Genomic DNA, 288358 nt, shown 5'->3' with positions numbered 1-288358 from the left:
TGTTTTGGAAAATAGATTACAAATTAGACACACCACCTCCAAAAAATGCAACAATCCTTAAGCACAAAAATATTTCACAACAATCCTAGGACAAATGATTATAATTGGAAGCACTAAGAATAACTAGTAGGAATAAAATTGAACCATACATATCACATAGGATTGATCTAGAATCAAAATCCACTAGAATTATCCAAATCATCTATAAGGAACAAAATGGTAAAACAACTAATTTTTAGAGAGTGGTAATACGCATCACTCAATATATGCATACAGTCGATGAAGGAAGATATAGAATAAGAAACCAACCAATAAAAAAAACAAGTACCAAGTTTTTAATACACTACTCAGAACACACCATAGTTTGAGATAAAAATGTTGACATCAATGACACCCATCAACCTCACATTCTAAAATTTTGATGGCATTTCTATCTTATCTCTTGAATTATAATAATGTACTAGCCTATCAAACATTTTTTTATTTACGTTTTGGTTGTTAAAATTTCTCAATGCTAGGACAATAGTTTTTTTAAATTTATCTCTTTAGATTTATTTTTTTGTCCTTTATCCTCATTTTTATTTATTTTTAATGTTCATGTCTCTTAGAAATAATTTCATGTGCCAAAGAATAATTTAATTTTTTCTTAATTCGATTAGATTATTCTTGGGTTGGGATAACTTTTTAATATTTTAGTGTTTTTTTTTTTTTTTCTCATTTGAAAATATTTGTATGTGAATGAATGTGTAGAGTTAATTATTTTAATAGTATCTCTTAAAGTTGGTTATAATTTTATTTTTGATCCTAAGAGGCCAAAACCATAATTAATTATTATGTGTTGTAATCAATTATTAAGATTTTGTCTAATTTTAAAATTTTATTTTATTTTTCTATAATATCAATAATAGCCTTCATAAGTGATTCTATAGATAATATTATTTATGAAAATATAGTATTTTATTTGATGAAGAATAATAATAAATAAATTTTAACTTCTCCTTGCAATCTTTGAATTATAGTTATTTATATTTTGGTGATGGGTTCAATTCTACATAAAAATTTACCTTAATCCTTGAGTATTATATTTTTGTGTAATCTAATTTTAATAGTGTAATCACAAAATTTAGAATAATCGATAATTCAAATAATCCTTTGTTTATTATTATTTAGTCAAATCTAATCATTTTTGTTTTGCTTTGATATCAAAGAGAAATTATTTGGGAGGAAGATAGGGATGTTAATGATGACCTAGGAGACAAAGAGGGGAGATAGCCCTTGTGCTCTTGTTTTAAATTTTTTGTTATGTTGTATTTTATGAACTCTATGCCCAATGGGGCTAATATGTATAATTAAAAATACTCGTGGAAGTATAGTAGCACTTGTAGATGAGCTAATACTATGCTTTTTAGTTTAGCTAGTTTCATACTATGCTAAATTTTGTTTGTACTATTACTAGGAAAGATTTTGACCTTTCTCATGAAGATAGGTTATCTTTTATTCTTAGAAAAGGAATAGGATGAACTACTCTTGAATGACTAATTAGCTCGCCTCCTGGGGTTAGCCCCCCTTTTCTAGTTGCTATTTAATACATCAAAAATATTTTAAGTTATCAAATACATATTTATTTAGAACATTAGATAGCTATACATTTAAAGAAAAAAAAAATTCTTTTTTTATAGGGCTGACCCTATAACATTGGAGGGGCTATAAAGGGAACAACAGTACAAGAAAGTGTGTGATATTATAAAGAAAAACCATAATGGAACCCAGACAACAAACAAAGGAATAGAAGCTACTTGGAGTAAACAAGGTTATGAGAGGCCATGTACAACAAAGAGCTAACGTTTCAATTTGAAGATATTTTTAAAATATAGATAGATTCAATTCCTCCACAATATTTTCTTAAGATAAATAGACAATATAAGATTGGTAGGTATTTATAATAATGGATTTTGATCTATATTAGAATTGGTTTTGAAACATGTTCTTAAAGTCTCATGCATCATAATAATAGGTAAATAGGTGTCATCGATAGTTAATTGGTACTAGGAGATGGGAATCTATGTTCAAAGAAGGTAAAATGAAGAGAGTGACAATCCAAATTATCTTATGCTTTATGTTAGTTAATTGAATGTTTTTTATGTTAAAAAGAAGTCAAAATAGGTGATTGCCTAAGGGCAAAGTGATCAAATTAATATGAGGAGACCACAAAGACAATCAACACATTACCCACCTATATTCAATATTAAAAACCAAAATACAAGGATTGTTGAACATCCTACTATCAAACGACCTATAAATGATAGTAATATAACAACAATATTCTAAACTATCAATATAAATGTTCATAAATAAATTACTAACAACCTTGTCTGTAGTTTGAAAAGTTTTCATAAAAACAACCATGCATGGACTAAACTTAACTATCATTAAAAACAACAAACACAATAACAATATAGAATGACCCTCATTCTTGCTTCTCGTCCATAGGGTTCCTTTCTTCTCCTCCATGGTGGTTTGTTAGTCCACTACATGTTATTAGTGTGTGTTTTGTTTAAATATCAAAGTGAAATTTGTTGCACATGATAGTTCAAAAATAATCTTCATGTTAGTAATATATTACATAATATCTCTTGTTTTAAAATTGATTATGTTTTTTTTCGTTGATGATTCTTTTTAGTCACATTCTCCTTCATAAGAATGTTAGAAAACAAAGAATAGGCTTTATTAGAAATCACACAAACTGATCTCAAATATTTATAGAAAAAATTATAGAAAAACAGCAACATAGAGCATTAAAATTATAAAATCTGATATCTTTAATTTAGTAAATGATTAATAATTTTACATTTGAAATAAATACTGTTTTAAAAGTATATTTTGTTGGAACTTTATACCGAAAAAGAGATGGCATGAATAGAAAAAGCTTATATAAAGGCCAGCTATTTCAGCTCTTTTGTAACATATAGGCATTGCATCAAATCAAATACTGAATTCAAACCAGAAAAAACACAAGAATAATTGTACTCGCCTTTAGATATTTACTGCAACACAGAGAAACCAAGCTCCTAAAGAAAACATTTAGCCATTGATCTGAATAGCCATTACATATGACACACAAACCACCACATCCATCATAGAATTAGGGAATCCTGCACCAATTGGCCTCAGAATCAATCATCTGAAATACAGAAACCCTATCATCTATTCGCTTTCTTCATACAAATCAAGCTAAAATAAAATCACAAAACCTAATTCACAAAAAGAACCAATCAGCCTGTGCGTCCATGGGATTCTTAAGATTAGGTCTAGATAAAACACAAAACCTGATTTACAACATGAAGAAATCAACATATGGGTGGATGAGAATCTCAAGATTAGGTCTAGTTCAATAACAAAACCTAGTTTACAACATCAAGTATTATCAAGATTTGGTACATGTAAACCAGAAAACCCAATGCACCAAGTTAATTAATAAACTTGTGGGTTGATCAGATTCTCAAGATTAGGTCTAGTTATGAACTTCTTTCCTGTGGAAATTGCGGTGGCAATTACAGGCAGCACAATTCATGGCCGCACTTGTTCCATCTGGACCACCAGGCATGAATTCGCCACACCCATCAAGAGCATACCCACCAATGGAGGCAGCATGATTCTTTCTACACTCCTTGTATTTCACCTGCCCTTTCTTCTTACCACCATTAGAGAGCCCACCATTGGGCAAGCCTCCTTCTTTGTGTGGCACTTCTTGCGGCCTCATGATCTGGTCAATCTGTACCGTTCAAAACCTTAGATCTCTGACACAGATCTTAGGGATTGTACCTCGACCAATATAGTTATGAGATACTCTGTACCACAATCTCACAACCTTAACTTATATCCTTCTCCATCTCTTTAGCTTTCTCTTTAATCTTCTCCATATCTGAAGCCCTCCTTGAAATTGACAATCCACCACATTTTTCCTTGGATATTATATCGAATGATGATCATCATATTGAAGAGGACATACGAAAATCATCTCCACAGCCTGATCAAATCAGCATCAGCCATATTAGGATAGAAGTTTATGAAAGCGAAAACATGGGTCCCCTCCGTAAAGATGCCTTGAATTATTACAAGAATTAAATGATTGTATGTTAACAAAACACCATCTTTTCTGCATGCCCCACTGTGCTCCAACTTTACCTTAGGGCTCGATCTAATTATCAGGTTATCAGGTGTAATATGTGCCTCAAGACATGGGATTATGCCCATTTTTCTTGCATTCTCTAATGGCTTGATAATTGTGCTCGGAACTTTCCACTACAATCCAGGCATGTTAAAACTGCATATCTTCTAACATCCCTACCCACAAGTTAATATGTTTTGAAATTAGGTTTCATGTTAACAGAATTTGATTCTTAGGGATATGATAAATGTTGCATGTTAAAGAACACGAACAAGTTGGAGATTTTTGCATGTGGGCAGTGTTTGGCCACGTCGTTTGGCTTATCATGAGCGTCGGACAGAAAAAATGTCAGGGAGGTTGGTTAATGGAAAGATGTAACAAATTCTTCATGCAGTTGTCATGGGTGGGGGCTCAAGTAAAATCATGCAAGTAGAGACGCTTTGTTGCTCAACCACCCGACATCTTGTGTGATGCCAATTGACGAGTGTAGTGGGAAGAGAGGCATGTTCAGTGAAATTTGGAGGTTAGTGTGAAGAAAGTATCAGAAAAGGGTAATAGAACAGTACTGAACAAAGGTGTGAACTTTGTCATCGTTTATTTCGAGGGGAATAACTTACAAGGAAAAAAATGGCAAGCGTATTCTTCTCTGGCAAATGTACTTTCAGCTAAACTTGAAGGAAAGGATATTTATAGTTATAAGTTTCATGATTGCACAATTTATATTTATTCCCTCTTTGAAAATCATCGAAAAAATATAAAGTTGTAATTGCAGTAAAGTTGGCGTTCTTGTTTGTAATGGAAGGATATCAATCAAAGGAGTTAAAATTATGTAATTTATTTATTTATGCTTAGTTTTTGTGGTTCTCTTGATTTTTTTTATGGATGGTAGTGAATAAGTTATGTCTAGTGTTAAGATACATAAGTAAGATTGATGAAGGGTACACCCTTTAATATTGTAACAAACAATGGAGAGCAATACAAATTAAAAGAATAAAATATGGGTTTCTTATTATCGTCGAAAATGTGGGATTAGAGAATTACAATATGCAAACTCACATGGGTGCCTTGCTTACAACAATCTGCAAGATAGAGCAAAAACTCCGAACCTTCTTTATAAAAGCACTTTAAACACTTGCGAAGGTTATAGACACTAAGCCATAACCCTTAGATCGACAAACCTCATGTTATATTATTCCATTACACTTCATTACATATGATCGACTCAGCATAATTTGCAAATTACATTTCAGCATGGGTCCACTTTGGGAGACCATTACTAGCAAATTGGTCAATCGATGGGCTTTTATAGCCCCATTCCATAATCATTTCCTAGCAATCTATAGTGACTAATGGCTCAAGCAGCCAGCAACCAAGGTTTTCTTAAAGTTGTAGCTTCAGTCGTATTAATTCGATCTGAGATACATTGTTGTTATTGGTAAATAATCATTTCCTATATATATGTATTAATTTAATATTATATATATTATACATATATGTACATACATATATATGTGTATATATATGTATATACATATATATTATATACATACACACACACACACACACACACACACACACACACACACACACATATATATATTACCTAGAAGTGATTAGTATGAACCAAGCTTCTACATCTACCAAGAGCATGATGATGTTAAGTGTTGAAAATGGTTTTCATGTGTCAGAGCCTCACTGAGTTTTTCTTCAAAACTCGAGTGCCAGTAGTTGAGCCAACTTTGTGTATTTTGGTGAAACTTGTATTGTAGCCAACTTTGATGAATTGTAATTTGGATTGGTATTTATAAAATGTATTATATCACATCCAAATAATATGTAAAAATAATAATAAGAAGAAAGTATGAAGAAAAGAAGTATGAATTTAGAAGGATACAAGCAGGATAAGAAGCAACAAAGATTTATCCATCACAACAAGATGATAATTACACTTCAAATGAATCTCAACCAGCAAATAAGAGTTGCAGATCAGAGATCAACCACTGGTTCATCCTAATAGGTGTATTAGTTAAATCCTTTCACAAGGTAGACTTAACAGTCTTTTTCAAATCTCTTGATTGAGTGCATACTTCATTCTATGTTTTGTAAATCCTTTAACAAGGTAGACCTAGTAGTCCTTATTTCTCCTAATAGGGAAGATCATTAGAAGTGATCAATTGTAAGCCTTAATCGGTCAACTTTATACTACAGTATTAAAGCTTGTGAGTATCATCCCCACCCCAATTTAACTTTCTATTTAGAAGGTTTTTGGGTTGCCATATCTCATGTTAAATCATTATGAATGATTTAATGCTTTCAGTCTTTCATGCATGAAATCATATTGAAATATAAATGAAGGATTATTTGGTGTAATAAGATTAAGTTTTATTGGTTTCCGATTCACCCATATTCTCTTAGTAAACTATCCTATCTTATATTTCCAGCACATATATCTTTAATTTGACTTATCTTCTTTGTTGCATATTCCAAAATATTGAGCACAACTATGTTTCTATCAAAATATTGACAATGTCAAGGAAGTCTTTTTCGATGTGCCTAGTATTTGAAATTACTATGTTCCTACTATACATGGCTCACCAATGTGTTCAACATGCAAAGGTTGATCCATGTAATATCATGAAATGATCATGTTATTTGGTCTTCTAGCTGAAACATAGGTGTATTGTGATGCACTTTCAAATACAACTTGGGCTTTTATAGACTTGATCGTTCACATCAAGTATAATACACAATCATGATTGAGGCTTGATGACCACCTCACTCCCATTTCTTAGGTGTTGTGTCAAATATTTTGTTTATTACCCTTTATTCTTTGCTAACATAAAAGAGTTGTCTTCAAAAATCTTTAGGACCTGAGAATCATAGCTGTGACTCTCATTATGTTATTGTTGGAAAAAAATAGATGATTTCTTCATGATACATAATAATTCATGACATTTCAATTAATTTTTGAGTTCTTCAATCTATTTAATATGTGACATGGTGGAATCCACATTGGATGGATTTGATCTTATTATTTCAATAACTCATACAAGTTATCCTCGTGCCCTCCCAATGAATTATTGCCTCTATTGCAACCTCCATTTTCATTCTATTGATCGATTAATTTATCAAAGTTTTGATCTTGGTTTGGTCAATCTCTATAGTTCTATGCTCCATCATTTTATGAGGATTATTTTAATTTTCTGGGACCTCCTAGAGTTGCAATGTCTTTGAGATTTACATATGCTATAGAAGTCACTCACAATAGCATAAATGTTGTTGCAGTGAATTTAATATATGTTGCAATTCTCACTGTATGATCATGTGTCTTCTTACAATTGTATCATCGCTTTCTTGACCATATAATATTGTACTGTAAGTATTATTCTCTAAAATTATTGTGTATCGACAAGCAATAGAGGCTTTATGCTCTGCCATCAGCTCTAATATGACTAGATGATAGATGTTTAAAATTTCCTCAAGGATATCACTATTTAGTGATGGAACATCAACTCTTCCAGTACCTTTTCTAGAGTAGTAGGCCACAAAAGTGCATTTAGTCAGATTGAGTGCTCCAAAGGCAGAGCATGATATTTAGAAGGTTGCACCATAAAAATCCATTTATCTTGAAGTAATGGTACTTTCATGTGAACCTTTCTCAAGGAATGATTTTAATTTCTATTGTCAGATTGGTCAATACCATTAAGATCTCATATTGTTGATTTTATTCTCTTACATTTGCAGTATAGATGTATACCATGTTGAAGTAGCATGGATCATTTTTCTACAAATGTACTAACATGGCAATTGTAATTGATGTGTTCCAAATATAGATTTGGATCTCATATAAATATAAGAGGAGAAGACATGTCTCTAAGGTTAAAGAATCATTGAATTAATATATTTAATATAATTTGAATGTGTGTGTGTGTATATATATATATATATATATATATATATATATATATATATATATATATATATATATATATATATATATATATATATATATATATATATATATATACTCGGTCAACACTAATGACTCAGTGAAGACTGTGAAACTCAATATATAAACTGAATCACTTGGTTGACACTTCCTAGCTCATTCAACACTAGATTCATATCACTAATATTGCAAACTTGGTAGACACTAGAGACCATGGTTGACACTGTGCAACTCGGTTAATAAAATGAAGCTTAGTTTTCATTGTTACTTATCAGCGCAGTCGATACTACTTATTGTGAATTGAATACTAATTTTAGAACTCAACAGAAACTATAAACCTTGGCAGAACCTGGATTACTTAGTTAACACAGTAAATTGTAAGATAAGCTCGATAGTTGCTAACTATTTAACTAAGTGTGAGTCACTAATAAAAAAAATTGACCATAATGTCAATAATCTCCCCCTTTGGAATTAATGACAAAAACACTTACCAATCAAAATTGAATTCTCAAAATTTCAAGTCCAAAACACTCTTTAGTCTCCATCCAGTGTCTTCAACTTGGTAACATACGCTAGTTTTGAGATTTTTCAAATTTACTTTTGTAAGGAATGTTCTCTGATTATCTATACATGTATATGTATAATATTATGTTACTCCCCCATACATATATACACATATTATAATTTTCTTTCTATATACATATATCTCCTATGTTATTATTTTTATTATTTATTATATATCACATCTTATCCCCCTTTTGACATAAATTCCAAAGGTGTATGCTACATGGTGATGCCAAAATGTGACAAGAAGTCAGAATGTACCTTCAAAGTCAATGTCATTGTCTTGTCCCAATTTTTTTGTAACACCTTGCTTGCATGAAGTGCAATCTATACTTCTTTAGATAACTCAATCATGTGATTAGCTATGGAGAAGTAATTGTCATGGATGAGAGTTTTAGCATGTGAAATGTGTTTCTATAATGCATCCATGTTTGGAAGAATCATGCCTTGGATGTCTACAAGTTTGGCCCTAATCTTGGCTTCTTCCATTAATAATTCTTCTTGCAAGTTACTTAGAAATTTGATCTATGAACAATGAACAGAACTATAGCTTGCATCAAGTGACAATTGGTGTGTAGTTGCCTTCAAGTCTTCATCTATCTTGGATAGTTTATCTTTGATTCCTTGGGTGAAGATAGATGTATCACACAACTTTTTGAATAATGAAGGAACATTATTTGTAGAGGTTTCTAATGAGCTAAGAATACTAGACAATTCTACTTGATTTATTGCAATTTTTAGTGCCACTTGATCCAATACTTTATTCTCAAATTTCCTCTTTGCTCTCTGTAGCAACTTTTCTTGTCCATTCAGATCTTCATTGAATTTATGGACAACTTCTACTAACTGAACCATAGTAGGTTGTGTACTATCAACCTTAGTTCTTAATGGATCTACGAGTATGTTCTTTATATCTTCAAGTACTTAGTTTTCTCTATTTTTCTCTTCTCTAAGCTTCTTCTATTAGCTTTCTTTTGCAATATTTTACCTATGATGTTCATTTCATGAGGATTTAGAGTAGAGATATCCCAATTTAGGATAATTATATCTTCATCAAGATCAATTTCTTCTTCTTTACCCTTATGATTGCTTGAAGCTTTAGTACTTGGTTGAGGCTTTCTCTCAGCTATCTTTGTACTTAGTATTTGCATACTTGGAATTGTAATAATAGTAGAAATATAAGGGATAATAGAAAAAGTAGATATTGCACTAATAGTAGAAATATCTATCTATTGTGTAGCTAAATTTGATGATTGAGGAAGCACTAGCTACTCGGTAGATGAAGTGTTGATCACTTTAGTCAATATGGTACTCAACAGAATAGGTGCAGAGATTGGTTGGGTGCATGGTGTTGCAATAGTTTCCATAACCAACTTAGTAGAAGCTTTCTCTAAGCTTGATGACATTAAAGCTTTATTTAGAGAATGAGGAAATGAGGCCATCACTACTACTACAATCTTCTCTGGGTTAGTTTCCTCAATACTCTGAATCTCAAGGAGATTCTCCTCTATAGCTTCTTGTTCCTACTCCTCAACATGTAGATTTACATCATATGTTTCTATATCTTCTTCATCATTATTGTCATTTTCTTCCTTGTCATCTTCATCATCTATGTCACTAACATGAACAAAAAAATCACGTGGTTGATGAAGTTTTTAAATATTCTTCCATGTAGTTGTAGCTATCTTCACCACATGTTCAATGTCATTTACCAACATCATGCATGTGTTGAATTTCAGAGTGATTTTTTCCTCATTTTTCTTCATGGATTTTTTTCACCTCTCTATCACTAAGAACTAGCATGAGTTACCTTAGAGTTTGTTCAGATATATCTTTTGCAATTTTCTTAGCATTTTTTCATCTTGGCTTGATTTCTTGCTTAAGCTCATTGCGAATTTGTCGTGCAAGTTGATTAGGTGAGTATTTCCATTTACCTAGTTTTGACATTATCATGTCTTCAAATTACTTCTTCTCATATGCATTCCTGGTCTCCTATCTGAGATATTTGAAGTTTTCCATTCCAACTCCTGCATCAATTTCCTTTACTTTTTCTTGAAATGTAGATGGACGCTTGTTAAAAATAATTTCCTCACCATCTTCTTCACCTAATTTCAATTTCTTTCTTGATCTGGATTCTCTTCTTGTGTATACTATAATAGATGACTTGGTGGGTTAGGTAATAATGACCTTACCCTTCTTCCTTGTAGGCTGATCTTCTTTAGACTTTTCCTTTTCTACTTCATCTTCTGCATCATCTTCTTCCACATCACTTCCTTTTCCTTCTATCAACAGGAGAGTGAAACTTGCTTGTCTTAGCTTTGCTATACTCTTCTTTCCTTTACCGACTGCTTGAGTGACCTTGATTTCAAGTTCTATTATAGCTTTGGCTTTATCAAACATACCAAAATATGTGGTCTTGAGATCCATAGGTTCATTCAAAAGTTCCTCAAAAAATCCTTGGTGTAATTAATGTTAACCTCAGATCTTAGAGGCTTAACCCACACCGCTCTAGGTTTGACTACTTGAATGTATAATTTATCATAGTCTATCATAAAACAAACATCATCCTTGTAATCTTCTAAAAGTTTCTTTGGAATTATATATTTGATTTTCATCTTTTCCTTGAATGAATCTAAATAATTGTCCATGATACTGAAAAAGTTGTCACCCATCACTACTATATATTCATTAATCTGATATAGTATTGGTCAAGAGTGAACCAAACTTACATAGATTTTCTTTGAAGTTATGATGCTCTCCATTTTCTTGTTGAATTGATTTAGCATTAGCCCAACAAGGTCAAAGGACATGTTTTTCTTCACTACCTTGAGAGATAGATCAACTACCTCACACGACACACTATTGAGACAACTGGAGCTATAGATCTTATGAGCTATCACATGAATTCCAAATTTTATTTCCATGTTAGTCACACTATTGATCTTCATACCTCTTATGTTCCACTTGGCAAGATTTTTTCTTTCTAGTTCTACCTAACGTAAAGTTTTTGTAGTCTTTTCTTTGTTCAACATTGGGAGCTCTATGATTTAATGATTCATTTTCTTTGTTATTTGAATAAGTTGCTCCAAACATAGTTTCCCATTGTGTACATGGCTAAGAATAAACCTTATCCATTTAATCTAAAAGACTTGGGGCATATGTGAAATGTGTGTTAAACCCTTGGTCTCCAAATGTTGATGCTTAGGTTTCAAAGCACCATTCACACACAACTTTTTTAGAGTCTCATCCATCTTTAGGGTTCCAATTTCTTGTATCAAAAAATGAAAAATGAGAACAAATACCATTAATAAGTAATACCTTTGGTGGAATTTGTGACTGAGCTTAGTTAGGTCAAGTGCTTCTGCAATTGCTAGACACAACTTGAAGTCAGGTGCCTTCCAACCAACTCCTTGAAAAAACATCTTGTATCCTTTCCTATTTTTGCTGCAAGAAGATGCCATGCTTGGTAAGGTTAATGAAAACACAAAAATCTTCAACAACAAACACATAGATCACTTAGAAGCATAGAAATCTCCCTTTGTAAATAGCTCTTCAAAAATTTATTGTGATGAATGAATTCAATTTCCTTCTTTTTAAAACATTTTCAATTTTCAATCACCATAAATGCTTGATACGATCACTCATTTTGTGACAGACTATCTTCCACTTAGTTCAACCTTAATGCTTGGTAGAGTTATTCATAGCTTAGTGTCCACATAATATTTTAGTGTATCTCAACCTTGCTCAACAGTGTCTTGCAACCCAACCTAGCTCAATAAGGTCTTGAATTTCTTGAGTCACCTTAATTCTTGAGTGACATTTGCTTCAAGACTCAGACTTGCATTCACAAAAGATTTTGGAATTCATTGTTGTCTCATCTACTTTATGATATTTTCAGCTTTGGTTTTCTTTTCATCTTTTTATTATTCTAGTGTTTACACAATTCTTGGAAAGATATCCAAGTTTTGTAGAAATAATACATCTTCTAGTAGTGTCTCTTGTCCTCATGTGATGTTTCACACAATTTTCTCTAATGTACCCGAATTCTCCACAGCAGTGGCATCTACAATATGTGTTTTGTCCCATCCAAATATAGCTTTTACAATCCATTCTGATGGGTTCAATATCTTGGTTTTGGATTCAAAAGCTTTGTGTCCATGCTCCTTGTATTTGCGACATTTACCTTCAAATTTAGATTTCTCTTTGCATTTACTTTCTCTATGACTATGTGTATTGTGCAATTGTAACACTTTCCATTGAATTTTGCTGTACCATTACTCCAACATTTTTTTTAATGTGTGACCTAACTTAACACAATGGTTGCAAGTAGGCCTTTGATTCTTTTGAGCTCTTTGCTTGGATGATTCACCTTCTTTTGTGTATCTTATTCTGGCTTTTCCTTTTTGTTTGTATTGACTTTTCTCATTTAACTAATTCATGTTTGCTTGAGATTTCATCATCCTCTCATTGGTTTTCTTTTCAAAGTTTAGATCATTTTTCAATCTTTCATTCTCTAATCTTAGATTCATGATTTCTTCATTTGCATTAGTAAGCTAATCAATAAAGTCTGCATGTTGAAGGGATAGATGCTAAATTTCATTTTTTTTTTCTTCTATCTCTTCTTTGGCTTTGCCTTTTCCTTCTATGACTTCACATAATCTTACTAACTAAATTTCTTAACCTCTTTTCAACTTTCTAACTTCTTCTTGAAGATTTCAATTCTTTTCCAATAGGTCTTTGATTTCCTTATTAGCTCCATCTAAATTTATTTCTGGATAGATATCTTCAATCCTTTCTTTAGTGTAGAGATTTTCATTCATTTGTACTACAAGATCTTTCCTTATTTTTAGGATTGAGAGAGTTTCACCTTTTCTTTCTTTAGTTTCCCAATAGCCAATTCCAAATCTAGTTTTTAATTGTCAATAGCCTTATCTAGCCTGTATACCTCAATCACCTCTGATCTTTGCTCAAGCTATTAAAATTCTTCTCTGAGAAAAAAAACTCTCTAATACCAGTTGTTGGAAGTATAGGATAGGCTAGGTTACTGAAAGGGGAGGGGTGAATTAGAAAAAAATAAAAATAAATCTTAATACACCAAATAATCCTTCACCTATATTCTAATCTAATTGCATGCATGAAAGATGGAAAGAACTAAAACATGAACCAGTGGTTGATCTCTAATCTAAAACTATCATTGTTGGATACAATTGATTAATTGTGTGTTGTCTTTGATATTACAAAAGTTTCATAATCATTATTAGTTAGTGTATGCTGAGCTCACTCGGGCAGTGAAGATAGTTCTTAGTATCTACCGAGTGTTCCTGTGTTTGCCTAGTTCAAAAGGTAGTGTCTACCAAGTTCATTCAGGTGTCGAAGGAAAAGTTGTAGAAAGTAAGTGTTAACCAAGCTCAGTCAGGTAACGAAGGAAAGTTGGATGCAACTAGTACTAATTGAGCTCACTTGGTTGCTAAAGGATTTTTGTAAGTTTGCAGTGTTGACCAAGCTTCTATTGGTTAACAAAGGAAATCATTTTTGAGCTAGTTTCTACTAAGCAGGGTTGGCTAATGAAGGATTTTCTTATTCTATTGTATGAAGCTTAATTTAATTATCTATTGATTATTGTAAGTTGTATTTGAGCCAACTTGAAAAAGCATAAAGTATAAGTATAGGTCAAGTTGTGATTTCAAAGTAAAATAAAAAGTGCAAGAGAATGTGCAAATTATGATGATGTGATTGAAGATCTATTAGTGAGTAGTGGAAGTGAATTTGAAGGATAAGAAAAATATTCTTGTGGTACAACAAAGCCATATTTGATTAGGAAGGATCAAGTACAAGCTAGAATAGAGATTTAAAATCAAAAAATTAGTTGCAGTCAAATTAGATCATCTCATTGTTACTCTCTAACCATTATAGCAATGATCTAAATCTCTTAACAGAGTTGGCTTAATAGCTATTTGCAAATCCTCTAACAAGGTGGAAATTCCATTGAATTGTTCTCAAGACCTCTAACTAGGCCACTCCTATGAGGGTGATTAAATTCTTTAATAGGGTCACACCTAACAATGTATTTTGTAACCTTTAACATGGTTGGATCCTAATAGGTCTCACTTCAGAAGAGTGAAAATCAGCAACTAGTTTCTATTGGTGGTTTCTCCCAAATTAGGTTTCCATGTTAAATCTTGGTGTCAAATGTGTTCATGCTATTTGCTTTATGTGTTTGTAACTAAGTTAAAATAATGGTAATCACAAATAAAATCTAATGGTTTATATGTTAATCTTTTATCAAGCTAATCCATTTATTATCGAGTTACAACATTCTTTGTGTTTAACAAGCTTCAGTAATTGATCTGATTACTATCTAGGACTATTACAAAGGAATGCTAATTTATTACATAAAGTTAATTTAAAATTTTTAACGAATCAAATTAACGTAAATGAAATAAGAGAACAAAAAGATTAAGCTGATAAAAGAGACAATGAGAGAAAGAAGACGCAAACAATTGATCTCGGAGTTCATCCATATGGACTATGTCTCTGGGTCCAGCTCCAATAGGGGGACTGATCCGATTTGCTCCAAAACCAATTACAAGTGTTCAAGATCTTCCCTTCAAGCACAATTGCAGTATTACTCTCCAATGTGCAGGAATAATCATCAAGTCTTCAAGATCATAATCTCCTTCTCATCACCTGGATGCCTTTCCAAAGCCTACTATCCCCATTTTATACATCAAATTTAGCCAAAATTGGGCTAAAACAATTAACCAACATAATCTCCTATTTTGATTACATATTTCGAATTTGCCCCTTTTACCATTATTTTGTTATGATCTCACACTAAAATTAAGGGTTTGTTTTCAACAAATACCCTTATTTTAGTAAGATTGGGCGGATTTGTTATGGATAGATAACAACTCTTCCCTCAATATTCTATATACCATAAATAGCCCATTGGTTGGCCTTAATTTTAGGAGGCCTATGGTTAGGAGTTCAACTCCCATTATCTCATTCCTTTAATTCGAATTAAATAGCTATTTTAATTCGAATTTGAATGTTTTCCCTCTCTTTATGATTTTGTGATGTCATGCTGACATCATCAAAATCCATACTTTTGCTTGAATTTGAAACCATCATAACTTTTATATCCGATCTTCGTTCTTGATGAAACGAACGCCATTGGAAAGCTTTTGACGAGCTCTTTCATTTGGAATCCATTGTCAAATACTTTTGAAATGATTATTTTTTTCACCCTTTTATGACCTTTGGTCCCAGTTTGACCATTTTGACTAGTCATAATTTTTGCACTTGAACTCCAATTTTGATCGTTCGAGTTATGTTGGAGTAAACATTGTGAACACTTGTAATGATGTTTATTCTTGAAGCATTGGGGACATTTTACTTTTCAGTAATTTTTATCCCCTGGATCAGTAGTATTCAATTATCTATTTACATTTTGTACTGACATCTAAGGGATCTAAGATTTATTTTTGTAGTAATTGATTCACCCCTCCCCTCTCAGTTACTCCTCTTATATTTCCAATAATTTGTATTAGAGCTTTTGGTGCTTGCAAAGAAGGTTTCAAGGACCTAAGCTAAAGATCAGGATGTCTTACAAAAGAGAGATTCCCAAGTTGAACAAAGACAATTTTGCAGCATGGCAAGGACTTATGAGATTATATCTGCCCACCATCAGTGATTCAGGTTACAAGTATCTTGATGCTAAATATAAGACTCCCACTAGAACATTATTAGTTAAAGACATTGTTGAAAAGAAGAATCATAATATCATGATAATTGATATTGCATCTGCTCTTAGTTATGCTAAATTTGATGAGGTAAAAGATTAAAAAATTGCTTTTGCAATGTGGAACAAACTGAAAGATATCTATGGAGGAGATGACAATGTAAGAAGAGCCAAAGTAGAAATCCTTAGAGGAAAATTTGATCAAATGAAAATGGGAGAAGATGAAAACATTGAAAAATATGTGGAAAGAATCAAGGCTAGTGTAAGTGCAATCAAAACATCTAGAGGAGACATCAAGGAGGAAATCATTGTAAGTGAAGTACTTGAAACTCTTATTCCCATTTATGTAATTAGAGTATTTTCTATTCAAGAAATGAGATGCAATTCAAATAACAAGATAGGTTTAGATGCTCTAGTTGGAAGATTAATAGCTTTTGAGTTAGACAATTATGATAACTATGTTCCTTTTCCAAAAAAATATTGAATCTCCATTTAAAGCTAAGCTTTCACTCAAAGAAAAGGGTAAAAGGTCAAAATCTAGTCAATCAAGAAGTGAATAAGATGGATCATCAGAAGAAAGTTTAGACAATCATCTTGAAGTTGTTGAATCCCTGCTTGCAATGGAGTATTCCAAAGGAAGAGGAAAGTACAAAGGTAAAGTTCCTTTGATCTACTTTTTTTGTGAAGAAATTGTTCACATTGCTACTAGGTGTCCAAACAAGGAAATTAAGGATGAGAAGAAAAGAAATAAACATAAAGGCAAGAAGGACTCCAAGAACTACAAGATTTTCAAGGACAAAGGTAAGAAATCTTGTTTCATAGCTAAATATTTTGATAATAGTGAAGATGAAATGGTATATATTGCTGCAAAAGATAAATCTAATGATGAAGGAAATAAGAAGGCACTTATCTCTCAGTATAGCAAAAATGATATATGGATTATTGATAGTGGCTACTCACATCATATGACTAGTGATAGAACAAAATTTGAGCATATGGAATATTATGATGGAGGTAGTGTACGATTTGGAAACAATGAACCTTGTAACACAAAAGGAAAAGGATGTATCTTGCTGACTAAAGAACTTGTGTGTGATAATTCTTATTGGGTTGAAGGACTAGAGCATAATCTACTAAGTGTGGCACATATGAATAAGATTGTATTCAAGGTAGAGTTCATGAATGGATAGGCCAAATTGCTCGATGGGAAAGGAAATTTGGTTGGTTCTAGCAAGAAAACAAAAGGTAATCTATTTTATCTTGATCTTAGTGATTGTTCATGTTTTATTGCTCAAGTAGAGGAAAGCTAGTTATGGAGAAAAAGGCTATTTCATGTGAACTTTGGTAATCTAGTTAAGATAAGACATAAAAGAGTAAGAGGTATTCTTAGTTTGAAGAAGCATGACATGGGTCTATGCAAAAATTGCCAAATTGGTAAGATGGGAAAGACAATCTTCAAAAGCAAAGGCTATCAGTCATAAGAAGTCTTGAAAATTGTTCATATAGACTTATGTGGACCTATTAGAGTAGAGAGTTATAGTGCAGAAAAAAATTTCATTCTCTTTGTGGATGACTACTCTAGAATGATGATAGTAATGTACCTAAAAGAAAAATCAGAATCCTTTTGAAAAGTCAAGTGGTAACTGGCAAGAGTATTAAAAGAAACTAGAAAGAAGTTGAAATGCCTAAGATTAGATAGAGGTGGTGAATTCATCTCCCATGAATTCAACAATTTTTGCATTGAAAAAGGAATCAAAATACAAGTATCTTCCTCTGGTACACCACAACAGAATGGTATAGTAGAAAGAAGAAATAGATATGTCATGGACTGTGCAAGAACCCTGATAATTGAAAAGAATGTTTCTCTCAAATACTAGAAGGAAGCTATCAAAACTATAGTTCATACCTTGAATAGAGTTTAGTTGAAGAAAGATTCAAACAAGACACTTTATCAACTATGGTATGGCTACAAACCTAGTGTAAGTTACTTGAAAGTATTTGGCAGCAAATGTTACATATTGAGAGAATCTAGAAAAGAAAATTTTGATGTAAAAGGTGATGAAGGCATATTTCTAGGATACTTCTACAAAATTAAAGCGTAAAAATGTTTGAATTTGTCCACTCACAAAATTATAGAGAGTGCACATGTTAGAATTGATGAATTTGCAGAAAAGAGTGAAGAAGAAAGCAACAAAGTACCTAAAGATTACAAAAGCTTTATTTATTATGAACCTGATACCCTTCCAAATCTATTTGAGAGGAAAGAAGCTTCAAATCTCAAGCCCCCAGAAACTCCAATAGTTATCGAGTTGCAGGCACTACAACTCAAGCTGCAAGGACCTAAGTGACAATCAAAAGCTACCGAGCTTGTTCAAACTGAGCCTGATGGACCCGAGTCATAGACAAAAGGACCTAAGCTTGAAAATGTAATTCAAGAAGAAGATGCTAGAACTCATTCAAAGACCATGAAGCCCGTGTTAGCAAGATATGTAAAAAGACATCATGCACCTGATCAGATCATTGGAGATAAATTGGATGGAACAATGGCAAGAAGAAAATTAAAAGGTAAATATTTACTTATTGAATTTGAACCTAGAAGTGTTAAATATGCTCTAGAAAATGAAAGTTGGATTGAAGCAATGAATGAAGAGATAGAAAAAATAGAAAAAAAAAAAAAAATTGGACTCTTGTTCATAGACCCAAGGATAAAAATGTAATTGGTACAAAATGCGTATTTAGAAATAAATTGAAGGAACATGGAAAGGTATCAAGAAATAAAGAAAGATTGGTATGCAAAGGTTATTCTAAAGAAGAGGGTATTGACTATGGTGAAACTTTTTCTCTTGTAGCAAGACTTGAAGGTCTTAGAACTTTACTAGCATATACAACACATAAAGGATTTAAAGTAAATCAAATGGATGTTAAATTTGCATTCTTGAATGGAATTCTTGATGAGGAAGTCTACATTGAACAATCTAAAAGTTTTGTAGATCCTAGCAAAGGATACTTGGTTTGCAAACTACACAAACCATTATATGGTCTTAAGCAAGCTCCCAAAGCTTGGTATGAAAGACTCCATAATTACTTGATACAGATTGGTTTTCAAAGGACTAATGATAAAAATAGTCTATATATCAAGGAAGAGCCATATAAAAATATATTTTTAGCATAAATATTTGTTGATGATACTCTATTTATAGGAAATGATGATCTATGCAAAGAATTCTTAGAAGAAATGAGTAAAGAATTGGAGATGTCCATGTTTGGTGAAATAAAATTCTTTATTGGATTGAAATAAAACAAAAAAAGAATGGTATCTACATCACTCAATCTGAGTACATCAAGGAGATACTGAAGAAATTTGGAATGGAAGATTCAAGACCAATCGGAACACCTATGTCTATTGAACATAAGCTTTCCAAAAATGATGATTTCAAAGAAGTAGATAAGACCACTTACATATCAATGATTGGGAAATTACAATATGTAGTTCACACAAGGCCTAATATTGCTCTAGTAGTTGGAATAGTGATAAGATTCTCAAAAAATCCCAAGAAAAATCACATGATGGAAATCAAGAGAATCATGAGACATCTGAAAGGTAATAAAGACTATGGTTTATGCTACAAACTTGGAGGCAATCTGGTCTTGAAAGTATTTATTGATGTTGATTGGGTAGGAAGTCTTGATGATAGAAAAAGTGCTTCTGGTGGAGCATTCTTTCTTTGTAAAAGACTAGTATCTTGGACAAACAAGAAGCAAAATTGTACATCTCAGTCCACAATAGAGGTAGAATATGTAGCAAAAATAGTCAATTATTCTAACATCGTTTGGTTCAAACAATTGTTGGAAGGAATGAAGGTATAAATCAAAGATTTAGTTGTCATATATTTTGATAACACCAGTGCAATTAACATATCAAAGAATCTAGTAATGCATTCCAAAACAAAGCATATTGCTATAAGGTATCACTTCTTAAGAGAGTTGGTGCAAGATAAATAAGTTAGATTGGAATATGTGAATACAAAGGAATAGATTGCAGACATATTCACCAAACCATTATCAAAGGATGCATTTATGTATCTAAGAGTATGCTAGGGGTCATTCCCCTATATAAAATTTACTAAAAGAAATTTAGTGAATGCATCAACCAAAACCTATTGAAGGTCAATTAGTTGGTGTAGAATTGGCAAGGGCATATTGCAAATGAATCAATACTTAAGGTATATTGGTATTTATAGAGTTTTTTTTTTTGGCATGTGTTGTCAAAGAGGGAGAAGTTTACTTTCATATCTCTGAGAAATTTTTGAAATTAAAATAAAGTTAGAAACTAGAGAGGGAGAAGTCTTCTAAAGAAGAAGCATGCTGAAAGAGGGAGGATGTTTTGAATGAACATGGTAATATGGTAGACATAATTCAATGAAAGGAAGAGCTCATACCGATAGAGGGAGTTCTCAAATCTAAAATCCAAAATTGTATTGTTTTATGACATGTTGTGTTGCCATCAATGCTAAGGAGGGAGAATTTTGGATATAATTGATTAATTGTGTGTTGTCTTTGATGTTACACAAATTTCATAATCATTATCAATTAGTATATTCTGAGATCACTCAGGTAGTGAAGACAATTCTTAGTGTCTACTAAGCATTCCTATGTTTTCCTAGTTTAGAAGGTAGTCTCTACCAAGTTCACTTGGGCATCAAAGGAAAATTTGTAGAAAGAAAGTGTTAACCAAGCTTAGTCGGGTAATGAAGGAAAGTTGAATGGAACTAGTGGTAACTAAGCTCACTCGGTTGCCAAAGGATTTTCATAAGTTTGTAGTTTTAACCAAGCTTCTATTGGTTAATAAAGGAAATCATTTTTGAGTTAGTTTCTACTGAGCAAGGTCAGGTAATGAAGGATTTTCTTATTTTTTTGTATTAAGCTTAATTGACTTATCTATTGATTCCAGTAGACTCAGGTGATGAATATCAATTATTGTAAGTTGTATTTAAGCTGACTTGTCAAAGTGGAAAGAATAAATATAAGGTCAATTTGTGATTTCAAAGTAAAAGAAAAAGTGCAAGAGAATGTGTGAATTATGATGATGTGATTGAAGATCTATTGAAGAGTAGAGGAAGTGAATTTGAAGGATGAGAAAAATATCCTTGTGGTACAACAAAGCCATATTCGATCAAGAAGGATCAAGTACAAGCCAAAATAGAGATTTGAAATTAGAAAATTAGTTGTAGTCAAATTAGGTCATCTCATTATTACTCTCTAACCATTGCACCAGTGATCTAAATCTCCTAATAGAGTTCACTTACTAGCTATTTGCAAATCCTCTAACAAGGTGGCAATTCCATTGAAGTATTCTGAGGACCTCTAACCATCCTAATAGGGTGATTAAATCCTTTAATAGGGTCACACCTAATAGTTTTTTTTGTAACCTTTAACAAGGTTGGCTCCTAATAGGGCTCACTCTAGAAGAGTGAAAATCGGTAGCTAGTTGTTATTGGTGATTTTTTCCAAATTGGATTTCCACATTAAATCCTAGTGTCAAATGTATTCATGCTATTTTCTTTATGTGTTTTCAACTAAGTTAAAGTAATGGTAATCACAGATAATATATAATGGTTTATATGTTAATCTTTTACTGAGCCAATCCACTTATTACCGAGTTATAATATTCTATGTGTTTATCAAGATTTAGTAGTATTCAGTTATCTATTTGCATTTTTTACTAACATCTAAGGGATCTGAAATTTATTTTTGTAGTAACCGATTCAACCCCACCTCCCCCCTCCCCCACACTTAGTTACTCCTCTTATATTTCCAACACTTATTTTTTGGTTGAGATTCCTTTGAAGTGTAATGAGCACCTTGATGTGATGGATAAATCTTTGTTGCTCCTTTTATTGCTTATATCCTATCTCAATTTGTACTTCTTCTCTTCATACTTTCCTCCTATTATTATTTTCACATATTATTTGGATGTGACACAATACATTTGAATATATATACCAATCCAAATTACAATTCATCAAAGATAGCTACAATACAAGCTTCACCAAAATACACAAAGTTGGCTCAACTACTGGCACTCAGGTTCTGAAGGGAAACTTAGTCAGGTTCTGATACTTGGTAAGATTTTCAACACTCAGCATCATCATGCTCTCAGTAAACATAGAAGCTTGGTTCATACTATTCACTTCCAAGTAGTCTGAACTCAACCAACATTGGTGACTCAGTAAATACTATGAAATTTGACATATAAACATAATCACTTAGTTGACACTACATGGATTGATCAATACTAACATTGTGAGCTCGCTATAAACTGAATCACTTGGTTGACACTTCCTAGCTCAATCAACACTAGATTCATATTATTGATATTGTAAACACAATAGACACTAGAGACCATGGTTGACACTGTGTAACTTGGTTAATACTATGCAACTCGGTTAGCACTATTACTTATCAACTCTATAGATACTACTCACTATTAACTAAATACTAATTCTAGAATTTGGTAGAAATTGTACAACATGGTAGAACATAGATTACTTGGTTAATACTATAAACTACAAGATAAGCTTGATAGTGTACGCCTAAAAATGCGAGCCTCTCAACCTCACACACACTTCAACATGATCATTACCTATGAAGTCATCCTAGAATGAACATTGAATTGCTCATCTGAGACACTCGACAGTGTGACTTGTTGCCTCCTATCTAAAGGGATTTTGCATGTTCAATGTCCTTAGATTTGAGGTATAGGCAACCAGACCCTCTAAGAATGAAAGATTTTGAATGTAATTAATTGATGTGATATGAAATTATTCTATACGAAAGATGCAATTAATCTAAGAACACGTAAATCAAATGCATTTTTAAGAACTAGATGAGATTAAGCTAAGGATGTAAACATATGGGAATATGTGAGCTAAAAGTGAATATAAAATGCAAAAGCAATTCGATAGCAATTCAAATCAACCTCCTTGATGAGGAATTAGGAGTCCCTTAAATAGAATTCCTAGAATCCATTAACGGATGAGATCAACCCAGATCAACAGTTAGGATTGAAGGAAAGATTTAGTTAAACTAGAAACTTCCTTGTGTAGGTGAAGTGAACTATTTATGATCTGAGTGTGATGAGCAGTTAACTGAACTTGCCATGGGTGTGAGATCAAGTTAACTAGATTGATTCCAATTCGAGAGAGAGTTCACTCAGAGTTTCCTTTTAGAACTGAAGAGTAGATATAGGAAAGACATTTAATTTAATAAAATGAGATATGACCTCATAAATACCTTTTCTATTTAATTAAATTATCACATTTAATTAATTAAAATAGGCATATTTATTAAATTAAATAAATTTAATTCCTTAGTACATTAGCCTTAAGGTATAATTTAATTTAATTAAAGTATAAATACTTAATAATTAAATTAAATATTAAACAATAAGTTTTGATGTGACTAACATGAGTAAATACTTTAGGAATTAAATTATGAGCATGATGAATATAGATTAAGGTTTTTTGCATCTGACAATTAAGTCAAGTAGCGACAGTTAGAATGAGAATTGCCTATTAGAATAGGTCTTAGGATTGGTCAAAATAGATCAGAATTAGTATAATGGCAATGAGCCAATTTTGGGGTATTATATTTTTCCCCTCTTTGAATGAATGTGTGAGCAACACATTTGATTCAAAGAAAATCAGAAAGCATGATGTGAAGATCAAGACATAAGATTGGTTCCGAAGTTGATGATACAAAGACCGATTGATAAGATTTTAAGGACCATCTCTAGAACAATGCTTAATCCCAAGGAATCCAAGAAAAATACCTAGATACCCAAAATTGATAAGCATTTTAAAGGTTTCCTTCAAAACAAATTTTAACCTTTAAGGATCCAAACAAAACGTCTAGATACTGGAGATTGATAGCATTTAAAAGATCATCTCCAAAATGGAGCTTAACCTTTAAGGATCTAGATAGAACACCTAGATACCTAAGAGTGATAAGAATTTAAAAGATTATCTCTAGAACAAAGCTTAACCTTTAAGGATCCAAATAGAATGTCTAAATACCTGAGATCAATAGCATTTAAAAGATTGTCTCTAGAACGGAGCTTAATCTTTAAGGATCCAGATAGAACACCTAGATACCTGAGAGCAATATCAGATAACAAAATTGAATTATGAGACATAGAATCATCCCTAGAAAAAGGCTTGATCCTTAGGAGTCAAGATTTAGATTGTCCTGATACCCATAATCGACTGATGACTAGATGATAAAGATGCCAAAAATAGGGAAACAAGATGCTCCTAGTGGTGTCATAAGATGGACACAAGGTGCCCTGAGCAATAAGGATCCAATGATGTAATCATCCTACCCCCTTGAGAGTGAAATCAAAAGATGACACACCAGAAATATGATATAAAGTGAGATGTTGAGAAACAGGGAAGAAATCCAAGATTCTACAAAATGTAGAAGAGATTAGAATGATCAGAAGAAAATTTAGAGTCGATTTGCAGTGATTTGAAGATCCAAAAAACTGATTTTTGACCAAAAGTTGACCAGTTTTAACTTGAGTTGATTATTTCGACAATGGATTTTGAAAATATAAAGGATTTGAAGTTGAAAGAATTCCAGGAATCTAAAAATATCAAAAAAAATCATACTGCACAAGTGTTCGATCACGTCGGTCCCCAAAATTTTTAAATGATTTTTTATGGCACTTAGGTGTGTTAGATTTCGAATTTGGTCCTGAAAATGGAGTTAGAACAGTCAAATTAGCCAGGGGTGATTTTTGTGCAAACTGAAGCACTTCTAAAATTTAGGTCAAAAGCTATATACAGGCTCAAGGGGTCATTTTCAAATCATTTGTGCATTTTTTCTTTTGTGAATAGCAGCTCTGAGAGGAAGATGACAGTGAATGTCTGAGATCATTATTTTGAGTGCTCCCAATGACACAACTGGCCAATAGACTATGGACCTATTTTGAGTCATTGATATCCCAGCTTTGTACTTTTATTTTCATGCATTTTGAGGTATTTTATTACATTTTTTTGCATATTTTAAAACTTGGTCAATTAGTCCTCATGTGAGACTATCCTTTCTCACATGAAGACAATCTCTTCTCACATGAATAAATGCCCATCTAGTGATTTTTCACGCGCGATGATGGAAGTGCTCACGTGGGAGCCACCCACTTCTTGCGTGAAAAACAAGAATTTACCTTCAATCTTCACATGCTGCATATTTGTTTCTCGCACGAGGATTTGATTTCTCGTGCAAGAAAGTGTCTTCTCAATCAAAAGCATGCCATCTCATGCAAGTTCTTGCGATGTCATGCAAAATCTAGTGATAGCAATTTGCAATTCTTTCAATCTTTTTTGCATTTTATTCTTAAAATTTGTAGTTGTGTCTTCATCATTCTTCCATATTGACTGAGTATTGATTGTTTGCTTGTCGTTGGTGATTGTGTATGTAGGAGAGCTTTGACAACATCTCATTTAGATCCCACTATCCACCATATGGAGTTTTGTTGCAGAGTCTCAATGATGTTGATAGGGCACACATCGTTTGATTAGGTCTATCCTCGCTATGCTAGATCCCAACAGTGTTGGTGAATCATGGCTTGCTTACTGCTTTGGTTGACCATTTCCATTTGGAGATGAACACCTTCCATATGCTAGTGGGAGAGATGATGATCACCCCAGAGGACATCTACCAGATACTAGGGATCCTATTCCATAGGGCAAGGGTATTATATGATGTGGTGCCCTGAGCAGGCAGATAGGCACTATCTGCCATCTTTGGGAGATAGCTCACGAGCAGAAAAGCCATCACCTGGGATGAGCTGTTAGACACTTATGGGATGACACATAGATTGCCAGCAGTGTTAGTGATCTTTCTCAACTATTTTTTGATGCCAAATAGGGGACAACATGGATTGGAGTGTGGTTGGGGAGCTATGCTATAGAGGATGTTGGATTCTCTCAAGATATTTGGATGGGGTATGTGCATGCTTGCACACATGTTTCATGAGATGCATGAGATAGTCTTCCATGGGAAGAAGACTATGGCCATCAAGGTATATGTGTTATAGATCTAGGCCTAGGAGCATTTACTAGTGTTTAGACCCATTCACAAGGACTCCCATGAGCCAATGGAGCCATACATTTGTAGATATCGAGGACACATTACCTAGGCTACCCTAGGTAAGACTGAGCACTGGAGGAGTCATCTTGATGACCTAGTCTCTATTGTATGGTGGCCCTGGTGAGAGACAGAGGATTGGGATGATGATCCTAGGGAGCTAGGCTAGATGTTCTACTCTTGACCATTATTGGGAAGGACATCACAAATCATTGAGAGGTTCATTATTTCATAGGTGTGGTGGCAGTATAGCCATCCACAAGATATCTCACAAGAGTACTGTGCCAATGCCAAACTGGTGAGGGATATAGAGGGAGGATGGCCACCACAACTAGATCTAGGTAGATCCATGATAGATGTGTGCAACTTGGTTGTGACACAGTGGGACTATCTCCTAGAGACAGTAGATGTAGGGGTGATGCCTACATATCTAGCTCATTTGATTAGTCACCCATTTTTGAGGTTCATAGATCCTTTGGGGAGAGCAGTACTAGTTCCACAACAAGTACTAGTGTAGCAGAAGTAGGCTCCCCCACTGCAAGGACTACAAGATCCACTACCAGAGGTGCGGTAGAGGGTGAGGTAGGTAGAGATCCCTACATGATAGATGAGATCAAATCTAGGGGTTGGAGCTAGCGGGGCAGAACATGGTTGGCGACAAAGACCGAGGACTGAGGAGAAAACACCATAGTAGTAGGCACCACCATAGCAGTAGGCACCATTGCAGCAACCAACACTTGAGATACTAGATGAGGAATGCCTAATCAACCTACTACTGGGACACTAGACATAGTGTGATGCTACCAAGAGAAGATTCATCAAGCCTCTTGGTAGTTAGGAGATTTGTAGATTCAGGTAGCTGTCAGAGATGCGTAGCTTGTAGAGTGAGATTAAGAGAATGATTAGTTGAGAGAGAGAGTACAAATAGCTGAGCAGAGGGCAGAGATGTTGCAAGATGAGGTCTAATTATAGGTGGCCCAAGCAGCCTATTATTACACAACATACTCCATAGTGGTGCCTGATGAGGCTCTGGAGGTTCAATGGCTCTCTCAATATGCTTCTGAGTCCAGGGTGTACGACCTCCTACTAGACCTAACATGCCATTGCCTCCTCCTCCACCTACTCCTCCTAGTGATGAGGGCACAGGAGAGGGTTAGATGCTATGTTCTTGATTCTTGATTTTGATATCTGGCTATGTATCGATTAGTGCGCTAGCACCATTTTGTATCATTTGATCGATAGCACTTGAGTAGTGCCCATTTTCTATATTGACACACATTTTTTGATATATATATATATATACAAGATTTTGAGCCAAGTATCACTATGTACACATCATTGTCTATGCCCATTTTACCTTGATGCATATGAGATATTGTTGATTATGAGATGCATGTGTTAAGTATTATGGATGCATATGTACTTTGATGTGATGTGATGTGATTATGTAGAGTAGATGATATGAGTATATGGATGCAATGCATACAAAAATGAATTAACATCTCATGTAGTGTTGCATGTTTTTTCTTGACAATGACATGTATGCCATCGAGGAGCAAAAACCAATGAACCAAACGCTTGTCTAGCCATGGAGAATCTGGATACATTTGAAGAGACCCCCAATCTCCCATCATGGAGAATAGAGACATGATCACAACTGAATCATGTGCTTATGCAAGTGAACTATGTAATACAAGACTATATTAAATGCAACCCTAGATCTGATTATCGAGCCTTGACAATTTATCATCATTGGACATAAATGAAGCTTATATATCCTACAAGTACCACTGATTTTGCAATCATGGAAATATGAGTAGGACATATGTCATGGTTGTGTCGAGGTTAAACATAAGCATTTGATGCACAAGAAGCCAGAATGACCAGAACATTTGTCCCTTTTAACATAGCAAGTTAAAATAAGCATCAAAACATAAACTCTAGGATGACCAGAATGTTGCTTGCATGACAGGCACACCAAACACATAAAAGATTCATCTCATGCTTAGTATTTAGTAAGTTTTCTATCCAAAAAAACCCTTGCATTTGTAACCTGAGATAAAAGTGTGCTAGGTATACTCCCAATGACCCATACATTCACTTAATAGGACAAGTATCCATATATATTATAGCATGAAGAGTTCACTCCAACAGACAAGGAGAAGTACCAATGTTATTGATGTACTCATATAAAAGGAGTTGAGGTACACCCAACCATCCAATGCAAGATGGAGGCTCTTATAGTGGATGCCCCTCTCATAGGAATATGTCAATATAGTGGACGCCCCTCTCATAGGAATATGTCAACTAATTGGAACTAAACCGCAAACAAAAAGCAAAGAAAAGATCATGCCCCTAGTCATTACTTCTCTAATAAAAAATGGAATCATTGAGTTGCTTGAAGGGACATGATAAAGTGAAAACAAAGCAAACAAAGAAAAAGCTCAGCATATCCAAACAAGTATGTCATTTTGAATTCATTATTTATCATGGGATTAATGTCAAGTGTTAGTTTCTAGAACATGTTTGAAAGAAATCTCTTTTGTAGGGTGACAACAGTAGTTAGACGTAGTTAGAATGATTGGTAACTGAGGTCAAAGAGGAAACTTCAAGGTGAAGAACCTAGGAGGATTGAGCGATAGTAGATAGACACAACCAAGACAACTGGTGACTGACGCAAGAGAGATCTTCCATAAAGGAATCTAGAGATGTGACCCAAGCAATAGTAGGCAGACATAGTTGAAACAACTGGTGATTATTGTGAAAGAGATTCGATGAGGCAAATCTTGCAAATGAATGACACTGGCGACAGTAGGAAGATGCAATGAGGACCACTAGTGACTATTGCAAAGGATATTCTATGAGAAGAATCTCAAAAAGGGTGACACTAAAGGGGAATGCCCCCAAGCTGTGACAAGACTCAATCCATGGATACATGAGAGAAAGTAGGAAACCAAAGCAAGAAAGGGGAAGCATGAGAGTGATTGTACAAAATAGCTAGAAGATGCACTGCAAGATGGAGCATTGGGAATAAGAGGCACCTGTTTACCATGTTTTCACCTTCTTGGTTGGATTTTCCCTTTTTTGCTACCATGATTCCTATTTCCAGGTTTTCTTTTTTCTTTTTCAATTTTTTTGTATTTTTCTCTTTTTGAATTTTATTGTATTTTTGATTTTTTTGATTTTTGATTTTTTTAATTACCAAGGTGCCTATTGCTAGGTTTTCACCAAGGTAAAAATTTTTTTTTAGGACATATAGATATGTACGAAGAGCTGCTAAGATCAGATCAACTGTAAAACCACTTCAGGTGGAGAGTGTTGAAAGGTTCCTTGAGCACTTCTCCCTCGGTCATGGAAAGTTGATAGGTGTTGGATCCATATACTGCAATGATGATGTAAGGAATGACCTAGTTCGGTTCAAATTTTCCTTTTTGGACTCACTATTTTTTATTCTTAGGGTTCTCTCTCAAGACGAGATCACCTAACTGAAAGTCACATGGATTGACCATCCAATTGTAGCTTCTTGATATTCATTATTGATATGCTCACAAATGATCACATGCCACTTGTTGACGTTCATCCAGTAACACAAGCTCTTGAAGCCGAGCTATTCTATAGTCATCATTAGTAATAAGGCCCTTCATAGATATTCTCAAGGTAGGAATCTCGACCTCTATTGGAAGCACAACATCTGCCCCATACACCAAAGCAAAGGGGGTCATTCCCATTGGAGTTCTAATGCTTGTCCTATATGCCCATAGGGCTAGATTAATTTGGAGATGCCAGTCTCTCCTTGATTTTCTGATTGTGTAATGAAAAATTTTGAGGATCACTTTATTGGATGCCTCAACTCGGCCATTACCCTAGGGGTAATAAATGGAAGACCAATGTTGTGTGATTTTAAATTTCTTGCATAGTTCCTTGAGGTCTTTTTTCTTGAATTGTCTTCCATTGTCAGTAATGATTGAGGACAATACACCATATTTGAAAATGATGTAGTTTGTGATAAAAAGAGCTACAGTTTTGCCATTAGAAATTGCAAGAGGTACTGCCTCTACCCACTTTGTGAAGTAATCTATAGTTGTGATAATGAACTTATGTCCATTAGAAGAGGTTCAGTGAATTTGACCCACCAAGTCAAACACCCATTGTTGAAATGGCCATGTTGTAGTAGAGGGAATTAGCTCTCTGGCTATAGCATGGATAAGGTTCCCATGAAGCTGACATTGCTTGCAAGATCTAGCATACTTGATAGCTTCTTGCTCCATTTTAGGCCAATAGTAACCAGCTCTAAGGAGTTTGTGAGCTAGTGTCAAGCCATTTGAGTGAGATCTACAAATGCCTTCATCAATGTTAATTAGTGCACATTTGGACTCTTTGGGTTCTAAACACCTAAGGAGTGTTCTGTCAAGACCTCTCCTATATAGATCATCAACAACAATGACATAATACAAAGCATTACAGATTAGGTAACGTTTCTCATTTTTGGTCAGACCTTCCAAAATAGTTTGATTTTGGAGATAGGAATAAATGTGATGGTAGCAAGATGATTCTTGTCTTATGATAGAATATATCATCCTAGAATCAGGGGTGTCATAGGCTGGGTAGTGTAACGCTTCCACCAAGAACTCATGTTGGGGATCATTTTCAGGCTATTGTAGCAGGGAGGCCAATGTAGCCATGGCATCAGCTACATTATTATTTGCTCATGGAACTTGTTGGAAGGTAATGTGCACAAAATACTTCTTCAATTCATGAACCATGTGCTTGTAAGGAATTATTTTTTCATCCTTTGTTTGATACACATTATTAACCTAATTAATGTTAAGATGAGAGTCACCATAAATGTCTAATTGATCCACTCTCCATTCAGCTACAATTTTCATGCCATTGATCAAAGCCTCACATTCAGTAATGTTGTTTGTACAAGAAAACAAAATCTTGTACGCTTTTGGCTATGAATATCTATGTGGTGTAATGAAGATTAATCTAGCACCTGATCCTTGTTGTGTGAAGGACCCATCAAAGAACATGACCCATGTTTGGTGTGTGAGTGTCAGAATCGACTCATATGGGAAATCAATGTTCATTGATAAGAGACTCTATATGTGTGCATTGGCCAACTAATCTGCAATTGCCTATCCCTTGATAGCCTTGCATTCAATGTATTGGATGTCAAACTCACTAAGTATCATGACCCATTTAGCCAATCTTCCTATGAGAGCTTCCTTACTGAGCAAGTACTTTAGTGGATTTATTTTATCCATGAGCCATGTAGTGTGGGCAAGCATGTAGTGTCTCAACTTCTGGGAAGTAAAGACAACTACCAAGCAAGCTTTCTCAATAATGCTATAGTTCTTCTCATAAGAGATCAATGTCCATCTCAAGTAATAAATAGCCCTTTCTTTGTTGTCATTGTCTTCCTGATCCAATAGGATTCCCAGAGACATTTTAGTTGCTTAAATGTATAAAATAAAAGGCTTCACATGGATAGGAGGCATCAAGATTGGTGGATTAACAAGATATTGTTTGATCTATGTTAAACTTTGCTCACAATCCTGGCTTCAATTAAATTTTACACCCTTATGTAAGGTCTTTGTGAAGGGTTGTGATATATCTACCAATTGTGAGATAAACCTGTGAATAGATTGGAGCCTTCCCTATAGTCCTCTCATCTAACTAATTTTCCAAGGTGGTGGCATGTCCATTATTTCTTGTACTTTCTCTGGATCCACATCCATTCCTTTTGTAGAAATGATGTATCCCAACAACTTTCCTGATGTGACAGCAAATGCAGATTTCTTAGGATTGAGCCAAAGACTGAATTTTTCCATACGATCTAGGATGGGTCCCAAATCTTGCAAATGAGTATTGCATTTAGCAGTTTTGACCAAGGTATCATTGACATAGTCCTCCATGGTCTTATGCATCATATCATGGAAAATTGTAGTAACAACCAACTGTATATGTAGCACCAACATTCTTCAAGCCAAATGGCATTATATTCCAGCAAAAGGTTCCCCATGCACATGTCAGAGATGTTTTCTCTTGATCTTCTAGCCCAATTTTTATTTGATTGTATCCAGAAAACCCATCCATAAGTGAGTACATCTCATAGCCAGCCGTCATGTCCAGTATTATATCAATATTAGGGAGCAAAAAGTCATCTTTAGGACATGCCAAGTTGAGATTTTTGAAGTTAGTACAAACCTTAATAGATTTATTGTGCTTGGAGACTAGAAAAATATTGGATATCCATTCAGCATAATCAATTGCATGGATGAAACCAGCTTTTAGAAGTTTCTCTAGTTCCACTTTGACGAGCAATGCAATGTGAGGATGCATTTTTTGAAGCTTTTGTTTAACTAGTTTGATGGTTAGTGCTATGGAAAAATGATGCATGATAACCTATCAAGATCTAGTCCTGGCATTTTAGAGTATGTCCAAGCAAAATTTATCTTTTTTCCTTTGAAAAAGGTAATGAATTCTTCCTTTTGACAGTGACTATGCCAGATGTATCATATGAGGATGTTCTTCTATGCCCAGATTAATTGGCTATGTTGGCTCTATCAACACTGATGATCTCTCCTAAAAGTGACTGGGAAGTGCATCATATATCTCATCTACAAGTGCCTCAAAGTGGTTTTCACCCTTGGATACATCTTTTGTTTTTACTTTTTTGGGTTTTGACACTACCACAATGTGGTTTTCACCATTAGACCTTTTGCATTTTTTCTTTTTTATTATATGACTGAGATATTTGATGTTAGCCTCAGTCATGTTGACACTCTACTCATTGGTGGAAGATGTTACAAGACTTTTCTCATTAGTGGAAGATGTTACAAGTTTGATAGTGTTTAGGTAATAGGCGAGAGCATGGTCATTCTAGAATGTGGGGACTTTGCTAGATGCATTAGGGTTCCAGTCTATAAGCTCAATATGTGTGAGTGAGAGAATGGTGTTTGGTTCAATTGCATTCACAGTATAGTCATTAAGTGCTTGGACCAGCAATTCAAGACCTATGGTGACTTCATCCACAGATGTATTTGAACACCTCTAAGTATGAACGTCAGCAATTGACAACTCTAGGACACTAGTTGGATCAAACCTATGCAACCTAACCTTAGACATTTCACCCACTTTGATTTGGCTTTCATAGACATGCACTTGGTCAATGTCTTTATCAGTAGTTGCTTTTGAAAGAGAGTCAAACTCATATTCCTTAGAATCAGTGCTACATGGCGAGAGACTATAGAACTCCCCAATAGTAATAGGGACATACTTGCCTTCATCCTCTATGTTCTTACATAGATACTCAATACATAATGATTGACTAGATTCTCCCCTTTTTGAATGATATTTGAGTTGCTTAGTATTGTCCTCAGAAGAATCACTAGTATCATCCACAATGCTAACATGTGGCACAAAATCATCTGGCTTAGCGAAGAATTTAGCAAGATCATGAGGAATAGGATGAGAATAGGAATCCTCATCATTAGATTCTTCCATCTTGAGTATTTGACTCAGCTTGTGACTCATTTCCAGATGAACTCTCAGGTGTTGGTATGAATTTATTGAGTCCCAAATGGAAAGGAACCTTCTTAAATCCTAGGCTAGTTGTATCACTGTTTCTTCAAGTTTTTGGTTTGATAGGATCAATTAGGCCATTGTTATTGCACCCAATAGGTCCAGTTACCTTGTAACCAAAATGCTTCATAAGCCTAAGACCAGGCCCATATTTCTCAAGAGTTGTTTCTTGAGCTTGCTCTATTAAGTCTATTAGAGCCTCGTCTCTATAAAGCCATGCTACAATGGCTCTATTTTCACTTCATCCTCTAAGGGAACTATAGCCTTAACAAAAGTACCATTATACTTGATCTGAGGTGTCAGTATGAATGGCTTCTTTGCCTCTGAGGGTCTCTTGTAATGATGAGGAGATTCTAGAAGAGATGTCAATGACAACACTGGTTCAATGTGATACTCTCCCATGCCAGTTTCTTTCAGTTTGAATGACTGCTCAATTTGTTTCAGCTTATTGTCATGATAATCAATGGATTCATAGCTAGTAGGGACAAAAGTTTTAGCAGCCTTGAGCATATAATTGCAGGTATACCTAGTAGTGGTAGGAATAGTAACTTCAAAGCCATGAAATGGGAACTTGATGCATTGGTGGTATGTGGATGGCACAACACGCATCTCATGTATCCATGGCCCTCCTAAAAAAATATTGTAAGCCAACAGAATGTCAAGCACCTAATAGGTGACATCCCTTTCTATAGGATCGATGCGAATGGGTAGGACCACAAGACCTAGAGACTTTCATTCCACTTCGTCATATGCTTTAATAGTGATCTTATGTTGAGGATTAATAGAGTCCTCAAAATGATTTAATTATCTAATTAGAGAAGTAGAGACAATGTTTAGGCCAATGTCGTTATCAATGAGTACCCGACAAAGACGTTTATGATGCATCATAACCCTGATGTGTAGAGGTTGATTGTGTGGGTGACTCAGCAAGTTATCATCCTCCTTGGAGAAGGTCATAAGATAAGGCAAGGTTAGGTGACCTACAATGGATTGAAATTGCTCAAGATCAAGATCTTGAGGAACATTTTCCTCAATGAGGGCTTTGTCCAAAATTTTCCTATGAGTAGGTGAGATTTAAAGTAGCTCAAAGATGGAAATCTGAGCATTAGTTCATTTCAATTGATTGAGAACACTATAACTAGTTTCCATCAAGTTCGTTGTGGGTTTTGCACCTTTGCTAGATGGACTAGTGAGGGCTTTGTCTTTGTGTTGTTCAAGATAAAAGGTAGAAGGCGCAGGGCCTTTGAGCACCAACTTGGCATGAGAGTGAGTGACAACATTAGCATAGTGTTGTGTGGGTGTATTATCCATTGCATTAAGAGTAGGGCCCCTCAAGACAAATGGTGTCTTGGGTTTTTCATTATCTTGTTTTCCCTTAATGGTAATAATGTCGCAGTATTTAGAATCCACAAGTTTAACCATGTTGATCACATTGTCATCATTGGAATATGCATAGTTGACCTTGTTATTGGGTTGCAGTTTCAAAGTCTCTCCTTTTTCATAGGCTAGGAAAGGCTCTTTGAATGCCTTGTGATCTGAGTTTTTGTTATGTCCATCTACCACAAGATCACCAGCATCAATCATGTCCTAGACTTTATGGTGCAAGTTTATGTAGTTTCTAGTTTTGTGTCCCTTATTTTGGTGATACTCACAGAATGAGGTTTCATTCCACCATGGTGGACATGGTTGTGGATTATAGGGACGAGGATTGTCCATTGGTGAAATAAGCTTATGTTGTAGAAATGTTTTGTAAACCACATCCAAAGGTTCTCCCAAGGGTGTATATTCTCACTTAGGGTGTGTGGTGCATGAGTTTCTTGGTTTGTTCCCAGATGTCTTGTTGTTAGGAGGAGGTTTCTTAGTGTTTTTGGCCACTTTGAGGCCATCTGCCAAATTAAATGCTACTTTAGCAAGTTTTGGGGGTGACATTTTCAAAGACTCCATCATGTATGATTTCTCAGTTCTTGTTGACATGTTTTGTTTTATCCTGTTGGAAGTGGAACCTTGTTTTATGTCCCTCTGAAGAGTGAGTTCACCTTTCTTGATCATAAATTCCTCGATATGGATAGCCTATGTGATCATGTCTTCAAAGGTACATGGACCTTGAAGTTGGACTCTATATCCAAAATCAAGTAGGAGGTTATCAATCAAAATGTCAAGCTTCTTCGTTTCTAGAATTTTGAGGGAATACTTAGTGTATAGTTGTCTGCATGATTTCTGTTTAAGGTTGCATAAATTTCAAATGTTGACAGGATGTTGAATGTTATGAGAATACTGCCAAACAAATAAGTTGGCAATTTCATCAAATGTCTTAATATCAGGAGGTAAATGTGAAAACCACTCTAAAGCCTGACCACGTAGGCTTCTGGGGAATAAAAATATGAGGTATGTTTGATTTTGTATAAACTCAATAGAAAAACCACCAAATTCTCACAAATGATCTTGGGGATCAGTGGTACCAAAGTACTTGTCGTACTTGGGTAGCTCTATGCCTCATGGGAAAGGTGGCATGTTTATGCTTTTGTCAAATGGAAACGGACAAAGAGCATCCAATGTGTATGTTTTTGTGGGTTTCTCTTTCTCATGCATCATCTGAGCTAGTTGGTCTTACATAATTTTCAATTATTTTTGAAGTTTAGAAGTCTCAGTTTCTTCTTCAGGCATGGTAATGGTTTCCACATTGAAATGAGAGGGCAGCTTAGCTCCCTCTTTGGCAAGTTTGAGAAAGTACTTTTCTTTCTCTTCATTGAGTAGGATTCCCATGACCTTTTGAAAATTTTTGTCTCTTCGGCATTTTGCTATGTGTTGAGGGAGTATTTCCACCTCTTCCTATTCGTCATTAGTTTCATGGCCTTTCTCTTTCTATTTGTTATTCCTAGGTGGTTCTTCATGTCTACTATGACTACCATGTTCAGGTTCATGATTAGTCATTGTAGGAACATGTTCAGTTTCAATGTGTTGGGTTTCAAAAGGTCCTTTGAAAAGGGAGTCAAACATCATGTTTGGGGATACAGGACCTCTACATGTCTTAGTATCCTCTTGATACAAAGGATCCCTAATTTGTTGTAGGTTAATGGAAAATGTGTGTTGAAATCGATGTATCTTGACAGGTGAGGGGGATTGTGAAGATGCCTCACTAGCCGAACTAGATGCAAATTGTGTAAAAAAAGGTAAGAAACCTCTACTATGATTATGACCCCTAGCACAACCTCACCTAAGTCTAAGAGGATAAAACACCTTATCGCTCCTGGTTGCAACAGTCATAGACAAGGACAAAAGGCAAGAATCCTAGACAAGGACTACACTTAGACTAAGTCTCAATAGGATAAGACAAGAATGTTGTATATTAAGGCACAAGTAGTTTGATTTGAAGGCTAGAATGGCCTAAGGTTATGACTAATGTAACACAGAGTATGAAAAGCACTAAAGAATGAGAATCCAAAAAAAAGAGTTAAAGGACAAGACTAGGTCAAAGTGCATATCACAAATCTTCAGTTTAAGCTAAATGCCACTATTTAGGACTGTGTACAAACATAAAAAGGGACAACTCAATGCAAGAATCAAACTAAACAGAGATCATAGATTGGTCAAAGAGGCTGATTTGACAATTTTATAGCAATGTCTCGTGTGAAGATTCTCTAGGAGCTGTGTGAGAAAGTTTTTTGAGTCGTGCAAAGACTCTGAGCAGCAATTTAAATTTGTGCGAAGACTTTCTTTGGCTCATGCGAAGAAGTTATAGGATAGAAAATATAGTTGGAAAGATTTTGCATGGGTATATGAAAGATCTCACCTGAAGATTTGAATAGGCTAATGTGAAAATATGAATTCTCATGCGAGAAAATGCAAATCTATGCATGAAAATCAAAACCATTTTGACAAAAGCATTCAATTTTGAAGAGATTTCTTGATTGTTTGGATAGATTGATAGGCTAGTTAGATTGATTTGTTGAATAGATAGCAAGATTAACTCTAAAAATTGTTTAAACAAGTGTTTTAGTTGTAATTAGGCAAAGTGTTTGAACCAGGCAGTGTGAAACAATCAGTAGTCGAATGCAACCCAAATGAGGGCAAAGCAACTTAGAGGGACAAGGGAGTCTTGACTCTTAGTTTGTTTGAGGAAGTTTGGACATGTTGATGACTCGATAAAAAAAATGTTTTATCCCTAAAAACATAAAATGGTAGAGAAGGAAAAACCTTTGTCCCACATCTTATGCGCATGCATGTACCTCACACAATCGTGTCACCCCCTAGATGGCACCCATGCTTTTGGTATATTCAAAGGACTCAATAGTATATGTTGAATGAGCACCCTTGTGGCAGAGGATGAGCATGTATACCACCTTCAAACATCCAATAGCATGCCTATGGTGAGTTCTATAGGAGATATTCTTTCCCCTCCTTACATAAAGATTATGCCTCCTTTCAAAGGTGAACTAGATGGCTTCTAACTAAAGGTTTTTACTTGGCTTCCATTCATATTAATTCTTGGTGGCTCCGCAAGTAGAGTTGAGACTAGTAGCCCACACCAGCATTTGAAAGTGCACACTACTTGCTTAGCAAGCCAAGGGCCGATACCAACTAGTGCACAAATAGAGCTTCCCCTTGATATGTGATATCAAGAATCAAGGGAAAAAAACTAATTTGGCTTTGGAGTCTTTCGCTCTACAAAGCATCTTGATTATAGTGAGTTGGAATCTCTGGTGAAAGGAGCATGCTCACTTGGATCATTCTCAGAGATTGGATCACTCTAGCAGGCCCTCTAAAGGATTGACTTGGACTGGTGGTCTGGATTTAAGGGTTTGAGTCTTTTATTTCCCTCAAGGAGAAAGAGCATAATCCTCTACATTGATTCCTCACCCAAACACATAGAATAGATTAATTACCCACTTAACTTAATCAATCCAACCTTATTCTTCCTAAAGATTTTGATTCCCTTAAAAATGAAATCATCATCTCATCATAGAAAAGGACAAGCACTGAAGAAGCACTAAGTTGTTTGCCTCCCTTGGAATGCCATCTTTTGGAAGCATCTAGTTTTCTGATTCACCCTTGGTCATGACGTCTAAGTGTTGAAGAGTATAATCCCCTATTCTTTTGTCTTGCACCCTAAGAATTTCAAAAGCCCTAATTAATCTATGTTTTGAAAGCAATAAAGTAGATATGCTTTTTTATGGGTTTTAAAAGTGGTCTTCATCAAATATATTTTCGATAATGATCCTAAAAACAAGGGTCAATTTTTGTTTGAGTGGTTTTTATAAGGAATCTTCATTAAACATTTCCTACAAATAATAGTTAAGCTGCCAAAATCAGAGAAACATAACAACACAGATTCCAAGAAAAGCACGTTAGAAAAATTGAACAAACATGATGTTGAAAAATGTTGAAATTGAGCTTGCTATTACAGATCTTCATGTGAAATCTTTTGCAGAGTCGCACTAAATCTTTCTCTGAGTTGCATGAGAAAATAATGTGCCACGCAAAGACTTGCATAGTTGGGCACTTTTTTGCGCAATACAGTATAAAACTTAGCACGAGAACTTAAAATCCTCGCACAAAAACGGAAGGTCTCACATGAAGATTCAAGTACTTGTATGGAACAACATAGACATAACACTATAATAACATAAAAAAATGTAGATGAGGCCAAAGAAATTGATTTCTTTAGCCCCACGGTGGGCACCAAAAATGTATGCATGAAAATGCTGACCTCTAAAACTCACACACACTTCAATGTGGTCATTACCTACGAAGTCATCCTAGAATGAAAATTGAATTGCTCATTCGAGACACTCGACAGTGGGACCCGTTGCCTCCTATCTAAAGGGATTTTTCCTGTTCAACGTCCTTAGATTTGAGGTATAGGCAACTAGACCCTCTAAGAATGAAGGATTTTGAATGCAATTAATCTATGTGATATGCAATTATTCTATATGAAAGATTCAATTGATCTAAGAACATGTAAATCAAATGCATTTTTAAGAACTAGATGAGATTAAGCTAAGAATGTAAACATATGGGAATATGTGAGCTAAAAGTGAATATAAAATGTAGAAACAATTTGATAGCAATTCAAATCAACCTCCTTGATGAGGAATTATGAGTACCTTAAATAGAATTCTTGGAATCCATCAACAGATGAGATCAACTCAGATCAATGGTTAGGATTGAAGGAAAGATTCAGTTAAAATGGAAACTTCCTTTTGTAGGTGAAGTGAACTGTTTCTAATCTGAGTGTGATGAGTAGTTAACTAAACTTGCCATGGGTGTGAGATCAAGTTAACTAGATTGATTCCAATTTGAGAGAGAGTTCACTCAGAGTTTCCTTTTAGAACTAAAGAGTCCTTTTAGAACTAAAGAGTAGATATAGGAAAGACATTTAATTTAATAAAATGAGATATGACCTCATAAATACCTTTTCTATTTAATTAAATAATCACATTTAATTAATTGAAATAAGCATATTTATTAAATTAAATAAATTTAATTCCTTAGTACATTAGCCTTAGGGTATAATTTAATTTAATTCAAGTATAAATACTTAATAATTAAATTAAATATTAATCAATAAGTTTTGATGTGACTAACATGAGTAAATACTATGGGAATTAAATTATGAGCATGATGAATACAGATTAGGGTTTTTTGCATCTGATAATTAAGTCAAGTAGCGATAGTTAGAATTAGAATTGCCTATTAGAATAGGTCTTAGGATTAATTAGAATAGACCAGAATTGGTATAATGGCAATGACCCAATTTTGGGGTATTACAAATAGCTACTAACCATTTGACTAAGTGTGAGACACTAATAAACAAACATGACCATAATGTTAACAATATGAAACTCATTTTGTGGGTACCACAATGATTGGAAGTAAGTACAATGAATTTTTAATGTTATGAATTTGTTTTATATAATTATTCATTTATTTCCTTATAGGTAGATATAATTGGAATAATATTTTCTTGATATTATGACTCTTAAGAATATTTGATGTGATAGATTATAATTAATATAAAATATTATGTATGGAAAGATTGATTCAAATCATATAGTATCATAATAGGAGATTTAATTGACATGAGTAGATGTTTTTTGGAATCTTTATAATGTTTGTATGTAAGATAATTATCTCCATTTGATCTTGACCAACATAACTAAGAATATTGATTCCCCAAATATTAAAATAATTAAAGGAAGTATTTGTTGAAAGCAATTGGTTAATTGTGTATTATCCTTGATGTTACATAAAATGTCATATCATTGCCAGTCAATGTATGTCAAGCTCACTTAGGTGATGAAGATAGTTTTGTGAATCTGCTGAGGATTCTAGAGTTTTGCCAAGTTCAAAAGATAGTGTATACTATGTTCACTTGGGTGACAAAGAGAAGTTCATAGAAGATGAGTGTCAATCAAGCTCACTCGATTAATGAACAAAAAGTTGGATGGAACCAGTATTAAATGAGCTCACTCAGTTACCAAAGCAACTTTGTGAATATGTAATCTTAACCAAGTTCACTTGGTTAACACTAGAAAATCATTTATGAATTAGTGTCTATCTAGCATGGTCAATTAATGAAGGATTTTCTTGTTTTGGCATATTGAGCTGAATTGATTTATTTGTTGGTTCTAGCTGATTGAGGAGATGAATATTAAGTATTCTACATTTTATTCAAGCTAACTTGACAATGTGTATGATATAAATATAAGGTCAAGTTGAGGATTGAATGTATGAAAGTAATACAAGATTTGAAGATGCTTAGAGGAAGCCAATTAGAAGGATAAATAGAATATCCTTGTGGAGCTACAAAGATACATTTGATAAAAAAGGATCAAGTATATAATCCAAAATTGAGATATGTAATTAGAAATTAAATTGCACCATAAATTAGGTCATCTCATTTTTACTCTCAAACCATTGTAACAGTGATCTAAATCTCATAACAAAGTTGGCTTAATAGATATTTGTAAATCCTCTAACAAGTTGACATTTCTAGATTGAAGTGTCTAAAGACCTCGAACAAGGTCAATCCTAATAGGTTGATTAAATCCTCTAATAGGGTAACACCTAAAAGTGTTTTTTGTAACATTTAACAGGGTTGTCTCCTTAAAGGGCTCACTTCAGAAGAGTGAAAATTAGTAACTAGTTACAATTGGTGGTTTTTCCCAAATAGGGTTTCCACATTAAATCTTGGTGTCACTTGTGTTCATGTTTCTTTAATGTGTATGTAACTAAGTTAAGTAATATTAATCATTGATAATATCTTATGATATTCATATTAAGTGGTTTTCAAGTTATTTTAGTGTTTGTTGAGTTACAACATTTACTAGTGTAAACTAAGTGCCTGTGTATTTACTAAGCATCTATATTTTCAATAAAGTTTATGTTATGTACTAACATCTAAGGGATCTAGGATTTATTTTAGTGGTAAGGTCACTAATTCACCCATCCCCTCTTATTTACTCCTCTTACATTTCCAACAATATTAATATTAGTATAAAGAGGATGATTAATCAAGAAGTATAAAAGATTGCATCAAAGATGTTTATGTACATATAAGTATTTTTCTTGAGTATTACATTTATCTTTTTATTGGAACCAACCTCTTATTTGTAATTATATATGTACTATATGAATTATTTTCCTTAATTTTTTCTTTGAGAATGTTATTCTAGGAAAAAAATGGAGATTTAAATTGAGAGGTAAATTGATATTTTATTAGAGGCAAAGTTGAAAGAGAGGGATAAAATAGAGGAAATATGTATTATAAAGAGTAAAACATATATGATCTCCCTAAAAGCAAGGTAAAACCTATTACATATAAAAGTGAAAGCTGAGAAATATTCTACAAGGAAGCTACAAAGGCACTCTTGAAACTGGAAAATTAGATAGAATCAAAGAAACTATATAGAGGGAAATTTGCATATTCACACCAAGGAGATGATGATATGACGAATAATAGAAATGATGGATCATTCATCAAAGTAGAACTTCAATATATTCTTCAAGATATGAATTGAATAAAACAAAACTATCACTCATGAGAACTAAGTATCACTAAAAATGTTGATGGAATGAGTGGGCATTTTGCATTGTAGGGGGAATAATAACAAATGTTTCATTCCCACTTGAACCATTTTTAGAAAGGAAATTTTACATGACCCTCATGGGTAGATAGTTACTCATATATTTTACATTTATCTATTCATTTAGTTATAATCCTATACATATAGAAAGAGTTATTTTCCTTGATCTTTTTCTTTATGTCTAAGGATTTTCCTATAGGAAAAGAAGGTTGGTACTTTTCACATGCCACCAAATATGGTGCAGACTCAATCTTAAGGTAGTAGCTCCAAAGATGTTGATGATCAAGATGGATAAAATAAGGCTCTTGAAAAAATATATCTTTGATGATTGAGATTATGAGATCCTTGCACATTAAGAGTGAGTATAACACTTCTTCTAAGGAAACATAGGAGCTTAGAAGATTGATACTCAGAGGGAGTCTAGAAATACATGTGTGTGATTGCATGACTTTGATGGGCCTACTCCTATGTAAATAATGAGGAAGAAATGGATTATCACTAGAAAGTTGGAAGATTGATATCAGATTTAGAGGGAGTTTGAAAGACATCCTTTAACAAAGAGAGCTTGTAATGGAGTAACTAGAGGACTTGACTTCCTAGGATAATTGTTTAGAGGGAGAATTTTGAGGTGCAATCCTTTGTGAATGATACATTTTTTATGAAGAGAAGTTCTGAGTAAAATTCCTTATAATGAATTCTTTTCTTTGAGAGAGAATTGAGGTGAAATCCTTTGTACCACCCTCTTACTTGGTTCATGGTGCTTGGTATTTGATATGTAACGAAAGGTGACAATATTTCATTGACATATATAAACAGAAAGTAACCATTGTAATCTAACAATATTATAAATGGTAGACCTATTATCATGATAGACTTGATTAAGTTGTTGTTCTAGAGTGTTGGAAGTGATGATAATGAACATATATAAATAGTGTTAGTGTAAATAATTATTATTTACACTCTACTTAAGTTTACTTAGGATAAATGCATTAATTTATTATTTATTAGGTTAGACACCTAGGAGTTTTCATACTCATATGAGTTGTCATGTTGACAACAAATGAGTAAGGAACTCTAATTCAGCACATGGTGTCTACAACATAATTTTACGTGACACACCTTTCTAGGCTTATCCTCTCATCATTGCACTAACTTCTGTGTGTAATGGAGGATAATCCAATCTTAGTGGACATGTTATTAGTTGTGAGGCTTATCATATTGCTAACTCCTAGAGATTCTAGAGGCCTTTATATTTAGGCACTCCTAGTCTACTTGTACATCAATGGAATTTCATATTTTTATTCTGATCATACTCTATCTGTTTATTTTGTGCTAGTTGTTGAGCTTCTTGGTCTTGGGTGATTTTTCCTTAAGAAAAATTGTTACATGGTATCACATCCATAGAGGCATCATTTCATAGCCATTAAAAACCATTCTTGCTTCACCACTTTGAGGACACCTCGATTCAGATTTGGAGTATCCATAGTTATTGGGAGCATCTAGAGCCAAAGTAGACCTCACCATTGCATCCAAAGCATCGATTCAGTGACTATAAATTTGCCTATGTTGGGCCATATTTAAATTTGAGGAATGTTTTATTTGCAAACTGGCACTTGAAGGTCCAATTTGCAAATTCAGTATGGTCATTTTTTAGATCTACAAATTTATTTCAAATCTGTATTCTCTACAATTTTTTTGATTTTTTAAATTTGTATTTTCAAAATAAATTTTGACCTATCAAACTTGAAAATAATTTTTTTTGTAGGAACTAGGTGGTCAAATCTCGGCCCCACAGCTGAATATTCCTTAGACTCTAGCATATTACAACATATTCAGCAGAATATTCCTCATAATACTGGCAACAACACAACACACAATGGTCACATATCATACCAATGACTCTTTGTTTCAAGCCTTGTGGCTTGTGTATAAAATAAAATCACTATTATTTTAGTATAGAAAATGTGGGACTAATCCCACACCCACTAGTGCCATTAAAATTCCTCACTAGCATCTATTCTTTCCAGCGCATTTCGTTATGTTTCCACCTTCGGTGGTCTTTCTCCACACTAGGTACCACACTTCTCACCACTAATGATATGATCAAATATGGCTACTATTTCCTACTAGCATCCCCCTCTATGAAGATAGTCTTGATTGCTTATGGAGACAGCTGAGTCAGCTCCATGTAGACCAGTCAACTAGCTTCTACATGGAGCCTCACCAACCTAATGACCTGCCACATTCGTAACCTTACTTTGACGTAGATCTGACTCAGCCTACCACATCGACATCAGAATAAGATACATCAACCTGCCCAGTCAGTGCCATGTAGTAACTTAGTGAAGACACATGGCACTACCACATCACAAGAATTTGTACAATCCATACACTGACATCATTACCACGTCACCCAGGGAACCTTTTTTCACTGATGTTAGCCTGACACTGCATTAAATTTGATGGTCCTTTGACTATCATCAGCAGGCCAAATTGCACTACCATGATAGTCATTTGGATGTCAAATTTAACCACACAATTTTCTTATCAATTCCCTCTACAGATTTAGTTTTGATTTAATATTCTGACTTTGGGAGGCCATATCTCAAACATCTAGGCTCCAAATCATGTGCAAGACTTTCTGATTTTGGCTAAAATTTCCTAAAAAAATTAATGGTGCTATTATTTTTTGGTTTTGGTGCATGGATTTGTCAAAAATTTTAGGGTTTGGCGACTATACTTATCTAATTCTAAATTTTGCAACTTTAATTGCTCGATATAGGCTCATTTAGGCTCCAAATTAGGTTCCATTTTTTTAAAGTGAACAATTTTTTATTTGCTTTCTAGATCTACAATTAGATTATAGGCTTGTGTGGATAGAAATACCACTTTTAGAAATAGGTCCTATCTTTGCTTTGTATTGCTTCAAAATTGTTGTATTTCTAAGCTACATTGTAAAGTTCTAGATTTGAACTATAAGAGGAGGTTATAAATAGGAAAATTAGAAGTCCGCTAAGTCCATTTTAACAAGTGGCCTATTGTAATTACACTAAGTATAAAGTACCAAATTATACATTGGGGGGGTTTATTGATTGTTTTTGCATTTTGAGGGGTGCATATATTTATTGATCTCATGGATTTTTGTTTCACATGTCAATTTGGTGTTAAACTAAGGTTGCCAAAAACGAACTATCAAAAATATAGTGCCTTAATCATTGATCATCTAAGAAGAGAGCATAAGGAAGTATTCCCTTATCTATGTTCCAAAGAACTACCCTCTTCCATTGATTTTCCACCTATTGAAATAATTTTAGATGTCATTTTTTTTTAGTCTCAATGCAGATGGTTTAGCTATAATTACAAAGGCAATTGAATCTTATGGCATTTGGATGCATATTTGTGTTAGAGTAATTAGTTGTTCGTACTTATTAACTAAATCACTTTGGTTTAATTAATTAAGTTGCCTATTACTCTTGTTTTCTTAAGCTATCTTGTAGGTGGATATAATTAATATTTTATTACTTATATTATGCAACTTAGCTTTTTTAGGATTTAGTTTCCCTTTTTGGGTTTCATGATTCCTTTATAAGGATTCACCTCTTTGTAATTATAAATTCCATTTTAGTTCACCTATTGGCATAATAGAAATTTTCTCTTTGCATGTCCATAAGATGAATCTGGCTTTTTGGCCTCCATAATTTTTTCTTGCTTCTGTTCTTTGCTTCATCCATGTGACAGGGTTATGCATGTAGGTGTTCTTGGGAGATTAGTTTTTCACCTAATCTAACATGGTATCAGAGCAAGCTTGTTGCTCGTTGTTTGTGGTTTGTTGAAACATTTTAGAAGCTGCATTTTTCAAGGGTTTTAGAAGCTTTTTATGTGGATTTAGGGGGACCTTTTTTTTTGGTCACTTTGGGCTCAAAAAGACATCACCGTTGCACTCAGAGTGCCCAAAAACCCTAGAATGCATATAAAATTTGTCCATTTTGGACACTGTTGGTTTGGGAGGCAAAAAAAATTTGTTCGACAGGGTCGTACGGCCTCCTACACGCAGTACGAGGCATCAAAAATTAAAAAAATTGCAAAAAAAATATAAAAGTGCAATTTTTTTACCACTGGCAATTACCGCTCAGCGGCTTGCAGCGACTCCGTGGCGGCTCTGCCGCTACTCCGCCCCACGGCGGCCCGCCTCTCTCGCACTGCCCGGCCGCCGCTCCATCGACGGTGGGGGGGGGATTTTTGTTTTTTTAATTTTTTTAATTATTTTTTATTAAAAAAAATAATTTTTTCTTGCATTCAAAGGCCCTGTCGGTTTTTCTTCCATAACTTGAGCATACGAACATATTTTTTTGATCCGAAAAATGCGTCAAAAAGCTAGTTCCAAGACGGAGATGATAGTATAGGTGATTTTGATTTTTTATATAGTTTGGTTGCATATTTTGGCATTCAAAGCTAGATTTTCTATTTTGCCTTCCGAGAGCTATGTCTAGCTCATCCGAACTCGTTTTTGGGCTCGCTTTATATCATTGGAAAGATGGTTCTATGAGTTATTCAGTTGCAGAGGTCTTTTATCCAGATTCTACTCCAGGTTCTTTCACCTCTGAGTTTTTCACTTTCGCACTCTGGTAGATTACTTGGATTCTATAGGTCCTAGAATCTCTTCTTCTATTCTTTTGGCTCACTCTTCTTTCTGACTTCTGAGCATTGTATGCTTCTATTCTGTTGCATTCTTTTTTTTGTAAACACACTGAGATAAAGTGCCTACTTTTGCATATCTGAGATCTTGTACACCTTGTGTTTGTTTGTACTTGCACTCAGTTATAAAGTGCCATGGGGGGTCATGATGTTTTGCCATTTTGTGCTCATCCACCTTTGTCAAGTGAATTTTTCTTCCACGACATTAGCCCATGCAATGTGTCGGTGACACTGCCCTTTATCCTATGCTTGTACTTCTATTGCACTATTGGTGTTCCTTATTCTTCTTCTTGTAGATGTTTTTGGCATTGCATTTCAGTGTTCCTGTCACCCCTCTCCCTGTTCAGCATTATGGGGGGGTTCACCTGTTTGCTCTATTGCTTCCTTGGTTCGGTTGAGTGATCTACGTATTTAGTTTTTGTTCCTATGTACTAGGTGGATGCAGTGGCTAGGTACCTATGCATTTCGGTGAGATGGTTCATCTACTATATAGACACTCATTCATTCCTACTTTTGGAAGTCACCTCTTCGATTGATCAGCTCTTCAAACTTTGTCTTCTCTACTTGGTCATGCACTATTTCAGTGGGGGTTCCAGCAGTTTCTTTTGACAATGTTTGCAGCTTCATGCTTCGAAGATGCTTCATGCTCTTTTTTGTTCCTCTCTTTGGGACATTTCCTAGATTGGAGGCTTTGTTTCCTTCATCTAGTTCTTTTTCTTGTATTTGGGTACCTAATTAGGCCTTGTTGTCGGGACCCATCTTTTCCTGCTTTCTTAGTTGTGCTAGGTTAGCTTACCTCCTGAGCTTCCCTTAAGGGGGGGTGTTAGAGTAATTAGTTGTTCAAACTTATTAATTAAATCACTTTGGTTTAATTAATTAAGTTTCCTATTACTCTTGTTTTCTTAAGCTATCTTGTAGGTGCATATAATTAATATTTTATTAATTATATTGTGCAACCTAGCTTTTTTAGGATTTAGTTTCCCTTTTCAAGTTTCGTGATTGCTTTATAAGGATTCACCTCTTTGTAATTATAAATTCCATTTTAGTTCACTTATTGGCATAATAGAAATTTTCTCTTTGCATGTCCATAAAATGAATCTGGCTTTTTGGCCTCCATAATTTTTTCTTTCTTTTGTTCTTTTCTTCATCCATGTGATAGGGTTATGCATGCAAGTGTTCTTGGGAGATTAGTTTTTCACCTAATCTGACAATTTGGAAAGCATATGGAGATCCTATAGTTCCTCCATTTCAAGAAGACATTCTATCTTTAGTCACTCCAGTTATGGTACCTATAAGTCTAGATGAGATCCCACCTATTGATGCTCTTGTTGCTTCTATTAATTCAGTTCCAACCACAGATGCTCCTAATTTAGTGCAAAAAGATATACCATATCTTCCTACTTCAGTTTCATGGGATGACTTCCTTCTAGACATTGTAGGGTTGTTTGTGCAGTCATACATTGAAGATGTGGGAGACATCATTGATGACATCCATCTTCCCTTTGTTAAGGAGACTTCTTCTTCACTTATTGTGAGGAAACTCTCTAACCCTCAACCACTTGATCATTCTGGCATGATTGTGGACATTTCTTTATAGTAGATTGAGAAGGATTCTTTCAATTTAGAGGAGACATATCAATCTTTTGAAATTGTATTCTAGTTTCCTTAGACATCATATCTTCTAAGGATTCTTCCTACTAGTTGGGGAGCATTCTCTACTACACCTATGGCACCATTTCTTCCTATAAGGAGGAACTTCATCCAAATTTCATGGTTCAACTTATTTAGTCATCAAGGAGCTTCTTTCATGGGTGTGCATTCATTATTGAGGGGAGGTCACATTACTTCTCTTCCTATATCTTCCTATTAGGATGCTTCATCATCTTTAGAGGTTGATTCAATTTCATAAATGGACATGTTACCTTATTTGCCACCTTCTTTTGGGTATTTACCATATTCATTTTGGTATCTACATTCATCAAGGACTTGTCAACATATGCGCAGACTTTAGAGGTAGCATCCATGCTATACTACATATGGATGCCTCTTCCATCTTCTTATCCACAGTGGGAAGAATGTTTGCACCTATATTTGGTGTATCTTCTTTCTAAAGGTAGAAATGTTTTTTAGTCTCCATTGGATTCTATTTTGTCTTCAAGCACTCATCATCAAGAGATCCTTCACTAAGGGGGAAATTTCATGGAGGGATTCTTTATTGTATATGCATGATGTATGTTATAATGGGGGGAATCTTGATTACTCCATCCATCGCTGCATCTTTCTTTATTGTACTTAACTCTCATTCTAGGGGAGGTTTTTCCCATGAGTTTTCCCTCTTTCTCCATTTTTAGAGGCATTGCATTATATGTACAACATTGCATTTTTTCTTGGGTAAAAACATGACCTCGTAGCTAGGACCCATTATGCATTTTATCATAGCTTTTCTGAGCTTAAGTGCATTCCCCTAAGTTGCACTTAAGGGAGGGTGTTATTGTAAATAATTATTATTTACAATTTACTTAAGTTTACATGATAAATGCATTATGTTATTATTTATTAGGTTAGATACGTAGGAGTTTGCATACTCATATGAGTTGTCATGTTGACAACATAGGAGTAAGAAACTCTAATTTAGCACATGGTGTCTACAACACTAGAGTTTTCATAATCAACTGATTTGTCATGTTGACAACATAGTTATTCACTCTCCTAATTAAGTACATGGTGTCTAGAATATAATTTTATATGACACACCTTTGTAGGCTTATCATGTCATCATAACACTAACTTTTGTGCATAATGGAGGATAATCCACTCTTGGTAGACATGTGCTTAGTTGTGAGACTTATCATATTGCTAACTCCTAGACATTCTAGAAGCATTCTAGAGGCCTTTATATTTAGGCACTCTTAGTGTACTTGTACATCAATGAAATTTCATATTGTTATTTTGATCATACTTTGTTGGTCTATTTTGTGCTAGTTGTTTTGATTAAGTAAAAGTAGGTTTTAAAGGTCCCAAAACCTATACAACAAAAAAGTTCTAGAAAAAAGAAAGAGAAAAGAACTAGGGAGAAAAGAAGCCAAGACCAAGCATGAAACAAACCTCAGACAACAAAAAAGAGGTCATAGAAGGCAGTTCTAGAAAAAACAACAAAAGTCCAGCGAAGGAATAGTAACTAACAAGCTAAGGAGTGTTGATCGAATTCATAGCCTAGTCCACTAGAGAATGCATGGTTTCAACAGTAGCTTTGACCTCGTCTTTCCTACTAGTTTCCTCAATCTTATTTTATGGGCCCAGGTATGCATACCTGGTCCTTGAGAATCAGCTCCCAAGGGATAATCCTAGTCTTTACCTGCCTCATTCTTCTTCAAGAAGGTAGAAACATTTTCCACCATCTGCTTAAGTTGTTTGTCCATGTTGCCCAGTCTGGATTCAAGTTTTGACACCTCCCCTTGGACACTACTAATATCCTTGTCCATAACCCTCTATTTAGCTTCCAACATAGGAATCTTATGCATCAAAATTTTAACTTCTTCAGCATTTCCTATGACCTCTAAGAGCTTGTTAATATGTTGTCCTAGGGTTCTTTCCCCTCTCGCCATTTTGGAAAATTGTTCCATTTCCCTGTTTAGCAGAAATATTTTATGCTTTAAGATGCCAATGTCCTTTTGAATAGAGCCCAGGTTGCCAAACATACCTTTAGAAAACCCTAACCCACTATCACCCCCTTTAGATTTAGATCCCTACTCATCAATATCAGCATTAGAATCATCTTTAACTTAGCATTTTTATTGATGTGATACCACATAGGCTTCCTTTTCCTCTCCAGGTGTTGAGCCAAAGGCTCATCATCATAATGCATTGACACTCTCTCATCTAAACAACCCTTACCTTTACCTTTACTACCTCCCCTATTTTTGATGTGCTTGCAAACAATTTCTTCAACAAAATCACTTTCCCACTCCCGGTCAAAATCTTCCTCAGTATTCTTCTTCTTTTTCTTATTGCTGCCACTAGAACTAATGTTAGGGCTAGCCAGACCTCCTTCAGCCTCATCTTGTGTACCAGAGTCATAGCCTTTTTCTTGAATACTCCCTTCAATATCTTGATCTTCCACTTTAAAATTCCCTTGTTTATGGATTTTTTTAGATTTGAGCACATTCATGATCAAAACCATAAGCCTTTCATGGCATACATGTTCCCCAATAGGGTCACGCTGAATGGCTTTAGTAGAAATGGCAAGAGATTGCAACAGGTAGGAAGGAAAATTCACCCTAATATTATGTCAAAAATGGTTTGCAAGCACAAAGTGATAACCATACAATTTGGTATATCTACCATCCAAAGATAAATATTCCATAATGACAAAGAAAATAAACTACCATGGATGAGACACAAAAGCTAGTTTAAAGTAAGAAGTACCTATCTTAACTAGATAGTTTCTTTCCTATTTGGTCTCAACAAAATCATCAATTACCTTGTTTGATATCTTCCTTTCCCTATAGAAATTCATCCCATCCAAATCCAACCTAGTAGCCTCTGCAATCGTCTCAACCATAACCTCCATCCTCTGATTCCCAACCAAAATTGAGCCATCCTTCCAAGATTTTACAAACTGGTGCATGATAGCAGGATTATTTCCTTTAAGTCTCTCTATGTAGATGGAAAAATTGCCATGCCTAAGGATATCCCAAACCTCTGGTTTATTCTTCCATTTCGCACAACTAGGTAGTTCAACCCATTTTCACTTTCCCTCCATAATCTCTGCAACAAACACCCTAAATTGTTTTGATTGAGAAACCTCAAACTCTCTGCAAGATGAGTCTCTAGTTTCCTCACACTGCAGGACCCCAATCAACCTACAATCACCACAACCTAAACACTAATAGAAAGAAGTAACCCATAATCCATGCGATTGCCTGCATTTCCAAAAATAATTTCCCACTTCACTACAAAGAGGTAAAAATCATAATTCCTTGACAAAATCATTATTAAAAGATGTTCATTGGGATTTCCATTTTTCATGCTTGAAAAACTTGCAACCATCAGTAGGTAAAGTGGCATATGAATCCCATATGATTTTCTGATCGCTATAACATGCCACATTGGAAGCCCAATTGGCTAAGCCATTTGCTTCCCTATAATTATGGGAAATAATATAATTTTGAAAAGAATTAATAATATCCATAGCCTTAGATATAATGTTACTAATGTTCCATGATCGTGGGTATATCTTCTTTAAGCAATTTATAATGTTGAGGGAATCACCTTCAATCCAAATATTTACCAGATTCAAGTCTTTGGCATACATAAGACCATAAAGAGTAGCTAAGGCTTCCACAACATGATTGGTTTGACACCCCAAAGATATATCATACCACCAAAAAGGTTACAATTAGAATTCCTAATCACCACCCCACAACTAGCAAGGCCTGGGTTCCCTTTCAAGGCCCCATCAAAGTTCAACTTAAAACAATTAGTCAGAGGACAATCCCATCTAGCACTTTCCCTTGGGTTAGGATCCTTTGTATCCAAAATTAGGCTCCTTATATTCCAATTATTCATTACCCCCACATCCCAATCATTAGAACGTTGCTATCCCTTGCTACAAATTTTGATATTTTCATGCAGAAGGACCTTGGTTTTATAGAAAACTTGAATAGAGTTGGATTCCACTCCTCTAAAGATCCTATCATTACGTTCTTTCCAGACCCCCCAGCAAAGATAAGGAAGTATAAATTTCTACAATTTAATAATCAGAGGGTTCTTAGAAGGAGCTTTCCAAGACGAAAAGTATAACTGGATAGTAGCATGAGGGACCCAGTCCATATTCATTAAGTCCCAATTTTATCCCAAACCTCAGTAGTAAAGGGGCAATGGAGCATTAAATGATCCACTGATTCCTCATCATTATTACAAAGAACACACTAATTAAAAATGAAGAATCCTCTCTTCTTGAGATTATCAAGGGTTAAAATTTTGTTTTGCAAAAGGATCCAAAAAAAAGATATTAATTTTAGGATTCATACCTTTTACCCAAGCCATTTCCCAGCAAGGAACCTCATAATCTTCAAAAGAATTAGCAAAAGCTGACAAAGTAGAGTACACACCACTAGGATCCTTTTTCCAAATCAGAACATCATCTTCATGGTTCAAAAAATAAGCATTCAAGCAATTAGTTAGCTCATCAAGATTCAAATCCATGCTAAGAAGATTCACCCATGAGTCATTATTCCAATAATCACTAACCTGAGTACCAAATTGAGCCTTTCACTACTCCATAAACCCATTCCATCTTGGATCCTCACAGAGGGGATAATCCAAAATCAAAATATCTTCCCAAAAAAGTATCTTCAAACCGTTTCTAGCCTTCCATTTGACTCCTTTCCTTAAAATGTGTTTAAATTTTTGAACATTCTTCCAAATCTGAGATCCCCCTTGATCAGAATCAGAAAGAAGGAAATGCTGAAAATCAAAGTTATTCCAATTATATTTATAATCCCAAATATTCCTCCATTCCCCCTCTTCCTTATGCCATCTCCAAAGAAGTTTAGCCAATAAAATTTCATTCATAAGAGAAATCCTCCAAAGCCCAAGCCCTCCCGTCCCCTTGGGAATGCAAACATTCTCCCAAGCAATAAGAGGAAGTCTCTTTTTAGTCTCCATACCTATCCACAAGAAAGTTTTCTATATTTTCTCAATAGCAAGTGCAAAATTTCTTGGGATTTTAAAGACACTCAAAGTATAGAGCGGCACACTTTGGAGGATAGATTTCAAAACAATGACCTTCCTAGCCTAACTAAGGAGGGATCCCTTCCAGCCAACAAGTTTCAAGTGAATCTTGTCAATCAAAGAGTTCCAAAAATTATTAAGGGGAGATAAACCCAAAGGTAGCCCCAAATAAGTTCTAGGAAAGGATCCAATTTCACACCCAATAATCCTTTTAATCGTTAATTATCTAGCCTCACTAACATTAATAAAATAAATCACACTTTTATTCTAGTTAATGGTTTGGTCAGAAGTGTCCCCATAGTCAGTCAAATCCTTCTTAATATTCGTAGCATTTCTCATTGAGGCTTCCCCCATGACAATAGAATCATCCAAAAATTGTTGATGCAAGCACACTAGAGTAGAGGAGGAAGGGCTAAGACCAACAAAATCTCCTTTAACAACCATATTATGAATAAATCTTCCCATGCATTCAGCTAAGATAATAAAAAGAATAGGAGAGATTGGGTCTCCTTTTCTAAGGCCCCTGGAGGCCTTAAAAAAGGAGGAAGGGGAACCATTAACTAGAACAGAAAAAGAAGCCAAGGAGATAAGCATAAAGATAATATCCCTGAATCTCTTATTAAAGCCAAACGCTTCCAAGAACCTAGGGAGGAAGTTCTAGTTAACTCTATCATATGCTTTAGAGAGATCAAGCTTAAGAAGAAACCATTCTTTCTTAGACACCACAAGAGAATGGATGTTTTCATGAACCATAATTATGGAATCTAAGATTTTCCTACTAGGAACAAAGCCATTTTGCTGACCAGAAATAATAGCTAGAAGAATGGAGATAATTTTGAGAGTCGAAACTTTGGAAATAATCTTATAAAAAGAATTGCATAAACTGATAGGCCTAAACTGATCCAAACTATCAGCACCCGAATTCTTAGGAATAAGGGAAATGAAGGTCCCATTTAACTCTCTAAGGATGTTTCTTAAACCAAAAAAATCCTTAACACCATTACAAACATCAAGACCAATGATATGCCAATATTTATGAAAGCACAAGAGGGGAAAACCATCAAGACCAGGGGCCTTATCACCCTAAAAAGAAAAAATAGCCTTAGAAATATCATCTAAAGAGGGAATGGAAGTCAAGACTAAGTTCTAAGATTTAGAAATATAGGAAGGAATATTGTCCAAGAACATTCACTGCTTTTTCATATTCAGGTTTGGGTCATACTACAGCAAGTTACCAAAGAACACCATGGCCTCCCTTTTAATGACATCTTCATTATCAGTCATAGCATCAGCCATCATGAGTTTGGATATTCTATTAGCCATCCTATGCTTCAAGGTATTCATATGAAAGAACTTAGTAATTCTATCACCTTCTTTAAGAAAAACTTTTTGAGAATATTGTCTCCAAAAGGTCTCCTCCTTAAAAATGAGATCATGAAGTTCAACCAGTTTATCGCTCTTGTCTTCCCCAGAGACCATCTCATAACCATCATCTTGAATATTATTTTGAATGTCTTTAAGCTCCTCCAATATCTTGGTTTTCTTCTCAAAAATATTACCAAAAGTAGTTTTATTCCAGATTTTAATGTGTTTCTTGACATTTTTTAGTTTGGCCACCACTCTAAACATAACTGTATCCTTGACACCAATATTCCACCACTCCTAAATGAGGTTCTCCAAATTAGGATGGAGAGTCCAAATTTTTTCAAATCTAAAAGGGAAATTATTTTTAAAGCTAAAAGGGTCAGTAGTAAAGGAAATTGGAAAGTGATCAGAGCCCACCCGAACCTGAGCATTAAGAGAGCATTTAAACTTCAAAATACATTCATTATTGATAAGGGCCCAATCCAGTCTAACCTAAATAAGATCCTTACTAGCTCTTATATTCATCCATGTGTACTCAACCCCATGTAAATCAAGATCATGAAGCATATGGGAGTCAATAAAGTGCATAAGATCTAGTCTATTGTCCAAAATAGACTGATTACCTCCCCTTTTTTCAGATTCCTTTAAGGGGGTATTAAAATCCCCTATCACCAACCAATTATCCTTACCAAAAATCTTTCTTTGATTAAAAATTTCTTCCCACAAAGCTTTCCTCCCCCATTTAGTATTAGGGGCATAAACATTAGTGAGAACCCAACTAAAATTATTCTTAGAATTAATAAAACACACATTCATCATATTTCTATTTTGATAAATGAGTTCCCCTTGAATCCATTTGTTAATCTAGAACACTGCCAAGCCACCTGAAGAACCATCAGAGTCACTTCCAAAAATCTTTCCTCCCTTAAAGATACAAAGGCATTCCACCTTATCTTTGAGCATCTTAGTTTCCTAGATAACAAAAATTTTAGGTCTATTATCCCTAATCATATTTTTTAAAATATCATGTTTGTGAGGATTATTTAACCCTCAAATATTCCATGATATGATCTTCATAGTTTAACAAAATGTTTTGAATCAAGGATATTTCTTAACAACCATCAACTATACTCTTAATAGGCTCAGCTATTCTTTTATGCTGATTAGAAGATCTACCAATAGAAGATGGTGAAGACCCAACATCACCATTCTTGATGGCAGTACTACCATTCTTAGATAGACCAATCTTAACCTTAGAAGGCTTGGCATCAACTTTGGCTCCCTTCTTTTTTTTATTCACTGGGGTAAAGTTCTCTCCATCTTTAATCCTTCTACCTCTAGATTTCTTCCCTCCTGTTGTTCCCCAGGTCTGAGAATTATCCTTTTTCGTAGCTACTTCCTCAACATGGGATATAGTGAGAATTTCCTCAACCACTCCACTAACAAAGGAATTATCCTTCACAACAAGGGCCCAGGGAAAAGTCTCCTTGTGGGAACCATCAGAAACCTTACTCCTATCCTTTGTAAAAGGAACCTCCAGAGGATCCAAGGAAGGGGTAGCCAAATCAGCCACCATTGTCAAATGTAAGGTAGAACTAAGATCCTTTGAGGGATCTAACAAAGTAATATCCTCCCCATCTTGATTTCTCAAGTCAAAAATCTCCCCATTTTCCTTTGAAATATCATGCAATATTGGGGTATCTTGGTTTGAAACAACATCTGCACTAGCGACATCCACTACAACCTTTGGATTGCTAGAAATTTTCTTATAATCTTGGTTCTTAGTAGGAGAAGGCACCTCAGCAGTCACCACAACAACCTCTATAGATAGAACATTATTTTGCCCTACTAAAGTGCTTCTTCTATCCAAATGAGTAATGTCCTTTGAAGGAACAGGCCCCACAACTTGCTTATGACCTTCCTTGGAGATTTCCAAATGAGATTAGTTCTTAGTAGGAGAAAGCACCTTAACTATCACCACAAAAAACTCTTTAGATAGATCTTTCTTTTCCCCCACTGAAGAACTGCTACTATCCAAATGGGCAATGTCCTTAGGAGGAATAGCCCTCTTGACTCCTGCCACTATCTCTTTAGGTTTGGATTTTTTGACCTAGATTTTCTTGCTCTTCTTAGCATTCTTATTAGCTTTTCCTTTTAATAAAGGACATTTCTTAGCCCAATGACGTGCTTTCTTGCCATGGAAGCAAGCAAAAGCGATAGATTCATATTCAATCCTCTGGTCCCAAACCCTAAGTTTAGATTTTAGAGCATTAGATTTTGAGAGGTCTATCCCATGGGATAATCCAACACAAAACTTGGCAAAGTTCAATCTCCTCCTAGAAACCATCACTGGATCTAAAGAGAGAAGATCCTCGAAGGTGTTGGCTATGCCTTTGAAAACATCTTCCATCCAGAACTCAAGAGGCAGACCATGAAGTTTCACCCATATAGGAGCTTGAATAGTTGAATCATCCAAGGAGTAAAGATTTGGGGGCCATTTTTGTAAAAGCATGGTATACTTACCCATAACCCAAGGACTACTACACAAAATATCTCTCTTATCCTCATCACAAGAGAAGCAAAAAGAAAGATAGCCTTTAGCCATAACAGAAATATCCCCTTAACCCTTCAAACACCATTTTCTTCCCACAAAATCCCACACATCTTTAATATTAGGTCGTGCACCAATGAAATGCCCAACTAGAGTAGACTACATACAAGAGATGTTTCTATCAATAATCTGATCAAGAATCTCAATAGAAAACTTACCTTTCTCCTTCGCTAAACTGTCTTTAATCGACAAAAAAGTAGATTTTCCTATGGGTCGAATCCCAAAAAAGCTAGACCATTTTTTATTTTGTTTCCCCCTCCCCACCCCTCCAACCCTCTTGCCTCCCCTTGCATCTGCCATGAACCTACCATCATCTACAACCCCAGATTTGACAGGGAGATTCCCTGACTATTCTCAAAGTATAAAGGGATTCAAAATCCTATTCTTGCCCAAACTCTCACCATTCCCACTCTCACTCTCCATTCTCCCTCTATCAAGCCCCCTTTTTTCTATTTTGTGCTAGTTGTTGAGCTTCTTGGTCTTGGGTGATATTTTCCTAAGGAAAATTCTTACAAATAGAAGGTAACCATTGTAAGGAGACAATCTTATAAATGGTAGAACTATGAATGAATGTATCATTTAGAAGGTAATCATTGTAAGATGGTAGTCTTATAAATGGTAGATCTATCATGACAAAATTCATTAAGTTGTTTCCCCAAAGTGTTGGAAGTCATGATAACGAACATGTCATGATTAAACTTCATTAAGTTGTTGTCCCAGAGTGCCTAAGATCATGATACTCCACATAATAGAGACCATGAAATTGTGATTTCTTGTTTTCTGATATACTACTTTAAATTATTGTCCCAAAGAGTCAAAAATCAAATAACTAATATCCTTCTAGGACATAACATATTCTTTTTGTAGACCTTATGAAATATTTTATGGTAGTGCACATACCAAAATAATATATATGATGAATATTATATGATTGATATTTCTTGTTGAATCACACTTTGGATTATATTTAGGGTAAACTCTAAGAAAGTCGCCTCCGAAAAAAGATATAAAATATTGGCGAATCTTTCATATTTTTCAAAAAATAAAATTATTTTTGTTGGCGAATATCTCAATTTTTAATTCTAAATATTGTTAATATTGGCGATTATTTTCGAATCAAAAATTTTATTTGTATAAAATATCGACGAATCTCAATAATAATAGAAAGTTCATTAATGACCATGTAATATTACAAATCAAAATTGAACATTTTTTTACCTCATGGAATATTATGATGATTGTTACATATACTTTAAATCAATAGTGAAGACTAAATATTGGTGATATATCCCTAAAGTAACTAATAATTATGATTATTAATGGTCATTTGAATTTAATTTATCCAATAATATTATATTTAGGTGACTCAAATCTAATCATGTAACAAATATTATGGTGAATATTTGAGTTTAATTCTTTTAATGAAATAAATTATTGAGCGATTTTAAATATTCTAGAACTAAATTTTATAAAACTATGGCGATTTAGGTTGTATCAAATCTTAAATTATTAGCCAAATCACTAGCCAAAAAATTTTAAAATTAGCCAATTTATGAATATTAGCCACTAAAAAACACCCTGATTATATTGGAAGATAACATCTGAGTTAATAGATTTATGTTGATATCCTTAATTTTTCTATTCCAAAATATCATATTGAGATGATATCTCTCCATATTGTTTAGAGAATAATGCATTTTATAAATCCCCTTGAGCTAAGAGGGAGTGTTAAACTTGTAGCTTTAGTTGGATTAATTTAAACTAAGATACACTATTGTTATTTGTAAATCATCATTTCCTACATATATGTATTCATGTAATAATATATATTATTTAAATAGGAAGAAAATAGGACCTATTGTCAACCCAAATTCCCAAGAAGAATGACCCAAATTGATTAACTATAAGAAAGTGATCAATGCACAAATAGATCAAACAATGGAGAATAGGGAGAAAGGAGATTCTATGTTCTTGTTATTTAAGAAGTATGTGAATAAATCTTGGAATAGATAAAAGAAAAATACTAACCTTGAAGTAGGATAAATCTAGAAAATACTAATTTCTAGTGTCTTTATATAGTTTTGTGGAATTCTACAACCTATTCTTGACTGTAAATGTTGAGACAAAGAAAACCTAGAAAAATTTTGTCCTTTTGAAGGGAAGTCAACCTTGACCTAGATAGATGGGCACAATCTTACCTCAAGATACAATTGTACCCCAAAAATTTGACATTGACCTACACAACTCTGACAAAATTTTTGTTTATGAATCTGACCAGTTTGATAGAAATGGTATCCAAATCTACTCTTTAGTTTGTTGTTCCACACCTGGATTTGAAAGAAAAATGGTTTGTTTGTTTGGATGGGGGGTTTTCCTTGGTCAACCCCTAGTTTGGAATCAACCTCAAAATATAATTGAAATTGCAATATAAATAAACAAAGTAAATGGAACTATTCGCCTTGCTTATATTGAAATTATTGTGGAGGATTTAAATCCTTAAATCCACTAGCACTAATACTCCAAATGAATGTAGAAATGTATGTAAGATTTCTCAAATCAATGTAATTAGATCTTCAACACCAATTTTCAATGTATCTTTGCATAGGAAAAGGCTTGGATGAATTTAGATGGAGAAATCTTTAACAAGAGGGATCCATAGAGATTGAATCCTTTAATAGCTAATAATGGTCTTCCTCGATGAATTGGATCTTGAATGCTTGAAGACTTGAATGCATAGTAGATCATCACTTCATAGAATAATGGATCATGTAGAAAGGTAATAGCTCATCTGATGACATAATGCATCTTAGAGAAAAATGAGAGGAGGAGGTTTCCTTATATAGAGATCTAGGGGACAAACTCCTACAAAAGGATGACATGGGAGAATTAAATTCAAATTAACCTTAACCCCTTAAAATTTACCTTGATTATATAAAATTTAGGAGTTTACCATTTTGAAACTCAAAACAATAGACACAAAAGCAAGAAAATGAAACTTTCTAAAGCTCGATATCCTGAAACTCCCAAAAATTAAAAATTAGACCTAGGGTCAGGGATAAGGTTGGCCTTGCCCTAGGTTAGGGTCAAGTTCATTCTTGACCTAGGTCAGGGTCAAGGTTGACCTTGACCTTAAAGGTCATCCTTGACCCAGAAAGTCAAGGTCCTTCATTTCATAGAGAAAGTTGTCAGAAATAGAATAGAAACAGAAAGAGAGAAGAAAAATAGGAGGAAAAAAAATAGATCCATGTAAATACCCATTCAAGGTTCTTGACATGTCCCAAAACCACTTACGTGAAGGGATAATTACTCTTAATATGGAACTGCTTCTATTTTAAGATGATACCCAATCCTTGATTTTCTCTACAAGATGATCTTGGGTCTCCTCTTTGTTGTATCTCTTATTTGATCTTCTGAACTAATAACTCTATTTAGTCCTTCACTAATTTGATTTCTCTCTGTCTACTCTTCTTTTAGACTTCTCCTTCACATCCACATAAGGATACTCTTATGCATCTTTTCAACCTCTTTGATTTTAGGGTTAGATTCCTCCTTAAATAGATGTCATGTGAAGGTTCTAGATCTTGATTGATGACTTACACTTCATCATCTATTGTCAGTTATATCCCTTTTTCTAATTGGCTGAATCACATGCCTTTGGATCATTACCTTCATCAATGATGCATGATCAAAATCTTAGCTGGCTCTATAAATATATAATGTCATAGAAAAGTTGGCCAAAATAGTTTACATATGAGTTCGTGCCATTACAAACTTATATATCAAGACCAACGTACCTATCACTTGAGTATTCTAATGGTTGGTCATGTAAACATCTTCATGTTGTTACTTGACTTCTATATAACTATTTACTAGGATATTGATAACTTGACAACATTCTTGGCCTCTACTACATCTCTTGACTTGTCCATTTACTCAGTTAGTTCATCTTCTCAATTGCTATTGAATACTCAACAATCACTATCCTACTCGACATAAGCTTTTTATGCTCAAACTCAATCATATTGATGAAATTTTAAATATTTACTAGTAAATGACTAAGAGTTTGGACACTAATCAATAAAATAGGCTTAGACACAAATAATCTCTTCTTCCTTTGTACTTGTTTTCCTTCTTTTCATCCTTGTCTTCTCTATCAAGACACCTAGTAGTAGTATGACTAACCTTGTTGCATGAAAAATATTATGGGAAGTTTTCCTTTTTATTTTCCTTTGCCCCTTCCAAATTTCCTTTCTATTAGTGCTTTAAATTCATCAATCTCATCATTAGAAGTATCACTATCACTTTTCCTATGATTTCCATTTTCTTTCTTGCCAAGAATCAGTTGTGATTTCAAAGAAGATTCAACAACACTATGAGTGTAATTATAAAAATTAGACATCTCAAAATTAATAAGTCTACTAATTACACCTTCTAGGGTTAGGAAATTACCCGGTGTACAACTTAACTCTTGTACTAGAGAAACTCTAATAGCATAGATAGAAAGTAGGGTTTTTAGTATCTTATTGATTATTGTTTCATCTTCAATATTTCCTTTTGCTCCTCTAATAGTATTGACATCTTCTTTGACTCTTGTACAATATTGTACAATGTTCTCACCTTTTTTTCATTTTTATTTCATCAAACTTACCTTCTGGACATTTTGATTTAGTTCTTAAGACATCATCATCTCCACCATAGATGGTCTTCAGTTTATCCCACTTTTTATTTCAATTCTTGGACTCTTTTAGGTCAACAAACTTAACATAGCTTAGGGCTAAAGAAATTTCCAATATTGACTAATTGTGTTCTTTCTTTTATTTTAGTTGTTCAACAATTAGAGGGACTTTTTTTGTGTCCACATATGCATTCTCTAGAAAATCCAATGCAACATCACCAATACTAGAGCTATATTTAGCCTAGTCAACTTTTGCCATTTAGGAAAATTTTCCTTGTTCAGCTTTGGCACCTCTATTTTGTATGGAATGATCTTGAGCTTTCAATAACTTCAAAATTTTCTCTACATGAAGCAATGCTTGGATACCAATTGTTAGAATATTTAGAAAAACTAAGTGGGGGTGAATTAGTTATCTAAGGTCTAGATATACCAATTGAACAAAAAAAAACTTAAATACCTTTAGATCTCATCATTCCATTGCTTGGTCTCTACTATAAACTTTTATTAACATTAGCTAGATGTCTACTATTCTAAAATAATAGACTTGTAGAATAGTTTGACATTAGGATTTAACTTGGAAACCTATTTTGGGAGAAACCACCAGAAACATGTCACCAATTTTCACTCTTCTGAAGTGATCTTTGTTAGGACCCAACCATGTTAAAGGTCACAATACACACTATTAAATGTGACCTTGTGAAAGGATTTAATCACCCTTTTTGATATGGCCTTATTAGAGGACTTTAGAATATACCATTAGAATCTCACCCTATTAAAGGATATACATAGACTATTAGGTCATCATGACTATTAGGTCAACCTTCATTATAAGATTTTTAAATACTGTTCACAATGGTTAGAAAGTAATAATAGATTTGATCTATTAAGTATAACTCACTTTTTAGGCATAGATCATTTTTTTATTCTCATGTATTGATTTAGTGTATGGCCTCCATTGTTATCTCAATCTTTGATTTTTTTTGTAGCCCTTCAAGCAATCACCCTTCACTTCTTCTCAACTCAATTCAACCTTCTTCTTATAAATGTTAGTCAACAACATTAGTAACAACTTCAACTTCATAAGAATCTAGATAAAGGCACATGTACAAACACACACACTTGTAAGTTTTCCTCTATACCTCCTTAAATAGGTAATTCTGATATTTATCCTCTGAAACATCACCATAGATCTCAAGGTTTAAGGTTCAATCCATCAAATTCAATGAATGTGATTGTCACATTTCTTATATCTTCATTTCTAGAAAATTATTTTGGAATTCATCTCTTAGGTCAATTATTTAATTCTCTCCTAGAATTAAATGATCCAACTCATCAATCATTATCTTCAACATGTTTTCCATATCCAAAGAAATCAATTTGGTTGGCTAGAAATTATGATTCCATGCAAATAGTTAAAATTTCATTCCTTGACCAACACTATGTTATGACACTTGGTAATTAGTGGGTTACTCTGTCACTATAAAATTCTTGTTTGGAACTTGCACTATCACTTGGTCAATATTGATGTTCAATCAACATTAACTTGTCTCATCACTTACTATGGCTCAATTTATACTAGCATCACTTGGAATATACAACCAAATTATTTAGTCTTCTACTCTAGTACTTGGTCAAGATTATACATTTGATCTAGCTTTGTTCACACTTTCAAGACTTGAGCATTATTGTCTTCTCCACTTGGAACATGATTTAAATAATCAATACATCTTGTCAAAATCCAACTAGTCAAATGTCTATTTCTAGTTTCCTCTTTCTAACTCAAACTATCCTCTAGATTCTTTTGTTATGAAGAACTTCTCAAATCCCCCCCATCAATCAAATATATATGACCCTTAGATTAGATAGAAAACCATCTTATCAATAGATTTTACATTAATGACAACATAAAAATTGTTCCAATTGTAGTTTCCGACAACCATTTATCTAATCAACAACATACAACATATATATATATATATATATATATATATATATATATATATATATATATATATATATATATATATATATATATATATATATATATATATATATATACATACATACATACATACATACATACATACATACATACATACATACATACATACATACATAGTAGATCACTTTTAGACTATCCTCTTTCACAAACTATTAACTACTAGAGATAAAAGATGAATATTAAGGAAAATAATATCTGACATGAAAAGAGATGAGAAATTTTAAACATTTATAATAGTTACCATCACATGTAAAGAGGAAATAAAGGAGGGGAAAGTATCAATTTAAAGGCTATATCATCAAAATCTGAGTAATTTTAACAATAAGTAATTTTTTTACCAACGCTCACAAACTAGATAGATGAAGCGTTTTGGTGATCAATCTAGGTATAAGAAAAAAAAATAGAGATTGATTCATCTTCCTTATAATAAGCAGAACATTTCACCAAAATTCCCAAAAAAAAAAATGACAATTAAATTATGTAGCCAAGTGATTAATGGTGGCCAAATTGAAGGACTAGTTGTTACACAATACTCAAGAATATGAAATCCTAGATGAATTAGATAATGAAATCAAGCACACTACAAAAATGAATCATCTACCACCCTAATATTATGTTGGATTATGCACCCAAATTATGTGAACATGCATTCAAGTCAACTTGCAAGTATTTTCAAATTCAATGTAATGAAATCACTTCAATAACAAAAAAGAAAGATATTTGTTGAGGGTTTTCTAACATATCCATTTGGACTAGACTGATGTTAGGTATTAGAATCATGAAGAGAGATCCATAGACATAATGAAAGTTGTGATCAAAGGGATATTATATTCTTAAGATTACCTTATCACAATTTTTCAAAATAAAGAAACTTATAGGAATATACAATATACAATGGTCCAATATAAGTGTATATTTCACATTAACATATATTATTAATATTCAAGCATGTAGAATTCACCCACGTAAGAAACATGAATGCAATTCCCTTCCATGTAACCTTTGATCATATATGCTAAACATGTATTAAAACATTTTTTTTTTTGTGAACTATTTTCTTTAAACACGTGCAAAATACTTGATGATCTAGATCTTAAGCCATATGATTACATCTTGCAATCATTATGTGACAGTGCATACATAAAATAATAAAACATTGATCATAAATGAGTTGAAAAGATGTTAATAAATATTCAATCAATTGTAATGATATTTCATATTTGGGTTTTCCATTCAACTTATAATGGGAATGTAAAAGCAATAAATTCCTAGATTCCTTAACTTGAATCCAAGATCAAAATAAAATGCAGATAAATATTCTTTTTTAAGATTTCCTATTTATATTAGATCTCATATATGGAGTTCATGGGGATACATCTCATCCATGTTATTACCAACCTTCTATAGAGTTCATGGGAATACATATCATTCGTGAGATAGTGCAACTTTTTTGAACTCGAGCATAAAAATCCATGAATTTGTCAAAATTTGATTGATTATTATATATATATATCAATTTTATTAGATTTTCTATAATTGTATGGAATTTTTAATATTATGGATAAAATATAAGTTTTCATATTGTTAATTTTTTTGTACAATACCACTATTTATTCTTCTAGTGTTTTATTTTGAATTGAAGAAAACGATTCAAAAAGTTGTATCATAGCTTAATTTGATCTTATTTAAAATCTTTCTATAATCAGATTTATCCCAACCTGAAGAAGCGATTATAGTGGTAATCTTCCTTCAAAGTCAACATTGGGTCTTTCCAATACAAAACCAATAACTAGTCTTTAGAATGATAGTAAGTGTGTATGAGTAATTACTTCATGATAGAATCTTGGTTCTTTTCAATCATTTCCTTCAACAAATATTCATCTTCCAAATGTTGAAATAGTTGCAAGATATGGGGGAGTAGAAGTAGAAATTCTACAATAACTTAATCACATGTTCTTGGTAGAAGATTAAGTAACAAGATCTATATAGCCTATTAATTTCTTCTTTGAGCTAGATAGAGAAGGGATTTTCTTAAAATAATTTCTAATACCCTTCTTAATCTCCTCTAATTAAAACCAAAGGTTTCTACTACATGTAAATCTCATGACATCATTCTCCATCATGAAGAGCTTCCCTCTTGAACTGACACCAAAGGTTTACCTCTTAACACAGAAAAATAGTTCCTTTATTTATGACAAGGATTCTTTGTAGAGATTTTAAAATTATATGATATCCTAGTTGATAGTAGAATGACCATCATTATCATTTATGATGCCATTCTAAAATTATGGATTGATTTTCTTAAAGTATTTTTTCTACCATTATGTTCAAAGCCTTCCAAATAACATTTGAAAAGGTTGTTGAGCTTTTCAAAAGCATAGATTTTCCTTTCAAATTGTTATAACTTTATGTAGTAGAAAATATTGTAAGTGTTATCATGAATAGTAACTTTTTTGGTTTGTATTCCACCCTATTGATATTTCTTAATCTTGATATTTGTCAATCTTGTGAAAGAAAACATTTTGGATTTGAGGGACATTAGAGAATTTCCAAAGTTAGGTGGGACTCATGCTGATATATAAATTTTTGGCATGAATGTTGATGGTATTCCTTTGGGGGAGTATCCTAAGTATTGTAGAGAATGTAGCATGATTAACATGTTGCATTAATGACCTTTTTTGTCATTCATAAAAACATAGTATGGTTTCTACAAATAATGGAAGATTAGAAGATAGAGATTGTGATTGTACTGAGAGAGGTTTGATGGTCAAGTGAAGTATGATTAAGGATATTTTATACACTATGTTTTGATGTCGAGGTTAAGTGTGCATGATGTAAGTTGAAGATATGTAGAAGATATGGTTGATTTATAGAGACAAGTACAAAGATAAAGTACCTGATAAGTAGTTTTTGATGATTGGATAATATCTCCTAATAGAGATAGAGTTAAGATATACAATGTTATACAATAATAGAGAACATCTTGATGATGACATCAAGAAGTGCACAAGGTATGGAATCACAAATGTAAATAGTTGTAAATAATGTGAACCAATAGTCTTGTGTAATTTCAAAATAATTGATTACCTTAAAATATGGTCCTATTATAATTAATTGGGAAAGCCTCAAGACTGACTCAAGGAATTATTTGACATGGTATAAAGGAAAGATGGATTCCTTGTTCGAAATATGTATAGCAAGTATCAATTGTGATTGTAGAAGTCTGAACAAAAAAAAAGTAATAATTAAATGTGACTAAGTGATCCAAGGGATTATTGGATGCAATTTTGGTGATCTCGTATCTAGATCAAAAGGAGCACAAGTCTGGTTGACACAACAAAGGATGAGGAAACAAGTACAATTCATTTCTATTATTCTACGAGGGTAAAAGTACAAAGCTATGTCAACTTTCAGGTTGATTTTTTAGAATGACTAAATTTGAGTATTTCTATCTAAAAATCATTTTTTTCAAACATATGATCTTGATAAATTTATTACAGCTAAGTTATATATGGTATCACACTTTTCCAATTGGAAATGTCTATTAAATGCATGTTTTATACTAGTTTCTATCCAATTACTCAAGAAATAAAATTATTTCATAAAAATGACATTTCAATGACTCTTACGAGTTTGCACAATATTTTTTTAATAACATATAAACATCATTTTATAGAGCTCAAAGTCAAGAATATTCTCATATAGAGTTTATAGTATTTTAATTAAATATAGTGTATTATAATAAAAAAATTATACAAGTATATGTTTTAACACTCAAGAAGATGTTGATTTTAAGAAGGAAAAAAATATTAAAGCATATCAAAAAGTTTGAAAAATCATATGACGTTCTAGAGGAGAGAGTCCTCTTCTAGAATGTATAACTTTTATTTTGGTTAGAATAGATTTATTTTTAAAAATGAGGTAGGAGATGAAAACTATCAATTTTAGGTGAGTTAAAGTTTGAGTCGTCATAAAAGAGAAAATATAGGTCTAAATCCAATTTTTAGTTTTGATTGTTCTAGCTATATATGTTATCTATAACATAAGTTGAGATCAAAGAAAAAGGAGTTTATTTCCATATAATTTTGTGGTGTGAACAAGACCCCTAATTTTTAGTGTTTTTTAAAAACTAAAAATTTGTCTTTAACAATTAGGAAAATAAATCAATTCTTATTCCAAATAATTATTAAAAATAATAATCCTAAACTTCATCCATTTTCACAAATTTCATTAGTTTACTTTATTTTCAAATTCTAAATAATAATACCAATTTTATGTCATTGAAGGTGAATAGTTATACTTTTGTTAACATTTTCCTTTATAAAAGGGTGACACAGGTTTGTGCTTTTACCCACAAGGAATAATACAAGGATCATTTGGATAGTGGTTTTTTTGGTTTTGCCCCTAGAGCTATTTGGATAGTTGGTCCATCTACCTTCTACAGCTCCTAACAAGGTTGGTAGAACTCCTAATAGGGTTGGAATCTCCTAACAAGGATTAAAATTTTCCTAACAAGGACTGACATGTATTGGATTTTTTTACTTACTGCTAATAGGATCCATCCTCTAACAAGGAATATTTATATTGGTACTTAATCTTGTGGGTACCATCCCCATCGGGGTTTTCCCTCTAATAAAGGGTTTCCCTATTTAATTTATCTAGTGCTATTGTGTATGAGTGTTGTGTTATCATTTTTGATTATATTGCTCATATGGTTCATGTTTAATAAGGTTGATAATTGCCACAATAGAATTGGATAATTGATTCACCCCTCCCCCTCTCAGTTATATTGGTGGAATTTATATTCTAACAATTGGTATTAGAGATTTATGTCCTTGAAGAGAAAGGTTCACATCTTTGGGAGATTAATGGTGAGTCACTACGAAAAATATAGTTGATGAGGATAACTGAACCACCTCACAATAGGTGTATTATGGTCTTGCACTAGGCCTTGCTTAGGAATAATATATTCAAACTAAGGACTATTTCTCCCACTATGAGGTGCATTTAATCTTATCAACCTAGGGACATATACTTGAAATGGTCGACATAGTATGTGCACTAGGTCTCTTAATGAGTCACTAAGCTTATGCTGTAGAAAAGTAAAAATGGAAGGAAAAGAACTTACACTATTGTTGTAGGAAACTAACACAATTAAATCTATGAATACTATAAATACAATGAAAAGATAACAAATGTTCCACTTGATTCATCCACTAAAACTATTCTTACATATGCTATAGGAACATTCAAAAAGTGTGATGCTACAAGAAGGAACTCTTCTAACTAAGATACTATGAATGCTTGGAAATTAATCCATTCTATCTTAATATAATCCAACTTCCAAGTGGGCCCCCCTTGGTTGGCTTCTCTAAACTACTAACATAATGTAAAAGCTAAAAAATATCTCATTCAATTTAGAAATTCATTACATAACACAGAACTATAAAAACACAACTATAAAAGTTAATAGTTTGTTCTCAGAAAATATTTCTTCTAACTGATTCTTAAAAACTTAACACACTTGGCTCAATTCCTATATAGATAGGAAATCATCATTTATTCCATAACAAAAGAATAAATGACCTAGCTTAAAATCTGCAAGATAGAAAATAGGAAGATATTAACTGAAGGTGGGAAGAAGAAATAATAGCTTAAGGAGGGAATAATAAAGTCTTAACATCCACTCACCATAGAGTAAATGCAGAGAAGGCAATGAATCTTCATAGCTCTTGCTTACTCACTGTCGTGTTTTTTGGAATCGTTACATCTTTCTCCATTGTGGTTGCTCCTTAGCGCTCTCTTCTCCTTAAATATTGTTGATGCTTAGCTTTCAAATTCTTCCAATCATCTTTCATTCTTCATTAATAGATTAGTTATAACACAAAACATGTTTTCATATAAACATAATTTATCAAATTAAATTCAAACATAAGAACACACATTTTGATAACTATATGAAATACTACATACTAAATATAATATGAACAAAAGATGACATAGTTTCTATCCCATAGGTCCATAAGTTTTTTAACAAATACAAATATAGTATCAAAAAAGTATCTTAAACACCACAAAATAAAGGTAAATTTTAGTCTCATCAATAACTATGATAGCTGGAAAGAAAAGATGAAGACTCTTTTTCTATGTACGGTCTAGGATATTGGCTCTTGACAAAGAGTGACAAAGATATTGTGCAAGAAGAAAATCTAAAGAATGTAGTGAAGGAGAAATAAATTTATTTATGTACTATGCAAGCCAGAGAAGCCTTACTAATAGCCCTTCCTAAGATTGAGTACATTTAGGTAAAGCCACTAGAATCATCTTGTAATATTTGGAAATATTTAGAATCTTCTTTTGAAGGTCATAAACATTAAAAAAAAGAAAAGAATAAGATTACAAAATTGGATATGCTCATTTTAAGATGCTAAAATGATGGAAGATGAATTTGTAAGAAGTTATGTTGGTAGGATATTTGAGATTGTTGCAGGAATTAAATCATATGGTGGGTCCAAACAATAAGATAAGATTGTATGGAAGATTTTGAAAACTTTGATGTCACCATTCAAGCAAGTAACATAGATTATTGAGCTACTAATACCCTACACTAAGAAATTTTGCACAAAAACTTTTCTTGGAATATTGGAAGCATTAGAATAAATTTTGAGAAAATTTTGAGAATTAACAAGAGTGTAGAAAACTTTTAGTGCCTTAAGTGTTCATCCATGCCTTTCTAGAAGTGCAAGAACCCATGGAGATTTTGGTAGTAGTAGTAGAACCAAAACTAAAAAAGACATAAAGATTGAAGAAGGTGTAGCTTTTAATGTGATCAAATTTCCACAATCCATCATAGCTTTGTAAATCTGTTTCTGGATTAGATTGTGTGATAATTTTTACCATCAATATTTCGAATCACACTACGTGATCCATCATCCTCTTGCTCTCTCATCCTGATGATGGATCACGTAGTGTGATTCAAAATGTTGATGGTAAAAATTGTCACACAATCTAATCCAAAAACTGATTTACAAAGGTGTAGCTTTGCTTGTGAGAAGACAACTAGATGGTAAGAAGATTTTTAAATGTTGGACTTGTAATGAATTTGGTCATTATTCATATAAGTATCCTAAAAGAAAGAAAAAGTATAAGAGAAATTTCAAGTAAAAATACCTAGAGATTGTTTATATGAAAATGAAGATATGGAATTTAAGGAAAGAGTTCTGAGTGAAAGTGATGATTAACTAGTATATGTAGCCACTAAAGAAGATGATCTTGATAAATAAATTAGAGAAGAAAATGCTCTACTTTCTCAAGTTGAAAATAAATATGATTGAATTATAAATGTTAGAATTCTTTAGAATAACTGAGAGGGGGGGGGGGGGGGTGAATCAGTTATCCAAGGTCCAAATTCCCTAATAAATACTTTTTCACTACTTTTAATGAATCCATACACTTTTCATCCATCCAAACTTTAAATTAACCATATTAGCAAGTTACAGTAAATCAACATGCAAGATCAACACATAACACAATGATTTACGTGGAAACACAATTTGGGAAAAACCACCAGTAACATGCTACTTGATTCTCACTCTTTTGAAGTGATGCCCTATTAAAAGCCTGCCCTATTAAAGGCTTACAACACATTGTTAAATGTGACCTTATTAGAGGATTTCACCAAAGTGTTAGGAATGGACTTGGTTAAAGGACTTTAGAACATTCACTTGGAATGTCACCCTGTTAAAGGATTTATCTCATGGCTATTAAACCAACCTAAGTCCATAGGATTTAAACTTTACTGTTACAATTGCTAGAAAGTAATGATAACAGTCTTTTGATCTGATATAACTTACAACATACTTTGCAGATTTCAGATCACACCTTCAGTTCAATCCTAATGCTTGGCTTCAATCACTTCAACTCTAATTGCTTGACTTCTTCTCAAGCTTTGTCTCCTTTAGTCTTCTAACTCATTGTACCAATGCATCCATATCAGGGGTCTTCTTACTGAAATAGAATCACTATGCTCTGTTATCTCCTTAGCACCTCCTTCAGCATTTCATGCTTTCATGCTTAACTGCCTCTCTCTCTTTTTTCATTAACTTATGACTCCTTAAATAGAAATCTGATTTTCCTTTGCCACTCATTTCTCCCTCTCCAATTTTAGGGTTTCAAATGGATTAGGTAGGATATAATGTATCTACCTCATATCTTGTTCTTATCTTCAAACTTCATCAGTTGTATCCTTAAAACATTTTACATGGTGTTCTGTGCCACCAGCTCATCATTCTTATCTTCCATTTTAATTCACAAACTTTTAGATAACAACCTTGTCAACTTAGATCTGGCGAATCTTCGATTTTCAAAATAATGCAGCAACTTAGCATTATTGATTTACTAGTGCTTGGCATCTCTGTGTTACTCAGCACTATTGGTTTTACTGGTGCTCGACATCTCTGTGTTACTTGGCACCTATCTTTGCTCGGCACTCGATATCACTCAGCACTTGAACTTGCTCGACACTTGAAGTTTACTCGACACTTGAACTTGCTCGACACTTGAAGTTTACTTAGCACTTGAACTTTCTCAACACTTGAAGTTTACTCGGCACTTGAACTTGCTTGGCACTTGAAGTTTACTTGGCACTTGAACTTGCTCGGCACTTGAAGTTTACTCGGCACTTACTAGGAATTTTCTCAGCACATACTAGCTTGCTCTGCTCCTTCTCTCTAATGAACTTAGTTGAGCTTTACAAATGTCTTATCTAAAACCTTACATCTTTGATATGTTTCAGTGTGCCCATTCTCTGTATGTTATAGTATGTCATCAAATACACTTTTTCATCAATGGCTTAGTTGATCCTTGTACTTCATTACAACATCATAACTTCAACCTTTCTCTAGGTGTTCTAGTTACATCTTATTGATTGCCTCCTCCTTGAGAATAAACTAATTGATAGTATTTGGATCACTAAAGCAATTGTCATTCCTGCAAGTAGCAAGTTTGACATCAATGACAAAACAATGATTGAGAACATTCTTTACCAGTTCCATATATCATTCCAACAAATTTTCTTATGATAATTTCAATCATTTCCAACATATAAATAGTGGATGTTCACATCATGGGATTGGTGATATGAATAGGTTTTTTAAATTCAAAAATCATGATAGCGGTGTTGGCGGTGAAAATTGCATGGTCAATTTTCAGCACTACTGAAAAAATCAACCCCTTAAACATTTTTTAAAATACATATGTACCTGGTTGTACCCGATTATTCCATTGATGCCCCAGAGGTGTTCAATGTTTCTAATACCTTCCATTCAGCCCGTCTACTTTTTCCATAAGGTCAAATCATCATTCTGAGTCATTTCACGAAGTCCTGTTTCAAGCATTTGTTAAATTTGCAATTCTACCCTAGTGTCAAACAATGACAGGAGGCTGTGTTTTCCATTGAATATCTTGCACCCAAAAATGTATCATGACTTTCCATTTTGAGATTATCTAGTGTCCATACCCAAGAACCTACGTTTCAGATTTAGAGTCATTTCGAGTTCGTCTGACTAGGTTTTGAATCCCTCGAAGTTGGTCAGTTACTATTTTTCATGCTTTTGCACTTTGCACCTAATTCTGGGAAGCCATGTTTGACGTTCTATAACTTTGACCCAGTTGAATAAAATGCTAAATTTCCTTTTGTATTGCATTGTACACTTTAGAGATTGGTTAAGTTTCAATTTTTAGCTCATGATGAATATGTTTGACCAATTTTCAAACGCGACTCCAAATGCAATTTATAACTCTTTACTGGTGTCAGCATTTGCAGATTGATTGGAACCCCTGTTCAGGACATCATATCTCATGATCCGTGATTGGTCAAGTTGAATAGATTATACCCCTATATTGTCCTTTGAAAATACTATAAGTGTGTCAGTTTTTAAGCCTTGAAAAATCTGTTTTCACACTTTTCCAGGGTCATTCCATTTGTAAAAAATGATTTGTCACTGATGTCTTATATCTTGCAAATCTAAGTAGCCAACTTCAGACGCTTGCCAAATTTTCCTAGTTATTCATCAAGAGCCCAAATTGCATATTTATAATGTCCTCATGACAGAGAATGAGTGCCCCAGTTTTTGTTTCCCCATGTGCTCATTTGCTTAGTTTCTCGAGCCAAATCCAAACCCAATTTATGGTATTCTGACATGTTTTGGTGCAAGTAATTCTGAAGGGGTGACTTTGATGGAAAATATCTTTTGACTGGGAATTCGTCATGAGAAAAGATCTAACAGAGTGAAAGTGTGCAGAACAGAGAATTAGTGGGTCAATTTTCAAAGTCCGATTATCAGTTCGGGTCAATTTTTAAAGCCAATCAATGGACCTCCATGCATTAAATTGGAAATTTGCATATTAGTGGTAAAATGGTTTTCAGTTGATTAATCAGTGATCAAACATGTTTCTAATAAGTGCTAAATGGGTTCAATGAGTCAGTTTTGCAATTCAGGTGTTCAAAAATGAAAAAAAATTTAGCCGGACCCACATTGGGGTCCAACTAATTACTTCAGACTGATTGGATGCCTTGAGATTCTAAAGGCACCTTAAGTTTTAAAGTGAAAAGGATTGTGAGGAAAGTTTTAAATTGGCATGTCCCATGTAGATCTGAAGGCATAATTCACAAAATGAAGCCCCACATTTTGAAGCTTGGAGAATCCACGCCGTTCCAAGGTAGCCCGTCACTGTGATCTTAAGCTAGAAAATATATATAAATAAAGAGATGACAGCTAACAGATTAAAAGGAGCGCTTTTGAAAACTTTAAAGAAAGCACCATGAGAAATATTAAGAAGAGTATATCGATAAATTAAAAACAACTCATACTTTATAATTGGAATTCTATGCATGTGCAAAGGAAGAGCCTCCACCCTCTTGTGAATCTATTGTATCTAAGAGAGCCGACCAGTCAAAGCAGAGAAGGAGCTTCAAAACACTGGTCAAAGAACATGCATTTAAAAGAAGCCCGCGGTATAGCAAAGGAAAGCCGCATATCCACAAGAAGATTAGATTAATGGCGTGAACAAGCACCCATGTGGTAGTAGGAAGAACTCACGCAGGTTTGCACAGGAGCACACATCATTTTTAATAGGAAGGACATGTAGCCAATGGAGAACACGCTGTCAAAGAGGTAAAATTACAGATCAAAGATCAATAATAGCTTAAGTAGATGTAAAGTGAAAATGAGAGCAGTCAGCGTTGAAGATCATGCTAGATGCACATAAAAGCCATAGCATATAAGAAGTCGATTCCAAAGCAATGACTAAGGAATCGATTGCAGATAAAATTACTTAAGAGGCAAAAAACCCCGTGCGGAAACCAATGAAGGGAGGATGCCACCATAAGAAAGAAAAAACACACTTTAAAATCATGAACTGCCAAGTTTCAAAAAAGCCGTTGTCAAAGAAAATTTTCAATCAAATGAAACTCATCGCATGCCATAAAAAGATCACGTATTAGAATCCTATGCCGTTAAAAGGAAGAGCACATGTTCATGCTAAAAAGTAGCAAGAGATAGAAAATTAAAGCCACAGCAAACATGAAAGAAAGAATCATGCCCTCCAGAGAACAGCTCAGCAACCCACACAAAGAGCAGATAGCGAAAAGGGTTTCTAAAAACATTTATCCCACATTTTTTGTATGGGGATTATTTTTGTCTTTAAATACAATTGCACTCAGAATGTATTGTGAATTGAAGCATGAGCCTTTTAAAGGCAAGGCTTGTGTGCACAGGAACCTCCAATCTGACCCAAAGGAGGATGATGTTAGCCATATTTGAACAAAGCACAATTTTGAACGGGCGCACAATTAAAAACTGATGACGTGAACACAATCGAAAAACCCAAGAATCTGGCTAGTCACTACCTCGCTAGCCAGAAAATCTTGGCAACTCCGACTAGCAAAGTAGCGAGGTTGTCGGGAAATTCAAAAATTTGGCAAATACAAGCTGAGTGTAGGCAGAGGAACGGGAACATGACATGTGGATGGTCGGGACTTGCATGATGATTCACCATAACAAGGTGGCAAGGGTTGTTGAGTTCGTGCCACGTGGAATGTCCTTGCTATCTCGCCAAGTGGAAGTTGTAGGGAAGATAATATGGTGAAGTAGCGAGAAGATGACATGTGGTAGGTGAAGCAGAGGTGGACAAATCACTAAATGACATGTGTCACTTGGTCAACGAGGGTTTGACCCCAAAATTCAAGGATGCTAAAAAAAACTAAAAGTTTAAACAAAATGTTTTTTAATCATTTTAAATGCATGTGATTGAGTTTTAATTCAAAAGGATGCATATTGTAAAGTTTGAACATTAGATATTTTAAATTTTTGAAATTTAAAATCCAAATGTGCAGACCTGGTTTTCTAGCAGAGGAGTCATTTTCAAAATGACTTTTAGTGGGTTTTTGAGATGCAAAATAGGCAATGTTATATATCACTGAAATTGGGAGAAGATGAACTTTCTGATTTAGGAGTCAGTTTTTGCATAGGTATCAGTCTGTTTGAGCTACAGGAGGATTTGTCTCAGATACCTCAATTGCAAACATTTTTAGACCAAGAAGTTCAATTGTGATTTTTTGTCAAGATAATGACCTGAATATTAGTAGAAGGTAATGGAAATGTAGTTAGGGTCAAATTTTTTCAGATTTAGTCAGCAAAAACTCATTTCCACTTGCTTTTTCATGGGGCAATCAGATATTTTGGTAATTCAAAAAGCTTTCATCATTAAGCATGGATATTTTTTGCAAATTAGTTATAATGTAATGATGAAACAAAATTAGATCAGATGGGATGAAAGAAGAAAGAGGTTACTCAGTGGCATAGGATTGAATTTCAAGTGGACACTTGTCGTCTTCAAAATAGATCTGGGAATTCTTCCTCTTCTATATCTTTCTTTCTTGCTTCCATTGAAGGGGTTCTAGTTTTTTGTTACTGTGAGACCATTGTTGGTAGGAAAGTTGCAGTCATTCTGTGAGACCACTTTTTTAGATCCAGAACTGTTATTCCACCTCCATTCTTCAGCATATTTCTCTCATGTGAATAGTAGTAGTGCAGATAATACAAATAGTTCTGATATGTTTAGTATTTTCATGTTTTCATTTCATGTATCTGAATGTATATTTTCAAAGAAAATGAATACATATGAGCAGTATTTCATTAGTTTCATTCTGGTTCTCGTCTCTTGTCTCAGTAATTTGTAGTCTTATGTGATCCTAGAATAAAGAGCTGAGATCAATTTGCTTCCCCTTAGGGTTGTATGTCTGATAAATTTTTCTATTGGAACAAAGTGCCAAGTAAATGCTTAATGTGTTTTGACAGGGTTACTGGTTATGCTGACAAGGATATTTTGTAAGAGTGAGATCTGAGTGAACATTGATGTCTAAATCACAAGGTGATTAGATAGATCTGATGTCTGGGTATACAGAATATATCCTGATGTCACAAATGTATGTTTTGGATTCATGAAATTTCCCAATGAATTAGGCACTGATCAGTTCCAGGATCATTAGGTTTTGCTGCATGCTTGAGGATTTGTTGAACATCAACATCAATAATCAACGCTTTTCCCTTTCATGTTGAAGAGCTATAATAGAATGCCCTCACTCAGCTTTTGAGATTCCTAGATCTGCATTTAGCTACTATAGATTGATGTTATTTCATGAGTTATTAGGAGAAATAAGGGTTTTATCTGCTTCATAATAGATTTAGTGTATGTTTTGACAACTGGTACCATATAAAGAATCTATAGGTCTACCCGCCTAGGTTTTGTAGAGCCTAAAGAAGAAGAAGGGTCTAGCCTTATAATTGGCCCTGTGTCTAAAATGATATGTTGAGAATGGGAGTTAGCTGCCCCTAGATGTATCATATTCTCATGGGGATAATTGAAAACGGGTAACATTTTCAAACACCAACAAAATGGTGACTCTGCTGGGGAGATAAGATGGCAATCCATTTTGTTGAAAGGACAAGAATCTATAGTGTTAATTGAAAATTTCAGTCCTACTCTCAGTTGGGTTTTTCCCTCCGAGTCCCCAACAAAATGGCGACTCTAGTGGGGAATGTATTGAATCATATTTAAGACAAACCTTGAGAATTTGAAAAGAAGAGATTCAATACAGCAGGAGAAGTGCATTAAAAAGTTTCAACAGTAAGTTCTCTAATGTTCTTTCTAGTTTTCTTACTCCAAATCATGCACCCCAGTAAGTTTTATCCATTTACAATAGTATTTTTCAAGGTTGAATATAGATTGTGTTGCTATGAGTGTTCATCTTAAGTCATGTCAACTGTTTGTTGTTTTCAGAATACTGATGTAATTCAGACTCAGAATTGGTGAAAGATGTTTTCTCTCTTTTAAATGTTTTTAAAATTTTTGCAAAGTTTTCAAGTTGAATTTTCAGTTCAGATCTGTAGTGTTATGAATCATGTTTAAAATATTTCTCACAATAGTGAGTGGCAACTCTATCTAAAGGATCTTTGAATCATTGTAGATCAGTGATGTATAAATTATTTTCAAGAGTATTTAGTGGAATCAAGCAGATCTGAAAGTTAGATGAATTTGCAAACAGAAGAGAGAGTATATAAGTTTATGACTAGTAAGTCTGGAAGTGTTGTTTGATCTGTTGTCATAAGGATTTGTAATGATAAAGATGAATCACAGCTGTGATTTCATTTCTCTCTTCAAGGAGATGGCGACTCTGTAAGGTTATGATCAGTGGTGTGAGGAATTCATGTTAGCACCAGGCCAGTCAGCAGATCAGTGGTTTCATATAGCAACGCTTGAGGTATTTTATACTTTCATGCAATTTTCTTTCCCATGAAATTTAGTTCTACATATGTATTCTCCATCAAGTGAAGTTCGAGCACTAAAAAGAGGAGAATAGTTTTGTGTTTTATACATTTCACTGGATTTGGTTTCAATTGTTGTTTTAAAGTTGTGAACTATATTTGAAGCATTCATTTGGTAGAGAGTTGTATAGATCTGCTGCAAAATATAAAGCAGAAGTTGTTATAGGTGAATGAGGTTCAAATTTGTTAAGAATGTCAAGATTCAGTCCACCTAGGATGCAGCCAGTTAATGAAATGCCTAGATCCATTTCTACCAAGGGGTATATGCCATTGAATTTCAATGATATTCATGGTTTCCCAAATGTCATTCCTAATGGTGTTAGGAAAAGTTTGCCTAAGTTTAGTGGAAACCATGAAAATTCAGCTAGTCATCATGTTCAGTTGTTTAGTGACTTGGTTGGTGATTTTGAAATTGCTCATGAAGACATTTAGATGAAATTGTTTGTTCAGACTTTAGAGGATGATGCTAGGGACTGGTTTTCATTCCTACCAGCATGTTCAATTTCATCCTGTGATGAATTAATGTCAGCCTTCATGATGTAGTTTGGGGAAAGAGTAAGCATCTCTGATTATTTTGATAAGTTTTTGAAAATTCAAATCAGGAATGGTGACTTAGTTCCTGAATTTAATATCAGATTTGCAAAGATTTTAAATGAAATTCCTAAAAGCTACAAGCCGGATGATCAAATGTGTTTAGTGCTTTATCTCGATGCATTTGACAAAAATATGAGCTATCTGTTGAGAGATAAAGAACCCAAGACTTTGCATCAGGCATTCATGACAGTGATAGCGGTTGAGAATGACATAAAATATGGCTTAACCCGGAGTCACTTCTCTATAAATATTTTCTGGCAAGATGAGGTGCAAAGAACAAATCAATGTCATATAGAATGTTTAACTTCAGATCAGCAAATAAGTACCCCTGCTGTTGTAAATAGTTTTGTTGAAGATTCAGAAATAAAAATATGAGCATGAAATCTCTTTGTTGCAAAGAAGAAATGATTCCATTTGTGTTGAATTGAATGCACAAGTTTATGGTATTACAACAGCGAATGATAGAATTGATTCACTTGATGAATTATCCAGACAAGATATAAATCCAGTCATTCATTTTCCCATTGATGATTTGCATTGTGTTGAAAACAAAATAAATCAGGAAGAGGAATGGTATTTATCCCAGTATGAGGATGAAGAATCTGGAAGTGATGTATCAAGTGATAAAGGTGAAGTTGCTGATCTGACATATTGTGAAGAGAATGGCGAGACTTGTTGCTCAAGTCAAGAAGAGGATTGTGATAGTACATATGCATCTTCATGTGAATTAGATGTTGATCGGGAAGAAGAGAGTAATGATGAAAGTGAGTGCTTTTATGTCAGTAAAGGTATGAATTCTTTTCTTAAATATGAAAGTGAGTGTCCATTTCAGAATTGTGTAAATCAGTTCGAGATTAAAAGTTATGAAGAAAATGTGTCTACACAATATGAAGACAAAGAGGTTATCCATGGAGACGTATTATGTAATTGTGTAGAAGAGTGTCTTAAGGATGAGTGCAGTGATGATCAGTACATGATTGATCCTGAGATTAATGGATCAACACCTATTGGTAGGATAAATGATGATTTTCTTGCAAGACATTTGAATCACCTATATGGAGACGATGAAAGTAACTTTGATTTGTATTCTACATGCTTCGTTGTTGGAGTGGATGTTGAGTCTTCATATGATTCTAATTTTTCTTCTTCATATGCTAAAAGTGTCCATCACAGTGATGTTAGAAATGGTTTTAAAGTTTTCACTAATCCATTATATGGTGAGGAGTTTGATGTTGATCAGCACATCACTTGTCCTAATGTCTACAAAGGTGCTCTGCATGGAATTATCAATCCTCTTTTTGAAGAACACATGGACAATTCAGATTTAGTTGAGAATGAGTTTAATGATGATACTTTATCCTACTACTGTAAGAGGTCAGTCTATTCTTCTTCCAAATATGACAGTGAATATGATCATGATGTTGCATATGATTATGATAACAAGGTGTTTGATGAGACGGTTATTGAAAATCTACCTATACCTTGCTATGATTTTTATGATGAACTCTCTGATGTAAAAAATAATCTGTTCACTGATTGTGAAGAACCATTTGAAGGTTGTGGATTAGCTTCAGATTTTGACGTTGATGATATATGTGAGTACAAGTTAGAATGTTCATTTGAATATCATCCGGTTATGCAAAGGGATACACAATTTGAAGCTATGAATGGTCTCTTTCCCCAAGTTGAATATGAAGCCTTCATATTCGGGAATGATAGCATGCATGAGTCATTAAATGAAGAGGGTTTTTAGTTTCAGTCTGATATGTTTAAGCATGTTGATCAGTATTTTCATAATAAGCTAACGGTTGAAGATGAACTAAGTTTTTATATGCATTATGAAAGTAAGAGTGATGATTGTGTTTTGCCAAGTGATTTGTTATATGATGATAATATGATTGGTGAAACTAATAGGAGAATAAATTTTAGTTTACCTCATGAAATTTCAGATGAGAATCATGTTTATGATAGAGGTAAACAATTTTGCTGAAGTTCGGTGGCCTGGGGCCATCGTGTGTACATAGTCTTGGTAGTTGTAGTTGTTTCCTTGCTTTCAATAAGCTATTCGAGCGAAGTTTTGAAGTTTTTGGGAATGGTTTGCTTCCTCCAAAGATTTGAATCCTTGCCATGCCCACAAGGGACATGCGTCCCCAGAGAGAGCCACTATTGGCACTAAAAATTGCATGGTCAATTTTCAGCACTACTGAAAAAATCAAGCCCTTAAACATTTTTTAAAATGCATATGTACCTGGTTGTATCCGGCTGTTCCATTGAAGCCCCTGAGGTGTTCAATGTTTCAAACACCTTCCATTCAGCCTGTCTACTTGTTCCATAAGGTCAAATCATCATTCTGAGTCATTTGACGAAGTCCTGTTTCAAGCATTTGTCAAATTTGCAATTCTGCCCTAGTGTCAAACCACGACAGGAGGTTGTGTTTGCCATTGAATATCTCACACCCAGAAATGTATCATGACTTTCCATTTTGAGATTATCTAGTGTCCATACCCAAGAACCTACCTTTTAGATTTTAGGTTGTTTCAAGTTCATCTGACTAGGTTTTGAATCTCTCGAAGTTGGTCAGTTACTATTTTTCATGCTTTTGCACTTTGCACCTAATTTTGAGAAGCCCTGATTGATGTGCTATAAATTTGACCCAGTTGACTAAAATGCTAAATTTTCTTTTGTGTTGCATTGTACATGTTAGAGATTGATTAAGTTTCAAGTTTCAGCTAGTGACGAATCTGTTTGATCAGTTTTCAAATGCGATTCCAAACGCAATTTATAACTCCTTACTGGTGTCAACATTTGCAGATTGATTGGAACCCCTGTTCAGGATATCATATCTAATGATCTGTGATTGGTCAAGTTGAATGGATTATACCCCTGTATTTTCCTTTGAAAATACTATAAGTGTGTTAGTTTTTAAGCCTTGACAAATCTGTTTTCACACTTTTCTAGGGTCATTCCATTCGTAAAAAATGATTTTTCACTAATGTCTTATATCCTGTAAATCCAGGTAGCCAACTTCAGACGCTTGCCAAATTTGTCTAGTTATTTTTCAAGAGCCCAAATTGCATATTTATAATGTCCTCATGACAAAGAATGAGTGCCCTAGTTTTCATTTCCCCATGTGCTCATTTGCTTAGTTTCCCGAGCCAAATCCAAACCCAGTTTATGGTATTCTGACATGTTTTGGTGCAGGTAATTCTAAAGGGGCGACTTTGATGGCGAATATCTTTTGACTAGGAATTCATCATGAGACGAGATCTGATAGAGTGAAAGTGTGCAGAACAGAGAATTAGTGGGTCAACTTTCAAAGTTCGATTATCAGTTCGAGTCAATTTTTAAAGCCAATCAACGGACCTCCTGGCATTAAATTGGCAATTTGAAGATCAGTGGTAAAATGGTTTTTAGTTGATTAATCGGTGATCAAACTTGTTTCTAATCAGTGCCAAATGGGTTCAATGAGTCAATTTTGCAATTCAGGTGTCCGAAAATGAAATTTTTTTTAGCCGAACCCACTTTGGGGTCCGACTAATTGCTTCAGACTGATTGGATGCCTTGAGATTCTAAAGGCACCTTAAGTTTTAAAGTGAAAAGGATTGTGAGGAAAGTTTTAAATTGGCATTTCCCATGTAGATCTGAAGGCGTAATTCACAAAATGAAGCCCCACATTTTGAAGCTTGGAGAATCCACACCGTTCCAAGGTAGCCCATCACTATGATCTTAAGCTGGAAAATATATATAAATAAAGAGATGAGAGCTAACAGATTAAAAGGAGTTCTTTTGAAAACTTTAAAGAAGGCACCATGAGAAATATTAAGAAGAGTATATCAATAAATTAAAAACAACTCATACCTTATAATTTGAATTCTACGCATGTGCAAAGGAAGAGCCTCCACCCTCTTGTGAATCTGTTGTATCTAAGAGAGGCGACCAATCAAAGTAGAGGAGCTTCAAAATGCTGGTCAAAGAACATGCATTTAAAAGAAGCCTGTGGTATAGCAAAGGAAAGCCACATATCCACAGGAAGATCAAATCAACGAGATGAACAAGCACCCACGTGGTAGCAGGAAGAACTCACGCAGGTTTGCACAGGAGCACATGGCATTTTTAATAGGAAGGACATGCAGCCAATGGAGAACACGCTGTCAAAGAGGTAAAATTGTAGATCAAAGATCAATAATAGCTTAAGCAGATGTAAAGTGAAAATGAGAGCAGTCATTGTTGAAGATCATGCTAGATGCACATAAAAGCCATAGCATATAAGAAGCTGATTCCAAAGCAATGACTAAGGAATTGATTGCAGATAAAATTACTTTAGAGGCAAAAAACCCCGTGCGAAAACCAATGAAGGGAGGATGCCACCATAAGAAAGAAAAAACACACTTTAAAATCAGGAACCGCCAAGTTTCAAAAAAGCCGCTGTCAAAGAAAATTTTAAATCAAATGAAACTCAGCGCATGCCATAAAAAGATCACGCATTAGAATCCTGTGCCGTTAAAAGGCAGAGCACATGTTCATGCTAAAAAGCGGCAAGAGATAGCAAATTAAAGCTGTAGCAAACATGAAAGAAAGAATCACGCCCTCTAGAGAACAGCTCAGCAACCCACACAAAGAGCAGACAGCGAAAAGGGTTTCTAAAAACATTTATCCCACATTGTGTGTACGGGGAGTATTTTTGTCTTTAAATACAATTGCACTCAGAATGTATTGTGAATTGAAGCATGAGCCTTTTAAAGGCAAGGCTTGTGTGCGCGGGAACCCCCAATCTGACCCAAAGAAGGATGATGTTAGCCATATTTGAACAAAGCACAATTTTGAATAGGCGCACAATTAAAAACTGATGACGTCAACACAATCGGAAAACCCAAGAATCTGGCTAGTCGCTACCTTGCTAGCCAGAAAATCTTGGCAACTCCGACTAGCAAAGTAGCGAGGTTTTTGGGAAATTCAAAAATCTAGCAAATACAAGCTGAGTGCAGGTAGAGGAATGGGAGTGTGACACATGGATGGTTGGGACTTGCATGATGATTCACCATAATGAGGTGGTGACGGTTGTCGAGTTTGTGCCATGTGGAATGTCCTCGCTATCTCGTTAAGTGGAAGTTGTAGGGAAGATAATATGGAAAAGTAGCGAGAAGATGACATGTGGCAGGTGAAGTAGAGGTGGACAAATCAGTGAATGACACGTGTCACTCGGTCAACGAGGGTTTGACCCCAAAATTCAAGGCTGCTAAAAAAAACTAAAAGTTTAAACAAAATGATTTTTAATCATTTTAAATGCACGTAATTGAGTTTTAATTCAAAAAGGATGCATATTGTAAAGTTTGAACATTAGATAATTTTAAATTTTTGAAATTTAAAATCCAAATGTGCAGACCTAGTTTTCTAGTAGAGGAGTCATTTTCAAAATGACTTTCAGTGGGTTTCTGAGATGCAAAATAGGCGATGTTATATATCGCCGAAATCGGGAGAAGATGAATTTTCCGATTTTGGAGTCAATTTTTGCACAGGTATCAATTTGAGCTACAAGAGGATTTGTCTTAGATACCTGAATTGTAACCATTTTTAGACCAAGAAGTTCAGTAGTGATTTTTTGTCAAGATAATGACCTGAATATCAGTAGAAGGCAATGGAAATGCAGTTAGAGTCAATTTTTTATAGATTTACTTAGTAAAAACTCATTTCCACTTGCTTTTTCATGGGGCAATCAGATATTTTGGTAATTCAAAAAGCTTTCATCATTAAGCAAGAATATTTTTTGCAAATCAGTTACAATGTAATGATGAAACAAAATCAGATCAGATGGGATGAGAGAAGAAAGAGGTTACTCAGTGGCATAGGATTAAATTTCAAGTGGACACTTGTCATCTTCAGAACAGATTCGAGAATTCTTCCTCTTCTATATCTTTCTTTCTTGCTTCCATTGAAGGGGTTCCAATTTTTTGTTACTGTGTGACCATTGTTGGTAGGAAAGTTGCAGTCATTCTGTGAGACCACTTTTTTGGATCCAGAACTATGATTCCACCTCCATTCTTCAACATATTTCTCTCATGTGAACAGTAGTAGTGCAGATAATATAGATAGTTCTGATATGTTTGGTATTTTCATGTTTTCATTTCATGTATCTGAATGTATATTTTCAAAGAAAATGAATACATATGAGCAGTATTTCATTAGTTTCATTCTGGTTCACGTCTCCTATCTCAGTAATCTGTAGTCTTATGTGATCCTAGAAAAAGAGCTGAGATCAATTTGCTTCTCCTTAGGGTTGTATGTCTTATATATTTTGCTATTGGAACAAAGTGCCAAGTAAATGCTTAATGTGTTTTGACAGGGTTACTGGTTATGCTGAGAAGGATATTTTGTAAGAATGAGATCTGAGTGAACATTGATGTCTGAATCACAAGGTGATTAGATAGATCTGATGTCTGGGTATACAGAATATATCCTGATGTCACAAATGTATGTTTTGGATTCATGAAATTGCCCAATGAATTAGGCACTGATCAGTTCTAGGATCATTAGGTTTTGCTGCATGCTTGAGGATTTGTTGAACATCAACATCAATAATCAACGCTTTTCCCTTTCATGTTGAAGAGCTATAATAGAATGCCCTCACTCAGCTTTTGAGATTCCTAGATCTGCATTTAGCTACTGTAGATTGATGTTATTTCATGAGTTATTAGGAGAAATAAGGGTTTTATCTGCTTCATAATAGATTTAGTGTATGTTTTGACAACTGGTACCATATAAAGAATCTATAGGTCTACCCGCCTAGGTTTTGTAGAGCCTAAAGAAGAAGAAGGGTCTAGCCTTATAGTTGGCCCTGTGTCTGAAATGATATGTTGACAATGGGAGTTAGCTGCCCCTAGATGTGTCATATTTTTATGGGGATAATTGAAAATAGGTAACATTTTCAAACACCAACAAGGGGTATTGTTAGAGTTGTTAATAATGTGGCCTATCACATCATAGCTATAGGATCTATTACTCTTGATGGAAAGACTAAAACTGATGATGTTTATTTTTTTGATGGATTAAAGAATTACTTGTTGAGTGTTGGACAGTTGGTGGATAGAGGTTATCAACTATAGTTCACAGAGAAGACTTGCACTATCAAAGACAAAGATGGGAATATGATAGGTATAGGTACAAGATCTAGAGGTAATATATTTTAGTTGAATCCTATTGAAATGATATGTTTGGTTGCAAAGGTGGATAATAGTTGGTTATGGAATAGAATATCTTTTCATATAAATTTTGATAATATTGTGAAGGCTAGTAGTACATTTATAGTTAGAGATTTTCCTAAGATCATGAAGCCTACTAATATTATTTGCAAAGAATGTATCATGGATAAAAACAAGAAGCTGTCATTTCCCAACAAGAAGTTCATCCTACTACAAAGAACCTTGAGATTGTTCACAGAGATCTAAATGGACCTACGAGGAGAAGAGGATTCAATGAAGAAATGTAGTTAATGAGTTTTTTGATAATTTCACTAGAATGATGTGGGTAGCATTACTTAAAGAGAAATATGAAGCATTTTAGAAGTTCAAGATATTTAATAATAGAGCTGAAAATGAATTTGGTGCGAAGATTAAATGTTTGAGATTAGATAGAGGTGGAGAATTTACTTCTAGAGAGTTTCACATGTTTTGTGAAGAGAATGGAATTAAGAGACAATTATGATCACCCAAGATCCCTAAGAAGTATGAGATAGCAAAAAGGAGAAACAATTCAGTATCAGAGGATGCAAGAGCAATGATGTTTGAGAATTATGTATCCAAAACATTTTGGAGAGAGGTAGTCAATAAAAAAGTATAGATTGTGAATAGAGTATAGATTGGTAAAGGTAATAATAAGACACTTGATGAATTATGGTTTGTCCATTCACCTTTAGTAAAGTATTTCAGAATCTTTGGAAGAAAATGTTACATAAAAAGAGATGATGATGTTGGTAAGTTTGATCTAAGAAGTGATGAAGGTATGCACCTTGGTTATTCATTGAAAAGAAAATCTTATAGATGTTTTAATCATAGAACTAAGATAATTGTTGAGTGTACTAATAAAAAAGTTGATGAAAAGTTTGGAATTAAGATGATGGATTACAATTCTCATGAAAAAGAAGACAATCCTAGAATTGTTAGAAAGAATGAGGAAGTATTCTTTGATACTAACAATAACTTGAAGAATGATGTACAAATATTTTAACAAAGAAATGAATAAAGATCTAAACCAAGAGAAGAAATAATAGTTGAGATGGAAACTCCCACACCTAACAGAATGTTGATAAAGAATCACCCTATAGAGAAAATAATTAGAAGAAAATACAAAGGAGTAATGACAAGAAACAAAGTAAATGAACAAATATGTCTGATTTCTCAAGTAGAACCTAGAAGTATAGATGAGGCCTACAAATATTATAACTGGATTCAAGAAATGAAGGAAGAACTAGATCTAATTGTGAAGAGTGACACATGGGAATTTCTTCCTAGACCAAAAAAAAAGAATGTTATAGGAACATAATAGGTATTCATAAATAACATGAATAAAAAATGTGAAGTAGTAAGGAACAAAGTTAGACTAGTATGCAAAGGGTATTCATAGCAAGAAGGAATTGATTATGAAGAGATATATGTCCATGTAGCTAGAATAGAAGTAGTGAGAATGTTCTTGGCTTATGCAGGAAATCATAAGTTCAAAGTGTATCAAATGACAAGGATAGGGTATGTAGATTGAAGAAAGCATAGTATGGTCTAAAGAAAGCACATAGAACCTAGTATGCAAGGTTGGACAAGTATTTGGAAAAACTTGGGTTTTCTAAAAGTAAAAAAGATGTCAACTTATATTTGAAAGAAATTGAGAATGGTTTGCTAATCATTTTGATATTTTTTTTATGAAATATTATTTGAAGGAAATGATGAAGAAAGTGATAAGTTTGTTGAAAAAATGAAGAATGAGTTTGAGATGAGCATGATTGGTGAGATGCAGTTCTTTATAGGTTTGCAGATTGTGCGAAACAATGATGGAATTTTCCCATCACAAGCTAAGTATTTGAAAGACTTGTTGAAAACATTTTTCTTGGAAAGTGGTAAGCATGTAGATACAACATTGATAATTAGTCAGAAGCTATGTAGAAAATATGAGACACCTATAGTTGAGAAGAAGAAGCATAGATTAATTATTAAAGGTTTGCAATTATAAGTCACACTAGACTAGATATAGAAAATGCAATTGGGATTATAGCTATATTTAAAGATGATCCTAAGGATTATCATTATAAAATAGTAAAAAGAATATTCAAATATTTAAAGGAAACATCTAATTATGGGATATGGTATGACATATCAAGTGATTTCATTTTATGTGCTTATACTAATGCAAGTTGGGTAGACAGTATGGATGACAAAAAAAATACTAGTGGTGGAGTATTTTTCCTTGGAGGAAGATTGGTTTCTTGGGTAAGAAAAAAACAAGATTCTATTTCACAAAGTACAACTAAAGAAGAGTATATAGTAGAAGAAAATAATTGTAATCAAGTCATGTGGATGAAGAAGATGCTAAAGGATATTAGGATATAATTTTCAGAACCTATTATCATATAGTGTGATAACACAAGTACAGTATGTATACCTAAGAATCCTATATTGAATTCTAAGACTAAGCATATATCTATTAAGTATCATGTTTAGAGATAGAAGGTTGTAGAGAAAGAAATCAGATTGGAGTATATCAGTACTAAAGATAAGATTATAGATATCTTTACAAAGCCCTTTTCTAAAGGTACATTTGAGCACTTGAGAGGTATGCTTAGGGTTATGCCCCTACCTACTTTAGAGTAGATGATGTAGATATTGCATTAGTCCAATGGTGCAAAGTCCTATTGTGTGACTAGACTAAATGTTGATACTTCCTGAATAAGGGAGTATCTGAGATAAGAAGAGTAACTAAGGACTCTTGGTAATTGGTCTTAAATAGTATTGTTGGAAAATAGAGTTAGTTGAAGACTTGGAGTAGATGATTGACATAATGAAGCCTTTTTCATTAATGTTAATGGGGGAGAGAAGTATGCATGAAAAATATCCTCTAGTTGAATGGGGGAGATATAGTTGAATAGGGAGAGATGAGCACATCTCTAGAAGGGATATTTAGAAAGATTCATACAAATAATAATAAAATATTGCATAGAGAAGCACCATGTACTAGGGAGAAGATTAATGTAATCTGGAGAGATTGAAATCTCTTGTGCATAAAAGAAAGTATTGTTGGTATCAATGGGAAATAACATTGAATGGGGGGGGGGGAGCTAAGAGTTGTTAGTGTGTGAAAAATTGATTGAAAATCCTAAGATTTACAAAAAAAAGTAGTATTCCAGAGGATTTCAGATCTGATTGATGAAGCTGATTTGAAAAGATGAGTACAATAGTAGTTGTAGTAGAGTGTTGTTTGGTTTACTTGGAACCTAGATTTTTTTCATCTATGTTGCCATCAATGCCAAAGGGGGAGATTGCTAGCATGAATGTTGATGGTATTTATTTGGGGGAGTATCCTAAGTATTAAAGAGTATGTAACTTGATTAACATTGTGCATTCATTATTGTATTTGTCATTGATGAAAACATAGTATGGTTATTTTAAAGACTAGTAGAGTAGAAAATAGAGATCCAGATCATATAGATAGAGGTTTCATGTTCATGTGAAGCATAGTTAAGGACATTTTCTACATTGTATCTTGATATCAAGGTTAGGTGCATGATGTAATTCAATGACATGTAGAAGATATGGTTGATTTACAAAGAGTAGTATAGAGCCAAAGTACCTAATAAGAAAATTTTGATGATTGGATTATATCTCCTAATAGATATAGAATCAAGATATGCAAAGTTATACAATAATAGAGAATAGCCTGATGATGATGTCAGTAAGTGTGCAAGCTGTGGAGTTGCACATGTGAGAAGTTGTAAACACTATGAGTCAATAGTAATGTGTAATTGAAAAATAATTAATTACCTTAATATGGTCCTATTATAATTAATTGGGAAATCTTCAGGGCAAAGTTAAGTAATTGTTTTGAGGATATAATATAAAGGAACAATGTTTTCCTTGTTTGAAATATGTATAGAAACTATGAATTACAATTAGAGAAGTACAAACAACAACAAAGTATTTTGTAAATGCAAGAAAAAAATCCAAGGGATTATTGGATGTGAAGTTGGTGATTTGATATCGATATTAGAAGGAGAAAAAGTTTGGTTGAAAAAAGAGAGGAAGAGAAAGCAAGTACAACTCATTTCTATCATTCTACAAGGAATAATATAGAGATCATTTGGATAGTGGGTTCATTGGTCTTTCCCCTAAAGCTATTTGGATAGTGGTTCCATCTTCCTTCTATAACTCCTATTAGGTTTGTATCTCCTAATAGAGATTCAAAGTATCCTAACAGAGACTGATATGTACATAATGTTTTTATTGACTCCTGCCAGGGTCCATCCTCTAACAAGAAATATTTATATTAGTACATCATCTTGCAGGTATCATCCACACTAAGGTTTTTCTTATGATCAAGGGTTTCCCTAGTTAACATATTTGTTGTTATTGTGTATGAGTATCTTGTTATGGTTGCTTATTATATTTATCATGTTGGCTCCTGATTTAATAGTTTTAAAAATGACCAAGAAACAAGACAAATACATCTAAGGTTAGCAACTTCCTATGATAGATACACCTGACTGCAATCTTGGGCCAACTATAAGGCTTGACCCTTCTTCTACTTTAGGCTCTGCAAGACCTAGGTGGGTGGACCTTAGATTCAATTGATACCATACTAGTGCAAAAACATATCCCTGAATCTATTAAGTAGATGAAAACCCTTTATATTTTCTAATAACTCATGCAATAACACAGATCTACAGTAGCAAAATGCAAATCTAAGAAATAGATAAGATGAGTGAGGGTTAAACTCTGATAACTCTTCAAAATAAAAGGGTAAAACATGTTTGATTAATAATGTTGAATTCAACAAAACCTCAGATATGCATCGATAAGACCTAATGATCCTATAAACTGATCAGTGCCTTAACCATTGGGAAAATCCTGAATCACAAACACACATAAGAATATCTGAGACATATTTGTATCTTTACATATATGATCTATCCATCCACCTTGTAAATAGACATCTATGTTCAATCTAAATCTCATTCTTACATGATATCCTTCTCAATAAACTTGCAACCCTGTTGATTCCCTGAAGCATTTACATAACTCCTTGAGTCATAAGCAACAATAAAACAACATACATCCTTAAGGGACTGCAACTATGACCTAAGCTCTTTGTTCAAAGATCATAAAACATTGAAAATTCACTGAGACTAGAGACAAGAATTAGAATGAAACTAATGAAATTCTTCTACTCTTTCTATTATTTCCCTGAAATTATATAGTCATATGCATGAAATGAAAAACATGAAATAACCTAATAGATTTGAACTATTTGTATTATCCTTCCTAATGCTATTCATACAAGAGAGAATATGCTGAAGAAAATGGTTTCATAGTAAAACACTGGAACCCTGCTAGTATTAAACAAATAAAATTGCCAACCCCTACAATGAGAAAGACTCTACAACTGACATGTGTCCACTTGAAATTCCCTCTCTTTGCCATGAAAAGACTCTCTCTAATCTCTCTCTTCAACTGGTGAATCAAATCCTTAACCAATTTGGTTGTCAAAAGCATAAAGTATCTCAAAAACTTGATTGAATAATAACTACTTTTGATGCTAGATTTTAAATCACGGTTAAGCCAAAAATTAGTTAAAAGGCCTCCAAAATGCAATACAATCTTCTCAACGTCATTTTTTCCACGTTCTGGCTTCAAATAGTCTTTATAACAGCCCTCTAACCAATTCTGATGACCAATATTGAAATCTACTCATTCCATTGAGAACGCCCCAAAATTCACAAATTGGCTTATAGCTCGAACTGGTGAGCACCTATGCAAAAATTGACCTCAAAAATGGAATATTCAGCTTGTTCTGGTTCTGGTGGTATATTGGGGCAATCAATTTCGATAAAAAATGTCCCTATTATGGCCCTCTAAAGTTTAGGCCTCTATCTCAAGTTTGCACATAATATTTTGCAAAAATGTAAACTTTTATATAGTTTGAACTATATAAAGTTTCAGACTTTATTTAAATGTCTAACCTACATGTTTGGAGGAAAAATCTTTAAATATTAATTTTTTAAACTCTTGAAATTTTCCCTCACAAGTTTCATTCTGGGTCAAACATAGTTTGACCATCCCACCACGTATCATTACGTGATTGGCTCAAGCTTATACAATTGGGTGCCACATGTCACTTTAAGATTGTTCGATGAACTCATCTTTCTGCCACATGTCATAGCCACATCATAGCTCACTATATTGCTATGTTAACTTCTTTGCAACTTTCCTATAGCGACTTAGCGAGAACCCTTAGATCTGCCATGTGGCATGATCTGGTGCACTTCAAAAATCTGATTTCCACATCACCGCTAACTCACCCAATCGGTTGCCACTTGGTGCTACTTGATTTTTCATCAGATTGGAAGTGAGACCCACACTACTTTATTTACCCTTGGCCAGATTTTGAAATTTTTTGGCTAGTCTCTATGTTGCTAGCCGAAAAACTTGGGATTTTTCGGCTAGCAAGGTAGTAACTAGCCAAATTTTCTTGGTTTTCTGGTGATGATGTCAACATTTTGATATGTGAGTTCATTCAAAGGTAACCTCTTTTTTACTAACCATAGGTCCACTTGCACATGCGTTGTCTTTCAAAAGCCTTTCACTTGATACACAATGCCTTTCGTCTAAGATAGTATCTAAACATTAAAAGTTGACTTCACACAAACAATGTGGGATAATGTTCCTACTATTCTTGCTCCTTTGCTTTGAAGACATCTTCTCTATCTTAATTGTGGCAGCTTCTTTTATGAGTGAGACTCTCTACAAGTTCATGGATCATTTCATACTTCTACCCAGTGGCTTCTTTCAAGATTTATTTGGCGTCACTTCTCTTGGTCTGAGATTCCTTTTAACCTACAACTTTATCTCAATGTGGGCTGCTTCTTCCAATGCCATGGAACTATCCTTTGTCTTTGGCATGGATGTAAAACCTTGTCCCTTTTTTATGCTAGCAGATTTCTTTGTTTTTTTACTGTTGCTCCCAAACAATTTTTTTATTTTCCAAATAGTCCATCATTATTTGTCTGTGGCTAGCTGTCTCTTTTGGATCAAACTTTCAATATTGCTGTAATCTTTGTACACATGATGATATATTTAGTTTTATCATTTAACCATAGAGGCTATATACACGTGTAAATATTATCACTGCATCTTTGATTGTGTTTCTTTTTCTAAAAATCTATGAAGATGTGCCCTACTATTAACTTCACCTTTGTTTTTGTTATCATCTTCATTCATACTACACTTTACATCATCTAAAGAATAGGCATTTAGACTCCCTGAGCTTGGTGCTTTAATAGCAGCAATGTAATTACCACTCATAATTTATTGACAATCAATGTAGCCACTTGATTTTAATCAATTCTAAAAATTATGAATTTGTGTCTGGAGGCCTACCAATTGGCCTTAAAAACTGACCCAATCAAGTAACTAGGCCACAAAAATTGGCATGAACATTCAATCCTACACACTCTATCATACTGAAAATTCTCATCCCATGATGAATTCCCAATCAAAAGATTTTAATTTCCAAACATCCATACTTCAATTATCCTATAGGCAAACAGTGTTAAAAAACATAAACTAGGCTCGGGTTTGGCATTATAAACTGTGTTATTTATCACTTAGGGTTCTAAAAAACAAGATATAGGTTCTTTTCCATGAGGAGAATATAATTCTATGTTTTGGGCTCATGAAGAATCATAGGATGCATTTGGCAAATTTTTGAAAATAGGCACTAGGAAATTTTAAATTGGCAAATAAGTCAAAAAATAGTATGCAGTAAGATTTGTCATGACTTGAGAATTGGAATACTTGAAGGATTTTTAGGACACCATGATGGTACAATCCATTTAGGCTAGCCAATCATAGGATCAAAGTTATAACGTGCCGAATAGGGGTATGGATCAATTTGGATACCTCAGCCGTAACAAAACAATGTAAATTGGGTTTTTAATCATGTTAGCAAATTGACTAAATGGATTTTTCATGATCTCAAAATTAGAACATATGAAGTGTCTGAACCCTAAAACACATTGCAAAAATAATTTCTACATTTGGGTCAACTAGGTCAAATATATAATTTGTCGAACAGGGCTTCCTAGAATTGTGAACTACACAAATGTACAAAACAATTAATGACCAACTTTGAGGGGTTTGAAACCTATTCAAACAGATTCAAAATGGGCTGAAAATTGGAAAACATGTTCTTTGATTGCACACTAAACATCTCCAAAGTGGCGGGTCATGAAACATTCTTGGGTAAAAGATATTCAAAGACAAACTAGGCCTCCTGTCACTATTTGACACTTAGGCAGAAATGCAAATTTTGACACCAGCTCAAAATCAGACTTCACCGAATGATTTGGTATGGCAAAATAATATTGTGGATCACATGCATATGTCAAATTAAATGTGTTAAGCCACTCAAATACCATCTAGGCCTCAAACTAACAACTAGCTACATATGTATAAAAAGTACTTTAGGGCATTGATTCTTCAAAATTTTCAAAATATGCCTAAAAATGGGCCATGCAATTTTTAGTCCCAATAGTGGCTCTATCTAGGGATGCATATCCCTTGCAGGCATGGAAAGGATTTAGATCTCTAGTAGAAGTAGACCACACACCTAAACTTCAAAAACTTCTCTTGAACAACTTTAATGAAAATAGGGAAACTATTCTAACTATGTACACACGATGGCCCTGGGCCACCAAAAAGTCTTCAAAAATTCTTACCTCTGTCATCTACCTGATTCTCATTGACACTTTCTTTACGTAAACTAAAATTCTCATTCCCATTTGTTTCACCCAACACATCAACATTTTCAGTCAGCTCATTAGGCAAAACAAAACTATCATCATTACTTCCATAGTGCATATAAAAATCAGGCATGCTTACTTCATATTGCTAACTATGAAAAAATGAATCAATGTAATCATAGCAACTGAAAACAAACTAAAACTGATCACTAATGACTGAATCATGGATTCCTTCAACCGAAAACATAAAAGTTTGATACTCTATTCCATTCAACAAGTTACATGCATCAAATTGTAACTCACCTTGTGCCTCCAGGTGTGAAGAGTATGAAAAATCTGATTTCTCCTTATTTGCAACATCAGTACCCCACAAATCAGATTGAACATACTCTGCATCTTCTTCATATTCCAACAAATGATTAGATTTCAACTCACAAGAATTATCATGAAATTGCCTTCTAACAACATGATGATCTGTATCAATTTCTTCCTCAAATAACTCACTAGGATAAACCATTTCATTAGTACTATTTTTCTCATCACATGAACAATTTGGATGTATCCTGTCCTCATGAAAACAAGAAAACAATGAACCAACAATAGACCTAATCTCTACATTTTCATTCTCAACATAGAAGTCGTCATGTGTATTGATATATGGATTACCATCACATACACCTCCCAAACTTGAGAAAGCATATTCTGAAACTACAACTTCTTCAACATCAAATTTAGGGGAAATGAATTCACCATATGAATTTTCATAACATGTCAAAACACAAGCATCCTTAGATTGGTTAGCATACCTTTCAAAATCATGAGCCAACAAATCAGAAATCTCATCAACACTTAACAAGACTTCATTACTAGTTTCTTCTCCTTGGCTGAGATCATTATTTGGATTGCTTGACACATTTGTAATACTAGATTTGTTAGTAATACATTGTGGAAAATCAGAATTCTAATCATACCATAGATCTTCTTCCTTCGACAACACGTCAACAACCAACATCTTAACACAATCACATTCATCACTAGAAGAAGGACTATTACTGCTGTTACACTTTTCTTCTTCTTGATATTCATTATGAATATTATCAAATTGCTGATTACTATCCTCTGATTCATAAAACTAACACTCTTCATTTTCCATATCACTTTCAACAGACTCATTACATTCACTGACATTAGACTCATTAGCCTTTAAATCACATTCAAATTCTATGATAATATCTTGGAATTTAATAATCCTTTCAAACCTTGACTTGGTTGGTCAATTAACTAAATAAGGCATAACAATTTCTAAGCATATCACTGGCCATAAGGCTTTCTCCAGTCTAAAAGGCTCATCAAGATTCATAACTGCTGATTTGAACTTCATGTAAGTTTGAAATCCATCAAGATCCTTGACATCACCAACTATACTTCTTAATATGAAGACCATATACTCATTATTTTCTCTTTTTGATCTAGTAATGTCTGCATGAACACTTTCATGAGTTGGCACATCATTTTGAGAGCTAAACTTAAAATCCATCTCTTGAGATTTTAAAACTCCTACCTCTACTTTCTTATTGCTGAAACCAATAGATGGAGGCAACTATTTCTACCACTCGACTTTCATGAAAAACAAAGACATGAAAATTGAAAATGCCTTTATGTGTTGCTATCTGAAAACATTGATCTACTTATTGGCACAGGGTGCTAATCTCAATTCCTCACACCACTGATCATATCTTTATAGAGTCGCCATCTCCTTCAGGAGAACTAAATGAAATCACTGATGTGATTCATTTTTACATTCAAAAAATCTTATAACAACAAATCAAAAAAAACTTTAAAACACATTAGTCAAGAACTTATATAGATCTCTCTTCTTGCTTGAAACTTCACGTAACTTTCAAATCTGCGTGATTCAATAGAAAAATCTTTGAAAACATTTATACATAATCAATCTACACTTGTATAAAGATCCTTTAGAGAGTTTCCACTCACAATTGTGAGAAAGATTTAAAACATAATTCATAACACTATAGATCTAAACTGAATTGTCACTTTGTAGAATTTTCAAAACTTCAAAACACTTAGAAGAGAGAAAAAACTTTTGATCACAATTCTAACTCTGAATTTGCAATAGTACAATACTACAAAAACCACAACTAGTTGAATTGACTAGAAATAAAACTCAATAACACAATCAATATTCAACCTTGAAAAATACTACTGCAAATGGATAAAACGTACTAGGGTACATGAATCTTTAGCAAGGAAATAAGAAACACCTCACAACCCTACTACTGTAGCAACACTTTTTTGATGTATTGAATCTTCTTTAAATTCTCAAGGTTTTTCCATCACATAGATTCAATACACTCCCCAGCAGAGTCACCATTTTGTTGGTGTTTCAGATGGGCAAAAACCCAACTAAAAATAGGACTGGAATTTTCAATGAACACTAGAGACTCTTGTCCTTTCAACAAAATGGATTACCATCTTATCTCCCTAGTAGAGTTTCCATTTTGTTGGTGTTTTAAAACTAGTAAGCAACAAAATGCTCAATACCAAAATGACATCACTCATACAATCTAAGGACTAGCCAATTCCTATTAACAATTATATGTGCAAACCATTTGGACCCAACTTCAACAAAACCAAGGGTGGTTTTCTACTCTTCAGGCTCTGAAAAACCAAGGTGGGTATACCCAAGGATGATTCAAGACTGGGAAACATTGTAGAAGAATTTTGCTAGTTTCGTTTTGATTCTCATCTCCAGTCTCAGTGAATTTTCAATGTTTAATGATCTTTGAACAAAGATCTTAGGTCATAGTTGCAGTCCCTTAAGGTTGTATGTTGTTTTATTGTTGCTTATGAATCAAAGAGTTATGTAAATGCTTTAGGGAATCAATAGGGTTGCAAGTTTATTGCAAAATATATCATGTAAGAATGAGATTTAGATTGAACATAGATGTCTATTTACAAGGTGGATGGATAGATCATATATATAAAGATACAAATATCTCTTAGATATTCTTATGTGTGTTTGTGATTCATGGATTTGCCTAATGGTTCAGGCACTAATCAGTTTACAGGATCATTAGGTCTTATTGCTGCATATCTAAGGTTTTTCTGAATTCAACATTATTAATCAAACATGTTTTACCCTTTTATGTTGAAGAGTTATCAAAGTTTAACCGTCACTCATCTTATGAATTTCATAGATTTGCATTTAGCTACTGTAGATCTGTGTTATTGCATGAGTTGAGATATAAAGGCTTTTCATCTGCTTAATAGATTTAGGGATATGTTTTTGCACTAGTATGGTATCAATTGAATCTGAGGTCCACCTACCTAGGTCTTGCAGAGCCTGAAGTAGAAGAAGGATCAAGCCTTATAGTTGGCCCAAGATTGCAGTCAGGTGTATCCGTCATAGGAAGTTGCTAGCCTTAGATACATTTGTCTGGTTTTGTGGTCATTTTTAAAACTGTTAAATTAGGAGCCAACATATCATATGGCTAAGGTTTAATAAAGTTGATAATTGTCAGAATAGTTGGATAGTCGATTCATCCCCCCCCCCCCCCCCCCATATAAGTTATATTAGTGGACTTTATATTCTAACATAAAGATATTTTAGGTTTTGATTCTTGAAAAAAAAGGAAAACCATAGGCATTGTCTTGCCAAAATTAAAGAGCATCATTATCTCATCATATAGTTCTAGAACATACCTCCAATGACTCATGATGTTATCACTATACATTATGCATCCAAGGTGATGATTTTAATTGGATATATGTAGTAGAACACTCTAAAATGTTATAATATAATTATCACTTTAGAAAATCATTTCTTCATTTGGAAGATGATAGGGCGATGGGGTCCATTGCTTTTAAAGAAAGAAGGAATGATCATAAATGAGTTGATGATATTTCAATCAATATTCAATACACCATCATGATACAATAAATTTTTAGCTTCCATGAAGATGTATAATGAGGTTCAATTTGAATCCAAGATCATAATGAATTGGAGATACATGTTGTTTTCTGAGATTACCTATTTATATCAAATCTTTTATGGAGTTCATGGGGTATATCTAATCCATGAGATTTTCTGCCTCCTATAGATTTCATGGGCATACATCTCATTTACAAGATTACCCAAGTTTTATTAACTTGGGCATACAATTCCTCCATGACTTTGTCCAAATTGATTTATTCATAGGCATACATCTCACTCATGAGATTGCTAATAACTCTATGAAATTTACAATATTATGAATAAAATAGAAGTTTTCATATTGTTTATTATTTGTTTACAATACCACTATTTGTCCGTCCATTTTTTCCTCTAGATTGACAGAATAAGATCATATATACACAATTAAAAATAGAGAGGTAAAAGATGTTCTAAAACCTTATATATTTTATAATTTTTTGGGACTTAAATAGAAACTTGGACCTTTTCCTCTAGGCCCTATGTAATGAGATAAAAAAATTCCTTTATTTTTTCTTCCTATAAAGACATTTTCACACCTTAAATCATTCTCTAATAATATTCTCATTACCTACTATTGTAATTATTAATCTTATAAATAAGGAATGTTTAAGATGTTTAAAAGAGTAAAATAATCTTTTTTTATTTTTTATTATCATGATTTCATCTAAGTGGTTATACTTATGAGTATGGTTTATTTTAGGAATAATAATCCTTAGAACACAACTAGGATGGAACTAGTTGTGTGCTTATTTTTAAGTTTAATACTTATTAACAAAATCAGTAATAAATTGTATAGAAATGCATAACAATATGAGAAAGATAAAATCCAACATCATAAGACACATGATTCTTATTCTCAAGGATAATCTTGTTAACTAAAAACAATTAATGTGGATGATACCCAGAATATAGTATGAAAATGTCACCATTTATATGAATTGACCTTGTTAGTAGTTGATACACATAATTTAGTACATGAGTCCCTATTAAATGATAAGTTCCTATCAAATGAGAAACATTTGTTAAAAGATTCACAACTCTATTACGAATCAATGGAGAACAAAAGGGTTTCTTCTTGAAATTACTACTCAAAGGATGAAGCATAAAGCCACCTTTAAGAGGACTTCCAATAAAAGAAATCAAAGGGTAAAATATATCTTTAATAAATTGACTTAATTAAAACACTATTGAATTTAGAGTTACAAAAAAATACAGAAGGAATGAGCATAGATATCACTCATACCTTTATCAATTTTTCTAACCAATCTTTAGGTCTTCTCTAAGATCTAGCATCAAGGCTCATGCATTTATTCATATTCCTATTCATTCCATCCATTAAAATAAAGGAATTATATTCCATTACACAAGCTACATACAAAAAATTAAGTAAACCTACTAGAACTTACCAAATGCACAAATAAGTAAACTAACCAATACTAAGAAACACATGGTACCTATCAAATATATATTAGAATTAAAAATAGAAAGATACATGCTAGTATTTATCATAAATGATAGAAGATTCATAATACACATTATGTCTTCTAGTTAGTTTTGAAAATAATTGATTGGTGTAGGAGCATCTTTGGGTTTTTGGCAATTGTGTATCTTGGTAGGTTTGTAGTTATGCCTAGTTACCTTTTGTTTTGTTTTCTCAATATTTTCCCTGGTGTTTTTAGTAGAGTTTTTATATCACAAACTTGGTTGGTTTCTATTATCAATGAGTGGTGGTATTTTTTTGATGTTTCCAAATTGGCTTGGTGTCTTCTATTTGGTGTTTTTCTTTCTTAGTTCCTCACTTCACCATGTGGTTTTGTGTTGGTTCTAATTTGTGGACTGATTGTGCATATATATTTGGGTGACCATTAAATAAAGGAGTCTTTCATTGGGAAGTGTGTGTACCTATCTTGGGTTGTTTCTTTATCCTATGCTAGATTTAGAATTTTCTTTGGTCTATCTAATCTATTATATATAGCAACTCATATTGTAGGTTTAGGGTAGTTTTGGGAGATAGTGGAAGAAGTAAGGATTTAAATTATAGAGATTGTGGATATCACTTGTATCATGACAATTTCATGATTTTTTATTTTTTATTGGCTATTTCTAGAAAGGCCTTATAGTACAAAATATATATATTTTGAATAATTATATGAATCAAACTTGTATTTTATCTTTGTCCTTTCCCATGTTTTTATTTGTGTTGTGTTAAGTAGTGTTGGTTGGGTATTGTGGTAAGAACTCAGCCCCATTTAACCTAGCCTTTCTTGCACTAGATGGTATGAAAGTGATGTTTAGGTCTAGGTGCTATAGGTTCCTTCTTGTAAACCCTATTTGGCTAATTTGTTGTGGGGTGACATATTGTCATTTAACCTATAGCCACATAATGTTTCAATATGGTTTATGGAAGGAGAGATGCATATCTGGGACTGGTTAATATGCTAAGGTAGATTATTTCTAGGTTAGATACTTGAGATGACCCAATACCATGAAAGTTATCTAGATGACTATATTGATGATTAAATTGAAGAAGTGCAAGAGAAGGTTGCACTTGTACACATGATGGGTTAGGGAGATAAAAGGTTGTTGAAGGCATTGAAAATTATAAGTCTACACCATAATTCAACCCTCCTAAGTATAATGGTAAGTTCAATTCAAATGAGTTGATGAATTGGATTATAGAGGTGTAGAAGTATTTTGAGTATGAAAGCATAGAAATTGAGAAGAAGGTAAAAATTGTAGACTAAAAGCTCAAATGTCATGCATCATTTTGGTGGAATAATTTACAATAAGACAAATAGAAAAGATGTAAAACTAAAATCAAGATATTGGATAAGATTGTAAAAGAGATGAAGGAAAATTTTCTACCTTGTGATTATTAGATTAACCTAGTTAGGAAAATGAAAATTTTAAAGCAAAAGGATAGCCTTGTGAAAGAGTACATTGAGGAATTTTATAGATTCAATATCACACCTAGATATATGGAAGATGAAGAGAAAAGTTCTTCCAGATATGTGAATGGATTGATGACTTTTATATAAGAGGGTATCAGTTTAGTTAAGATGCAAAGTATTGAAGAATCTTATTAATTTACCCTAAAAGATAAATGGAAATAGAATAAAAGATATGAAAAAAGACATAGAGGGAGAGGAGGTAGATTCCCTCAAGGTAGAGGAAGATCTTATGGTGGTACTAATAGATCTTATTAGGAAAGAAAAAACACAACAAGAGAAAAATTGAGTGGAAATTTGGAGACTAAGAGAAGACTACACAGAAAGGTGAAAATTCATCATGAGGTACATGCAATAATTACTGAGGTGGCTATAATAGAGGACAATTATGAGGAAATTTTTACTATTATGGTGAATAAGGGCATAGATCATTTAAATTTAGGAACCCAAGTAAAAGGATCAATAATAGCTCATAGATTCTTTGATACATGAAGATTCATTGAATAAATTTGAGAATGAAAGTAACCTAATGTATAAAGAAGATTACTATGGATGTCTAAAGATGATCATATAGGAAATAATTCCTTGAATACTAGTTTGAGAGTTGTAAATAAAGTGTTGAAAGTGATCATTGATAGTAGGAGTTTAGAAAACTTGGCATCTAAAGATATAATCTCAAACTTGTAGTTGGGAAGATTGAAGCACTCGAGACCCTATAAGATTCTATGGATCAAGGATGAGCATACATTGATGGTAACTACACAATGCTTTGTGAATATAAAAATGCAATAAGTGCTATGATAAAGTATTGTGTGATATTATGCCTATGGATTATTGTGATATTTGGTTGAGTATACCTTGGAAATATGATGGACATGTACTATACATGAAGGATAATTTTATAAATATGTTATTTGGGTTGATGGGAAGAAATAAATATTATTACCTTTCATTAAAGAATCTATTGGTGAGATACACACATTTCAGAAATTATTTTTGATGTGTTGGTGTTTGAAAACACTGGAGGGTTTTCAATTGTTCCATTGAGGAATTGACAAGTCTAGGGGCAGCTAACTCCCATTTTCAACATGCCATTCCTGACAATAGGCCAACTATAAGGCATGACCCTTGTTCTACTTTAGGCTCTGCAAAACCTAGGCGGGTAGACCTGTAGATTCTTTATATGGTACCAGTTGTCAAAGCATACACCAAATCTAACATGAATCAGATAAAACCCTTATTTCTCCTGATAACTCATGAAATAACATCAATCTATAGTAGCTAAATGCAGATCTAGGAATCTCATAAGATGAGTGAGGGCATTCTATTACAACTCTTCAACATGAAAGGGAAAAGAGTTTGATTAATAATGTTGATATTAGCAAGACCCAAATATGAGCACCAAAATCTAGTAATCCTATTTATGATCAGTGCCTTATCTATTGGGAAATTAAATGAATTATAACCATACATATTTTGGAAATTTGAGACACATTACTACATCTAGATCCATGATCTATCCTTCACCTTGTGAACAGACATCTGCTTTAGATTTGAATCTCATACTCAAATTATCCCACCATGAAATTTGAAAAACCCTATGATAAATACCAAGCAATTACATGGCTCTTTGATCCATATGCAAGACATTTTAACCACATACATTCCAAAATGAGATGCAACCTAATCTATGATCCTTGATCACAAACTAGAAAGATTACAAATCCATAAACAGGAGACAAGACTCAAATTGAATTTGGAAACCCTTTTCTGCACTTTATTTGTTTTCCTTGAAATCAAATACATGAAAGATGTACAGAAAATAACTCATAGATCACCTAACAGAATAGAACTATCTGCATAAAACATAAAATGATGTTCAATACCATAGAGAAATGTTGGGTGTGTGGCTTTCACAGCCTGAGCGAAGCTCCAAGAACTAGAAATTAGAAAACCAACCAACCTTTTTTCAGAGGAGAAGAAAGAATAAATATGAAGAGGGCAATTCTCGGATTGAATTTGCAGTTGACAAGTGTCCCTTCAGAATTCGCCTTCAAGAAGATGAAAAAACCTCTCTCCCCCTTCTCTCTACAATTGCATATCAGATCCTCTTCATTCTACCTCTCAAAGGCATCAAAATATCTCAAAATCTAATGATGAGAAGAGTAACTGATTTTGGTGTAAAAATGAACTTGGGGAAAAGTAACAAATTAGTTAAAATGGTCTTGAGAAGACAAGAAAACAATCCCAAGTTGATTTTCTTCACGTTCAAATTCCAGAAGGTCTTCAAAACTACCCTGTAACTGATTCTGATACTTCATGATGATTTCAGCCTGTTTTGCCACCAATGCCTCAGATTTCAAAAAATGGCCTATATCTTGAACCAGGAAACACCTGTGCAAAAACAAACTCCAAATTCAAAAAGTTCAGGTTCTCCCAGTTCCAACAATTTATTGGAGTGCATATCTAGCCTTCCGAAAATGCCCAGAATCTCAATTTGAAAATCACTCCTCTACTAAGAGTGTTCAAGATTGCAACTTTGATATTTTAAATTTTTCCAAAAAATTAAAATAATCTAAGGTTCAAACTTCTATTAAAAAGCCCCTTTGATTTTAAAACTTGTTCACATACAAACCCCTTAATCAAAAATAATAAAATATTATTATTTTTAATTCCTCAATATTGCCTTGACCCTTTGAATTTGAGGTCAACCTCTGGTTGACCGACTACCACATGGCAGTATTTGATTGGCCTACATGGTCTACATCATCCGCCATGTGTCATCTTCTCGCCATTTCACCATGTTTAACTGGTGAGCAACTTTGGTTAGTGAGATATCGAGAACCATTGAATGTGTCATGTGTCATCCTCTCGCTACTTTGCCATGTTGATTCTCGTGCCTCTTCTACTTTGGTGAAATAGTGACACCCATTGGATCTTGTTCGCTGTCACTAGATTTTTGAGTTTTCGGCAACCTTGCCACTTTGCCAATCGGAGTTCCCAAATTTTTTCGGCTAGCAAAGTGGTGACTAGCCAAAATTTTGAGTTTTTGATCACCTTATTCTACTGATGTCATCGGCTTTGACTTGCATGGCTGTTGAAAATTTAACCTCCAATGTTAAGGTTAGACCCACTTATGGTCGCATGGCTCCATAAAAACCTATCTTATTAGATAGTCATCATTGTGAGTGTTATGTTATTTAAACACTTTAGAAGCTAACTGCACAAGAAATGTGGGATTTAACATTGTAACTCTCTACAAGAAAAACCTTCAGAACAACCACTGTGAAGGGTCTCTACTCTGGCCTTTTATGGTGCCTTTCTCTAGTCTAAAACTAAGCCTCCATTCTTTATGTGGCATCTCCGTGCTTCTTACCTCCTTTCATTTGGCATTTACAAACTTGCTCTTGCCTCTATTTGTGCAAGATTTCCTCCAACTGGTGCGTAGCATATCCTTTTATTTTAAAAAGGCGTGGGTTTCATTTGGCATTCTTTTTTATTTGCTGTGTGAGAGTTTTATGTTTTAATTGCCATGGATGGCTCTGTTCTAAGAATTTTGTTCACACCCCTTTTAACTATGGTGTTGGAGTATCTGTGCTTTGGTTTTAATGCCATCCTCTCCTTCATGATAACGTGATTGCCTTCCATGGCAGTTTGCAATCATTCATCTTACCTGTAGCTCATGTGGAGCTTCCTTTCTTAGCGGCTTCTTCCTAATGATCTACGGCTTCATTTTTTGATTGCCCTTTCAAGCTGCAGCTTTGATGCCTCTGTTTGGCTGCATGATCTTTATACTTAATGTGTGGATTATTCTCATCATTAACTGCCTCCCAGTCTGCTACCTTTGACTGAGGCGTATTTCCTTTTAAAAATGCATGGGTTCTTTTTCATGAGTTCTCCTTGTGCTCTGCGCTATCTTTGTTTAATACGTTGACTTTGGATCCCCTGCATTTTTCTTTCAATGTGGGGGATCTTATCTTTGATGTATCTACTCCCCTTTTTTACTGCCCAGCGGTTGCTAATGAAGATGCCTCCCTTCTTGCATGCACGGGCTTCTTACTCCAAACATGGCGCCTTCCTATTTTTAAAACTTCCTGACTCCCTTCATGGCAGCTCCATGCCTGCGTAGGCTATAAACTGGCTGGCTCCTACTCTTTTTATCTGGCCTTCTCCTGGCATCCTCCCTCTTCAAACATTTTCCTACCAATTTAGCATGAGCTTGCTTTTATTGACTGGCACTGCCCAGAGCTTTTTTGCTGTTGACTGCGGGTCCAAACTTATATTTAGCCACATGAAATCTTCTTTTGAAAATGTCTCCCTTCTCAACTTTGAAAAGAGACTAAAATGCTCATTGAAATGCTTGTAGAATCAATTATATTTGAACCTCAAGCCTACCATTTAACAGTGCTAGGCAAATAGCTAAAGCTTCCACTTTCCTTTTGCATGAGGTGTGTTCTCTTCATGATCAGTAGGTGTACCATTCCTTTTTTCTTTTACTTATACTTTCTTCTCTGTTGCTTATATTTTGGTTCTTGATCATTTTGAAATTTTCAATGTGCTTCTCTGACTATAACTATTGCAGTTGTTTTTGCAGCGGTGTGGTGACTTGCAACAACCCCTCTATGCATGTTCAGTAAATACTTTTATGATCATTTGTGAGTCAAGAAGTTATACAATTCACTCTAATTCACAAAGCTTTGCATTCTTACTAGGATGATGTAATGATCAAGAAATTCTTATTTCTGCTCAAGCATTTCCCATTTCTAATCTACATCTCAGCATTCTAATGTAATTAGTCAGGCCTCAAAGTGGGTTTGACTAAAAAAAAATTCATTATTAGGCAACTGAATCCTCAAAATGGCCCAGTGACCTTCTAATACTCACTAAAATTGATTTTGAGCATCGATTTGATCATTTAAACATTATTTTTCATTTTTCTAGAAGTTGTCAATTTGATGTCAGGAGGTCTGTTGACTACCTTTGAAAATAGAATCGGACAACTGACTAGGCTCTGAAAAATGGCACATTGAATCTCTGTTTCCCACACTTTCAGCCTATCAAATCTTGTCTTATGACGAATTTGAGGTCAAAAGATATTGACTATCAAAGTTGCCTTCTTAGATTTACCTGCAAGAAAACATGTCAGAAAACAACAAACTGGGTATGGAATCGGCTTGGAAAACTAGGCAAATGAGCACATGGGGAAAAGAAAAATGGGACACTCATTCTTTGTCATGAGGACATTATGGATCTATGATTTAGGCTCATGAAAAATAACTGGGTGCAAATGATAGACGTTCAAAGTAGGCTACTCAAAATTTTGCAACTAGAAACACAAACAAGACAATGATTTTTTACAAATGGATTGACCCTAGAAAAGTGTGAAGATGGATTCATCAAGTTCTGAAAACTGACACACTTGTACTATTTTTGGAGGACAACATAGTGGTACAATCCATTCGATCTCAAAAAATCACAGATTAGGAGTTATGATGTCACGAACAGGGGTTCCAATCAATCTACAAATGCTAACACCAGTAAAACTTTAGAAATTCCATTTGGAATTGTGTTTGAAAACTAGTCAAACGGATTTGTCAAGACTTGAACATTGAAACATAGGAAGTCTTTGATGTCTACAATTTAATGCAAAAGTAATTTTGGCATTTCGGTCAACCGGTCAAAAGTTGCAGCATGTAAAATAGGGCTTCCCAGAATTAGGTGCAAAGTGCATCAGCATGAAAACATTAAATTGCCAACTTTGAGGGATTCAAAACCTAGTCAAACAGACTCGAAATGATTTGAAATCTAAAACATAGGCTCTCAGGTATGGATATTAGACACTCCCAAATTGGCGGGTCATGACACATTTCTGGGTTAAAGATATTCAAATGCAAACATAGCCTCCTGTCGTTGTTTGACACTAAGGTGAAAATGAATATTTGATATTGGCTCAAAACGGGACTTTGCCAAATAGCTCAGAATGATGATTTATCTTCATGGAACAGGTAGACGGGCTGAATGGAAGGTGTTAGAAACATTGAACACCTTTTAGGCCTCATACTGACAGTCAGGTACAATCTCATCAAAAGCATTTATGGGGCTTGTTTTCTCAAAATTTTAAAATGGGACTAAAAAATGAAGCATGCAATTTTTCGTCCCAACACGATGGAAGGTAGATAGTTTGTTAAGTATATGAAGAAAAATAGTGTTTTTTTACTAAAATGCTTAATAAACTAAGTTGGGAAATAGAACACTGACTTCCAACAAAAATTAAAGAACTTCTCAATGAGTACAAGGAAATCATTTTAGATAATGTACTTGATGGTTTACCAAAAATAAGAAGCATTATTCATTGCATGGATTTGATTCTTGGAGCTATTTTTACAAAATAAGGTACCACAATAATTGACACCAACCAAGAATGAAGAGGTTAACCAACAAGTTTAGGAATTATTGTAGAAATGATTGATTAGATAAATTATAAGTCTGTGTGTAGTATTAGCTATGTTGAAAATTGACAATAATAGAAAATGGAAAATGTGTATTGACTCCTGAGTTATAAACAAGGAAATGGTGAAGTATAGGCTTCCTATACTGATAATGGATGATAGAATGGATTGTTTGAGTGGAGAAATATATTTTACAAAGATTAACCATAAGAGTGAGTATCATTAGGTTTGAATTAGACAAGGTGATGAATGGAAGACTACTTTCAAGATAAGAGAAGATTATTATGAGTGGTTGATTAAGCCTTTTGGTTTAACTAATTATATACACTAAATAACTTTATGAGGTTAATGAATACATTTTTAAGAAATCCTTGCATGAAATTATAATATTTAGTAAAACAAGAGAAGAAAATTTGTTACACATTAGACAAGTATTACAGAGGTTGAAAGAGAAAAGGTTTCTAATTAATTTGAAGAAGTATACTTTCATTAAAGAAGACCTTGTGTATTTGGGATTTGTGATTTTAGATGATGATTTGGATGTGGACCTTGAAAAGGTTAACACAATTATTTAATGCCCTGCACTCAAAAATGTTAGTGAGGTAAGATTGTTTCATGGTTTAGCGAGTTTTTTTGTAGAAAGCCCATTAGAAATTTTAGTTCAATTTGAGATGATATGACTAAGATAATGAGAGTATATCAAAGAGAATTTAAGTGAAACATGGAATTGATAAGAGTTTTGAGAATATAAAGCATAAGATTGTTGAATTTCCTATGTTGTGTTTTATTTCCATAAGTTGAATGTGATGCACATGATGCACATGATACTGAAATAGTATCTTTGTTAAGTCAAAAAGGTAAACCTGTTGATTTATTTACTAAAAAGTTGAATGATGAAAAAAGGAAGTATTATTTGTATGATCAAATTTCTATGATATATTTCAATAATTCATTAAATGGAGACATTATTTGATGTCTAAAGAGTTCTTGTTGTATACTAACCATAAGGCGCTATAGTATTTAGCTAGTCATCATAAGTTGAATTAGAGATATGGGTAGAAGCAAGAAGTTGGGTATCAATTCCACAGAAGTCCCTGGATGGAGATCCAACTCATTTAGAAATGGGTACCCATATTAGGTTTGGGTACCCAATCATAAATTTAAAAAATGGGCACCCATTTAAAAAAAAAATTGGTGCTCACTTTTTAGTTTCAAAAAATGGGTACCTATTTTTTAAAATTAGGTGTCCATTTTTTACTTTTAAAAAATGGTTACATGTTTCAAAAAATTTAAATTTTAATGTTACACGAGATTCTCAATGCTTCTTTTAGTTTTTCAAAATGGGTACCCATTTTTTGAAATTTAATTAACTGTTTCTCATTTCTTACAACATGGGGTAGGATTTTTTTTTCTAGCCTCAGATTTTGGTTTGTGATAGGCTTGGTGCAACCAAGCCTATGCCTTGACCTCTCAAGATTTGGCTAAGGCATTGATTTGACAAATTCATGTCTTGCCATAATTTTTAGAGGTTGTTCTCGATAATTTTTTTTTACAATAAAAACCCATTAGAGATCTCACCATCCTAATTTCAAAAATATAGTTTTTTAGTGTTATGATTTTGTTTACTATTTTTTCATTATTTTTTAATCAAAGGTGGTACCTTAATGTAAAATAACAAGGTTCACTAAAACTTTAATAACTTTTTTATTTTATGATATTTCTTAAAATAATTTATATATCATCAATCTACATGACATTATTTTGAAGTTAATTTTTTTTGAAAAATGTGAAATTTTGATCAAATCATGGTGTCCCTATACAAGAGTTTTTAAAATTTATCTTTATAGCCAATTAAAAATTAACAATAAAAAACTATTCAATGAGAAATTAAAGAAAAATATTATCATCAATTTTTGGTCTATTAGGTAACTTCGTTTAAAGGATTTACAAAACTTCATTTATTTGTGTCAAATTATGGTGTTTGTACATGAGTGTGGTATGGTCCCGAAATAGGCATTTTGAAAAAGTGGTTTTTAAAGATCCATACCAAAAGTAATCTATCATATGGGTACACAAATAAATTACATATTTAAAAGGTAGATTTTGAACACTACAATTTTTATTTCTAAAGATTTTTTATATTCAATCTCTAAATGCATCAAATTTTGACATCCATTGACAAGAAATTTCAAAAATAGGAAAAACACTTCCACTTTTTGCCCAAAAGTGATACCCAAATTCTTGCACTTACCCACATATGAAATGGGATGAGTATTATACATTTTTACATTAATGATAAATTATAAGAGTGCAGTGCCTAACAAAGTGTTTGTTGTACTGAGTAGAAGATGATCCTTATGATTGAAATGAGGATTGAAGTTCTTGGTTTTGATGATATGAGATATTTGTATGCAATTGACCCTAAGATTTTTACTTTGCACCCACATCATCACCTATTTCAAATAAATTGAGTAACTATGAAGATAATTTTGTCTAAGATGACATGTTCTTTAAAGGAATTCAACTATATATACCAAGGAGATCGATGAGAACTAATTTGATAAAAGATCAACATAGTAGTGGTTTAGCTTTAGCTAGACATTTTGGCATTCATAAGACATTACATTTTCATAAGGAAAGGTGATTTTTTCCTTAGTTATATATAGATATTCATGAATTTATGAATAATTGTGGAATTTGTCAAGTTGCAAAAAGAGTGTATGAAAATGGTAGATACTTTACAAGATTTATGTTTAGGTGAGAAATAGTGGATTGATAACAACATGGATTTTGTTCTTCACTTACGAAAGATAACAAGAGTATATTTTTGTCTTGGATATATATTGAATTTTTGGATTGGTAAAAGCACATGAAGGATAAATATTATGAGATAGAGCATTCGATATTTGAGAAACTATCTTTGAGCATTCCTAGGCATGGATTCAAAGAAAAGTTTTGGGAAGTATCCAGAAGGAGAAGGCAAGAAACAAAATGATGGAAGCATTTGATGAATCTAACCTGACCTTAAGATCAACAATGATTTTTAACCAAAAAAAATCTAAGATACCTATTTATGGAGCCATAAGAATTAACCTAGAGAGGTTAGCAATTGCTAATTGTGTTGACTAGAAAACTAGAGCAAAAGGTTGTAAACAAGGAGCAGAGAAGAGTTGAAGAGTAGTTGCTTGAAGGATTTTCCAAGCTAACCAGATATTGGAGATGGAGACATGAATGTGTTGGAATTTACAAGTGGGAAGAATACTTCTGAGAGGGGGGGTGAATCAGAAGTACTAAACTTTAAGCTATACAAATTTTTAACTGAAATCAATACATGCATCTAACATATCTAATTAGCATGAAATTAAAGGCATGCATGAAAATAGACAACACAATATTTGCTCACCCAGAAACCCTCCAAAATGAGAAGGTAAAACTGGGGTGGGGATGACACCCACAACTTATCACTACAATAATATATAACTTGTTAAGGTTACAAAGTTTGACAATCATCAATGGTCTTCCCTATGAAAGGCCTGCCCTATTAAAGGCTTTAACACCCTATTAAAAGTGACCTATCTAAAGGATTTACAAAAATTTAGTTGGAATTTCACCCTATTAAAGGATTTACAATGTGGCTATTAAACCAACCTATCTTCATGAGATTTTCATTCTCCCAATATAATGGCTAGAAAGTATAGTAGAATGTGTTGACCTAATAACTTACAATCCTCAATTGCTGATTTCAAATCCTTGTTCTATCCAATCTGATCTACTCCTTTGATCTTATATGACTTTGTTCAAAGTGCTATTGCTCTATTCTCACCAATAGATTGAGCAATGGTGTCTTTCTTCTAAGTCTTCTTGTTAGAGTAATTATTTGTTCTAACTTATTAATTAAATCACTTTGATTTAATTAATTAAGTTGCCTATTACTCTAGTTTGTTTAAGCTATCTTGTAGGTGCATATAATTAATATTTTATTAATTATATTGTGCAACCCTAGCTTTTTTAGGATTTAGTTTCCCTTTTCGAGTTTCGTGATTCCTTTATAAGGATTCACCTCTTTGTATTTCTCATTCACTTAGTGGATTATATGAGATATTTCTCTTTGCATGTCCATAAGATGGATCTAGCTTTTTGGCCTCCATAATTTTTTTTTGCTTCTATTCTTTGCTTCATCCATGTGACAGTTTTATGCATGCAGGTGTTCTTGGGAGATTAGTTTTTCACCTAATCTAACATGGTATCATAGCTAGCTTGTTGCTCACTGTTCATGGTTTGTTGAAGCATTTCAGAAGTTGCATTTTTTGGAGCAGTGGGAGGTCGTACAGACAACTTTTTTGCAAAGAAAAAAAAATTGGGGCACTTTGGGCTCAAACGGATGCTTCAATTGGATCCGGAAGTCCATTTCCAGTTAGAATCCATATAAAATTTATCAATTTTGGACACCGTTGGTCTGGGAGGCAAAAAAAATTTGTCTGACAGGGCCGTACGGCTCCCTACACACAGTATGAGGCATCAAAAATTTAAAAAAATTGCAAAAAAAATCATTCTATGGCTTTTTTTTGCTGCCATGGTTATCTAACCACTAGTGGCTCCACTGCGGTTATCACAGTGGTCACCACTAGCGGTCACTGCTGGTGGCTCGCTTAGCAGCCACCGCTAGCGGCTCCGCCGGTGGCTCCACCAGTGGCCCGCAGCGGCTCTGCCGGTGGTTCCCACCGTGCCCCACCTGTGGTAGCCTCTACCCTCCCACCACCCAGCCACTGCTCCGTCGGTGGTGCGCTAGTGGTGGAAGTTTTTTTTTTTATAATTTTTTTTTTATTAAAAAAAAAAAAAAAAATTTCTTACATTCGGAGGCCCTGGAGGTTTTTTCTCCGTAACTCGAGTATACGGATGTAGTTTTTTGATCCGAAAAATGCACCAAAAACCTGGTTTCGAGGTGGAGATGCTGGTATAGGTGTTTTTGGGTTTTGATGCAGTTCAATTGCCTATTTTGGCAGTCAAAGCTGGATGTTCTATTTTGCACTTCGGGAGGCATATCTTGAGCTTTCGATCTCCAATTTTGGACTTATTTATATCGATGGAAAGCTATTTCTGTGCTCTTTCTAGTGATGCTAGTTGTTGTTCCAAATTCTATTCTAAGCACATCTTATTTAGTCTTTTGCATTTTAGCATTCTAGTGGATATCCTGATTGTTTCAGGTCTGGAGATCGATTTTGTTGCTTCAGTTGCTTTATTTTGGGCTCTACCTTCTGTTGGTTCAGCCTTATGGTTTTTTTTATCATTTTTTATATTCATTGTAAGCATCTTTATGCAACACACTAAGATAAAGTGCCACTCTTGCATTTCAAGATCCTTTTAATCATTGTGATTCATTGTACTCACACTATTTTATAAAGTTCCATGGGGGGGATAGTTGTTTGCCACCTATAGGCCCTCTTTCTCTATTTTTCTCATGCAGTGTCGATGACGCGTGCCTTTATTGGTGTTTATACCTCACTCTTGATGTGTTTGGCTCCTATGTTGTAGGAGATTTTAGGCCCATCTTTTCAGCTGCCTGTCACCTCACCTGCCTTAAGGGGAGGTTATATTACTGTTCTATGCTTCTTTGGTTGATGGTTCATGCCTTCTATTTCCATGGAGGTTCCTTTGATCAGCATTTTGACAGAGTTCTGCGATTCTTCATGCTTCAATGATTCTCTTCTGATATCTTTGTTCCTTCTTCTAGAACATTCTTTGCTATCTCTTCTTGGAGTAGGGTTTTTCCCATGTGGTTTTCTCTATTTCTCCTCTTTATAGAGATTTTCCCACCAGATATCATTGGAAAGCTAGTTCTGTGAGTTATTCAGTTGTAGGGGTCTTTTATCTAGATTCTAATCTAGGTTCCTTCTCCTCTGAGTTTTGCAGTTTCGCACTCTAGCGGACTACTTGGATTCTACAGGTCCTAGATCTCTTCTTATATTCTTTTGGCTCACTCTTCTTTCCGACTTCTGAGTATTGTATGCTTCTATTCTGTTGAATATTTTTTTCTGTAAACGCACTGAGATAAAGTGCCTGCTTTTGCATATTTGGGATCTTGTACACCTTGTGTTTGTTTGTACTTGCACTATTTTATAAAGTTCCATGGGGGTTCATGATGTTTTTCCATTTTGTGCTCATCCACCTTTGTCAAGTGAATTTTTCTTCCATGACATTAGCCCATGCAGTGTGTCGATGACACCGCCCTTTATCCTGTGCTTGTAATTCTATTGCACTGTTGGTGTTCCTGATTCTTCTTCTTGTAGATTTTTTTGGCATTGCATTTTAGTGTTCTTGTAACCCCTCTCCCTGTTCAACATTATGGGGGGGTTCACTTGTTGGCTCTTTTGCTTCCTTGGTTCAGTTGAGTGATCTACGTATTCAATTTTTGTTCCTATGTACTAGGTGGATGCAACAGCTAGGCACCTATGCATTTTGGTGAGATGGTTCATCTAATATATAGACACTCATTCATTCCTACTTTTGGAGGTCACCTCTTCAATTGATCAGCTCTTCAGACTTTGTCTTCTCAACCTGGTCATGCACTATTTCAGTGGGGGTTCCAGTAGTTTCTTCTAACAGTGTTTGCAGCTTCATGCTTCAAAGATGCTTCATACTCTTTCTTGTTCCTTTCTTTGGGACATTTCCTAGATTGGAGGCTTAGTTTCCTTCATCTAGTTCTTTTTCTTGTATTTGGGTACCTAATCAGGCCTTGTTGCCGGGACCCATCTTTTCTTGCTTTCATAGCTGTGCTAGGTTAGCTTCCTCCCAAGCTTCGCTTAAGGGGGGGTGTTAGAGTAATTATTTGTTCTAACTTATTAATTAAATCACTTTGATTTAATTAATTAAGTTGCCTATTACTCTAGTTTGTTTAAGCTATCTTGTAGGTGTATATAATTAATATTTTATTAATTATATTGTGCAACCCTAGCTTTTTTAGGATTTAGTTTCCCTTTTCGGGTTCGTGATTCCTTTATAAGGATTCACCTCTTTGTATTTTCTCATTCACTTATTGGATTATATGAGATATTTCTCTTTGCATGTCCATAAGATAGATCTGGCTTTTTGGCCTCCATAAATTTTTTTTGCTTCTATTCTTTGCTTCATCCATGTGACATTTTTATGCATGCAGGTGTTCTTGGGAGATTAGTTTTTCACCTAATCTAACACTTCTCACCCCTTTCACTTCCCTTCAAAATTCACTAGCATTCTCTCATGCATTCCATTCAATACTAAATTATGGGGTTTTGACTTCCTTAAAAAAATTTTGAGACTTAGGGTTATAGCTATGAATCTACAATTGAGATTCATCCATCTTTCTTGCTCAATTATTTCCATTTTTTTTTTTGGTTGCATGTTGATTTCATAGGGTATCAAAAAGATTTGATCTTATCATTTAGATCCTTTGAGATTCATCTTTTGTCATCTTAAAAATGGTTTACATCTAGGTTTGTGAGGGCACAAACTCTTATGTTGATTTTGTGCTACTCAACACTTACTAATTACTGATGCTTAGCACACATAGGAATTTTATCTTGCTCGACACCTAATAGTTTACTCGGCATCTATACTAGCTTGGCATCTATTATCACTCAGTAGTTGAAACTTTCTCAGCATCTAAATGACTTGGCACTTGTTGAATTTCTAGCTCAACACATACTATAACTCAACATCAACTAAGAAATTTTCTTAAGTGTGTTGACACTCAATTTTCAAAACCAATCTAAGACCAACAATCTCCCCCATTGACATGAATGTCAAAAACACTTAACTATACAAGATGAATCTAATATTTTTGAGTATAATATACATTTTGTTCAGCATATATACAAAACTTGAAAATTTGTATCTCTCCCTGAGTTGATGTGCCATTGTTGTATCCACGACTTCTCATGCTCGATTTATCTCATACTGAATGTTGATTCTGATCTATCTACTCTATTTTATCTACCCTACTTTGGTTTTACTCCCCCTTTCACACATCTTCCCTTGTAGTTATAATTTCCTTGTGGCTGAAAATTTATCTTCCTATCTACCCCTTTGTTTTATCTCCCCCTTTTTTATTATAATTATTATCTTCCTATTTTTGATACTTATGTCAAAGGGTTCTAAACATTAACAGAGTATTTATCCAGAAAGGATTTATTTTCCTCCATTACTATCATTATGTTGGATACAATTGTTCAATTTTGTGTTGTCTTTGATGTTACACAAATGTCATATTAGTCATCAGACAAAGTCTACCAAGCTTAGTTGGTCAAGAAGGCAAAATATAGAGTGTACCAAGCTCAGAAGTTAAAAAGAAGGTTTACAGTGTCTACCAAGCATTCTTAGGCTTTACCTTGTGTATTCAATTGCTATTGAGCTTTCAAGGTTAGCAAAAGAAATTTAGTTGCTACCGAGCAAACTCAGTCATCAAGAGAAAATAGTGCAGGAAATAGTTCTAACAGAGCTTTCATGGACAACAAAGGAAATTTAGTTCTTATTGAGTGAACTCGGCAAGCAAAGGATTTTTCATATGTTGCAATGTTAATCGAGTTAAGACAGTTAACTCAGGAAATTATTTCTAGAAGTAGTATTTACCAAGCAAGGTGGGCCAGTGAAGGATTTCATTATTTTGTAAAATAAAGCTTATTTGTTTAAAATAATATTTCTAGCCGAATGATGTATGGTTTATTGATAAATGTAACTTATGAATGAGCTAACTTGATAGTTTGAGTGGTATATATAAGAAGTCAAGTTGTGAATTCTAAGTGTAAGTAATGGATTTCGTGTAATGTGTATGAGAAGGAAGACTAATTATTGTGAAAGAAAATTTTGAAGGATGATCAGAGATCATTGAGGAGTAACAAAGATATATTTGATCAAATAGGATCTAATAGTATAGAATAGAGATCTATAATCAACAAATTTAGTTACATCTTATTCAGATCAATTCATTGCTACCTTCTAACCATTATAGCAGTGATTTCAAAATCTCTTAACAGAGTTGGTTTAACAACCATTTTTGTAAATCCTTTAACAAGGTGACAATTTAGTTAAATTTTTCTAAAGACCTCTAGCAAGGCCACTCCTAACAGTGTGTATTATAACCTTTAACAGGGTTGGCTCCTAATAGGGCTCACTTCAGAAGAGTGAAAATTGGTAGCTAGTTACTCGGTGGTTTTTTTCATATTGGATTTCCACTTTAAATTTGGTGTCTCTCATGTTCATTTTATTTACTTTTGCATGCATGAATACTTGAAGATCAATAACAAGTTAATTTATCGAGTTACAACATTTTTTGTGTTTACCGAGTATCAATAGTAACTAGTTATTTAAAACATCTAAAGGATCTATGGATTTTTTTTGTAGTAACTAATTCACCCCCCATGTTAGATTGTGGTGACTGATCAGGAAAGTACTGTACATACTTCATAAATAGTGGGGTTCGGGGCATCGCCAACATGTTATAACCCTAAAGCGGTTTAATACTTGTATAAAAAGGGCTTAGGGTTGGGTATTTTTTATATGTGGTGATACGAAATTGGTTCTTGCGGCGGTATTGAGCTGTAAGGGATTACGGATTGTAATCAGGTTGTAATCACTGGATTGTAATAAGATCGGACTTGCTGTTTGGTGGACGTAGCCTAGGGATTGGGTGAACCACGTTAAATCTTGGTGCCTTGTGTTTATTTCTGCGTGTTCTATTATTTTTTGTTATTGGTTATATTTGCATGTAGTTTTTTATTTCTGTCCATGGTTTTTTCCTAACAAGTGGTATCAGAGAAAGGTTGTCTTTTCAGTTATCCTCTGCAGGAAAGTCTCACGGTTAAGTGGGAGTCTCACAGTTGAGTGGGAGCAATGGCAGATGAGGGTAAGTTGAGGGTTGACAGTTTTAATGGGAAGAACTTCCAGTTATGGAAGATGCAAATGGAAGACTATTTATATCAGAAGGATTTATGGAAGCCGTTGGAAGGAAAAGCCAAGAATCAGGGAACTATGTCAGAGGCTGAATGGGATCTTTTGGACAGAAAGGCACTCGGAAGCATTCGGTTATGCTTGGCACCATCGGTGGCATTTAATATTACAAAAGCAAAGACGACAGAAGATTTGATGAAAACCCTAGCGACATTGTATGAAAAGCCCTCCGCTTCAAATAAGGTATTTCTCATGAAGCATTTATTTAATATGAAAATGGCAGAAGGTGGATCTGTTGCAGATCATTTAAATGAGTTTAATACTATTACTAGTCAATTATCTTCTGTGGGTATCAATTTTGATGAAGAAATTAGGGCTCTCTTGATTTTGTATTCTTTGCCTGAAAGCTGGAATGGCTTGGTAATGGCGGTGAGTAATTCTGTTCCTGGATCTAGTACCCTAAAATATGATGATGTGATCGGTGTTATTTTAAGTGAGGAAACTCGTAGAAAATCCTCAGGTGGATCTACATCAGGAAGTGCTTTAAATGCACAAAGCAGGGGCAGAACGACTGAAAGAGGAAGTAACTCTGGAAATCGTGGGAAATCAAGAGGAAAGTCAAAGGGGAGGAGGTCTCAATCAAGAGGACCAAATGATTGCTGGTACTGTGGGAAACCAGGGCACAAAAAGAAAGATTGCTGGACTCAAAAGAAAAATGAAGGAGATAAATCAGATGGAGACAAAGAGGCAAATGTGGTAAGTAACAAATCCGAAGAGGATGCTTTGCTTCTGTCTTTAGAGAATGTTGATGATTCATGGGTTTTAGATTCTGGTGCTTCTTTTCATGCTACACCTCATAGAGGTTATTTCATTGATTATGTCCAAGGGGATTTTGGGCTTGTTTATTTGGGGGATAATGAACCCTCTCAAATTGTTGGAAAGGGAAAAATTAAGATTAAGTTGCAGAATGGGAATCATTGGCTACTACATGAGGTAAGACATGTTCCAAAATTAAGTAAAAATTTAATTTCAGCAGGGCAACTCGGTGATGAGGGTTGTGTAGTTACTTTTAATGATAAAAATTGGAAGGTTTCAAAAGGTTCCCTTGTAGTAGAAAGAGGTGTGAAAGTAGGCACCTTATATCTTTGTACAAGTCATATTGTTCCTTCTACTTTGATTGTTTCAGAGAAAAATGAATATTCAGGAACAATTACTGCAGTTGAGCAGGGAGAACAAATAGCTGCTGTAGATTCTGATACAGCGCTGTGGCACAATAGACTTGGGCACATGAGTAAGAAAGGTATGAAAGTACTTCATTCAAGGAAAGCTTTACCAGGTCTAAAATGTGTGAATATGGATTTCTATGAAAGTTGTGTGTATGGAAAACAAAAGAGAGTGAGTTTTGTAAAGACAGGGAAGGAAAACAAAAAGGAGAAATTAGAGCTTGTGCATACAGATGTATGGGGACCGGCTCAGGTATCTTTCCTTGGTGGCTCTCATTATTATGTTACATTTATTGATGACACAACTAGAAAAGTATGGGTTTATTTCCTTAGACAGAAATCTGATGTATTTCAAACTTTTAAGAAATGGAAATGCTTGGTTGAAAATGAGACTGGTAAGAAATTAAAATGTCTCAGATCTGATAATGGTGGTGAGTATTGCAGTCATGAATTTGAAGATTATTGCTCCACTAATGGTATTTGTAGACAAAAAATTGTTCCAAGGACTCCACGGGAAAATGGAGTGGCTGAACGCATGAACAGGACTATAATGGAGCGCGCAAGGAGCATGAGGTTGCATGCTGGGTTGCCCTTACACATGTGGGCGAAGGCTGTCAATACTGCAGTATATTTGATTAATAGAGGTCCCTCTACTCCTTTGGGCTGTGGTATTCCAGAGGAAGCATGGACTGGTAAGAAGGTGAGTTATTCTTTTCTCAAGACCTTCGGTTGTGAAGCTTTTTCTCATATAGACTCTGAAAATAGAACCAAGCTAGAAGCTAAATCAAAGAAATGTGTCTTTGTTGGATATGGCATTAATGAATTTGGCTATAGACTTTGGGATTTTGAAAATCATAAAATTATAAGAAGCCGGGATGTCATATTCAATGAAAAAGTGTTGTACAAAGATCTGTTGCAGCAACATGAGAAGAAAGAAGATGATTATGTAGTGTTGGATGATACTCCAAAAGCTGATGTTCCAGCCATTCCTCATGATGTGCAACAATTGCAACAACAAATACCACACACACCAGTGAATGTTAGACGGTCAACAAGGCCAATTAGACCTCCACAAAGGTTTTCTCCCTCTTTGTATTCTATTTTACTTACTGATGCTGGTGAACCTAAAAGTTATGATGAAGCTGTGCAGGTGGATACTAAGATTCAGTGGGAGTCTGCAATGAAAGATGAAATGGACTCTTTGCTGAAAAATAAGACATGGGATTTGTGCAAGTTGCCTGCAGGTAAAAAGGCTTTACAGAATAAATGGGTTTACAGGTTGAAAGAAGAGGAAGGAGGTAAGAAAAGATTTAAGGCCAGGTTAGTTGTAAAAGGATTTGCACAGAAAAAGGGAATTGATTTTGATGAGATATTTTCTCCTGTTGTTAAAATGACTTCTATTCGTACTGTTTTAAGTCTTGTGGCTACTGAAGATTTGCATTTAGAGTAGATGGATGTTAAAACAGCCTTTCTTCATGGTGATTTGGATGAAGAAATATATATGGCTCAGCCATAGGGTTTTGAGGTCAAAGGTAAGGAGAACTTAGTGTGCAAATTGAAGAAAAGTTTATATGGCTTGAAGCAAGCACCTCGGCAATGGTATCTGAAATTTGACAGTTTTATGCATGAGCATGGATATAATAGGTGTCATTCAGATTACTATGTTTATTTTAAGATGTTGGATGATGATAGCTACATTATTTTATGTTTATATGTTGATGATATGCTTGTAGCTGGGTCTAACATGGATCATATTAAGGGGCTGAAACGCCAATTAGCACATGCATTTGCTATGAAGGATTTGGGGGCAGCAAAACAAATCCTTGGTATGAAGATTTCCAGAGATTGGAAGAATAGAACATTGATGCTATCTCAAGCTGATTATGTTGAGAAGGTGCTGCAACGTTTCTCTATGGAGAATGCTAAAGCTGTCAGCACACCTTTACTTGGTCATTTGAAATTGACTAAGGAGATGTGTCCCAAGACATAGGAAGAGGAGGATAAGATGTCCAAGGTACCCTATGCTTCAGCTGTAGGAAGTTTGATGTATGCTATGGTATGCACTAGGCCAGATATTGCACATGCAGTGGGAGTCGTTAGCAGGTATATGAGTCATCCAGGTTTTGAGCATTGGAATGCTGTCAAGTGGATTCTCAGATATTTGAGAGGAACATCCAATAAGTGTTTACACTTTGGGGGTTCTACTACTGATTTACAGGGCTATGTTGACTCAGATTTGGTTGGAGATATTGATACCAGGCGGAGTACTACAGGTTATGTCTTTACTGTTGGTGGGGCAACCGTGAGCTGGGTTTCTCGCCTACAGAAGATTAATGCTCTCTCCACTACAGAGGCAGAGTATGTTGCTGCTACAGAGGCAGCCAAAGAGATGATATGGCTTCAGTTCTTCTTTAAAGAATTGGGACATCCTCAGAAGGATAATTATTTGTTCACAGATAGTCAGAGTGCCATTCATCTTGCTAAGAATTCAGCTCTGCATTCTAAGACCAAACACATACAGTTGTGGTGCCATTTCATTTGGTCAGTTTTGGAGGATAGACAGTTAAAGCTGGAGAAGATACATACCAATGAAAATCTAGCAGATATGTTGACAAAGGTTGTAACAAGGGAGAAGCTAAACTCCTCTTCAGCTTCAGTTGGTCTTTTAGACTAAATGTGAATAAAAGAACAGCAGAGTCCAGGGTGGTTTGATCCAGTGGGAGCCCCATGCGGTAGTTGTATTGCTACAAGATCAGTCTCCAAGTGGGATATTGTTGTTTAGTGTGGAGCCTGATCAGTTCCCAAGTGGGAGATTGTTAGATTGTGGTGACTGATCAGGAAAGTACTGTACATACTTTATAACCCTAAAGTGGTTTAATACTTGTATAAAAAGGGCTTAGGGTTGGGTTTTTTTATATGTGGTGATACGAAATTGGTTCTTGCGGCGGTATTGAGCTGTAAGGGATTATGGATTGTAATCAGGTTGTAATCACTGGATTGTAATAAGATCGGACTTGCTGTTTGGTGGACGTAGCCCAGGGATTGGGTGAACCACGTTAAATCTTGGTGCCTTGTGTTTATTTCTATGTGTTCTATTATTTTCTGTTATTGGTTATATTTGCATGTAGTTTTTTATTTCTGTCCATGGTTTTTTCCTAACACCCCACCCTTAGTTACTCCATCTATAATCCCAAAAATTAGTATCAAAGCTCTTGGCACTTTCAAGAAAAGATTTCAAGGATCTAAGCTAAAGGCCAGGATGTCTTACGAGGGGGGAATTCCAAGACTTAGCAAGGAAAACTTCTCAGCATGGCAAGGATTGATGAGACTTCATCTGGCTTATAATGGTGATTCAAGACTGAAGTACCTTGATGAAAAATATGCAAAGCCTGCTGGTACATTATCTATCAATGATATTGCTAAAAAGAAGAATCACAACAACATGATGATAGATATGGAATCTACTCTGAGTTATGAAGAATTTGATGACATCGAGGATTGCATAACTACCTTTGAAATGTGGAACAAGCTGAAAGAGATCTATGGAGGAGATGATAATGTGAGAAGAGCCAAAGCAGAAAGTTTGAGAGGATAATTTGATCAAATAAAGATGAGAGAGGATGAAAAAATTGCAAAATATGTTGAAAGAGTTAAAACATGTGTTAGTGCAATCAAAGCATCTGGAGGAGATATCAAGGAGGAGACAATTGTAAGTAAAGTTCTTAGAACTCTATTTCCTATTTATGCAATCAGATTCTCTACAATTCAAGAAAGAAGATGTGAAGAAAATCATAAGATAAATTTAGAGGCCATAGTTAGAAGATTGAATGCATTCAAGCTAGACAACTATGATAATTATGTTCCAACTACCAAGAACATTGAATCAACATTTGAAGCCAATCTTTCACACAAAGAAAAAGGCAATAAGATAAAGGATCCTCAATCAGATAGTGATGAAGAATCAAAATAGAGTTTAGACAGTGATCTTGAAGTGGTTGAAGCTCTGCTAGCAAGGAAATATTCAAGAGGCAAACAGAAATACAAAGGTAAGGTTCCTCTAATATGTTTTTCTTGTGAAGAAATTGGACATATTGCTGCTAGGTGCCCAAATAAGTAGAACAAGGATGAGAAGAAAGGGCACAAATGAAATGGCAAGAAAGACTTCAAATCATTCAAGGATAAAGGTAAGAAAACATGTTTCATGGCTAAAGATTCTAATGATTTCAATGATGAAGAAGAAGATGAAATTGTTTACATTGCTATAAAAGATGAGTCTGATAATGATGAAGAAATGGCACTCATTTCTCATATGAGTAGAAATGATACATGGATTATAGATAGTGGTTGTTCTCATCACATGATTGGTGATAAAACTAAGTTTGAACATTTTGAAGACTATGATGGTGGCAGTTTAAGATTTGGTAACAATGAACCGTGTTGTATAAAAGGAAAAGGAAGAATCTCACTGACCAAGGAACTTGTATGTGATAATGCATATTGGGTAGAAGGACTAAAGCAAAATCTATTGAGTGTGGCATAGCTATTCAATAATGGATATTAAAGTAGAATTCATGCATGAAAAAACAAGATTGCTAGATGGCAAAGGTAAGCTGATTGGATTAGGCACTCAAACAAAAGGTAACTTGTTTTATCATGAACTTGGTCAATGTTCATGTTTTATTGCTCAAGTTGAAGAAATTTGGTTATGGCATAGGAGGTTATGTCATGTAAACTTCAGAAACTTGGTAAAAATAAGTAAATTTAGGAAAGTAAGAGGCATTCCTAACATAAAGAAAGTTGAAGTTGGCCTATGCAAGAATTGTCAAATTGGCAAAATGGGAAAGACTAGTTTTAAAAGCAAGAACTATCAGTCTGAAGAAATTTTAGAAATTGTGCATACTAATTTGTGTGGACCTATTGGTATTGAAAGTTATATTGGTGAAAAAAATTCATTCTTTTTGTTGATGATTATTCAAGAATGATGAATGTCATGTACCTAAGAGAGAAACCAAAAGCATTTGAAAAGTTCAAATGGTACTTGGCTAGAGTAGAAAAGAAAAAAAGAAAAAGAATAAAATTCTTTAGGTCTGACAGAAGTGGTGAATTCATTTCACATTAGTTCAATAACTTTTGCATTGAAAAGGGAATCAAAAGACAAGTTTCAGCACCTGGAACTCCTGAACAAAATGGAATAGCAGAAAGAAGGAACAAATCTATCATGGACTGTGTAAGAACACTGATGATTAAGAAGAGCATTGCTATCAAATACTGGAAGGAATCTATTAGCATTGTATTTCATAACTTAAACCGAGTATAGCTGAAAAAGGACTCATTAAAAACCCCCTATGAGTTATGGTATGGCTACAGACCTGATGTAAGTTACCTAAAAGTATTTGGAAACAAATGTTACATTTTGAAAGAATCTAAAAAAGGAAAATTTGATGTAAAGGATGATGAAGGAATATTTTTGGGATATTCTTGCAAAAGTAAAGCATATAGATGTTTGAATTTGTCTACTCATAAAGTCATGGAAAGTGCACATGTGAAAGTTGATGAGTTTGTAGAAAGAACTGAAGAAGAAAGAAAAAGGGAACCTAAAGATTATAGAAATTTGTTTACATTGAACCTAATACAATGCCAAATACACTTGTCAATTAGGAGTCTTTAGTGACCGAGCCACAGGAACTTCAAACTGAGCTAACACCTACTAAGCTTGAGCAACCAAAACTAGAACCAAAAGTTGAAGCATAGAAGGATAAAAATGTAACTGATTTAAAGGGCAAGGAGCCTATGTTAGCCAAGTATTTCAGGAAGCATCATGCACTGGATTAGATCATTGGAGATAAATCATAAGGAACAATGACAAGAAGTAATTTGAAAGGCACTTGTTTACTTGCTGATTTTGAACCTAGAAATTTCAAAGATGCATTAGAAAATGAAAGTTCGATTGAAGCTATGAATGAAGAGATAGAACCAATAGAGAAAAACAAAGCATGAACTCTTGTACCTAGACCTAAAGACAAAAATGTGATTGAAACTAAGTGGGTATTCAGAAACAAGTTAAATGAAGATAGTAAGGCATCAAGGAACAAAGCTAGACTGGTATGCAAACGATACTCTCAAGAATAAGGTGTAGAATATGGAGAGATTTTTGCTCCTGTTGAAATATTGGAAGGTGTTAGAACCTTACTTGCATATGTTCCATACAAATGATTCAAAGTTTATCAGATGGATATCAAGTCAACATTTCTCAATGACATATTGGATGAAGAGGTTTACATTGAACAACATGAAGGTTTTTTTGATCCAGACAAGAAGGACATGGTCTGTAAATTGCATAAAGCATTGTATGGTCTAAAACAAGCACCTAGACCATGGTATGAAAGATTGCATAACTATCTTATTTATATTGGTTTTCAAAGAACTAATGATAACAATAGTTTATACATAAAGGAAGGACCAGATAATAAGATTGTTTTGGCAGAAATATTTGTAGATGATACTTTGTTCACAAAAAATGATGATCTTTGTAAATAATTTTTAGAACAAATGAACAAGGAATTTGAAATGTTAATGTTTGGAAAAATAAAATTCTTTTTTGGTCTTCAAATTCATTAGAGTAAGAATGGTATCTACATCACTCAATCTAGACACATCAAGGAGATACTAAAAAAGTTTGTTATGGAAGACTAAAAACTAGTTGGAACTCCTATGTGTACTAGATTGAAACTTACCAAGGATGATGAATCAAAGGAAGTGAATAAAACATTGTATAGATCTATGATTGGAAAATTGTAGTATGTAGTGCACACAAGACTAGACATTGCTCTTGCAGTAAGAATTGCAGCAAGATTCTTAGCAAAACCAAAAGAAAATCACATGATGGCAATCAAAAGAATCACGAGATATTTAAAAGGAACTGAAGATTATGGATTATGGTATAAATTTGGAGGAAATCTAGATTTAAAAGTATTCACTAATGTAGATTGGGTAGGGAATGTTGATGATAGAAAGAGTACAATTGGAGGATCTTTCTTTCTTGGAAAGAGGTTGGTTTCTTGGACAAGTAAAAATTAGAACTATACATCCCAGTCCACAGCAGAGGTTGAATATATTGCAGCAACAGTAAACTGCTCAAACATTGTATGGTTCAAACAATTATTGGAAGGTATGAAGCAAGAAATCAAAGAACCTTTTGTTATGTTTTGTGACAACACAAGTGTAATTAACATATCCAAGAATCTAGTGATGCATTCAAAAACCAAGCATATTGCTATAAAGTATCACTTTGTTAGAGAATTAGTACAAGAAAAAGAAATAAGATTGGAATATGTCCATACAAAGGAACAAATTACTAACATATTCACAATGCCTTTACCTAGGGATGCATTCTTGTATCTAAGAGATAAGGTAGGGTTCATTCCCATATCTAAAGGTCACTAAAATATAGTTTTAGTGATGCATCAATAGGAATAGAATTGAAGATCTATCAGTTGATGCAATAAAGTAATGAAGACATTGCATATGAATCAGTACATTAGGTACAATTCTATTCACTTGATTTGTGTTGTCTTTGGCATGTGTTGTCAAAGAGGGAGAGTATAATGTCATATCTTTTTGAAATTTGCAAGAAAATGAGAGTTTGTGTAAGTGGGAGAGATTATTATGAAAGAGGGAGATTACTATATTTGAGGATATCAATAAAGACCTATTTTCAAATTTCATTCTGCTATGACATGTTGTGTTGCCATCAATGCCAAAGAGGGAGATTGTTGGATACAATTGTTCAATTGTGTCTTGTCTTTGATGTTACACAAGTGTCATATTAGTCATTGGATGAAGTCTACCAAACTTAGTTGGTTAGTAAGGCAAAAGATAGAGTCTACCGATCTCAAAAGGTTAGAAAAGAAGGTTTCAATGTCTACTGAGTGTTCTCAGGCTTTACCTTGTGTATTTAGTTGCTACTGAGCTTTCAAGGTTAGCCAAGGAAATTTAGTTACTACCGAGAAAAATTGGTCATCAAGAGAAAATAGTACAGGAAACAATTCTAACTGAGCTTTCATGGACAATGAAGGAAATTTAGTTCTTATCGAGTTAACTTGATAGCCAAAGGATTTTGAAGATGTTGCAATGTTAATTGAGTTAAGATGGTTAACTTAGGAAATTATTTCTAGAAGTAGTATTTACTAAGCAGGGTCGACCAGTGAAGGATTTCATTGTTTTGTGAAATAATTATTTGTTTAAAGTAATATTTCTAGCTGACTGATGTGCGGTTTATTGGTAAATATAACTTATAAATGAGCCAACTTGATAGTCTGAGTGGCATATATAAGAAGTCACGTTGTGAATTATAAGTGTAAGTAATGGATTTGATGTAATGTCCATGAGAAGGAAGACTAATTATTGTGAAAGTGAATTTTGAAGGATGATCAGAGATCATTAAGGAGCAGCAAAGATATATTTGATCGAAAGGGATCTAACAGTTTAGAATAGAGATTTGTAATTAGCAAATTTAGTTGCATCTTATTTAGATCAATTCAGTTTTACTTTCTAACCATTGTAGCAGTGATTTCAAAATCTCTTAACAAAGTTGGTTTAAGAGCCATTTTTGTAAATCCTCTAACAAGGTGACAGTTTAGTTGAATTGTTCTAAACATCTCTAGCAGGGCCACTCCTAAAAGGGTGATTAAATCCTCTAACAGGGTCACACCTAATAGTGTGTATTGTAACCTTTAATAGGGTTGGCTCCTAACAGGGCTCACTTCAGAAGAGTGAAAATTGGTAGCTAGTTACTTTTTGGTTTTTACCATATTGGGTTTCCACATTAAATCTAGTGTCTCTCGTGTTCATTTTATTTACTTTTACATGCATGAATACTTGAAGATTAGTAACAAGTTAATTTACTGAGTTACAACATTTTTTGTGTTTACCAAGTATCAATAGTAACTAGTTATTTAAGACATCTAAGGGATCTATGGATTTGTTTTGTAGTAACTGATTCACCCCCCCCCCCCCCCCCCCCCTCTCTCAATTACTCCATCTATAATCCCAACACCTTAGAGAAACATCCCAAATATCTAGTGCAATTTCAAGTGATTTAAGCTGGATGGTTGTCTCTACTGCAAGGTGTACTAGGTCTTCCTATGTAGAAAGGTTGGGGTCTTTCTTAATCACATTTTCAGCATAGGCCAGTTCTTTCTACAAAATTTCTATGTGTGATAGTAGATTGAATTTGTATTAGCTTGGCATTTGTACTTGCCTCATCTATTGTTAGTACAATTAGTTCCTTCTAATTATGAATCATGGTTTGAAAATTCTTCTCACTCTAAGCTATATCCTTAGGTATCTACATGCTTGATATTGTAAGGTTCCTTTCCAAGCTCATTATCCACCAGCTAGTCTCTTGTGTGAAAATTTATGGGTCACATAATTGTGAGTACAATGAGAATATATTCTCGAGGACTAGTTTTACCTTCTCAATCTTCATGGCTAGCTCTACCTAAGATAGTTCTATTTCATCTGATATTATTTGATTTACCTTTGTTTGAAACCTCTTTTTAGACCATTCTAACAATTTTTGTACTTGCATCAAGGTCTTCATTCTGTACCTAGTCCACTATACTAGATAGTTGCTCCATGATTGGCTTTTTTTCATCAGGTACATACAAGCTAAATGCATCTAAAAAGATGTCTTTTTATCTCAATCAAAGCTTGCCTATGTTTATACTCATGTCTGAGTATCTCTTACTTCTTCTTCCTCTCAAGTGCCTCTTGCACTTCATTTATCTAATCAATATTCATATTTTCATAGTCATACTTAGAAATGACTATGTCCTCATCTAGTGTAGGGTCTCCATAGTGAAGTACCCTTGCAACTCTTGTAGAGCATGAGCCTAGTGTAGATATTTGTAGTGGCATAGTAATAGTGCTTGACTTATGAGGCATTATAGGAGTCCCTATTGTAAGAAAAATTATCAATATTTGTATTCCCTCTTGCTCCTAGTCCTTAGGGGTCTCCTTCTCTATTCTTTCTTTGTCAATTACAGTGATCTTTGGAATTGCACCTTGTGCTTGTGCTGTAGAGATAGATGTATCTATCTATCTTGTTGGCTCCCTTGTAGGCTCTGACTCCTCCATCTATTGTGTCTTTTGTTTAGTTATCAAGACTTGAACTATGGAGTCAACCTTTGTAGATGTGCCTTGTGCAACTTGCTATTAGGGTTGTCCACTTGTAGCTATTGGTATATTCAGAAGGTGGTTCTTTTGGATTCACATTATCCCTTGTGATATCAGCTACAACCTTTTGCAATTCATCCACACTCACCAAGACTAGATTAGTACACAACTATGCTTGTAGGGTAGTCTGGTGAAGAATTTTTTTGAGATCCTCTATAGTTAGTGAGTTTATGTTTAGACCAGAGTTGTCAAGAACATCTTGAATAGTTACTATATCTACAGGTGTGGGAGTTACATGTGGAGGACTTGGTTGAGGCAATTGTGTGTCTTACACACTCTATTCTTGTTGATGCTCCTCAGCAGTTGCCATATCATCTTTTTGTGTCTCCTTCTCCACTGTAACATCTTCCTTGTATTTTTTTCCTTCTTCCTCCTTATCATTTTATTCTTCCTCATCATTATTTCTTCCCTCACAGGGGCCTATTTCTCCTTCTTTCATAGTTGTGAGGCCATAAATCAACTTCCACATTAGAGTTGACTTTTAGACAATATCCTCAATTTTATTCTGTAGAATACTAAATACTCTATACTTGGGTGCAAATTTTCTTCCATGTTTCTTATTTGCTTTACTAATTTTCTCTTTAGTGAATTATGGCATTACTTGAGCCAATTTTGACTCTCTTATTTCTTTTTCCATATTAAGGCAATAATGCCATTTATTTTCTATAATTGAATATAACTCCTTAGGCATTGTATTATCAAGTTCAAGTGGAGTGTTCTTGAACTTTGCCATCATGGTGTACACTAACTTTTCAACCATGTTTTGTTCCTCTCTATTCAACTTATTAAAATCAATACCTTTTAATCATGGCAAGTCTGCATTATCCCTTATGTTATCACAAATGTTTTCTAAATTAGACTTAATTGTGTTACTTACCACTCTAAATTTCTCATTTTCATCAGATTCTATTCTTTCTTCATTTGATTTAGGGGGCACAACATATTTTATTCTCTACTTCTTCTAGGCTAGATCTCCTTATTCAGTAGCCTTCTTCATTTCCTACACCTTAGCCTTCTTTGATGTGGCTGTTGTGCTAGCCCTTGTGGTAGCCTTTGTTGGGCTAGGCTTTGCAACTTTCTTTGGCTTGGAAATTGGTTTGGTGGAGGCTTTTCTTTTATTTGCCTTTGGCTTAGTAGGTGCTTTCTTGGTTTCCTCTTCCTCATTGACACCTTCTACCTCTTTTGCATCTTGTCCTATGCCTTGGGTTAGTGCAAGTGGTGTAATGCCCTGCCCGGAGATCCTTGGAAACAAGGATGAAATAAAAGCCATAAATTTTTTTTTACAAGTATGAATGCACATGAAAACATCATACAGGGATCACAAAGATTGCAACGGAAGACTTCACCACAATCCTGGCAACCAACAGATCTCTGAATGCCACAACCAAACTGACACACACGAACAAAAGCCAACAACCACCACAACAAGATGAGGGCTCAAGGAATGACCACCCATCAACAAAGCACTGAGCTGGGGTAAAATGTAGAATCTTGAAATTTGGCTAAGCCTGAAATCCTGAAGCCCTGAAAATTAGCGAAGTCTGGATTTCTGAAGCCCTGAAATTTTCTAGAATCCTTAACTTGTCTCTGAGAGGTCTGAAACCTATCTCAAAAGATTTGTTGCATATATTAAAACATATCTTAAGTATAACTAATTAAATATTTAAACTACGAAGGTGTAAAAACTAAAAGGGTGTCTAAAACCAACATCCAAACTTTCACCCGACAAGCCTAGATAGCCCCTATTTCTCGTGTGAGAGAGAAAACTAGTCTCGAGTTTTGTGCGAGATCTTTCACTGCTTCGCATGAGAAAGTGCACACTTCACACAAGGACTACTAAGCTTCGTGCAAGGATTCACATTCTCACACGAGGATTCCCTATGCACTATGCAAAGATTTACATTCTCGCACAGGAAGTGTATTCTCTCGTGCGAGGAAGATACATTCTTGCGTGAGGGAAATACAATCTTGTGTGAGAAAAAAAATCAACGCGACACACAACACAAAAAAAAAGCTTAAAAAACAAGGAAACCTCCACACTGGGGAGTACCAAATCTACGTAAATTGAGGAATGAACATTCAAGAGAAATAACAGAAAGGAAAGAGGAACATCTATCCATCTAAACCATAATAGCAAAGAGCATACTGAAATAAACATCACAATGAACATAAATATATATTAGAACTAAACAACCAAATAAGTACGCGGTTACTCCCAACCATCAATGGCATCATAAGACCGTCGTGGATCCTAGCCATCCCCCACACATAACATCCCAAACCACTAACTAGATTGTTGGTACTGTCATAATAGGGATGTCACTACTAAAAAATGCAAGAATATAAGCATAAGGAAATCTAACATGCTAGTAGTAAAGCATAAGATAATCCTATAGTAGATAACATCACCTATCACATGCTAAATAGTAGTAAGCAACATATATACTACTAAATCAAATCACATCATCTAATCATATGCTAAACATCGTGATAAGGGAATGCATCAAGTAAACTAACATCATCTAATCATATGCTATCCAAGCATTCCAAAGAAAGCATAAATCACGAGAAGCATACTCCAAAACCAGAAGTACCAAATGAAAACATTAGCAATGCTCACACTAGAACAAAGATCATCTCTGTACACCAATCCCTAGCAGTGGTGAAGGTAGCTACACCTCCCAACCACGTGGAACTCATAGGTCCACACCTACCATGTAGATGGAGATAATGATCCAACCATAAACGTACATAAAGCACAACATCTAAGGCTAACACTCATGCCAGATAGTATGATGGATGCAACCAAGAGCCTAAGACAATGAAAGGAGTAAAGGTCCTGGTCAGACACTCAAAAGGCTACTAAGTAGGGGCAAACATCATGGAGAGTCGCTTGGCATCCAAAAGCCCAAGCTAGTATAGGCAACTACTCTTCTCAACAGAAGGTGCACAACCTAGGGTAGCAACTCTTCACGACGGAAGGTTCACAACACAGGATAGCTACTCTTCTCAACAAAAGGTGCACAACCTAGAGCAGCAACTCTTCACGATGGAAGGCGCACAACCCACACATTTTATTATCTTGTATTATTTACCACCCAATGTTTTAATTTAATTTTCACTTATATAAAACTTCCTCTGCCAACCGGGGAATAGTCACCAGGTTGCAGGATAGAAGCCCCTCCATATGCTACCCTACCCTACCCAAGCTCATCCTATGACAAGTGCCCGTGGGCATGCATACTCCCATCCTAACCCCAATGATCAAAACTTCTAGAAAAGACATGGAAGGTTGAGACTCGCAAGTCTTTCGACAAAGTACACACATGTACTTGTGTGTGGCGCACCACCATCATGAAGATCATAACACAAGGACAGGAATGAGAACACAATGCAAAACAAAACACCCAATTGAAAGCAACTCAATAGGATGGATTCTACACGAATCCCCAAGCCAATAAAACCATACATCATAAAATCACTCAATCGGCCTCAATCTGAGAGTTTGGATTCTATACAAATCCCAATGATGCAACAAGACCAAAAGTCATGAACTCACTCCACCGGCCTCAATCTAAGAGTATGGATTCTACATGAATCCTAGCGTTCATGAAACAAAAGAAAAGGTCCAAAAAAAACCATAATAGGTATAAAATCACTCAACTGAACACAAAATTGAGAGTACGAATGCAACATGCATCCCAATGCAACATCAAAGTGCAAAAGTGGTCTGACTGATATCCAAATGGATCATCCAGGTTCACAACCAATATTGTGCCAAGAAAACTTGAGAAAATAGGGTAGCACACAAAACAAGGTAAAAACCCCAAAATTTTGAAAAATTACAAAATTAAAACCCATTTCACCTTTGGGTTCAAAAACCCCAAAAATCCAAAAATAAATAGAATCAGACATAGTATGAAAAAATGGCCAGCATAACGGTGCAAAACTCCAAACCCTCATCTCAAAAAATAGAGAAATGTTCATACCCACCCAACTGGGTAGAACTAACATACAGAAATAGAGGGGAACACTAGTTCTTAGCCTCCAAACAAATGGCTACCAAAAACAAAAGTAGAAACAGAGCAGGAACAATAAAATAGGAAAGCCCTACCTCACAACCAAAAAGGAAAAATGGGAATCTTAACCATAAAATAAATAGCTCGCAGAAGTAGCTAAAAATTGCGGCAATCCAAAGTTTCCCCGAGGTAGATCCAACAAGCCCAACCTCGCGACGATCCCACGCCTGTAGCTCCCACAACAAACAAAACAATAAATCCTCATGAAGAGGATTTTGCGTTTTACTCTCCAACTTTCTAATTCAAAAGTGAGAAGTAAGGAATTAAATTCCTCTTTGGATATTTATTCACTTTTCAAGTGAATAATCAATTAGGGCAAATAACAAGCCAACCTAGTTAAACCCCGAATCAACCCAAACGAAAATAGGCTATTCCTATAAATAGGAATTCATCTATGGAAAAGCTGCCAAAAATTAAAATAAATCAATTAAAAAGCTCGAAAGCTCAAAAACATAGCAATCACCTTAACAACTTTCGCGACAATGCGAACCTCTAAATGCACAGACACACTTACTAGTCTAATCACATAATGCAATGAGTTTAGATTTAATAATCACCGAAAGGTTTAAATTAAAAATTTAATTAAAGATATCTCGACCATATAAGGATGACATTGGTAAAATATGAAAGGCTGAATCACTAACTCCATGTGCCATTGCCAGGGATATAAATCCTGCACACTAAACAACACGATCAAGTGCAATTGCATATAATAACATAGACAAAGAAATAAATGCATTAAATCACCTAATTTAACCATTTATTTAATTATATTAAAATAATCTATTTGCATCACTCATGTTCGCATAAAGCATAACAATGTAGGAATGAAGGAAATAACCATAGCATTAAATCCATCACATAACATAATCAGAGGTATGTCCAAATACCAGATATCATCATAAAACACATTGTCATCTCAAAATGGCATCATCATGCAATATGATTAACTGAACATCATAGTAGTCTAAAATCTATGATACTAAAATCAAAGAGTAACATCTGACCCTCAGGTCATCTCAAATGTAAACATAACATGAGTAACAATTATCTCTCTAATCAGAAATATAACAAGGTAAACGTCTGCAATACCTAACCAAAGAATCCAACATGAAAAATCCATTCTAATTACTTAGGCATGTAATAATGATTGTTTAAACAACATTAAAAAGGTGCTTAAAATGCATAAGTAAACACAGTCATAAACATGACTAACCACTACTACAGGAACCTAGTCCAGTGTAGCATGGTAATAGTACACAGTGCAATCTCTGCACACATCTTAGGGTAATCATGAAATAACCTCATGATACCACATCAATCCTGGTAACCACTAGCACAAACCTCAGTGAACCAAAAATCACATCATAATCTCATAGATCAGTCAAAAGCATAAACAAAGCAACTAATACAGAAACATAAATCCAAACACCTCAACGGTATAGACCACTTAGGGTCACAATCATGATCCCATCACAACAAAAGATCATCAAGGTTGTATCCATCGGGATGACTTGCAAAAGTCAAATGGGAGAGGCACTACAAGTGGACCTTGATCCTACTCTTCTTCATCTTCTCCTTCCTCTTCATCATCCTCCTCACCTTCTGCAATTCCTTCCCCAAATCTTTCCTTAAGCTTCTTCACCAATTTATCATTTTTCTTTAATTTTGAAGTAGTTTTCAATTCCATATCCATCTTGGATCTTACAAAAAAAAAGTGCCAAAGGATTGAGCACTTTTGTCAATGTCCTCTACTAGCAAAGCTAATAAAACTACAAATGCCTAATCAATATTGATCTCATAACCAAGTGGTCTCAGCCATCTCACCCTTGGTACTACTACTTGGATGTATGTGAAATAAATCTTAACTAAGAAACATATGTCATCAATGTGTTGTTCAATAAGAGAGACTAGTATCCTAAGTCTCTATTTCATTGACTTCTTGAAGTCTTCAAAGTAGCTAGTCATGATAGTTTCAAAATTTTCCCCCATTTATGCAATGTATTCATTCACCTCTACTACTATTGAACTATTTGTTTTCCATCTTACTTTTCCAAAAGAGGGGAATTCATTCTATACATAAAAGAATAAACATATCAAAATTGCTCCATATTTGCATTTGGCTCCCTTGGACCTTCTTATGGCTCCCAAATTCTTTATAATTTTTTGTAATTGTAGTTTAGCTAGATCATAAGTATGATCCTTCTTAACAATTTTGTATCCCACATTAACTACTATACAAGGTACACTATTGAGGTGGCTAGACTGGTAAAATTCATGGGATATGACTATAACAACAAATTCTACAAGAGGATCTTTGATTGTGTCTATTGTCATCCCTCTCTTGTTCCACTTTGCACCACTGTTCTTCTCTATGGCTTCTTTGGAATCACTCCTTAGAATTTTTGGTCCTTCTAGGGTTGGGTACCTAGTTACTCTATGTATAATCATTTTGGATAGTTTAATGGGTCCATCTTCTAACCATAGGCATCCATCATGGATTTTTCTTAGCACAATTCTTACCCATGTAGTCTTGAATATAGTAGGGAAATCTAGGGCATGGGTTAAGCCCTTCCTTTCAACAATTTGAAACTCACTCCTTCAAAATTCCATTCTCACATAGTTTATTGTATGCTTCCCTGATCTCCATATCTCCAATAGCTCCAATTTTGTAGTTATAACATTTTCTAGCATCTTGTACCATCACAACTTTAGGTGGAATCATAGATAAAGCTCTGATAAGGTCATTCTTATAAGCAACTTTAGGAATTGGTTTGAAATCTGGTTGCTTAACTTTATTACTAACTAATTGAACCTTAAACAACTCCTTTTCTTAGGGTTTCGTAGAGCTAGATGCCATTTTTTCAAACTACGGTTTCAAGATGTAAAAATAGCTTAACTGCATAGCTCAACACTAGTGTAAATACCTTGAGTCAATGAAATGATGTTGAATCTTTGCTTGAATCTATGCAAAAGCTTCAATCTTTCCTTGGAAACTATTTCTACTTGCTCTTTCTCTATATTGGTGATGATGAAAAATGATTGAAAACTTGACCTTATACCCTTCATTTCATAGCATTTAATTCTTAGAGCATATATAGTTGTCCACTTGACTCCTTATGGAACTCTATTTCACTCGACTTCCATTGATTTTACAACAGTTGACATACACTAAAGTTTCCCTTACTTGGCTTCAATAGGAATTTCCCTTCACTCAGCATCCACTAATCACTCAGCTTCCACTACTAACTTAGCTTCTACTGATTTTGCAGACTACTCAACATATACTAGGATCTTACTCAGCTTTTGAAGGCAACTTTCCTTACTCAGCAATAATGTGAAAATTTTGAAGTTTTAACTTTGCATCTTTATTCATGTTGATCTATCTTTTTCAGTACTAACCTGTCTTGGAACTGATGTATGATAATAAAAAAAAATATTAATCCCACATACCTTCTTTTGCTTAGTTGGATGAAGTGTGACAACTTGAACTTTTGGGTGAAGTGATCCCTCCATTGGATGTGCTACTTCCATCTTTTCTTTTCCATGTTTTATTCATTTCTTCTTTGATGTGCTCAACATCAGCTTTCCCTTTTCCTTTTTTGAACTCAAAGTTGGGTGCCTTTGATCCTGTAGGGCAATTTTTATTGATGTCTCTAGTCTTCAAACAACTAAAGCATGTAGTTTTTCTTAACCACCTACTATAGCTTCAACTAAAATGTGTTCTTATCCAATTTTTAGGGATGTGTCCATACTCTTGACAGTAGTGACAACTCTTCCTAGTATTGTAATCCCAATTGTAGTGATGTCCATAACTATTTGACTTTGCTAGTTGGTTTTGTGTCCACATAGGTTTTTATTTGCATTCAAAGGCTCTATGTCTATATTTCTTGCAATTTTAGTAGTGACCTTCAAATCTTGGTGTCATGATGGTTCTAGTCCTCCAGTTATGTGCATGATGTCCTTGCTTGTTGCACTTGTGATAGTGACCCATGTTTTTAGGTTTGTCATGTAGATTGGCATTCTTGCTCCTACACACATTAGAGTTATGTCCCTTTTTACCACAAAAAATTACAATTTTGTTTTGTGTTCTTACCTTTGTCACTTCTTTTTTTTGTAATCTTTGATTACTCTCTTTTTTCAGTGTTGGTGTATCCTAGTCTTGAAGTGCCATTGTTGGATCTTGGTGATTTCAGTAGCTATTTAAAGTACTTGATGGCTTCATTATGTTTGTTGAAGCTCTCTAAAATTTCTTTCTCTCTTCTCATGTCATTTTTTAGTTGTTCATTTTGCAACTTCAATGTGGAGATCTCAATGTCCTTGAAATTCAACTCATGATGGGCATTCATCATTTGACTTAGGGTCTCTAACTGCATGTTGGAAATTCTTGCAAGCTCAATTGACTTTTCCTCCAATCTATTGGCAAGGTTTCTCTTGTGTTCTTCTATCATAGCCTTTTCTTCAATAGCTCTCTTCTTGTATTTAGTCATTTCACAAAGCACCATGGCTTGTGATTCTTGTTCAATCTTGAGAGTTCTTATCTCTTTTTCTTGAGTTCTATTATTCTCCATCAAGTATAAAATTGCTACATCAAACTCCTTGGAATCTCCAATGGAAAACACTTTTGATGTGTCAATCTCCTTGTATTGTGTATCATTTTCAGCTATGGCAATTTGTTTTCTTCTTTTTAGGGATTTCCTCAATTCTTCCCTAGCTTCTTCCAGAGAATGTAGAATGAGATGTACCTCAATCTCCTTATTATCTATAATCTTCCCAAGTTTTTAGGCCTCCATTTCTGGATCTTTTCTTCAAGATGTAAGGCTTCTCCTTGTAAGAACTTGGTTTTGATACCAATTGTTGGAATTTATAAGTGAAAATAATACTTTCGAGGGGGGGGGTGAATCAGAAGTACCAAACTTTAGGCTATAAATTTTTTTAATTGAAATTAATACATGCATCTAACATATCTAATTAGCATGAAAGTAAAGGCATGCATGAAAATAAACAACACAATATTCACCCAAAAACTTGCCAAAATGAGAAGGTAAAACTAGGGTGGTGATGACAGCCACAACTTACCACTGCAACAATATGTAACTTGTTAAAGTTATAAAGTTTGACCATCATCAATTGTTTGTCCTATGAAAGGAATGCCCTATTAAATGGTCTAACACCCTATTAAAAGTGACCTATCTAAAGGATTTACAAACATTCACTTGGAATGTCACCCTATTAAAGGATTTACAATATGATTGTTCAACCAACCTATCTTCATAGGATTTTCATTCTCCTAATATAATGGCTAGAAAGTATAGTAGAATGTGTTGACTTGATAACTTACAATCCTCAATTTCTAATTTTAGATCCTTATTCTGTCCAATTTGATTTGATCCTTCTTTGATCTAATATGACTTTGTTCGAAGTGTTGATGTTTTGTTCTCACTGACTGATTCTACAATGTTGTCCTTCCTCTAAGTCTTCTCACCCCTTTCACTTCCCTTCAAACTTCACTAGCATTCTCTTATGCATTCCATACAATACTAAATTATGGGGTTTTGACCTCTTTAAAAAGGTTTCAAGACTGAGGGTTAGATATGAATCTACGATTGAGATTCATCCATCTTTCCTACTTAATTCTTTCCATTTTTCTAATTGGTTGCATGTTGATTTCATAGGGAGTCAAAAAGATTCAATCTTATCATCTAGATCCTTTGAGGTTAATCTTTTTTCAGCTCAAAAATGGTTTACATCTAGGTTTGTGAGGGCATAAATGCTTATGTTGATTTTGTGTTACTCAACACTTACTGATTATTGATGCTCGACACACATAGGAATTCTGTCTTTCTTAGCACCTAAAGAAATTATGTCTTACTCAACACCTAATAGTTTACTTGGCATCTATACTCACTTGGTAGTTGAAACTTTCTCTGCATTTGAATGACTCGACACTTGTTGAATTTCTAGCTCGGCACATACTGTAACTCAGCATCTATATTATACTCGGCATCAACTAAAAAATATTCTTAAGTGTGTTGACACTAAATTGTTAGAACCAATCTAAGACCAATAGAATGGAGTTTTGTTAATGAGCTAGGAGATGAGATACATTGTAATTTGTTTATGCAAATTCAGTTATATTTATTAGATCAACATGTTCTTACTATCTAACCATTGTATTAGTTAAAATCCTTTAATCAAGGTTGACCTAAAAGTCATTTGTAAATTCTTTAATCAAGGTGAAATTATAATTGAATGTATGCAAGTCCTCTAATAAGTCCTCTCCTAATAGGGTTATTAAATCCTTTAACAAGGTCACACCTAATTGTGCATATTATAACCTTTAACAGGATTGGTTCCTAACAGAGCTCACTATAGAAGAGTGTAAATTTGGTAGCATGTTTCTTGTGAGTTTTCCCAAATTTGGTTTTCATGTTAAATATTTTTTTTATACTTGTTTGAATGATATTTGTGATCTTTTATTGTTTAATGTTTTACACTCTATGAGACAGTGGACTACAAGTCTATGATATTAATAAGTTGTTATAGAGACTAATATACTTAATGAATAGATCTAAGTGGATTGAAGTATTCATAGGTTGAATTGGTACATTTGGACCATAGGATAGTTGATCCAACCCTCCTCTTAGTTATTCTAAATTATTCTAACACTCTAGTGTAGATGTTCCAACTAATTCACTAACTATAAATACATCATTAACATTTGAAGTTTTTGCCTCTTCATAGTCTTGATTTTGTTGCTTTTGTAGCTCCCCAGTCCATACTTCTTTAATGTTTTGAATAAAAATGGGTTTTTTGTCTACCAATACCATATCAATCAATACTTTACATTCTAAAATATTTTTGATATTTATCCATTCAAACTTCTATTTTGTTTATTGGCAGATCATGTGGTGGCTCCTAAAGTATTTTCTTTCTTAATTCTTCTACTTGCTAACTTTGCCAATTCCATCTTTCTTGTAAAGTAGTGTAGATCTTGTGCAACACTTTATCCTTCAAATCTCCATGATATTTACAAGATTCTTAGAATTTTTTAATAATTGAATCTATGATCATCTTCTTGTCTTCTTCAATCAAATTAGAAAAAATGTTAGGATCCATCTATTAGAAAGTAATGTCCACCAATATAACTGGGGGGAGGGGTTGAATCCATTATCCAATTATTAAAACATTTATCAACCTTATTAATCCTTAAGCACGTGAGAAATAAAATCAGCAACCATAATAAGATACTCATAGACAATAACACTATATATGTTAACCAGGGAAACCCTTGATCAGAGGGAAAGCCCTAGTGAGGATTATACCCAAAAAATGATGTACTAATATAAAAGTTCATTGTAAGAGGAAGAAATTTTATAGGAGAAAATGAAATACATTCAACACACATCAATCCCTATTATGAGACTTTGAACCCTTGTTATGAGATTCCAACCCTATTAGGAGTTGTGTCAACCCTATAAGGAGTTGTAGAAGCTAGAAGGACTGATTGTCCAAACAACTTTAGAGGCAAGACCACCAAACTTACTATCCAACTAGTTAATTTATTTTTCCTTGTAGAATAATAGAAACAAAATAACACCATCTCCTTCTCCATCCTCTTGACTAGATCAAACCTCTTATGATCTCAATACATGATCACCAACTTCACATCCAATAATCCCTTGGATCGATTACTCGCATTTAGCAAATACTTCACATATAAATTTTATAATTTACTAGAAATATCCCCCTTCAGAATTGATGCCAACATAGGTGAAAAACATCTAAGCTCCAAGAATACCAAATTGAGCTATGATGTTGCTATGATTCTTCTTCTTTTCAATTCTCTTCATCAATCAAATTTGAAACTCAAAGGAACCCTAATATGTTTGTACTTTCTCACTCTTAGGATCAACATTAGTTGTTCACCTTCTAACTCACATGATTAACTATCCATTTTTATCTAATTTATATGGATGGAAATGATTTTTTCACAACTACTCAATCTATCCAGGAACAATTCTCCTCCATACACACATGTTTCATGTATATAATCTCTCCATCATTACATTAGAGATTATTCTCTATCTACAAAACTTATTCCGCATAGACAAGAGATATGTTTTATGCAATTCTTCCCCCATTGACATCAATGAATCTAATTTGATCTCTTTCTCTACAACTTTCTCTCTCAAAACATGATACTTAATAGATATATTTTTAGTCTTAGAATGCAAGATGAGATTCTTAGACATACTTATTGTGCTTTTGTTGTCACAATATATGATACATTTCCTAAAAATTCTATCCCAATGTCCTTCAACATCTAATTCATATACATGATTTGATTATGACTATTTGTTGCTTCTACATACTTTTCTTCTACTATACTCTGTGAAATACAATCATGTTTATTTCTTAGCAAAGAAACCAATCTTTTTCCAAGAAAAAAATGTTCCACCTATAGTTCTCTTTTTTCCATCCATACTACTTTCCAGATCCACATCGGTATAAATATACAATGTAAAATTACTTGATCTCTCATATTATAAACAAAAACTAGGTGTACCCTTTAAATATCTAAATATTCTCATTACTACTACATAATATGCTTCTTTAAGATCTTCTTGAAATATTGCTACTATCCCAAATTCATTTTCTATATCTGGGCTAGTGTGAATATGATATTGCAGACCTCCAATCATAGATTTGTTGTTCTTCTCAAGTTGTCATGCCCAAACTATGAGGGTAAAAACACACAATTTTTTTTTAATAATAATAATTAAATTGCTCTAAGTTTTGAAATGATTGTGATTACAGTTTAAGTAAAGGTTCTCTTCAATATCTTAAGTTTAAAACTCTTGTGGAGGAATACATCGTCAGGATTTTGAAGTTCTTCATTATTAGATTGATATCAATGTTTAATTGATTCGTTATTACATTGCTTAAACAATCATGTGAAAATTATTTTAATAATAATCTAAATGAAATTGGGTTTAGATTAATCGTAAATTCCAATCAAATAAACCCGAGTTTAAACCTATATCAAATAACCAATTAACCTGTCATACTTTATATACTTAGAACGAACTAAAACAATTCTAATAATTAAAAACAAAACATTAATCCCAAACTTAAATTAAAGATTATTAATGTGAATTATACACTAGTCATAAATTTAGTTTACTAACAACTAACTAATTTAACTTCAACTAACTAACTAAATCTAAAATTGATCTAACCGTGCACAAACTGAATGCCTAAACTTTAATAGCACTTAACTTTATAATTTAAATAAAATTTAAAACTATCCAATTAAAACATGAAATAAATCTAATATTACTAAAGAAATATAAATGAAATTTAAACAACATAACTTTAACCAATTACAATTTAAACTAATTAAAACTAAATACTAAAACCACTTACTAAAAAAAAACTTAATAATAATAAAACTAATAAACTAACTAACTAACATCCTAGTCAAATCTACTTATTACCATCCTACACTCTACTCTACCCTAACCTCAACCATCCTACTTGGCCACTAGCCAAGTTGATTTGGCCCCCCTACACCTCTCCCTAGGCCTCACGCAGATCCAAGCTCTTACATCAAAAAGGGTACGCTGACCATGGAGCAGAAAGAGTTTAAAAATAGATTTTTCCTTAGCAACTTTACTAACACAAGAAAAAAAACTCAAACCAAAGTCCTAAATTATGTCATGTCACTGACATGACAGCAGCCTTACATGTACCCACACAACCCAAGATGGAGAAACATATCCCAAGTTGTGGAGTACGTGAGCAGACAAGGGGGGAATAAGGAATGAAGGGTGAAGACAACTAATTCAAAAATTTAAGACAACTTGCAAACTTCCCCACTTAAATGTTTTTCCTTCCAAACTGAGCACCTAAAAAGGTAAGGGAAAAGGAGATGGGACAGGGTGGTAGGGTGACGTCACCCTCCCATTAACACAACTTTGACAAGATTGGACATAACTTTTTTTTTTAAAATCAAATCTAAACTGATGTCCAAGGCCAATGGGTAAGCAATAAACTCAAAAAGTGTTATAGGTGAGGAGATGATGGGATTATATATATATTTTTTTGAATTTCTTTTAAAACTTTATCATGTAAATTATGCCTTAACCTGATTTTGTTTTGCCACAAAAATTTAAATGAAAAAAATATTTAAAAGAATATTCTCTGTTGCTCCCCTTCAAAATAAAAAGGTCTCCCATACAATTTCCAGTGAGCAATTTTTCTCCTGAGTGTGTAATTTTTTTGGGAAATTATTCTCAATGTAGAATTTCAAGGGCAATGTAAGATATATTTGTTTTTGTCAAATATTTTTTTTTTAGTGTAAATTTTTTTTGAAAATTTCTTAAGTATAGAATTACAAGGCAAGTATATATTTTTGAATAGAATTAAAATAGGGATACAATAGTTTGAAGTATAATAATACCATATTTAATATGATCTCCCGTACAATTTGAATTTCAATGTATCAACCATAAATGTTATTTTGCTTCCTGAACATAATTATCATTTTGAATATATATGGAACATATAAAGAACTTGAAGATTTGCTCAATCAAATTGAATCTACATCCATGATATAATTTTCGTTTTCAACATAGAAGTAAACTTGAAATTTTCCTAATTAACTCAATATCCATTTCCACCCTATTTTGATGTGCATCCAACCAAATTTAAAGTTTACAATTAAATCACATGACAAGAAATTTATACTCAACCACCAATTTCATTGGCAAACGTGATTCAAAGGCTCAGCTGAGAAAGAATCAGGAAGAAAACCTGGCTTCATTTCCAATTACAACAAGGTTTAAAAATACAATTTACAATAGGATCTCAATCCCAAATTTCAACAATTAAATCAAATTATCTTCATGACCCTAATCAAGGGATTTGTAATGTTTTCTGCAACTCATTTCTAGAACCATGGAGGAAACAAAATCTGATCAGGTGACCCAAAAGCATGACCAAGAACAATTCAAAACATGCATATTCATACAAGGTTTTTACAATAATATCCACAATGAATCAACACTAGGGAAAGGTTGATTCTTCCAATAGGAGAAGTCAAGCACGATACCAAATCAGATGCCTAATCGGGGCTATTAACCAAGAACTTTCATTCTGTCATTCAAACATGCCATACTCATACCAAGTTTGTGCTGACAGGTAGGGGCCCATAACACCCTACCTTTTCTCCCTCTTCTCATCCTGAGAAGAGACTCTACACTAGTTGGAGTCCAACTAAACAGACCTTTCCCAAAATTGGTCACTTTTGCCCTCTCCAAGCGTGAGTAATACCAAAACACCCATGCAATAAAAATCTCAAAATTGCAAATATAAACATGAAAGGAAAACATCCAAAATAACATGGTAACATACCCACAAACATACAAACATTGAAACAACAACAAGGTAGCATAAGCATGAAACAAACATGGAAACTGAACAAGGGAGATGAGAATTTCCTACCTTCACAAGAGGTAATGGAAAATGAACAAGTTTGAGTAGAGTTTCCACTTCCTTGCTTCAATCTTCAAGAACTCCTCTCTAAATGTAGAGATTGGGTAACAACCTCCACAAGTCCAAGAAGGGCCTCTAAATAAGCCTCCAACTCAACCACCCAAAAGGAGCAATAACTACTTCCACCCATTAGCAATTCTAGAAACTCCTAACTCAACCTACACTATGGTTAAACCCTAAGTGGAGATGAGGTGAAGTAACTCAAGATAACCATGGTCAATTTTCGCACAAAGGCAAAAGGAGACTTTTTGAGTGACCTCAAAAGTCAATAAAAGGGACTTAGGGGTTGGAAAAGACCCCTAACCCATACCCATACCCTTTGGGTATAATTATATCAAGTTTTAAGCCTTAGGAAAGAGGTTTAGAGCCAAACAAAAATCTAGGAATAAAATAGGACCATCTAACTACTCCAACTTTGCAGATTAAACACTAATCTAGATTAAGGGATGACTAACCTCGATTAAGAACCCAATAGCAAACTGACACCAACTAAACCAACTTGGGTCCAAAGGTTAAACAACTAACCCTAAACAACACACTGAAGCACATAAACGCTTTACAAGTGTCAAGCAACACTAAAAGAACAAAATTACAAACATTAACATTCACTGAACAAAGAAGATACATAAATATATCTCAAAATATAGTACGTGAATTATGAACAACAAAGTTTCCAAAATTAGCACATAGAGATCAGTTATGTTCCTCCGTAGGGTTTTCTCGACTAAATATCTGCACACTCATTGCACACATCAGTAGTCCCATAAAATCACATGTACATAAATGTATACATATCAAAAATTCACATAAATTATAACATACATCAATAAGGGTTTCTTCATCCTGCTTAATTTTTAATCATTTAAAATCTCTTAAATCAAAGTCTCAATCCTACATTTACTGATTTCATCAACATACATATACATGAAACATTAAATGACAATCATCAAATATATCTGAAAGTAACATCACACAACATGAAATAATAAAGTATGTTCTAAGCATCAGATAATGTCTCGACATCTCGAGTCATGAATATCAAAATAATAGTAATGTATCACTATGCTATGATGGGTCAGGGCGAGGCCTCACACAAGTGTAGGTATCTCATCTTTGATAGATAACTTGTGATTGGTTATCATAGGTGTACCAACAAGCTTACAACTTTCTAAGAAAAATATTTTCAACAAGTAATTTAAATACTTAGTATGTGATAGGAAGATACCATCACCATTTAGTACAATCTATAGACTTAATTAATATTTCATCTTACTAATCATGCTCATCTAAAATTCATTCTTCATTTCATCAAAAAATTTGTCACTTGCTTCATCATTTCCTCCAAAGATTATGTCATCCACAAATATCACAATAAAAAAAATCCATTCTCAAATTCTTTCAATTACAAATTGCTATATGTTGTACCTTTAGAAAATCCCAACTTTACCAAATATTTTTCCAATGTTGAATACGAGGTCCTAGGTACTTTCTATAATTTGCATACTGGCCTTTTTCTTATATCAAAGAAAATCATTAAGGCTTCTCAATTTATACTTCTTCTTGAAGTTCTTCATTCAAAGATGTTGGCTTTACATCCATTTGATAAACTTTAAACTTCCTACCTATTTTATAGGCTAAGAACATTCTTACTACTTCAAGTCTAGCAATAGGGGAAAATGTCTCTTCATAGTATATACCTTCTTTCTGTCAATATCCTTCACATACCATTTTTTATTTATTCCTTAAAATATCACCTCGTTCATTCATCTTAGTTATTAAAACCCATTTAGTTCTTATAACATTCTTGCCTTTAGGTTTAGGAACTAACTCCCATGTTTCATTCTTCACAATCTAATCTAGTTTTTCCTTCATTGGTTGAGTCCATTGATCATCTGTGCATGTCTCATACGCAATCTTTTGTTCAACTTGACAAATCCAACAAAATTCTTCACTTACTCTTTTTCTTGTCATAATTATCATTTTTTTCTTCCAATGATCTAATTAGTAGGGTGATTCTTTGTCAAATTCCTACTTGGTGTAGATGTTGTTTCAATTCTTACTTCCTCTCTAGGTTTAGATATTAGTTCTTCACTTTGTTCAACAATTTAAGTATTATTCTACAAAGCATTGTTAGTCTCAAATAAAAATTTGATATTTCCTATAATAGATTCATGATTATCTTCCTCCACATAAGAATTATAATCCAACATTATTTCCTTAACTTCATACTTTTCATCTACTTTTACATTTGTGCACTCAAAAATAGTTTTAGTTCTTTGATTAAAAAATCTAGTCTTTTCTTTTCAATGAATAGATAAGGGACATACCTTCATCACTTCTTACATCAAACTTATTGATATCATCATCTCTCTTTATGTAACACTTCCAAAAATTCTGAAATATTTTATTGAGGGTGCATATCCAAACCATAATTCATCGGGATCCTTATTTGTATCTTTTCTAATCTACACTCTATTCATTGTGGATACTATTGTATTGACTTCTTCTCTCCAAAATTTCTTGGATACATTATTCTCAAACATCATGGCTCTTGTTTCTTCTATTATCGACGTAATTCTTCTTTCACCAATCCTATTTTTCTCAGGAGTCTAAGGTGTTAATAGCTATCACTTGATGTCATTCACTTTAGAAAAGATGTTAAAATCTCCTTAGGTAAACTCTCAACCTCTATCTAACCTCAAACATGTTATCCTTATTGCAAATTCATTCTCAATTGTGTTCTTAAACAACTTCAACTGTTCAAATATCTCAAATTTTTATTTAAGAAATGCTCTCAACATCATCCTAGTGAAATCATCAATAAAAATCAAAAAATATCTTTCACCATAGAATCCTCTTGTCCTGGTAGGACCACTCAAATCTACATGAATAATCTCCAAATTTTTTTGGTAGTGAATTTCTTTCTAGGAAAGGAAACTTTCACCTACTTTTCAATAACACATTCTTTTCACACAACATTAGTTCACTTCACAATTCTAGGCAAATCTTTGAAAACATATGTATTACTAGTCTTCATAATATTATCAAAGTTTATATGAGAAAATATTTAATTCAATAACCAATTGTTATCCACTTTTCTAATCAAACATGTCATCTATGTAGGGTTCAATTGAGATACATTACCTCTAGATCTTGTACCAATGCCAACCAACTTATCATCTTTATCCTTGATAATGCATGTCTTCTCTATGAATTGCAACTGATAACCTTTATCAACCAATTTTCAAACACTCAATAGGTTATTCTTTAATCCATAAAAAAAAATGCATCATCAGTGTTAGTCTTTCAATAAGGAGTAATAGATCATATTCCCTTCATATGACAACCTACATTGTTACCAACTCTAACAATTCCTTTGTCATGATTACTAAACTTAAAACAATTATTGATGTCTTAGTCATATGGTACAAAAAACCACTATCTATAATCCAATCAAATTGCAAAACTAAGGCTTTTTCTTCTATAACCTCCTTTTTAGGATTTTCTTCATTTATAGCTACAAATCCTAATTCATCATCCCTTTAAATTTTAACTCTTTCTTCAAACTCATCATCTTTATTTGAATACAAACAATCTCTAGGCCTTCTAGATTTGAAATTTTTACTATACATTTTCTCTCTTTTAGGACACTTACAAGCATAATGACTAAATTAGTTTCAAGTCCAACATTTAAATATTCTCATACCATCTAGTTATCTCCTTACAATATGAGAAATTCCTTCAATTCTTTTATACTCCTCAAATATGGATTTGCTACTAATAGCATAGTCTCCACTAGTGCATGCACTTCTTGATATAGAAGTGCTAACACTTAATGCAATAAAGGTTCTCTCCACTCTAGGAAAATCTCCATATTGCTTCAAGCTCACTTCTATTGCTTCCAATCTTTGAAGCAATGTTTCTTTCTAGTAAAATTCTTAGTGCAGGGTATCGCTAGCTCAGTCATCGACAAAGTTTTCTTGAATAGTGGTCTCAAAGTTTTCAAGATCTTCAAGATAACCTCGTCTTCAATTTTAGATATACTACAAGACTTATTACCTACTAAAATTTCTAATATTCTACCAATATAGCTTCTTACTAATTCATCTTCCATCATTCTAGCATCTTGAACAAACATATCCAATTTTGTAATTTGATTCTTTTAGCATGTGCATCACCTTTAAATGTAGTTTCTAAAGATTTTCACATTTTATGAGATCTATCTAAGCATTTTACCTCACTATATTCATTCTCATGAAGAGATTGAAATAATTCTTCTTTGGAAAACATATTGTACATAATTAGATCTTTTTAAGCTTCACTACATTCCTTAAGTTTTATTTCTTCCACATCCTTTTTTCCATTCTTTGTCATCAACATATACCCTTGGCCCATATATTAAAAATGGGTCTTCATCATCTCTTTCAAACTGACATACTTTATTCCATCAAGTTTTGGACTTTCTTTTCTAAAGTGACCTTTCATTGATATTCTTAAGCTATTAAGATATATTTTTTTAACAAGTATGGATGCACACAAAAATCAACATGTAAGGATTGCAAAGATCACAATGAAAGACTAAACCAGCAGTCCTAGAAAGAAAGGAATCTCCAAGTTCCACTACTAACTAACATGCTCAAACTAAAAGAGAAGAACCAAAGATGACATAAGAACATAAAATATTTGACCTATAAAAGATTGGAAAAAAAAAACAAACCTAAAGGGTACTTGAAACACCAAAATGCATAACCTAAAAAATAGAAAAGGTGCCCCCTTGTTTTCCACATGAGGAAAGGAAACCACATTCTCATGCAAGGAAGTGTGCCATGCCATGTGATGAACTAACCTCTCATTCAAGGAAATTCTTCAAAACAACAAAAAATTCTCTCCACTCTGTTACGAAGGTTCACATGAGAGAATTTCCACATCTGCATGAGGAAGTTCCAAGTATCACATGAGAGAGATTACAATCTCATGCAAGATACCACCACATTTTGTGCAAGAGAACACCTTTTGGTGCAAGAGAAAACATTCCTGCATGAGATAAAACTTCTCTAATTTGAGGACGTATAACAACAAATGAGGAAAATGAAAGATGAAAAAGTAGGAAAAAATTCCTCCACACTAGGGAGTACCAGATCAAAAAATTGAGGTTTGGACACTCAAACACAAGAGCATCAAGATGGAAAAATCACCTAACCATATAAACCAAATAAGTATATGAAAATCTAATGAAAGGAAAATCTCAATGTACAAAAATAAGTAAACTCTTGTGTGGTTCCTCCCATCTATAATAACATTATGAGACCTTGAAGGTCCTAGCCATCCCCACATGTAACATCCCAAATTATCAACTAGATAGTCAAACCTGTCTTATGAGGATGTCACTACTAAATGTAATAACATCATAAGAACTAAGAACATCTAATCATGCAAAAAAAATTAGGTAGAAAATATTCCAAATAAGTAAATCACATTATCCAACAATATGCTAACGTCATAATACATGAATGCTGAAATTAAACTAAAATTATCTAAACATGATATCCAAGCATCCCAATAAAAGTATAAATTATGAGGTAACATACTACAAAACCCTAAGTACCAAGTAAAACATCAAGCACTAGTCATATTGGAATAATAAACCATCTATGTACACTGGTCCCCAACAATGGTATTGGTAGCTACACCTCCCAACCACATGGAACCCACAGGTCGACTCCCATCATGCTGATAAAGATAATGATCCAACCACAAACAAACATAAAGAAAATGTCCATGGCTAACACTCACAAAAGACAATAAACATGACTACAACCAAGATCATGAGACAATGCATATGCAATAGGTCCTAGTTAGAAACTCAATGGATCAACTATGTAGGGACTCATTGGAGGGTAAATCTCTTGGCATCAAGCATCCCAAGCTAGTATCATGTGGCATCAACTCCCCAATAGAAGGTGCACACATTGCGTCCTCAAACTAACACCGGGTGCTCACATATCAGGTTTCCTCAAACTAAATTGGGTACTAAGTTTATTTTTTATTATCTTATAGACATAATCCATCAATTTATTTAGTTATCAATTAATTAAGTTTTCCTCATGCTAACCTAGGAAATAGTCACCACGGTTTTGGTAGAAGTCCTCCATGGTTCTACCCTACCCTACTCATACTCATCCAATGATGAGTGCCCGTAGGCATGCATATTGCCAACCCAACCAAAAATGAACATAACTCCAGCATAATATAACTAGGACCTCGAGGCTCATAATTCACCTAATAAATACACACACACTCTTGTGTGTGGTGTACCACCAACACAAAGATCATAAAAAAAGGGTTGGATGAGAACACAAGCAAAATCACACTCAATTAAACACAAGGTCAGGAGTATGGATGTGATATACATCCCAATGTAACACAAAAGTACAATAGTGGTCTGATTGACATCCTATAGGTAATCCAAGTCCACAACCAACATCATGCCAAGAAAACCTAAGAAAAATTGGTGGCATGCAAATCAAGGTAAAAACCTCAAAACTCAAAAACTTCAAAATTAAAACCCATTTGTCTTAGGGCACAAAAGCCATGAAAATTAAATTAAATTTAGGTTTGAACACCATATGCAAAAATAGCCAGCATAATAGTGTGAAACTCCAAACCCTTATCTTGAAAATCATGAAAATATTTGCACCAGACTAACCAGGTAGAACTAGCAATCAAAAACATAGGGAAAAACTAGTTCTCAACCTACTAACATATACATACTAGAAACAAAAGAAGAAACAAACCTAAAACATAAAAATTGGAGAACCCTACCTAATAGCTAAAAGGGATAAAACAAGAATCAACCAAATAAAATAAATATCTCATAGAAGTCACAACAAATCAAGGTCTCCCGGTGTTGGATCCAATGAGACTAATCTCATGAAGATGCCATGCTTGTAGCTCCCACAACAAAAAAAACACAATCCTCCAGAAGAAGATTTTTAAAATATCTATCCATTTTAAGATTTCCAAAAGTGAAAAGTGGGGAATAAAATTCCTCTTTGCATACTTATTCACTTTTCGAGTGAATAATCAATTAGGGTAAATAACCAAGTAACCTAGTTAAACTCTGAATCAACCCAAAAAAAAGTAGGCTATTCCAAGTAATTAGAATTCATCTCTAACAAAGCTACCAAGAATTAGAATAAATTAAAATAAAGTCTAAAAACCCTTAACCCAAAATCATAGAATTTCTTAATAACTTTTGCAACAAATGTGAACCTCTAAATGCATAGACATGTCGACATGTCCAATCACATAATGCAAATGAGTTCAAATTTATAAAATCACTAGAAGGTTTAATTTAAATAATCAAATATGATACATTGACCATATAGGGATGATACTGGTTAAATATGATCAGTTGAATCACTAACTCCTTGTGTCACTACTAGGGATATAAATCCTACACAATAAAATACACAATCAAGTGACATTGTAGATAATAACATAGCAGAATCAATAAATGCATTAAATACCCTTATTTATTTATTTAATTATACTAAAATTATCTATTTACATCACTCATGTTCATATAAAGCATAAAAAAATGTGAATGAAGCAAATAATCATAACATTAAATCCAACATACAACATAATTAGAGGTATGTCCAAATACCAAATAACTAGATATCATTATAAAACATACTATCATCTCAAAATGGCATCATCATGCAAAAATGATCAAGTAGATAGCAGATAAATCTAACATTTATGATATTGGAAATGAAAGTATAACATATGACCCTTAGGTCATCTCAAATTTAAAAATAACACAAGTAATAAGTATTTCTTGGATCAAAATATAACAAGGTATAGACTACAAGCACGAGAGGCACTACATCCTCCCCCCACTAGGCATAGACTTACTACTAGAAACCTGCAAAAAGATAAGGGTACAAATCTCTCAACCATGTAGCATCTTCCCAAGTAGCAAAAGTCTCATCACTCTGGTCCAAATAGACCCTTAGCTTCTCTATATCCTAACCTCTCAAAGTCAATCTTCGATGGTAGAAGATACAAATGAGCTCCAAAGAAAGTTTTATGTTTGCTACCTATAAAGTATCCCAATTAAGAACATGAGTCACATTGATAATATACTACCTCAAAATTGAAATGTGGAAAACATCATGGATGTACTATAGGCTAGGTGGCAACTCTAGTTGATAAGAAATAGGACCAATCCTCTCAAGGATCTCAAATGGTTTGACAAAATGTGGTGCCAACTTAGAGCCTTTCCCATAAAGGATGGGCCTCTTCCTTGAATGTACTCTTAAACACACCCTATCACCAACAAAAAAGTGATGGTCAAATATAAGAGCATCAACATACTTATTCTTCCTATCTTGAGCAGTAACCAAATACTCTCTAATGAAAACAACTTGTTGCTCCATATCTTGAAGCATCTCTAGACCTAGAAGTACTCAGTCCTCTAAATGATCCCCACTCAAAGGAGTGGCATGGTCTACCATACAAGGTCTAAAAAGGTGACATGCCAAGACAACTATGATACCCATTTTTATATGAAGATTCAACAAGGTATAAATAATCCTGCCACTGCACCTTCCTATCCATTACATACATGCAAAGCATGTCTTCTAGAACCTAGTTCACTCTCTTTGTTTGACCATCAGTCTCTGGGTGGTAAGACAAACTAAAATTAAGTTGCACACCAAAAGCATGTTGGAGAGATATCCATAGTGATAAAGTAAATAGTGGATCTCTATCTATAATAATTCGATGACCAATCCCATGGAAGAGAACAATGTCTTCCAAGAAAAATGCACTACAGAAGAAGCTATGTAGGATGTCCTCATGGGTGAAAAATGTGCTATCTTGGAAAACTTTTCCACTATCACCATAATAGAATCATGTCATCATGATGACATAGGCAACCCTATGATGAAATTAATAGATATGTATCCTATTTCTACTTTGGAATGGTGTGTGGGTGCAAAAGACCCATCAGATGTTGATGCTCTTTCTTCACTCTCTAGCACTCGAGACATTGAGAAAAAAAATTAACAACATCGTGCCTCATCCCTACCCAAAAGCACAACTATTTAAATTTCACCATGCATTTTCTTGAGGTCTAGATATGCAAAATATAGTGCATAATGTTCTTCCAACAAAATCAAGGTTTGAATATCTCTAGACACTGCTACATAGATATGCCCCAAGTGTCCGTTAGACTCAAGAAAATAACTTGAAAACCTCCCCTCAAGGGTTCATCTAGTATCAATCTCTGCCATCACCTCCTAATACCACATGTCACTAGAAAAGGCCTCCAAGATATGACCTCACAAATTTGATACCAATGACAAAACATATATCTCATGTTGCCTCCTACTCAAGGAATCAACGATGAGATTTTCTTTCCCTTCAATGTAGTCAACATAAAATTCATACTCACACATGAACTCCATCTAGTGACATTGTCAAGCATTCAAGTTTGGATGAGTAAAGATATACTACAAGATCCTATGATTGTTATACAACTCAAACCTATGTCCCAAAAGGAAATATCTCTAATGCATAAGTGCATGCAATATGGCCACAAGTTCCAAATCATGAGTAGGGTAGTTAAGCTCATGGTCTTTGTGTTTTCTAGAATCGTATGCAATCACTCGACCATCCTACATAAAAATTGTACCCACACCTTCCAACAAATCATCCATTCAACCCATAAAATTGCCTATAGGATTAAGCATTGCAAGGACTAGTGCACTGGTCAAACACTCCTTAAGAGAAACAAATTTTTCCTCACACTAGTCTGACCAAACATAATTCTTCCCTTTCCACTAAAGAGATGTGATGGGATGAGCTACTCATGAAAAAATCCTTCACAAAGTGATAGTTATAGCCTACCAATCACATGAAACTATGAACCTCAAGAATATTAGTGGGTACCAGACAATCCATGATAGCTCATATTTTCACTAAATCCATTGAAATACCATCACCAGTGATGATATGCCCCAAATACTTTACCTTTGGTTGGAAGAAACCACATTTACCCAAGTTTCTGTATAACTGATGTTCTCATAAGCACTATAACACCTAGTGTAAATTGACCTCATGCTCCTCTATAGTCTTTCAATAGATCAATATTTCATCCAAGATTATAATGAAACACCAATTGAGGTATGTACACAATACTCCATTTATCATAATCATGAACACCAATGGCACATTGGTCAACCCAAAGGTTACAACCATGAACTCATTATGCCCATATCATGTAAAAAAAGTTTTCTATTGAATGTTAGTTTAATGAATATGAAGTTGATGGTATCCCAACTTAAGATCAATCTTTGAGAGCACTCATGCTCCCTTAATCTTATTGAACAAGTCATCTATCCTCAAAAATGATATTTCTTACTCACCATCACCTTATTCAACTGCTGGTAGTCAATTCATAAATGCAATGGTCCATCCTTCTTCTTCACAAAGATGACTATTGCACCCCATGGGGATACACTAGGATGAATATGACACTTTCCCAATAATTCCTCCAATTCTAATATGAGCTCACTCAATTCTTGAGTTATCATGTAGTAAGGAGATCATGATATTAGCTCCACTCCTAGTATGAGATCAATCTAAAAATTAATGTCACATTGTGGTGGCATACCTAGTATCTCATCAAGAAACATGTCTGCACACTCATGAAGGAGTGGGTCATCATCAAGTGTCACTATATGTCTCTTAGCCTCCTCAAGATCACTGATAGAACCTAGAAACATTTGACATCACTTTTGCACACATTTCTTTAGCTGATTAGATGAGATCATTCCAAGCGAAACTGGTCTCTAGACCCCTAAAAGTTTGACCAATGCACATATGTTATCAACACACTATATTGACTTATGGTGTAATTTATATATGCTTGATGGGCGACTAACCAATTTATTCCTGACATAATGTCATATGATCCTATTAGTAAGATACAAAGATCCATTGTGGTGGTGATGGTACTCAAGTTCAATCTATAACCATTGACCAAGGAGTCCATAGTCACTTTGGATCTTTTAGCTAACTCAACTTGCCACCTATCGACCTAAAATGTTGCCAGTAGCCCACATCATTAAAAAATAGATGGTAAAATAAAAGAATTTGAAGCACCAAAGTCAAATAATACTGAAGATGAAATACTATGCAACCTACCTATAGCCTTGACTATGGTACTGTGGTGCTCACCTTGATGGTTATCAACTACTGCAAATACTTGATGGCTTCTACCTACATCTCCCATAGTAGGCTCCAATATAGCTACAACTCTGTTAGGTCCTAAGGAAGGCTTAACATGACATCTTTCTTATTTATGGCTGAGCTAGCCACAAGTAAAACATTCTCCAAAAAAACTAGAACCAAGTCTACATCCACCCTGGGTAGCACTAGAATATGGTGCATTTCCTCTACGAGACTTCTGCTGACTACTCTGAGGGGGGTGATTCTATTAAGGCTTTTGACCATGGATTTGGTCATCCCCATTCTTCCCTAAGGCACTTGAATTATTTCCACCCCTAGACCAATTCCCTTTTTGTCAATTTTCATGATGATATCCAAACTATAAGGTGCTGACTAAATTTGGCCCTTTCTCATAGATTAAGTAAATTATGTATCCTAACCTAAAGTCTATGTGTAATACACCAAAATTGGTACATTGACATGCTAAAATAATTATGGTCTACTTAATCAATCTCAAAGTCCTATTTTACTAGGCAATAATAATTTTGACAATCTCTACTTGACCTAAGTGTCAAATGTAGAAAATCCCTAATCTTAATTAATTATATACTCTATTTAATTCCCAATTCTAATCAAATTAGCAAAGGTAAACCTATTAATTAATTTAATTTAATTTAATTATGAGTCCCAATATTTTAATTAAATTAAATTTACTCCTTTTGCCAATATACATTAAGGAATTAAATCTTATTTGATTTAATTAAATATATCTTCATTTTAATTATTGAATTTAACTATTCAATTAGTTAAGATTATTCATTCATTAGGTCATATTCAATATTATTAAATCAAACATACTCTCCAAATTCTCTCTTCAATTTAGAATTGGAAACTTTGATCAAACTAGAATTTGAAAAGGAATTGAATCATTTAACTCTTTCTCACACTCAAAAGTGAATTGGTTAACTTCCTTTTCATAGGGAATTTTCCATTCTAACTGAATCTCATTTCTAATCTCAACCATTCATTTGATTTGATTTTTACCATTGATCAATTCTATAATTTTATTTAAGAAACCCTCAATTCCTCATTTGAAAAGGATGCACATGAATTATATCAAACTTATGTTCAATTGTTGACACACATATTTACATTCATTATTTTATTACTCTTGCATATTAATCTCATCTAGTTTTTGATAAGAAAAATAGGTTTTATAAGGATCATAAAACCCAAGAGTTAAAACATGTCATAAGGTTGATAATAAGTAGTTAAAGCCCAATCAGAAAAAGAAGGCCAACCAAAGGGCCAATTCAAAAGATAGAAAAAAGCCAAAGGCTGATAATAAGCAATTAAAGCCTAGCTAGAAAACAAAGGCCAACCAAAAGGCCAATATAATAGACTGAAAAACCAACTAGCCAAAAACTATAGCAAACTAATAGTCCAAAAGATAGGAGAAGAATAACCAAAGTTATTCCTCTATCTTTCTCTCAAGCTCTTGCATCATTTTTGCTGCTTCATAGGCTTTGTTAATCTCCTCGGCCATCTGTTCCTACTTCTTTTGACCATCCTGCTCCATGCTGTTGAAGGTAATGTCAATCATCGCATCCTCTTCCATTTTGGCTCTTTCTCTATCCTTTTCCTTGATCTCATCCAGAAGACATCTGGCTTTTAACATACCAGTAAGGGACGAGATATTATCACTGATAGAAGTTAGATTGGATATCTTCTAGTTAGCTAGATTATGATTGTAGTTCTCCAAATTTTGGATTCTCTTCTCAACCAAACTAATTTGATCCCCCTATTCATTCAAATTACCAAAGTATGGCATCTTCCTTTTGTTTTCCAACTGGACTATTTTTTCTCTAAACTGCTCCAACTCATGGTAAATCCATTTGATTGACCTAAAATTTTCAATCATACTATTTCTAGCATTATTAAGAAAATTCATGCTAGTCTCCCTTGCATTATCTATTATGGCCACCATTGCTAGATCAATGAGATCCTCCAATTGGAGCTAACCCTATTTTTCTTCTAAAATTTGAGGGTTCATAGCCTCTATTACTATACCCATTTTGGAAGTTCAAACATTAAAGTTTCTCTAAGCCATGTGTCTATCCTTAAATACCACCTCTCCTCCATCACCATCTTTTTTCTCCTTGTCTTGTTTGTGAGGATGGATAGGGGAAAGAGAAATGGTAGAGAGCTCCAACCTAGAATATAGAGTCCCTTTTTCTTCCTTCTCTTTAGACCTCCTCTATTTTCTAGTAACTATCTCCACTATCTTAGTTTCTTCCTCCTCTTTGACCTCTTCATTAGTTTATATCTTCCCCTTCCTCATTGTACTCTTCATCTCCCTAGCCTGATGATTTAAACCCATGTCCTCTAGGGCTCTTCCTACATAGGGTTTTGATTGATGATGACAATTTCTTTTCTAAATGCTTGGCCTTCCTTCTAGTCATAATATTCTCTTCACCCTCCAAACTGATACTTTGGACATCCTCTGAATCAGATGAGAATCTAGAGCTTCTTGTGTCCTCTAATCTCATCTAGTTTAATAATACATATATTTAGATTAATGTTCTCTTTTATTCTTAGATTTTAAATTAAATACACTTAGATTAATATTTCATATCATTTAGATGTAAAAATCATTCATTCTAGATGTCTGGTTGTTGGTTTCTCAATCTAAAAGTGAATAGAAAAATCAATCTAGTTAGGAGGAGACATATTGACTTGCTGAGTTATTTTGGATGAACAATCCCATGTTTATTCAAGGATGATTCCTCATATAATGATCATGGTGAATTGTTGTTAATTACACTAGGCCATAATTAGCACTCATATTTCTGGCCCCCACCATCAGGCCAAGAAATCAAGTCTTTGGCCTCATCTATTGTTTATTTTTTGAAAAAAATTCACATTCTTTCATTTCTTTCTATATACTTCTTCCATTTCTTGTGAAAAAAATCTACTTCTTAAGTGAAGAAACTCAAATTTTGCTCCCTATTTTATACTTTCTCACATGAAAAAGCATATAATTATGTGGTTTCTCACATGGGTCTACAAAACTTCATGCAAAACTCAACATTAAAAAAATAAAATGCAATTTCTAGATTATTTTTTTATCATATTGATTAAATCTAATGTTTTTTTATGAAGCATTTTTTTTTTGGTTTCTAATTTACAACAAGATAATAGTGGTGTGCAAATTGCTTGTCGAAGACACCTTATTAAAAACTCAGAAACAATACTAATAGTTTGATTGTAGGACACTTGGTTCAAGATTTTCATGTCAAAGAATGAATTCAAATGCAATTAAATGTTGTGTCTTTTTACTACTTTCTTACAGACATAGTTTAATAGGGATTGTGAACTTTTTAGGGATCTAGACAAAGGAATAGGGGAGTATGCTCTTTTCTACTTGGAAGTGATGCCAAAGAGTAAATTAGAAACCTAGACACCTTTGGAAGATGGAACCCAAGGAAGGCAAGAAAGTTAGTGGTTCTCTTATACAAGTTTTTTTTATGAAGAGATGATGACTTCATTTTAGGAAATCAAAATCTTGATAAAAAAAGAAAAGTTGGGATTGATAAGCTAACTCAGTGATGAACATGTTCTGTGTATTTGGGTAAGATAATGAGGTAGAGGAGTATGCTCTTTTCTCTTTGGGAAAATTTAAAACTTTGACCCTTAGATATGAACCACTAGTATGAGTCAACCTTTAGAGGGCCTGTTAGAGTTATCCAACTTCTGGGAATGACCCAAGTGAGCACACACCTTTTTTTGGTGATTCCAAATCACTATAATAAAAAATTTTTGTAGAGAAAAATAATCCAAAGCCATGTTAATTTCTTCCTTTTGATTCCTAATATCACATATCAAGAGGACACTTTATCTATAGTACTAGTTGGAGTCACCCCCAATCTTTCTTGTCAAGTGTGTGCACTTGCATATACTAGTGTGGGATGCTAGCCTCAACTTCATTCATGAGCCACCAAGGATTAATTGGAATGGAAGCCAAATAAAAATTTTTAGATAGTTTCCACATGATTCACCTTCAAAGTGGTGCATAATCTTTGTACAATGAGGGGGAAAATCTCTCATGTAGATTCTCACCATAGGCATGTACCTGGATGCTAGAAGGTGGTATATGCACTTTCACCCTACCACAAGTGTACTCATTTAGCTTATATGTTATCGAGTCCTTGGAATACACCAAAAACACAGGCACCCTCTAGTGGGTGACATGGTTGTGTGAGGTGAATGCTTACACATAAGTTGTGAGACAAAGGTTTTTCTTCATCTACCATTTTTGGTTATAAGGAAAAATAGTGTCTTTTTGAGTCTTTAAACTTGTCCAAATATTTCAAAAAAATAGAAGGTCAAGACTTCCCTATTCTTTTGAGTTTCTTTATCCTAGATTAGATTGTTTGGGACTACTACTTGCTCCCCATGTCTAAAAACAACTATCTACTTGTAAACCTAAATGATGTCTAAAATCTGAAAATAATACTAATATCTACCTAAAACATGTAAACACTACCAATCCTCTATTCAAAAAATATCAAAGCCATTGAAAATCTCTTCAAGTTCAGTCAAAACTTGCCAGTTTGGTCCTTTTCTCACATCCAATTCTACAAAAATTTGCACAAAAAAATTGTCTATTTGCATTTCCTCATAGGTTTTCCAGAATTCCTTGCTTTTTTGTCTATGAATCTTCATGTGAAACATTTCCAAAACACTATCATTATGTATCAAGTTCACACATGAGAAAATAAGTCTACAATTTCTATTCTAAAATTTCATCTGGTTTTTTGTACTTCCTTATGTAGTTCTGTGTGAATCTTTGTACAAGGTTTTATAATAAAATTTTCAAAACTTCTATGGCATAGTTATCTTCTCTCCAAGTCTAATCTATTTCTAAAACATTTGATCATTTCTCTATCTATAACAACTTAAAATGCTGACTTCTTGCTTAGTTGAAAACTTGAGATCTACACATGAAGTAATCTCCTTACTTGTTTGTCTTATTCTATTTTCTTGTGCTCCCATATCTTATGTCACAATAGTCATAACTCTTGGCTATTCTAGAAATTTCTCATATGACTCATACCTAGATATAAAATGCACTTATCTCACTTTGAGACAAAGTTCTAGTGTGATCCCTATTTAGACTTTGTTTTAAGACATTGTCTATGCCTATTGCCACAAGAAGTGGGAACTTCTTTAATCTCTATAGAGCATGGTGTGGTAGATCTAGAGGTTGAAATTGTGGTAGAAGTTTCTTCCTATTTTATGCATAGTCTGAATCTAGTAAAGAGTCCTCACAATCTCTTTCACTTATTGGTCCACCTCCTCAAATAAAATTTTCCATAAAATTGCAACAAGCTAGGAATCCCTTGTATCAAGAGAATCTTAAAAATAACAAGAAACCTACATCTCCAAATGATACAACTGAATTCTCATTTAGAAGACCTTTTCAACCAATATAAACTAAAACCTACCACAATCCTAGAAAGGCAGAAAGAACTTTACAACTACACTAATGACCATGAGGAAACTAAAGAGATACCTCCTAAAGACATAGAAAAATGTCATAAGGATAAACACTTCTAGAAATTAATGGAGATCATAGATAATGATGAGAAAGACAAATACTTTCTTAAACTCACTCAAGAAGGAGAAAAACTACAACACCATTTTAATGTTGAAACAATTATCACACATGAAGAGGAAACTGAAATTTGCAAGTTACAAAAACAACTAAAGGTCATGCAAGAAAAATTGGCTCAAATGATGCATGACAAGGATAAACCAAAAAAAATATAAACCTTAGACAATCTTTGTCTATTTCCTTTTTACAAGAGTGTAGACATGTCTCATTTTCAAGAGGATTTGAGTTACCCAAGTATGACAAATACTTTAGAACTTTTGATCCCTAAGATCATTTGAGAGAATTTGGTGCTTTGTCTATGGAATTCATGCACAATCAGACATAGGTCATGCATTTATTCTCATGAAGTCTAGGTGGTCAAGCCATGGAAGTTCTCAAGGTTGCCTACTGGTATCAAAATATTTGATGATATTGCTAACATGTTTGTTCAGCAATGCTCACACAACATATAACATCCAATTAACATACATGACTTATGTAACCTCAAACAAAAAGTTGGCAATCCTTTCCTCACATTCCTTCAAAGATGGTGATAATTGTATACTGAATATTCATAAAAGATTCTTGAAATGGAAAAACTTGACGTTTTCTTGGATAGTATTTTTCTTGACTTTGGGTATAAAATACACCTTCAAGGTCCACACACCTTTGAATACATGATTACACAAGCCATCTGAATAGAGGAATTTATGGTCAAAAAGGAAAAAATAACCTTTCAAAAAAACACTAAGCAATGATCAACCTCTAGTAAGGATAAGTTTGAGTATGTGAATAAAAATTGAGAGGTAGTAAATGATGAAGTCATTGATAAAATTACTCTTAAACCCACTAAAGTGGCTTTCAATCTTATAGACAATCTCAATGCATCTAAAAATGCTGACAAATTGCCTCTTGATAACAAAACATTTTGAAACAAAATGAAAAACTCATCTTTGGTTACTCATCAAAAATGAAAATACACATCTCTAGGTGAACATTTTGATGTGGTTTATAAGACTTTGCTACAAAACAAGATCATCAATCCATTGGATAATTCTCATCCTTATGATCCACAACCACAACCCACATGGTGGAATGAGAATGCATTTTGTGAAAACCATCAAAAAAAGGGTCACAAAACTAGTAATTGCATGAACTTATGTCATAAAGTTCAAGACTTAGTCGACAATGGTGAAATGGTTGTGGGTGGACGTAACAAGAATTCAAACCACAACACTTTTAAAGAGTCATTTCCACATTATGAGAAAGGAGAAAACTCTAAATAGAAATCCCATTATAAGGTCAACTATACATACAACAATGATGATGATGTTATTAACATGATTGAACCTATAGATTTTGAATATTGTGATGTCATCATAATTAAGGGAAAAAAAGAGAACACGAAACCTAAGATGTCATTTGTCTTGAGAGCCACTACATCTACTACATCCAAAAAAGAATAGTCACAATCATTTGCCAATGCTATAACATGTTTTCATGCCAAGATAGTACTTAAAAGCCCTATGCATTTTCCTCCCAAGTTAGAACAACACAAAGATAAACTCCTTGCGGGTCCATCTAGAAAAGATATGAAATTTGTAACATCTTATGTGGCTACCAACTATAGTATCCTTTACCAATTGCAATCAACAAGTGCTCAAATAATGATCTTTGAATTACTCAAAATCCTTCCCACTCATATGAAAATTCTTGAAAAAGCCCTCAATGAGGCAAGTGCACCTCAAGATCTTGATCTTGATAGGTCCCAAACTATGGTAGGTCATTAGTCATTGGACACTGAAGTCATGATACATCAAAAGTGTGTTCATTGTGTCCTCATTAACAATGGAGTTGGGTTAAACATATTCTCTACTACTTTTCTTAGGCAATTGGGTTACTCTTAAAATTCTATTCATCCTCATCACAAAATAACCATCAAGGGATATGATGAAGTTGAGTGTAAATCCATAGGTCGTGTGGTGTTGCCTCTTTCAGTTAGTCTACTAGAAAGAGATGTTACTTGTCAAGTCCTTGACATCCCATTAGCATACAATATCCTACTAGGGAGACCATGGATACATGAAATGCAAGTTGTGCCTTCAACTTACCATCAATGCATCAAATTTTCATTCTAAGGATCTAAAGTTACCACACCTGCTAATGTTAGTTACACCTATAACACACTAAAATCTATTGAAAGCTTTGTACCTACTAATATAGAATCTATAGATCACCATGATGATTAGACAAAACAAATATAGAAATCACTCAAGTTGAAAGAAGTTGTGAGGGGTGAATATCACATAGGACTTGTTCTATCTTTTACATCTCTTCATGAGTCTCCTTGTCATTATGGGAGACCATTTGAAGTTAAAAGACCCTTTATGCTATCACCTTACACTAAGTACAATGGTACATTTTTAAAAGTTACTATACCTCTAGAGGAGGAAGATGAAAATAGAGCCATTGTTGCATGGATACATAGAGAGGAAACTTGAGTTAATCTCACAGAACAATCTCACAAGATTACTCCTAAAAAGTATGGTCTAGGTCTTAAACTCATGAAATTATTTGGCTACAAATGGAATGGTCCAATTCCAATTGGACATAACAACAATGGCTTGATTGATCCTATCAAATTAATTGCTAGAAGGTCTCAAGATACAATAGTTTTTGGTTTTAAGAAAATCTCTTTTTATCTAGGGATTAACAAGTTTATAATAGAGTCTAGGAGTTAATCTAAACATGAGTGACAAAATGAGTCAGATAATCATGAGCATGATGTTGATGTTGAGGATACTTATCCTTATCTGATTCCTTTTGATATTTCTAATTTCTTTGTAGAACCAGATGAATTTGTACCATGTGTTAGTACTATGGATGCTAACAGTGATTCTCCTAACAACACTATTGGGGAAAAAGGAGAGTCTAATCATACTATGGTTTTTGAATGCCTTTACAAAATAAAAATGATAATGAGAGTGGATAATGGGTTCCCATCACTTCTAGGGAATTCTACAGTGTTTCTCCATGTAGCACGAATTCTCAAGAGTATGAATTTGACTCTCTCTCTAAAGAAACTACAAAGAAGGATGTAGATCAAGTTCACATATATGAAAATCAACTTGAAATAGGTGGACCATCTAGGGTTATTTTAGATGCATCTCATCCAACTAGTGTAAATGAGTCTTCAATTAATTTTGTTAGAACTGAAAGGCATTCAAACACACCATTGGATAAAGTCACTCTAGGTCTCAAATTACTTGTCCAAGAATTTGATGATTATACTATGAACATCATTAAACCCACCACATCTCTTTCACTTACCTATCCTAAACTCATAGACTAGAATTCTAATACATCTAGTTGAGTCCCTACATTATAGAATGACTATGCTCTTGCCTGCTACTTAAACATTATCAAACTAGCAACATCCTCTACCAATGAATAGAGTGTAAACATCACTAAAGATGACATCAAATATCTCATTCAAATAATAAAAAAGAAAAGAAATACAAGGTCTAATGGTGAAAACCACATTATGGTAGTATTAGAACCAAAAATAGTAAAAATAAAAGATGTATCCAAAGGTGAAAACCTCTCTGAGGTGCCTAAGGATGAGATATTTGATGCACCTCCTAGTCATTTTTTAGGAAAGATCATCAGTATTAACAGAGCTGACACAACCAATCAACTTGGGAATAGAGGAAGAACCTCACATGATAAACCTTGCATAGTCTTTATCTTCCAAAGAGATAGAGGAATATATCACCATCTTCCAAGAGAAAAAGGTTAATTTTGCATGGACCTACTCAAACATGCCAGGCTTGTTAGATTATGGTGACTGATTAGGAAAGTATTGTACATACTTCATACTTTTTTTGGTACTATTCGCCATTCATAGATTGACCACTAAAGTTATGGCTAATTATGGCCAACATGTTATAACCCTAAATCAATTTAATACTTGTATAAAAGGGTTTAGGGTTGGGTATTTTTTCATTATGTCATAATGCAAAATTGGTTCTTGTGGCGGTATTGAGTTGTAAGGGATTACGGATTGTAATTAGGTTGTAATCACTAGATTGTAATAAGATCAGACTTTCTATTTTGTGGACATAGCCCAGGGATTGGGTGAACCACATTAAATTTTGGTGCCTTGTGTTCATTTCTATGTGATCTATTATTTTCTATTATTGGTTATATTTGCATGTAGTTTTTATTTCTGTTCGTGGTTTATCCTAACAAGTGGTATTAGACCCTAGTTGTTTTTTAGTTATCCTCTGTAGGAAAGTTTCACAATTAAGTGGGAGTCTCATGGTTGAGTGGGAGCAATGGAAGATGAGGGTAAGCTGAGGGTTGACAAGTTTAATGGGAAGAACTTCTAGTTATGGAAAATGCAAATGGAAGACTATCTATATCAGAAGGATTTATGGAAGCCATTGGAAGGCAAAGCCAACAATCAGGGAACTATGTCAGAGGCTGAATGAGATCCTTTGGATAGAAAGGCACTTGGGAGCATTCAGTTAAGCTTGGCACCATTGGTGGCATTTAATATTAGAAAAGAAAAGACAACAAAAGATTTGATCAAAACCCTAGTGACACTATATAAAAAGCCCTCTACTTCAAACAAGGTATTTATCATGAAGTGTTTATTTAATATGAAAATGGCAGAAGGTGGATCTATTGCACATCATTTAAATGAGTTTAATACTATTACTAGTCAATTATCTTTTGTGGGTATCAATTTTGATGAAGAAATTAGGGCTATCTTGATTTTGTGTTCTTTACTTAAAAGCTGGAATGGCTTGGTAATGGCATTGAGTAATTATGTTCCTAGATCTAGTACCCTAAAATAGGATGATGTGATCAATGTTGTTTTGAGTGAGGAAACTCATAGGAAATCCTTAGGTGGATCTACATCAGGAAGTGCTTTGAATGCACAAAGCAGGGGCAGAACGACTAAGAGAGGAAGTAACTCTGGAAATCATGGGAAATCAAGAGGAAAGTCAAAGGGGAGGAGGTCTCAATCAAGAGGACCAAAAAATTTCTAGTACTATGGAAAAACAAGGAACAAAAAGAAAGATTGCTGGAATTCAAAGAAAAATTAAGGAGATAAATTAGATGGAGACAAGGAGGCAAATGTGGTAAGTAACAAATCCAAAGAGGATGCTTTGCTTCTATCTTTAGAAAGTGTTGATTATTCATGAGTTTTAGATTCTGGTGCTTCATTTCATGCTACACCTCATAGAGGTTATTTCATTGATTATGTCCAAGGGGATTTGGGGGATAATGAACCCTGTCAAATTGTTGGAAAGGGAAAAATTAAGATTAAGTTGTAGAATGGGAATCATTGGCTACTACATGAGGTAAGACATGTTCCAAGGCTGAGTAGGAATTTAATTTCAGTATGGCAACTTGGTGATGAGGGTTGTGTAGTTACTTTTAATGATAAAAATTGGAAGGTTTCAAAAGGTTCCCTTGTAGTAGCAAAAGGTGTGAAAGTAGGCACCTTATATCTTTGTACAGGTCATATTATTCCTTCTACTTTGATTGTTTTAGAGAAAAATGAATGTTCAGGAACAATTGCTATAGTTGAGCAGGGAGAACAAATAGCTATTGTAGATTCTAATACAACACTATGGCACAACAGACTTGGGCACATGAGTAAGAAAGGTATGAAAGTACTTCATTCAAAGAAAGTTTTACCAAGTATAAAATGTGTTAATATGGATTTCTATGAAAGTTGTGTGTATGGAAAACTAAAGAGAGTAAGTTTTGTAAAGACTGGGAAGGAAAACAAAAAGGAGAAATTAGAGCTTGTGCATACAAATGTATGGGGACCAGCTTAGGTATCTTCCCTTTGTGGCTCTCATTATTATGTTACATTTATTGATGACGCAACTAGAAAAGTATGGGTTTATTTCCTTAGACAGAAATCTAATGTATTTCAAACTTTTAAGAAATGGAAATGCTTGGTTGAAAATGAGACTGGTAAGAAATTAAAATGTCTCAAATTTGATAATGGTGGTGAGTATTGTAATCATGAATTTGAAGATTATTGCTCCACTAATGGTATTCATAGACAGAAAACTATTCCAAGGACTCCACAGGAAAATGGAGTGGCTGAACACATGAACATGACTATAATGGAGCAGGAGGTTTCATGCTTGGTTGCCCTTACACATGTGGGCAGAAGCTATGAATACTATAGTATATTTGATTAATAGAGGTCCCTCTACTCCTTTGGGCTGTGGTATTCCAAAGGAGGCATGGATTGGTAAGAAGGTGAGTTATTCTTTTCTCAAGACTTTCAATTGTGAAGCTTTTGCTCATATAAACTCTAAAAAATAGAACCAAGCTAGAAGCAAAATCAAAGAAATGTGTCTTTGTTGGATATGGCATTAATGAATTTGGTTATAGGCTTTGGGATTTTGAAAATCATAAAATTGTTAGAAGTTGGGATGTCATATTCAATGAGAAAGTGTTGTACAAAGATCTATTGTAACAACATGAGAAGAAAGAAGATGATTATGTAGTGCTAGATGATACTCCAAAATCTTTTCTTCCAGCCATTCCTCATGATGTGAAACATTTGCAACAACAAATACCACACACACTAGTGAATGTTAGACAGTCAACGAGGCAAATTAGACCTCCACAAAGATTTTCTCCCTCTTTGTATTCTATTTTACCTACTAATGCTGGTGAACCTAAAAGTTATGATGAAGCTATGCAGGTGGATACTAAGATTCAGTGGGAGTCTGCAATGAAATATGAAATGGACTCTTTGCTAAAGAATAAGACATGGGATTTGTGCAAGTTGCCTGTAGGTAAAAAGGCTTTACAAAATAAGTGGGTTTATAGGTTGAAAGAAGAGGACGAAGGTAAGAAAATATTTAAGGCCAGGTTAGTTGTAAAAGGATATGCATAGAAAAAGGGAATTGACTTTGATGAGATATTTTCTCCTGTTGTTAAAATGACTTCTATCCGTACTGTTTTAAGTCTTGTGACTACTGAAGATTTGCATTTAGAGAAGCTGGATGTTAAAACAACCTTCTTTCATGGTGATTTGGATCAAGAAATCTAAATGGCTTAGCCACAGGGATTTGAGGTCAAAGGTAAGGACAACTTAGTGTGCAAGTTGAAGAAAAGTTTATATGGCCTGAAGCAAGCACCTTGGAAATGGTATCTGAAATTTGACAAGTTTATGCATGAGCATGGCTCTAACAAGTGTCATTTAGATTATTATTTTTATTTTAAGAGGTTGGATGATGATAGCTACATTATTTTATGTTTATATGTTGATGATATGCTTGTAGCTAGGTCTAACATGGATCATATTAAGGGGCTGAAATGCCAGTTAGCACATGCATTTGCTATGAAGGATTTGGGGGCAGAAAAACAAATCCTTGGTATGAAGATTTGCAGAGATAGGAAGAACATAACATTGATGCTATCTTAGGCTGATTATGTTGAGAAGGTGTTGCAACATTTCTCTATGGAGAATGCTAAAGTTGTCAGCACACCTTTACTTGGTCATTTGAAATTGACTAAGGAGATGTGTCCTAAGACATAGGAAGAGGAGGATAAGATGTCCAAGGTAGCCTATGCTTCAGCTATAGGAAGCTTAATGTATGCTATGGTATGTACTAGGCCAAATATTGCACATGCATTGGGAGTCATTAGTAGGTATATGAGTCATCCAAGATTTGAGCATTGGAATGCTATCAAGTGGATTCTCAGATATTTGAGAGGAACATCCAATAAGTGTTTACACTTTGGGGGCTCTACTACTGATTTACAGGGCTATGTTTACTCAGATTTGGTAGGGGATATTGATACTAGGTAGAGTAGTATAGGTTATGTCTTTACTATTGGTGGGGCAGCCGTGAGCTAGGTTTCTAGGTTATAGAAGATTAATGCTCTATCCACCATAGAGGCAGAGTATGTTGCTACTATAGAGGCAACCAAGGAGATGATATGGCTTTAGTTCTTCTTGGAATAATTTGGACATCCTCAGAAGGATAATTATTTTTTCATAGATAGTCAAAGTGCCATTCATCTTGCAAAGAATTTAGCTCTGCATTCTAAGACCAAACACATATAGTTGTGGTACCATTTCATTCGGTCAGTTTTGGAGGATGGATAGTTAAATCTGGAGAAGATACATGCCAATGAAAATCCAATAGATATGTTGACAAAGGTTGTAACATGGGAGAAGTTGAACTCCTCTTCAGCTTCGGTTGTTCTTTTAGACTGAACATGAATAAAAGAATAGTAGAGTCTAGGGTGGTTTGATCCCTTGGGAGCCCCATGTGGTAGTGGTATTGCTATAGAATCAGTCTCCAAGTGGGAGATTGTTGTTTAGTGTGGAGCCTGATTAGTCCCCAAGTGGGAGATTGTTAGATTGTGGTGATTGATTAGGAAAGTACTATACATACTTCATAATTAGTGGGGTTTAGGGCATCGCCCTAAAAAAATTTTTTTGGTACTATTCATCATTCATAGAAATTTTTTTGGTACTATTTTCCATTCATAGATTTGCCACTAAAGTTATGGCTAATTATGGCCGACATGTTATAACCCTAAAGCAGTTTAATACTTGTATAAAGGGTTTAGGGTTGGGTATTTTTTCATTATGTTGTGATGCAAAATTGGTTCTTGCGGTGGTATTGAGCTATAAGGGATTACAGATTGTAATCAGGTTGGAATCACTGGATTGTAATAAGATTGGACTTGTTGTTTGGTGGACATAGCCCAGGGATTGGGTGAACCACATTAAATCTTGGTGCCTTGTGTTCATTTTTGTGTGGTCTATTTTTTTTTTTATTGGTTATATTTGCATGTAGTTTTTATTTATGTTTGTGGTTTATCCTAACAAGGCTTGGATCACGATCTCATAATGCATCATTTATCTATTGCACTAGGATTCAAAGCAATCAAATAGAAACTTAGAAAAATGTATCCTCATGTCATATTACTTGTTAAAGTTGAACTAGAAAAGGTTTTGAAATCTAGTTCCATATGTGCTATTGACTATGCTAAATAGATTTCAAACATTGTTCTAGTTTCCAAGCATGAAAAATCCATCAGATTTTGTACAGATTTTTGAGATCTAAACTTAGCATGTATGAAGGATGATTTTCCACTCCCCAACATTAATATGATAGTGGATATGATAGTAGGATATGAAATTTACTCACTCATGGACATTTTTTCTTGTTATAATTAGATTAAAATTGCACCAGAAGACTAGGAAAAGACTGCTTTCACTTGTGCATGGGGAACCTTCTATTGAAATGTAATGCCATTTGGTCTAAAAAATGTTGGTGCCACATATCAAAGAGTAGTTACAACAATCTTCCATGATCTAATGCATAAGGAAATGGAGGATTATGTCAATGAAACCTTGGTCAAGATAACACATCACAAAACTCATATGTAAGATTTGGGTCCTATCCTAGATCATATAGAGAAGTTAAGTCTTAGACTTAACTCAAAGAAATGTGCATTTCATGTAACTTCTGAGAAACTGCTTGGCTACATTGACTTTGTAAAAGGAATTAAGGTAGATATAGAAAAGGTTCAAGAAATCATGGACATGTTTCCACCCCATAATATTAGTCAAATGAGGGGCTTGTAAGAGAGACTTCAATCTATTTGTAGATTCATTTCACAGTTGGTAGATAGGTCACAACCTTTTACAACGACTCTGCATAAAGGTGTGAAATATGATTAGGAAAAAGATTATGATTAGATTTTAACATAGATAAAGAAATACCTTGCTAATCCATGGATCCTATTGCCTCCTATCCATGGAAAACCTCTCATTTTGTACATCTTAGCAACTGAGTCATCTCTTGGTATCTTGCTAGCTCAATGGAGCAATGATAATAAGGAACAAGCTATCTACTATCTCATTCACACATTGATTTCTTATGAAACAAACTATAGCATTATTGGGAAATCTTTCTTTGCAGTCATCTTTGCTTCTCAAAAGTTGAGACACTACATGTTCACTCACATTATGTGACTAGTTGCCAAAACTGGTCCAATAAAATACTTATTCAGCAAAGCAAATCTAACATGAAGATTAGCCATGTGGTTCATGATACTAAGTGAACTTGATATTTAGTATGAGAGAAAGGATATCAAAGGATAGGTAATTGGTAATGAAATAGTAGAAGCACCAATGCAAAGTCTTCTTCCATTGAACATTAACTTTCTTGTTGAATCTATCTTAATGCTAACACATCAAACCTGGGTGATGTTCTTTGATAGCTCCTTTACACAACAAGGATCTAGTGTTGGGTTCTGATTCATAACACCATAGAAGTATTCACTGCCTAAGGTGTACAAGATTATATTTTCTTGTACAAACAATATTGAATAATATGAAGCTCTAATTAACAACATCAAGATTGCAGTCAAGTGGAGAGTTGATGAATTGAACATCTTTGGTGATTCATAGCTTGTAATCAACTATGTCAATGATGTGTATTAGAAAAAGGATGAGAAGTTGATACCTTATAAAAAAATGGTAGATGAGCTAATGAAATACTATTCTCATGTCACTTTTCAAAAAAATCCTTAGGTAAACAAAAAAGTGGTTGATGCAATCACCACTCTCATTTACATGCTATAAATGCTAGAGAATGAGTTTCAACACAAGTTCCTAGTGGGGATGTTACTCTACCCTACCTATAATTCCTCTAAATCTTGGATGATCTATTGTATTGTAGGAAAAAAATCATCCTACTACTCATATATCTATTCTTACTTGTGTGACCAAATAATTCTAGACAATCTAAACTAGAATGAAAAATGTCACCTTATTCACAATGCTTCAAGTTCATGGTATGTCATTATTGCTAATGACTTGTTTAGGAAAGGTCTTGATAGAACACTGCTTAGGTTTCTAGAACTGAATGAGTCCAAATATGCATTAATCAATGTACACGAGGGCATTTGGGAGTCTCACTCTAATGGCTTGACACTAGCTCATAAACGTATCAGAGTTGGTTACTATTGGCCAAATATGGAGCAAGAGGCAATCAAATATGCCAAGTCCTACAAACAAGGCCAGCTTCATGGGAATCTAATTCATGCTTCAGCCATGGAGCTAATTCCATCTATCACACAATGGGCCTTGGATCTAGTGGGTTAGATTCATTCATCTTCTTCAAATGGACATAAGTTCATTATTACAACTACGGACTACTTCACTAAATGGGTAAAGGTAGTCCCTCTCTTTGGAGAAAATAGTAAAACTATAGCTCTATTCATTATGAATTAACTTATATGAAGTTATGGTGTACCATCCTCCATTATTATTGGCAATGGGGGATAGTTTAAAACCACTTGGCCCTTAAAGAGTTGTGCAAAAAGTTTAGAATTAAGCAACATTGGTCTTCTATTTATTACCCCCAAGGTAATGGCCAAGTGGAAGCATCCAACAAGGCTATCCTTAAGATTTTACATTGCACAATAAATTTTTTGAAAGGGACTAACATCTTTAGACTAATCTAGCTTTATGGGCTTATAGAACAAGTATTAGAACTCCAATGAGAACAATGCCCTTTTCTTTGGTATATGGGTTAGATACTATGCTTCCAATTGAGGTCAAGATTCCTACTTTGAGAATCTCTATGAAAGGCCTCATTACTAATGATGATTATAGAATATCTTGGCTTCAAGAGCTAGAATTTTTGGATGAACATAAATAAGTGACTTGTGATCATCCTTGAGCTTACTAGAAATGTATGTCTAAGAGCTACAACAAGAAAGTCAAACCATGTGACTTCCAAGTGGGTGATCTTGTCTTGAGGGAAAACACTAAAAATCAACAACAATGGGTATAGAAAGGGAAGTTTGAACCCAATTGGCTTGGTCCATACATAGTTACTACAATGTTTGGATATTGTGCTTATCTACTTTCAACAACCGAGGGAGAGGCACTCAAGGAGCCCATCAACACTCTCCATCTAAAGTGGTTCAATAGCTAACATGCTTTCAAAAGCTTTTTTTATACACTTAAAAGTCCTAAAAAAATCATTATCTTGGTGAAAACCTATAAATAGACACCTTGGCAATACCAAAAAAGGTGAAAAATTCAAAAAATATAAAAAAGAACAAAAAAAAAGTGCCATTGATGAAAACTTGGCAAATAGGCGTCATGGTAGCAAAAAAAGAATCTCTACCAAGAAGGTGAAAACCTGGTAAACAAGTGCCTGTTTTTCCAAATACTACATATTGCAACACATGTTTTGGCTCTTGTATAGTTTCTTTCCTACTTTAGTTTCCTACTTTTGTTCATGCATTAATGGATTGAATCTTATCATAAATCAGGAGCAATACCCTACAATGTCATAGGAATCTCTTTTGCATTATTCACCAGTTTTTCTAACCATATCTACCTATTATCACTAGTGTCACTTCAAAGATCCCTCTCATAAAAGATCTATCTTTATCAATCACTAGTTTTTCTAACTATCTCTACCTATTGTCACTAGTGTCACTCCAAAGATCCCTCTCACATAAGATCTCTTTTGCATCAGTCACCAGTTGCTCTAACTACATTGTTTACTACCACTAGTGTCACTCTGGAGATCCCTCTCATAGAATGTCTCTTTTACATCAGTTACCAATTTTTCTAAATGCATCTACCTATTGTGACTAGTGTCGCTCTAGAGCTTCCCCCATAGAAGATCTCTTTCACATTAGTCACTTGTTATCCTTACAATATCTTTCTATTGTCACTTAGTTCCTAATAAGATTCTTCTCACTCAAGATTTCTCTATGATGTTAGTCACTAGTTTTCCTAACTGAGTCTATCTACTATCATCACCCTACTAAAGATATTTCTTTTATATATGTTCTAAACATTAACACTTGACATCAATCCATTGAAAAATAAAACTGATATTGAAATAGAAACATCCATAATGTTGAGTTATGTTGAGCTTTTCTTTGTTTTTTTTCTTTCATTTTATCATTTTCCTTCAAGTAACTTGAGGATGTCTCTTTTGACTAGAGAAGTGAGGAGTAGGGGCATGATCTTTTCTTTTCTTCCTGTTCGATGGTTTAGTTCCAATGATCTAAAGCATCCATATTAAAGGGGTGTACACTATAAGAGCATCTATCTCGTATTGGATAGCCATATGTTCCTCGACTCATTTTATATGGACTCTTCTTTGAGGTTGGTTATTTTCCTTTCTTGTTGAGTGGATTCTCTATGCTAATGTAGATATTGATACTCATCCTATTAAGTGAACATATGGGTCACTATGAGTATACTCAACACACTTTTGTCTTAGGTCATGAATGCAAGGGTCATTGTGGAAAAAATACTTATAGATTACTTAGAATAAAAAGGATCTCTTGTGTGTTTGGTGTGTCTACATGCAAGAAACATTCTGGTCATCCTAGTGTTTATGCTCTAATGCTTATGTTCACTTGCTACATCAAAAGGTACAAATGTTCTCATCATTTTGGCTTCTTGTACATTGAATTCTTACGTTTAATCCCAACAAAAGTAGGACATGTGTCATATTCATATTCTTATGATTACAATATCAGTGAGAATTGTATGAAATTTTTGGGTTTAGTTGAACACACAGTGATGATAATTTTATGAGTTTGGTAATCAAACCTAGGGCTGCATCTAGTATAGGGTTGTACTGCATACTCTACTTACATAAGCACATAGTTTGATCACTACTTTACTTGCATCCTTCTTCATGAGGGGTTGTCATTTTTTTCAAAATACCACATTTCTTCATGACTGAATAGGCATTCAACACCTTGGTTCATCCTCTTGACTTTCACACTATACCTATCACTGATAAAAAATGGAACACTATATGAGATGTTAGTTCATTCACATTCTTCAATTCACATACATAATTTCATGATTCATCTCATCTACACTACATTCATACATCATATTAAATCTAAATTCAATCAATCATAGAATTAACATCTCATGTATGATAAATTATAAGAGAAAAGGTAACACATGAAAATGGTACATAAATCAAATGATCTCATATGTATAGATCACTCCAATAGAGTCAAGTGAGCAATTAATACAAAAATGAAGGCTACTCGAGCACTATTGATCTCAAAATTATTAAAAAAGATGTTAGCACATCAATGGATACATAGCTAGAAAAAAATTGGAAGAAAGTGAGCTAACTTTATCCCTCTCCATCATATCTAGGTGGAGGAGGAGGAGGTATATCTAGTCTAGTCAAAGGTCATGCACCTCCTGACTCTCTTGCATAATGGGAGAATTGTGGCACCTACTCTACCTCAGCTAGAACCACTACAATACACACCACATAATAATATGCCACTCTCACCAATTGAAGCCAAATCTCATCCCATTGTTGCTTTGACTACTCTCATAATGATTGAGTCTCTCACTCCATTTTCTCTTGTAGCTCATGGATCTCTTGATCCTACTCTAATATCTAGGTATCTCTAATAGCAAGTTGTATCTGCAGCTCTCCCAACTACTATTGTGTTGTCCTCACTTGATCTCTAGATCTCCTAAGGGCATCCTAGGTTTGTGCCAAGATATATTTTCTCTATGGCTCCATGGAAGGCTAATCCTGCATGTCCTCATCACTCATTGTAGGCTTGCCTTTCTCAGTTTCTTGCTCCTTTGTACGTGGCCTCTATGTATCTCCTCTAATGGCACCCAAGGCACCCATCTCACCCTATGGACATCTATTTCCTATACCACTAGCCCCATCCTAGGGATCCTCTCCCATCTGATGAGGATGGATGTACCTCTATGTTGTGTGATGTTTGGGTCTCTCCTACTATGGTGGTTGTTGTAGCTATGGCTATGGTTCCTATACTAGCTACACTGGCACTTCCATCCCTACTTAGTCTATGAATCAATAGAAGGTATGAATCATGAAGTCCTCCCTATAGGTTTTAGTCATCCCCCCATTTGCAACTACTATCATATAGTCCCAGTGCATCATAATAAGGGAATGCACATCGATCATAGATCAACCCTAGTCTAGTCTGATATATCACCCATGCTCCATGTCTGAGATGTGCAATACTCCTATGGAATATCCTATGGTTGACCATACTATCACCACATGTGAGGCAGTGGGAATCTCTCGATCACCTACACTAAGCAACTAATTAGTGGTTGGGAGGCAAACATGTACCCTAGCTTCGTCTGTGCATTGTCCCATGTCTACATCTCTCTCCAAAGCCTGCATACTATTGCTAATAGGTCATCCAAATGACCTCTCCACTGCTCAATCTCACCCAGAGATGTGTGGGTCATCTGTCCATGGTATCTATAGATGTAAGGCTCATGATCTTGCCTTCGATCAGCAAAAATTAGCCTCATGATGGGAAAGTGCTCCCATGCCCACACCTAAAGAACATAGACACTTGCAATCATGCTCTTCCCCTCATGATAAAAAATCTCATGCATCTTATGGTACATATGGGCTAGCATGCACTGACCCCATCTAAAGCGTACTACCTCATCTAACATTTTTTGAAATATCCATATCCATCTACACTTAATTCCTTGATGGCCTCTGCCAGGCATCATAAAGAAGCTGATGAATACTTTGAGCACCATCACCAACCTATGGGTGGGACCATATGTATCCACTAACTTATCCCATGTGATGGCTCAACCCATGATGAGATCCTCCTATAGGATGGCCCTTAGTTCCATTATACATGGTCTTGGTTGTGTGTCATACACCACTTGAGGGCCATGGAATGGTAGCTATAAAATTTGATATAAATCCTCTGGTGTAATGGTCATCTCTCCCTATGGAAAGTGAAAAGTGTGCCTTTGAATGGAAATGTTCAACTGGTGCCATAAGAAAATTCATGATTTACCAATAATGTGGGAATATGACAAAGATATGAAAGACCTAAAGCATCGATGTGTGCCATGTCTACATCATCTAGCTATCTAATCAATGCTCTATAAGGGGGATAGTGCAATCTAAAAGCGACATCTAGAAAGTGAACCTACAAAATGAAAACAACATGAAAACAATCAATATTAGACATGTGAAAATGATGAATAAAAGCACAATAAAATAATGAAAAATTAAAATTTCAAACAATTTTTTTTTCACACCACTAGATTTTCTCACATGACTCCACTTTCTTGTGTGAGATTGTACTTCTTCACATGAGATTTAAAGTCTCCATGTGAGACACTCTACTATAGGATGTGATAAAGCTATTATGTCTATGGTTTCTCATGTGATAGATGGGTATCTCCCACATGAGGAAACTCACTACCCAATGTGAAGAAGTACTAGAATGGTACTTTCTTGTGACAAATAGAGTCTAGGGTCACACAAAGAATGAAGTCTCCACACAAAATCTACAAATAATTACACTTAAAATGGCTAGGAAATGATGAAAAATACATCAAAATGCATGAAATTTTAATAGCAAAGTGAGATACTTGACTACTCATCGGAGGTCCATAGTCTATCAACTGAATATTATTGTAAGCATGAATGCTGATGATATTCCTATGGGAGAGTATTGTAGATATATTAGTATGATGATATGTTACATTCATGATTGAGTTTCTCATTGATGTTAACATAGTAATTTTCTATGGTATCTTACAGAAGAATAGCTAAAAGATCAAGTTGGTACGGATAGCTAGTTGAGCATTCTAACTATCTGAGGTTATGGGAGATACTTCTAAGTATCTAGTATATTTAGTTAATGTTAGAAGAAGAAATGATAAGTCTAGAAGAAGTTATGTAAGTTTTGGTGATGTCTATTCTGAGATAAAGTTTAATGGGGCATGTTCTGGTAAACTTGTTATATCTCTTAGCAGAGTTGATATTCTAAGAATTGAGGTTGAGGACATGAAGAAGACATGTTGATGATGACATGGCTAAGTTCACTCATCATAATATTCTATGTATGAAAAGTTATTCAAGTTTCAAGGTGGAAGATTAATGTTATCTCTAGGTGTAATGTGCTCTTAATATGGTCCTACACTAATTGATTGAGAATGTCTAACAACTAACTCAATGAATTTTTTTGAGGACTGGTATAAAGGAAGGACATTTTCCTTTATCATGTATGATATGAAATATATTGATGCGAAGAGATTGTAAACAGAGAGAGTAGAATGTGAAGCTGAGAAGAGGAGTGCAAAAGTGAAGGAAACTTCATTACCAAGGTTTTGCTAAGTGATCCAAGGTTTGATATTTGAGTATGAGGTTTGTGACCTAACCTAAAAGGTCTAATAATAATTATTTTGGTTGATGGAACAAAGGAAAGAAGGACATAACAATATATTACATCCTTGAGCAATGAGCTCTTCTTGTAGTTGAAATTGCATGTTTGGGTAGTGGGCTCATCTTGCATAAATTGTTCTATAGCTCCTATCAAGATTAGTACAACTCCTAATAAAGTTGGAATCTCCTAATAAGGATTCAAAGTCTCCTAACAAGGACTCTATGTACTAAATGTTGTAATAGACTACTAACAGGGTCCATCCTTTAACAAGGAATATTTATATTAGTACATCATCTTGTGGGCATAATTCCCACAAGGGTTTTCCCTCTGATCAATGGTTTTCCTAGTCAACATATCTAGTGTAATTGTCTATGTGCATTTTATTATGGTTTTTGATTACTTTGGTTGAAGGGTTAAGTTTTTTTAAAGAAGAGAAATGTTTTACTTATCAAATAATTGATTCACCCCTCTACCCTCTCAATTATCTTGGTGGACTATTGTTTCTAACAACTGTATCACCTTGAGTTCTTGAATTGATACAAATGCATAGGGACCACCATTTTCTTTTCGAAGATCCTTCTTCACAAAAGAAAAAATGCACACATGAATTGAAAATGACCTTTTTTGCCCTTATATAAGTTTTGATATAATTTTTCAAAGTGCTTTGATTGACATGGAAACTATCCCCTAGCTTATTTGGTTGCTCTGAATTCATTTTTGGGATATAATTAGAAATTTGACAAATGTAAACAACTCAAAATCACATTTTAAAATTTTGGGATAGAAGTGATTGAACACTTGTGTAGTCCATTTTTCTAATACTTTGTGAATCTTGGAATATTTTCAAATCATATTTTCTTCAAATTTTCCAATTTTTTTAAAAAAGTCAACTTTGGTCAAGACTAGTAAACTCTAGTCAAACTTAGTCTTCTAGTCCTTGAAATCACTTCGAAACAACTTCAAATTTTCTTCAGATCCTTTTGATATCTTCTATATTATTTTGAACCTCATATTTATTTAGTATATTTCAATATACTACTCTACATCACTATTCTTGAGTGTCATCTTTCAATTTTGCTCTCAAGGGGGCATGATGATTACATCATTGAATCTTTTCAAACTAGCTTCAACTCAATCTGAACATCATGTCATGATCACTTGGGCCATCTCATCACTCAAGGAATCTTTTTTCTCCTCCATATGGCATCATATGCTATCTACCTTATCTTTTGATCAACTAATTGATCTTATAACAACCCTTATCATAGTTCAATGGATAGGTATCGGAACAGTCTAACCTTAATTCCTAAGGATCAAGCCTCATTTTGGGGATGATTCTATGACTTGTGATTGGATCTTGTTATCTTTTATGGACTATTATTTAGGTGTTCTATCTGGACTCTAGAGAATTAACCTTTTTTCTAGAGATAATTCTAATTCTTGCTCAGAATTAAGTTTCATTCTAGAGATAGTTCTAATTCTTGCTAAGAATGAAGCTCCATTCTAGAGATAATTCTAAACTCTTTCTTTCAATCACTATTTAATGGACATGTATCGAGATAGTCTAATCCTAACTCCTAAGGATTAAGCCTTTTTCTAGGGATAATTCTATGAATCATGATTAATCTTGTCATCTTCTAATGGACAGGTATTGGGGTAGTCTAGCCTTGACTCCTAAGAATTGAGTCTCATTTTGGGAAAATTTTTGGATGAAATTTAATAATTTTTTCTCTTTCATATCGATATCTATGTGTTTTATCTAGATCCCCCTAAGGCTAAGCTTTTTTTTTGGAGATAACCTTTAAAAGCTTATCAATTGGTCTTCATATCATTAATTTTGGAACCAATCTCATTTCTTGATCTATGTTTCATACTTCTGATTTTTTTGAATCAAAAGTCTTGTTCACACATTCATTCAAAGAAGGGAAAATGTAATACCCCAAAATTGGCACATTGACATGCTAAACTAATTCAGGTCTATTTAATCAATTTCAATGTTCTATTATACTAGGCAATTCTAATTTCAACAATCTCTACTTGACCTAATTTTCAAATATAGAAAATCCCTAATTTTCATTAATTACATATTCTATTTAATTCCTAAGTCTAATTGAATTACAAAAGGTAAACCTATTAATCGATTTAATTTAATCATGAGTCCCAACACTTTAATTAGATTAAATTTATCCTTTTCCTAATATACATTAAAGAATTAAATGTAGTTGATTTAATTAAATATATCCTCATTTTAATTATTGAATTTAACTATTCAATTAATTAAGATTATTCATTTATTAGGTCATATTCAATTTTATTAAATAAAATATACTCTCCAAGTTCTCTCTTTAAAAATGAATTGGAAACTCTAAGTGAACTAGAATTGGAAAAGAAATTGAATCAGTTAACTTCCTTTTCATAGTGAATTTTCCATTCTAACTAAATCTCATTTCTAATCTTGACCGTTCATTTGATTTGATCTTGACCATTGATCAATTCTAGAATAATATTTAAGAAATCCTCAATTCCTCATTTCAAAAGGATGCACATGAATTATACCAAACTTATGTGGAATTGTTGACTCACATATTTACATTAATAATTTTACTACACTTGCATATTAATCTCATCTAGTTTAATAATACATCCATTTAGATTAATAATCTCTTTTTATTCATAGTTATAAACTTGCATACACTTAGATTAATCTTGCATGTCATTTAGATTTAAAAATCCTTCATTCTAGATATCTGGTTGCTAGCTTCTTAATTTGAGAGTGAATAGAAAAACCAATCTAGTTAGGATGTAATAGATTGACTTGTTGAATTATTTTAGATGAACAATCCCATATTCATTTTGGGATGATTCTTCATATAATGATCATGTTTAAGTGTGGTTAATTAAATTAAGCCATAATTAGCACTCACACCATGCACTATGGTTATGAGAATATGATTTACCACTAAAACCTTTAGCTGAGTTGCTCTCCATAATTCAAGCCTTCTCTATAGTAAGAATAAGTATCCTAGATTGATGCATCTAAACTACTCCAATAGGGGAGTCCTTTAGACCTTGGTAAAATGTTGAGTAAGGAGTATATCATCATGATTATAGCATGAGTACTGTCTAAGCTCAAAGAATCTGATCCCCTACTGGTACACCTACATGTTCCCTAGTCTAATTTCATGGAGCTCATTAGCCTAAGCCTCTTTGAATTGAGGAGATAAAAACATCTCTCTGAATCTCCCCTCAAAGATCTCTAGGTGAGATCTATGATGTTGATCTGAAGCTTCCACCCCTCTATATTCCACCAAATGGATACTTTTTTCCCTTAGCTACATGGCTACACAATAGGCCCTTAGATTGGTCAAATATCGATATATAGAAAATAAATATTCTATATCCAATAATCAAGCCCCTGCCCTAAGGCCACCTCCCTTACCATCATAGTATGGAATTTTGGACTCCTAAAGAGATTTCATAATGTTCAAATAGATGGAATTGTCACCATCATGATCCCTACCACCCTGATGCTTCCTTTTATCACCAAATGGTGTATTAGAACGTTCATGCTCCTCCTCTCAATGCTTAGACATGTGGGAATCTCCATGATGTGATCCTTCTTCCTGACCATGGTTGGATTGGTTTTCCTCTCATGACATCCCAACTAAGCTATGATCTCCTATAATAAAGGCATCAATGCACCAATGCCACCTTGATCATTATTACCATGTTCTTCCCCACCAACCTGATTTTCTTCCTCTTGGTGCTCTTCTTCATGGTTATTTCATTGGTTACTACCCTAACCACTAGATCTACATCTAGGAGGCATCACTATGGAAGAAACAAGATAAGGTTAGAATCACATGTCACAATCATAAGAGTCACAAGCATGAACTAAAACAAGATATCAAAATAAGACACATAAGATAACAACATATGCAAAGAAAATAATAACATAGTGGAAGCATAGAACAAGGATCCCAGTGTTGCAACATGGGATCTGATACTATATGTAATGCCTTGCCCAAAGATCCTTGGAACAAGGATAAATAAAAGCCAAGATAAATATATTTTTTAACAAGTATGGATGCACATGAAAATCAACATACAAGGATAACAAAGATTGCAATAGAAGACTAAACCAACAACCCTAGCAATAAACAAATCTCCAAGCACCACTACCAACTAACACACTCAAACTAAAAGATGAGAACCAAAGATGACAATAGAACATAAAATATCTGATTTTTCAAAGCTTGGAAAAACAAGAAAACCTAAAGGGTACTAAAAACACCAAAATGTATTCTATGAAAAATAGTAGAGATGCTCCTATTTTCTATTGGAGTTGATGAAATCCAACTTCGAAGACACCCAAGATCACTTGCATGTGAATAACTTGTCAAAGAGAAGCCAAGGAGGGAAGAGAATAGAGAAAGGGAAAAACCCTAAGTGGACACGAGAGAGAAGAAGATATTGCAACACAAGAAAAAATGTATTTACAATATACTAAATGAGTTATTTATTATGATATGAAAATACACTGAGGGAGCTCGAATATAAAGAGCTCTAGGAATCTTCTTGAACAAGCTAGAAGATGCTAGAAGATAAGTGTGATAGCTAAGCATACATCCACATAAGGTAGAAAGTCCTCGAACAATGAGAGATGATAAGTATGACTTAGGAGAGAACAAACTCCCATATTGTCAACAACGTATAACTAACTCCTAGAATACAACTAATAAATAAATGTATTTATCTAAGTAATCTTAAATAAATAGAATAAATAATTAATAAATAATTAATTATTTACTCTAGCACCCCCCCTTAAGTGTAACTTAGGGAAATGCCTTAAGCTCACAAAACTAAGAAATGCAGAATGTGTCCCAACAACTAGGCCATGTTAGGTACGCATGCACAATGCAATAAAATGCAACCTCTAAAAATGGAGAAAGAGAGAAAACCACATGGGAAAAACCCTCCCCCAAAAAGAGGTAAGAACCTAGTGAAGAACTAAAGAAGCCTCCAACTAGGTAAATGCCCCCTAAAATAGGAACAAAGAGTGATCATGAAGAGCATCACTGAAGCATGAAGAAGCTGTAAATCTGCCATTAGAAGAAAATTGCAACTACTAATCTAAAGAACTTCCATGGAAGAAGAAAGCACAAACCAAGCATGTCTATATGGTTGATGATCCATCTCACCAAAATGCATAGGTAGCTAGCCACTAAAATTGCCTTGTATATAGGATCAACCACTGAATACATAGCTCACACTAACAAACCATTGAACCAAAGATGCATTAGAACAACAACATAACCCCCCCTTAATGCAGACGGGGTGTGATGACATGCAACTGAGAAGGTGGGCCAAAGTCTCTTGAAGATGAACCAAGAATGACGAGAGAGGAAGAGGTACAAACACCTATAAAGATACGGTCAAACTAACTTTGCATGGGCTAATGTCATGGAAGGGACACTCACTTGACAAAGGGAGAATGCCTAAAATATCAAACAACTATCCCCCCATGGTGCTTTATGAAAATAGTGCATGTACAACTAGCTCAAAAACAACATTCATGATCTCAAAATGGAAAAATAGCATTTTATCTTAGTGTGATACAAAAAAGTGGTTCAAAATGATAGCTACAATGATCAAAACTGAAAACAAGCTGCAACAAAACATAGTATAGCTCAAAACAAAGGAAACCATGCCAGGAAAATGATCCTCAGGCCTAAAACACTCAATATATCCACCATCTAGAAAAAAAATTTCAAAAACATGATAGAAAGAGCATGGGCCAGAAATTGAGAAAAAGGACCACATTTTTGAAAAGTACATAGAACCAGCTTTCTAGAAATATAAAGTTTTCAAAAAAATGGCATGGGATGCAAAAGATATGCATGTCAGAGTCAAAAAAAGAACTTTGAACTTCAACATTACATAAGGAACTACCCTTTTACATGAGGAAATACTTTAGAATAACTAAAAATTCTATCCTCTCAATTGTTGAGGTTCATATGAGAGAATTCCCACATCTATACGAGGAAGTGTCAAGTCTTGCATGAGAGAGAGGAGAATCTTGTGTGAGCTTCCACCATGGTTCATGTGAGAGAATGTCTTTTGTCATGAGAGAACACATTCACATGTGAGAAAACACATGGTTTCCTTTCCTCACATAGAAAATGCATAAATAGAGGAATGCATAAATGAAAGAAACATGGTTTCCTTTCCTCACACATAAAATGTTTCTTTCACATGGTTTCCTTTCCTCACACAAAAAATGTAGTGTACCGCACTACATGAGGAAATACTTTGGAATAACTAACAATTCTCTGCTCTCAATTTTTGAGGTTCATATGAGAGAATTCCCACATCTATACGAGGAAGTGCCAAGTCTCACATGAGAGAGAGGAGAATCCTTGTGTGAGCTTCCACTATGGTTCATGTGAGAGAATGCCTTTTGGCATGAGAGAACACATTCACATGTGAGAAAACACTTCTCTGATGTGATGAAGTATAACATCAAATGGGGAAAATGAAAGACAAAAAAGTAGGAAAAATAATTCCTCCATGCTAGGGAGTTCTAGATCCAAAAATCAGGTCTTGGACACTCAAACACAAGAGTAGCAAGATGGAAAAAGAAATTGATCATATAAACCAAAGTAGTATAAGGAAATGTATTGAAAGAAACATCTCAATGTACAAAAAAGGTTGAACTCTTGTGTGGTTCCTCCCAACTGTAATAGCATCATGAGACCTCAAATGTCCTAACTATCCCACATGCGTAAGATCCAAAACTATTGACTAGATAGTCAAAGTTGTCTTGTGAGGGCATCACTATTAAACATAATAATATCATAAGATCTAAGAACATTTAAGCATGGTACAATAATAAATCAAAAGATATTCCAAATAATTAAATCATATCAACTAACCATATACTAACAACATAATAGAGGAATGCATAAATTAAACTAACAACATCTAAAAATGATATCCAAGAATTTGAAAAAAATCATTAATCACAAGGTAACATACTCTAGAGCTCAAAGTACTAAGTGAAAGATCAAGCACTAATTACAATAGAATAATGGACCATCTCTATACACTAGTTCCCAACAATGGTATAGGTAGCTAGGTAAAAGTATAAACCTATGTCGCCTTTTGTAAAGGAAAAGGCTAACAAAAGTATAATTGTTCACTTTCAATGACATAAAATTGGTATTATTATTTTGAATTTGTAAATGAAGGAAACTAATGAAATGTGTAGAGATGGATGAAGTTTAGGATTGTAATTTTTAATAATTATTTGGAATAATAATTGACATATTTTCCTAATTTTTGTAGATAATTTTTTAGCTACTAAAAAATGTTGAAAATTAGGGGTCTAGCTCCCACCACAAAACTATATGGTACTAAACTTATTTCTCTTTGATCTTAGACTATGTTATGAATAATATATATTGATAGAATAATCAAAAATAAAAATTGTCATTAGACGTATATTTCTTCTTTATAATGACTCAAATTTCAACTCACATGAAATTGATAGTTTTCATCTCCCACCACATTTTTAAAAACAAATCTATTCTAACTAGGAGAAAAATTATACATCTTAAAAGAGGATTCTCTCCTCTAGAATGTCATATAATATTCAATTTTTTTGATATGATTTAATATTGTTTCTTTATCAAAATCAACATCTTTTCGAGTGTTAAAATAGATGCTTGTAGAATTTTTTAATTATAATATACTATATCTAATTAAAACACTATAAAATCTATACAAGCGAACAATATCAACATATATGATCTGAAATAGATTGTAGTTGGACAATATGCACCTTGTGCATACATCACAAAAGATCACAAATAGCATGAACAAGAGACAAAATTTAGATAGAGGATTAACCTACTGCTACACTTTTATTTATTTCCTTGAAACAAATACAATAAGATGCATGAATTGAATCATAAAATTGCATAATAGATCAGAACTATATGTATTCTTATTACTTGTTTTTCATTACAAGAGAAAATGTCAAAGAAAATGGTATCACATTAGTGAAAAAAGATCACAACTAGAACCTATGATCTCATGGTGAAAATTGCCAACCCTTGAGAAAGAGAAAAGAAGCAATCCTGGATTAGATCAGACACTACCATTTGTCTACTTGGAAAACCTCCATATGTAGACATAAAACATCTCTCTACTCTCTCTATAAGTGCACATTAGATCTTTCCATTGCTCCTTGAAAAATGCCTCGAAAATATCTTTAGAATGATTTGGAAATTGTAACTAATTTTAATGCTAGATTTGAGATCAAAGCAAGGGAAAAAACACCCGTTAAGTGACTTCTAGAGGCAAGATAAATCTTTCAAAATCATTTTCCCCAAATTTTGGGATCAACAAACTTTTGTATCTATCTTCTAATTGATTTTGATGCTCAATGATAAATTCTGCTCATTATACTAAGAATTCCCTAGAAATTACAAATCTATTGATAGTGTGTATTGCTAAATACTTGTAAAAATTTTGATCTCATATTCAAAAAGTTCATCTTCAATAGGTTCTGACAATATAATTCATTGCATATTTTTTATCAAAATTTCCCCCTAACATGTGTTTGAAAATTATGCCCTCATTTCAAGTTTAGAGCATTTAAATGAAATTTATTTAGAAAAAATGTATAGTCTAAACTATAGAAAAATCTTCAAAACACTTAAATTTTTCAATTTATGGCTTGCCTGTTGAAATCTTGGAAATTTCTTTTTAATAAAATCTTAATTTTCCCATTTTCATATTTTCTTCCTTTCCTTCCATCTAGGTCAACCCTAGTTGATTGACTATGTTCCATGTAGTAGCTTCCCATTGGTCTGCTCCTACCACTTCACTGCTACCACCTCATTAACCCTTGCCATGTGTCATCCTCTCATAGCATCATAGGCTTAACCTCAGGTTCCTTCCTAACTCTGATGTCCAGGCAATCAACTATATTTTGTAGCTTTAGAGCTCCTTGGCCTTAACTATAGTTAAGCCATGCAAAGATGAAAAATGTCACTTTTTGTGACATCAAGACCTCAGTTTAAGCCTTAACACTTTTTGTTGTACCCGACTACCTAGTGATTAGCTGGCATTTTTGTATCTTCATAACTATGTCCACTAATTGTGCAATTATCTTTGTGAAGTTGCACCTAACTGCCACATGTCCAAGTGTGGATGTCATCACTTCCTTTCTCTCTGCATTTGGTCTTGGTCAAAATTTTGGTCTTCATGCCCTCAACTGGCTATCCATGGGCCCCACCACACATGAGATTTTCCTTCAAAAGGTAGGTGTCTTTTGAGACAATGAAGAATGTGTGCTTTGATACTTTAAAAGAACTTAGAAGAGCCTAATAGTGTGAATGTGAGATTTTTTTTTCATTTTCTTTCCTTTACTTCTCCATTGCACCATTTTCTTACAACTATCCTTAATCGATGGCAAAGGAATCTCAAATTAAGTAGCCCAACACTCAACATCCATACCAAAATCCACCCCATTGAACTTGTCAACACCCATCTTTTGGATCAACATTAATTTGAAATCATGTAACAAAATTATCCTTGTTTTGAAGTATGACTCACATTAGAGGTGTATATGAACCCCTTATGGGTGGATTTGGTTGATCAATGGATATGAATTTGACTCATGAACCACTAGTGGAGATAGCACCTTTCGCTTTGTCCTCATATCTTTGCAACTAATGGATCTATTACCTAAAGCTACTATGTCCATATCTAGTAGAGATGTTGATGACTGTGATGTTAGGTGATATGTTGTTGGTGAGGCAAATAGCCTAGAATTGTAATCAATGTCTGCATTTTGTAGGCCAATGTCTGTAATAAGCTCTAGTTCAAGGTAAGCAATTGAGCCCACATAACCTACAAGTAGTACTTCCCTAAGATAATAGAAATGCTCCTATTTACTCTACTACCTATACTAGTGGATCATTCATAGGTCCTACATAAAGTGCAAGCACATTCTATGCCTTTGTCTTTGCTTCTCTCACCTCGAATGCTGGAGAATCAATAGCTTCACATTTAGCATTATTAACATTTTTCTATATCCTTTAAAATGTGGGAATATTCATAAAATATTTCAAGGACCTAACACCCAAACATTCCCACTAGCACTGCATCCCTACAATCCTTACTTCTTTGTGCACCCCAAAAAAATCTTAAGGATAATTCAATATGGATTACATAGGATCCATTTGCATCTGCCTTTGGTTCTGATCCATTCAACTATACTTAAAATATCTTTCCCTAACTTCCAATTTTGTGGCCTAACTATGCCTCTTCACACCAATGGTAGACCTCAAAATTAACTCCCTTAAAGATGGCATTCCAATTAATCAAGGAAAGATGATACATTCATAACCTCATTTTCTCTAATCATGGCCTTTATGACTAACCTAGACACCTTACTTCACAAATATGACTTCGTAATCTAATGAAAACAGTCGAGCCCCAAAGTGGGTCTAGCTAAAATAAATTTCAAACTGAAACATTTGACACACCAAATTGATCCATTGAGATTTTGGTACTAACTGGATTAAAATTTGAGCCTTGAAACATCATTTAAAACTTGCTTACCATGTTTTCACAAATTGTAATTTTATGATAAGAGAGCCCATAGGCTAACTTTAGAAACTAACTAAGACACTTGATAGAGATCTAAAAATAGACATACCAATTCCTTGTTCAACAATCTCTCACCCTGTCATATCTCATCTCATCATGACTTCAAGGTCAAAATAAATTGATCATCAAAGTTGTCTCCTTAGAAGTACCTACAAGTAAATGTGTCAGAAAACCATAAATCACATTCATTTTTTGCTTTGAAAACGGGTCATACTAACACTTGGGGGCATGAAAATTGGGGCATTGGTTCACTATCATGAGTAGAGTATAAATCATGGATTTATGCTCATAATGAATAACTAAGAAAATTTGGCAAGTAGTCAAAGTGGGCTACTTGGATTTACAAAACTAGGAACACTGACAGAAAAGTGATTTTTGCAAACAAAATGGACCTGAGAGAGTGTGTAGACAGACTTGTCAAGATTTGCAAATTTGCACACCTAATGAATTTTAAGAGTAGAACATAAAGATACAATCCATTTGATCTTACCTATCATGGATTCAGATTTATGACATCCTAAATAAGGGTACTAATCAATCTACACTTTATGACACTAGTAAAAGTTATAAATTGCATTTGGAATCATGTTTGAGAACTAATCAAACAAATTTTTCATAAGCTCAAATCTAAAACTTAGAAAGTCTTTGACCTCTAGAATGCAATGAAAAAGAAAATTTTCTCCTTTTGGTCAATAGGGTCAAATTTATAACTGGTCAAATAGGACATCCCAAAATTTTGAGCAATTTACATTAGCATGATAACAATAAACAACAGACTTTGAGGGATTCAAAACTTAGTCAAAACATGTTGAAATGACTTGAAATATGAAACATAGGTTCTTTGATATGGTTAATAAATATTAATAAAGTAGTGAGTCATGAAATGTTACTGGTGTGAGATATTCACATGAAAACTAGGCTTCATGTCATTGTTTGACATAGGCAAAAATGAAAATTTGAACATTGCTCAAAATGGGAATTCACAGAATAAATTAGAACAATAATTTTTCATTAGGGAACACATGAATATGCTGAATTCAAGGTGTTATATGTATTAAACACATCTTTGGAATCAAAAGGATAGTCAAGTAAACATGCATTAAATCCACTTTAAGGGTTCAAAAGCTTAGAATGACACTCAAATTGGGATGGCAATTTTAAGTCCCATCAGTGGCTTTGTTTGGGGATGCATGTCCCTTGCAGGCATGGAAAGGATTCAGAAACATTGAAGGAAGTAAAATACACACTTGACAACAAAAGCTTCTCTTGAACAACTTATTGAAAGAAAGGAAAACAACTACTCCTAAATTGTAGAAATGATGACCCCGAACCATCGAAATGTATCAAATTTTTTTATCTCTATCATATATCTAATTTTCATCTCCACTTTTAGGAGGTAAGCTAAAAAAAATCTCTTCTATCAGTTTCACCAATCAGATTAGTGTTGAAAATAATTGAAAAGCTCATGAATGAAGAGTAATGGAATTGGTAAAGAATGTTTTCAATCATTATTTTGTCATTGATGTCAAACTTGCTACTTGCAGGAATGATAATTGCTTTAGTGATCCAAATACTATAAGTTGGTTGATAGACAAGGAGGTGGCAATCAATAAGATGTAACTAGAGTACCTAGAGAAAGGTTGAAATTATGATTTTGTAATGAAGTATAAGGATTAGCTAAGCCATTGATGAAATAGTGCATTGATGTCAAATACGAAGAATGGGCACACTAAAACACATCAAAGATGTAAGGTCTAGCTAAGTCATTTGTAAAGCCTAACTAAGTTCATTAGAAAGAGTTGAGCAAGCTAGTTAGTGCTGAACATATTCTCAGTTGAAGCCGAGCAAAGTTCAACTTAGTGAGTGCCGAGTAAAGATCAAGTACCGAGCAGTCTTCAAGTACTGAGTGAAGATCAGGCGTCGAGTAGTAGAAAAGAAATAGGTGCTAAGTAAGTTTTCAAATGCTAAGCAGTCTTTAGATGTCGAGCAAGAAACAAGTGCTAAGTAAAGATATAGGTGTTGAGAAAGATACAAGTGCCGAGTAACATAGAAGAAACCAAGTGTCAGTAAATCAATAATGCCGAGTTGTATTATTTTGAAAATTGAAGACTCGCCAGATCTGAGCCAACATGGTAGTTATCTAGAATTTTGTGAATCAGATAGAAGATAAGAATGATGAGCTGGTGACATAGAACACTATGTAAAACATTTTTGACAAATATAATTGGATTCTAGACGAAGTTTCTAGATAAGAGCAAGATATGGGATAGATACATTGTATCTTACCTAATCTATTGAAACCCTAAAGTTGGAGATGGAGAATCAAGTAGGAAAGGTATTCTAGATTTCTATTCAAGGAGTCATAAGGTCATGAAGCAAATAGAGGTGGTTGAGGATGAAAGCATGAAGTACTGAAGAATGTGCTAAGGTGGAAGAGAGAATAGATACTCTACTTCGATAGGTGACCATAGATATGACTGCATTGGTATGATGAGTAAGAAGACTCAAGGTGACAAAGCTTGAGATGAAAAGCTTATAGAGATGTAGTGATTAAAGCCAAGCAAAGGATTGAACTAAAGTGTGATATGTAATCTCCAAGATATGTTGTAAGTTGTATCAGATCAAAAGCCCTTATTGTTACTCTCTAGCAATTGTAACAGTTAAAATAAATCCTATGGACTTAGGTTGGTTTAATAGCCATGTGGTAAATCCTTTAACAAGGTGACATTCCAAGTGAATGTTCCAAAGTCCTTTAACCAGGCCCATTCCTAATAGTATGGTGAAATCCTCTAACAAGGTCACATTTAACAATGTGTTGTAGCCTTTAACAGGGCAGGCCTTTAATAGGGTAGACCTTCAGAAGTGGTTGAAATCAATTGCACAGTTATTTTGTGGGTATCATCCCCACTCTAGTTTTACCTTCTTATTCGTAGAGGGTTTTTGGGTTATCAAATTCTTAGTATTATGGTGTGATGCATGTTTACTTTTCATAGTTGTTTAAATGTTCAAATTCCATGCATGATAGTTTCAATTATGTGCCATTAAGGATTTTGAGAAAAAATTGCATTGGATCTTGAATAACTAATTCACCCCCCCTCTGAGTTATTCTAAAGAATTATAATAATTGGTATCAGAGCTTTGTTGCTAACTTAGTTTAAAGGGACTAGAAGCAGAAAAGATCAAAATGACTAAGAGAGAAGTTCCCAAGCTCAACAAAGACAACTTTGTTGCATGGAAAATCTTGATGAAGCTACATGTTGGATCCATAGGAGATTATGTCCAAAATTCAATTGTTACTAAACATGTTGATCCAACTGGTACTCTTACTACAGAAGATTTGAAAAACAAATAGGAATACAATCAGACAATGCTAGAAATTGCTTATGCACTCAACTATGCTAAATTTGATGATATCAAAGGATGTGACACTGCATTCAATATGTGGAAAGCCCTATTAGACATTTATGGAGGAGATCATAATTTCCAAACAGAAAAAAGAGAAAGTCTCAGAGGAAAGTTCAATGATATAAAAATGGAAGAAAGTGAGAATGCTGCTCAGTATACCTCTAGAATAAAGGAAGTGGTAAGTGCAATAAGATTTTTGAGTGGTCAATTAGATGATGATACTATTAATGGTAAGTTTTTAAGAACCTTGCTCCCTATCTATGCTATTAGAGTATCAACTATAGAAGAGCTAAGATGTGTACCAAGAAACAATCAAAGTTTTGAAGGTATAGTGGGTAGACTCACTGCATTTGAGTTATCTAACTTTGACAACTATAGACTTGAGAATGTTGAATCTGCTTTCAAAGCCAAGCTATCACTGAAAGATGTTGAAAAAGTGAAATCAAAGAAGGGAAGAACGATGAAATAGGCATCTAGTGATAGTAGCACTGATGAGGAAGATGTGGAACAATTAGAAGCATTACTAGCTAGAAGATTTCATAGAGGCAAAGGAAAATTCAAAGGTAAGCTACCTATCATTTGTTTCAATTGCAATCAAGTAGGACATATTTCTACAAGGTGTACACACAAAAAGGAATACAAGGAAGGCAACAAGTACAAACATAGAAGAGAAGATGATAAGAGAGATCACAAAGACAATGGCAAGAAGTGCTATATTATTGAAGAAGATTTTAATGATAATGATGATGAAGTTGTTTATGTGGCCATGAAGGACCAATCTAATGAAGAAGAGCCTACAACATTGGTAACATGTATGAACAAGAATGAAAGATGGATCATAGATAGTAGATGCTCACATCACATGACAGGAGACAAAAGTAAGTTTGTTAACTTTACTCAGTATGATGGAAATAGTGTTAGATTTGGTAATGATGCTACATGTCAAATCAAAGGAAAAGGTTCCATTAAGCTTATAGAGAAAATTTCATGTGATAATGCATACTATGTTCAAGGACTAAACTACAGTTTGCTAAGTGTCTCACAATTAGGCAATGTAGAGTGCAAAGTAGAATTTGGAAATAAAACTGCAAAAATCTATTAGGAAAAGGAGATCAAACAAGAATTAATCTATTTTATCTTGATATGGAAAATACTTCTTGTCTTGTTGCAAAATTTGATGACGTATGGTTATGGCATACAAGGCTATGTCATGTAAACTTTGATAATCTGATCAATATTAGTAAAATGAAGAAAGTCAGAGGTTTACCTAAACTGAAGAAGCCTGACAATATCATGCACAAACAATGTCAGCTAGGAAAGATGACCAAGTCAAGTTTCAAGAGTAAAAACTATACATCTAAAGAAGTACTTGAGTTAGTCCATATTGATTTATGTGGTCCAATAGAAGTACAAAGCTACAAAGGAGATAAATATATAATGTTTTTTGTAGATGACTATTCTAGGATGATGACTATTATATTCTTAAAGCAAAAATTTGATGCTTTTCAAATGTTTAAGTGGTATGTGGCTAGAGTTGAAAAAGAAATAGGAAAGAGTTTGAAATGCCTGAGATCAGACAGAGGTGGTGAATTCACATCAAATGAATTTGAGATATTTTGCAAGGACAAAGGAATCAAGAGACAAACATCAACTTCTAGAACTCCCCCACAAAATGGAATTGTTGAGAGAAGAAATAGATCTATGATTGACTGTGCCAAAACATTAATGATGGAAAAGACTGTTGCTCTAAAATATTGGAGAGAAGCTGTAAGTGTGGTTGTTCATACACTAAACCGAGTACAAGTCAAGAAAGGTACTAATGCAACACCTTTTGAATTATGTTATGGTCACTCACCCAATGTAAAGAATTTCAAAGTATTAGGTTGCAAATGCTTTATCCTTAAAGATGCTATAAATGGAAAATTTGATGCTAAAAGTGATGAAGGCATATTCCTTGGTTACTCCACTAGAAGTAAAGCATATAATTGTTTAAATACTAACACTGACAAAATTGTGGAAAGTGCAAATATAAACTTTGATGAGCATGTAGATGTCCAAGTTGAAAAACCAAAGAGAATGAATGACTACAAAACCTTTGTGTATTCTTATAAAGGAATGCCTATTAATGAAGATACTACCAATAAAATTGGGATTCAATAGCAAGTTTTAGTCTCAGCCGAGTCACAACTAGTGAATGTCGAGCTGCATTCAGAAGCCGAGTTATAGAAAGAAGGAAATGCTCATTCTAACTCTAAAGTTAGTACACATGATAGAGATGTAGAACTACCTAACAACGAAGTGCATAGTGATCCTAAATCTAAAAGATCAAACATGGAAACAAGGACAGAACCAAGATTGTCCAAATATGTGAAGAGGCATCACCCTATTGAATAGATAATTGGTGACAAAGATGCAAGACCAATGACAAGGAATAGACTAAGAAATGAATCATGTCTATTAAGAAAATTTGAACCTAAGATAGTGTATGATGCATTACAAGATGGTGATTGGTATAAAGCTATAGAAGAAGAGATTGATCAAATAAAGAAGAACAAAACTTGGAGTTTGGTTCAAAGACTAGTTGACAAGAATGTGATTGGAACCAAGTGGGTATTCAAAAACAAGCTAGATGACAATGGTGAGATTACTAGAATCAAAGCCAAACTAGTATGTAAGAGTTATGCTCAAGAAGAAGGATTAGACTATGGAGAAACATTTTCCCTTGTTGTGAGAATGGAAGGAGTAAGAACTTTATTTGCATATGCTACATATAAAGGTTTTCAAGTCTATCAGATGGATGTAAAGTCTACTTTTCTGAATGGTATATTGGAAGAGGAAGTCTATATTGAACAACCAAAGGGATTTGTTGATGAGAACAATAGGGATATGGTTTGTAAAGTACATAAAGCACTCTATGGTCTAAAACAAGCACCTAGAGCATGGTATGAGAGACTTCACAAGTATCTAGTGAAAATTGGATTTGAAAGAACTGATGATAATAGCCACATGTACATCAAATTAGAAGAAGGTAAGGATATTATTGTATATAAAATCTTTGTGGATGACATAGTGTTTGGAGGAAAGGAAGTGCTTTGCAAAAGTTTTGCTAACAAAATGGAACATGAGTTTGAAATGTCTATGTTTGGAGAGATCAAATTTTTTGTTGGATTACAAGTACATCAACTAAAACATGGTATATTTATGACACAATTAAAGTACATCAAAGAGATACTTAAAACATTTGGATTGGACGACTCCAAACTAGTCAACACTCCAATGGCAATAGGACATAAACTATCCAAAAATGATGTATCAGCTGAAGTTAATCAAAAAATGTACAGATCCATGATTGGAAAATTGCAATATGTCATACATAGCAGACCAAACATAGCACTAGCAGTTGGAATAGTGGCTAGATTCTCTGCTAATCCTAAATAAAATCATCTCATAGAAATAAAAATAATAATGAGGTATCTCAAAGGAACTAATAATTTTGGCCTATATTATAAAAAGAATGACAAGTTTGAGCTCAATGCATACATAGATGTAGATTGCGGAGGCAACATTGATGACAGAAAAAGCACAAGTGGAGGAGCATTATTTTTAGGAAAAAGACTAGTTACTTGGACTAGCAAGAAGAAAACATGCACATCTTAGTCCACTAAAAGTGCTATAAACATATCCAAGAATCCAGTAATGCATGCAAAAACAAAGCATATTGCAATCAAGTATCACTATGTCAGAGAATTAGTAGAAGACAAACAAGTGAAGATGGATTACATTCACACAAAGGAAAAAATTGCAAATATCTTCACCAAACCATTTCCCAAGGATGCTTATGAATATCTTAGAGGAAAGTTGGGGGTAATGCCCCTAACTCAAGAAGTTTAAAGCAAAGAAGTTTCCCTGCATCAACAAGAACAAATCATTGAAATATCAAAAGAATGATGTAGAGGATGACAGCAGGAGTGGGAACTCCAAATCAGTCACAAGCATAGTGATAGAGGGAGACAACATGAGATGCAAAGCTTAGATTTTACATGTTAAAGATGCTACATCTTTGGCATTTATGTCAAAGAGGGAGATATATGCAGAAAATTGATCAATACAAAGCAAGAGGGAGATATATATGAAAGAGGGAGATTTATGAGAAACTAAAAGGTAAAGATATGGAGATATATGAGATCAATAATAAAGGATGTATCAGTCAAGAAGGAAGTAGAATGTAGCATAAAACGGATATAATTTTGGTGGTAACTAAGTTGATCAAGTGATCAGTTTGGTTTCTCATCAACGAAAAAGAGGGAGATTGTTGGAAATAATTGAAAAGCTCATGAATGAAGAGTAATGGAATTGGTAAATAATATTTTCAATCATTGTTTTGTCATTGATGTCAAACTTGCTACTTACAAGAATGAAAATTTCTTTAGTGATCCAAATACTATAAGTTGGTTGATTGATAAGGAGGTGGCAATTAATAAGATGTAACTAGAGTACCTAGAGAAAGGTTGAAATTATGATGTTGTAATGAAGTATAAGGATTAGCTAATCCATTGATGAAATAGTGCATTGATGTCAGACACAAAGAATGGGCATACTAAAACAAATCAAAGATGTAAGGTCTAGCTAAGTCATTTGTAAAGCCTAACTAAGTTCATTAGAAAGAGCTAAGCAAGCTAATTAGTGTCGAACAGATTCTTAGTTGAAGCCAAGAAAAGTTCAACTTAGTGAGTGTCGAGTAAAGATCAGGTACCAAGCAGTCTTCAGGTAACAAGTGAAGATCATGAGCTGAGTAGTAGAAAAGAAATAGGTGCCAAGTAAGTTATCAAATGCCAAGCAGTCTTCAGGTGCTGAGCAAGAAATAGGTGCTAAGTAAAGATACAGGTGCCAAGCAAGATACAAGTGCTAAGTAACACAGAAGAAATGGAGCATCATTAAATCAATAATGTTGAGTTGCTGCATTATTTGAAAATTGAAGACTCACCAAATTTGAGCTGACATGGTAGTTATCTAGAATTTTGTGAATCAGATAGAAGATAAGAATGATGAGCTGGTGACATAGAACACTATGTAAAAAAAATTTGACGAATATAATTGGATTCTAAATGAAGTTTCTAGATAAGAGCAAGATATGGGATAGATACATTGTATCTTACCTAATCTATTGAAACCCTAAAGCTGGAGAGGGAGAATCAAGTAGGAAAGGTATTCTAGATTTCTATTTAAGGAGTCATAAGGTCATGAAGAAAATAGAGGTGGTCGAGCATGAAAGCATGAAGTGTTGAATAATGTGCTAAGGTGGCAAAGAGAATAGATACTTTGCTTCGATAGATGACCATAGATATGATTGCATTGGTATGATGAGTAAGAAGACTCAAGGTGACAAAACTTGAGATGAAAAGCTTACAGAGCTGTAGTGATTAAAGCTAAGAAAAGGATTGAACTAAATTGTGATCTATAATCTGCAAGATATGTTGTAAGTTGTATCAGATCAAAAGCCATTATTGTTACTCTCTAGCAATTGTAATAGTTAAAATAAATCCTATGGACTTAGGTTGGTTTAATAGCCATGTGGTAAATCCTTTAACAAGGTGACATTCCAAGTGAATGTTCCAAAGTCCTTTAACCAGGCCCATTCCTAAGAGTATGATGAAATCCTCTAACAAGGTCACATTTAACAATGTGTTGTAGCCTTTAACAGGGTAGGCTTTTAACAAGGAAGACCATCAGAAGTGGTTGAAATCAATTACGCAGTTATTTTGTGGGTATCATTCCCACTCTAGTTTTACCTTCTTATTCCTAGAGGGTTTCTAGGTTATCAAATTCTCAGTATTATGGTGTGATGCATGTTTACTTTTCATAGTTTTTTAGATGTTCAAATTGCATGCATGATAGTTTCAGTTATGTGCCATTAAGGATTTTAAGAAAAGGTTGCATTGGACCTTGAATAACTAATTCAACCCCCCTCTCAGTTATTATAAAGAATTATAACAATTAGCATCTTGAATCAAATCACTTGGCAAAACAAAATCTATGTCTTCATTCTCATAGTGTGTGTATAAATCAGCATTAACTTCGACATCATGCTCACTATGAAAATGTGGATCATCTTTCTTATATAAACTAGAATCAATCTAAAAAATGTCATCTACATATGACTATTGCATGCTATCAATTGAAAACATGAATAATTCATATTCTACTTTGTTCAAAATATTGTATGTGTCAAAATTTTGCAACTAACCTTGTGTAACTAGGTGTGGAGAATATTTCAAATCTGATCTCTCTATCTCATTTGTAGTCCTAATACTCATCCAATCAGATTTACCATTTGCTAGAACTCCTTCACACTCAAAAAATTAATTAGTAACCAAGTTTAAAAAACTATTGTGAAAGTGCGAACACAAAACATGTTGATCATAATCTTCATCAAACAACTCATTATAATGAACTTTAAATTTATCATCAGCATATAATGAAAACTCATAATCAGATTTATCAATTCCAACACTTTCTTCTTTGTCACATGGCCAACTAAAAAAAAATTTGACATTATCAACATGATAAGAATCTAAAACAATATGAAACTTCTCCCTATTGGTATTCTCCTTATAAGAAAACTCGTCATGTGTATTGATACTTGATCTATTATCACATAGACCTCCAAAACTTGGCAATGAATATTTTGATTTTATATCAAATTCATCATCAAACCTTGGAGAAATGTCTTCATCTTGAGGAGAATCATAACAAACGATAACATGAGCATCAGGAGAAACATTTGCATACCTTTCAAGATCATGAGCTAATAGCTCTAAAATTTCATCAACACTCAACAAGACTTCATCGCAAGTCTGTTCTCCATGGCTCTGATCATAATTTGGTTGTTCTAAAAAAATTATAGCAGTAGTACCATTAGTATATAACAATATGAAAATTAAGAATTATTATTACAACACGTTATCTCTTCTTCATGCAATACCTCTTCACTAGGTATATCATTTCATTTTCATCAAAAGAATTATTATTTTGTATTGCTATTAGAACTTTTGACACTCTCATGCATATTGTCAGATGATTTATTTCTAGGTATATAACCATCTTCATCTTGCTAACTAAAATCATCTAATTTAGTAGATATAGAATCCATCTCTTAATAATCACAAAAAATGTTTTCATTATCTATGGATTCAATAGACTCACTATTACTTTCAGCACATTCAAAATTTATATTTAGATTGCTCTCAAATTTCTTGAGAAGACTATCAACATGAAAAATCTTTTGTACTCCCAAATGTAATGGCCAGTTAACTAAATTAGGCATAAAGACATCTAGGAAAGCAATAGGCCATGAAGATTCTTTGGGTCTTAAAGACACATGCAACTTCATAAGTGTTGATTTAAACTTTTCATAAATCTAATCATATTCCAGACCTTGAACACTTCCTACAATATTGCTTTCAAATTTGACAATCTGATTACAAAGTTATTTTCTTATTTCTACAATATCTTCAAGAACATCTTCATAGCTTGATAAAATAACTTCAGATCTAAGATCTGATTCCATTTTAAACTACAACTTCTACCTCTTTATCCCAGTGCTAAAAATCATTGAATAGAGGCATTGATTTATAAAATTTGACTTCCATCAAATGAAAACATGAAAATCAAAATACCTTCAAGTGTTGATGCTCAACTTTGATCTACTAATTTGGCATGGGTGCAAAGATGAAATTCCTTTACATTATTCATCAAAATATACAGATTTTCCACCTCCTAAAAAAGGTCAAAGAAAGATCACTTTTGTGATTCACTTCTTGACATTCAAATTTTTACAACAATAGACTACAAACAACACCTATATTCTTAATCAAGAATTGATATCTTCTCTTTTCTTGTCAAGGTCTTCTCATAAAATTTCCAGATCTGCATAACTAAGTTGAAAACCCTTGAAAAAATTTACATAGAACCAATTTGCACTGGTACAAAGATATTTTAGAGATTCACCACTCACAATCATGAGAAAGATCTAAAACATGATTTATCACTTGAAAAATCTAAACTAAACCTTCAACTTGTAAAATTTGCAAATCATCAAACACTTAGAAAAGAGAAAAACACTTTTGATCAATTTTGACTATGATTTTACAAGATCATTTTGAAAACAATACTCAACTGAGCTGATTGAAGCTAATTTCACTAGTAACAATACAATTTCCATTCAACTTTCAATGCTACTACTATCTAGGAAAAAGAATCACTAGGGTGCATGATTTTTGAGTAAGAAATAGGAAAACACATCAGAAAACCTACTGTTGCAAGTTATTCCATGCACTTCTCCTACTATATTGAATCTCTTTTTTTTTTATAAATTTAGCAAGGTTTGTCTACCATTCAAATTCAATACAGGCCCCAAAAGAGTCACTATTTTATTGGCGACTTAAATGGGAAAAACCATTCTAAAAAATAGGACCAAAATATTTAGTTCACACCAAAGATTCTTGTCCTTTTAACAAGGCTTATTTGTCATCTTTTCCCCAGTAGAGTCACCATTTTGTTGATATTTTCAAATGTCATGATTTCATATTATCTCAATGAGAACAAGATACATCTAGGGATATCTACTTTTATCTACAATGTACCCTTTCAAACACTAGGCCAACTATAAGGCTAGACCCTTCCTCTACTTTAGGCTCTACAAAACCTAGGTAGGTGTACCTCAAATTCATTTATATGGTACTAGTTCTAAAACATACACTTGAATCTAGCAAAGTAGATTAAAAAATCTTAATCTTATAACACTTATGTAAAGATCCTAGACATGAGATAGCTAATAACATGACCTAAGAACTTGATAAGCCAAGCGAGCGAAACACTTTTCAACTCTTTCAACATTAAAGGGAAAAAAGAATTGATTAATGATGTTGATTTCAGCAAAACCAAGACATGAACAACATAACACTTTGATCTTGTAGCTGATCAGTGCCTTGTCTATTGGACAATCCCACAAATCCTTGACACACAACCCTGAAATTAATTGACATATCCCATGCATTAGGACTCTTCTAATCTATTCATTCACCTTGTGAATCAGACATCTACATCTTTCTAAATCTCATACTCAGACTATCCCTTCATGAGATTTGCAACTCTATGATGATAAAATAAGTATTTACATGTCTCCTTGTATCATAACTAAACAATATTAACATATATGATCTATAATAGATTGCAACTGGAAAATATGCACCTTGTACATATATCACAAAAGATCACAAATAACATGAATATAAGACAAAATTCAGAAGGAAGATTAACTTGATGCTACAGTTTTATTTATTTCCTTGAAACAAATATAATAAGATGCATAAAATTGAATCATAAAATTGTCTACCAGATTAGAACTATATGTATTATTATTACTTGTTGCTCATTACAAGAGAAAATGCTAAAGAAAATGGTATCACAATACTGAAAAAAATATCACAACTGGAATCTATGGTCTCACAGTGAAAACTACCAACCCTTAAGAAAGAGAAAAAAAGAGACTAAATAAAAAATAAGCAATCCCAAATCATATCAAGTGCTACTTTTTGTCCACTTGGAAAACCTCCATCTACATATGCAAAACATCTCTCTACTCTATCTCTCTATGACTACAGATCAGATCTTTTCATTGTTTCTTGAAAAACACCTTGAAAATATCTTCAGAATGATTTGAAAAGTGGAACTAACTTTAATGTCAAAATTGAGGTTAGAGGAAGGGGAAAAAACACCTGTTAAATGACTTCTAGAGGCAAGATAAAGCTTTCAGAATCATTTTCCCCAAAGTTTGGCTTCGACAAACTTTCATATCCACCTTCCAACTTATTTTGATGCTCAATGATGAATATTTCTCATTCTGTTGAGAATGGCATAAAAATTACAAATCTTCTCATAGCTTATACCGTTGAATACATGTGAAAATTCTAATCACATATTTAGAAATTTCATCTTCTCCTAGTTTTGATGGTATATTGCATTGCATATTTTCAATCAAAATTGCCCCTATGACATGCATTTGAAAATTAGGCCCCCATTTAAAGTTCAAAGCATTTAAATGAAAAAAATTTAAAATTTTTCTATAGTCTAAACTATAGAAAAATATTTAAAACACTTAAATTTTTCAATTTATGGCTTGCCCATTCAAATCTTGGAAATAAATTTAATAAAATATTAATTTTCCCATTTTCATATTTTCTACCTTTTCCTTCCATCTGGGTCAACCGTTGTTGATTACCTAGGTGCCATGTGGTGGCTTCCCATTGATCTACTCCTACCACATCACTATTGCCACCTCATTGACCCTCACCATGTGTCATCCTCTCATAGTGTTGCGGGTTTAACCCTAGGTTCCATCTTAAGTTCGGTGACCAGGAAATCAACTATATTTTACAGCTTTAGAGCTCCTTGGCCTTAACTACAATTAAGTCACTCAAGGCTATAAAATATCCCTTTTCATGATGTTGGGATCTCAGGTTAAGCCTTAACACTTTTTGCTATGTTTGGGTACATGATAGTTAGCTGGCATTTTTGCATCTTTGTACCTATGTCCACTAACTAAGCAATTATCTTTGTGAATGTGCACTAGATCACCATGTGTCCAAGTGTTGACATCATAACTTCCTTTCTTTGTATGTTTAGTCCTAGTCAAAATTGTGGCCTTCACACCCTCAACTTTCCATCCACAGGCCCCACCACACATGAGCTTCTCCTTCAAAAGGCAAGTGTCTTTTGAGATAACTAAGAATGTGTGTGCTAATATATTTAAAGAACTCAAAAGAGCTTAACATCATGAATGTGGGATATTATTTTCCATTTTCTTTCCTTTACTCCTCCATTGTAAGATTTTCTTGCAACTATCCTTCACCAATGGTAAAGGCATCTCAAATTAAGTGGCCCGACGCTCAACATCCATATCAAGATCTACCCTTTTGAACTTCTAAACACCCATCTTTTGGACCAACATTAACATGAAACCATGTGACATCATCTCCCTTGTTTTGAAGCATAACTCGCATTGGGGTGAATAGGAACCCACTATGGGGCGGATCTAGTTGATCAATGAATATGGATCTAACTCAGAAGCTACTTGTGGAGATAGCACCTTCTCCTTTCTCCCCATAGATCTATTACCTAAACATATTGCATCCATTTTGGTGAAGATTATTATGGTTGTGATGTTAGGAAATATGTTGTTGGTGAGGCTAAGAGCCTAAAATTGCAATTGACATCTACATTTTGTAGGTAGAGATCTACAATAAGCTCCAGTTCAAGGTAAGCAATTGAGTCTCCCCAAGATAATAACGATGCTCCCATGTACTCTACTACCTATAATAGTGGATCATTCATAGGTCTTGGATAAAATGCGACCACCTTCTATGCATTAGCGTCTACTTTTCTCACCTCAAATGGTGGATGATCAATAGGTTTAGATTTGACATCAAACACACTTTTCTATATCATTCAAAATGTGAGAATGTTCAGAAATGATTTTAGGGAACTGACACCCCAACATCCCCACTAGCACTACCTCCCTATGATCCTTACTTCATTATGCACCCCATAAACAACTTAAGGAAAATTAAATATGGATTACATAAGATCCATTTGCATCCACCTTTAGTTCTAAGCCATTTGAAATTATACTTAAAATATCTTGCTCCAACTTCCAATTTTGTGGCCTCACTATATGTCTTCACACCAAGTTCAGACCTCAAAATTAACTCTCTTAAAGAAAGCATTCTATTTAATCAAGAATGATGACACATTCAGAGCCACCTTTTCTCTAATTATAGCCATTACACCTTACCAAGACACTCTTACTTCACAAATATCACCTCACAATTTGATGAAAATAGTCAGGCGTCAAAGTGGTTCTGGCTAAAAAAATTAAAATTGAAACACTTGACACTTGAACTAATGCACTGAGACTTTGGTACTAATTAAAATCAAATTTGAGCCCTCAAACATCATTTCAAACTTCCTTACCCTGTTTCCACAAACTGTGATTTTATGATAAGAGGGCTTGTAGGCTAGCTTTAAAAATTGACTAAGACACTTGATAGAGATTTGAAAATAGACATACTGATTCTTTGTTTTGAAATCCCTTATCATATCAAATCTCATCTCATGATGAATTTTGGGGTCAAAAAATATTGATCCTCAAAGTTTCCTCCTCAAAACTGCCTACAAGTAAACACATCTAAAAACCATAAATCACATTCAATTTTGGCTTTGAAAATAGGTCAAATTACACTTGGGGGCACAAAAATTGGGGCACTAGTTCAATGTCATGAGGAGAGTATAAATCTAGGATTTAGGCTCATGATGAATAACTGGGCAAATTTGAAAAGTAGTCAAAGTGGGCTACTTAGATTTGTAGAACTGGGAACACTGATAGAAAAGCAATTTTTACAAATGGAATGGACCTAGGAAAGTGTGTAGATAGATTTGTCAAGATTTATAGATTGGCACACTTAAAGAATTTTTAGAGTAGAACACAACAGTAGAATCCATTTGATCTCACCTATCATAGATTCAGAGTCATGACATCCTAAATAGGGTTACTAATCAATCTGTACTTTATGACACCAGTAAAAGTTATAAATTGCATTTAGGATCATGCTTGAAAACTAATCAAACAGATTCATCATAAGCTCAAATCTAAAAAATAGCAAGCTTCTAACCTCTAGAATGTAATGTAGAACGAATTATCTCACTTTTGTCAACTGGGTGAAAGTTATAATTGGTCAAATAGGACCTCCTAGAATTATGAGCAATTTACATCATCACAAAAATAATAAATAACCAACATTGAGGGATTCAAAACCTAGTCAAAACATGTTGAAAAGACTTGAAATCTGAAATATAGGCTCTTTGATATGGATACCAAACACTTCCAAAGCAGCGAGTCATGAAACATTACTGGGTGCAAGATGTTCACATGCAAACTAGGCTTCATGTTGATGTTTGACACAGGCAAAAATGAAGATTTGAACATTTTTCAAAATAGAAATTTGCAGAATGACTAAGAATCACAATTTTTCATTAGGTAACACATAAATATGTTGAATGCAAGGTGTTAGAAACATTAAACACATCTTAGGCCTCAAAGGGATAGTCGGGTACACATGCATTAAATATTATTTAAGGGCTCAAAAGCTTGGAATCGTACTCAAATTAGGAGGGTGATTTTGAGTCCCATCACATTGGATTGTAAATCACTTGGCATTGAGTAGCCTAAGCTAGTATCATGCTCCATCAACTCCCCAAAAGGTGGTCAAATTGTGTCCTCAGAATAACACTGGGTGCTCACATATCAAGTGTCCTCAACGTCAATCGGGTGCACACTTTACTTTTTATTATCTTATATTTATTATCTTGTAATTTATTTATTTATCACTTAATTAAGTCTTATTCATGCCAAACTAGGAAATAGTCACCAAGGATGTGGTAGAAACCACTCCATGGTGCTACCCTACCCTACCCATACTAATCCAATGATGAGTTCCTATAGCCATGCATATTACCAAACCAACCCCAAATGAACATAACTCCATCAAAATACAACTGAGATTTCAAGCAGTGCAAGTTACCTAACAAATTCATGCTCATATATTTGTGTGTGGTACACCACGAACATGAAAATCATAAAACAAGGGATGGCTAAGAACAGGAGCAAAATCACACAACCAAAAACAAGCTTAGGAGTATAGATGTGGCACACATACCAATACAAAATAAAAGTTCAAAAATGGTATGAATGAAATCCTACACATAATCTATGTCCATGACCAAGATCATGCCAAGAAAACTCAAGAAAATTGGGTTGCACACAAATCAAGCTAGAAACCTCAAAAATAAAAATAAAATTGAAATTAAAACTCATGTGTTCTTAGGGAAGAAAAGTCACAAAGATCCAATAGAATTAAGTTTTAGACACTATGTACAAAAATGACCAAGAGAATAGTGTAAATCCCCAAACCCTTATCGTAAAAATTAAGAAAACATTCATACCCAACCAACCAGGCATAACTAGCAATCGATAATAGAGGTGAACACTAGTTCTCAGCCTCCTAATAGACATATACCAGAAATAGAAGCAAAAACATGAAAATGGGAGAACCCTACCTAAAAATCAAAAGGGCTAAAATAGGAATCAGCTAGATAAAAGAAATATCCCATAGAAGTTGTGAAAAGTCACCACAAATTGAGATCTCCTCGAGCTGCATCCAACGAGACCAATCTTGTGAAGATCTGACAATGAATAGGAACACAATCCTCCAAAAGAGGATTTGGGAATAAGATCTCAATTTTATAATTTCCAAAAGTGAGAAGTGAAGAATAAAATTCCTCTTTAATTAATTATTCACTTTTCAAGTGAATAATCGATTAGAGTAAATAACCAACTAACCTAGTTAAACCCTGAATCAACCCAAATGAAAATAATCTATTCCAAGTAATTGGAACTCATTTACATGAAAGATGTTGGAAATTAAAATTAATTAAAATAAATCCTAAAAATTCTTAAACCAAAATTATTAAATTTCTGAATAACTTTCATGAAAAATGTGATCCTCTAAATGTACAGACACATTCATAGGTCTAATCACATAATGCAAATGAGTCTGGATTTATTAAATCAATAGAAGGTTTAGTTTAAAAAATGAAATATGATATGTTGACCAAATAAGGATGATATTGGTTAAATATGAAAATCTAAATCACTAACTCCATGTGCTACTACCAGGGATATAAATCTTGCACACTAAAATACATGATCAAGTGAAATTGCATATAATAACATGAACGAAGCAATAAATACATTTAATAACCTAATTGAACTATTTATTTAATTATAGTCAAATAATTTATTTACATCAATCACTTTTGCATAAAGCATAACAAAGTGAGTATGAAATAAATAACCATAACATCAAATCCAACATATAACATAATTAGAGGTATGTCCAAATATTGGATAACTAGATATAATCATAAAACATACTGTCATGTCAAAATGGCATCATCATAAAAATATGATGAAGTGAACTACATAATAATCTAACATCTATGATACTAGAAATCAAAGTATAACATATGACCCTTAGGACATCTCAAATGTTATTGATTCGTATCATTAAATCAACACTTGGATCAAAATATAACAATGTACATATTGCAAACACAAGAGGCACTACAAGGGGGCATGAATCAATTATCCAATTATTTAAATATTTATCAACCTTATTAATTCTTAATAATTTAAGAAATATAATCACCAACCATAAGAAGATACTCAAACACAATAACACCAAATATGTTAACTAAGGAAATTCTTGATCAGAGGGAAAACTTTGACGGGGATGGTATCCATAAAATGATGTACTTATATAAAATTTCCTTGTAAGAGAATGGACTCTATTAGGCAAAAATGAAATACATTTAGTACATATCAATTACTATTAGGAGACTTTGAATTCCTTATAGGAGATTACAAGCCTATTAGGAGTTATGCCAACCCTCTTAGGAGTTGTAGAATGTAGAAAGACCTACTGTCCAAATAGCTTCCAGGTAAACACCACCGAACTCACTATCCAACTAGTCTCTATATCATTCCTTCAAAAATAAGAGAGATGAAATAACATCATCTCTTTCTTTGTCCTCTTAAATAGACTAAACCTCTTTGGATCTCAATACCAAATCACCAACTTTGTATCCAATAATCCCTTGGATCACTTACATTTACCAAATAGTTTGTATATAACTTTTACAATTTACACTTTATGAATCAATCACATCACTTCCTTCACCAAAATCAAAATAATTCCTTGAGTTGGCCTTAAGGCTTTCCTAATTAAATATAATAGGACCTCATTAATATATTACAATTATTTTACAATTACACAACATTATCGACTCACAATCAATAGAACTTCTCACACGTGTGACCTCTAACCTTGCACACTTTTTTGTCATCATCAAGTTGTTGACTATATTGTCTAACTACACTCATTACAATTCTTTCCATGTTAAGAGATACAATCCAAACATTAGAAATCACTTATCAAGTACTCTATTTGATTACTATCCTTTATAATTCATAAAAAAACTTCCACATGTCTTTGAAGCTCTGTATGTGCACTTTTCCACTTCATTAGGATAGTGTAGAATATGTTCTCAACTAGACTTGACCTAATCATCAACACATTGTGTATGACTTCATTCTTTATCTACTACTCTGCCAATATTCACAAAGAATAATACTATATTAACATCAATGACAAATAGAATCATCAATGAAACATTTTAATCATGTTATTCTTTTTTCCAATTCTTACGATAGTCCCCCAAAGGAATATCATCCATATTCATACTATCACCATCTTCCCAACTAAACCTATCTTAGTGATATATGTTTCTAATTCTTTGGGATTGAAGGGAATCTTATGCATTGTTCTTCTTGTTTTCCTACACCATAAACTTACTTCCTTTTCCAATTGAACTTTTCATTTATTTGATGCTCGTGGAGTTTGAACTAGTTGACTATGAGTGACCCTTCTATCACTAGCTATAGGTTGGGTTTTCCTTCTTTTGAACACTATACTTTCATTGGTCTTGATAACCCTTTCCTTGGTGTCTTCTCTTGGTGTGCTTACCTTAATTTATTATCCACTATCTTCTTCCTCATATTTAGAGATAGTGCAACAAAAGCCTCTCCAATCACTTGAATATCTTGGTAAACACACAAGAAAAATGCTATAACTTGGTAAATACTAAAATAGCTTGGCAAATTCTTAACATGAAAATATTTAGAATATTATCTATGATTAATATTTCTTAACTTAATTGCAAACACATAAGAGAAATAGCATGAACACAATTGACACTAAGATTTAACATGGAAACCCAATATGGGAAAAAGCACCAATTCTAACTAGTTATTGATTTTCACTTTTCTGAAGTGAGCCCTATTAGGAGCCAACCCTATTAAAGGTTAAAAAACACATTGTTAGGTGTGACCCTATTACAGGATTTAATCACCTTGTTAGGAGTGACCTTGTTAGAGGTCTTTAGACAATTTGATAGAAATTCCACCTTGCTAGAGGATTTACAAATAGTTGTTAAGCTAACTCTGCTAAGATATTTAGATCACTACCACAATGGTTAGAGAGTAACAATGAGATGACCTAAATTGTGATGCAACTAAATTTTTGATTATAGATCTCAATTCTAGCTTTTATACTTGATCCTTCCTTATTGAATGTATCTTTGCATCTCAACAAGGATATTCTTCTTATCCTTCTAATTTTCTTCCTCTTAGCATAATCAAATCTTCAAAATATGTTCCACACATTCAATCCTCAATTGACCTTATGTTTGTATCTTACATATTGTCAAGTGAGCTTGAATACAACTTAGAATAATTAATATTTGTCTTCTCATTCGACTAGAACTAACACACAATTCAATTGAAGTCAATATGCCAAAATAAAAAAATCCCTTTGTTAGCTGACCCTACTTAGTAGATACTAAGTCAAAATGATTTTCCTATGTTGACCAAGTGAACTTCTATAACACTACATATTTACAAAGTTTCTTTGGTAACTAAGTGAGATTGATTAACACTAGTTCCATCCAACATTTCCTTTGTTAACTAAGTCATTTTGGTTAATACTCAAATTCTACAAACTTTTCTTTATTGCCTAACTGTACCTAGTAGACACTATCTTCTAAACTATGCAAATTCTAGAATGCTCGACAGACATAGAAAACTATCTCCAATGCTCAAGTGAGCTCAACATATATTGATTGGAAATGATGTGACATTTTGTGTAATATCAAAGACAATACACAATTAAGAAATTGTTCCAACAATTTTCCTCTTTTGCATTGATGGCAACACAATATTTCATAATGGAATGAAATTTATGGAGCAAGAATAAAGGAAAATATCTTTAGTTTCATTCTAATTCTCATCCATGAGAACTCCCTCTATCATTGTGAACTCCTCTTGCCTTTATTTTTTCCCTTTGTCAAAAATTTTTTGCATTTGATATTTCCCTTCTTGTCATCTCTTGAAGTGATAAATTTCTATAAGATATGATAGCAAACTTCTCTCTGTTTGACATCTCATGCCAAAGATAATATTTAGTATAGATCAATGTACCTCATGTATTGATTCATTTGCAATGTGCCTTTGTCAATATTTCAACAACTAAATGATCTTCAACATGCTCTAGTTGATACATCACTAAACTTCATTTAGTGAGCCTTAGATAGGGGAATGACCCCTAGCTTACCTCTTAGATATAGAAAAGCATCCTTAGGTAATGGCTTAGTGAATATGTTTGCAATTTTTTCTTTAGTATTCGTGGAACATGTAGACACCTAAATCTGATTACATCAATAGGCAATCATATTTAGTCATCTCCTAGGACATTATTGATTAAATATTTACTATTTAATTAATTAGTCATCATCCCCTAGTTAATTTATTTATTTAATTAACTATAGTCCAATTGATAAAATCAAATGATCACCCAAAATCAATTAATCAATTAAATCCCTATTCCTCTATTAAATTGAATAAATCCTCAAATCTATTCAATTTAATCCAATACACCCATTTTATTGAATGAAACATTTTAATAAAATATCTAAAATCCAAAAAGCCTTCCTAAACCCTATCCTAACCCCTAATCCAACCCATTCACCCATACTAACCTCACTTAGCCTCCTAACTAAACCATCCCATCAAAGCTAAATCACTTATCCCCTAACCCCCCTTCTAAGATAATCATAATCCCCTTTCTAATAATGTGCACAATCATAAACATGGGTTAAGACTTGCTAACCTAAGCTAAAGTCAAAAAATATCTTTTGCCCTCACCCTCCAACATAAATGACCCTTACACATCCCTTACACCTCTCCCATCCTCTCTTACATCTCTTACATGACTCTTAGATACTCAACCATCCTCATCAAACCTTTGACCAACCGTTATCCTATCCTCTCACACTCATCCTCCTTGTGACAAGTGTCACCTTTCCATTGGTGCTAAATTAGCACAATCCTTGTGCTCCCTTTTGAGTGCATCCTGACCCTCCCTCACCATCTCATCACCTTTGCATCTTGACCCTCCATTCCTCCAACCTTGGCCTATAAATTGAACCTCCTCCCTTCACAAAAGAATACACCTTCCATGCAAAGTTATAATGCTATTTTGAGAGCTCATAAACTAACGAAATACCATTATAATGTTGGAATCACTCCATGAATCCATTGTTGAAACCTTGCTTCGTTCACTCCATCCATCCATCTAAAGCTTGAGCATAAATTTTTTAGCATACATATCTTAAATTAGGGACAAATCCATTGCATCATGATGTTATACCATTAGGAGCCTACCATTCTTGGTTTGCTTCCTTTTTTGGTGATAACAATTGGTCCTATCTTAAGTGTTAGCTTGTTTAGAATGGTTAATATTTTCCTTAATAGCTAGTATTCATTTTGCACTACTAAACTAGGTGATACAGAACATATTCCAATATTACCTCTTTTTCTTGTACTAATTCTCCTTAAAAATGATATTTTATAGAAATATATTTTATTTTGGTATGCATCACTAGATTTTTTGATATATTAATTGCACTGGTGTTATCATAGTACATAACCACTAGATCCTTAATCTCTATCTTCATACTTTCCAACAATTGTTTGAACCAAAAAATATTAGAACAATTAACTATTGTTGTCACATATTCTACCTTTGCTATGGGCTAAGAAATACAATTACATTTCTTTCTTGTCCAAGAAACTACTCTTTTATCAAGAAAGAATGCTCCACCACTGGTGCTCTTTCTGTCATCAATACTTCCTACCCAATCAACATGTTTGAATACTTTTAAATCCAAATTTCCTTCTATTTTGTACTGTAAACCATAGTCTTTAGTACCTTTAAGATATCTCATGATTCTTTTGATTGCCATCATGTGATTTTCTTTGGGATTTGTTGAGAATCTTCCCACCAGACTGACTACTAATGCAATATTAGCTCTTGTATGCACTACATATTGCATTTTCCAATTATTGATATATATGTGGTTTGATCTACCTCCTTGGAATCATCATTTTTGGAAAGCTTATGTCCAGTAGACATAGAAGTTCTAACTGGTCTTGAGTCTTCCATTCCAAATTTCTTTAATATCTCCTTGATATATTGAAATTGAATAATATAGATACCATCTTTCTTCTACTGGATCTACAATCCAACAAAGAATTTTATCTCTCAAAACATAGACATCTCAAATTCTTTACTCATTTCTTCCAAAAATGCCTTGTACAATTCATCATTTCCTATCAATAAAGTGTCATCCACAAATATTTCTACCAACACAAGTACTTTGGATTTGGAGTTTGTTTCACTGATTTCTTCATGATATTTTGTATAATTGCAACTTAGTTCCCTCAAACTATGACTCAGGTTGCACTAATTGCAACTCAATAGCCTTTGGAGAATTTGGGGACTTGGGAGGTGAGGCCTCCTAATTTCTAGATAGATTTGGAAAAGTATTAGGTTCATAGTAAACAAATCTTCTATAATCCTCAGGTTCTTTGTTTCTTTCTTCTTCACTCTTTTCTACAAACTCATCAATTCTCACATGTGCAATTTCTATGATTTTATAAGTAGACGAATTCAAACATTTGTATGCTTTACTTCTATAGGAGTATCTTAAGAATATGCCTTCATCACCTTTGACATCAAATTTACCTTTTCTAGATTCTTTCAAGATATAACATTTGTTGCCATGTACTTTCAAGTAACTTACATTAGGTTTGTAGCCATACCATATTTTATAAGGAGTTTGATTTCAGTCTTTCTTCAACTATACTCTATTCAAGTTACATGTTACATATTGTGCCTCCTGCCAAATATTTGAATTTTAAATACTTGCTCGCCCAACTGTCACTTCCCAATTTAATGTTACTTTAAACATCCCAGAAATATCAAAAAAATTAAATGATCTAACCTTGAGATATTTCTTCCTTGTGCATTTTAATGTTTTCATAGGCCCGCAAGTCCCCATCGTTGGATCAAGAGATATCTACAGTTGGCACTATCTCACTATGGGAAGTTACATGTTGTTTTTCCATAGCAACATAGCACCTTTTGGCCGCATGTCAGGTGGGTCCTCCCTTTCCTTATTGTTTCTCTAGTGTCAAGTTTTGATAGATCCATGGTGGGTGCTATGGCGCTATCAGAAAATTTGTGTTCCTCGCCATTAGTGGCATAGCACCCAGACAGAAAGTGTTACTGGGGCAACATCAAAAGGGATGTGGGTCCCAATTATGCCCTGTCAAATATTAGTGATGAAATTTGTCAAACAAGTTGGCACATGGCCAGTTTCTATTGGTTGGTATACTGATAGGCTAGATCCATCTTGCTCGTTGCCAGATCTCAGAAAATTGATGGTAGGCGCTATCTTGCTATGGAAAGCTATGAGGATATTATCCATAGAGACATAGCGCCATTGTGTCACATGGATCAATGGGGCCAGATCTCACCAAGATGAGGATGCCAGGTTGTACCAAGTGGTTGCCAAGTGGATTCATGGACCAAAAACTTTATGGAGGCAAGCCCAGTATTATGAAGATCTCCCACGATTGTTGATCTCATGGAGATCAATGGTGGGTGCTATCTCAATATGGAAAGCTATGATAATATTACCCATAGAAACATAGTGCCTCAATGACACGTAGTAGGGTGGGGTCAAGTATTATGAAACTATAAGGATGGTACTAGTTCAGGCTGAGTCAGATGCCAGGTTGTGCCAGGTGGTTGCCAAGTGTTTTGTGGGCCCAAAAGTTTTAAGGGTAGAGCGCAGTAATATGGCAAGTCTTCACAATTGTTAGATTAGTCTGGATCAACAAGTTGCACTATCTCACTATGGGAAATTTATCAGAGGATATGCATAGTGACATAGTGCCTTGGTGACACATGTCCTAGTGGGTCCAGTGCAGGCAGTAACAGTTAGATGCACTAGTAGTTAATGTGACTATCGCGGTCAGGGTTGCAAGGTGGCACAGTTAGTGAAGAAAGAATGGTCAAGAAAGACTCTTGCGAGGTGTCAAGATAAAAAGTGGTTATTGGCCCACATAGCCCATTTTGGATGCAAATTTTAGTTGACTTTCTGACCCTGCTATTTCAGGTGTTCAAAAGTGATAAGAAATCGAGGTTTTACATGCATCTGATCTTATGATCAATTTCAACCACCAAAAGTGAATGTGAAGCATGCAAAGACACTCTACCCCCCCGATCCAACCTATTTACCTAGTCATAGCATAGTTATGGCACCATTTCTATTTTCTAAAGGCATTATTTGACATAGAGGATCATATATCATTACATCTGGATCCGTATCTAGATCATATTTTCTCCATGATTGCTCTTTGTAGGACTTAATGCAGTAGTCACAGAGTAATTGCAGGGAGAGGACATCTCAGTTATGCCTGAACTATAAAGGTAAAATTTTATGAATTTTGAAGGGTTGACCATTCTCTTTTTTCTCTGTTACTACTTTGGATTTTCTCAGTGTAAATTCCCATGTGCCTCAGAACTACATGATTTTCTATCTTATCTCTTTCAACTATTGGTATGAAAGTTCAAGAACTCTTTGCCTCTTACTAGTGTTTTGTAGAGATCTATGATATGCATGATTGTATCTCCTTGGCCTAAGAATGATAATATAAGTGAATCTCTCTTTCCTTGTGTCATCCATCTTGGTCTTCTGATCTGCATGTGATTATTAGATTAAAGCAAGTCTGAATGCGTATATCCTTAGTTTCATTCTAGTTCAATAGTGCATATATGGGCAGAGTTTGGTCTGAACCCTCTATTTTGCTGCATCACCTCTTTAGATTAGATTAGGTAGATTTTCTTTCATGCTCTTCTCTCTTTTCCTCTCCAAGAGTAGTTAGGTGTACCTTGATAGTAAGAGGAAGCTGGCCTTCTCTAGAGACTCAACCTCATAGTTCAAGTCCCATAGCTTGGAGGTTGTTTCCATGTTTCACTAGGTTTTCCTCATGCATAAGCTTTGGACAAGGGTGCAAACCTAAGTGACAACAATTTTTGGCATGCTCGGTGGCACAACTTTAAGAAGATTTCAAGCCTATTGGTGTCAAAAGAGAATATTTCAAGATCAATACCAAGGAGATAGTACTAGCTTCAATGTTTAAGCCTTCAAGAGGCTCATTCTTCAAAGTACTTGGCATCTTTGAGCTTCAAATACATATCTAGTTCTAGACCAAAGTTGCAATGATTCATGCCTAGAGCTGAAACAAGGGCATCTTCTAGAGGTAAGTTTCAGTATCAAGAGCTTTCATTTTCAAACCCTAGAAGAAGGAAGACTAGAATATCTTTATCACCAGTTAGGAGTGCAATAGTAAAAAATACACCTACAAGATCTATCTCTACTCCTCTTGCTATTAGATATCAGCCTAGACTACCATCAATACATATCAATAGATCACTTGTCTATATGGTGTTGCCTAGAGCTCATACTTTTTCCACCTTTAATGGTGGGAGCCCTCTCTTATTAGCCCAAGACATGACATACCAATAGCTACACTCAAAAGTATACTAGAGTTTACTAGTGAAACTTCTATCTCTCCCTTAGAACACATTCAAGAGGTTGCAAATGTCTGCAATATCCATGGTATTATAGAGGATGATGTTTCAGTTAGGCTCCTAGCCTCATCCTTGAAAGGAAAATCACTGCAATGGTATAGAGGTTTAGCTCATGGTTCTATAATAGATTGGGATGGATTAGGAGTAGGATTGTGCAAACATTTTTAGGATAAAAGCAACTATTTATCACTTTTAGAGCAGTTGACTACTATAAAAAGGGCACCTCATGAATAGAATGCCTACTTTAGTGAAGCCTACCCTTGGTAATGCCTTCTTGCATTACCTTAGAGCTTTTAACAATGATATTGCCACTACAATCCAAACTATGGGAGGAGATACCTTGCCTAATGCTTATGACATAGAAAATAAAATTAGAGAACATCCTAATACAAGGAGGTAAACTAGCTCCAAGGCCTCCTATGCCTTTCTTCCTTGATGTTCCAAACCATCAACCAGCAATGGCTCCTCTTCCCACAACTTCTACATCAAAATCCCTTGTCCCAGTCCCTCAAGCTTCCAAATCTTCAAATGGGATAGATGAAATCAAAGAGATGATGCAATCTCTAATGTAGAACATGCATAAAAGAGAAAAGAACCTAGAGAAAATGTTGCAAGATTATGGGAAGAAGCTGGAGGATAACTCCTCTATGATGTAGAAAGTAAGCAACAAGGTGGTGACTTTAGAAAGAAAGTAAGCTCAAGGTAGTAAGCTAGTTTAATTACAATATCAAGTTCCAAGCAGTGGTAGGCCTCCAAATCCTAATCATTGGAACAATTCTTTTGATCAGAATAGGTAGGGTGGCCATTCTTCAACCTCAAATGTAAACCAAAGTAGGGCCATAGTCCCTCAAAAAAATATGGCTCAAGATAAAGATTTTTGTCCCTCCTGTAACTACTCCTATGCCTATTGTATGTGTCAGAAGGCTGAATCTTTTATGGCTTTGATAGTCCAAGAACCTATAGAAAAACAATCATACTAGGAAGGACAATTTAAGGATGCCTCAGATATGCAAAGATAGGGTGATTGCTCTTTTATGAATCATCAGATGGAGGAGCATCATAATGTAAACTAGGATTCCATTGTTCATAACACTAGAAGCAAAAGAAGAGCTATGGAAGATGTTGTCCCTCCTCCACCCAATCAGGCATCAACTTCAAATGTGATATCTCATGAGCAAGAAGAAAATAATTAATCAAGTACCTTTCAGCAATAAAGGCAAAATCATGGCAGAAAAGATGCAAGTGGTCCTTAGGTTATTCCATTCAACCTCATACAAATACAGCTCCCAAAGCTTCTACCAAAGTGCCTGCTATGTCATTCAATGTGGTAGAGAAAATGAAGAAGACAAATTTGAATATCTCCATGTGGAATGTTGTTGCCACTATACCCATGCAAAAGAGGTTGCTGCAGCAAGAATTGGAAAGAATTGAACCAAAGGATTAGACAATCAGTATGGAAAGTGCCACAAGCCTAGTACAACCATCAAGGGAGGTGAAAACAAGTAAAAAGGTTAGACCTCCTCCATTCTATGTTTCTCTAATTATAGGGGGCAAACTAGTCCACAATTGTATGATTGATTTAGGAGCTAGCAGTTCAGTGATGCCTAGGTGTGTTGCTAATGCTTTGGGAATGAAATATGAGCCCATTGTTAGTGATGTATTACAATTGGATGGTAGTACTATCAAGACTATAGGGATCCTTAAGAATGTGGAGATGGCCTTAAATGCATGCCAAGTGGTTGTACTGTAACCCAAGATATCTCTATTGCTAAGGTCAAGCCATAATTTTCCATCTATCTATCAAGAGACTTCACTGCCCAAATAGGTGGTTTCATATCTTTTGATTGCTCATATATATCTTTCAAGATGAGATATGGAGCCAATGCTTCAATTAGAATAGAACATCAAGCCCTCCATCATACTGAATCTTACACCCCTAATTCCATCAACATGAATTGCCCTATCCTAGAGATGGATGAGAATGACATAGTGAATGAGCCCACCACTTCCCTAGCAAAGATACTTAATTTTTTCTTGGATGAGTGGGCTAATGCATATCAACTTGACCCTATGTTAGAAACCCTTGAGACAAGTCTCAGTACATATTGTATATTGGAGAAAGATGCTCTAGTTCCCAATCTTTTGGGTACTAAAGAAGATATGAGTGGGATATGGAGTATGTGCTTTGATGGATCAAGGAATAAAAATGGATCAAGGGCTGGTGTGATGTTGATTTCTCTTGCACAAGTAAGGTACTACTTCTCCTTTAGGCTCCAATTCAGTTGCACTAATAATGTGGCTGAGTATGAATCCTTGATTCAAGGTCTCCTACTTTCTCAAAAAAGAGGAATCCAAGCCTTAAGGGTGTATGGAGATAGTGAGTTGGTGGTTAATCAAGTGAGAAATCAGAATACCACTAAGAATGCTTTGCTCAAGTCTTATAAAAATAGGGTATTGGATTTTCTTGAAGGTTTCAATGCATTTAATAATCAAAGCATCCCTAGAAAAGAAAACATACATGCTGATAGACTAGCAGCAATAGGTGCCAACGAATCTTGAGGAGAAGAAGAAACAAATCAAAGTGGTAGTAAGGCCTACCATCCCTAATAACAACATCCATTGGCAAGTGTTTGAGTCTGATGAGCAAATTGTGAGTTTCTTGTAGAATGAGGCTGAATTTTTAGAGAGAAATCAGTCAAGATGGCAGGACTAGTATGGTGACCAAATTATTAACCTCAGCTCCAACAAGTTGCCTAAGGGTCTCATTACCTTAGAGAGTGTTTTTAATCTTGATGACCAAGTAAGAGGTAGGGCCATGAACCTAGCTACTGATGAAGATGACTACACTCTGGTCACGATTGCTAATGGAAAATCCTTGAACATGGGTAAGGTATGTTCTAAAATTGAGCAGGAGAGTTTTATTCACCTATGTCAAGAATTTACTGATATATTTTCTTGGACATATGATGATTTAAAGGGTTTTGACCCAAGGTTATTTCAGCATACCATAGATTTAATTAATGATGTAAAACTAGTATGACAAAAATAGAGACCAGTGAATCCCAAGATTGAACCCCTAATGAGAAAAGAGCTATCCAAGTTGATTGAGGCCAATATAATTTTTCCCATCAAACACTCATCATGGGTAGCAAACCTTCTCCCTATTAGGAAGAAGAACAAAGAAATTAGATTGTGTGTGGACTTTAGGGACCTTAACCAAGATTCTCTTAAAGATCACCATCCTCTCCCTTCTATGGAGAAGATTTTGTCCAAGCTTAGTGGTTCAAAGAGATTTTCATTTCTTGATGGATTTTCTGGCTACAATCAAGTGCTGGTTAAAGAGTCTGATAGGTACAAGACTGCATTTACCACTAAATGGGGTACCTATGCTTATTGTAAAATGCCATTTGGAATAACCAATGCAGGTGCTACATTTTAGAAGGCAATGGAGATGGCCTTCAAAAGATTGACTGACAAGTTTTTCTTAGTTTACCTTGATGATATCATTGTGTATTCAAAGGATGTAGAAGATCATTTTGATCATCTAAGACAGGTATTCTTAAGATGCAGAGAGTTTGGGGTTTCCCTTAACCCAAGCAAGTGTGTCTTTGCTACTAGCCAAGGAAAATTATTAGGACATATTGTATCTAAGGATGGCTTAACCATTGATCCAGAGAGAACAAAAGAAATACTTGCCCTCCCTCTTCCTAAATACAAGAAAGGGCTATAAAATTTCTTAGGCAGCATAAATTTTGTGAGAAGATTTATTCCAAATCTTGCTACCATGGTGAAACCTCTTACAACTATGCTCAAGAAAGGTATGGTCTTTGCATGGACCAAGGAAGGGAAGGAAAGTTTTGAAGAGATCAAGACAGCCATAGCCTCAGCCCCTACTCTCATGAATCCAAATTTTGAGAAAGATTTCATCCTTTATACCCTAGGTGGTGAGTCAAGCATTTCTACTATCCTGACTCAAAGAAATAATAAAGGTGTTGAACATCCCATAGCCTTCTTTAGTGAAGGGCTTAAAGAATATGAAGAAAAATATAGCTATATAGATAAGCAAGCCCTTGCAGTCATTAGAGTTTTAAAGAAATTTAGACACCTCCTATCTCATAATAAGATTCATTTGTTAGTACCCCATGCCACTGTGAAGGATTTCCTATTGAACAAAGATATTAGTGAGAAAAGAGTTGGTTGGATTACTAAAGTGATGGAATATGATATTGACATTCAGATTACCAAGTTGGTAAGAGGGAAGGGGTTGTGTAAATAGATGTTATCATCTCAAGAACCTGATGAGGAAGCTGTTATATACTAACAGAGCAACAAGAGGTAAGAAATAACAACCCAAGGAGTTGGATGGATGATATGATGAATTTCTTATTAGGCAATGGATACCCTCAAGGATTAGATAGAACTAAAAGGAGACAATATAGATTACAATCAATTCCTTATATCATAATTGATGATGTCCTCTTTAGAAAAGATTTTAATGGAGTCCTATTAAGATTCCTTGATGCAAACTAGGCTAAAAGAATGATCAAAGAACTTCATGATGATCCTGATGGTGGCCACTTCTTAGCAAGGACAACTGCAATGAAGATCATGAGGGCTAGTTATTACTGGCCATCTTTGTTTCATGATTGTCCTAAGTATGTGAGGAAGTGTGAAAAATGTGCCTTCTTCTCTAGCAAAAAAAGAGTTGCAACTCTTCCCCTTCATCCTATTCAGGTGGACCAGCCTTTTGCTCAATGGGGATTGGATTTCATAGGCCCTATCAATCCTCCTTCTAATTCAGGTCACAAATGGATTTTAGCTACTACAGATTACTTCACCAGATGGATTGAAGTAGTTGCATTGAAGGATGTTACTGAATCTTTATTTGTTGAGTTCCTTGATGGAATTGTGACTAGGTTTGGTGCCCCTTCAACCATTATTTTAGATAATGCAAAGTCCTTTGTTGGAGCTCAGATTTGTGCATGGGTAGTGGATCATAATATCTATTTGAGCACATCTTCAAATTACTATCCTTAGGGTAATGGTTTGGCTGAGTCCTCCAATAAGAACCTAATCAAGATCATGAAAAGGAAAATAGAAGATAACCAGAGGTGTTGGCATAAAAAATTGAAGACTGCAATATGGGCTGACAGAATAATGCCTGAAAGGTCAATAGGGAATTCACCATTTGTGTTAGTCTATGGCAGAGAAGCAAGGCTTCCAATTTCATTGGAGTTCCCATCCCTAGAGCTAGCTCATTAGTTGGATTTGATTGAAGATGATTCCATGACAGTAAGAATGGAAGAGTTGATGGAGTTGGAAGAGAAGAGAAATAAAGCTATGCAGACCCTAGAGACACACCAGTAGTAGGTAAAAAAGAGTTTTGACAGGAAGGCTAGGGTGAGAATCTTTAGGGAGGGAGATTTGGTTATGAAATGGGATACAGATAGGGAAAAATTAGGAAGACACTCAAAGTTTGATGCATTGTGGAGTGGCCCCTATCTGATTATCAGTTGCAAACAGGCCAATACTTTTCAGTTAAGCAGGCCTAGTGGTGAAATTTTTCCCATCCTAGTCAATGGAATTTATCTCAAGCCATGCTTCTGATGAAGGTTTCATGGATATAAGTAGAGTAGTTTTTTTTTTTTTTTAGCTATAAGAAGTGCACAAGAAAAGGATTTTCACCATGAGACAACAAGTTTTGAAATTTTTGAAGGTTACAGAAGGAGGTTTTGGTCTCTGGTTCCAGTTGTAGAGACAGAGGTTTCAAGGTTTTTTCCTCTCAGAGGTAGGGTTAGGGTTTCACAGTATACATAAGATCCACATCTTTTTGAATTTGTAGCCCAATGGATGCTTCAGGCCACTGGTCTTATGCATAGTGGGCTAGCATCCCCTGTGAGTCACTAGAAATGTTACATATTGAGCCCCTACCAAATATTTGAATTTTAAATACTTTCTCGCCCAATGGTTGCTTCTTGGTTTAATGTTATTTTAAACATCTAAGGAATATTGAAAAAATTAAATGATCTAACCTTATGATATTTCTTCCCTGTGCATTTTAATGTTTCTACAGGCTCGCAAGTCCCCATCGTTGGATCAAGAGATATCTATGGTTGGCGCTATCTCACTATGGGAAGTTGCATGTTGTTTTTCCATAGTGACATAACACCTTTTGGCTATGTGTCAGGTGGGTCCTCCCTTTCCTTGTTGTTTCTCCGATGCTAAGTTTTGATAGATCCATGGTGGGCACTATGGCACTATCAAAAAATCTTTATTCCTTGCCGTTAGCGACATAGTGCCTAGATGGAAAGTGTTATTGCGGCAACATTAGAAGGAAGGTGGGTCCCAAGTATGCCCCATCAAATATCAGTGATGAAATTTTTCAACTAGGTTGGCATGTGGCTAGTTTTTATTGGTTGGTATACTGATAGGCTAGATCCATCTTGCTCACCGCCAGATCTCAAAAAATTGACGGTAGGCACTATCTCGCTATGGAAAGCTATGACAATATTATCCATAGCAACATAGCACCATTGTCTCGCATGGATTAGTGGGACCAAATCTCACCAAGATGAGGACACCAAGTTTTTCCAAGTGGTTGCGAAGTGGATTCATGGACCAAAAACTTTATGGAGGCAAGTGCAGTATTATGAGGATCTCCCATGATCATTCATCTCATGGAGATCAATGGTGGGCACTATCTCGCTATGGAAAGCTACAAGAATATTACTCATAGCAACATAACACCTTAGTGACACATAGTAAGGTGGGGCTAAGTGTTATGAAACTATAGGGATGGTACCAATTCAGGCTGAGTCAGATGCCAGGTTGTGCCAGGTGGTTGCCAAGTGTTTCATGGGCCCAAAAGTTTTAAGGACAGAGCGCAGTAATATGGCGAGTCTTCACGATCATTAGATCAGTCTAGACCAATGGTTGGTGCTATGTTGCTATGGGAAATTTCTTAGAGGATATGCATAGCAACATAGTGCCTTAGTGACACATGTCCCAATGGGTCTAGTACAAGTAGTAATGATTAGATGCACTGGCAGTTAATGTGACTATCACGGTCAGGGTTGCAAGGTGGTGCAATTAGTAAAGAAAGAATGGTCAACCATGTAAGACTCCTATGAGGTGGCAAGACAAAAGGAGGTTATTGGCCCACATAGCCTATTTTAGATGTAGAGTTTAGTTGACTTGCTAACCCTACTATTTTAGGTGCTCAAAAGTGATAAGAAATTGAGGTTTTACATGCATCTAATCTTATGATTGATTCCAACCACCAGAAGTGAATGTGAAGCATGCAAAGACACTCTACCCCCCCAATCCAACCTATCTACCTAGTCAGAGCATAGTTATGTTTGCTCAAGGCATTATTCGACATAGAGGATCAGATATCATTGCATCTAGATCCATATCTGGATCAAATTTTCTCCATGATTGTTCTTTTTAGGACTTAATGCAGTAGTTGCAGAGTAATTATAGGGAGAGGACATCTTAGTTATGCCTGAACTATAAAGGAAAAGTTTTATGAATTTTTAATAGTTGATCATTCTTTGTTTTCTCTATTATTGCTCTACAGTTTCTCAATGTTAATTCCTCTATGCCTCTAAACTACATGATTTTCTATCTTATCTCTTTCAGCCATTGGTATGAAAGTCCAACAACTTTTTCCCTCTTACTGGTGTTTTGTAGAGATCTATGATCTGCATGACTATATCTCCTTGGCCGATGGATAATAATATAAGTGAATCTCTCTTTCCTTGTGTCATCCATCTTGGTCTTCTAATCTACATGTATATCCTTAGTTTCATTGTAGTTCAATAGTGCATATATGGGCAGAGTTTGGTCTGAACACTCTGTTTTGGTGCATCACCTCTTTAGGTTAGATTAGGTAGATTTTCTTTCATGTTCTCCTTCTCCCTTTTCCTCTCCAAGAGTAGTTAGGTGTGCCCTAATAGTAAGAGGAAGTCAGCCTTCTCTAGAGACTCAACCTCACAGTTCAAGTCCCATAACTTGGAGGTTGTTTCCATGTTTCACTAGTTTGTCCTCATGCATAGGCTTTGGACAAGGGTACAAACCTAAGTGACAATACTATGCACTCTAGTACTGATTGCTTCCTTCTAGTATTTGGTTGCAACATTCTTTTCTATCGTCAATGTTCTTGCACAATCCATGAAGGATTTGTTCCTTCTTTCAGCTATACCATTCTGCTATGGTGTACTAGGGGCTAATACCTATCGCTTAATTCCTTTTTTGAGGTAGAATTTAATGAACTCATTGGAAATGAATTCACCACCTCTGTCTAATCTCAAACATTTCATATTCTTTCTAGTTTCTTTTTCTACTCTTGCTAGATACCACTTAAATTTTTGAAAAGCTTCAAATTTTTCTTTTAGATACATTAAAATCATCATTCTAGAATAATCATCAACAAACAAAATGAAAAACTTATCTCCATTGTAACATTCTATTCCAGTTTTAAAAAGAAAGCTACCATCAACACGGCACTGCATGAGGGTCTTCTGCTTCTGATTCATGAGCATTTACACGCTCAAACCATTAGCAAAAACCCTATCCAGGGGGCGGATGTTGAAAAGAGAAGCTCCAGTTTTTCCTCAGATTCTGACAATGTCGAGAGCATCAGCTCTGATGAGGTTTTTGAGCATTCAGGTAAGAAGACTAAAAGCCATAAGAAGGATTACCCCTCTATCAAATTACCCAGCAGAAAGAGCCCTAGAGGTCATACCCCAGCTAAAATTGGCTCTGCTGAGGAGGAGGAGGAAATGGATACTGATGATTCTGACAAGGTTTCGAAGGAGGAGCTGGATGAGGAGAAACTGAGAAAAAGATAGAAGAGGGAAGGAGAGAGCATGGAGCGCTCCAGCAGTCAGGGAAAGGATTCTCTGCCCTTTCCCCTCTCCCCTATACATCCTCAGCCTCCTTTGGAGGAAAATGACAACTCTGGACAGATTGAGGGGGAAGTGCAAGTTAATAATAGAAGGAAGGCTTGGAAGAACTTCAATGTGAGAACGGCCACTATGGGAATTTACAGAGAGGCGATGAACCCCCAACTCCTGGTGGACGACCTTGAGAAGCCTAGACTCAATGAGCTAATTGACCCGGCTATGGTGGCTATTTCTGATAATGCTAGAGAAACGGGTATGAATCTATTGAACAATGCCCGCAATAGCATGATCGACAAATTCAAATCAATTAAATGGCTTTTCCATGAGCTTGAGGATGTCAGAGATAGGGTTTCCCAAATGGAAAAAATCAAGAGCAAGACAGGTGCTGAAAGCCAAGGTGACCGGAACAGCTGGGAGACTCTAATGGAGAGGAGAGTAAAAAATATTGAGAACTACAATCACAACCTGGCTAGTCAAATGATCTCCCTCCTCGCTTTGATCAATGACAACATCCTCTCTCTCTTGGATAATCTCAAAGACAGGAACCAGATGGAGGAAGATGATAAACAGAACAGAGACAAAGATAGGCTGGATGTGGATAAAGCCAAGGACAACACTATGGAGTAGGATTTGATGAACGCCCAGGATCATAAGGTAGAAGAGCAACAAGAGTGCGCCGAAGCTGCCCAGACCATGCTTGAGATGGAGAAGTAGTCTGCTAGGTTTGGTCTCTGTCCTTTGGTTTTTGTTTCTCCTGGCTTTGGCTTTTTGTCTGGTCTCTATTTTTCTGGTTGGTTCTCTGGCCTTTTTAGTGGGTAGCTGTTTCGGGCTGGGCCTTTGGGCTTATTTTCAGCCGTAAGGATTATGATTTGGCTGGGCATTTTTTCACTTATTTTCAGCCTTTCTTGTTGTTAAACTTATGGGTTTCAGGACCCCTTAAAACCTGTTTACCTTATCAAAAACATTCTATTCCAACAGGTCCACATAAGTCTATATGTACAAGCTCTAAAACTTCTTTAGAATGGTAGTTCTTTCTTTTGAATCTAGTTTTTCCCATCTTACCAATTTGATAATTTTTTCATAGGCCCACATTAGGTTTCTTCAAGCTAGGAATACCTCTTACTCTTTTGCTTTTGCTTATCTTGACTAGGTTATCAAAGTTCACATGACATAATCTTTTGTGCCATAACCAAATTTCTTCTACTTGAGCAATAAAACATAAACTTTCACTGAGATCTAGATAGAATAGATTAATTTTTATTTGTTTGCCAAGTCCAACCAAATTTCCTTTTCCATCTAGCAATTTGGCCTTCTCATTCATAAATTCTACCTTGAATCCAATGTTATTCAATTGTACCACACTCACTAGATTATGATTTAGTCCTTCAACCCAATAAGAATTGTCACATCTAATTTCATTGGTTAATGAGATACACCCTTTTCCCTTTATGCAACAAGGTTCATTGTTTCCAAATCTCACACTACCACCATCATAATGTTCCATACGCTTAAACTTTGTTTTGTCTCTAGTCATATGATGTGAGTGGCCACTATTAATAATCCATGTATCATTTTTTCTAACATGAGAGATAAGTGTCATTTTATCTCCTTCATCATCAGATTCATCTTTTACAACAATATATACCATTTCATCTTCACTGTTATCATAATCTTTAGCCATAAAACAAAATTTCTTAACTTTGTCCTTGTAGCACTTGTAATTTTTAAACTCCTTCTTACCTTTGTACTTATTTCTTTTATTTTCATCCTTGTCTTCTCTATTTGAGCACCTTGCAATAATATGACCAACTTCTTCACAAGAAAAATAGATTAGGGAAATCTTACCTTTGTACTTTCCTCTATCTTTGGAATATTTCCTTGCAAGTAGGGCTTCAACAACTTCAAGATCACTATCTAAAATTTCTTGTTCTTCTTCATTATCTGATTGACTAATTTTGATTTCTTACCCCTTTTCTTGGGTGAAAGCTTGGCTTTAAATGGAAACTCAATACCTTTGGAACTAGGGACATAGTTATCATAGTTATCCAACTCAAAAGTTGTCAATATTTTCATTAGAGCATCCAAAGTTATTTTTCTATTTGGATCACATCTCATCTCTTGAATAGCAAACACTCTAATTTCATAAATAGGAATAAGGTTTCTAAGTACCTTTCTTACATCTTTTTTGTTATCAATGTCTCCTCCACATGCTTTGATTGTGCTCACATTTTCTTTAATTCTCTTAGCATATTTTGAAATGTTTTCATCTTCTCTAATCTTCATCTAATCAAATTATCCCTTGAGACTTTCAGCTTTAGCTCTTATTACATTATCATCTCCTCCATAGATGGCTTTAATTTTGATCCACATATCATAAGCATAATTAAGATCAGAAGCAATGTCAATCATCATGATGTTATGATTTTTCTTTTCAGTGATATCTTCAATTGATAATGTTCCAATAGGAGTCTTGTATTCACTATCAAGATATTTACAACCTAAATCATTGATAGTTACCAAAAGTAACCTCATAAGTCCTTACCATGCTACAAAGTTGTCTCGGTTCAACTTGGGAATCTCTCTTCTATAAGACATCCTGATCTTTATATTTGGTCCTTAAAACCTTCTCTACAAGCACCAAAAGCTCTAATACCAATTGTTGGAAATATAAAAGGAGTAACTAAGAGGGGAGGGGTGAATTGATTACCACTAAAATAAATCCCAAATCCCTTACATGTTAGTAAAAACTTAACTCTATTTGTAACTTGGTAAACACACAAGAAAAATGTTGTAACTCAAAAAACACTTAAATAGCTCGGCAAATGCTTAACATGAAAATATCTAAGATATTATCTATGGTTAAACTTTTTTAACTTAATTGAAAACACATAAGAGAAATAGCAAGAACACAATTGATACCAAGATTTAACATGGAAACCCAATTTGAGAAAAACCACTAGTTGCAACTAGTTATTGATTTTCACTCTTTTGTAGTGAGCCCTATTAGGAGCCAACCCTATTAAAGGTTACAAAACACACTGTTAGGTGTGACACTGTTAGAGGATTTAATCACCCTATTAGGAGTGGCCTTATTAGAGGTCTTTAGACAATTCAATCAAAATGCCACCTTGTTAGAGGATTTATAAATAGATGTTATGCTAACTTTGTTAAGAGATTTAGAACATTGTGACAATGGTTAGAGAGTAACAATGAGATGACCTAATTTTTGATGCAACTGAGTTACTGATTAAAGATCTCAATTTTTTCTTGTATACTTGATCCTTCCTGATCAAATGTATCTTTGCATCTAAACAAGAATATTATGCATATCCTTATAATTCACTTCCTCTTAGCATAATCAAATATTCAAAATATGTTCCACACATTCAATCATCAATTTGACCCTATATTTGTATCTTATGTATTAGCAAGTTGGATTGAATACAAATTAGAATAATTAATATTCATCTTCTCAGTCGACTAGAACCAACAGACAATTCAATTGAACCCAATATTCCAAAATAAGAAAATCCTTCATTAGTCGACCTTGCTTAGTAGATTCTAACTCAAAGTGATTTTCCTATGTTAACCAAGTGAGCTTGGTTAACACTACATATTCACAAAGTTCCTTTGGTAACCAAATGAGCTCAATTAACACTAGTTCCATATAAAATTTACTTCATTAACCAAGTGAGCTTGGTTAACACTCAATTTCTACAAACTTTCCTTTGTTTCCTAAGTGAACCCAATAGACATTGTCTTCTGAACTAGGAAACCTCTAGGTGGACATAGAAAATTGTCTTCAATTCTTGAGTGAGCTTGACACACATTGATTGGTAATGATATGACATTTTTTGTAACATCAAATAAATTACACAATTAATCAACTATTTTCAATAGATTTATATGCAGTTAGCATAATTGAACAACTCCTCTTTTGATACTTCATAATCTAGATAAGGAAATCAAGAAATTCTTAACTCCAACAGTTGAATCCTACAATTATCAATGTCATCAAAAAAACATGAAGTGTCTTTATATCTTTCCACCACTACATCTATGATTTCATACTGTTCCTACATTCTTAGTTGAAATTCTTTGAGATAGATCCACATTCTTTTCTTGAACTCCTTTCCTAACTTCTTAGCATGCTCATTAACTTGATAAATAATTGATTTATTCTAATTGTATTCTACTATTCTTATACCAAGGAAAAAAATCCTACCATAGAAATATATACATATGAGTTAAGTTCTAAATTTTATATCTTGATGTCGGTCTATCTTTGATCTTTCCATATTTATACTTAACTAATTAATAACCATACCTAGTAAATCATGCTTTTTATCCTATGTGGAAATCTTGTACATTGTTAATATTTGTTTTTCTAGCACACTATTGTGGTAGCTTTATTGATATACTTTATATCCAATTATAATCATAGAAAACATTGTTCCTTGATGGTTTACCTTATCTATCACCATGACTCTTTTATCTAATGTTCTTTGAGTTATTTGTCTCAACTCATTCATATTACTAACTCTCAATGGACATTCTCTCCTTCTACTGATAGGCCCATGATCTTGTTGACAATTTCCCTTGTACTCATTACCGGTTCTTTCAAATCCATCCAAAGTTCTTCATCATGTACTAGAATTTGTACAAATATAAATCATTCATCAATAAATACTTTTGACATGTGAACAATATGTATATGACCATGAGCTTCTAGGTGCTTATATTCATCTTTCAATTCTTTGTCTATGCATAGTACATTCTTATACATTTCATCAATTCCTACATTACCCAATAATAAAATCTTGTTATGAATGAAAGAAGGGATATCCTTGGTAAATATTATTGTTAGTGGTAGAGATGATAGATCTCTGGCATTATCTCCTATGCTCAAACCTACTACATAATTTTTGCATTCCAATTCTACTCTTTCATTGATGCTCACAACAAAAGGAGTCTTCACTATAGTTATCATTTCCTCATAATTTTTATTCTAAGTGTATACAAAACAAAGTATTTTACTCCTACAATTTTTAGTACTCATTTCCTCTTAATTTGAAGATGTTTCTTCTTGATGTGAATTTGGTGATTTATTATCAGTTATAATTTTTAATTCTTTTTCAATCCATACTTGTTTAACATTATTCTTCAATGTTTCAATACTCATTTAATTCTCCTTCATATGTTGTCAGTGCCTACATGTTTGTGTTGTATGACCATATTTATGATAGACATAACATGATATACCATTTTATCATGCATCTATGCTTACATTTTCATAACAAAACCCTCTTTCCATATGTACTTGTTTTCCATAGCTATCAAGGCTTTTATGCTCCCTGACTTTCTTATCGAGGATGTTCGATTCATTTACTATTCAACTTTGTGAACAAATATGTTGTAATTATAACATTGAAACATAAAGATTATTTTGTGAAATCTCTAACTCTATGTCCAAATTTGTAATAATTGTAGTAGAAACCATTAAAGGATGCACTTGGTGAGATATTTGATTATCTTTTCCTATGCACATTAGTTGTATGTTATTTCTTTTCATAGTTGTAACATGTAGGTTTTATGTGTTATTTGTTTCTTAGTTTAAAAATATTTTCTTTGAAAGATTTAGATGTTTCACTGATTTCAAATTTACTATTGTTAGTCTAGCCAAGTCTAGTTGTATTTCCTAATTTCCTTTGCCAATTCAACTATCCACCAATATTCTTCATGGTTAGAACAAACTTGGTAAGTTTCTCATTTATCTCTTTCTCTATCTTTATTTTTTTGATAGAACTTATACTTCTTTTCTCAATTTGTCATTTTCAGCAATGACTTGTTAGTTTTCCTCATTTGTATCACTTATGTATCCATTCAATGTATTGTTGTCCTATTGTAGTTGAAGAATGATACTATCTAGTGCAGAAGCACATAAAGTACAAGAACATGAGAAAGCTAAGATTCCTTATTTGATGTAATTAAATCTATTTGAGTCATTTATGTTGTATTGAGTTAAGATGTAAAGGCTATGAAGCCATTTTGTCATAAATTGTAAAAGTTATCAATTTGCCCTAGTTGTCCTAGCAAGGTCATGAATTGCTTAGAGGTCAAAATGTGTTTATAAACCCAAGGAAGGGTAAAAATATTGTAAATATGATTAATATTCCATTGTGACATGTTTTTAAGGTTGTAACAAAGTTGTGAGGTTAAAATTTCTAAAATGTAAAAGTTTCTTAAATGTTGCAACTTTAAAACTTTGCAAAATGTATAAAAAGGGTTAAAGAATGTAACAAGTTGGTTCAAAAGTTGGTTGGGAATTTCTCAACTACCAAAATTAATACAAAAGCTTTATATTTTTTTTTCCAAATCAATTAATGAGAATAAGGATAAGAAACAATCATTTTAGAGAATTTTGGTGTCTTCAACTATTGTTATTTTGATTCATTGTTTTGGATTTGTGTTGGTTCTAGGCCTTGTACAGCCATGTATAGCCTAGAAACCCTATATAATCTATATATTTGAATAAATTTATGATTTATAGTTCTTAAATCTTTTTTTGGGAGTAATTTCATTTATTTTTGAGGAAGTTATGATCATTTTGGTGAAAGTTACTACTTTCAGATTTGAGAACTCTTGTTAATAGTCATGTTGCAGCATTTGGTATGAACACATATTGGTGGTTCAGGAAGTATAAATGTATTCATTTTAAATATATTTGAATTACCTTGATTTTACTTTTTTTTTTGAGACATTTTTATGAAAATTTGTGAAAGTTATGAATATTTGAGTGAAAACTGGTTTTTAAATGTCTTCTATGGTGTTCCGAGAAAAGATTTCGGCTTGTACAATTATTTATGTATAAGATAAACTAATGTATTATATATTTGTATAATAAACTCAAAATGGATAATTTTGAATTGGTTTGGGTTTATTTGGATTTTTTTGAGAAAGTTATTTTATGCCCTAGGAAGGGTTACCAGTTTTATTTCTGGTTTATGATAGAGAAAATGGGTCTAAGTACAGAGACTATAACTTGCAATAGATTTATTCTTTTTTGGCTCATCTTTGTATATGTTTTAAAAGACCAAATTTTTTAAAATTTCACAAAAAATATTTTCAAGAAGCTTTTTAGAACTGAAGTTATGAGCAATGGAATCATGTATAGCAATCAGGATATGAGAATGGAGAAAAGGTTGATATTTTTGTGTTGGAAAATGCTTTGTTTTACCTTGTAAAATGCCTCTAATTATGGAGGTTATTTAATGGATTTTGAAGAGATCAGCATGTATCCCACTAATTGGTTGATTTTTAAGATGCTTTGCATCACTATCCTTATCTTTGATTCCTTTTTCCAAACTTTCTTATCAACTTTCATTTTTCGTTTCTTGTATTCAACACTTTTCACTTTGTCTAATAGTTCAATCATTCTTAAATCTTGAATTTCAAGTTCTCTTTTTTTCTTGTTGTAAATTTTCCTCCATGATGGTAATTTTTTCTAATAGATTAGCTACTACAACATTAGTTTCTTCAAAACTTGTATCATTTTGGGAAATCTCTTCAAGATCCTTAAGACTTGTTTGGAATCTTTCTAATAGATCCTTCCATTTCTTCTTTATTTCACCATTTTGGGCTATGGCTTCATTTAGAGCTTATTTGAGTTTCCTTTCCTTCTAATGCCTTTCCATATTCAAAATCTACTCTCATGTTGTCAAACAATTTTCAAGAGAATAAAATCTCTAATACAAATTATTAATTACAAGTAGGAAAGATTAAGTACAAAGGGGCTAGGTGAATTAGTACTTAAGAAATTTTTTTTTGTTTTTTAGTATTTTAATTGATAGCCTATTTTAACACTAATTCAATAATTGAAATTTGACCAATAGTATTTTTGACCATTAACAATTCACATGTGTGAAATTAAATAAAAATTTATGAAATGAATTCATACATGCATAACATAGATTTTGGTACCACAAAAATCCTTGGTCAAGTGGAAAAAAATGTGGTGGATATAAGACCCAAAACTCTTTCACTACAACAACAAAAAAATATTATTATCCATATAATAGTATTTCCTTCTAAGAAACTTCACCCTATAAGGAATGACTGATACAATGTTAATTATATCTTTAGCCTATTAAGACTAGTTTTCTAAGATATTTGATCATGCTTGTCTATGCATTCACCTTTTTAGAGGATTTTCTAAATGTCCATACACAAACTCAGCTTTGTTGTGAAAGACTTTACAAATCTTTCAAAATTGATTAAGTATTGTACAAGACAACTTAACTAGTTCAATGCTCCTCCTTAAGCTTATCATATCCATTTGTTCCTCTTATCTTTCAATGTAATGCTACCAATCATTGTTCTCCTCTCTTTTTTCTTCTCCTTCCTCTCTCTCCTCTCTATTCCACTTAGTCCCTTTAATATCTCTAATTTGATAGCCCTAAATAAAATCTTGACTAGTGATCATAGGGCTAATGCCCACTCAAAGATTCTCTCTCAAGTTTTAGATAATATCACTCATATACATACATGATATTCCTTCTCCAATAATATCTTATACACTTCGATAGTAATCCTCTTACACAACTAATTCCTACAAGCTGAAGTTGTTCTTAATTGGTCTAATGGGAGTTGTGCTGAGATAGTTCGTGGGGTTGGGTGCCAACATTGTAGTAGATTGGCCTACGATGAGTAGTATTTTCCTTTCAAAATATAAAGAGTAATGTAGGTGAAGAGATTTGAAAGGAGATAAAATTTCCTAAATGTTATTTGAAAAGAGGATTATGTCTCAAGGTTCATGTTCAACTTGCAACATAATAAACAACACTAGTTGAACAAGGAATCACAAAAACAACTTTTTCTTAAAGGTTTTACTGATAGAAGTATTAGGCCCTAGACCTTATGGTGGGAGGAGTCATTATTGAGAAAAATTAGGATGACATAAATAATATGTCTAAATTATTCAAGGGCTACTATGAGGAAAGGTAGGGGGCTTAAGGACCTAACACATAAGTCCAATGGTGGTTTAAGACTATCTAAGATGGAGCTATCCAATCTTTTTTCTGACTTCAAGAAAGACATCACCAATGATGGCACCATTAAATTGGATAGTGTGTAAGCTAGAAGAAAGAAAAAGGAGGAAAATTCTATGCTGGCCAAATTCTATTCTCATTATAGAGAAAAGAAGAGAAATTGTAGGTGCAAGATAGTTGCATCTATGGACACCAATCCAATGCCTACTAAGTTTAAAGCCATAGATGAGAAGAATGGAGAAGTTTTTTTTTTTTTTTCAAAGGAATCTATGGGGTCAAAGACAAGGTATGCCTCAAGACCTCTTGAATACTTTTGGTTATAGTAATAATAGTAGTCAATGACCAAGCCATAACCCTCAAAATTCTATTCCACAAGGACAAAAATTGGAATTATAAATGGGCTAATAAACATCCACATTATAACCAATCCTACCAACAACAAAAACCATTTAACACATAGAATTAGTGGTTTAACTCCTATCAACATCCATGACATAATACCTAATGGTAACTAGAAGCAACAAACTTAGTGAGGACCTAACCAACCTAGTCAATAGAAAGCTCTAATGCCTCCACCTCAACAAAAAGCTCTTATACCTCCACCTCTTTTAGTTAATAATAACCCTCAAAATCCAACAAAAATTCCTTCACAACCAACTCCAAATCCTAATAACAAGCAACATGCTTATTCCCTACAAGTAAATGATATCCATCTTATATTAGGAACTACTTTTCCTATACCCAAAGAACCTATAATAACTAAAGTTTCTTATACTAAGGACATACCTATGAACAAACCTACTATTGTCCCACATATTCTTCAATCTGCACTAGTACTTACAAATCCCCCTTATCAACAAAGGTTAGCTCAATTAGCTCCACCTAAAGAAAATCCTATAGCAAGGGATCTAATGGATCGACTCAAGAAAATGATAGTGCAAATTCCCTTGTTGGATACCCTTACAGAAATCCCAATTTATAACAAATCCATAAATGAATCTTGTATTAAGTAGTCCAAAAGGAAGAAAAAAGACCCTAACACTATCCATGTTTTGGGATAGCTTTCTAATCTCATGCTAAAAAAATCCTTGATGCTCAAGTACTTCTATCTAGTGAGTCAAGTAGACACTATTCATATCAATGGAATCCAAATAAAAAATGTCCTAATTGATCTAGGGGCATCAATCAATGTCATGACTAGGGAAGTTTTGTTGAGGCTTAGCATTATTGGTTTGTGAGATATACCTACAATACTACAATTAGCTTATAATTCCATTGTTAAGCCCGATGGCATGGTTGAATATGTTGTTGTAATGTTATTCATTAGCTTATCCTTCAAATTTCATAGTCATGTTACCCAAAGTCACTCTAGGAGGATATCCATTAATCCTAAGATGACATTGGTTAGCTGTAACTAATGCTTGCATTGCATGTCACTCAAGAAAAATTACCATATCATATGGGATAGACACCAAGAATCTTACTCTATATTTTCCAAAAAATCCCCAAGTAGAACTTGACCAAGTTGTTTGGCTAGATTTAGATGATGCTACCCTTGAAGAAAACTTAGTACAACAACTCATGGTCATTTAAAGAAACCCATTTGTTGTCACAAGAGAAGATGATATACTAGTAGCAATCCTCACCAACCAATATGGCTCTAAGGAATCTTCACATGATATCCCTAATTGTTCCCTCCAAACAATAATTCCCAAGAAAACCTCACCTTAGTCTCCTACAACATTTGATTATCTCCACACCTTGCCTCATGAAATAAAGTCACCATGACTTGTAGAAATTTTGATCTAGATAAGGTCAATAAAGTTGAAATTGTCTTAGGGAAGGAGTTGAATATTATTAAGAATCTCACTACATCTTAGATGTCAAGTCCTCTCAAACTTTTGAAAGAAAATCAGCAAGGCTTTGCATGGGACTACACTGATATGAAGGGCTTAGACCCTAAAATTTGTACCAATATAATCTATATAAGCCCTAAGTGAAAACCAGTAAGACAAGCCCAAAGGATAATTAATCCCACCTTGAGAGATATACTAAAGAGAGAGTTTCAGAACCTCCTTTGTGTAGGTTTCACTTATCCTATTTTTTAAATCCAATGGGTTTCACCTCTAGTAATTTTCCCAAAGAGAGGAGGAAAATGGAAAGTTTGTGTGGACTATAGGGAGCTTAATAAAGCCACTAAAAGGGATCACTTTCCACTATTTTTCATTAGCCAAGTGCTTGATAATCTTGCCAGTAAAATGTATTTTTCATTTCTAGATGGATTTAGTGGATATAACTAAATCCAAATACCACCAAGACATCAAGATAATACAATGTTCACTTGTCCATGGGGAAAATTTTCTTACTCAGTCTTACCATTTGGATTATGCAATGCACTTGCTACTTTCTAGTGAGAAGTGCTTGGTATTTTTTTTGACATTTTTGTTGACTATGTTGATATATACATGGATGACTTTACTCCTCATTGAACCACATTTAAGGAGGCACAAGCTAACTTGGAGAAGGTTCTTAAGAGATACTAGGAATATAGCATCTCCCTTAATAGTGACAAGTGTTACATGATGATGGAAGGAGATGTCTTGGGACACTACCTTTTATCTTTTGGAATTTAGGTAGACCCTACAAAAATTGTAGTCATCAACACACTCTCCACACTAGTTGAGAAGAAATGATGTTAGGACTTTTCTTGATCATGTTGGCTACTATAGAGATTCATAAAGGATTTTAGCCAATTTTTCACACCTTTATACAACTTACTAAAAAGAAGGCCAAATTTAAATGGACATATGATTGTATTTTCTATTCACTCATTTTCCTACTCATTTATAAGTAAGGTAGAACTATGTTTCTCCTATAGCCACTAATAGAAAAATTGGTAGACTATTCTTGTAGCATAGGTAGTTAGAGTAACTCCTACCCATGATTACATGTTTTGTTAGAGAAAATTTATTTAATCATTTTAGCTTAGTTTTCCTAAAGCTCAAGCGTTTGAATTCCATAGCCAGATAGTCCTAAAATTGATAGAATTTAAAGCATATACTTTGCTAATGTCATTACAAGTTTACGTCCCTAGTTGATAATTAAATGAGACTTAATAATTCACTTAGAAAACAATTAGGGTGTCCAATATTGAATAGGTAGTCCATTGCTATAGGTTTATGATATGATTATTGGCTAAGAATTTTTTGCATCATTGTCATCGACGGTGTTAATCTAAAGTTATCTTAGTAGTTACATTTCTAGTTCTAATACTTTAGAGCTTAGTCTTAAGTAAGCATTTTATATATAAGAGAGACCTCCTTGAGAGATTTCTTCCTTGTAATAATTAGGAAGAACTATTAGATATATTTATTCTTGAGTTTGAAGAACCTCACAACAAGAACAAAGAAGAAGAGCCCTTTGAAAATCCATTTTTTGATGCTTAAGAATGAATGCCCTCATCCTCTAAAGAATTATTACTTTTGAATGACCTTCTTGTTGAACATGAATACCAAGACAACCCACTTGCCCTTGTTATCCATCAACCATCATCACCAAGTCCTCCTCCAAGAATGGCTCAACCTCAACCTCAACCTACATTTCCTTTCCCTATTGCCACTCAACAAGGTAACCAAAATTTGAAGAACATACCTACTACTACATTACCTAAATTCTATGGCCTCATCATAGAAGACCCTAGGACATTCCTCTTTGAGTTTATCATCCTTTGCAAGAGTTGTGATTATACAACTAATACCCACAAGACGAAGTTTTTCCCATCCATTTTTAAGGGAGTTTCTCTAAGATGGTTCATGGGGTTGGGTGCCAACACTATAGAAGATTGGCCTGCAATGAGCAGTATGTTCCTTTCAAAATATAAGGAGTATTGTAGGGGAAGATATTTGAAAGGAGACTTATGAAATTTTACATGAATGTCATGATGAGCTATCTAGAGGCCATTTTATTTCGAAGAGGGCAACTTAAAAAATTATGACAAGTGGATACCATTGGCCTACTTTACATGAAGATGAGAAAAAACCTACCATGAACTATGATAGATGCCAAAGTATGGGGCATCCAAAATTTTTTGTGAAATTCCCTTGCAACCTTAGATAGTGGTCACACCATTTAAAAAGTGGAGTATTGACTTTGTTGGACCCATTGAACCATCTCTTCATGGGGAGTCATATATCTTAGTATGTATTGACTATGCCAAAAAATGGGACAAAGCTAAATCAATGAGGCATATGATGGATCATAAAGTTGTTGAATTTCTCTATGAATGTATATTCACTAGATTTGGAGTACTACAGGAGATAGTCATGGATCAAGGAGCACAAGTTACCTCAAATCTTATTTCAAAGCTGATAAGAAAATACATTGTGTGCCATGGTAAATCTTCACCATATCACCCTCAAGCCAATGGCTTGGTCGAGATTAAAAAAATGGGAGATAGAGTCCATTTCAACCAAGATAGTTTTTGTTCACAAAAAAAGACTGGGCTACTCATCTTCCTGAACCTTTTTGGGCTTATCGTACAATGTGGAAAAACACAATTGGGTTTACCCCTTTTGAGTTTTTTTTGTTTTAAAGGCAAAAGTAGCAAGCAACTATATTATTTTATTATTTTACCACCCCACCCCCCCCCCCCCCCCCCCCCCCCCTCCTTTGAATTGGTATATAGAAAATCAACATCCATGCCTATTGATTTTTAGCATAAGATGCTTAGAACAACCTATGACCTAGACATTGATCTTACTAGAGCCCAAGATGACTAGTTATTACAATTGAATGGATTAGATGAATATAGGAAATCTACACTCCACAACACTTAATTGATCTAATAGTAGAGAAAAAAATGGCATGACAAATTCATCCAAGAAAATAAATTTCTTGTGGGAGATTGGGCAGTATTATGTGATTCCCGATACCAACACCGCCCACAAACATTTCAAATTAGATGGCTCGGGCCCTATGAGATAATCTTAGTATTTGATAATGGCATAGTTAAACTTTGAACCATTGATCATGTAGAGTTCAAGCTACTTGGTAATAAGCAGTAACTCAAACTCTACAAAAAACTAGTCAGTAATGAGGAGTTCTTGTAGTAGTTCCAACACAATGAAGACACATTCATTCCTGTAGCCAAAGCATCTAGGTCTCCTACCCAAACTTCTACCAAATCTTGATTCCATTCAAGATCTCGATAATATACATTTCACATTTTGTGAAATTATTTTTCCATAATACACTACACCTCATCTTCTCTCTCAACCATCTTTCCATACCATCCCATCACTCCATTAGTGTAAGTGATATTTTTCAAAGCACTCTTCTTGTAGCACTTGCCAGGTTCATGCCACATACCCTCGTATATATTTTATTGTATTCATTCTTTATTAGGAATTCATGTCATTTTAGTTTTGTACCCTCACATTTCCTAGCTTGGTCAGCCCCATGGTCTTACTTAGTGAAGGGGAGAATATCCTATTTTCAAAAATTTCAAATTTTCATGTAAACATTGAGTTCCTTATTTTTATGAGATGACTATAATCATGTGCTTGTTGATCTATCATTCCATAATTTCATCATAATTTCTATAAGAAAATTAAAGATATTAAAAGTTTAAGTTTAAGTTTTAATTTTGTGTTAGCGATGTGTTTGGGGTGGTAGTCCTCAACATGAGAAAAATATGATGAGATTCGATGCAAATGAAGATATCATTAGATTTCATGCACTAAAATCTTTGAATTACAAGAAGCAAGTAGCATTGGTACATAATTTTTTCTATCTACAACATCCTGCTCCATAACACTATGAATTATGTTGATCTACCATTGTTGTTCTCTTTCAAAAGACCAAGTTTTTAGAACAAAAAAAAAAATTGTTCAACAATGAGAGGAGACCTTCACAAAAATGTGTCAATAGATCACAGGGTTTTGTTGGGTGATGTGTCTAGTTGTGAAATGTTTAGAAGAAAAGGATGGTTGGACTACTACTTGAGTCTTAAGGGGTTCAAGGAAGAAGTTTCACTACAATTTCTAAGAACTTTGAAGAATCAATTTGTAGTGGTCAAAGGCTCAAAAATTGAATTTACAAAGGATATTGTGGTTGAAGTAATTTTTTTCCACAAGAAGGTGAAAAGTGGGAGAAGGATATCGACTTGCACTCGGCTAGGGTTCAGTTTACTTTACACAATGAACCTCTACTAGACATAGATAAAAAGTAAGGAACTTCAATAGAATCCTTTCCCTTGGAATTTATTCAGCTAGTTGCATTCATCATCTAGTATTTCACTTGTAAAGGGCACTACAAGTACTTGCATGGCCTACATTTTAAAATTATGGGTCATCCTTAGCATGACATTAGACCAGTAAATCCTCCAAACTTATTGTTCAATATTGTGAAAAAGAAAGCTTCCTTAGTTCATTCAGGAAAAGATCAATCTATTTCATATCATTATTTGATAAAGTTAACTATAAAGAGAGAATTAAATAAATAGTCGATTAGAACATGGGGAGAATTTTTACAAATGAATGAGGTAGAACTTAGGTTGGTGGGTCCTATAGAATAGGGTGTTGGGCATAGAGAACAAACATCTACTAGATTTTTCAAAGTTATCACAAGGATAGAAAATGTTCCTGAAGCTTCTCCTTCCAATTCTAGATTACCTAGGAAAAGAATTTGCAAAATTGTTGCCTCCACTTCTAAAATGAAGTGGAGTAAAAATAAAGAGACTGCTGATGTCACTAAAATCCCATTGTCCACAAAGACCAAGTCCACTACTAGGGTGGAAAAAGGTAAAAATGTGGAACCAGAAGAGGGAAAATTAGAGCAACAACCTAGTAGTAACAATGATAATGTTGATGAAGCCTTACATTAGCATGGGGAAGCAACTTTAGAGAAACTTCCTGAAGTAGCAACAAAAGACATGATCACTAGAAGGAGGAAATTAAAAAATCGTCCATGCTCATCCACACCCCCTATAAGAAGAAGTACAAGGCTTGCTCAAGGTAACAAGGATGTTGAGGCTTCTATTTCAATTGTTAACATGGAATCCTTTGAATTTGTGCAGAAGTCCTCTTTAGAGGATGACTTCAACAAGATATAGCCAGTGGCACTAAATTCAACAACTAGAATCCCCAAATAGAAGTTAACCCTAGCATTGACTATCCACTTATTAATAGTGATGAGGATTCTGTTGGGACTCAAAATCAAAGGCTCGATTTTGAGTACCATTGAGAAAATCAAGCCCTATAAACACTTTTAAATGCACGTGTACTCGACTGTCTATTTTGAGGCCTAAGAGGTGTTTAATATTTCTAACACCTTGCATTCAGTGTGTCTATGTGTTCCATGATGATAATTTGTCCTTCTGAACCATTATGTGAAGTCTCATTTTGAGCAATTTCTAATTTTGCATTTTTGCCTGTGTCAAACAATGACATGAGCCTATGTTTGCAATTGAATATCTCATACCCAGTAATGTTTCATGACTCGTTGCTTTGGGAGTGTTTATTTTCCAAACCAAGGAGCCTATATTTCATATTTTGACTCATTTTGAATCTATTTGGCTAGGTTTTGAATCCCTCAAAGTTGATCATTTATTGATGCCATATTGATATGAATTGTTCTGAATTATGGGAAGTCCTATTTGACTTGTTATAACTTTGACCCAATTGACTGAAGTGATAAAATTCTTTTTGGATTTCTTTTTAGAGGTTACAAAAATTTCATGTTTCAATTTTGAGTTTATGATGAATTTGTTTGATCAGTTTTCAAATGAAATTTGTAACTTTTTACTAGTGTTAAAAGATGCAGAGTTGTTGGTACCCTTGTTGATGATGTCATAACTTGAAATTAGTGATAGATGAGATTGAATGGATTATACCACTATGTTCTCCTCTAAAAATAATTTAAGTATGCCAACTTTCATGTCTTGACGAATCTATCTGCACACTTTTCCATGTCCATTCCATTTGCAAAAATGATTTTTTCCTAGTGTTTCTAGTTTGCAAGTTTGAGTAGTCCACTTTGACTACTCGCCAAATCTATCTTGTTATTTTTCATGAGCCCTAATTTTAGATCCATATTCTCTTCATGGAAGTGAACCAATGCCCTATTTTCATCTCTCAAATTATCTATTTACCCAGTTTTCAAAGCCAAATCCAAATGCATTTTATGGTTTTCTGACTTGTTTTCTTATAGATAGTTCTAAGAGGGAAACTTTGACATTCAATATATTTTGACTAAGAATTGGTCATGAGATGAGATTTGATAGGGTGCAACTATGTCAAATAGAGAATCAGTATGTTTGATTTCAAGGCCTAGTCAGAGGTTTGGATTAGTTTTTAAAGCTAGTTAAAGGACCTCCTAGCACGAAATTGACAAGTTGTATAAAGAGGTGAAAATGAGTTTTGAAAGTTAAATCAATGATACAAATTGATTTTAGTCAATGCTAGATGATTAGTAGGCCAAATTGACAGTTCAATTGTTTGAATTTTTTTTTTTTTAACCCAGACCCACTTTAGGACCCAGCTAGTTCTGTCAAACTAAAAAGATGGTCATGGGAGATTCATAGCTTTATTGAGGATGATTTAATCTTAATAGTGATAGAAAAAGCATTTGATTTTTCAAGTTCATCAAAAATTTGGCACATATCTGATACAACTTGTGGAAGATTCTCAACTCATGTTGTAAAGCAATTTTAAATCAAATCCTTGCAAGAAATTTGAAACTATTGACAACTAAATATGAAGGGTATTTTATGAATAAAATATGAAGGAAATTTATTAAAATTTGTTTTTCTAGTGGACTAGTGTGCTTGAAAATTTTAAAAGGAAACTCATTGCTCCATACTATTGAGAATTTTGAAAGTAGACCTTCACCTGACAATGCTTGTAATGAAGTTACAATGATTTCTTCCTAGGATTCATATTTGAATCTTAATGTTAATCATGGAGGCTCAATGTGAATGGTTACTAGAAGCATATTATAGAAAAGGATTAGCACTGGAAAAAATTGATTCATTGAAGGAGAAGAAAGTAGAGATAGATGACAATCTTGTAGCAAACCTTGAGTCCTCCAATGAAAAATAGAAAATTGTTTCATCTTTAGATGTGGATGACACAAGGGATTTGTTTGAAGAGAACTATGAAGAATTTCACAAATGGGTAGATGTATTCTACCCCAAATATGGATTTCTACAATTGTACGTGAAAGGCATAGAAAATGGCTTGGAACTACCCTAAAGTCATAGTATTCCCATGGTACAGAATTATTTTCATTGATTCTTGGTGGACTGGTCTCAATGAGTTTGAATAAAGAGTAACTCACAAGTAAAGAAGGAGGCATCCATGCAAAAGACAAAGGGTAGACCCATGTTTGGAAAGGAAGCCAGTGAAAAAGGAAATTGTAATCCTCAAGGCAATCAAAATGTGTAAAGGAAGAAGTCATGGAGGTAGAAAGGAAGCTGCCTTGGAGCAGCTTCCACATCAAAGGTAGGGAAGACTAGCATGGCAGTGGTAGGAGGACTAAGAATGGCAGAAGCATCTCGGTAAAGAAAAAAGCTTCGGACTAAAAGACCAAGCTATAGCCTGGAACAATACATGAAAGACCAAATTGTAGCTTGGAATACTTGAACATTGCCACTCAGCTATGGTGTTGACGACTTACCCTATGCTCCTCCATGGATTGGTACATTTTTATCAAAGAAGTCTTCCAAGGAAGCAAGAAGTTGCCATGCACTAGGTCATGACAAAGGATGTAGCACTAAGAAAAGGAAAATAAAAAGAAAATTTTTATTCCCACACTAGGGATATGACAACTTTTAATAGTTTAAATATACATCCACTCAATAAACAAGTTGTATTCAAGACAACTACCTTTTGTAAGGCATGTAATGCATACTGGGGCCTATGGATGGCCAACTGGGATGAGTGGAGAGATATTTTGACCAACCATGTAGATAAAGGAGATGATGTGGAATTCAAGGAATAGGATGATGACATGTGGATAATCCTGTGGTAGTCACTATGTCGCCAAGCCAAGATGCACGACAGTTAACCATAGCGACATAGTAACTAGCCAAGGTGGCAGTGAAATTGAGGTGATGTGGTAGTCTAGCCAATAATGATGGAACACATGGCAACAGGCCCAGATGATGATAGAGCAAATTCAGCTAGTTAGAGGTTGATACGTGGTGCCAGTTATGCAAGTTAGAGCCAATGCACATGTGCCATGTGGTAGCTCAGGTGGCACCCAATGGGCCTAGTGATAGAGAAAAATGAAAGTTATTAAAATGATTTTCTATAGTTATTACTATAAAAAAATTTAAAAATTTCAAATATTTTTGCATTTTAATGCAAAACTGCAAGTGGAAGCCTATTTTTCCAAAGGGGCATAACTGGGGGAGTTTTTTACTAAAATATGGACTCCAATATACTGTTGTAATTGATAGAAGATGAGCTATCCAATTATGAAGTTGGTTTTTGCATAGGATGTCATTGGTAAATGATACATGAGGTTTTGTCTCTCAAAGTGATTTGTGTGTTTTATTAGGTGTTTTAAGTTTTTAGTTGCAAAACTTAGTGGAGAAACACCTTAAACATGTTCAGTGACTCTTGTATCTAGTTACTTTGAGTCTTTGTTGTGTTTTAGCTTCAAATTGATCAATTGGCACTTATCTGGGTTTAGTTATTAGATTTTTGTCTTTTACTAAGATATTTTGCATTTGGAAAGTTAAAATAGAAGGGATATGATTAGCAATTGATAAAAGAAGGTAGAGAGAGGTTATTCAACTTCTTAGGAAAGAATTTTGATGGGACACTTGTCATCTTTTGTTCAAATCCAAGAATTGCTTCCTTACTATTTTTTCTTTTTCTTTATCTTTTGTAAAGGTTGTTGGTTGGTTTTGAATCTTCAACTCTAGGAGCTCTGCTCAAGCTGTGAAAGTCACACACCCAGCATTTCTTCTTGTATGAATAGTAGCTATAGTTTTAATACAGATAAGATTTCTTAGGTGATTTATGAGTTATTTTTGTACATATTTCATGTATTTGTTTTCAAGGAAAAATGAATAAAGCACAGCAAAGGGTTTACATTCATTTTGAATCTTGTTTCCTATTCATAGGTTTGTAATTTCTTCTAATTTGTGAACCAAGAGCATAAATTAGGTTGCATTTTGTTCAAAAGTGCATTTGGTTGAAGTATTTTTCTTGTGCAACAAAGGGCCATGTAATTGCCTGATTTTTATCACAGGGTTTGTAGATTTCATGATGGGATATGTCAAGTATAAGATTTATTTTGATTCAAATTTCTATTTACAAGGTGAAAGATTGATTAGGAATCTTGATCTAGGAGTTATGTCAATGATTTCCATAAGATGTATGGTTATAATTCATGTAATTGCCCAATAGATTAGGCCTTGATTAGCTGTAGGGTCATTTAGTTTTGTTGCTCATACCTAAGTCTTGTTGTTATCAACATTAAATCATCTTTTCCCTTTTATGTTGAAAATTATTCAAAGTCTAACCCATACTTAGCTTACCACACTAGTACATTTAAGGCCATTTTTTGACCAAAGTTGGTCAAAATTTCTACCCAATTTTTGACCAAAATTTGACCAAATTTGACCAACCCATTGGTTGAAGTTTTTCGAAAAGAAATTTGGACCAACCTACTAGTTGGTTGAAAACTTTCAAACATGTTGGCCCCAGTTCTGCCAGGTGTTGGTCAAAATTTTGACCAATGCTGGTAGAAAACTGCACAAAAATGGTTGAAATTTCTACCAATTTTTGGTCAAAAACTACCAAGCATTGGTTGAAATTTTTTTGAGGCTCACACTTGTTGAGATCCACTTCAGCAATGGCCCTTCCTATGAAATTTTTGTCTAAAACCTTTCTAATGAGATAATGTGTTATGGGCTCTTCATTAGTGGGATGGAATGTGAATCCAGAAGGTAGTTGTGCATCACCCATATCATGACTGTAACTAAAGTTAAGAGCCTCTATTATTGAATTCTCTTCCCTATCACCCATATTCATTTCCTTTGCTACGAGAAATAGAGAAGAGAATTCAATAATATAGGCTCTTGACTTTAGTTACAGTCATGATATGAGTGATGCACAACTACCTCCTAGATTCACATTCCATCCCACTGATGAAGAGCTCATAACACATTATCTCATTAGAAAGGTTTTAGACAGCAATTTCATGGGAAGGGCCATTGTTGAAGTGGACCTCAACAAGTGTGAGCCTCAGGGAGGGTTCAATTCCTTCCTTTATTATTCACTATGTGTATAATCCCACCCCCCCATTTGATCTTGAATGATGATGTACTAAATGTTGAGTGCTCCAAAACCATCCATTTCATGCCTTCATCTATATACAATGTCTTTCTAGTTTCTTTCTACTTGCATGCCCATTTCATTTCATATGGTCATCTAAAAATTGTGTCACTCTAAGCTCTCAATTGTTTCCTCTTGATTGATCATCTCATAACTGCTGAATGAGAGCTTTGGGATAAGCTATAGGCATCCATCAAAGCATAAAGGATTTTGTCAGATGGTGTAGATGAACTAGTAGCATTTTCCTTGGGAGACATGCGTGCAAAATGGAAGCATAGATAAGTCATGTGAACTATTTGACAGGAAACCTGAATGTAATGTTGTCATCAAAAGCCATGGTTGTTGGATATGCACAAAATAGATATATTGAGAGGATATATTTGTTTTAGTTGGAACTTCCCTAGTAGACATGCATGCAAAATGTGGAATCCTAGATGAATAGTTCAATTGAATCCTCCTCCTAGAGTAAGGCTACAATAAATACATAGTTCAATTGAATGGTCTATAGATACTATTGGCACTCAAAATTATGTTCTCATTTTGAGCGTCTATTTGAAATTTTGAGTCAAATCAAGCCCTTTAAAGGCTCATAAATGCATATGTACTTGGCTGTAATTTTGATGCCTAAGAGGTGTTCAATGCTTCTAACACCTTCCATTCAGCATGTCTAAGCATTCCATGAAGTTAAATTGAGATTCTAAGCCATTCTGTGAAGTTCCATTTTGAGCATTTTCACAAATCTACATTATACCCCAAGTGTCAAATAGTGATAGGAGGTTGTGTTTAAATCTAAATATCTCGCACCCAAAAATGTTTCATAAGCTACCACTTAAGAATGTCTAGTGTCCATACCTGAGAACCTATTTTTCAGATTTCAAGTTGTTTTGAATCCATTTAACTAGGTTTTGAATCCCTCAAAGTTGGTAGTTTACTATTTTCATGCTTTTGAACATTGTTCACAATTCTAGAAGGCCTGTTTGATGAGTTATAATTTTGACCCGATTGATCCAAATGTGAAATTTCTTATTTAGTTGCATTGTAGATGTCAGAGATTTGTTATGTTTCAAGTTTTAGCTTATGAAGAATCTGTTTGATCAATTTTCAAACATGATTCCAAATGCAATTTCTATCTTTATACTAGTGTGAGAAAATGTAGATTGTTTGGAACCCCTGTTCATGATGTCATAACTCAAAATCTATTATTTCTTAGATCAAATGGATTTTATCACTATGTTGTCATCCAAAAATTCTTCAAGTGTGCCAGTTTTTAAGTTAGGATGAATCCATTTGAACACTTTTCCAGGTCAATTCCATTTGCAAAAATCATTATCTTGTCAATGTTTCTAGTCAACAATTCTGAGTAGCTCACTTTGACCGCTCACCATTTGGGCCCAGTTATCTATCATGAGCCCAAATCATAGATTCATATCCTCCTCATGACAGTAAACCAATGCCCCAATTTTCATTTCCCCGTGTGCTCATTTGCCCAATTTTTGAAGCCAATTCTGAAAGCAATTTATTCCTTTCTAACATGTTTATTTGTAGGCAGTTATGAGAGGTCAACTTTGACAATGAATATATTTTGATCCCAATTTTTCATGAGACAAGATTTGATAGGGTGTAGGAATGTGGAACAGAGAATTAGTGGGTCAGATTTCAGACCCCAGCCAGGTGTTTATGTCAATTTTTTTTTTAAAGCCAGTTATTAGGCCTTCCTATCAGCGAACCACAGTTTAATGAACAGTGGTAAAATAAGGTTTTAATGATGATTTAGTGCTCATTTTTTATTCCAATCAATTCAAGATGTTTGATGGATCAATTTTCCATGTTAGTTGTTCAAAAACAAAAAAAAATTAGTTCGACCCACTTTGGGGCCCGACTGATTCCATCAGGCTATTGAAAATTTAAGCAAGATGAAGTTTTTGAAAGGGAAATGGTAATGGCTATACTTTTTACAATGTTCACTATATGGATGTCATTATTTGAGTTCAAGTGAATATGTAGCGTTAGTTGTATTGAGAACAATGGTTGTAAATCGAACCATAGCAAAGGAGGTTATCTAGCACCTTTCTAGTGTTGTTAATCAAGAGGTTCAAAAATAGCTTGGATGCAAATTTTTCTTCCATCAATGTCTATATCAGGGATAGGGGTCTCAAACTCTTTCAAATATCGAACAATGGATATGGCAATCAATATGAAGACTTGCCTATATTATGTGATACACAGACAATATCAAAGTTAGGTTCATCTGAAGATTTCAAAATAATTAGCTCACTAAGTTTCCGAGGAGAAACTTTAAGTAGCTATGATATTTAAATTGCATATGTGACTGACATAACAATCATAGAAAATCACAACCATCACACCCATGCATTGAAATTTTTTCTCCACAATGTTAGAGGTAGAGTCATCATGAAGTTCAAACAGGGCATCCATGCATTTAAAATTGCAAGCCACATCCAAGAAGAAGAGTTGGCCATTATAAGGAATCCCACACATGTTGAAGGAGCCCCAAACTAATCAAGATTCACATGCAATGAAATTTGGCTAGCAGTGTTTCAACAAGGGAAGTTGACTTCAAATAAGAAGAAAGATACATCATGAAGACTCAACATGAATGGAGGGGGCTCCACACAAAAGAGCAAGATAGTCGACACTTCACACAAAGCCAGGAAGACTCAGGCTATGTTGAAGAACAATCCATGGAAAAGAAAAAGGGAGATGCCATAGCATAAAAGAAATCATGCCAAACTCTCCAAGTTGCAGCTAAAAGGAGCAACACACATCATATAGGCCAAAACTCACACCTGCAAATGATGGATTCAAAGACAAAGAGTTCAAAGCCAAAAAAGAAAGAACTTGTGCATGTTTAAGGAGATCCATGCTAGTTTGAAACATGAAATAACCATGCATTGACTCATGCCATATAAGAAACACCCTACGTAAAAATAAAGCCGCCAGAAACTAGAAAAAGAGGTCGGCACATGGAAAAGAGACCATAAGACATTAAAAACCAAGATCACGCAATAGAGAGGGCGGCTTGTAAAAATGTGAATCCACTATGGCAATGCATCAAAGAGCTTCCCCACATGCAATTAAAAGGGTTATTCACACTGGCAATGGCATGTAAAGAACAGCAATGTGGAAGCCGTGAGCAATAAAAAATAGCTCAAGCATGAGAAAAATGGGATAAGAGCTCACAATAAATTCACAGGCAAGGACATCCATAGCCAATGTTAAAGAGATGGAATTGAAATATCCCACATATCCCATGTGGAAGAAATTTTAACTTTTTAAATACAATTCCATACCATAAGCATTGTGTCCAAAAGAAAGTATGCTTTTGGAAGCGAAGCTTGCATAGGGGGGCCCCACTAATGACACTAGCTAGATGATGATGTCAATCTGACTTTTAAACAGAAATGGGAGGATGAAGACATGGCATGCAAAATAGAGACGAAACAAGATCATGCCACATGATAGATTGTGTGGCCATCACTAAGTCACTATAGGAAAGTTGCAAGGAAGTTAGAATGGTGAGATAGCGACACTGATGTGGCATGGATGACATGATGATGATGTTGTGTCAGATGAGGTCATCAAAAAAGTGAGTGGAAAATGGGAAAATTTCAAAAAATTGATGGAGTTTGAATGTGGGTCCTACCAGAAAATAGAGCCTATCACAAACTGATATGTGGGGCTAGTTGAATAGTCAGACCCAGTGAAAAATTGACATGTGGAGATGTTCAAGAAGGAAAAGGAGTTCTAAAACAAAAAATATATATCCCTATGTGCATGTTCATTTTTAAGATGAAAAATTTTGATTTCAAATTTTAAATTTATATTGTTAAAACTATAGAATATTTTAAATTTTCATTTTATTCTTTTAATTGCCAAGCCATGAGTGGGAAGCTCAATCTTCAAAAGAGCATAACAGAGGTTATTTTTATTGAAAATGGGTGCTCCAATATACAACTAGAACTAGGAAGATCTGAATTTTCCAAATTTGAGATTAATTTTTGCACAAGTGCTCACCGGTTCATGCTATAGGTCAATTTGTGATTCCTAGGTTATTGATAGTAGAACTGGCAGATTTGATCATTGAGTATCAAAATTTGTTAGAGGGTAAATTTGAAGACCTAGTTGAAGGTAGAATGTGGAAAAAACAATTTTGAGAAGATTGTATTGCATTTTGGAGGCCTTTTAATTGATTTTTGGCTTTGCCTTGTTTTGAGATTTGGCATCAAAAGCAGTTATTATTCTATCAAGTTTCTAAGATACTTTATGCTTTTGATAGAAAAATTGGTTAAGAATTTGATTCACTAGTTGAAGAGAGAGATTAGAGCGAGTCTTTTCATGGCACAGAGAGGGAATTTCAAGTGGACACATGTCAAATGCAGAGCAGATTTGAGAATCCCTTCCTCTATATCATTCTTGTTCTTTCTTATTGTATAGGATCAAGTTTTTCACTATGAGACCATTATTGCTTCAAGTTTTGAGAAGAAAATAGCTCACTACTAAGACAACATTCTTCAGCATAATTCTCTCATGTGAATAGCAGTTGTAGAGATAATACAAATAGTTCAGATCTATTAGGTTGTTTCATGTTTTAATTTCATGCATTTGATTGTCTTGTTTCAGGAAATGAATACATATGAGCAATAATTTCACTGGTTTCATTATGGTTCTTTTCTCCTATCTCAGAAATTTGTAACTCTTATGTGGTCTTGGAACAAAGATCTGAGATCCATTTGCATCCCCTTCAAGTTGTATGTTTGATTTATTTTTCTGTTGGATCAAAGGGCCAAATAAATGCTTGATATATTTAACAAAGTTATTGGTTACTTGAGAAGGATATTTTGCCAGAATGAGATCTGAATGAACACTGATGTCTAAATCACAAGGTGATTAGATAGATCTGATGTCTGGGTATATGAAATATGTCCTAATGTCATAGATGTGTGTTTTGAATTCATGGAATTGCCCAATGGATTAGGCACTAATCAGTTATAGGTCACTTGTTATACTGTTGCATATTTGAGGTTGTGTTGAATTAACATCATTAATCAAACATTTCCTCTTTCATGTTGAAAGTTATTCGAAGTTTAACCTGCACTTAGCTTACCAGTTCCATGAGTCAGGTCATTAGTTGTTTCATGCTTATGAAGTACTAGATAAGTATAGAATATTTAGGGGTTTTTATCTATTATTCTTGATTCTAATTATGCTCATTGCACTAGTCACATAATTGGATCCTAAGAGGTTCACCCACTTAGGTTTTGTAGAGCTTGAAGTGAAGAAGGAGTGTAGCCTTATAGTTGGCTTGAGTTCTTGGTGAATTGTGTCCATTATTGGAGATAGTTGCCCATAGATGCAATCTTACCCTGTATACTTGGTTATTAAAATTTTGTTAAATCAGGAGCCAACAAAATGGTGACTCTACTGGGGACTATATTGAATCTATGTGATAGAAAAACCTTGAGAATTTAAAGAAGATTCAATACATCAGAAAATTTTTGCTACAATAGCAGGATTGTGTTGTTCTTTTCATATCCTTGCTAAGTTTGTGTTTCCCAGTTAAGCTTTATTCATGGACAGCAATATGTTGCAAAATTGGATGTAAATTGTGGTCTCTGACTGTTATAGGTCTATCTTCAATCAATTCAATTTTTGCAAGTGTTGTTGAGAAAGTTCAGAGTCAAAAATTGATTTATAAAGTGTATTTTCTTTTCAAGTTGTTAATGATTTGCAAGTTTCCCCTACATCTAAAGATTTGATTTAGATTCGTCAAAGTGACAAATTGTGTTTTATTTCTCACAAAGTGTGAGTGGTGATTCTCAAATCTCTATACCAGTTTGTTCCTAGTTTGATTTCATTGCAAAATTTGAAGGATTTTCAATTGTTTAGGCAGATTTGAAGCTTTTGATAGTATCTTGAAAAGGAAATTTTAAGTTCTTGATGTTTTCTTAAAGTGTTGTTTGCAATCTATTGATATAAGAAAGTGAAGTGTAAAAGTAAATCACAACATTGATTATTTCACTCATCTTGTAAAGAGGTGGTGGCTCTACAAAGTTTGACCAGTGGTGTGAAGGAATTTCTATCTTGCACCTATGCCAAAATAGCAGATTGAAGTTCAGCATCAACACTTGAGGTATTTTGGTTTTCATGTTTCTTTTTCATGGAAATCAAGTGTTTAAAAAGATTGCCCATGTTCAGTGATTTTAGCACTAGAAGAAAGAGGTAGAAGTTTTATTTTATAATGGAATCAGATCTTAGATCTGAAATTAGTTTACCAAGATATGAAGATGTGCTAAAAGATATGATAAAAATTAAGAAAGCTCTCCACAATCAGATTGTTAGATTTATAAGAAATGTGGTTGGAAATGTTCAAGGTCTAGAAGATGATCAAATCTTTGAAATGTTTAAATCAGCACTTATGGAGTTGCACGTGTCTTTAAGACCCAAGGAATCTTCATGACCTATTGATTTCTTAGATGTCTTTATAACTAATTCAGTTAACTGGTCATCACATTTGAGGGCACAAAAGATTTTTCATGTTGATAGTCTTTTCAAGAAATTTGAGAATGATTTAAATAGCCAATGTGAATGTGTTGAAAGTAGTAGTGAGTCTAGTGAATCCATAGATAATGACAACATTTCTTGTGATTTTGAAGAAATGGATTGTAGATCTACTGAATTAGATGATTTTAGTCAGTAGGATGAGGATGGTTATGTGACTAAAAATGAATCATGTGATAGTATGCATGAGAATGTGGAAAGTTTTAATAGCAGTACAGATAATTCTTCATTTGGTAAAAATTAGAATGACACACCTTGTAAAAAGGTATTGTGTGAAGAAGAGGTAATATATTGTAGGATGGATTTTGGTTTTTCATATTTTCATGTTAATGGTACTGCTGCTGTAAGTTTTTCAGATTATTCAATTTATGATCAGAACCTAGGAGAAGAGACTTGTGATGAAGTCTTGTTGAGTGTTGATGAAATCTTAGAACTGCTACCTCATGATCTTAAAAGATATGCAAATGTTTCTCCAGATGCTCATGTTTTCCATTATGGTATTTCTTCTCAAGGTGAGGTCATTTCCCCAAGGTTTGATGTTGAATTTGATATAGAATTAGAATTTTTTTGTCAAGTTTTGGAGGTGTATTTGATAATAGATCAAGTATCAATACACATGATGATTTTTCTAACAAGGAGAGTACCAATAGGGAGAAGTTTCATTTTGTTTCATATCCTTATCATGATGATTATATTGAAATTGGTTTCAAATATAACTAGGAAGCAAAGGCTAGAAGTGATAAATCTGATTTTGAGTTTTCACTATATGCTAATGATAAGTTCAAAGTTCATTCTAATAAATTATTTGATGAAGATCACAATCAACATGATTTATGTCAACACTTTCATGATAGTTTTTTAGACTTGGTAACTAATCAGTTGTTTGAGTGTGAAGAGGTTTCAGAAAAAGGTAAATTTGATGTGATGAATGACATGACTACAAGTAGGCAACAATCGGATTTCACATACTCTTTGCAGTTGGAGACAAAAGGTGAGTTGCAAGTTTTTGATATATGCAACTTGGTGAATGGTGTAGAATATGAAGTCTTTGTGTTTCTAATCAGCATGCATGAATCATTGTTGGATTTTGATTCTCAGTTCAGTTTGTGTAATTATGAGCATGCTGATTTGTTTTCTCATAATGAGCATGAGGTAGAGGCTAATGCTGATGTATGTATGCATTATGAGAATGAAGGAAGTTGTTTCATTTTGCCAAGTAATTTTTTTCAATATGCTGATCTAATTGGGGAAACTGATAGAAGAGATTTTTTTAGCTTACCTCATGAGAATGCAAATGAAAATCAAGTGTATGATAGAGGTAAGGAGTTTTGAAAAGTTTTCGGTGGCCTGGGGCCATCATGTGTACATAGTAGAGGTAGTTGCTTTTGCTTTCAATAAAGTTGTTCGAGAGAAGTTTTGAAGTTGTTGTAAGTGGTTTGCTTCTTCTAGTGAATTGAATCCTTGCCATGCCCACAAGGGACATGCATGCCCAAACAAAGCCACTATTGCCACTCAAAATTGTGTTCTCATTTTGAGTGTCTATTTGAAATTTTGAGTCAAATCAAGCCCTTTAAATGTTCATAAATGCATATGTACTTGGTTGTACCTTTGAGGCCTAAGAGGTTTTCAATTCTTCTAACACCTTCCATTCGGTCTATCCAAGCATTCCATGAAGTTAAATTGAGATTTTGAGCCATTCTGTGAAGTTCCATTTTGAGCATTTTTACAAATGTGCATTTTACCCCAGGTGTCAAACAGTGACAAGAGGCTATGTTTACATTTGAATATCTCGCACCCAAAAATGTTTCATAAATTACCATTTTGGGAATATCTAGTGTCCATACCCAAGAACCTATGTTTCAAATTTTGAGTCATTTTGAATCCGTTTAACTAGGTTTTGAATCCCTCAACGTTGGTAGTTTACTGTTTTCATGCTTTTGCACATTGTTCATAATTCTAGAACGCCCTATTTGACGAGTTATAATTTTTACCCGATTGATCCAAATGTGAAAATTCCTTCTATGTTACATTGTAGATGTTAGAGACTTGTTATGTTTCAAGTTTCAACTTATGAAGAATCTATTTGATCAGTTTTCAAACGTGATTCCAAACACAATTTCTATCTTTTTATTTGTGTTAGTAAATGTAGATTGTTTGGAACCCCTATTTGTGAAGTCATAACTCAAAATATATGATTCCCTAGATCAAATGGATTGTACCACTATGTTGTCATCCAAATTTTTTTCAAGTATGTCATTTTTTAAGTCATGATGAATCCATTTGCACATTTTTCCAAGTCAATTCCATTTGCAAAAATCATTATCTTGTCAATGTTTCCAGTCAACAATTATGAGTAGCTCACTTTGACCGCTCGCCATTTGCACCTAGTTATCTATCATGAGCCTAAATTGTAGATTCTATCCTCCTCATGACAGTAAACGAATGCCCCAATTTTCATTTCCCTGTATGCTCATTTGCCCAGTTTTTGAAGCCAATTCTAAATGCAATTTATTACTTTCTAACATGTTTGTTTGTAGGTAGTTATGAGAGGTCAACTTTGATATTGAATATCTTTTGACCCAAAATTTTTCATGAGACAAGATTCGACAGGGTGCTAGAATGTGGAATAGAGAATTAGTGGGTCAAATTTCAGAGCCTGGCCAGGTGTTTATGTCAGTTTTTTTTTAAAGCCAGTTATCAGGCCTTCCTATCAGCGAATCATAATTTAATGAATAGTGGTAAAATAAAATTTTAATGATGATTCAATGCTCATTTTTTATTCCAATCAATTCAAGATGTTTGATGGATCAATTTTCGATTTCAATTGTTTAGAAACAAAAAAAAAATTAGTTGGACCCACTTTGGGGCCACACTGATTCCATCAAGCTATTGAAACTTTGCACAAGACGAAGTTTTTGAAAGGGAAATGGTAATGACTATACTTGTTACAATGTTCACTATATGGATGTCATTATTCGAGTTCAAGTGAATATGTAGGGTTAGTTGTATTAAGAATAATGGTTGTAAATTGAACCATAGTAGAGGAGGTTATCTAGCACCTTTCTAGTGTTGTTAGTCAAGAGGTTTGAAAATAGTTTGGATGCAACTTTTTCTTCCATCAACATCTATATTAGGGATAGGGGTCTCAAGCTCTTTCAAATCTCCAAAAATGGCCATGACAATCAATATGAAGACTTGCCTATATTATGTGATAGACACACAATATCAAAGTTGGGTTCATATGAAGATTTGAAAATAATTAGCTCACTAAGTTTCTAAGGAGAAATTTTAAGCTACTATGACATTTAAATTGCATATGTGACTAATATAACAATCATAGAAGATCACAGCCATGGCACCCATGCATTGAAAACTATACCCCATAACATTAAAGGTAGAGTCAGCATGAAGTTAAAATAGGGCATCCATGAGTTTAAAATTGCAAGCCACGTCCAAGAAGAAGAGTCAGCCATTGTAAGGAATCCCACACATGTTGAAGGAACCCCATGCCAATCAAGATTCACACACAATGAAAGCCATCCAACGGTGTTTCAATAGGGGAAGTCGACTTCAAATAAGAAGATAAATACATCATGAAGACTCAACATGAATGAAAGGGGCTCCACACAACTGAGCAAGCTAGTCAACACTTGACGCAAAGCCAAGAAGACTCATGCTATGTTGAAGAACAATCCACAAAAAAGAGAAAGGGAGGTGCCATAGCATAAAAGAAATCATGCTAAACTCTCCAAGCTGCAACTAAAAGGAGCAACTTGCATCATACAGGCCAAAACTCACGTCTACAAATGATGGATTCAAAGCTAGAGAGTTTAAAGCCAAAAAAGAAAGAACCTACACATGTTTAAGGAGATCCACACCAGTTTGAAACATGAAAGACCCATGCATTGACTCATGCCATATAAGAAATGCCCTAAGTAAAAATAAAGCTACAGGTAGCTAGAAAAAGAGGTCGACACATGGAAAAGAGACCATAAGACATTAAAAACCAAGATCACGCAATAGGAAGGGCGGCTTGTAAAAAAGTGAATCCACTACGGCAATGCATCAAAGAACTTCCCCATGTGCAATTAAATGGGTTATTCACACTGGCAACAGCATGCAAAGAACAACAATGTGGAAGTCGTGAGCAATAACAAATAGCTCAGGCATGAGAAAAAAGGGAAAATAACTCACAATAAACCCATAGGCAAGGATGTCCATAGCCAGTGTTAAAGAGATGGAATTGAAATATCCCACATAGCCCATGTGGAAGAAATTTTAACTTTTTAAATACAATTCCACACCATAAGCATTGTGTCCAAAAGAAAGAATGTTTTTGGAAGTGAAGCAGGCATAAGGGGGCCCCACTGACAACACTAGATGGATGATGATGTCAATCAAAATTATGAATAAAAATGCAAGGATGATGACATGGCATGCAAAAAAAAGATGGAACAAGATCACGCCATGTGACAGATCATGCAGCCATCACTAAGTCACTATAGAAAAGTTGCAAGGAAGTTAGTATGGCGAGATAGTGATGTTGATGTGGCATGGATGACATGACAATGATGTGGCATCAGATGAGGTCATCAAAAAAGTGATCAAAATTCAATGGTCACCATGCCACCAAAAAATGGCAAAATTTTCAAAGTGACTTGGTGACTTGCCAAAATTTTCAAAAAATTAGCGGAGTTTGAATCTGGGTCTCGCCAGAAAATAGAGCCTATCAAAAAGTGACATGTGGCACTAGTTGAATAGTTAGAACTAGTGAAAAATTGACATGTGGTGATGTTCAAGAAGGAAAAGGAGTTCTAAAACAAAACAAAAAATCCCTATGTGCACGTTCATTTTGAAGATGAAAAAATTTGATTTCAAATTTTAAATTTCTATAGTTAAAACTATAGAATATTTTAAATTTTCATTTGATTCTTTCAATTGCCAAGCCATGAGTGGGAAGCTTGATCTTTAGAATGGCATAATAGAGGTTATTTGTATTGAAAATGGGTGCTCCAATATACCACCAAAATTAGGAAGATCTAATTTTTGAATCTAATATCAGTTTTTGCATAGGTGCTCACTGGTTTGTGCTATATGTCAATTTGTGATTCCAAGGGTATTAACAATAGAATAGGTAGATTTGATCACTGAGCATCAAAATTTTTTAGAGGGAAGATTTGAAGACCTAGTTGAAGCCAGAATGTGGAAAAAATAATTTTGAGAAGATTGTATTGCATTTTGGAGGCCTTTTAACTAATTTTTGGCTTTGCCTTGTTTTGAGATTTGGCATCAAAAGCGGTTATTATTCTATCAAGTTTCTGAGCTACTTTATGCTTTTGACAGCCAAATTGGTTAAGGATTTGATTTAGTAGTTGAAGAGAGAGATTAGAGAGAATCTTTTCATGGAAAAGAGAGGGAATTTCAAGTGGACACATGTCAGATGCAAAGTAGATATGGGAATCCCTTCCTCTATATCATTCTCGTTCTTTCTCATTGTATAGGTTCCTATTTTTCACTGTGAGACCATTATTGGTTCCAATTTTGAGAAGAAAATAGCTCACTATTGAGACACCATTCTTTAGCATAATTCTCTCATGTGAACAATAGTTGTAGAAATAATATAGATAGTTAAGATCTGTTACGTTGTTTCATGTTTTAATTTCATGCATTTGATTGTATTGTTTCAAGGAAATGAATACCTATGAGCAATAATTTCACTAGTTTCATTACGATTCTTGTCTCCTATCTCAGCAATCTGTAAGTCTTATGTGGTTTTGGAACAAAGATCTTATATCCATTTGCATCCCCTTCAAGTTGTATGTTTGATGTATTTTGTTGTTGGATCAAAGGGCCAAATAAATGCTTGATATGTTTAACAAAGTTACTGGTTACTTGAGAAGGATATTTTGTGAGAATGAGATCTGAATGAACACTGATGTCTGAATCACAAGGTGATTAGATAGATCTGATGTCTAGGTATACGAAATATTTCCTAATGTCACATATGTGTGTTTTGAATTCATGGAATTGCCCAATGGATTAGGCACTAATCAGTTATAGGTCACTTGTTATACTGCTGCATATTTGAGGTTGTGTTGAATCAACATCATTAATCAAACATTTCCCCTTTCATGTTGAAAGTTATTCAAAGCTTAACCCGCACTTAGCTTACCAATTTCATGAGTTAGGTCATTAGCTATTTCATGCTTATGAGGTACTAGTTAAGTATAGAAAATTTAGGGTTTTTTTATCTATTATTCTGGATTCTAATTATGCTCATTGCACTAGTCACATAATTGGATCCTAAGAGGTTCACCCACCTAGGTTTTGCAAAGCCTGAATTGAAGGAGTGTAGCCTTATAGTTGGCTCAAGTTCTAGGTGAATTGTGTCTATTATTGGAGATAGCTGCCCATAGATGCAATCTTACCCTGTATACTTGGTTATTAAAACTCTATTAAATTAGGATCCAACATATACCATCAAGATAAATCACAACTATGGATAAATTGTCATTTAGAACTATTTTCACTAGTAGCTAAGATATCAATCTACATCATACATGGAAGAAGTTGAAGATCAATCAATACACATCAACATCATGAGAAGAAGTGATTTGGTTAACGAACCAATTACTAAATCAATATGGAGTGATAGACAATAGAAAATGAGGAATCTATAATTGGTATTCTAGCTCCCAAGTACTGATAAGTATGATAGCTACTATGAAGACCAAAAACCAAGTGATAATTGATCAATGATCATATGTATATCCAATGATGGTTCATGATTACTATGTAATAGGATGATACACAAATCAGTAGAAGCTATCTAAATAAACATAAATAATCAAGAGGACATCAATCAACATATGATTGGGCAATAATAAGCATACAACACTCATAATCGATACTGGTATGGAGGAATAGAAATTATGTTATGATAATGATTAAGTGAAAAAATGACAAACTTTGAGATCTATTGAACCAATGAACCATATTATTATACTAGCACATGCACAATGACTAGTGTGATTATTACTATTGGCATCCAATAAGGAGAATATTATAATAAATAACTAAAGGTTGATTAATTATTGAATGTAAGGATGCAAATCTAACAAGGAAATGGTGTGTCTAGAAATGATCATGAAGGGATACAATCTTCATTATTTAAAAATGTTATACTAACTGATCTTATTATTAGAAGACTTATAAAAGAAAGGTGTGATTAGCAAAGAAAATGAAGGGACACGAGACATGTCACATACAATGGTACTTGAGAACATTTCAACAATAGGAAAAATGTTAATAATAGTAGTCACTTGAAGTACAAAATAAAGAAAAGCATTATAGCAATTGACCTATATAGTGAAAAATTGAACATGTAAGGAAGATAGTTAAGAACCAAGATTGATGTACAAAAATTTAAAAATATAGCTAAAGTGTGCTTTTTTTGTTGAGGTATAAATGACATCTACTATCGTTGTTACTGTTGTTGAATGGGTGCAGCTCTAGACTACCTAACATTAGATCATTGTCCTTGTTGTGGCTGAACTAGAGGAAGATAGAAATTTGGAATAGGTGCATTTCCTGGCCTAATACCAGGGAAAAGTTGTTGCTGATAGCCAAATCCACCAACATGCAACAAAATTGGCATCAAATCATAAACTACCAACAAAAATAATGCTGAATGAAAAACTTACAAAAAATTGGAATGGTTTTCCAAGCGTGACATGCTAAAAAGGGCAATTTGTTCTTATAAAAGAACATAACAAATAAAAGTTGATGAACATTGAGCTTTTCATTTCAAATCAGTCACAAAACAAAAGTTGACACATCATTTTCTTCAAGACGAGCATAGAGCCATTTGCAAGCTATCAAAATTAACTTTAAATTGATTAGCACAGATTAACAACATCAATAGCAAATATATCAAAAAATATGAATATATATCATATTTACTTGAGGTGGCATGAGTGTCGGTGGCCCCTATCCATAGAACATTGGTTGGCTTAGACTTGGACCTCTAGGAGGGTATATAGGAAGATGAGTTGGCATAGCTTGTGCCACACCAACCAAATTTTGCATTTGTGAGAATTGTGCCTGCATAAAATAATTAAGAGATGCCAAATTAGTATGGCATTTCCACTAACAGAATAATAATAATTTCAACCAACCAAATAGACATTATGAATCAATAATTCCCACAGTCATACTAGTTACATCAATATTTTGAGTAAGAAAATACATTCCAGTAATAAACACACATTTAGGAACCCAACAATTCCTAAATTTCTACCTAGACTTAAACATCTAACCTATTGACTATATTATTAATACCCTTCCACCCCCTATAACCTCACAACCATTCTTTCCTACTCTTATTAGAAATAGTTCCATCAAGATAGCTTAAGTCCATACTAAATGTCTTAATGATTGAGTTTCTATATATAGTTATCTTATTTTAGGGCATCAAAATGGGTTTTATCCCCTCACACAAGTAAACGATCTATTAAAATATCCTAGATTTTTAATTATAAAGATTTGCTTCAAACAAAATGCCACAATCAAATTGTGAACTAGATAATAGTGCAAGGCCACATAGGCAATTACTTCACACAAATACTATGATAAGAAAAGATAATGCTCACACACTACTTGAGATCTGAAATAGAACAAGCTTCAACAATACATTGCAATATATATATATATATATATATATATATGGATCTTTTGGCATTGTTACTAAAATCGTTTACCTTCTAGGTAAGAACATAAGTTTGTTTCAATATACAAATCTTCAAAAGGAATTTCATATAAAAAAAAAAGTAACAAAAGATAAATTAAATTGTAGCGCACTAGGAATAATATAGCACATAATGAGTACTAAACCTCCATTGAACAGAAGACTATATAGTGGCTTCAATAAAACTGATGCTACACCTAAACCATCACTTGTAGAAAGATACTTGAAGATATGTAGTACAAACCATCCCAAAGAACAACCTCTAATTTTTTAAAACTTTCACTTTTACTGAGTGAAGTTTTACTTTTTGCTTTGGCAAAGTCAACCAGGTCTTTAAATAGCTTATCTTTAGGTTTAAATTGTTTGCTAGAAGTTAAAGATTGTTGTGGATATGCATCATTGCAAGTTCCATCATGAATGGAGATGTTTTGTTTCCTTGATATAAACTCATCATGTGTTGATTCACTATAACCATGTGTAGACTAGCCAGAACCCAAAGCTTGCTACTGGTGAAAAAACTATTGTCTCCGATTGTGCTTTGTTGGAGGAGGGGGAATAACTATTCTAACATTGCTATCATATATGGGAGATCCTTGAAGATTATCTACACCTTGTGATGTATTTTTTGATTGCTCTACTTCCCAAAGAGTGAGAGGAAGGCTTTTAGGAGTCTTTTGTGTTGATACCTTCAAATTCTGTGATTGTGGCCCATAAAATAGAACTGATTGTTATGGACTAAGAGACTACCTTGATGGAATTGACCATTGCAAACCCTAGCTAGATTTGTCAAAATATGACTCTGGGCCATGGTGTGGAAACTTTTGGTATTCATTCTATTGTGTCAATGAAATCCTTGAAAAGAAACCTCCATTTCGATATGGTGAAGTTTGCTAAGAAATAGATATTGGTGGTGAATGTGTGTATTTCTCATTGACTGTGCTAACTATTGGTGGAGTTGCAGTAGTTGGTGACTTGTAAGCATCACCACTAGGGAAATCCATTGTCTACTCAGTTTTTTGGCCATGAGTATCAATATTTTAAAGTCCTCCTGGTGGAGGTATCAATGGGAGTTGACCTATTGATTGATTCTTTTCAGTGTTATCAACTCTTTGATGAGCTTGTGCACTAGATCTTGACCTAAAATGAATAAAATATTGTTATTTCTCTTTTGATTTTTCTCTATAGAAGCCAATCAAATCATAGTACATGGATTTAATAGATGAAAGGAACTAGTTGAAAGAATTTGATGAGTAACTACATTATTTAAAAATTACACAAACCCATGGCATGTGTAAGAAACATCTTGGAAAAGCTTCTGCTCACACTTTCAAAATTACTAAATTACCAATTGTTTAAATCAACAATCATATTTCTATAAGAACTAGCCTTCCATATATAAGCTACATGTGAGCTAGTTGTGTTAAATTATCCTCAATCTCATCTTTCTCATGGTTGACACTGATAAGAGGAGCTGCATGAGTTGATGTTCTTTTTCATGTAATAGGAGACCCTATAGTAATGGAGTCATGTTTCCCTAGCACATGATCCAATTCATCATTCAATGCAAGACCCTGACCAAGAAGCTCCTCATCCCTGCATTAAATTTGAAATAAAGGTGAACCAGCTAGATAATGGGCTAATAAAATATGCTTTATTTCTAGTGAGAAGCATTAAAAACTATATTCATGGTATGTTAGCCTGTACACCCAGATTATGGGTTAGTTCAACCATGGAGATTCCTAGGGTCCTATCAAATGGGCCATACCATACAACATCTCTATTCTACAAACCTCAATGGGTGGTCCACATTGACTATCTAAGCAATTTCCTCCTTAGGAAATTGGCATATCAGATCCCTATGTACCAGTTTTTGGTGCCTTCTACATTAAAGAAACCTATTTTGAAGATATTGGTGAAACCTTGGTTTGGTTGCCTTCCAGGATTTCTTCCACATCTATGGCATCTTTTGCCACTTTGGTGGTGTTGGTTTAAGCATCCCTGTGCAAAAGTAGTGTAAAACTTAAAACACACACATTCGGCACTACCCTAAGAGGTTGTTACACTAAAGCAACCAAACTATGTCTTGTATTGCCATCAGACATAACTATAAAAATCCATTACTCTATGGAATCTGAAATGTTTTTAGCTTGGCAAATTACATGACCTTTTCACAGATTGATTACCTTGACAATAAATTAGTTTTTTCAACGTTAATTATGTAAAAGCTCTTGTGCCAAATTTTAAATTGACATCTTATTTATTTATTTATTCTAGCTTGACAGTTTAGACACCAAAAGATGAAAGTTATAAGGAAACAATACAAAATTATAACAAACACCCCTTTGCACAACAATACAAATATAGTAGAGCAATGAACTTTAAAATTTAGATGATAAATAAAACATAAGAATAAGAGTAGAGTGTGCCACATATGCTCAATCAAGTATAATAAAGTTTTTACTAAAAGCAAAATATTTTAAACACTAAGGAAAATGTCATTTTACCCATGATAATCTTCTAAAGACTCATGATGTTGATTACAAATTTTATTATTTAAACATTGCACAATAAATATCTATCATTACAATAAGTTTGGAATTCACATTGAGGTAGCATTTTTTTTCACAACAATTTAATTTTTCATATGAAATGATGCAGAATCCAAAATGAATTCAATCCCAATTTTTTACCAAATCTATCTACTAGACCCTATTACCCAAACTAGAATTGGTATCTCTGATGAAAGTTAGCACTTAAAATGATTACAATGTTTCAACATAATAACTTACAAAGGACATTCTAGTATTTTAGAGTTTTTGATCATTTCAAAAAGAATTTTACCAAATTCATCTCAAAACCAATGGATTCCAAATGCAAATCATAAATAGAAAATGTAACTTACAAAGTTGTATTGACAAGATAAGTCATGCATTGCTTGTAAGTACAACATTGTCTAACAAGATCTATAATCACTTTTTGCTTCAAACCCTGCATATTGTAGTTATTCCAATTATACAAATAAGCCTTGTAAAATAGCTTTAATACTACTAATGCATGTATGAGCATATTCATTTTTTTATGTCCCTAAAAATCATTATGTTGATATTTAATCCAAAACTCTACCCTCATATTATAAAGTACACATAGTAATATATGCTCCCAAATGTTGCAACATATATTAAATGGAAAGCATCTACAAAAGAAGCCCTAAAGAAAAATACCACGTAGCTGGCAAAATATGCTCAGGATTGAAGTAGAGACTTTAAGTAGCATAACAGCTATAAGGAATTTAGTCTTAACATGAAACTTAGTAAATTAGTTGCAAATTTATCCAGCTAACTATTCAGGAGAATGAGAGAAAGTTGAAATTTAACTCTAATTTATAATAGTAGGTTAAGCATCTGAGAGAACTAAAGAGAGACTTGTAATTTAATTTAAGTTATGGTATTTAGCATTCCAACTGATAGACTGGACTTGTGAAGATATACTAGTAATATGATCCAAGGTCTAATGTTTCAAAGATTTTTTTATGAAACTTGACTGAACACTTTGATTTAAGCTTCACTCATCATCTCTAGTGGGCATATGTTCAATGGGATTTCAACCTGCATTCTTTGGTACTCAAAGAGAAATAGATGTAAATGGAGAGGGCATGTTCTAAAATTTATGGTCATCTAGTTTTAATTTCAGTCTTTGCAATTTTGCACAATACCTTTGCAGGGAAGGAAGCCCTCAAGCTAGTTGGATAGTTTAGATGAAAATGTTAATAGTCCTTGGTTTAGTTACTATTCTGGGAATTGAGTTGAACTTGTTAATTTTAGATTTATGGTTGTGAAGGAAATTGAGAAAACTTGACTGCTACCAACAAACCCATTTATACTAGCTAATTTTGCATTGAGGAAACCCTCAATCACCTTTTAATGAGTAAGATGTTGAGGAAGATTAGGACTATAATCAAGAGCTACTTGTCAAGCCACTATTGTACATTGCAGACTTATAATTATATAAAAACTAGGAATTGCATTTAAATTTAATAGCAAATCATTGCAAGAGGCTGGCCCCTACTAAGAAAGGAAAAAGGGAAGATGCTAGTTTGAAAGGCTGAGTAAAATTCTAACAAGGGCCAACTACAACTAAATGGTACATTAATGCCAGCTACTAGTTTAAACAAAATATAATTATCAACTACTACTTAAATGCATCTATAGGCTATGATCCCTCATGAATTATGACTAAGATTAAATAGACAATATTCAAAGGTAGTGCTTGATCATAAGGAGATGCATCCTTCAAAATGAGATGATACTAGTGAAAAATGTAACATTTCCCCACAATCAGGGATATAAAAAGGAAGGTGGTTCATTTTTAGATAGCATCAAGTAGAATTGAAGAATAAGAAATATAACCAACAAGGACATGAATGGAGCACAAATAAGAATGAATATTAATTAAGGAAATCAAACTATCAAGTTTGAATTAGAAAAGAATTTGTATATAAAATAACAGCAATAAAGAATATAACAGAAAGTAACTATATGCAAGTATTCTTCTATTAATCTCCATATACATTTGTTAAGAAGATGCAATAGTAATGGTCTTCCCTCATTAAGTATGCCAATCACGAGATGGATGGACTAAACGTTCTACTCAAAGGCTCATTCTGTGCCCTTGGCCTTGGTTGAGGAAGAAGATTTCTGATCCTCCTAACAAGGAACATAAGATTAATAATTATTTATCCAATTTCCATCAAACATCATATTTGGGATGAATTTGAAAATGTTTGATAGAAAGATGCCATCAAGCACACTATAAAATATTCTTCAGTCAAACCCATACCTTTTGTTGTATCAACAAAAATATTTCTCTAATCATCCACCTTGATTGAATTGGTTCCATAAATAGTTGTGCTCCTACATATTATTCTTTTGAAAGATTAGAGCACTCAAATATAGCACATTAAACCCATACATACATTGCATAGACCAATTTTGATCAATCAAGGGTAACTCTCATAATCAAACACATCAAAATTTCATCAAGAGATTCCCCATCTATTTGTTCAACTCATCTTTGTCTAAGTTTCTTGACATTCACTTTATCTTGGGAGCTTAAGTTCCTTTACAAGAAACCTTGCAGAGAGTGTTACATTAACCTTTAATTGGAAAAACATCTCGGCCACTATTTAAAGGCCATATTTTTATCATCATGACCTCATAGTATTTTAGTAAGTGGGTGGAAGGGGGCCCATTAAGGTCTACCATCACTGAAATTATCTATCAATTCCTACTAGACAATATCTAATTTCATTTTGGTTTATCTTCCACTATTGTCTCAAATAATGGGACATATTTTTAAAATGAGGTAAAATAGTTACAAATTTTTTTTGTGTCCTATATCACTTCTCTATACATTATTATTTTCAATCCAATAGTTAGGCAGAAGCCTCTCACAATACCATTGAGAAAATATTGCAAACATTTGCAACTAAGAATAGGAGAGATTGGCAATCCCAATTAACCTATGCTTTTTGGGCTTATTGCACTAGTGTCTCTATAGAGACATGATCTACTCCTTATAGCCTAGTATACAGAGCCAATGCTATCATGCCCCTAAACTAGAGATACCATTATTATGTGTCTCCTTAAAGGAGTGATCGATGATGACACTAATAATTTGAATCATTTGCATGAGTTAAAAATGTTGGATGAACATACTCCATGCCTTTGAGCTTATTAGAAAGCACTCTCTATGCAATATAATCAAAATTTTCTTTCTCATAATTTTAAGGTAGGTAATCTCATTCTTTGCAAATTCAAGTGAATGTAATTGTGTCACCTAGTCAAAGAAGGAAATTCAACCCAACTGGCTGGGGCCATATGTTTTCACCTTTTGTGTATAGGTATGGAGCCTACAAGTTAGCCCCCATGGACACTAAACCTATGAATTGCTACATGCTTGAACACTAAACTTATGGTGTAAAATGAAGCTATCTATCAAAACTCTTACTCATTGCTAATGTATTTCCCTAGATTATTAAAAGAAAATAGCTTTTAAATAGAAACTAATTGCAGATGGTTATCATGCCAACGATTTATATGTTTTAAATGATGTGTATACAGCTACTTCCCCTAAGAAGACTAGTTACAAGTATCGATGGATAAAAAAGAATCTGTAACATGTAAAGTGTTGTGCTCAATACTAAATTTATTGTTATCTTTATCTTAGAAGTGAGCAGAAATTAGGCTCCCACATTAATGACTAGCAGTCTTGGAAATTGAGTTTATTGCATTATACTAGCTTCCATACAACGACCCTAGAATGTGTTGCTTGCAATTTCAATCTAGTGAAGCAGGGATCAAAGGTGTAAACTTACCATAGAGATAAAAGGGCACATTTATCTATCAAAGGTGAATTAATCCTATCAGAAAAGAATTCAAGATTTTTTAATTTTTTGTAAAACCCTTTTATAGATACTGCAAGAATTATGTCAATTTTTGTGTTTATTTTGAAGTTATAGGATTGTGAATTTGTCAAGTCTTTTCATGTTGTGTTCATACAGGATGGGAGAAAGTTCTGGTTCAATTGCCCCATGTGTAGAGATCATATAAACTTAATGTAAAATCACCTCTTTGGAAACATACAACAATTATTGACTCATTTCAATGTGGTAGGGTTTCTTAATGGAAACTCTAGCTAATGCAGGAATGAATATAAGAGCTTGTACAATCAAGTGAAAGATCACCTATGCACCATTACCAACTTAGGAATGAGATTTTCTTCAAATCCAAATTTAAAAAAATGTTTTGAAAGTAACAAGAGTCAAAAATATTAGAAAACAAAAAGATGTTGACATGGTAAGTACTAGATTAAAACAAAAAGTGCAAGGATTTAGAAACATCCTACTAGCTTTGAGCACAACTTGTTGGCCACATCCTTTCATGCTAGCAATCTCTAGTATAGGAAAAATAAAATGGTGAGAATAGAGTTGCAACAGTGGTAAATAGTGTATATTTTCCAACAATACTTTAGGTACAACAACTTCAAGAGTGAGTGACATCGTACAAGAATATATAATCTACAACCATCTACAATTACACAAGATGTTGAATAGTAGTCAAAGGGATAGCTGCTAGTCTAGAGGTCTTATCTAGGTATCAATTTTAGATCATTCTAATATTTTCATTAATATTAATAACTAAGTCCAATCATGATACTAGTAGTTTCTTAGTGGCTACTTTCATTGTAATGGTTATCATGATAATGAATTAAGCTTATTACATTGTGATTGTGATTACCCACTGGGAAGCTGTCTCCAACCATTTTCAATTAGAAGAAAACATTAGTAAAAAAATAGAGAATCCCTAATCAAAATTGAAATCCATCATCATGAAAGATGATTTCCTACCTCTTTCTGGTGATCATATAGATATTCCTTGATATTGGTTAAATAAACAATGAAATATTACAATTGTTTGCATAGCTACAATGTTCATAGTGCTCTGTGTGTCATAATGTTCTACTAAACTTGGACATGATAGATAAATGTCATTGGAACATTATTTTAAGTCAAGTAAAACTAACTGAGCTCAAGCAAGGAAAATATTTCATGTGAACATTGAAAAAATCATGTATAGAGGTAATCTTCTAGTAAACTATGAATAGAAGTAAACAAGTACTTACATCTCTTAGTCCTGCATGTCCAGATTCAACATGACAGTTTGCATCAAATGCTTTAAATACCTCCCACCCCCAATCTTGATAAGTTTTATTTCTAGTTGTCTCCAAAGGTACATGAGTTTATGTTTGAATTTTCATGGGAAATACACATCATTGTTAAGGTGAAACAAATAAACAATGTGGGGAACACCATTTCTTATGCATTCAATCTTTCTTTGTTATCTATGTATACATTTCCCAATGAATTGGACTAGGTTGTAATTGAGTAAGGTTTTCTACATACACATGCACTTATTCTATTTATTGTTTATCTTATAACAATAATGAGTCATTTAAATTTTTAGTGGTTGCTTTGTGTAGCATCATAAATTCTAACCTTGTACAATTTACACTGTTTTATGAGCCCTTGCCTTAGTATGTGGTATCTTGGCTCTTATCAAAGCCCATTTCTAACTGAACTATTGCAAATCAAATTTCATATCCTCACATGATGATCCAAACCATTATGCTCAACAAATGATATTTGACCTCCCACTTGCTTCTCTTGTTTTGGAAGGTTAATGGTGCCTAGAGTGCTATTGACTAACAAATTTTTGGTACATTTTCAAATATGTTAGTGTTAGGTTATATTAAACAATTTTTGGTCTTTGACCCCATTTATTAAAACATTTATCCTATAATATTGAGCTTATCCTACTATAAAATCCAAGAAATTTTAAATGCTTTTACTTTGAAGGATATTAAAACTGATGTACCAACCTGCATATTAAAACTGACACTTAAGCATTCCCCATATGGCCCCAGGTACTTATTATAGGATAAACATTTTAATATCTAGTTTGAAGTACCAACTCACATTTTAAAATTGATAAATATTTTAAATCCTACAATTGATGTAGCAGCCCACATATCCTACAATAAAATCCAAAACAGTTGAATATTTCTATGCATTGATTCAATTCTTGCAATAAGTGATACAGAAAATCCTCTTTAATACATCCTCACCATGCCTAGCAGAGTAAAAACCATGCCCACCACAAAGCTCTGAGAACTTCAAATCACCAGAGTAAAAACCATGCCCTAAACTTCAATTGATCACTGGAAAAACTCCTACAACTCTTGAGCACACGTGAACAAAAATAATGAAAAAGGCCAAAATTTTCCTTTTTACATGTTAAGCTCATGTTGGTCAAAATTTTGACCAACACCGGCATGAATTTTTAAAAAAACATATTTTTTCTTTCCATATTCTGACCAATCTAAAACATTTTAGTAGATGGTCAAAAATTTTGGTCTAAAAATGGGGTCAAATGTACTAGTGCCAATTTCATGAGTCATGCTATTAGCTATTTCATGCTTGTGGTTTCTTGGTTAAGTATAGAAGATTTAGGGGTTTCATTTATTATCCTAGATCCTAATCATGCTCATTGTACTAGTCACATAATTAGATCTTAAAAGGTTCACCTACCTAGGTTTTGTAGAGCTTGAAGTGAAGGAGTGTAGCCTTATAGTTGGCCTAGGTTCTTTGTGAATTGTGTCCATTATTGGAGATAGCTACACATAGATGTATTATTGCCTTGCATACTTGGTTATTCAAACTCTGTTAAATCAAGAGCCAACAAAATGGAAACTCTAGTAGGGAGATAAGATGGCAATAAACCTTGTTAAAAGGACAAGAATCTTTGGTGTTAATTGAATATTTTAGTCCTATTTAATTTTAGTATGGTTTTTCTCATTTGAGTCACCAACAAAATGGAAACTCTACTAGGGAATTGTGTTGAGATTCATGAAATAAAAACCTTGAGAATCTAAAGAGATCCAACACAATAGAAGGAAAGACATGGAGAAAGATTTTATACAGCAGTAAGTTGATGTGTTCAATGCATTTCCTTGCTACATTTTCATGTTCCCCAGTAAGCTTCATTCTTTTATAGCAATAGTTCTTAAATTGGATGCCAATTGTGTTGAGAAATGAGTATTCCTTCAATTAGTTCAATTTGGTGTGACTTGTTGTTGTAATTTCAAAGTCAAGAAAGTTATGTTTTAACTTTGTGTAGAGGTTTCAAATTCAAGATAAATCTAAAGAGGTATCTTCTATCTGTTGTTGTTTCAAATCAGTTTGTGGTATCTTGCAGACTAATGCAATTCATGTCTCACTTAATGTGAGTGGCAACTCGAAGTTAATCTTTGTACCAATACAATTCTATACATGTATTGTGATTAGTTGTAGGAGAAGAGAAAATTTGAAGAGGTTGAAACATTCAAATGGTTGGTAAGATTTGTGATGTGTTGGTTCAAACAGTTTAGTAAAGAATTGATGAGATTTTGGGTCTAGTATTGTAAATAGTGGACAAAGAAATTTTAGCCATCTAGATCTTGAGGTATTTTTATTTTTATGTATTATCTTTTCATGAAAATTGATTGTTAAAAGGTAGTGTTCTCCATCAAGTGAGTTTCAACACTAAGAGTAGAAGAATAGTTTGACAAGTTTCATACACTTCATTAGATTGAGGTTTAGCTTGTTGTCTAAAGTTTGTGAAGTGTATTTGAAGAGATTTATTTGGTAGAAGGTTTTATAGATCCATTGCAAGTTGTGAATCTGAGATTTATTATTGGTGAATGAGTTTCAAATCTTTGAAGAATTTCAAGTTTCCTTTCATCTAGTATGTAGCTTGTCAGTAAAATTACTAGATCTATTTTTACCAAGTGGTATATGTCATTATGTTTTGATGATATTCATGGTATCCTAAATGTCAGCCCTAGTGATGTTAAAAATAAATTGCCTAAGTTTAGTGGGAACCATCTTGCTTCAACTAGTCATCATGTTAAGTTGTTTAGTGATTTGATGGGTGACTATGAGATTGCTCATGATGATTTGCACATGAAGTTATTTGTTCAAACTCTGGAAGGTGATGCTAGATACTAGTTTTCTTTTCTACCAGCATGTTCTATTTCATCTTGGGGTGAGTTTCATCCCACCTTCATGGAGAAATTTGGAGAAAGAGTAAGCATATCTAATTCTTATGATAAGTTCTTGAAGATTCATGTTAAGAGTGATGAACTTGTGCCTCAATTCAATATCAAATTTGCAAAATTTTTGAATGATATCCTTGAGAATCATAGACCAGATGATCAAATGTGTCTAGTTGTCTATTTTGATGCATTTGACAAGAAAATGAGTTATTTATTGAGGGATAAAGAACCTAGGACATTATATCAGGCTTTTATGACTCCTATAGAGATTGAAAATAATCTAAAATATGGATTGACTAGAAGTCATTTTGCTAGAAATGTTTGCCAGTATAATGTGTTTGAAAGTAATGATGAATGTGGTGTTGATGCTTCAATTTCAAATCAGCTTATCAATACCCCTATTGTAAGTCTTAATCAAGTGGAAAATTTAGATTAGACTGTGTGTATAAGGAATTTTAGTTTGGTTACAAATGAAGTTGCACATGTCCTTGATGCTACATCAATAAGAAACATTTTAGACTTTGATAGGGTTGAGCACTATGTTGATTTTACAAATCAAGGTTTAGTTATAGCAGTAAGTTCTTCTCATGATAATTATATGTATGATGGTGTAACTAATGCTTCAAAATGTGAGGTTGTTGCATCTTTATCTCAATCTTGTGCAAGTGGAGTGGTTGAAATTTATCTCTCATGTGATGAATTCGATGTTGTTGAACTAAAGTTTCAAGATCAGGAAACATATCAAAATGAATGTAATTCACATTTGTTTCAATCACAATCTGGTGGGTTGAATGCTGAAAGTGAGTATTCAAGTGATGAAGATAATGTTTCTAATCCGATGTATTATGAAGAAGCCTCATGTGAAGACAATGATGAGAGTTGTTTCTCACGTCAAGAAGAGGATAGTAATAGTACATGTGCATCTTCACATGAATCTAATGCAAATTGGGAAGAAGAAAGCAATGATGGAAGTGAATACTCTTATGAAAGCAAAGGTATGAGTTCTTTTTCTAAATCTAAAAGTGGTGAAGAAGAGTTGTCTACACAATATGAAGACAAAGAGATTATCTATAAGGATAGATAACCTAATTGTGTAGATGAATGTCTTGAGGATGCGTGCAATGAAAATTAGTATACAAATGATTTTGAGGTTAATGCATTAGCACCTAATGATGATTGGTTTGCAAGACATTTGAATCACATTCATGAAGACAATGAAATTAACTTTGATTTATATTCTACATGCTTCGTTGATGGAGTAGAAAGTGAGTTTTCATATAGTTATGATTTTTCTTCACATGTTGAAAGTTTCCATGAAGATGAAATGGGTAGTGATTTTAAAGTGTATACTAACGCTTTATATGATGAGGATTGTGATGATAATCAACCCATTTTTTGTCAAAGTGTTCAAAAAGGATGCTTGCATGGAGTTATAAATCCATTGTTTGAAGAAGACATGGAATGTTTAGATTTAGCTGAGATTGGTCTTGATGATGATACATTATCCTACTACTATAAGAGATCAGATTGTTTTTCTTCTGGATGTGATAGTGATTATGATGATGATGTTGCATCTCATGATGTTGATAACAAGGTGTTTGACAAAGTTGTTAATGAAAATCAGCATACTCCTTGTAATGAGTTTTATGATGAATATTCTAATGAGATGACTAATCCATCTACTAATTTCAAAGATTCATTGAAGGATTGTGGATTAGTTTCAAATTCTAACCTTGATGATATTTGTGAATATAAATCTAATTGATCATTTGAGTACCATCTGGTTATGCATAAGGATACACAATTTCAAGGTATGTGTGATCCCTTTCCCCATGTTGAATATGATGCCTTCATATTCGAGACTAATAGAAAACATGATTCATTTGATGAAGAAGAGTTTCAATTTGAGTCTGATATTTGTAAGCATGCTGATTAGAACTTTCATAATGAGCAAATGGTTGAGAATGAATCTAGTTTTTATATTCATTATGAAAGTGAAGGTGTAGACTCTGTCTTGCCAAGTGAGTTGATTCATAATGTTAATATGATTGGTGAAACTAATAGGAGAAGCATTTTTAGTTTACCTCATGCATGTTCAAATGAGAATCATATTTATGACTAAGGTAAAATATTTTGTTGAAGTTCGATGGCCCAGGGTCATCGTGTGTACATAATAGGGGTAGTTGTTTTTGCTTTCAATAAAGTTGTTAAAGAGAGAATTTTTTGTGAATAGTCTTCTTCTTCTAGATATTTGAATCCTTTCCATGCCTACAAGGGACATGCATCCCCAAATAGAGGCACTGCTGGGACTCAAAATTGAAGGCCTGATTTTGAGTACCATTGAGAAAATCAAGCCCTATAAATGCTTTTAAATGCACATGTGCCCCACTATCCATTTGGGGCCTAAGAGGTGTTTACTATTTCTAACACCTTGCATTCAGTGTCTCTATGTGTTCCATGATGATAAATTGTCATTCCAAACCATTATGTGAAGTCCCGTTTTGAGCAATTTCCAATTTTGCATTTTTGCCCAAGTGTCAAATAGCAACAGGAGCCTGTGTTTGCAAATTAAATATCTCACACCCAGTAATGTTTCATGACTCACTGCTTTGGGAGTGTTTATTTCCCATACCAAAGAGCCTATGTTTCATATTTTGAGTCATTTCAAATCTATTTGACTAGGTTTTGAATCCCACAAAGTTGGTCATTTATTGATGTTGTGTTGATATGAATTGTTCTAAATTCTGGGAAGCCCTATTTGACTTGTTATAACTTTGACCCAATTGACTAAAATCATAAAATTATTTTTTTATTTCTTTTTAGATGTTAGAAAAATTTCATGTTTCAATTTTGAGCTTATGATGAATCTGTTTGATTAGTTTTCGAATGCAATTCCAAATGCAATTCCTAACTGTTTACTAGTGTCAAAACATGTAGAGTTCTTAGTACCCCTGTTTGTGATGTCATAACTTGAAATCCATGATAGGTTAGATCAAATGGATTGTACCATTATGTTATCCTCTAAAAATACTTTAAGTGTGTCATTTTTCAAGCCTTGAAAAATCTATCTACATACTTTCCCAAGTCTATTCCATTTGCAAAAATACTTTTATGCTAGTGTTTCCAGTCTGCAATTCTAAGTAGCCCACTTTGACTTCTCACCAAATGCATCCTATTATTTTTCATGAATCCTAATTGAAAATTCATATTCTCTTCATAAAAGTGAACCAACACCCCAGTTTTCAAAGACAAATCCAAACATGTTGTATGGTTTTCTAACTTGTTTTCTTGTAGACAATTTTGAGAAGGCAACTTTGATAGTCAATATATTTTGACTGAGAATTCCTCATGAGATGAGATTCAATAGGGTACAAGTATGCAAAATAGAGAACCAATATGTTTGATTTCAAGGCCTGGTAAGAGGTTTGGATCAGTTTTTAAAGCCAGTACAAGGACCTCCTGGCAGAAAATTGACAAGTTCTATAAAGAGGTGAAAATGAGTTTTGAAAGTTGAATCAATGATGAAAATTGATTTTAGTTGGTGTCGGATGATCAATAGGCCAACTTGATAGTTTAGTTGTTTGAAATTTAAAAAAAAAAATTAGCCAGACCCACTTTGGGGCCCAGCTAATTTCGTCAAACTAAAAAGATGGTTGTGAGAGATTCATAGCTTGATTGAGGATGATTTAATTTTAATAGTGATAGCAAAAGCATTTGATTGTTCAATTTTGCTCATATCTGATACAACTTGTGGAGGATTCTCAACTCATGTCGTAAAGCAATTTTAAATTAAATACTTGCAGGAAATTCAAAACTATTGACAACTAAATATGAAGGGTATTTTATGAATAAAATGTGAAGGGAAATTTATTAAAAGTTATTTTTCCAATGGACTAGTGTGCCTGAGAATTTTAAAAGGAAACTCATTGCTCCATACTACTAAGAATTTTGAAAGTAGACCTTCACCTGACAATGCTTGTAATGAAGTTACAATGGTTTCTTCCTCGGATTCATATTTAACTCTTAATGTTAATCATGGAGGCTCAACATGAATGGTTAACAAAAGCATATTATAGAAAAGGATTAGCACAGGAAAAAAATGATTTGTTGAAGGAGAAGAAAGTAGAGACAGATGAAAATCCTATAGCAAACTCTGAGTCCTTCGATGACAGATAGAAAATTATTTCATCTTTAGATGTGGATGACATGAGGGATTTTTTTGAAGAGAACTATGAAGAATTTTGCAAACGGGTAGATGTATTCTCCCCCAAATATGGATTTCTGACAATTGTACATGACAGGTGTAGCAAACAGCTTGGAACTACCCTGAAGTTATAGTATCCCCAAGATGTAGAATTATTGTCATTGATTCTTGCTGGACTAGTCTCGATGAGTTTGAATAAAGAGCAACTCGTAGGTAAAGAAGGAGACATCCACACAAAAGACAAAGGGCATACCTATGTTTGAAAAGAAAGCCAAGGAAAAAGGAAATTGCAATCCTTAGGATAGTCGGCATGTGGAAAGGAAGAAGTCATGGAGGTAGCAAGGGAGCTGCCTTGGAGCAGCTTCCACATCAAAGGTAGGGAAGACCACCATGGCAGCAGTAGGAGGACTAAGAACGATAGAAGCATCTAGGTAAAGGAAAAGCTCTGCACTAAAAGACCAAGCCATAGCTTGGAAGACTACATAAAAGACCAAGTTGTAGCTTGGAAAACTTTAACATTTTCACTCAGCTATGGTGCTGATGACTTACCGTGCACTCCTCCATGGATTTGTACACTATTATCAAAGAAGTCTTCCAAGGAAGCAAGAAGTTGCCATGCAGCAAGCCATGAAAAAGGATGTAGTATTGAGCAGAGGAAAAAAAAAAGAAAAGTTTTATTCCCACATTGGGGATACGATGACCTTTTAATAGTTTAAATATACATCCCCTCAATAAACAAGTTGTCTTCATGACAATCGCCTTTTGTAAGGCATGCAATGCATGGTGGGGCCCGTGGATAACTAATTGGGATCAATGGAGAGATATTTTGACCAACCACATAGACAAAAGAGATGATGTGGAATCCGAGGAATAGGATGATGACACGTGGATAATCCTATGGTAGTCGCTATGTCACCAAGCAAAGATGCATGATAGTTAACCATACCCACATAGTGACTAGCCAAGGTGGTAGTGACATGGAGGTGATGTGGTAGTCTAGCCAATAATGATGTGACATGTCATAGTGGGCTGCGATGGTGACAAAGCAAATTTGGCCAGTTAGAGATTGACCCGTGGCACCAGTTGTGCAAGTCAGAGCCAATGTAGATGTGCCATGTGGTAGCCTGGGTGGTGCCTAGTGGGCTTGGTGATAGAGAAAAATGAAAGTTATTAAAATGACTTTCTATAGTTATTACTATAGAAATTTTAAAAATTTTCAAATATTTTTGCATTTTAATGCAAAACTACAAGTGGAAGCCTATTTTGCAAAGGGGCATAACTGGGGGAGTTTTTTTTTTTATCAAAATATGGACTCCAATATACCATTGGAATTGGCAAAAGATGAGCTATCCAATTATGAATTTGGTTTTTGCATACGATGTCATTGGTACATGCTACCTGAGGTTTTGTCTCTCAAATTTATTTGTGTGTTTTATCAGGTGTTTTGAGTTGTCAGTTGTAGAATTCAATAGAGGAACACCTTAAACATGTTCAGTGACTCTTGTATCTAGTTACTTTGAGTCTTTGTTGTGTTTTGGCTTCAAATTGATCAATTGGAACATATCTAGGTTTAGTTATTAGATTTTTGTCTTTTACTGAGATATTTTGCATTTGGAAAGATAAAATAGAAGGGATACAATTAGTACTTGATGACAGAAGGTAGAGAGAGGTTATTCAGCTTCTTGGGAAAGAATTTTGAGGGGACACTTGTCATCTTTTGCTCAAATCTAGGAATTTCTTCCTTGCTATTTTTTCTTTCTTCTTCTTTTTTGTAAAGGTTGTTGGTTGGTTTTCAATCTTCAACTCTAGGAGCTCTGCTCAAGCTATGAAAGCCACACACCCAACATTTCTTCTTGTATGAACAAAAATTGTGTGAGTGTGTGTGCATGTGCATGTGTTTGTTTGTGTGTGTGCGCGCGCGCCCACACGCATGTGTGTGTGTGTGGAAATTAAGCATCAAAACATTAAAATCTACATTATGTTCACATGTCTAGCATTTTTATGCTTGTCATCATGCTTAACATAATAAATGCAATTAAGCATCAAAACATTAAAATCTACATTATGTTCACATGTCTAGCATTTTTATGTTTCTCATCATGCTTAACATAATAAATACAAAAACTTTTTTAAGATCCTAATTATTCTCATCTATTCTTACATTTAAATAATTCTCTCTTGATTTTTTTTCTTAAATAAGATCCTTTTTCTCTATCCATGATATGTGTCCTTTGATATTAATTTTTTTTAATTAAAAAAATCATATATTCTTATCATATAATTACATGATTTTTCTATAGTTTTATATGTGTCCTCTTTATTTTAATTAATTTTATTCTTTATATGATATATATAAGAGTGATTCATATAATATATTTAGGTTTTTATTATGATTCTTAAATTTTAATTACTTATTTATTATAATATAAAAAATAGACCTTTTTTTATATGATGTTAACATTGTTAAAGTCCTCATCACAAGCTATTTCTCAAGTAAAGTTGTTTGAAACCCTATCTAGTTAATAAAGATGCTTTCAAATATAATTTCAAGTAAAATAATTATCACATTCCATATGAACCATTGTCTCTAATAAATTTATTCTTTTATTTTACAATTTTTAAGATATTTAATTATCAAATAATGTATATTTTAATTACTTTTCCAATGGCATTCATATAATATTTTCTAATATAAATTTCAAATGGAATAATTAGTATGAAGAGAAATCAAGAATTATTTGTATATATATATATATATATATATATGTGTGTGTGTGTGTGTGTGTGTGTGTGTGTGTGTGTGTGTGTGTGTGTGTGTGTGTGTGTGTGTGTGTGTGTGTGTGTGTGTGTGTGTGTGTGTGTGTGTGTGTGTGTGTGTCTTTTGAAGTGTTGAAAGAAAAATTTATCTTTCATGTTAATGGGACACAAAATTGCAAGTGAATTTTGAGTACCATATTGAGAATTGTAAGAATTTGGTATAGCTTTGATACCATGTAATAATTTTCCTAAGGCAATAATTCAATACCAAGATCAATAAGCTCAGTAGATAGCATACAAGAGAAAAATGATGATCAAATGAAAATGGATATCAGATGATTGGATATCAAATAATTTTATGAATACATTATAGAAGTGCCTTGCATATAAAGGCAACTAATATGACTAGGAGTCAGCAAAGAGATAAGCCTAACAACTAAGCACATGTCCACCAAGAGTGGATTATCCTCCATTGTGCATGAATGTAGGTGCAACAATGAGAGGATAAGAATGCAAAGGTGTATCTCATAAAGAGATATAGTAGACAACATGTGCTCAATTGGAGTGCAAACTACTGTGTTGTCTACATGAAAACTCATGTGAATATGCAAACTCCTAGGTGTCTACATGACAACTAATATGCTAATGCATTAACATAAGTAAACTTAAGTAAAGTGTAATTAGTAAATACTTAATTACACAAACACCCCCCCTTAAGTGCAACCTAGGGGAATGCACTTAAACTCACAAAAGCTAGACGATAATGCAAGATGGGTCCCAGTTATTAGGCCATATTAGGTACCCATGTACAATATGCAATGAAATCTCTCATAAATTGGAGAAAGAGGGAAAACCACATGGGCAAAACACTCCCCCAAAAGAGAGAAGAAAAATAAAGTAGTATGCATGTATGTATCGAGTAATGAAGACCCCCCTATTATGACATAGATCATGAATATACAATAGAGAATCCCTCCATAAGAAGGAAATAAGGAGGAATTAAATCCCCCCTATAGTGAATAATCTCGTAATGATGAGTGCTTGAAGACAAAAGAGAATCCAATGCCTACAAACAACATTTCTCCCCTTAAGAAGAAGATACACCAAATACTAAAGCAAGAAGGCTTCCCATTGTGGATAGGAAGATGGAAGGGGAACCATATGAAGTATGTTATCTCTGAAGTCTGGAGATGTGTCACCATATCCTTGAATAATGAAGATGTCATGAACCAATCAAGATCAAGTCCAATAGAAGAAGGTAATAGACAAGGAACCAATGGTAAATTCTCCATATAGAAATGTGGATCAAACTCCAAAGACCAAGATGCCTCCTCAACAAAAGAAGAAGTAGGAAGAGAAACAAGGAAGCCCCCCCTCAATGTAGAATGTATACCCATAAAATATGCTCCTAGATCAATGTAGAAGCTAGACCATGAAAATTGAATCATATTTCTCCCTTGAGGAAGAAATAGTGTCATGGGTGTACAAAATAATCTTCCCCAATCAATAGGAAGAACTCTTAGAATGTAATCTATCTTAGGAAACTACATAGAAATCTATAACACATGGCTATGATCAAGTGTGCAATCTGATAAAGCAATGTCCAAAGTCTCAAATTTCTTCTCTGAAGTGAATGGGACCTCTTGAAAATGTTGTAAGAAAGTATCCACAATCATGTCAAACTTGAAAGAAAGATCAAGTAGATAATCATGAGGGTTAGAGTGTTCCCTCACAACAGTTGAAGAATGATTGTCTTTAATAAAGAGAATATGTATATCATTAATAGTGTCTCCCATATCCTCAATGTAGGACTCCACAAACAAACCTGCAATGTCTATCAAGAAGTCATTCCAAGGAACTGAGTTTGGAAGATAATGAATATCTTATTGAATTGAATCATGTGAATCCATGACTATGTGAATACAAGTATCATCAAGAGTAAAAATTGATGTAGTGATCTCAACCAAAGAGGATGTAGCTGCAACTAGAGGTAAAAGATCTTTTGGAAATGGAGGAACATGTGGATCTCCATACATCTCCCAAAGATAGATCCAAATATCATAAAAATTAGTTGACTTCATGCCATCAAGTGAATCCATAATTTCGATATCCATATGTAGAAAGAGGGCATGACAAATGATTGTAATAGTGTCATGATTGTATCAAAGTCCTTTCACATATGGCAATGCATTATGCTCACAAAGATAAGTGGGAACTAATTCACTCCATTGGTTATAGTTTTGTGTTTTCAAGGTAATTAAATCTTCCTCATCCATGATGTAATACTCAATGCAACCCCCCCTAAATAGCTTTTTAGTACTTTTTACTAAGTGCATGTATAATTGCCACTTGTCAAAATGAACCAAAGTGGACTTCTGATTTTGATATTTACAACTGAAAATATGAAGCTATATATGACTCAACAAGATAAGACACAAAACCCCTCAAGGATCTAATTAATTACAAGTGCCAAAATAGACCAAAAAATGACCAAATATTGAAAGTACCATGTCTACTCAAAATTACTCCAAGCTGATGTCAAATTTGGAAAGTAGACAAAAAGTTATGCACTTTCAAAAAAACTCAAACAAAGCCTCTGAAGTTGTAAAAATCAAGATTGACAATTTTCTGAAAAATTCAGGAACAAAGATCTCAAACAACCTGCACCAATGTGTAGATCATGAAATTCTATCCCAAAAAAATCAAAAAAATGCTTGAAAAAATGAGTCCATATGAGGGAGTTATTGTTGTTTGAAAATCACTTTTGCAATTATTTTTCTTGAATCATGGCCGTTGCACCTCCAAAAATCAAATGACTCTAAATTTCACCTCAGATGTTCAATTTTGATGAAACAAAATTCAATTTGGGGTTTTTTGACCTTTTGAATGTGATACCAATATCTAATTTCCACTAGCAAGCTCCAATCTTGACCTAAAAAAAAAAAAAATCTCTCCAATGGCTATGCAATGAAACTCCTATGGATTTGATACCATGTAAGAATTTGCCTAAGGCAATAATTCAACATCAAGATCAAGAAGCTCAATAGATAGCACAAGAGAGATTAATGATGATCAAATTAGAATCTCAATAATGATCAAAATGATAATGGATATCAGATGATTGGATATGAGATATGAGGTAATTGAATATGAGATGAATACACACTAGAAGTGCCTTGTATATAAAAGAAACTAGAATGACTAGGAGTTAGAAAAGAGATAAGCATAACAACAAAACACATGTCCACCAAGAGTGGATTATCGTCCATTGTACATGAATGTACGTGCAATAATGAGAGGATAAGAATGCAAAGGTGTATCTCATAAAGAGATGTAGTAGACAACATGTGCTCAATTGGAGTGCAAACTACTATGTTGTCTATATGACAACTCATGTGAATATGAAAGCTCCTAGGTGTCTACATAACAACTAATATGCTAATGCATTAACTTACGTAAAGTGTAATTAGTAAATACTTAATTACACCAACAAGAATCATTGCTAACTGAACCCCTATAAGAGTTTTTCATGCATAGGCATGTGACTTCCATTTTAAGTCCTATGTTGTGTTTCAATTGTTCCAAATGTTTCATTTGACATATTCATGTGTTTCATGATGATAAATTATCATTTTGAGATATATTGTGAAGTGTCATTTTGAGTGTTTCTCAAATCTGCATTTTATTCTTTGTGTCAAGTAGTGATCAAAAGGCTAGTGCCTTTCAATATCTTGCACCTGATTAAGTTTCATGACTCATCACTTTGGGAGTGTCTAGTATGCATATCAGAGAACCTATGTTTCAAATTGTAAGTCATTTTTATATGTTTTGACAAGGTTTTGAATCCCTCAAGTTTGGTTTTTCAATATTGTCATGTTGATACACATTTGTGAGAATCCCAAGAAGCCATGTTTGAGTAGTTATACCTTCAAACCAGTTGACCCTATTCAAAAAATTTATTTTTCCATTTCATTCTAGGGGTCAAAGAATTGCTTTGCTCCAAATTTGAGCCTACAATGACTCTATTTGACTCATTTTAAAATGTGATTCCAAATGCAATTTCTAAAGTTTTATTGGTAACAGAAAGTGTAGATTGATTGGTGCCCTTGTTTGAGATGTCATAATTTGAAAACTATGATAAATGGAGCCAAATTTATTATACCACTATATTCTACACTAAAAATATCTCCTAGTTGCCAATTTTAAGGTCTTGATGAATCCGTTTACACACTTTCCTAGGTCCCTCCCATTTGAAAATATCTTTTTTTTGCTAGTGTTCCGAGTTCTACAACTCCTAGTACCCAACTTCATGCACTTGCCAAATTCGTATAGTTATTTTCCATAAGCCTAAAATGCATATTCGTACTCTCCACAAAAGATTCTACTAGTGCCCCAAGTTTCATAGACCAAAATGATCATTTGACCTATTCCTCAAGCTAAATAGAAATGAAATGTATATGTTTCTAACATGGTTGTTTGGAGGACAATTTGGAGTGAGGAAATTTGATAGCTAATATCTTTGACTAACTGGTCATCATAAGGCAAGATTTTGTAAACTGAAAGAATATGCACCAAAGAACATAAAGGCAAGGTTCCAGGGCCTAATTGTTTGATTTGATTAGTTTTTAGGGTTGGACTAGAAGCTCTCCTAGCACAAAAGCTCACAGTTTGCAAAAAGATTAAAAGTGAGTTTTAATTGACTAATTGGTGATCAATGTTGAGTCCAAGCAATGAAGTGTGTTTAGTTGATCAACTTAGGAATGTCTGATGTTTGGATTTGAAATTATTTTTTGGCCAGACTTATTTTGTTGGATGGCCAAGATTAAGTGTGGGAAATAAAAGATGTTTTAAAAAGTTATTATGAATGTGAAATTGTTGTAAATTTTCATTATGTACATAGCATCCATCAAGGTCAAGGGAGTGTACAACTACAAATAGTGAGCAATAGAATTTATTAGTAGAGATTGAAGAATAATTTTGAAGTGCTATTGATACTTTGCAAGAGGACATTGGATGCATAAATTGATGTTGGTAAATAAGGAAATTAATGACATGTGACCAATGATATCTTGTAGTTATTTTGGGGGAAGAAGAATCCAATAAGTAGAGGATGTTGCACACTTTCAGAATGATATTTTATATTACCTCGAGCATGGTTTATACAAGTCCAAGCCTGTGTCAAATAAGAGCCTTGGAAATATGAGGAGAGGAAATAAATCATCGTATGCCAAAGTTCAAAGAAAGTGTTTCCAAATACACATACGGATGTTTGAAGAATTGATAGACGATGTGTATAGGTGTCTAGAGAGATTCAAACAGGGAAATACTCATATTTGGAATAACTTCCAAGGTCAAACAAAAGCAATATACGATTGTAGGAGTACCATTTGGAAGATGAGATCACTATTTTAAAGTTCCCTCCATCAAATAAACACTGCTATGTATAAGGCACGTGATTGCATGACGTTTTGACCAATGTAGCATAGTAAAGGAAAAAAATGGAGCGAAAGATGTGATATTTTAAAATGCCCTCTTCCTACAGAGAAAAATGATGCCCTCTCTTTCCATCACCAAATTTGATAGTCACAACACTTGATGTGCTTCCTCCTTGCGAATTTGCACATTGTAACAAATTGATGGGATTTTAACATGTTTGCAAAATGAAATCCATTTTCACCAATGGTCCAATTTGAAAAATCATCACTTAATATCCTCTCTCACAACACATAAGTGTATGCACTCAGTACAGTGGGGTGATTCATGTGAGAAATATAAATTAAAATCAAACTTAAACTCGCAACCCTAAACGTAAAATCTTTACTTGGCACTTGAAGAGCTCGGCACAAAAATGCAGTAGGTGTCGAGTGTTCTGTTTCAACTGAAATATTATAACTTAGAGAAATTCAATGTGAATGCTTTCAC

The 288358-nt window shown here is 34.0% G+C and overlaps 1 long non-coding RNA gene and 1 pseudogene across 1 annotated transcript; both read right to left on the bottom strand.

Moving 5' to 3' along the window:
• Positions 1–3066: 3066 nt before the first annotated feature.
• On the bottom strand, positions 3067–4842 carry LOC149535607 (uncharacterized). The gene is made up of 2 exons (XR_016357583.1): positions 4186–4842; positions 3067–4027 (listed from the first exon to the last, which is right to left on the bottom strand). It is a non-coding gene; the product is annotated as an uncharacterized LOC149535607 (long non-coding RNA).
• A 101110-nt stretch (positions 4843–105952) lies between these two features.
• Positions 105953–267819, bottom strand: LOC149535606 (TOM1-like protein 3; annotated as a pseudogene).
• Positions 267820–288358: the final 20539 nt, after the last annotated feature.

The sequence above is a fragment of the Cupressus sempervirens genome, chromosome 10 (assembly GCF_028749045.1).
Source record: "Cupressus sempervirens isolate cs-2001-9-10 chromosome 10, ASM2874904v1, whole genome shotgun sequence".
NCBI classification, from domain to species: Eukaryota; Viridiplantae; Streptophyta; class Pinopsida; order Cupressales; family Cupressaceae; genus Cupressus; species Cupressus sempervirens.
The sequence above is the reverse complement of the archived record's forward strand: the minus strand, read 5'-3'. Positions and strand labels throughout refer to the sequence as shown.